At 36.2% G+C, this 288,358-nt stretch overlaps 5 protein-coding genes across 6 annotated transcripts in view; 2 read left to right on the forward strand and 3 right to left on the reverse strand.

Annotated features, from left to right (window-relative positions):
• Positions 1-3,939, reverse strand: part of LOC130228953 (uncharacterized) — a 55,485-nt gene extending 51,546 nt beyond the window's left edge. The window contains exon 1 of the mRNA XM_056457472.1: positions 3,748-3,939. Coding sequence (XP_056313447.1) covers positions 3,748-3,912 — 165 coding nt within the window. The 5' untranslated portion in view covers positions 3,913-3,939. The remainder of the gene's footprint in view (positions 1-3,747) is intronic.
• Positions 3,940-8,120: 4,181 nt separating this feature from the next.
• Positions 8,121-156,231, reverse strand: zdhhc8b (zinc finger DHHC-type palmitoyltransferase 8b). Its single transcript, XM_056457473.1, has 11 exons — positions 155,936-156,231; positions 35,582-35,703; positions 34,178-34,335; positions 33,916-34,088; positions 31,217-31,319; positions 30,868-30,959; positions 21,994-22,126; positions 19,638-19,749; positions 18,297-18,406; positions 15,211-16,223; positions 8,121-12,177 (listed from the first exon to the last, which is right to left on the reverse strand). The coding sequence occupies exons 1-11, from the start codon at positions 156,037-156,039 to the stop codon at positions 12,045-12,047; spliced, it is 2,253 nt and encodes a 750-aa protein (XP_056313448.1). The 5' UTR covers positions 156,040-156,231; the 3' UTR covers positions 8,121-12,044.
• A 9,281-nt stretch (positions 156,232-165,512) lies between these two features.
• Positions 165,513-189,145, forward strand: ascc2 (activating signal cointegrator 1 complex subunit 2). Its single transcript, XM_056457474.1, has 19 exons — positions 165,513-165,595; positions 168,938-169,053; positions 169,154-169,312; positions 170,665-170,838; positions 171,843-171,972; positions 172,117-172,184; positions 172,276-172,389; positions 172,497-172,609; positions 175,160-175,231; positions 175,310-175,414; positions 175,506-175,574; positions 177,390-177,464; positions 177,725-177,959; positions 180,195-180,391; positions 181,757-181,876; positions 182,119-182,355; positions 184,413-184,497; positions 184,659-184,753; positions 188,938-189,145. Exons 2-19 carry the CDS (start codon positions 168,967-168,969, stop codon positions 189,107-189,109), a joined length of 2,307 nt encoding a protein of 768 aa, XP_056313449.1. The 5' UTR covers positions 165,513-165,595; positions 168,938-168,966; the 3' UTR covers positions 189,110-189,145.
• A 1,961-nt stretch (positions 189,146-191,106) lies between these two features.
• Positions 191,107-202,207, reverse strand: rnf215 (ring finger protein 215). Of its 2 annotated transcripts, none has more exons than XM_056457476.1 (10): positions 201,891-202,207; positions 200,087-200,236; positions 199,943-200,014; positions 199,488-199,573; positions 199,343-199,397; positions 199,150-199,254; positions 196,181-196,297; positions 194,656-194,805; positions 194,466-194,568; positions 191,107-194,365 (listed from the first exon to the last, which is right to left on the reverse strand). In XM_056457476.1, the coding sequence occupies exons 1-10, from the start codon at positions 202,092-202,094 to the stop codon at positions 194,352-194,354; spliced, it is 1,056 nt and encodes a 351-aa protein (XP_056313451.1). In that variant the 5' UTR covers positions 202,095-202,207; the 3' UTR covers positions 191,107-194,351. The 2 variants fall into 2 exon arrangements, with proteins under 2 accessions (XP_056313451.1, XP_056313450.1); XM_056457475.1 differs by having other exon boundaries at positions 199,488-199,594.
• A 2,242-nt stretch (positions 202,208-204,449) lies between these two features.
• Positions 204,450-229,776, forward strand: LOC130228958 (protein HIRA). The gene is made up of 25 exons (XM_056457477.1): positions 204,450-204,705; positions 205,240-205,302; positions 205,435-205,545; positions 206,363-206,453; positions 208,218-208,312; positions 208,414-208,509; positions 209,962-210,122; positions 210,212-210,379; positions 210,548-210,661; positions 212,678-212,748; positions 212,852-212,957; positions 213,695-213,910; positions 215,717-215,802; positions 215,895-216,071; positions 218,019-218,186; positions 218,274-218,478; positions 220,678-220,776; positions 221,407-221,555; positions 222,304-222,465; positions 222,613-222,671; positions 223,100-223,205; positions 223,289-223,411; positions 225,524-225,687; positions 229,002-229,090; positions 229,182-229,776. The coding sequence occupies exons 1-25, from the start codon at positions 204,669-204,671 to the stop codon at positions 229,296-229,298; spliced, it is 3,033 nt and encodes a 1,010-aa protein (XP_056313452.1). The 5' UTR covers positions 204,450-204,668; the 3' UTR covers positions 229,299-229,776.
• Positions 229,777-288,358: the final 58,582 nt, after the last annotated feature.

The raw sequence follows: 288,358 nt of genomic DNA on the forward strand, positions 1-288,358 counted from the left end.
CACCAAAATTGCAAAACCCTTTCTAAGTTTCAGTGTAGGTTTGTATTTTACAGTATTGTAAAAATACTCAAAATGGTCTCTGTCAGTGGTAAATCAAATTTGATTGTTTGAAAACAAAGTCACACAAGTGCCAATTTCACATCAGTCACATCCATAACGAAGCTTTTTCCTCATGAATGCAAAAATGTCAATTAAAATAAAATCAATCATTTGTATTCTATAGTAAGTCCACTCGTTTCCTTTTGATTAGCATTGTTTCTTTTGGGTTGTGCGGTTTAATGCACAGAATTTCTACAAAGTATGTTGTATACTGTAAACTCGCTAACTTTTTTGTTCACATCCGTAACGCATGTCTATTTTCCTCATTTAAAATATAAAAACAGACTGGTTTACAGGTTTACAGATTGACATTTTTCTGATCCCATAACTCTGTGGTTAGTTGTTTTGGAAAATATAAACAGATGTTTCGATAATGTTAACATATACAGTGTTGAAGTGAGAATTATTAGCCTCCTTTTTAAATTTTTTTCCCTTTTTTAAATATTTCCCAAATATGTTTTTACAGAGCAAGGAAACAGTATGTCTGATAATATTTTTTCTTCTGGAAAAAGTCTTGTTTGTTTTATTTCAGCTAGAATAAAATAAGCTTTTAATAAAAAAAAAAAAAAAGCATTTTATGGTCAAAATTTGTAGCCCCTTTTAAGATATATTTTGTCTCGATACTATAGTCTACAGAACAAATCATTGTTATACAATAACTTGCCTAATTACCCTAACCTGCCTAGTTAACCTGGTTAAGCCTTTAAATGTCACTTTAAGCTGTATAGAAGTGTCTTAAAAAATATCTAGTAAAATATTATTTACTGTCATCATGGCAAAGATAAAATAAATCAGTTATTAGAAATGAGTTATTAAAGCTATTTTGTTTATAAATGTGTTAAAAAAAATCTTCTCTCAATTAAACAGAAATAAATAAAACAATAAATAGGGGGATAATAATTCAGGGGGGCTAATAATTCTGACTTCAACTGTACCTGCTATGTGAATTTATGTTTTGAGATTATACTGCTAATGTCACATCAATAACGCTGGAATTGCTCTAATAATAATCTTTACATTAACTATAATATCTTTATGTTGTGTAAAAACTTTATATTAAAAAGAGTGCTTTCACATCTTTATTTTAGCATGAATAACACTGAATTTGAGAACAAAGTAAAACTTTTTTTACAGGGCTCCTAATAAATACACTTTAATAAAACTCTTCATAAATTGCTATTAAATTGAATGTTTTTTTTTTGTTGTTGTTGTTGTTGTTGAATCAGAATCCAAAAAAATAAAATGGGGGAAAGTGGAATTTGGGAAAAAATAAAATGGATTTAGATGGCTTTAGCTTCATGGAAGTATAATATGACAGTATTTTCATCCCACCTTTAAAGAATTAATTTTAATATCTTTTACTCACCCCATCTCAAAACGTGTAATCCTTTTTTCTTTGATGAAACAAAGGAGATGTTAAAGAATTCTAACTTGTTAACGGTGACTTTCCTTACACAAACTAAAAACATACATACTTTTGTCACCACAGAAGAAACAAATATATTAAAAAGTTTTTTGAGGGGAAAATACAATTTTTTTTTATGGTTCAAATTGGCTCATTATGGTTCTATTTCTATGAATCTCAGTATTGAAAACTTCTCTGACTACAAGAATCAATAAATCATATCCATGTCTGGAAATGGAATAATTGGTGAAAGGCAGCATGTGGAAATGACCACAGAGCAATGTGTTTAATTGCATGAGTGGAGCACGGTTTCCACAGGAATCTGATAATCACCTCAAAACACTAAGCTTCTCTTCAACACATATTTCCCCAAACTCATATCCTAGCATGTGAAAAGCAACATCAGCAGTGAACAGCTTCCATGATTAGAGCTGACAGAGTATGCAAAGGAGCTGAGGTGAAAATATATTTTAAAAAGAAAAGCGCAATATCAAAGATCCTGTAGTTCTGTATACAAAAATCTCAATATTTTACAAGCAAAAGTGTCTATTGTGACAATGAGATAATTCAATGCATAAAGCAACTGTGCAGCCAATTATGAATGATGCAGACAGGTTTCCAAAATGAAAAAAGTTTGTATTAAAACTTGCCTTAGTGTAATTTTAAAAAATACAAGTAAAAAATAAGCTTATTTAAAAGTACTCATGAGTAATAGCTTCTTGGTACACTGAACTGCAGATTCTACCCATAATAAACACACAGCTTAAAACTGTACAAAACACTGTAATTTATACTGCAATGTTTGTGAAAATTAATGAGGAATGTCTATTGTTTTTAAGAGAAATCACTTTTTACTGATAAAATGCAGCCTGTCTACTTTCAAAACAATATAGAAAGACAGTACAAAGATGACAAAATACAAAATATTAATAAAAACGGATTACAAAAAGCAGCAATAGCTTCATATAAAACTTCAGTCTTTGTTCAGAGCAAATGGAAAACCTTTAGAAATTCAAGTTCAGAATCAGACACCACACGGAAAAACCCAAAAAGTTAAGGTAACTAAAACCATTTGAGGAAACCGATTGCAACAAGCCATTTAAGTTCAAAAACTAATAATAATAATTAGTACTGTAAACTTAATCCATTTGAGTAAACGAAGCAATTTGAGCACAGTAAAACTCAATTAATGAAGAGAACTCAAACCAACTGAGTACTGTAAAACCCAATAAATTAAGGCAACTCCAACCGTTTGTGGAAACAGATTGCAACAAGCCATTTAAGTTTAAAAACGAATCCTAATGAGTACTGTGAACTTAATCCATTTGAGTAAAAGAAGCAATTTGAGCACAGTAAAACTCAATAAATGAAGAGAACTCAAACTAACTGAGTACTGTAAAACCCAACAAGTTAAGGCAACTCAAACCTTTTGAGGAAACCGATTGCTACAAACCATTTGAGTTAAAGAACTAATCTATACGAGTACTGTGAACTTACTCCATTTAAGCTGAAGTATTTAGTTAACTCATTACCTTCAACACTCTTTTCAAATGAGTACTTTCAGTAAATTTTAAGTTAACTACACTCATTTCATCTGAAAAAGTTGACTGTTGGGTTTTACAGTGCAGAGATTAGTTTTTTTTTACGGTTTCAATCACTTCATTTAAATTATTAGTAACGAAACACAGATTAGTTTAGTGCATCTCTTTAATTGACAACACTAAAGATATGCTAACATTTTCATCAAATAGTCAATGTATTTCTAAATAACTTTATAGATCTGAACAAAAAAAGCAGATCACAAGTCATCTACAAATTATTTTTAATTATTTTTTCTATAAATTAGTTACATTTTTTATTAATTAATTAGTTAAACTCTTATGCATATTAATATTTGTAAATAAAGTCTGTTATTTGTAAATAAACGTCGCGGAACCATCTGATGCGGAACCGCTGGCCCGTGCTGAACTGACCCCTCTCAGCCGAACTCTCTGCCAGGACCGACCCGGACCACACAACAAGCTGCTCCACATTTCATCACAACACCTTCCCCAAACCACCGCATTAAAACCCCTTCAGAAAAAGTTATATTTTGTAATAAATAGCTTCCACCACTGCATACTCCACACAGGGTACTGCACTGTATAATAGATATAATCCCCGTTGTAAACATTTTGACAAGCCGAAGCAAACTGCAGACAAACAAAAGGGAAAGTGGGCTACTGCCAAACACTTGAACTCACTTTTTGCGTAAAGCATCCAGTCACCCAGAGAAGGCATACTGTCATGTACACCCCAGTCCTGCTCAGTCCGCGAAGCCCCATTTTAGTCACTTGAGCTCGGCCGGAGACGCACACAGAGCTCCACTCTCTCCATTCACCTGAGGGAGCGCGGGGGCGCGCCTTCATAAAGCGTGGACACGCACACGCAGCACAACAGCGGAGGTCTGGCGGTGCGCGTTCACGACTGCCGCGCAGCTCAATGAAGAGTCAGAGAGTGAGTGTGTTAGTGTGTGTGTGTGCGTGTGTGTTTGTGTGTGTGAGAGAGATAGTTTTGACTTTGAACCCTTTTAATTTACATTAAATTCTCAAAAGGCAAATGTAAATAAAATTCACAAAATAGGTGACACGGTGGCACAGTGGTTAGCATTGTCGCCTCACAGCAAGAAGGTCGCTGGTTTGAGTCCCGGCTGGGTCAGTTGGCATTTCTGTGTGGAGTTAGCATGTTCTCCCCATCTTGGCGTGGGTTTCCTCCGGGTGCTCCGGTTTCCCCCATAGTACAAAGATCTGTGGTACAGTGGAATTGAATAAACCAAATTGGCTGTAGTGTATGAGTGTGTATGGGTGTTTTCCATTACTGGGTTGCAGCTGAAGGGCCATCCACTGTGTAAAAACATATGCTGGATAAGTTGGTGGATCTTCCTGGTGTGGCGAAACTTGATGAATAAATGGACTAAGCCGAAGGAAAATGAATGACGGAATTCACAAAACATCACCAAAATATCCAATCACCAAGGATTTTAAGCATGTCATCTTCACATAGTCGATCATAGGCTACATAAAGCTTTATTCACAGAGTGTTTAAATTTACATTCCAGTAAATTCCCTGTGAGTTGATAAAATGTATATAGGCCTACCATTCTAATCCCGGATTTAACCAAGAAAATAAATCATTCTGCAAGTTTTCCCAAATTGCTAGTTTTGCTCGACCAACAGCAAAATTTGCCAAGATAAACATCTCTCTCTGTGTTCTTCAGAATAGTTACACCCATATCTAAAAAACACCTTATTAAAAATTAGACCGGTTTCCAATTTATTTTTCCAATAAAGCAAACAATATTATCAGTCTGGGATATTCAGTAAACTATGAAAAACAGTCTCTGTAACAGAATAGAAATTGCAAAAGGATAAAATACACACACACACTCACACAAAAAGATTACTGCTGCTTGTTCAAACTACCTATTTAAAATGACCTGAAACAACACAGTTCTTGTAATTTCTTCGGCCAATTTCTTTGTTTTATGTTTAGTCCACTTAAATGTGTAAACCATTAAGTTAACTTAAGTGTTTTGTGTTGGGACAACATGAAGGAATTGTGTTGGTCCAACTACCTGGTTAGGGGATTTGTAGTTCTCAGCATGCTTTGTATGGGATTAAATTATGAGAGAGTAATGTTGATAATAAAAGTAATCTTAGTTGTTTAAAGTTAATAGAAAGACATGTTAGAGTTTAATCTTCACTTTAGTTTGAAGATTTAGAAGATTTTCATGTATTGATTTGAGCTTTGAGCTTTGAGATTATCACCTTGCAGAAGCACCCATACTTTGGGTGTTGCAGCTTAATTAGCAAAACTGCAGTGTTTTGCTCAGCGAGCAATAACTGTCCTAAAATGAGTTCTGAGATCAGTCTCAATCAAGTGTATATGCAACTCATGAAATATGCTTAAAATGGCTCTTTTAGTTTATTTAGGATAACTTTAAATAAAACTAAGAGATTTCAAAATGAACCACAAATAATAGACCTACATGATATAAACAGACCTTTGAGTTTAAGTTATAAAAATACAAATGTATTTAAACTTTTATTTGATACAGTCATGTTGGCCAAACTCAATTGCATTTAATTGTGTCAATTGTTTTTTAGTTGGTGCTAAACCTATTTATTGGATGGAAATACTGCCCTCAATTAAATGGAGTTCATCCAATGAGTTATTTTTTTTTTGGGTGTATATGTATTAAATAAAAAAAAAAAATCATATCTGCAGCCAATAAACAATGCAGTGTTCTCAACTGTAAGTGTCCAGAGAGTTTCGGAAGAGAACTAACATAAAAGAGTCTCCAAGAAGGAGCCAAATCATCAGTTATCATAAAACAGGCTAGCTTTTCCATGTTGTGTCACATATGTTTGATAAACTCAAAGCAGTCTGATTTTAGACATATATGAAAACTTTCTCATTTTCCAATTATCTCAAAATTGAGGGACTACAAACCTTTACATTCCAATAACTTCCCTTCTTGATCACCTTGCAAACAGAAGAGAGAGAGAGAGGGAGAGAACGGGAACACTTAATACAGCTGCACAATGCTTTAGGCAGAGGAATTACCTTAAATCTACATCCTAAAATGAAAGATTTTATTTTCATTTAGGTTACTTTTATTTTTTGACAAAACAGAATGATGTCCCTCAATGGCCCTTGCATCTATCTTTAGTCTGTTTGTTAGTCTGTTTTTCCTTATCCTGAGCTCTCCATGATCCTGGACCAGGCCAATTCCTGAGCAGATGCTGTGGTGGTTATGGAGGAGTGGAGAGCATGAGTCTGATTCCTGAAAGACCCCAGTGACAGACGAGTCTCCGCATTGATCCCATGGGCTGGTGAGCTACTCACACCTGCAGCTTCTCCATGATGGACGTGGTGCCCAACTGAGCCTGGTTTCTCTAGGTTTTTTACTTTACTTTCATCAATTGGTGAAGTTTTGTTCGTCACCACTGTTGTCACTGGCTTGGCTGCACATTGATGGATTTGCTCTTCAGTGTTTGAACTTTCAGCAGTGAAAATTACTAAACTAAACTGAAATTCAACTGAAAACTGGACTGAAGCAGTTTCAGTTTGACACAATTTACATTGTAAAAGCACTATAGAAATCTATCTATCTATCTATCTATCTATCTATCTATCTATCTATCTATCTATCTATCTATCTATCTATCTATCTATCTATCTATCTGTCTATCTGTCTGTCTGTCTGTCTGTATTTTCAAAAGCATTAATAAAGATGAAACCGAAAAGAATTCATGTCACATAACGATATGTGTGAGTGTGAGTGAGCTTGACAACCCACCTGTAGGACACACTCCTTCTGTCTCATGTCACCAGGCATTTTGTTAGAAATACTTACATACTTTATATGTTTGTTAATAAAACTCCTATTTTAGTTATAGTGGTTCATTTTCTCATTGACATTCAAAATCTCTTGTTCAAATACATTATGAAAAGCAGCTATTCTAATAATTAGGATGCCCAGAGGACTCTATAGAAATTGTGTTTTGATGGAATCCAAGACCTGTGAATAGATGATGCCAACCATCGACAACACATACACTTAATACACAATCACACATTAAACATGTACACATACATATCACCTACAAGCTATAAAAGTGCAGGTTAACTATGTTTATATATAATAACTTATAACTTGATTGTAACTTTAACTTAATTTGATTTTAATGCAATAATGTGCAACTTTCTGTTTTGAAACTATTATTTTAAAAAGCACTATACAAATAAACTTGAATATTGTTATTTAATATTAAAATTCATGTGAATGGGCTACCTTTAAACTGACAAGTTGACTACTTAAAAAAAGCGAGCAAACCTGTTTAACTTAGAACTTTTGCATTTATTTAACTTCATTTTCATAATTATGCACAGAGTTCATTTATTTAAAAAAATAAGGCAATGGGTTTACTTAATTTTTTAAGTTTCAAGAGTTTACACTTAGATATTGCTTGACGCTATTAGCAGGTTTGGCATGCTGCCCTTGGAGAAAACCCTGAGCTCAGAGATAATGGGCTACAGTATATGCACAGTTTTTTCAGTCAATGATAAACTTCCGGTGAAAGGTTTATGCGACTATTTTCAATTTCATGATTCCTTTTACAGCATTGATGTTGTAATGTAAATCAAATATAATCAGTTATATGGACTTAAGCATCCATTTGGTTGTTAAAGTGAAATTCCATTAAAAATACCGGGGTAAAATAAATTTTAATGCAGTGCAAGATCTTGTTTGGTCTGATGCCCACTTTGTATCTCAGCCAGGCAGTGAAGACTTTTTTTAAGAAATCAGACCTTCAACGCGGCGATTTTGTACGGGATGACTTGGAAAGTCTATGCATACCCCATTCAATATTCCAGTGATATTTCCAGTTTATTTTGTCTTGGTTTGTCCATCCCTCCATCCATGGACGACTATCAATTTGTCAAAAAAATCAATCAATCTATCTATCTATCTGTCTGTCTGTCTGTCTGTCTGTCTGTATCTGTCTATCTATCTATCTATCTATCTATCTATCTTTGTATTTTCAGCAGAAAAAAATTGATGAACCCAAAATGAATGTTCAAGTTATATTTATTCATTTCCCCCCTCGATGAACAAAAATAATAGATGTACCTTTATATGAAACGAATGTCTTCATTTCATTAGAACGAAATACTTCATGAGTTTCTTCTGAACAGAAGATGGCGCTGTGCCAGACAGCAGCAGTGAAGGAGAGCGATGACCGAACACAGTGAGACATTCACAGAAATGGAGACCCGCAATCTGTAATTATTGTAATTACATGAATTATTTACAACTTCAAGGAAATGTTTGACTGAAGAAAGTACGATAAAGACTCTCTTCACATGCACCAGTTTGATGTTAGTTGTACTGTATATAGAGACCCCTAAGGCAGACCTGTGAGGAAATCACTTTATGAATTCCTTGGAAAGTCATCTGAGCAGCAGAAAACTCCAGGAGCGGTGCACTTTCAGTCAAAATGTCGATAACATCAACACATAACTACAAAAATGATTATTAAAAACGCTATTTAATCATGAAACAGGCCACTGTGTGATATTTTGCCGCCATTTTGTTTCTGAGAAAAAATTACAATTACAACCGATTTCTCAGTTTTTATAAATTCCTTTCTCTTTATTTGTTTTCTCAGCATGTATACTTCCAGTGACAATTTTCAAGGTACAGTGGTCAGCATCATTGAGTACACCCCATTTTGAAAATGAACATTATTATCCATTTCTCAGTGGGCAATGTATTTTGGTACATTTAAACAAAACAGATTTCTTAAACAGATATATTTATTAAAAAAATATTTTAGTCACCAAACATCTTTAGAAATTTAAAGATAATACAATTAAATCCAAGCAAAATATTGAAAAAAAAATCACAACCTACAAAAACTAAATTTTTACACTTTTTTTGCTTCTCTTGATTTTGCCTCTTTTTAAATTTGTATTTAATATTTTTGTATAATATATACATTTGGGTTTACCAGTTTTTGGACTGTTATCGTATGTTATTTTGTTAGATAAGATCCAGATCTGGCTTCAGTACTGACTAATCTAATGGATATGCACAAATATAATATAGTTTCCCATTAAAAATATTAATTTAAAAGAGAGATTTGTGTGGGGTGTACTTTTATATGCTGAGCACTGTGTTTATCGTTCATTGAAAAAAAGGTAAACATGAGAAGTATAGGTTTATTATGCAAAATAACTTGATCATATTTGTGGAAAACTTAATTTTATATTCTTAATCTCACTCAAAACAACCTTCTATATATGTTTTCTAAGTCAAAATATAAGCATTTATTTGATTAATAACTGTATGTATACAACCCACATGTCTGTGTTTGGTAGAAGATTTTATTTGTATTTTGCACTTTCTTAATAGAATAAAAAGACTATCATTTTGAAAGTGAAAAGTGTTGGTGAGGTGGAAGCTTTTCCAGATTAAACTTCCTTAACCAACATTTATCACAAAGGCATGTTGGGTGTTCCAGAATTGAATTAATGGACACAATAAGAAATTTTGATTTTGCCCTTCCAGCTGCAACCCAGTACTTGGAAACACCCCCATACACACTCATTCACACACATACACTATGGCCAATTTAGGTTATTCACTTAATATACCGCTTTGTTTTGTGGGGGAAACCAGAGCACCCGGAGGAAACCCATGCGAACACGGGAAGAACATGCAAACTCCGGACAGAAACGCCAACTGGCCCAGCCGGGACTCGACCCAGCCGTGTCACACTACATATTTTATCATTTATTTAAAAAAAATTTAAAAGACAGAAAAAGGAAATATCTTGTCCTAAAGCTTTGAACGGCAGTACAGACCATATGCCATATATAATTATGACAGATTTTCAGGCCTTATCTCTCTTAAATGGATCCAGCATTCAGATGTGTGTAACTTTCATAAACAAAATTTCCTAAAACGTCTTATAGCTTTTAATTCTTGTTCATTCATTGAAAAGACTAATCACCAAGTACTTCCAACTAACCAAAATGGTGACACTAATTTGAAGAAATAAATTATATAAAAGAAATCCACTCAGAAATACACTCACGCATTTGAATATGTATAAAAAGGGAAATATACTAAATTACTGAAAGTTGGGAGTAAAAAAAGAAACACAAGATATAAAAAAGAAAGAAAAATGTTTGTGATGAAGCCAAAAATAAACATGTTTTTCTTTTTCAACCTATTAAATAGCAATACTGGTATAAAAAAAACACCAATATGACTTTAAAAAATAAAATGAGCATTATTGTAAAACATTGTAGAATATGGCTTTAACGTGTCCAGTACTGCTAATACACAGTGGTGTTTCTGTTTACACATTCACATAGATATATACACTAGATATCAAATACGGACCTTGAGCATGCATCAATAGCACAGCCACATTTGTACAGTGCTCCCAGGGCAAATGTCTTTAAACCACACTAGTTAAGACTAAAGCAATGTGAAGATGCTGGACTTTAGCGCTGTAATAATGAGCAAAAAAAAACAAAAACAAAGGCAGAACATTTCATAGGTAAAATTTAGTTTTTTTACGTTTTTATGTTACGAACTTTTGTGCTGAACAAATCATGTTATTGATGATAATACAGTCACTTACCGCACTAACCATAAGGCAAAGTAGCACCAACTCACACTAAATACTATGCTAGTTTGACAACAAGATGCTGCGGTGCTAGAAACTTGTATTATTGTCGCTAAGTTGTTCACAACGGAGATTCATTCACAAATGAATCGCTCCCTCCATTAGAATGAGAAGTGAAAGCAGGAGAGAGAGGGTGTTTCAGGACATGGATTAGATGCAATTTACCACAGGGAGGCAGGATAATACATTTCCATGCACACAAACACACTCTTTGTCGGCAATGCCACCCATAGATGTAGAAAAGTTATGTAAAAATTATCATTTTTGAAAATAATTTTCGTAATTGAAAAAAAATTTGCATACTGACCACATGGGGAAACTCCCGATCATAGATATATGTATATATATCTCTAGCTCTAGATGGCCAGTCCTCCACTACACCTTGGTCCCACATTCATTTCAAACGAGCGCTACCCTGTACTAAAATGGCGGCTCTATTGACGCATTCCTTCCAATAGACACCAACAGCGCAGGCGACATCTAATGTAAATATCTATGACATATTCATATCTTATTCATCAGAATATTTGTATGAAGAAAAACAAATGTTTGAAAGAAAGTTGGTTATAAGAGCCAGTATCCAACTTTATACCCCTTTTCTTTTCATTTTTAAATATTACATATACACATGTACGTTAATTTCTATGGCAGCTTATATAGTTTTACATTAGAAAAAGTGTAAATGACCACCATATTTGAAAAATAAAACTTCTGCGTAGGCTTAATTTCTTTTTCTTTTCTTTTTTAAGTACACAAGTGTTGTTGTGGTTTGAAACCTGATAGCTTAACAGAGCAATGCATTTGAGATGAAACCCTGATTATTAGATCAGTACAATGACAAAACTATAGTAGTAACGGAGTACATATATTCACTCACATTCAAGTGTGTGATAGATCAGCATACAGAGCGCATTTGCGTTCAATAAGTGACCTTTTATATACAAACAACTGAACCGACACTGTACATACTCAGCCCTTAATGGTAAATACATAATAATAATAATAATAAATTCCCATTTGTTTCCCGTTGTGTGCGATTTATTTCCTCTGAAGCCTGACACTAAATCAAACGATGCTCCTGTATATTTTAACACCGTCACACTGAAAACTGCTTCCCATTTCCTAATGGCCGACTCAAAAACCTTCTCCTGTCAGATACTGTGTGGTTCCCGATCGCTCAATTCGAGAATTCTTTCATAAAACTGTGAAAAGAAAGAGAAACTTTTTTTTGAGCACGAGTTGGTTTTGCGATGGCAGTGCTGTTCCTCACAGGCATTGGCTCCTCGAGCTGTCAGTCAAACGGAGATCTCGTATGTGGTTCCGCCCACTCCGGTCACCTTTTTAACACTGTGTCTGCTGGGCGTTCCAGAAGGAGTCCCATACTGACCCTTTAGTTGCCCGTTGACTTTACCTTGACCAACGTCCTCTCTAGTTGGAGAAAAACAGGAAGACATGTTTGAGGTGGAAGGTTTTCCGGTTCTGTTCTTTCGTCCTTCAGATTGTAATGTGTAATGGACTGAGATGTTAAAAATGAAGCACAGTTCAGGAAGGAAGAGGATAGTCTTGAAGTGTCTCACAAGGGATTAATATTTCAGGACTCAAAAGTAAGGTTAGTGTCAAAAAGTTTAAGGCGTGTTGGCATATTTGTTGAATATATCTTTATCTTTATGAGTGAAAGACAAGATGCCACATTTTGGTGTCCTAATCAAACTTTTGTTAAAACTGCAAAATATGAGTAAAATAATTTGGCATTTTACCTAAAATATCTTATAAAATTAAAAAATAGGCCTATGCAACAATAAAAAATTAACAAAAAAATACACTCACCCATTTGAATATGCACAATAGAATTATAGAGTATAATAGAGTTGTTAAGTGTCCGCGTGGGGGGAGGGGGGCTCTTAATACATTGCCATTACAACATGAAGCCTTTTGGATTTTCACTCTAGATACATTGTGTCCAAATGGTTTATGATATTCGTCCTTAATTCCCTTAATGTCTAACTAGTCATTTTGGGTAAAGTTTTTTTTGGCCATTTTTTGTTGCATTTCTTTGATTTAATATGTTTTTTTGTAATGTATTATAAGGATTTGCTTTTGTATTTTTGTTTTGAACATGTAAGTTGTATAAATGTATAAATGTGTCTATTTTTTGTTGTAAGATAATGTATGAGATTATGTGATCTGGAAGTGTATAAAAAAAAAAAGAGAGAAACTTATTGTGATGGACACTGTCTGGTGAAGAGCCGGTGTGCTCTTGGAGCTTTGGTATTGCCGGCTTTTTAATATATAATATGCATAATAGAAAAATCAACCAAATCACTGAAAGCTGGGTTTAAAAACAAATGTGTTATTAGTAATAATACATTGGAATGCAGCCATGAATTATCATCACATTTTTCTAATCTATTAAAGGGTAAAACAAACAAACAAAAACTTTGGAGGCGGCTGGCCTTATTTTCAGTAGCAGGTCAATCTGTTTTAACAAAATTTTTAATGTTCCATTGTCATTACACGTAACAAATATATTCAAATAACATTTAAACATCATACCTATTTCTACTTGTATTTAATTAGTCATCATGCTAAATGTAATTATAATTTACATCATTAAAATATGAAATATTGCTGACAAATTGGTAAAACATAGCTGTTTGAAGGACATTATAGTAATGTTTAATGATTTAATTGACAATTTATTAGTATTTTGGGGAAGCAGTGTGATCCTGAAAATCTTTTAATGTGTTACCAAATGATTCTTGTTCACAATTAGCCTGACGATTGTGCCTAAAGATTTATTACAATGAATAAAACTCTACTGTAAATCACCGTAAAATGTAAATGAAACTTTATTTTTATTTATTTATTCCATTTTTTTATATAGTTTTAATTGTCTTCGACTTGTATCATAAATACTTAATTTTCCCAGAAAAAAAGTGCAGAATGCTGTAACTAAAAATATATATAATTATTACAATTTTTTTTTATCTTTTTTTTTTTTTTTAATCTTTTTTTGGTGGGATCTAAAAATCGTTGCCTGGGAAAAATCCTTACTGTTGAGTCCTGTAATTGTCATATTGAAGAAGACACATGAAATCATGCAGTCTAATGTTAGCAATAAGTTAAAATGAATAAGAACGAAATCAGATAAAAAAAATGAGCATGGGAAATACAGCATGCTTGTAGCATAGTAGTGATTAAAAAGCATTAATAATGCACAAAAGCAACACAAACACACCAAAAACACATAAAAGATGCGCATAAAATCATAATTCTGTACTGTATATTACACAAATTTCTTACAGGGAAACATTGTTATCATAGAAAAACAAAATGTAAAGTATGCATGAAGTATGATGACATGCATGATGTGTCATAAGCTCATGAATATGAATGAACAAGCATGTATAAATTGAAAATGAAGAGTGGAAAAGCCCAAAAAAAATGACATTTATTTTGCTAACAAATACACAATCATATATATTTGTGTTCTTTCTCTGCAATAAGGCAAACCAAAAACTTACCCTCTAATTTGGGTAAAATATGGACAAGCCCCACCAATGGGTTTACACAAAACAACTTTAACCAAATGGCTTGGTTTGCACCTATTTTACCCAAATTTAAGTTGAAACAACCTAGAGTGTATTTATTCTAAATAACAATGACAAAAATGAATTCATTAAAGTGTTAGTTCAACCAAAAATAAAAATTCTGTCATTAATTACTCACCCTCATGTCATTTCAATCCCTCGATACCTTTGTTTGTTTTCAAAACACAGATGAAGATATTTTAGATGAAATCCGAGAGCTCTCTCATCCTCTATATACAGCGAGGGTCCAAGGTGTTCAAAGATGTCCAGAAAAAGAGCCAAAACATATTCTATGTGGCTTCAGTGGTTCAACCGTAATCATACAAAGCTACAAGAACACATTTGTGTGCCAAAAAACCTGTAAAAATGACTTTGTTCACCTATATTTTCTGCATCAGATTAGGGTGCGCCTTTACAGCCATGTTGTGCTGCATGACCTTACATGACAGAAAAGAAACACTCATGAACACAGTTGTTTTTACAGCTTTTTTGGTGCAGAAAAGTGTTCTTGGAGCTTCGTTTGATAACAGTTGAACTCCTAAAGCCACATGAAATATTTTCACTATTAACGTCTTGTGAGTGTTGCGGTCTATGAGGATGAGAGAGCTCTCGGATATCATCTAAAATAAATTTACTTGTGTTCTGAAGCTGAAAAACTGTCTCAGTGGATTGGAACAACAGAAATGCAAGTAATTAATAACAGAAATTTAACGTTTGGCTGAAATCACACTTTAAGTTACAAAAAGGAAACAGCAACCAATTAAATCTCTTTTTTCAGCAGTCTCTTTCACAAACATTATCTCCCGTTCACCCTGTATACACCACACACCACCTCAACCTCATTACTAAAAGCAGATGCTACATGTCATACCTTGTACCCAGATGTGGTGAATCTGCCCTCTCCAAAGCACTAATGAAGGCGACTTTCTGGTGCGCGTATGACGGTGAGCGCGGCACAGATGTCGGCGACTGATGCGACTGGTGCACCGGGGAGCGATACTGTAGTTCGGCTGTCCTGTTCACGCCACCGCCATCTGTGTGAAGGGACGTAGTTGAAGTCCTCGGCGCCCGGACGAGCGATGACGCAGAGGAGCGCAAAACAGGGGTCCGAGGAGGGTATCCCATCAAATTATCCCTGGAAGCACACACAGGGGGAGTGGGCTCTCGGGACACAGGACCTCTAGGACCGTCGGGATACCCATGCTGGAGTCCATACGCGGTGTCAAACACTCCTGAATCATTAGCATAGCCTTGAACGTGGCGATGCATGAGTTTCTCCCTCTCCTCAAACTCCTTCCTCTCTTGGATGGAGGCCATGATGGTTTTGGAGAGGTTGTCATAGCGGACCGGTGATGGGTCGCGTTCTCGTTCTCTGGAAAGAGGGGACTGGCGTCCATACATTGCGCCAATGTGAACAGGACTGTAGGATGGAGGACCAGCATGGCGTTGAAGTTCGGGTCCACGAACATGGCACATTTTAGTGGGTAAATATGGTGAGTGAAACCCCATTGATGGGACGCCCGGATGAGCAGCGCATTCGCCTATAGATGGCCCTATGCTGGGGGTTAGTAAGCTATCGTAGGAGAGGCTGCTGTTGCGGCCGGATAACATCCCAGGAGAGAAGACGCCTCTGTGAGGAGTGGATGTGATGGTTTCGGGTTTGATGCCACCTAGTGGTGTGCAGTCGGCTCGATTTACTCCCTGTTTGAGGCTAAAGGAGCGGGATGTGGTGCTGAAGGAATCCAGCTGGAAAGGGGACGACTGGTATGTTCGGTGGAGAGGAGCGCTGCGGTAGTCAGGCAGATCTAGATTGGGCTCCGAACGGTAGTCGTGGGATCTCTCTTCCAGAACTGCAGAGGGGTTACCGTTCTCGGACATTACAATCTGAGGACATAGGAAATGTTTGAGAGAAAAATAATCAAACAGTTTTAAAATATATTATATTGTATTATATTGTATTATATTATATTATATTATATTATATTATATTATATTATATTATATTATATTATATTATATTATATTATATTATATTATATTATATTATAAGTGCTGGGCAAAAATGTTTGCAATTAATCGTATCCAAAATAAAAGTTTGATTAAACATTATATATGTGTGTATATTGTTTAGTTTTATCATGTATATATATATATATAAATACACGTTTTCATGCATATATTTGAGAAAATGTTTATTTATATTTATATTATATATAAATTTAAATATCTATGTAACAACATTGCTTTGTATTATTTCTATGAATATAACACAAACACATAACAAAATAAAAATATATTTAATACACACACATATTATATGTCAAAACAAAGTTTTATTTTGGATGCGACTAACCGTGATGAATCTTTTCCCAGCACTAATTATATTATATTATATTATATTGGTGATAGTTAGTTCTTACAAAATTATTTTAAATAAAAAGTAAAACAAACAAACAAACATGTATTATAAATATAAAGTCAATTTAAATGTATACAGTTGAAATCAGAATTACTAAACACCCTTTGAATTTTTTTTTTTATATATTTCCCAAATTATGTTTAACAGAGCAAGAAAATTTCACTGTATGTCTGATAATATTTTTTCTTCTGGAGAAAGTTTTATTTGTTTTATTTCGGCTAGAATAAAAGCAGTTTTTAACAGAACAAATTTTTCCTTTAAGCTATATTTTTTTTCGATATTCTACAGAACAAACCATCGTTATACAATAACTTACCTAACTACCCTAACCTGCCTAGCATAATTTAACATAACATAAGTTAACATAATTAACCTTGTTAAGCCATTAAATGTCACTTTAAGCTGTATAAAAGTGTCTTGAAATCAGTTAGTAGAAATGAGTTATTAAAACTGTTATGTTTAGAAATGTATTGAAAAAAATCTTCTCTCTGTTAAACAGAAATTGGAGAAATAAATAAACAGGGGGCTAATAATTCTGACTTCAACTGTATTATGTTAAAACAAAGTTTTATTTTGGATGAGATTAACCATGATTAAGCTATGCCCAACACTAATTATATTATAATGGTGATAGTTAGTTCTTACAATATTATTTTAAATAAAAAGTAAAAAAAAAAATCTATATATTAAACATAGAAAAGTTCATTTACATATATATACACTTAATATGTATAACATTTGAATACAATAATATAAAGCAGCCTTCACTATAAAAAAGGACTAATTTCAACATTAAAAAACTCTAAAAATGCTACAGTAAAATTCTGTAACCTGGTTAACAGAACAGTATCCTCAATATATACGGTTAATAAGCATAAATTGACTTTCCTAAAATTCCCTGCATGGCACTTCACTTTTTATGCCTTTTTGTTGACATTACTATTGTTTTTTTTTTAAATAGGCCTAAATAAATGTATGATGTGTAGATTTGCATGCTTCAAAACACTGGTGTATAATGCTATAAATTAATGAAATCTAGCAGTTTACCGTAAAAGTAAAAAAAAAGATTTACAGTTTCTACCAGTTTTTGTATACAAAAATGTCAATAAATTGACATTGCTGTAGTGGAAATCCTTTTGATCAAATACTTTAAATTGAGCCTAGGGTGAAATAACGTTCTAAAAAAAAAATAATAATAAAAAAATACATCAATTATTAAAAGTTACATAAATGATTTAAAAAATTATGTGAAACAAAGATTTAAAACATATTTTAAAAAAATGTTTATTTAAAAAATTAATGGTTATTTAAAAGCATCTGGGTTGTCACTTAAAATAAAAAAAACATTTAGAATAGTTGAATGTAATATTTGTTTTTACAGCAGTGTAGTATTTATTATATTATATTATATTATATTATATTATATTATATTATATTATATTATATTATATTATATTATATTATATTATATTATTCTCCTATAGAACTCCTATATGAAACGGTTTCCTCAGACAACAGGGTAAGTCCATTGCGCCCACCTTCTCTCCAGTTGCATGATAGTGCACTTTAGGCATGGTCCCGAAGGAAGGTCTGTATTTGAACATGGCTGGAGTTGAAGGATTGGTGGGTTTGCTGGACAGAGAGCTCTCTAGATAATGTGGAACAAATGGGGGGGAATAATGAATGACTCAACAATGCAGCAATATGACGCAACACCAGAGGGCAGCAGAAGCACAGTTAAGAAAAAGACATCTCGCTACAAGCACCCACTGAAAACTCGAGCAGAATTATTCGGGCTTTGAATAATTGGCTGATTAATACACTTTATTATTGTAATAAGCTGTTTAAATGATAATAAGCATAATAATAACAAAAACTCACAAGCCAAATATATATTTGAATACATATAGATTTACTAAACACACAGATAAGGGCATACACAGTAAAACACAGTAAATGCGCTATACATTAACGTACATTCCTTCCTTCCTTCCTGTAAAGAGCAACAGGACAGAAATAAAGGAAATAAGCAGGTATTCTTGAGGATTCGTGTATTTCTTGTGGTCACATATTTTCGATTTGCCTAGAATTTTGTCTGTGTCACGTCTATATTTCAGCGACAGAGTTTGTTTGGACATCAATATCTATTTTTTCAATTGCCTTCAGATAAAGGTTCAGATGGCAGTATTTACACTTTTCCAAATGAGCCGAACAAACAAAACAGATCAGTTTACTCTGACCAGGTTAATAAAACCAAATCTGGAAGGCATGAACACACCCTTAGTCATAGATCAGTGCTGACTGCCTTAAGATTTAATGTGTATGAAGCAGCAATTTTTCTTATAAAGGGATAGTTCACCCTAAAATTAAAACTGTCATCATTACGCTTGCTTTAGTTGAAACCTGATTGAGTTTCTTTCTTCTTTAAAACAAAACAGAAGATATTTAGAAGAAAGCTGGAAACCTGTAACCATTCACTTCCACAGTATATGAATGCCATCTGGAAATTTCTTCTAAAATGAGCATTTTTCTCAGGCTCCTATGTGTAGGTTTAGTATGTTTACCTTCATGAAAAATAGTAAGTTATTTTCATTGCCTTTAACATGAAATAGCGAAAATAAACATAGGAGGCTAATAAAAATGCACATTTTAGGAGAAAACTGCAGATGACACTTGGAGGTTTTTCCATTTAAACTCTTCATTTGTTTTTCCTACTATGGAAGTCAATGGTTACAGGTTTCCAGCTTTCTTCAAAATGTCTTCTATTCTGTTCAATAGAATAAAAAAAGGTATAAAGCATGAGAACCACTTACAGGTGAGTAAATAATTTTTTTGGTGAACTATCCCAGTGTGACTGGTTGTTTTATAGAGCTATTTACCTTCGCTGGAGGTCAGCTGACTCTTGATCTGGTTGTAGCGATCGGCTTTGGGTGGCAGAGGTGGCTGTGCATCTATGCTTTTATCATCCATGCCATTCAGACTGGTCTTAGACTAAAGCACAAGAAATAAAAAAGATTAATTCTAGGATGCAGGAATTAACACAGACACAACACTTTTTAAAACTGTTCCTATAAAAATGGAAAAACTGTGTATTTTGATTAGGGCTGTCAATTGAACATGCACAGTATGTAATTTTAAAGGATTAAAGGCATATTTTAAAGGATTAAAGGCACACTGTAATTTATACCACTAGAGGGTGCATATTCACAACAATCAAAGGCCTATTTTGATGACTACAAGACTGAGTGTGGAATCATGGGAGTTGAGGTCTTCATTACATCCTATGGGACTCCTGCAGAAAATCATGTTTATCGATGTAGTGAAGTATTTAAAACTTACTATCATGTTATAGTAAGTTTGAAATAAGGCTGAGCGCCGTCGAAGAGACACGAAAATGCTTAAGCAATTGCTGATAAGAGACGAGTGTGATGCGGCATGAAAGCAGCAGAGCTTTTATTATGACACAGTCCACTGCTTCCAGTTCATCTGGTTGTGATCACGTGGAGAAGAAGCAGTGCTGTTTTATCACACTAAATACATTTCAGGTTTCTGTTATAACGCTGCTCTGGGCAGTTTGATAAAATGAACAACATGTTAAAGCATTGTTAGTGTTTTCCTGTTTTATATAAAACCAAATCAGAAATCGAGGGAGTGTGATGTCATTAGCGTGGTCACTAGGCAAGACAAGGCAAGTTTATTTATATACACATTTCAAACACAATAGTAATTCAAAGTGCTTTACATAAATAATAAAACTTCTTCCAATAGTTTTGAGATGATAGTGTGCTGATTTAGCTTTTGACATGACTACTGAATCTACGATCTGATTCCAGAACCAGACCAAGATTCTTGACCCTTTTTTTGTTGTTTGGCCCTTAGAGCCAAGGTACGCATTCCCCTTGACGACCTTATCTGTTCTCAAATGCATTGACTTCAGTTTTCTCTTTGTTTAGCTATAATTAAGCTCATAATTTCATCAATGCACTGGTTAAAATTCCTTTTTCTCTGGTTTTGAACATTAACTGGAACATTTGCAATAACGTAAGTACAAAACTTATCAAAATCTATGTTAATAACACTGTTCTAGTGCTTTTTGTGAGTGAATTTGGACAGAAGTTTAAAATGTGATAAGCAGGTTAATTCAGTGATCAAGGCAAGGTTTTTCCAGCTTCGCCTTCTTGCCAAAGTCCAACCATTTCAGAGCCAGCATGATCTAGAGAAAGCCATTTATGGTTACATCAGCTCTCGTCTGGACTATTGCAACGCACTTTATGTTGGATTAGCCAAACCTTACTTCATCGGTTACAACTGGTACAAATGCTGCAGCTCGCATGCTGACGAATAGTCGCAAACGTGAGCACATCACACCTGTCCTTCACTCTCTTCACTGGCTCCATGTTAAATTCAGATACAGGTATATACAATGGGGTGATCGTTCATTTGCAGTGGCAGGTCCGAAACTGTGGAAACCCCCTCCCTTAAGAATTTCGCATCATCACAAATGTGGCACTGTTTAAAGCACAACGTAAAACCTATTTATTTAGACTTGCTTTTGATATTCGGTAGTACAAAATGCTGTTTTATTGACACTTGTGTTTTTACCATCTTATGTGTTTTAATGTTTAATTTTGTTATTAATACTGCAAAGTGCTTTGGGCAACCTCCTGGTTGTAATGAGGTGCTATAAAGAAAGCTGATTGATTGATTGATTGATTGATTGATTGATTGCTCTTTAGAAATTTTAATGAAAAAATCCTGTAAAATCAAATGCAAATTCATACAAATGCAATATTGATAACAGTTCTGTAAATAAAGAGGTAATATTCTGTTATACTGTATTAGACCTTCAAAAATGGTCTGTAAATTTATCTTAAACCAATTTAGAAGCAACTTCTTACAAAAAGTGTTATAAATGATATGCTGAATCAAAATACTTATTTCTAAAGCAATCTTTTGTAAATGTCTGCTTGATGCTTTCCTCATTTACTACAATACTGAATTTAGGAGTAATTTCTCACTCAAATTAGAAATTGTAATATTAATGTATATCTACATTGTAAAAATTGTACTCGACTGACATCTCTAATTGTAATCTTTCCGGTTATCACTGAAATCTACATAAACGGCATTATGAATCGCCGCTGTAGCATTAGTTCTTGCAATAACAGAGGTGATTAAACACCATTGAAATTCCAGGTTGTGGGCAGACAGAATTAAAAGCTTTCGTTGACTCACTTTGCTTCGTAGGATGTTACTATGGATACCATTATCGCTGACTTTTACACTGATGTGTCTGTTAGAGAGGTCTGGTCGGAGGAACGGCGGTGTCACAGTGACAGGGATCTTCTTCCTGGGATCAGCGATATACCTGTAGAGCAGAGACAAGACAGCTGATGTCAAGCAAAAAAATAAATAAACGATTCCCTTCTGAAACATCTCAGATTGTATACATATATTTGTTAAAAAAAGCTAATTTGTTTTTGGGTCAGATATCAAGCTTCATTCACACCACAAATACTACTAGTATCCACACAAATAAAATAAAATAAAATAAAATAAAATAAAATAAAATAAAATAAAATAAAATAAAATAAAATAAAATAAAATAAAATAAAATAAAACAAAATAAATCATACACCATTTATACCGCATTTATACAAATAATTTTTCTATTTATTATTATTATTATTATTATTATTATTATTATTATTATTATTATTATTATTATTATTATTATATATTGTTATCTACTTTTATCCACATTGATGAATAAAATAAAATAAAAATGTTGTACACACAATTTATACAATATATTGTCATTGTTAGGAAAAAGGAATTACAAAGGAATTTTTTTTACATATTTTTGTCATTTTTTCTTTTCATTAAACAATTGTATTTGTATTGCTTAAAGGTAATATATTAACTGAACTTCTTCTTGAGTGTGATACATTGTGCATACTAATATTTACTATACTATATATACTAATTTAGCATTTTTGCAGAAGTACAGCTCTGCAGCGAAACTTCACAGAATTTGCAGTTGAAAAGTCTTGTGCTTTTTGACATTATGCAGAGAATATGTAGAAAAAGAGGATGTATGTATGGGTGCGGCCAATGGAGAAATGGAGAGTGATTGACAAGTGATGAATTTCACTAAACTCCTGTTAATATCAGCTGCCTGTATAAGTTCAGGAAATGAAATGGGTGCGCACCTCCTGAATGTAACTCTTGCATTGCATTGAGGATAAAAGAATTCTGTGAATCGAATTATTCATTTGTATCCAATAAATGACTAATATATTTGACATTGAAGAAAACCCTCTTCTGATCTTTTTTATTGAACACACATGGAATTGACGCATGGATGTTATTCCAACATCATGAACTAATTTCTCAATTAATTTTTTTAACATATGATAAATGTCTTCTTTAGTTGAAAAATATAATTAAACCGCATTATATATATTTGTATAACAAAAATACAATTATTCAGCTTTCTCTGAATTGATTTATACAGACCTGTTGAATTGGTGTACAGTATTTAAAAAAAGGAAAAGCATCAGTAATTAAATGACCTAAAAATTAAAAGTAATCCCTTACTTTTCTTTTTCAGTGGAATAGTAATTTAATTTAATTACAGTAACTAACTAATTACTAACTAATAACTAATAACCCATCACTGGTTAGAAGGTTGGTTTGGTAACTGTATGGTGAGTAACAAGTTGTAATACCATTAATTCTAAAATTTGCTTTAGATTTTTTTTTTTAATTCAGTTTACTCCTGAAATGTTTGTTGTGTAATATAAGGACATTTGAATGAAAGTGTATGATTGTGTGTAATATGTGTATATACATATATACATGCATACATGTATACATATATACATACATATACATATACAAATGTATACATTTTTCAGAAAACTTATTTCTAAAGGTGCCGTTGACTTGAAATGTTTCCCCGATGTTGGTAACAGCCAAAGAAATCATTCTGTGCAAAGAAAACAAATCTAATTAGTTGTACAGAAAGTGGGTGTAGAAAAGCAGTGAAAGCCCAGACAGCAGCTGAAATCTCTTAGTAGTTATTCAGCAACTCTCTGATCTTCCTCTTTGTAAGTTAATATCAGCTGCTTCAGTCCAACATCTACATTACCAGGATGATAAAGATGAAACCAGAGTGGACATTTCAGCAAGACAATGATCCAAAACACAGTCAAGGAAACTCTCAAATGCTTTCAGAGAAAGAAAATCAAGCTGTAGAATGGCCCAGCCAATCACCTGACTTGAATCCAATATAAAATACAAATTAGAGATCAGATATGATAGACGAGAAGCACAGAACTTTCAAGGTTTTTACACTCTGTTGAATTCTGTGTAAAACTCTCCGCAATGCATTTGACTTCATCCACCATACGAGAAGCGTCTTTAAGCTGCCATCACCAAAAATATGTTTTTTTTACTACTGCTATTTACCATTTACTGTGTTTTTTTTAAAACATATGAATATGCATGTTCTTTTTAAATGTAAACTTTATAAATGCTTTGACAAATAACATTCGTAACATTTGTCATGCCAATCAAGCAATTATTGAATTGAATTGAACTGAACTGAATTGAGAGAGAGAGAGAGAGAGAGAGAGAGAGAGAGAGAGATAGCTAACCCAAATATTTTTCTCTTTCTCTATCATTTATTTTTTAAAGGAATGATTTAAACTGTTCACTGGAAAAAGTGGTATATAGCAATATCCTTTTGCTTTACATTGACCTCTTCTATTGTTTTTCAAGATGCCTTCACAAGTCTTTAACAAGCCATTACCCTCGACTCTGATCTGTGTTTAAAGGCCAATCACTTTCTTTCTGCCTATTGTTTCAGAACCCGATTCAAATCTTCAGTGCCGTTCGCTTTTCCTGCTCCGAGTGTCATAATAAAGGCAAGAAAAACAGGACACAATCCACCTTCCTATGGACCTCCATTCTTCTGAACCCGCCTCTAGACTGTCTACTATGATAAACAAGCTCCTTTTCACCTCTGTCTGCTGTTTAAATTTATGACAGTAATTAACAAAGGCTTCAAGTGTACTTTAAAGCATCAAAATAGTTTTATTTTACAGTATACTGCCACACTGCCCTTCCTCTAGTTGTTGAGAGCGCTGCAAAAATATTTGAAATAAACGTCACCTCAAGAATATCGATTGTGTGCACTAGGCTAAATTTAATTGGGGTACTTTTTTGAGATTTTAATCTCAATTCAATTCTGCTGTGTTCTCGCATGTTTAAAATCCTCCAGATCAGTGTTTCCCAACCCTGTTCCTGGAGGCACACCAACTGTACATATTTTGGATGTTTTCTGACCCATTAACTTCAGGTGTTGGAGTCTCTTCTGATGTTATGATAAGTTGATTCCGGTGTGTTTGATTAGGGAGAGGATGAAAATGTGTACTGTTGGTGTGCCTTCAGGAACAGGGTTGGGAAACACTGCTCCAGATTACCGGCAGGGCTAATGGTTGCAATAGATAAGTCAAGAGACCTGCTGCCTGCTATCCACTGTGTCTGCATTCAGACCCGGGGATTGAGGAGAAGAGAAGTCCTGCTCATTTAAAGTGTTTATATAAACATGATTAACTTTATAATGATCTAACAAATTGTGGTTATGTGTACATGAAATTACGAATGACATATGTAGCAGGGCATTAAATTACTTACTGTTAATTTCTTTGCATTTTAACTTTGTAAACTATAAAATCGTGGGTCTCCTCATGATTTGTCTCATTTTGTGAGTTGACTGACAATAGTTGTTCGCTACACTTTTGCTCTGCCGGCCACGCCCACTCCTCCCTCTGCCTGCAGAGCTCCACGCCCATCTCAAAGCATTTTTTAAAAAATTTCGGAGGTAGATTTGAAGTGAAAGGGGGGTGGGGGGGGGGGGGGGTCATGGGAACTATATTTGATTTTGTGATTATTTTAAAGTTTGTTACTTTTGTTAATAGGAATGTATAACTGAAAGGGTAAGTTAAAACTAAAATTTTAAATTCATCATATTTATTTATCGTCAGAACACAAACAAACAAAACTCAGATGCCTCAAAACATTTATAAAAAAAAAGATAAATAAAATGTCCTGTTTATGTTTGCTAAACAATGTTTATATGCCTGATTTTAATCTGGTTATTGTATAAAGAGATCATGTCTCATCAGAAGACCAGCATTAAACCGCTCAGTTCATCGGGATTTATTTTTTTTATCTCTTCGTGAACATTTTGAGGCATCTGAATTTTGTGTGATTTTTCGGATTTACGGTAATAAGTAAATGATCACAGAATTTTGTTTTAGGTTGAATTTTTTAACCCTTTCAATTCATCTCATACGCTAAAAAATTATTCATTGGAATAGCAAGGTAAGTGGTTGCAAACAATTTATTTGGACTGAATTTAAACAAAGAAATTAAATGTAGAAATGTTCAACTTAGTTTGTTTGTTTAAATTCATTCATTGTTTAAAACCATTTTTTTCAGTGTACAAGTATTTTAAGGACTTTATGGTATTTCAAATAATAGTTCATTCAAAAATTAAAATTCAGTCCCCATATTATATTGACACTATTGATCTTAAAGCAGAAGAGGAATAAAGATTTATTATTATTAGTATAATTATTATTATTATTATTATGTTATTTATTACTTTTGTAAACTGTTGTTTATATATTTATTTTATTAATTAATTATTATTATTTTTTTTTACATTTACTGTGTTATTTTATAACTATATTGTTTTTCTGATGGTCATTGGTTCTTAGTTGTGAAAAAGCAGAACAGTGTATTAATTATTTTTGTATGTATATGATATTGTATCTGCACAAAATGTTGATAAATATATTTGGCAAAAAAAAATAATAAATAAATAAAATAAAAAAATCAGTCCCCATTTACCTACATCATTCACTGAGTTTTCTTTCCTTTGTCGAACACAAGAGAAGATATTTTGAAGAATGTTGGCAACCGGTAACCATTAACTTCAATTGTATTTTTTTTCTATTATTGAAATCAATAGCTACTAGTTAACCAACATTCTTCCAAGTTTCTCCTCTTGTGTTTAACAGACCACTTTAAGGGTGAGTAAATGCTGAAAACATTTTAGTTTTTAGGTGAACTATCCCATCTACTGTAACAGGTCTTTTGCAGCATATGCCAAAGCATGACGTTGACGGAATCCTGTCTGCATTGCGAATGGAAAATAACACATCCTGATGAAAATTCATTAAAAGTGAAACTAAACACCCAACCGTCTGTTTCAGTATGACTCAGTGCAAGGCAGTTGTCAAGAGCAAAGCAACCAGATGTTAGGAGCCAAGAAAACACACCGTGGCCAGCATTACAACTCACGTTCACACACTTCTGGCACAAATCTAAGCTCATTAGAATTTTCAAACACAAAAATGTTTTAAGTCAATTAATAACTGTATATCTTTAGTTGTCGTGTGTCAGTATGAAATATCAGTTTACATTTTCAAACCTTTTTGTTTGCACAGGGACTCTCTGAGCAGCCAGTGCACCACACAGAAATCTGATCTCACACCACCATTAAGAAAAAGACAGACTAAATCCAGAACATCACCAATACACTTCAAGAAATCTACCTGCAAAATTATCTGAAAAACAATACACAAGTGTACCTAAGACAAAAGCAGGTTTAAACTCAAAGCATGTTTGGTTCCACCATAGATTTTTTTTTTAACAGATGTTTTAGTTCATTCACTTTCTTTTTAGCTTAGTCTCTTTATTAATCAGCTGTTGCCACAGCGGAATGAACCACCTACTTATCCAGCATATGTTTTACATAATGGATGCCCATCCACCCACGACCCAACACTGGGAAACACCCATACACTACGGACAATTTAGTTTACCCAATTCACCTATAGTGCATGTCTTTGAACTGTGAGGGAAACCGGAGCACCCGGAGAAAACCCACGCCAACGAGGGGAGAACATGCAAACTCCACACAGAAATGCACCACCATGTCGCCTTAACAGATATTAACTGAAAAATTTTAATCTATTTCATGGCTATTTTTCTAATTCTATTTAAGCATCTTTTTACACAAGTGCCTAAATCTTTATACAGTACTGTAGTGTTCTCAGTCTGTCCATAAAAAAATCCCACTGGATTATTACAAATACTATTATAATGGTAAAATATGCGTCTGAGCAGGACTCACATTGAGTCAGCTTATAGCTTTTGTCTTTCGTTCATTCATTTATTTTCTTTTTAGCTTAGTGCCTTTATTAATCTGCGGTCGCCACAGCAGAATCAACCGCTAACTTATCCAGCATGTTTTACGCAGCGGATGCCCTTCCAGCTGCAACCCATCACTGGGAAACACCCATACATTTTCATTCACACACATACAATTTAGCTTACCCAATTCACCTATACCACATGTCTTTGGACTTGTGGAGGAAATCCACGCAAACGCGAGGAGAACATGCAAACTCCAAACAGAAATGCTAACTGCCCCACCCGAGGCTCGAACCAGCAACCTTCTTGCTGTGAGGCGAGAGCGCTACCCACTGCGCCACCCCTTTCATTCATTATGTCATTAAATAACTTTGCTATGCCATGAATCGGTGTTCTATATGCTGACGATGTATGTATTTACTATGCACTATCTGTTGTTACATTCTCAGGAGAAAGTGCTGTGATTAATGTGCTGTCTGCATTTATTTAGCACTTAAATTAGCCTGTTCTAATGTGGCGTTATTGAAACTTAAGAGTTGACAATGCATATATACAGTTGAAGTCAGAATTATTAGCTCCCATGTGTATTTTTTCCCCAAATTTCTGTTTAACAGACAGCAGATTGATTCAACACATTTCTAATCATAATAGTTTTAATAACTCATTTCTAATAACTGATTTATTTTATCTTTGCCATGATGACAGTAAATAATATATGACTAGATATTTTTCAAGACACTTCTATACAGCTTAAAGTGACATTTAATGGCTTAACTAGGTTAATTAGCTTAACTAGGCAGGTTAGGGTAATTAGGCAAGTCATTGTATAACGATGGTTTGTTCTGTAGACTATCGAAAAAATATAGCTTGAAGGGGCTAATAACTTTGACCTTAAAATAGTTTTAAAAAAATTAAAAACTGCTTTATTCTAGTCGAAATAAAACAAATAAAACTTTCTCCGGAAGAAAAAATCTTATCAGACATACTGTGAAAATTACTTTGCTCTTTTAAACATCATTTGGGAAATATTTAAAAAAGGAAAAAAAATTATTCTGACTTCAACTGTATGTCATTGTTTATGTCATGTGTCATTTGTAAATGTTGCATTGTTTTTGCAACGTATTCTAAGCAACGTATTCTAAACACGCAGCATGTGAATATATTTGTCCTGCAAATAAATAGCAAATTGTGGCATTTTGCATTATTGATTCAGCAATTGGTGAAAAAATTCTAAGGGATTTTAGGCATCTATTTTAGAATCAGGAACTGCCTTTCTTTTGATGCTAAAATATTGGACTATGGTGATGTTATCCATATGCATACTTCATCTCAGAGTTTGCATGCATTGGATACTGTTTACCATAGAGCACTAAGATTTAAAACTAATTTTAAATCTCTTATTCATCATTGTGTGTTGTATACTAGGGTAGGTTGGTCCACTTTTTCTATTTGTAGGCTCAAGCATCTTTGCTTACAAATCTATATTGGGTTTAATCCCATCATATCTACAGAATTATATTTGTGAAAAAACCTGTCCTTAGCTATGGCCTTCGGTCACAAGATATTTATTTACTGGCTGTTCTTAAAGTGCGGACTGAGAAAAGGCTTTTAAATTCGCAGCACCTTTTGCATGGAATAATCTACAAACAAAGTTGCAGTTTAAAGAATTGATTTAATTAAATGCTTTAAAAAAAAAAAAAAAAAAAAAAAAAAAAAAAAAAAAGAGTATAAATGATTTAGAAATGGAAACACAGGCTTGTGGATGTTTTGAATAGTTTGTTTGTCAGTGCGATTCATCTTAACTGTCAATTGTTTTTTGTTTGTTGTCTGTTAGAACCATGTAATATGTGTAGTGCCTAATCTTGGCCTGGACGCTCTTGTAAAAGAAATTTTTTATCCCAATGTGTCTTTCCTGGTAAAATAAAGGTTATAATAATGATAATAATAGATGATGTCACTGGCAACTAGTCAACGTTGTATCAATATTAATAACACAAAGGCCGACTTCCAAAGTTGTTCAGCCTCTAGTGTACATATAAAACATGCATGTCTGACAGTGCATATGAGGCAAGTTTAAATTGAAATGCGGTACCTAAATGAGTAAAAATCTATTTCTTCCACAGCTACAGACTACTGCCACCTGCAGGTATGGAAAGTTTCATCCTCTCATGTAAATTCTAGTTTCTGTTAGCTGCAATACATTTGGTGTGTTTTTGCCTCAGACATTACCAGACGCAGCCGAAATCAGTCTGTTCTAGAGGTCTCCATAATCCTAGACCAGGTCATATCCTGAGCAGATGCTGTGAAGGTCATGGAGGAGAGCATGAGACTGATTCCTGAAAGACCCCAGTGACAGACGAGTCTTCTCATTGATCCCATGGGCTAGCCTGAACACCCACCGGTGACCTACTCACACCTGCAGCTTCTCCACGAATGGACATCCAGCGTTCTCCAGCCTCCGGTGACTAGACTGCAGCTCCGCACTAGAAACTTGTCCAGAGGAGAAATGGTCGCCCCTAACTGAACCTGGTTTCTCTCAAGGTTTATTTCCTTCACTTTTGTCAATTGGTGAAGTTTTGTTCCTCACCACTCTCTCTTGGTTCTCGTCTTGCTTGGTTGGTACTTGTGGGTCTGCGCATCGATGCATTTGCTCTTCAGTGTTTGGACTTTCAGCAGTGAAAATTAAACCACATTGAAATGAACTAAACTGAAATTCAACTCTGAAAACTGAACTGACGCAGTTTCAATCTACTATAATTTCTATGTTAAGCTGCTTTGACATAAGCTAAATTGCAAAAGTGCTATAGAAAAGATATAGAAAGATTAATTGAATTTACTGTATAGAACATTTTCCAGAAGCCAGTTTCTTTTTTTTACCTTGGAGCAAGCGGACTGCATAAGACGTGTTTCACATTTCCACTGCATCCTCGAGTGAATGGATTCACTCCTCCTCTGAACTTCCCCGTCACCTGATAACAAAGAGACAGAGATTCTACTCTCAACAAACCGAGAGAGTCGAAAACAACCGTCCTTGACCCACAGGACCGTGATGTGTGATGAAAATAACAGGCTTTGTAACAGATGTCATGCCTGAACAACAGAAGGCAATCAAGTGGGAAAGACATCAAGGTGATTCTGAGTGGGTGTGCAAACATGTGACCACCATTATGAGTGTGCTGTTACATAGGCCAGATTAAGATACTAAGTGGTGTGTAATGCGGTTCACCTGTTCGTTCGTGGTCCGTCCTCTGGCAACGAGAACCATGTGAAATCCAGTGAGGCCCATAACGGGGATGAAGAACAAGCCAGTCACACACATTACCACAAGTCTAGACAGCAGCAGAGTCAAGGAGGATATTGTGATTTTATTTTTCTGTTATTGCTGTAGGAGAAATCCACCACAAAGTAAAAAAAAAACTAATTTTGGTCTAACTTTATATTTAGGGTGCTTTCACACTTGGTTCAACTGCCTGGTCCAAAGTTCGATTGTCCCCCCCTTGCCACCTTCTCGGCTGGATTGTGTTCACGTCATCTTTTTTCCTTTTGAACTCCGGTACGCTTGCGTCTTCAACGTGACGGCCACAAAAGCAAAGCGAGGCTTGAAACGGAGAGATATGGAGATCATGGTCATTCTGCTTTTACTGAATCTTTTGCTTTTGTTACCAAACCAAAATACAGAGAGCCACTTGTATCTATCTGCCGCAAAAAAATATATAAAAAATGTTCAGAACATCACGCGATGTCTGCAGAAGTCGTTTTTGGTGGAGACAAGCAGGCATTATCACTGTTTGGACTTGGTTAGTCCCGCTTGCCGCAAAGGTAGGTGATACACAGACATACACACAGACAAATAAACTTTACGAAAACAAAACATTGTAGTACAGTTGGTGGTTCACTTTCGTTATTTGGTATGATTGGATTCATATTAGAAGTGAACCATACCAGAGTTCGTACAAACCATACCCAGAGACAACCTCTTTCAGGTGGTACAGTTCGTGGGTGCGCAACCGAGTCCATAAGACAGCATTCACACTAGCTAAATGTACCGTACTCTGACATGAAATGAACCTGGGTGCGGACCAAAAGTAGTAGTGTGAAAGCACCAAAAATGACAAATTACTTACTACTTATTATATACTATCCCTAATTACTATGTACTTACATTTAAATGAATAATTTAGTAGTTTGGATTTATTATGTACATACATGTTTTTACATCGTACAAAAATTTTAAGAATGATTTACTTGCAAATACATCAGGAACTAATTTCTGTAATTACATTTGAAATGACATTGTTGAACCATCCCTTACCTTAACCCAACCTTTAACCTGCCCAATCCCCAGAACAGTCCCTAACTTTACCCGTAGCCCACTTCAAGATCACCAGAAGTGTCGTGCAATACTATATGAACACAATAAGTACATGATACTTATTTTCTGATTTAAGTACATAGTAATTAAGGCCACTTAATATAAAATGGGACCCACATAGCTAAGTGGAGCAGGGTTTTGAGCAGAGTTTTGACAAAAAAGTGGAGAGAAAAAAAAGAGAGAAATGTTGCTTAGGCAACTTACTAAAAAGAGGTGTTGATGTAAGAGAAATTCACTACAAAGTAACCATATCAGAGCCAATTAAAAATTTTAACGCACCACTTAATGGAGCAGTGTTTTGAACCAAGGAGAATGAACTCTGAGATTGAACTCTTAACAGGCAGTGTTAAGTTGTGATTACACCGCACTTCTCGCACCATTTACTTCAATTCATATGCATGCAAATGAGCCAGACCGGAAATGAATGGCTCTGATTTTGTTACTTCATGATTTTCTCTTGTATCTACACCTTCACTGAAAAAAGTAACAAAATCAGAGCCTATTTAGATTTTTAATACACTGCATTAAATCGAGCAGGTTTTTTTTTGACCAATGAGATTTAACTCTGGGCGTGGCCACATTCTCTGATGGGCAGTGTTAAGTTGTGGTTACACTGCACTTTTCGCATCATTTACTTCAATTTATATTTGCAAATATAAACGCATAAGACCGATAGAAGATCAAAACATGACCTCTCTGTACATAAATTCAAAATATGGAGCAATCATTAGTTTTCCATTAACGATAATAATGCCTCGGTCACACTAGATTTGGACAATGCTAAATTCTATTGGATGATGACGCAAAAAGGGGCAGAGTAAAACATAAGCTGAAACATCACCGGTGCATTTTGGGTACACTTGAAACATACTGCAAAATGAAAAAGGCATAATAGGAACACTTAAGCTAAAAATATGAAATTAACAGAAATGAGAGATGCTGCTTAGGCAACTTATTTATTTAATATAAAAATGAAAACCAAGAAATAAACTAAAGCTAAATATCAGATAAAACCATATTTAAATTAAAAAAAAACATGGATACAGGGAAATTGCCCTCAACTAAAATTAAGCTAAAAGCAGGAAAACAATGCTTTTTATTTTATAATTAAATAGAAATGTGTTGTTTTTAAAAGAAAGAAGTCTCTTTTGCTCTTCAAGGCTGAAAATATTTGCTCAAAAAGTCATTAAAACAGTAATATTTGAATACTGAAAAATAATTAAATATGTTTAGGTGCTCAAAAAACATTCCTCGGAAAAATGTTACAAATAAAGCATCATAACCAAGCATTATAAAATTTGATTTTCGATTCTCTAATAAATTAAAAGTTCAGAAGAACCACATCATTTTGATATGAAATTCTTCTGTAAAACTGATTTTATTGTTATTCCTAATAAATTTAAATCATCCTTACTAAAAGTGTCTTTAAAGAAAAATACATTCGAAATAAAGAATAATTTAACACACAAACCTATTTTTATGGTGTTAAAAAAAGATCAAAAATGTATTAAAGACAAATTAAGAAGCATTGATCATTCCAGGCAGAAGGATACGTGACAGTGGTGTGAAGTGCACTCAGCGTCTCTAGGTGGTGTAACACGAACAGCAGGCCGAAGGAAAACACACCCACCATGTGAACACTCAAAGACAGCAGGAACAAGAAGAAATAGCGATAATTCCTGCGGCCAATGCAGTTGTTCACCCACGGGCAGTGATGATCAAACTCCTGCAGAGAGAACACAAGTACATGTGTGTGTGAGCAGAAACACTAATCAGTTATACTACTGTCTGTGTGTGTCTGTGTGTGCATCTCACCTCCACACAGTTGTCACAGACGCTGCAGTGTGAGCAGCGCGGAGGCCTGTAGAAGTGGCACGTGGCACACCACTTCATCCGCACCTGAATTCCCTTTATCTCCACGTTTTTATAGAGTGGAGCTCGGAAATCGTCATCTTTGTCTTCGTCCTCATCCGCTGAGATTGAGAGGGAAACAGAAAGAAGTTTCAACATTGCATGTAGCTTACAGTTTTACAGATGTCCTAATTTACATTTACATTCAATTATTTGCCAGACGATTTTATCCAAAGCCATTTAAAAATGAGAACCATATAAACAAATCAAAGCAACAATAGAAAAACAATATTACAGTTAATACAAAATGCACTTAATTACTACTACAAAGTGTGCTGCTTGTGCTTCTTTACAGCTCTATGTTCACATATTAAGCTACTTGTTGTGAGGGTCTATTTAAAAATCATATCCTACTTTCAGTGCTTTTATATTTATGTTTGTTAACGAACATTAGGTGGTCTTGTTTGTGATTGGCTGGAGGGTGCGCATTATTTCCGCTGAAACGCACAGGTAGTTCCAGTCAGTTTTGATCACAGTTCAAAATAGAGTGCATCCGGAAAGTATTCATAGCGCTTCACTTTTTGCACTTTTTTTTTTGTTACAGCCTTATTCCAAAATGAATTAAATTAATTTATTTCCTCAACATTCTACACACAATACCCCATAATGACAATGTAAAAAAAGATTTTTTACGAATAAAATTTCTTACAAATAAAAAAGCTGAAAAATCACATGTACATCAGTAGCCTTTGCTGTGAAGCTTTAAATTGAGCTCAGGTACATTCTGTTTCCACTGATCATTCTTGAGATGTTTCAGCAGCTTAATTGGACCACCTGTGGTCAATTCTGTTGATTGGACATTATTTGAAAAGGCATATACACCTGTCTTTATAAGGTCCCAGGGTTGACAGTGCATGTCAAAGCACAAACCAAGCATGAAGACAAAGGAATTGTCTGTAGACCTGCGAGACAGGGTTGTCTCGAGGCACAAGGCTGGGGAATGTTACAGAAATGCATACAGATGTAGTGTAATGATGCACAGACCAACAGCAGGAAGCTAGTATTTCCTGCTAAAAACCTACCAGATCTACTTAAACTAAAGAAAAAAACAGTATTAGAAGCTTACTATGAATCGTGCTAAGCTAAGAGAGTTTTTAACACTTACTAGCTAAAATTTTTTCGTTACATTTTTTTTAACCATTAGATTTCAGAACAGATTTTTGGTCTTTTTTTAACCAAAATAATGACAGACTGCAGCTTTAATGTTTCATAGATAAAAAACTTTGGTCCTATTGTCGTATCTAATAATAAAATGATAGACATATTGTATCTGGATGACCTGGAACCTAAATTATAAGCAGATCATACCTCTAGGAAAGACTCCAGGATCCATGAAGGTGGCCATGCTGAAGTTTGCCAACACAAAGAGGAAGACGATGCCATTGTAGAGAGGCACAACAGGAGAGACGGCCTTGGTCAACCACGGACACCTGAGAGAAATCACAGAAACAGCAAAGGATTATCATCTACAGTGCCAAAGAAGATGCATGAATGATATCTAGCATGTATATTTACACAACAGTTCTGTCTGGTTCTTGAATCTTATTGACTGATAGCAGTGCGCTATTCTGCAAAAAAAAGCTCTCATACTGCCTCTTCACCCTTCACCCTGTGTATTACTCCGCCCACATACAGTGACAAGCAGAGGGCACTCTAGAGTTTGACAAATATTGCAGCTGTTGGTCAACATAATGTACTTTTGAGGCTTTTTAGTTGAGAATGTAGTTGTTTAATTTGCAACTATGCAGTTTATTTATAAGGATAGTGCCTATTTTAAATATTTATCATTTCTGAGAGACAGCGCATGGGTGGCCATTAGCTTGTCATTGAGCAGACCAAGGAAGGTTGACTGTGTCCATCCACAACATGGCAACAGAAACCGCATAATAAGCCCTTAGAAGAGGAAAAATATAGCATAATTTTAAACTACAGCTGATCAAATCATTATAAAACAAGTAAGGGATTTCTCAGTCGATCTCTCTCTTTTGTATGCTGTATTCATACCATATAATTGTGTGATATGGGACTCATAAAGTCTTAAAACCGGAGATAGCCATCTGTTTCTAATAAGTCTCCTGTTTTTGCTACTGCAGACAAGTTTAGTAAAGATAAAGAAAGAAGAATACCCGCATGTGTTTAGCGTTTTCCTTATCACAAACAGAACAGTAATCTGGTAGTGATTGCGTTGCTTTTTCGGGGTTAATTTTTGTGATATCCTGATTGCGAACAGAAAAATACTGGGAAATCTCTGTAGATTGATGGCATTTCATGCCGTTCAGCCTCATAATCTTAAAATGTGAGCAAAATCACCTGTTTTGTCATCACTTTAGATACTATGCTACAGAATCTTTCAAATACTAGCTCTAAATTGATGTGTGTGAATGAGCAACGGCAATAAGCAATTTTCTGATGTCAGCTGCAGATGTGAATAAATGGTGGAAGAAAGTAGTTCCTCTTACAAAAGGTTCTTGAACTCTCCTTGTTTGATTTTCTTGTTTATATACATGATTTTTATTATTATTAATAATATTATTATTATTAATATTATTATTATTTAATTAAATTTTTAACAGTAGCATTTATAATAATTGTTTTGCACATGGTAGGCCAATATGACATGTTGTTATACTAAAACATATGTATATGAATCATTTATATAATTTATATAAAATGTTCAGTTATAATAATGATAAGAAAAATATTAATAATAGTAAGTATTAATAAACAATAAGTAGTAATATTGTAATAGTACATATAATAAGTATTATTATTATCATAATTATTATATTAATAATATTTTTAAAAAAATTGGTTCACACAAGTGGTGGCAAATTTACTAATTGACCCCTAAGCAGAGCATGTCAATGTTTTATCTTTTAACTAAATTGTCATACAAATTCATTGTTGCTGCCTAACACATATAGGATATGTTGAAATCCATGACTATCTGTCTGACCATGCTCAGTTCTTATTTAAGATGAGTTAACAAGCAGAGCAGAGCACTAAAATATACCTGCACCTCTAAATATTACATTTCACTTTGTGGCCAGGAAAAGTTCACTCAGACAGAAAGACACCATTTGACAGACTTGTAAAGTGACCAGCCACATTTATTTTTGTTTGCACATGTCATTTAGACGTAATTAAATCTATGTTTCTCGCCTTTACTAAGGTTGTATGTATGTGAACTGATTCAGTGCAATAAAGCAGATGCACAATAAAGAAACAAGGCATCACTGCTTTGCTTTACACTGTTTAGAGCAGTTTCAAACAAGTAACTGCATTTAATTAAAGCAGTAACAACAACAGTTCCGTGCGATCTAAATTTATGCAACTATATTACAATATTTTCTGGTATTTACTATGATATAGATGCCAATGATGATAATTCATATATCCACAAAGAGAACAAAAAGTCCTGTACCTTTAGGGAAAAGTATTATTTTTCCAATTTTGTAATAATGTAATATCAACTTCATTCATACTGGAACATAGAGGGCGCCCAGGTGACTTCAGGTTGAAGAAAAATAGTGGAGTAAAAGTACTAAAAGTCCCAATACCTCTCAAAGCTAAAGAAGTACATTTAAAAATTTTCAATGATATTTACCCATCTTCAGAGTTTCTTAAACAGATTTAATTTTGATCACAACAATTGTACATTCTGTGAGGCTGACATTGAAACGACTGCACATTTATTTTTTGAATGTTTATATAGCAGAACCTTTTGGTCTGATTCATTCGAGTGGTTAAAGATTTCTCTCAAGCTGTCCTCCCAATTTTCTAAAAATGATATTTTCTTTGGTTTATTAGAGAAAGATGTTAATATTCAATTTGTATTGAACAATATTCTAATTTTGGGGATATTTTATATTCATAAATGCAAGTGCCTTAAAACAAAACCACTGTTTTTAGTTTTGCAAAAGGAATTTTGGTTACACTGTAAATCTTTAAAGTTGCTACAATTAAAATGTGGAAGCAGACTGTTTAGTTTATTGAAAAAATTGTAATTAATAGAAGACCTGGTGAGACCTTTTTTTTCTTTTAGTTGTGTTTTGTGTCTATTCTATGATTTAAGTGTATCTTTTTGCATTATTATTTTATTGATTTGATTATTATTTGTGCTCTGTTCTATAAATGTAGATGAAAGTTGTTACTCAAATTTTGCCTTATTGTAATTGTGTTATAATGAAAAAAAAAAAAAAGTACTAAAAATGTACTCAAGGGAAAGTAAAAGTACACATTTTTAAAACTACTTGGTAAAATACAATTCCTGAGAAACAATACTCAATTATTAGTAATACTCAAGTATTTGTAATTTGTTATTTACACCACTGCGTATAAGCTACTGAAAAATGTAGCTATGCTAATAGCTGAGCTATCTGTAGCTACTGTAGCTACTCCCCAACACTGTTCACAGCAGTTTTAAACAAATCTCATTCAATCAGATTTTAAAGCTGAAACTATCCACAACTCTCCTGCTACATGTTTTCTCCCTCGGTATGCTGTAGATCAAACTACTATTCTCTCAAACTCAAGAGAAAAAGCATGAACTCATCCTCAGTCTCCACTGGAGCAATGCCAAGCTCTTCAAATAGATGAAATCTGTTACCTTTATCTCACCATCATTTCCTCATTTCATTCAGGTTTCTATTTATTATTTTCTTCATTATAATCAGAGAGCTCACAACGGCAGTCCTGAGAATACCAAAGCAGTAATGAAGTGGAAGATAAGAATGACTTCAGATTCACCACATTCAGACACAACAGATGGAGTAACTACCCGTTCAAATATAATCCAATCACAAACAGACGACCTCGGAAATCAATCCGTGCTGTGGGCGAAGAAATAAAAGCCGCATGAACATCTCCTTAGGGGTAAACAAGAAATGTCAGGGAAATTGTGGAATAAATACATACACAGGCTGCGAAATTTAATAACCTTGATCATTCTCTGTGTGACGGACAGAAAGCAGGCTGCTGTCATGAAGTTCTGAATAACTAACTATAGGCTCAGTATAGTGACCTTCATTGTACAGGTTTTTTAAAACCTAAGGTGGTGATATTTTTCTTCTAGTCTTTATATCTAACCCAAGAACAAATTAAAGGCTTGTGATGCTAAAGAACAGAATAAAGGCTTAAAAATAGATGAACCTTTCATGCCACTAATTGCTTTTTTTGCCATTTAAGACACAATCGTTCCACTCTGTCACTCAATATTTTTATAATTTCAGACACAATTCCTTTCATTTATGATGAATTTGGCTATTTTCGATAATTTTTTTTCCTGGCTTTGACAAAATTGGTAAAAGAAGATGAACTTCTTGCTATTAAAAAACATGAACTATTACCTTGTCTCAATAAACTCCTAATTTGCTGCTCATCAATATTTATTAATATTAATAAATATTTATTTAGTAGTTAGGTTTAGGTATTGGGTAGAATTACGGATGTGGAATAAGATTTTGTTAAATATGTAATTATAAAATAAACGTATTCATGGGTGACGAAGTGGCGCAGTAGGTAGTGCTGTTGCCTCACAGCAAGAAGGTCGCTTGTTCGAGCCTCGGCTGGGTCAGTTGGCTTTTCTGTGTGGAGTTTTCATGTTCTCCCTACGTACGTGGGGGTGTCTTTCGGGTGCTCCGCTTTCCACCACAGTCCAAAGACATGCTGTACAGGTGAATTGGGTGAGCTAAATTGTCCGTAGTGTATGAGTGTGAATGAGTGTTGCGGCTGGAAGGGCATCTGCTGCGTAAAACAGATGCTGGATAACTTGGCGGTTCATTCCGCTGTGGCAATTAATAGGGGGACTAAGCCGAAAAGAAAATGAATGAATGAATAAACGTATCCATAATTTTAGTCCCAAGTACATCTAAATGATTGAAACTTTGCATTAAAGTATACCTTTTTAAGTTTAACAGTCTAAACTTTCATTTTTATGTAGGGTCCATATATTGTGTCAGAATAAATAATTAACAACTATAATACATTAATACTAATTTATATATAAATATCCTTTTAAAATGTTTATGACTTCCCAGTTGATATAATGAGATTATGTTATGATTATGAGATAATGATACCTAATTTATAAGATAAATTTGAAAATCAAATACATAAATAATAAAATAAATTGAAATTGTCAATTGTATAATATGTTATTATATTTTTTTTATTATAATTATTATAATTATTATTATTGTGTAAAAAATTAGTGTTCTTACTTTTAATATATTGTCTACATTCAACAAAATATTTAATCTAGGAACCATCAAATGTGAAAACAGTTGACCAATACAAAACTTTATTTGGCAGAAAAAAAACCCAAATAATTAAATTAATTCACTTTCATTCAACTTTTTTTTTTTTTTTTTACATCACCAAAAGTGCAACCAAAGCACCACTTAAACAACACATTTACCACTATGAACAACAACTTTCTGGAAGATTACAGTTGGAAATGTGAATGTTTTCATTAGTATATAATCTGTTTTGGAACACTGTGGTAAGTTTGTGCAACAGTTTACTGGTCTATTTTTTTATTTTTCATTTATTTTTTAGCACACCACAAGGCCAAAAAATATCTGGACACTCACCACACCACAAGCATCTGCTTACTGAACACTTCATTTCAAAACCATGAGCATCATTGCCTCTGTATGCAGTTACAACAGCTTTAACTGACATGAAAATATAAAGTGTGTAACTTGAACCCAATGTTGCTTAGGACAAAGTGTAAATGTAAACTCGTTTGGGAAGGCTTTGAGATTTAGTAAACTATTGGACCTCACTTTGTAGAAACATGCATAGTCATATTGTCTTTAAAATGTTTCTACAAAGTCCTTACAATGCTGGAAGTAAAAAAAAAAAATCCCATTTACAGTAGCTATATATAATATAGGTCACAGCTAATCTGCTCCTAAATCATCAACTATATGGCACAGGAGATTGGGTGCTCTCGCCTCATTAGTCAATGAGCTTGCTACAGTTTTTTTACAGTAGCATGTGCAGCGAATTTTTGGAGACTCTCCTCCACCCCAGCTCCACCTGTGTTTAGATCTGCTGTGGGCGTTCCATATATATTATGTTTGCGGCAGCAGTGTGTTATATTGTCAGACCTCATGTCTGTAAATACACTGGCAGTAGTAAGTCTTGGTACTTGCTCTGCCAAAATAATTAAAGCAGCAGCAGCAGCAGCGTAGCAGACCTATTCTGCCAAGACCAAACACATCAACATTGCCATATACATATTTATTACCACAGTAAATCTCTTCAAGTGTTGTAATGACAAAATAATTTTTTTGCTGGACACAAATCCAATTCGAAGTTGATAAAAAATTACATAATACATGTAAAAGCACAAATATGTCCTCCTCTGCGAACATAATTGTGAAGTAATACATAAAAACAAAGTGCTTAGTTGCATACAGAAACAATATATACGGTTCAGAATTATAACGGAGTCACCTTAAACCAGCAAACTTTGTATTAGCAGCCTGTATCCTAAACCACACATTTACATAAACCCCTATTTTTAGTGATAAATGATACAGGCGTTTCACCAGCCCAACGGCTGCACTGGAGGGGTGTATTTTAGGTTTAATTTAGGCATTTCACTGCAGTGTCTCTAACATCTAGCTGTTACAAACATTAGCATATCTGTGCCAGAGGCAGCCATCTATCCGCAAGGATTATAATATGCCGACGAGATCAATATAGATAAAAGGAACAACCCTGTCAACAACAGCTTTAGGCAGCACAAAGCTTTTAAACCAGTGCTTGTTAATTCATAACACCCTGATGTGGAGATAAACAGAAAAACACATTCAAATATGACAGAAAATGTGCAGGAAATTAAAGCGAGAGATGGATATCATTGCCTCAACATATCTGGTGATATGTTTAAAGAGAAGTGATCATTTATATATAATTGCAATTACATTAAAATAATAACATGTATTGGAATTCGTGAATGTTAAACTAACTAATTAAATCCAGCAGAAAAACTGAAATTAATGGATATGATAATAAAATTAGCTAACTAATCTGGTGATAGGTTTATGAAGGATCAACAATGTAATAATAATAATAATAATAATAATAATAATAATAATAATAATAATAATAATAAATATGAATGAATAAAGAAATTGATGAATAATCCAGCAAAAAATCTATTACATTAAATTAAAGCAAAAAAAAGAAAGAATAAAGAAATAAATGAAGAATCCAGCAAAAAATAAAAATTAATAAAATAAAATTAAATTAAATTAAAGCAAAAAAGAATGAATTCAGAAATTAATTAATAATCCAGCAAAAATTTAATTAAATTAAAACTTAGTTAAATTAAATCAAAGCAAAGCAAAGAAATTAATGAATAATCCAGCAAAAAAATTAATAAAGGCCAATAAATTAATGAAGAACAAAAATGAATGAAGAATCCAGCTAAAAATAAAATAAATGAAAAAAATGAATAAATAATTCAGCAAAAAAAAATTAAAATAAATTAAAGCAAAAAAAATGAATGAATAAAGAAATTAATGAATAATCTATCAAAAAAATGTATAAAATAAAATAAAATTTAATTCAAGAAAAAAATGAATGAATAATATCCATCAAAAAATAAAATTAAATTAAAATTTTGTTAAATTAAAGCAAAAAATGAATACAGAAATAAATGAAAAATGCAGCAAAAATAAAATAAAATAACATTTAATTAAATAAAATTTATTCAAATTTAATAAAATTAAATTAAAGCAAATGAAAAAAAAATGAATAATCAGCAAAAAATAAAAATAAATAAATAAAATCAACTAATTTAATGAATAACGAAAATGAATGAAGAATCCAGCAAAAAATGTAATAAAATAAATGAAGAAATGAATGAATAATTCAGCAAAAAAAATTATGAAATAAAATAAACCTAAATGAAAGCAAAGAAAATGAATGAATGCAGCAAAAAAAATTTATAAAATAAAGCAAAAATAAACGAATATTCCAGCAAAAAAATTATCTAAAATTAAATTAAATTAAAGCAAAAAAATTAATGAATAAAGAAATGAATGAAGAATACAGCCAAAAATGTAATTAAATTAAATTCTAATAAATTAAATTAAAGCAAAACACAGTGAATTTATAAAGAAATGAATGAAGAATCCAGCAAAAAATAAAATGAAAGCAAAAAAAATGAATGGATAAAGAAATGAATGAAGAATCCAGCAAAAAAAAAAAAAAAAGAAGAAAAAAAAAAAAAAAAAAAAAAAAAAAAAAATATATATATATATATATATATATATATATATATATATATATATATATATATATATATATATATATATATATATATATATATATATATATATATATATATATATATACATACATACATACATACATATATACATACATACATACATACATACATACATACATACATACATATATATATATATATATATATATATAAATAAAAATTGTATTATATTATAAATGAATCCACAAAGTTATTTTATTCATCATAAAATAACTTTGTAAAAATAAATAAGTCAAAACACTAATAGGATAATACATCAAATTAAATACAATAGTAAACTGTAAGCAGGTTATTAATAAAAAAAAGATTTGTTCAACTCCTTAATCTTTAGTAAGAGCAATATTAATTGCTGTGCATGTCTTAACAACCACTAATAAATATCTCCTCTTCTTGGATCTGACAGAGAGTCATCAAACCGTTTCTTCATATAGGCGAGCAGAATCATTGCTATGCAGCAAACACACCCCCATGATGCACTGGGATGATGGATGCTTTTCGGTGATGTATCCCATCTGACTACACAAATATCATATCTGCCAGAGGAAAGGCAAAAGCTTTTGAAGTTTCACCTATCATCTTATCTGCCGGTGTATTTTCGTGCTGAAAATGTAATATCAGTGCTTGATGTGTTGTTATTGTACACATTTTGTATCCTTACATGTCATTTCATGACGCAGAGATAAGAATTCACACCTCATTTTTAAGGACAAGACACTTAAGAGGAATAGGTGAAAAAAATAACTAAGTCTACATGTACGCAACAATGATGCAGTCACGATACTGGAATTTGTAACTTCGATACGATACCTTGAAAAATATCGATATTTGATGCTGTGAGGAAACTGATGCCATAAATGTAAAATAAACTACTGCTGATGAGCAAGAGACTGCAAGAGAGCAAAGCTGGGAACTATAATAACTAAAAGCAAGATCAATTTCAAATTCCATTATCAATACTTATCGAAATATTGATATTTTTGACAAAGGCTTTCCATTGCGTTTTAAAAGTTTCCTGTTTACAGTCTATTTTTTAAAAACAATCCACATTTACACACCTGCAAAAATGGCCAAAAACAAAGTATTACATATGCCAGAGCAGTAGTTAGTGCTCTCACACTGTTAGTAAACAGTACCTGTAAGGAATTGATGATGTATTGTCTGTGGCTGGTCTGTATGTAGAATTTGCCATGTGTATGTTAGACGTTTCTACTGATGGTTCGCACTTTGCTGATGAAGAGTTAGCAAACACTTAAGCAACAACAACACTACCACATAGAGGTCTTTTCATTTTGGGGAATTTATTGGCGATGCTTTCAAAAACTTTGATTTATAGGATTTCAGTGACAAAAATACTGTTGTCAAATAAAAAGGCAAATGAAGCATTAGCAACACTTAAGCAACAACACTAGTACATACACTGCAATAGTTGCAATCGCAATTGCCTTTAATCTACACCTGCCTAAAGTTGTGTTTACATGGACAAGACAATAGCTACATTTCCCTCCACCTATTTTTTTGGATATGCCAAGATAATAATAATAATAATAATAATAATAATAATAATAATGTATAAAATAATAATAGATGCACATAAATTTTGAAAATGTGCATAAAAATATATGTAATATATGTTTAAGTAGGATAAACTTTTTATTTGATATGAAAAGATGCACACAAACTACGATGGAAACACATTTACTAAACAAATTCCAGTATGTGCATTAAAAAAAGATCATGTGATTTTGTTATAAGAGTATTTGTGATGATAAAAATGTGTGTGAATGAATATACCAGCAGGCTGAGCACATTGTAAAACATCTGAAATGTTGCTTTGGTCATTCTAAAACGCCTTCACCATTTTAGTATTAGTGTTATTATATTATTAATTACCTCCAGAACTGTCAAGAGTGCCTGTGCTCCACGTATCATGTCTTCAAATGCAACCGCAGGTTAATTGCACGTTGACATTGTCTTCTAAGCTGAAAGTCATTTATTAAATAAAGATAAGTTTGACGCAGCTTCTCCTTCCTCAATAAATCCTCAACAGTTTTACTGTTGATATTTGGCGCCAGTTAATCAGGAAGTCACAATTTTGTTCTCTTTGAATCATTGAATGGAAACGCTGCTTTATTTGCACATCTTTTATGCAATAATCCAGTTTTGCGCATACATTTCATTCGCATTTTTGGATGGAAAATCTTTTTTTTTTTCAGTCACAAAAATGCTGTCGTCATGTAAACAGCACCTTATAATGATCACCATACTTCCTAATTATTTATTTTTTGCCTTGCAGAATTTCTAAAATGTTTGTCAATATTTCAGTAAATATGTGCATAAATGTATAAATTAGCATACATTTATATTAGATTAAAAATTCTTGCTTCTTTTTCACTCTACAAAAAAAAACAAAAAAAAAACAGAAGAAAAAAATTGGTTGAATAAAATGCATAAAGATTAACCTATATTTAAGTAAATTACATCTACAAACATTCACAAGTAAAAACCTTCAGAATACTGACTTGCATAGAACGATAAAGCTTAGTGTATATAAGTGTTGCTGTGGTGGAGATTTATGGCTGCAGTGCAGCAGAAAAAAAAAACTCATTTTGAGAAAACAGGCTTTCAGAATATGCCCTGTTATTGATATCTACAGACACAAATTGATTAAGAACAACAAAATAACACCTAAAAATAGATTTTGGATGTCTTCTTCACATTAGAGTGAAAAAGCCCTTTACAAGACAGCCCCAAAACCCAAAATTTGAATAAAACATAAATACAGGAGTTCCACAAGGAAGCATTTTATCGCCCTTACTTTTTTCTCTTTACACAAATGAACCTAAAATCCAGAATTTAGGTTTTAAGTTATTTAAATATGCAGATAATAGGGCACTTTTTTGCTGGTTTACTAAGACAGGAACAGAGGGAGATACCTTGTACTATAGTCGTATAAATTTGCTTAAAAACTGGTGTAAATGAGTTCACTAAGGATAAATGTTAATAAAACCAAGGAGATGGTAATTAGCAGAAATAAGCTAGTTCTTACTCAAGAGTTGAAACCTCTGGTCCTTGAGGCACATGAAATAGAAACAGTGGGATGTTTTAAATATTTAGGAACATTTATTGAAAGTGGATTGACATTTGCTGGAAATGTAGAGTGTATTTTTTTAAAAAGCAATGCAGAGATTATATCTCATTAAGAGGTTACAATAATTTGGTGTGAGTCCAGATATTCTGGAGATGGTATACAGGAATTTGGTTGAAAGAGTTTTAACAAGATTGCATGGTATGGACTGTTGCTAATTAAGGAAAAGCAAAAACTGTGTAGAGTAGTAGAAATAGCCAGTGCAATTGTAGGTAAAGCACAAAGACAACAAAATGAAATGTTTTTAATGAGAATTAAACAGAAAGCACATGCCATTATTAAAGATTCCCATCCCTTAAATATAAAATTTCAGCTTTTGCCATCAAAAAGACATTTTAGGCAACCTCAAGTAAAGAAAAATGTGTATCAAATGTCCTTTGTGCTGACTGCCATTATCATTTTAAAGGGGTGGTCCACTACGATATCATATTTTAAACTTTAGTGTAATGTAAATGTGTGAACATGAACAACATCTCTGAATGCAATACGCTGAAAGTTCAATACAAAGGGAGACATTAGCTTTTACAGAGTTAGCTTAGTAAAGCCTACAGCAAACGAAGTTTGGGGACTACAAAAAAATACATCTGGGTTAGTGAGATCACAAACGCTTTAGGTTACGCACATTCACCATGCGCATACATTCTGCGCAGCAACGGGGCATGGCCAGAGGCGCTGTGATGTTATAGCAAAGAAAGCTAAAATGCCATCTAAATGCTGCTATTTCCACAGAGCTTCTTCTGTTTCTGTATTTGGGCTTCCAAAGGACACGACACAAAGAGAGAAGTGCTTACAGTTTAATTTTAATTATGTTCCAAAGAATTATAAAAAATATATACCTCTAGCATTAGATAAAGCACAGCTTCCAGAATCACTCCCAGTTCAGTGCTGGATTCAACTAAAAACGCTTTCAGTGTCTCTCTATGCGGCCGCTTTTTTGTGCGTTCTACATCTCAGATAACGAACTCTCAAAAGGTATGTGAACGTTTTAGATTACCTACACATGCTTAATCCGAATATATGTGAATGACACTTTATTTTAGAGAGCTGGCGTGAGGTTCAGCTGTGTGCTGATACGGCTAACAGCTACTGTTTACACAGCGCAAAAGCATGTGCTTGTATGTCCGTGTGATGGCCTGTCATATGGCCACACAAGATTAAGGGTAACACACACACACACACACACACACACACACACACACACATACACGTGCGCGCGCACATTCGCTTAGACACACATGCATACACATAAACATACACGCACATTCGCTCAGACACACACGCATACACAAACATGCACCCACGTTCACTCCGACCCCAAACAATACTCATGCTACTCATGCTCCTTGCTTCAAACTACACACATACAGACAGGCATCGTATCCATAAGCATTTTAGGTAATGGAGACTGACATTTCTTTTGTTTCATATCTTTATTTATAAAATAAGTTTGTCACAATTTCTTTCAGTTTCAGTACATTGTTTACTGGTTTGGAGTGCACACATTCTAGTTTTCATTTGTACTGTTTCTGTTATCTGATGGTTATTTCTATTGAGTTAAAGTTACCGGAGGGTGCAGTGGAGGATGACTGGTGGCTCTGTGGTCTGCTGGATCGGCCGCTGTGTTTACTGGCAAAAGGCTGAATCGCGTGTGCGTCAAAGATTTATGTCCGGGTGATCCCGCGTGGCGGAACCAATGTAATGTAGTGATAAGGGGGGGGAGGAGAATTTAATTAGGAATATGTTTTGTATATTATTTGTTTAATTGAAATGACTTGTTTATTTTGAGTAATTATGTCTTATATTTTGTAAGTGTCTTATTTAGAATTAGTTTGATTAGTAAATATTATGTTTGTAATTGTTATATTTTATTGTTTCCCCTATGTTGTTTAAGTGGATCCTCCGTTTGTGTATAAATACTCTGCAGTTGTTTCATTTGGGAGGTCAGGTTGGTTGTGTTCAGACTTTCTGAATTTCTGTTATATTCTTGTTTGGTTGACCTCAATTTGTTTTCCAGCTAGTATTTATGTTGGAATATTATTTTGTTTAAGTTAAATAAATATTTTTTGGCCTTAATTTTCCTGTGTCCTCATGCCTGACCGCTGGGCTATCTCACATATGGTGTCAGAAGTGGGATTGTAATAGAGGACACAGGTTTTTTTTTCTCCTTCTCCATAGTCTCAGTACATTGAGTTGCCATGAGTCGTCAACAAAAGAAGGGGCCCATGAAGCCAGTTTCTGTGGAGCAAGGAGAGGAGCAAGAAAGACATGCAGAGGAGGAAATGGAGCCCAAGGATAAAGATGAGATGGCAAGTAGAGAACCAACTTTGGCTGATTTAACCAGTTTGTTCAGTGCACATATGGCAAAAATGGATTCCAGGGAGGCGGTCAGAAAGCAGGAGCATATGGATCAAGAAAGACGGTTTAAAGCATTACAACATCAGTTCAGTTTACTACAAATGGAAGTTCAGGCCCGCACCTCACCTACATCTGATGCCTGCCACATTGATGCACATTCTCTAGATGTGCATGGTGCTCAAGCAGATTCTGATAATCAACAGTTTACTTCCCCAAATGTCTTCCGCTCCAATGTTGATCTTATTGAAGATCGTTCCCCACCACCAAGATTCCGTGAACCTCGATTAGAAAAGTTGGCTGATTCTGATGATATAGAGCACTTCTTAATAACGTTTGAACGAATCGCTACAGCCTGTCGCTGGCCTAAAGCTGACTGGGCATTTCATTTGATCCCTTTATTAACTGGCAGGGCAAGAGCTGCATATGTCCAAATGGACCTGGATGACTCTACTGAGTATGATAAAGTCAAAGCCGCCATCTTGGTAAAGTATGACATAAATGCTGAAACTTATAGGTTGAGATTTCGTTCCCTCACTGTTCTCCCTTCTGAGGCTCCCAAGGAATTGTATACCAGACTTAAAGACCTGTATGGGAAGTGGATTAAGCCTAAAGGAAAAACTACTGAAGAGGTAGGAGAAATGGTTATTTTAGAACAATATCTGCGAATGCTTTCTCCTGAACTTCAGGTCTGGATACGGGAGCGTGACCCCACAACAGCAGCAGAGGCTGCTGCTTTAGCAGATGTTTTTGTGGCAGCAAGGGGGAAGAATCAGTCCTGGGGCTGGAAAACGAGCAGTGAGGCACGAAGGCCACCCTTTCCTCAGTTTCAACCAAAATCCATGGCTGGATCTGGTAAGACTCCTAAGGGAGGCTCCCCAGAAATGAAACCTGCAATGGCTCTGAGAAGACCAGTTGTCTGCTTTCTCTGTGGACAAGAGGGTCACACAAAACCGGCCTGTCCAAGAAATGTAGTTAAACCTACTAATCTGTGTTATGTTCCTAGAGGTGGGGTGGATAAAGCCCAGAAGCCGAGTACCTTAGTGCATACCACCACTGTGAAAGTCAACGGTAAAGAGTTTCTTGCTCTGATTGATACTGGGAGTGACCAGACACTGGTGAGTCGGAAGGTTGTGGCTCCATCTTCAGTTAACGCAAGTAATAAGCTTTTCATTTGTTGTGTTCATGGTGATGATAGATTAGTGCCTACTGCAGATCTATATCTGACAGTTAACAACCAACCCTACTTGTTAGAGGTGGGGGTAGTTGATACTCTTCCCTATCCTGTAGTGCTGGGACGAGATTTGCCAGTGCTTTTAGACCTTATCCAGCCCATGTCACAGTGTAATATGGTGTTTACTAGATCCAAGACAAAACCGCAAGATGAACCCACACAAACTTTGTCAATGTTGCCATTTTATAATGCTGATCTAGAAACCAGTCCTCCAAAACCCAAGAAGACTAGACTACAAAGGAAACGTTCCAAGTTGCAATATAATGCCTCTCGTCTGCCTGCAGGTGAAGTAGATGGTCTTAATCCACAAAATAAATTACCCATTAACATTAGCGAACTGCAGCAAAATGACACCAGTCTTGTTGCATATTTTCAACAAGCAAACCAGATGGAGATGGGAGATAAACTGATGAATGATAATTGTGAGCACTTTGTGATTTCAGAGAACTTGCTCTACCGTCAAATTGGATCAGTGAAACAGCTGATTGTTCCAAAGGAGGCTCGGGAACTTGTTCTGCACTTGAGCCACTCAATCCCATGGGCTGGCCACCTAGGGGTAAGGAAAACCATAGAACGGATCAAGAAGCATTTCTACTGGCCTGGTCTGAAGGCTGATGTTGTTCAGTATTGCAAGAGCTGCCCTGAGTGTCAACTGGTATCCCTCCATCATCCACCTCGAGCACCACTACAGCCACTTCCTCTGATTAGCACCCCATTTGAAAGACTGGGCATGGATATAGTTGGCCCAGTAGAGAAAAGCTGCTTGGGTAATCGATTTTTGCTGGTTATCACTGATTATGCTACAAGGTACCCAGAGGTATTTCCTTTGAAATCTATGAAAGCAAAGAATGTGGCAACCTGTTTAATCCAGTTCTTCTCCAGAGTCGGGTTACCCCGTGAAATTCTTACCGACCAAGGAACTAATTTCATGTCTACTCTGTTGAAGCAGGTCTACCAGTTGCTGGGTATTAAGAGTCTACGTACCACTCCGTACCATCCGCAGACTGATGGGCTCACTGAGCGTTTTAATCAAACGTTGAAGCAGATGCTCAGAAAGTTTATTGATGAGACTGGTAGGAATTGGGACCAGTGGCTCCCATATATACTTTTTGCTTATCGAGAGGTCCCCCAAGCATCAACCGGGTTCTCTCCCTTTGAGCTGTTGTATGGGCATGAAGTTAGGGGACCTTTAACCCTCCTTAAAGAGATGTGGGAAGGATTTAAGGAAGATCGGGAGCCTACTAATGTTGTTGCTTATGTCTTGCAAATGCGGGAGCGCCTGGAGAAAATGAGAGCTTTGGCAAGAACTCATATGGAAGAGGCCCAGAAGCACCAACGAACATGGTATGATCAGCGAGCACGTGAAAGAGAATTTGTGAGTGGGGAAAGGGTATTGGTGATGTTGCCTAGCAAGGAGAACAAACTGTTGGCCAAGTGGCAGGGCCCTTTTGAAATCAAGGGCCGGTTAGGCCCGACCACTTATGAGGTGGCAATTACTGGTCAGGAGCATACTAGTAGAATACTGCATGTAAATCTGTTAAAGAAGTGGGTGCCCCGTTCTGAACAGGTTCTGTTGATATGCCGTGTACAAGGAGACGAGGATTGTGAGGAACAATATCTGCCCCAGTCAACATCTGCTGACATTAGGCTGGACCATCTGCCTGAAAAACAACAAAGACAGGTGAGAGCTCTCTGCAATCCACAAATACTTTCTGAGTTGCCGGGTCATACCTCTCTGATCCAACATGATGTGATCTTGAAACCTGATGTTGCTGTTAGACGTATGAGTTACAGAATACCTGAGAAACTGCAAGAGGCCTTGAAAGAGGAAGTGGACTTTATGCTGAGTCTAGGAATCATTGAACCTTCCAAGAGCGAGTGGTGTCATCCAGTAGTCCTGGTTCCAAAAAAGGATGGAAGCATTCGATTTTGCATTGATTTCCGGTATTTGAACTCTGTGTCCCAGTTTGATTGCTATCCTACTCCCCGTATTGATTCATTAATAGATCGATTGGGCAAAGCAGTATACCTGACCACACTGGACCTGTCTAAAGGATACTGGCAAATACCTTTGACTGAACGGGCCCGGCCTTTAACAGCATTTAGGACACCGTGGGGCCTATTCCAGTTCCGGTTTCTTCCCTTTGGCCTACATGGGGCACCGGCAACATTTCAGAGGCTTATCGACCAGGTATTGCATGGGTTAACTTATGCTGCAGCTTATCTTGACGATATTATAATTTACAGTACAACCTGGGAGGAGCACATGCAGCATCTCCATGAAGTTTTCCAACGGCTCCAAAGTGCTGGTCTGACTGCTAATCCTGCTAAGTGTGCCATAGCCCGGAAGGAGGTAGAATACCTAGGCTTTGTGATTGGCAATGGAATGGTGCGACCCCAGATTAAGAAGATTCAGGCACTGGAAGAATGTCCTTTACCACAGACACGTAAGGAATTGAGATCATTTCTGGGAATGGCAGGTTTCTATAATCGCTTTATTCTTAACTTCTCCAGTAGAGCTGCTGCTTTGACTGATATGGTGGGAGTCCGATGCCCGAATCAATGCCAGTGGACTGAGGAGAGGATGGCAGCATTCAAAGACATACAGACTGCATTGACAACTAACACTGTTCTGTATAATCCAGACTTCACCAAAGAATTTACTGTGCAGACAGATGCCTCTGAAAGGGGATTAGGAGCAGTGCTACTACAGGGATCCCCAGGTAATCGAAGACCTATAGCCTTCATTAGCCGCAAACTCTTTCCAAGAGAAACCCGTTATTCCACCATTGAGAAGGAATGTTTAGCGGTGAAATGGGCCTTAGACTCCTTGAGATATTATTTACTTGGAAGAGAATTCATACTGGAAACCGACCACAAAGCACTCCAATGGCTGGAAAGAATGAGAGATACGAATGGGCGAATCACAAGGTGGTACCTGGCCATGCAACCATTCCGATTTAAGGTCCATCATGTTCCTGGCAAGGCAAATGTAACTGCAGACTATCTTTCTCGCTGTGCCAGCGAGACGCCCGAAGGGAGGGGGTGTGTGATGGCCTGTCATATGGCCACACAAGATTAAGGGTAACACACACACACACACACACACACACACACACACACACACACACATACACGTGCGCGCGCACATTCGCTTAGACACACATGCATACACATAAACATACACGCACATTCGCTCAGACACACACGCATACACAAACATGCACCCACGTTCACTCCGACCCCAAACAATACTCATGCTACTCATGCTCCTTGCTTCAAACTACACACATACAGACAGGCATCGTATCCATAAGCATTTTAGGTAATGGAGACTGACATTTCTTTTGTTTCATATCTTTATTTATAAAATAAGTTTGTCACAATTTCTTTCAGTTTCAGTACATTGTTTACTGGTTTGGAGTGCACACATTCTAGTTTTCATTTGTACTGTTTCTGTTATCTGATGGTTATTTCTATTGAGTTAAAGTTACCGGAGGGTGCAGTGGAGGATGACTGGTGGCTCTGTGGTCTGCTGGATCGGCCGCTGTGTTTACTGGCAAAAGGCTGAATCGCGTGTGCGTCAAAGATTTATGTCCGGGTGATCCCGCGTGGCGGAACCAATGTAATGTAGTGATAAGGGGGGGGAGGAGAATTTAATTAGGAATATGTTTTGTATATTATTTGTTTAATTGAAATGACTTGTTTATTTTGAGTAATTATGTCTTATATTTTGTAAGTGTCTTATTTAGAATTAGTTTGATTAGTAAATATTATGTTTGTAATTGTTATATTTTATTGTTTCCCCTATGTTGTTTAAGTGGATCCTCCGTTTGTGTATAAATACTCTGCAGTTGTTTCATTTGGGAGGTCAGGTTGGTTGTGTTCAGACTTTCTGAATTTCTGTTATATTCTTGTTTGGTTGACCTCAATTTGTTTTCCAGCTAGTATTTATGTTGGAATATTATTTTGTTTAAGTTAAATAAATATTTTTTGGCCTTAATTTTCCTGTGTCCTCATGCCTGACCGCTGGGCTATCTCACAGTCCGTGACTTGGTGACGTGGAGCCGATCTGCGAATTACAGCGCATTATGTTAGCTGACCAATCAGAGACTCTTGAGGGCCGGCCTTCCAGAGGAACTAGGAAATATGACATTCATTTTCATGTTAGCTGAGTAGCTGTATATAATCAAAGTAAGATATATGAAAAAAATTATGTGATGTTCTACAAGTGAAGCATATGCACACATTGCTTTGCATCTTATAAATACAACCAAGCCTTAAAAATACACTTTGGACCACCTCTTTAAATACTGGGCTTTAAAAATAAGGTTTAATTAAGTTTTTAATGTGATTTATGTGATGATATTGAATGTATTTGTTTGCCTGTTTTCTGTGATATGTGTAATGTGAACGCTGATGTGTTTGTGTGGTACAGCCAAAAGTAAATTTACATTTTCCACAAAGTAAAGTAAAAAAAAAAGTAAAGAAGACTGTGTTTTTGATTTCAGTCTCTTGCCTTAATCATTGTTCAAGTTATTCCAAAACACCACGGGCCAATTAATGAACCATGGGAGTTCTGTATCTACAATAAACAATGCTTCATTAATCAGCATGTATGAAATCTACGTGATATATAATGGAGCGGATGAATCTAGAAAAGAGGAAGACTGTGATAGGCTTGAATACGGGAGATCATTAATCAGTCGGACAGGTGCTTTCTGGGGGAATGTTGAAGCGCTAATGTTGTGTGGTGAACAGATCCACCCTGGAGCTTCTGACAACAGAGAAATGAAACACGTTATTCATGAGAAAGACTTCCTGTACAGCCGTCCCGAAAGAAAAATGTTTGCCCCACATTTCCCCTCATTAGAATTTTATGAAAGTAAATGACCACTCCAGAGAGCAAGGTAGTGTGTGATGGTGAGATTTTGCCAAAATTAACACTTGCCAAGGAGAAAAAAATCCAATTATAAAGGTGACTTTTGTAGGATTTGGATCTGATTTAAGGGTGTTTAAGGAGTTTTAAAAGTTCTTATATAAAACTCAATTTTCAGTGTAATAAATATTCAAGCGGTTCACATCATACATTTCAAACCGATTTTAAATTGTTCTAAATATTCATAATTATTTGCACTGAATCAAATCAAGGCCTTAAAACAATTCTTCAAGAAGTGAAACTGAATCAACATCAGACCAAATAATTACAAATATAGCCAATATAGATCATCAAAGAGTGCTGATAATCCTAAATCTTCTGCCATTACATTAAGTTAAAAGTATAGTCATGTTGAAGTATGATTATAATACTCATATTTACTATTTTAGTATGAGTATATGCTCCTATTGCTATAGTAAACATTTATTGAGAAATATGAGCATAGACATTTATTTAGTATATACTTGTGTCAGATTATCAGTTTATACTCTTATATTTACTATATGCGTTCCGAAGTACAAGTACTACATACATATTTAGCATGTCAGTGGGGATTCACATATAAAACATACAAAGAGTGGGCACACACTACTATACTTAAGTATACTCAATCTCAGACTCTTTCTGAACTTCTATTTTGTTCATCATTAGCTTTAGCTTTATCTTTAACTATTTTGTTCATCATTATATTTACTATATGCATTCCAAAGTATGAGTGCTACATACATATTTAGCACTTGAGTGGGGATTCACATACAAAGAATGGTTATACTACTATACTTACAGTAGGTAAACTAAATCTCAAGACTCTTTCTGAACTTCTATTTTGTTCACCATTAGCTTTAGGTTTAGCATTAGCTATTTTTGTTCATCATTTTATTTACTACATGCAATCGGAAGTATAAGTACTACAATACATATTTAGTATGTGAGTGGGGATCACATACAAAGAATGGTTATACTACTATACTTACAGTAGTTATACTTAATCTCAAGGCTCTTTCTGAACGTCTATTTTGTCCATCATTAGCTTTAGCTTTATCATTAGCATTAGCTATTTTGTTCATCATTACTATATGCATTGCGATGTATGAGTTCAACAGTACATATTTAGCATGTGAGTGGGGATTCACATACAGTGAATGGGTATACTTAGTAGTATACTATACTACTATACTTAAGACTCTTTCTGAACTTCTATTTTGTTCATCATTAACTTTAGCATTAGCATAAGGTATTTTTGTTCATTATTTTATTTAATATATGCATTCGGAAGTGTGAGTATTACATACATATTTTGCATGTGAGTGGGGATTCACTATACTTAAGTATACTCAATCTCTTTCTGAACTTCTACTTTGTTCATCATGAAGCAAACTGTTAGTAAACATTCCTATGTAGAGCAGCTAATTATGAATATGTAAACAAATGTGCGTGACTTCACCTCAACAACAAATCAAACACACAAGAAAATACACAGCAAAGTGAGAAAACAGTACTTTAGAAACCATCTGACAACTCTAATGTAGAATTGAGTATATTTGTCATATTTATTGTCATGTAAGACTTGTATAGATCAGTAGTCACCAACCATTTTTAACAGAACCCTATCTGAACCCTATCCTCGGCCTTGCTGAAATCTACCCATTTTAAAAATGATAGAAAAATAAAGCTACATTTTTTCATTTGCATTTGCGGCTTATAACATTTAATTTAGCATTTTTAACTTTGCAAAAAAAAGGACTAGTTTAACATACTTAAAAAATGCATTGATGCAATCAAAACAAAATCTGTGCCACTTGGATGGCATTGGGTTGTTTATGGTAAGAGATGCCTTTTTAAAGCTATTTTCTATTATCAGTGAGAGTTTTGCGTGCTGCTCATGTGCCTTGTGTTTTTCCAGTTTAATAAAAAAAAGTTGAGATCTTTTCAACTCACTGTGCTGTAGGCGAGTGAGAATGAGTGCAAGCCACGCATCTCCCTTTGAAATAACGCACTTGAGCATGCAAAAGATGCATACTGTATTTGAATGGCCCCTTATTTGAGGCTCGCAATGTCATATGGAGAGCTCTATATAAATGTTTGTGGCAGTTGGATCAAGAGTAAAGAGAGCTACATCACTTAAGATGCATTTCTTGAACATATTCTTCTATCATTTTTGGGATCTTAAAAGATCTAAAAGTCAATCGCGACCACTGTAGTCAATCCCAATTCTACCCCTTAGCCCTTCCCCTTCCCCTTGGCGTACACGTGCAAAATGAGGGGTAGGGGTAAGGGTTAAGGAGTAGAATTGGGATTGGTCAACGTGTCCCAATATTCTCTTTAGCTTGAAGGCATAGGGCTAAGGGGAAGGGGTGAATAGCCCTTCGAATGAAGATTTTTTTAGGACCACCATTAAAAACCAAGGGAAAGGAAAATTTCCCAGAATACTCCAGCCACAACGGCAGTATTGCTGAACACGGAAGGAAGGAGATCCACAAATTAGTATTTTTTGACATTATTACGAATTTTTACGACAAACAAACATATGTTTTAATATATTCATAACTGCGTTCATATTTTACTGCCATGCTTTTTAAAAGAAAAACGAAAAAAAAAAACAAAAAAAAAAAAAACGCTTAATTTCGCGTCCTGTAATCCCTAATAATAACTCCTGTACAGCAGACCCACAACACACTAACACTTGATGGCACTCAAATACCCTGTCAGAAAAATCTAGTGGCTGAGAATGGGCTTTTTACAGTGTCTGCTATAATGTTAATGTTGTTTTCGTGTGTATACATAGATGAATATGGCCACTGTGTTAAATACACAGAACAGTTACGATCTTATTGCCACATTTGATCGTTATGATAACATAATATATGCCTTCAGTGATTTCCTGAAGATAAATGGCAAAAAATAACACAACTGCAATAACTACAGCAGTCGCGATATATATATATATATATCGTGACATATAATGACGTGTGTAGGAGCTGTAGTGCTGTCCCAGTTCTTAGGGGTGAATTTTGAAGCCCTTCCCCTTAACCCTGGGTTGTAAGGGCCAAAGGGAAGGGGTAGGGGTACAAAAATAGAATTGGGATTTGGTCCAAGTTAAAACAAGCTGCTTTACAGTAATATTAGTTCCTCTAGGTCAAGGATTTTGCCAAGATATTTTTAAATATATTTGTAGCCTAATATGACTGACTTATTTCATTATTTGCTTTTGTGTTTTTCTGTGTAAATGCAAAAATAAATCTTGTACAAACTTCTCCTTGTTTTGATCTCAAGAACCATTGGACTTGCAAAATCCTGGAGGCACTTAATAATCAGAATTACTAGTTGTTTTTAATTAGAATTACAACCTCAATTCAAGCTCAACAGCTCTCCAGTGTGTTTGTGCGTTTACTTCATCAAACTTCATCAAACATACCACATAGGACCAAAGGTAATACCCCACGGACCAAAGATAACTCAAATGTGTTAACCAGCCAGAGCAAATTTGTCAAGAAAGTTCATTTCGGCAAGCTGTATCCAACTGTAACAAATTCCTAACAAACATCATTTCGTCCAGATTTCGTTCAAAATGCAGTCATACAAGTTCATTCTTCAATTTTACTTGAAATGTTTTGGACCCTGAACACACTGTGACTAACACAACAATCTCAGTTCTTTCCAGATGGAGGTGTACTGTATGTGGCACGGCACTAGACAGTTACACTAATCCTTCCTGGGATGCCAAGGCTTGGTTTCCCTTATCAGCTCCAGCAATGTTTGCCAACGCCGAGACCCACAGGATCTCACAATGTTCCTCCAGACCTCCAGCAGAACACAGTTACACACACATCAATAAACCTATTAACCTATCACAAAGCTTATTAGCTTAATCAGGTATTTGCTGTATCCCAGTGCTATAGTGATTAAGCTACAGTACAAAGAAGCCTTAACTATTCAACTGGCTCTCCGAGATTAAACATACAGTGTATTTAAAACATCATAAAAATCAGTCAGATTTGTTATCTCGTGAACTGTGTACATGCATGTAAGAGTTGTTGATTAATGGGGGATCATTGTTTCATGTCTTTTCACACAATTTGACATGGCCTGCATCCAAAATCACCTACTACTCACTAGGTTTGAATTTAAATGTACTCCTCAACCATTAGAAAAGTACGTTCTATACAGTGCGAATGTGAGCAGTATGAATGGAACTCTGACATACTTCATCTGCCATTTTGTCATGATCATGTGACCTACCCGCGTAACTTGCATCGCTACACTCCTATTCATGAATTTTCTTATGGGGCATCATGCGATAGCATAGCGTTCATTGGATGCGCACTTCAGAATCTCGTCGGAAGTAGTAGGTCAACTGGGTACTTCTCACATACTGATTTTCATATTCTATGAATTCTAACATACTACTCGGCTCCCATACTGCTTTAAGCGTACTTTATAGAATAGAAGTATGCAATTTCAGAGGCAGCTATGGTGAATTTTTCCTACGCACCTATTGTTTCTTCAGGTGTGTCAAGCTTGAACTGATTGACTTAAAATCAAGACCTAATAAAATTTTCTGATGTAAAAACCTGTCAAGGTGCAAACATTTAGACACTATGGATAAATGAAATTTATTAAATGGAAATTTAATAAATGGTATTCTGACTCTAATTGGCTAGATTTTCCTGTCATCTCTACTCCCATCAATTGTATTTATTTTCAGCTCTAGGTTCACCTTTTAGCCAATAGCAGAACAGCACTTACTAGGTTGGCGGGTATAAAGATTTTGGGTTTCGGCCTTGAATTTTAATTACATTAATTTATTAATTCATTTCCCTTCAGCTTAGTCCCTTATTTATCAAGGGTCTCCACAGTGGAATGAACCACCAACTATTCCAGCATATGCTTTACGCAGCAGATGCCCTTCCAACCACAACCCAGTACTGGGAAACCCAGAAACCCATACATTCTCGCATTCATACACGCACTCAAACCATTCCTAATATTAAATTCAATCGTAAGCTTGGCAAGCAGTTTTGGAGAATTTGATGTTTCCCCATTCAGACAGAATGCCCGAGAGGCATTTCAAAGATGGCCGCCGAGTGAAATGACTTGCCTTAAAGGGACTTTGTTATAATCCTTTTAAGTTGGAGTCAAGTTTGGGCCAACTAAATAAAAAAACACCACACTCAAGTCATATTTTAAAGAGAGAAATTCAGTGAACTTAAAGAAAACAAATTGCTGCATCCTCAGTAGCCTAACTCAGATGTTTGAAAGTTCTCTCAACTCATTATTTTTGCATCGTCTCTGAGACTCGAGCTACACACACTTACAAACAAATCGCAGAGAGCAACACAAGCACAGATCAATCCCATATTAACCCACCAGCAATTCACCTCTCCTCACACAGACACACAACACAAGATTAAAGCATCAGTCAAAACACAGCCAGAGGGAGTAAAGCTCCCACAGACACAGAGAACACACTGCTAACAAAACAAAACCTACAGAAGACATATTCCTAGCATAATCTCACCAGTCTAAAAACTACCAACACAATAACACATGGTACCCGATAGGCATTATGGGATAAGATCCACATAAAAAAGATTATCTTCCCGGCTAGCCCTTTAAACAATTTAATAAAGAGAGTGAAAAGCACCATAAATAAGGTCACAAAGCCCCGCCGGTCTATTAATCACGCCCTGAAAGGACAATAGAAAAGATGACATCCCGCTCTTTCCTCTTATAGATCGGCTTAAACTGCCAAATACCCCCAACAACAGCAGCTTAAATGAATCTGAACTAAACCGAGGGCTGAACTTGAACATTTAGAGCTGGATAAATATGACTGGGTCAGATTTAGACATAAGGGAATTTCTGTACCCAAAATCATCAACACCGTCATGTTCTCAATGCAAGTTTGTACATATATACACAGGTGGGCCCCTTAAACACACATATACAGAGAGCTAGATTTAAAGTTGTGTCCTGACAGTGCATTTCTGAGTGGCAGTTGTTGGCTAACCCTTCATTGCATTCCTCACCATGCATATTTTAAGGGCAGACTGCAGCTGCTGGGCAAATATCGGACGGCCAAAACCAAGCCCCAACATAAAGAGCTGGGCAGATTCATCTAGAAACTGGGAATAACTGTGTATCTTTGGTGGAGAACACGTTTGACAGCTGTACTCTCCACCCTACTTACATCTTAACTTTTTTTTAATATTGATAGTAATGTAATGGTGTAGATCTTTGGAAAATCTCCACTGAAACAATAATTAAACAATAATAGCTGTGTTAAAAGGAAAATGTGCTTGTGTCCAGCGTAGAGCATGAAAAACCTGTTGAGGTGGAGTTGCTATGCAGTTTCTAAGATGTTCTAGTAGGGGCGTGTATTTTTATTTTTATTGTCTGTGATTAAAAAAAAAAAGTGTTACTGTTGCTTTAAATGATGTGAACTACATATGGCCCATTTCCACTGAGTGGAAAGATATGGTACGCTTCGGTATGCTTTTATGGCCATTTCCACTGTCAAAAGATGCCGAAAAGCAAACCGTACCATATCATGTTTTGGGTCCCTACTAGCACAACAAAAGGGTACCAAAAGGCGGAGCAAGATGCTATTGGTTTACAGAGATACGTCACTCGCTCGTCCAACAAGCCAGTAAAATGAAAACAAAGGAAGCGGCATTTTTAAATGGCAAGACATTACATCGTAATAATATATACATATAACAACGAGTCATGGTTGACCTGAGCTCAAACTAACCTTGTCGTCGTCTTAATGAGTAGCCACAAAGCCAAGAAGAACAGTAGAATCTACCCTGTGCCCCGTAGTTTTTTACAAAGCTGTCTAAAGCTCGATTGTTTTTGCGTTCTCGCATGCGTTCGCCAAGCGTCTATATCTGAAATAATGAACTTCTTGAGCTGATGATAATAACGTGCGCATGATTCTTGAAGTGCTTCTGACATCCAATCCTTTCAGAAACGGACAAACGCAAGAGTAAAGCACGAAAAAAACAAAGGAGAGGCCGGAACAAACAAAGGAGCAAATGATTCTTTCAGCAACCTAAAACATGAACAAACTTCCATGTTTAACTATTATCATCACCTTTTGGACTATTATGAACTCGGGAATGATGGAATTACTTTTTAACAGAGGTTACATGTGCTGGTGAAGATTAAAGATACAGATGAGAGGTTTGCACTGACTGTGGGCTATATGTTGTGTGTTATTTTTGAACTCAAATAAGGACTAAATGTATGTTGTGTGTAGTTTTTCTGTAATTAGTAACATATTGGGGACTGTAAGGGTCTGTATGTGTTCATGTTTGTTGCATTTATTTATTTTATATAATTGCAGACATTAGTTATTTTGCAGTCATTGATCTGCAGTTATAATCAAATCATGTTCATAGAAAGGTTAGTAATGAACATTTATAAACAAGTATTTATGTGTATAAAGAGTCTATTTTGTGGGGAGTGCTTCTCATACGATATGTGAACGACCGGTACAGCTTTACTTTGACATTTGCTCGAGTGAGAATGGCGTTGACTGAAACTTTCTGCCATACACCCCACCCACCAAAATAGTATCATTGGTACCCCGTTAGCAGTGGAAACGCAAGCCTGATAAAGGTGACCCGCATCGACCCTTTACAAAAAAAAAAAAAAAAACAGACAAACAAAAAAGCTGCAAAAGCATTTACTGCCTGATGATGTTTAATAGAATGCAGTTAAAATGCCCTTTATTTTGTCAGTTACGATGGTAAAAAATTGCCTGTATGGCTTTGTTTCTAAGATATGATGTAGTTAATTAAAGATGCAGTAGGTGATCTGCCAGAATGCTAGCATTAGCATAATAGCTAAGAAACTTTACGACCCTCCCCTATCGTCCAAAGTCATGTTTAATTAAACTCAAATGAAAGTATTTGTGTAATTTATATTTCTTTTTTATTTATATTCAAAAGGAAAGCAAGAATAGTGGGAAGAAGCAGTAGAAATAAAACTACTTATATGTTTACCTGCTAGCTTTTTCAGGTGGGAGCGAGAGAAAATGATAATTTTTTTGCGGGACTGGAACAGACTCTTGCGGAAGTGGGACTGAAAAATCCATCCCGAGCAGGTCTCTAGTTGAAAATTCAGTAGCCATTGTTTCAATTATTCCATCTGTGTGAATGTTCCAGTCACTAATTCATAACACACACACACACACACACACACACACGCACGCATGCACACTCAAAATACACTTACGCCACCAACTGGCATAATAATGTAACTGCCAAAAAGAGTGACAAAACAGAACAAATCTCTGCGGTGCACTGATAGAAAAGATGTGTCACTGATTCAAAATCCTCAGCACCATCTGACACACCAGCGATAAGAATAAAAGTCCATCCATTCTTCTGACACCTCGGCATTTCGATGGGCTTGGAGAATGACCCAGATGAAGTGTCTGCCAAGTGCTGGGACTTAACATCTCCTTTCTCCTTGACCTTAAGAGACACTGTTTATTTGTGTGTCCTCTGCTAAACCACACACACGCACACACAAACATCAGTGTGTTGACAGTCACACATACACACATTTATCTTCAAGCATATCAGTGAGCTGTTCCAAGTAGCTGGAAAATAGTCCTCCAGCATTTTGTAGCCGCTTCCTGAACGGAAGTCCAGACAGAATGAGTTGGAGTGAGAGAGGGGAAAAATCGCCACCGTCAGGCATTGTTTACTCAACCGCTGCTTAGTGTCAGACTCAATTCAGCCGAGTGTTTGTTAAGAGAAGATAAGAACCATGAGACAAACGCCAGCATTTCTATTAAACCACTCCAACCAAATTTAAGAGGGCAAAAGTCACTGATTTGAAATTTGCAGCTCACTTCACATTCTGAAAAGTTCAATTAAAATAAAACACACCATATGCTGTAAATATTGTAACACTAAGGTAAGAAATCCCAAATCAGTAGGGTAAAATTATGTCCCTACTTGAACAATCTTTGAGTTATATTATCTTATTTGCAAAGGAGGAATCTGATTAACAACACACCAATTTTAAACATTTCCAGGGCAGAAATCTGAACAGATTAAGTAGTTTAATATTATAGCCATATTAGACAGGATTCTGATTATGTTTTAATCACTGCATCCATAAATCATATATTATTGTCAGAAAACATAGGAATAGTTTGTAAAAATTGGTTACAGATTATGTAGAAACAAACATACACTCACTGGCCCCTTTATTAGGTACACTTTACTTGTACCGGGTTGGACCTTTTTGCCTTCAGAACTGCCTTAGTCTTTCGTGGCATAGAGTCAACAAGGTACTGGATTTGTCGGCTGGACATCTATGATGAGAATCTCCTGTTCCACCACATCTCAAAGGTGCTATTGGATTGAGTTTTGGTGACTGTGGAGGCCATTTGAGTACAGAGAACTCATTTTCATGTTCAAGAAACCAGACTGAGATGATTTGTGCTTCATGACATGGCATGTTATCCTGCTGGAAGTAGCCTTCAGAAGACAGGGGTACACTGTGGTCATAAAGGGATGGACATGGTCAGATACAATACTTAGGTAGGCTGTGGTGTTGACAAGATGCTCAATTGGTAGGAATGGGCCCAAAGTGTGCCAAGATAATATCCCCCACACCATTACACCACCACCAGAAGCCCAAACTGTTGATTTAAGGCAGGATGAATCCATGCTTTCATGGTGTTGATGCCAAATTCTGACCCTACCATCTGAATATCACAGCAGAAATTGAGACTCATCAGACCAGGCAACACTTTTCCAATTTTCTATTGTCCAATTTTGGCAAGCCTGTGCGAATTGTGGCTTCAGTTTCCCTTTTTTAGCAGACAGGAGTGGCACCCGGTGTGGTCCTCTGCTGCTGTAGTCCATCCGCCTTAAGGTTCGATGTGTTGTGCATTCAGAGATGAACTTCTGCATATCTCAGTTGGTGGTTATTTGAGTTACTGCTGCCTTTCTATCAGCTGGAACCAGTCTGGCCATTCTCCTCTGACCTCTGGCATCAAAAAGCATTTGCGCCCACAGACCTGCGGCACACTGGATATTTTCTCTTTTTCGGACCATTCTCTGTAAACCCTAGAGGTGGTTGTGCGTGAAAATCCCAGTAGATCAGCAGTTTCTGAAATACTCAGACCAGCCGTCTGGCACAAACAAACATGCCACGTTCAAAGTCACTTAAATCACCTTTCTTCCCCATTCTGATGCTCGGTTCGAACTGCAGCAGATCGTCTTGACCATGTCTACATGCCTAAATGCATTGAGTTTCTGCCATGTGATTGGATAATTAGAAAATTGCTCAAAGAGCAGTTGGAGAGGTGTACCTAATAAAGTGGCTGGTGGCATTATATGACAAGTACGTTTTTAAGTCAAGATATGTTTAGGGACATTTTTGATGAAACGATTCAAATAATAAAGTTACATGAAAGGTGAGATGTTCAATCTTGCTTATTTTGGGTTGTAACTAGAAATGATTAAATTCCTTGATATTTGACTGCTATATATATATATATATATATATATATATATATATATATATATTTACATTTTTGCCTTTATTTGATAGGGACAGTAGGGTGACAGGAAATGAAGTGGGAGAAAAGGATGGGATCAGGAAAGATCCACGAGCCGGGATTTGAACTTGGGACATATCGCGTACCTGTAATATATGTCAGTGCACCAAACACTGGGCTATCGACACCGACAATTATTGTCTAATTATTTTAAATATTTATAAAATACAACCTAAATAAGAAAAGGTTGGCACAGTGTGTAAATACAAATAAAAAGTAGTGATTTCTAAATTTACTTTGACTTGCATTTCATTGCAGACAATACAACAAACATTATTTAATGTGTTCCTCATGATTTTTTTTTCAAAATAAACATGTATTCCAATTTTGGTTCTTGTAATACATTTCAAAAAAGTTGGGACAGGAGCAATTTAGGGCTAGTAGTGAGGTAAACTGGGTAAATAATAATGTTATTTGAAACAGGTGATATCAACAGATGATTGTAATTATGATTTGGTACAAAAGTGGGATCCAAAAAAGGTCTAGTCCTTTAGGAGCAAAGATGGCCAACAAATACATGAGAAAATTTTAAAAGGATAAAAATGTATAATTATGAAGTATAAAAATGTATAAAAACAATGCTCCTCAAAGACAGATAGGAAGACATTTACATTTACATTTACATTTAGTCATTTAGCAGACGCTTTTATCCAAAGCGACTTACAAATGAGGACAAGGAAGCAATTCACACAACTATAAGAGCAGCAGTGAACAAGTGCTATAGACAAGTTTCAGGTGTGTAAAGTCTAAGAAGCAAAGCATTAGTAAAAATTTTTTTTTTTTTTTTTTTTCTTTTATATGAGAGAGAGAGAGAGGGCACAGTTAGTGGTATAGCCAGAGAGGCAGTTGCAGATTAGGAAGGAAAGTGGAGACTAAACAGTTGCGTTTTTAGTCGTTTCTTGAAGACAGCAAGTGACTCTGCTGTTCTGATGTAGTTAAGGAGTTCATTCCACCAACTGGGCAGATTGAATGTGAGAGTTCGGGAAAGTGATTTCTTCCCTCTTTGGAATGGAACAACGAGGCGACGTTCATTCACAGAACGCAAGTTTCTGGAGGGCACATATATCTGGAGAAGTGAGAGCAGATATGAAGGAGCCAAGCTATAGGTCACTTTGTAAGCAAACATCAGAGCTTTGAATTTGATGCAGGCAGCAACTGGCAGCCAGTGCAAACGGGTGAGTAGCGGAGTGACATGTGCTCTTTTGGGTTCATCAAAGACCACTCGTGCTGCTGCGTTCTGAAGCAGCTGAAGAGGTTTGATAGAACTAGCTGGTAGCCCGGCTAGCAGAGAGTTGCAATAGTCCAGTTTGGAGAGAACAAGAGCTTGAACAATGAGTTGAGCTGTATGTTCAGATAGGAAGGGTCGGACCTTTCTGATGTTGTAGAGTGCGAATCTGCAAGATCGAACATTTGAATATTTCTCCTTCAACAGTGCACAACAATTAAAAGATTCAAGGAAGCTGGAGAATTTTCGGCTTTGAATGTTATCACTGGATTGAATGGGTGTTATCAGTGGTTATCAGCTGATAGATATTGGTCAGTAGGGTCCTTCTGCGCCTAATGGTAGGCTCAGAAGGCCTTTGTCATCCATCCACATGGTTAATCAGCTATACTAATAAAGAAGACTCCAGATCTGTTTTGACATTACTGTGATGGTTTGGTTTAGGGTTGTGGTAGGGGTAGACGTTAATATAATACAATTAATGAGAAATGTAATAAATAATATAAATAATTCTCATGGTTAATCAGCTACACCAATAGAGAAGGCTCCAGATTTGTTTTTACATTACTGTGAACTTACTAATCATACTAGCAACATGCTAATTCATGCTAATAACATGTTAGTTTATACTAGAAACATGCTAGCAACATGCTAATTCTTACTAGAACTATACTAATGTATGTTAGCAACTGCCTTGCAACTACTCAGAACACCTAAGCAGCCACCTAGCAACACCTTAGTAACATCCTAGAACACCTTAGAAACTGTCTAACAACACCTTAGCAACCGTCCAGCAACCACTCAGAACACCCTAACAACATCTTAGCAACAACCTACCAATGCCTTAGCAACCACTCAGAAAACTCTTGCAACCACCTAGCAATCATATAGCAACATCTTATAGAAATACATAATATTTCTGTCATATATAGGTGTCATATATAACACCTTAGCAACCGCCTAGCAACTCCTTAGCAACCAATCATAACACCTTAGCAACTACCTAGCAATGCGTTAGCAACCAATCAGAACACCTTAGCAATCACCTAGCAAGAACCTAGCAACGCCCTAGCAACCGCCTAGCAACACATTAGCAACGACCTCACAACACCTTAGTAATCACCTAGCAACGCCTTAGCAACTGCCTAGCAACCCCTCAGGACACCCTAGCAACACCTTAGCAATGACTTAGAACATCTTAGCAACCGCCTAGCAAGCAATCAGAACACCCTATCAACAACTAAGCAACACCGTAGCGATAACCTAGTAACACCTTAGCAACCACCTATCAACACATTAGCAACCACCTTGCAGCACCTTTTCAACCGCCTAGCAACCACTCAGAAAACCCTAGCAACTGCCTAGCAACACCTTATTGACCGCCTAGCAACCACATAAAACACCCTAGCAACGCCTTAGCAACTATTCAAACAATCCATACTAGAAGCATGCCAACATATATGTATGACAGTTATGACAGTTTCAGACTTTATGCCAATTTTTTAAAACTACTTCAAACTTTCAGACGAGGCTTTCTCAAGCCACCATAATGTTTGTCTACGAACTTCACATTTCTAGTTTCAAATTAAGTTCTGCACATACAGTAAAACAAAACTATTTTTTTGTTACACAATCATCTACTGAAAGACCTGTACTAAATATTAAACTGTAGGATTTCAACTGCTGTGTGTGATAAATACTGATATTCTAACCATTTCTGACATTGATATGCTATTAAAGTCACATTACACCACATGAGCTCCATAGCTTAATGCATCTCTGGCTTTAAATTTGGCTCGTCTGGCTCAGCTCTCATCGTGTTTTTGATCAACGCATGAGTAGGTCTGTTCCTGGATTTGTTCCTGCCAAATTACGCAATTGCGTTTTGGTCAAGCAGAACTTCTTCTTTTTCTCTGATTTACCGCTTCTCTGGATTGCCTCACACATATTAAAAACACATTAGGGCCAATCCACAAACGCAAAACCGACAAACACATGTGCACACACAAGTACATACAATGGCAAGTGAATCATTGCACACATGTAGAACGCAGGAGCTTGATTTACTTTCATGTTTGACATCACTCTGCTGGAAAACATCAAAAAACACTCAGACACTTGCTTAGCTAAACTGCATCTGGAAGACAAATATAACAGAACAGAATTGTCCTTAATAAATATGGCTATGATGATGACTAACGGACGTTCATATAGGTGATACAAATGTATACGGACGCACCATGGATTAAAAAAAGCACTGCAAGGTCAAAACAAACTGGTGATGACAGCTTAGTAATATCACCTTCCTTCCTGTTTGCCTGCTTAGACTGATCACACGCAAACTAAACCCCCAAATTAAATAACACAATCCAGCTGGATCTTTCTGTGTGTAATAAAAAGACTGTAGAAAGATATTGCCTGTCATGGCCTGTATTATCAGAGGAGAGGGAGGGAGAGATAGACCCTCTGGTACAATTGGGGGCTTTTACAGGCTGAGAGCTGCAGAGAGACACAATAACTGCCTTTAGCAATCAGAACTCACAATAGACAATTTATCATGAACTACAGAGAGAGATTGCCTGTGCCTGTGAATGTGCATTTGACCCAAAGGAAAATTCTGAAAGTTGTGATTGGTTCTGGTATGATTGAACAGAACCAAACTGAAATTAATGTCCGTGTTAACCAGAAGTTGCTGAGACTTATATTCGAGTATGTTGATGTACTTCCAACTGAAATGGAATATTGAGAAAGTCACGGGGCTGGCTTTTTTTTGCGCATCATTGCCTCTTAAACTAACGATAAAGGAGGCGTGGTTAAGAATATTGCATATGAAGCAGTCAAACTGACATCATCAGAAAAGGATCGCCATTCCAAAAGCGGAAACAAATGGTCAGACTTCTATTGAAGATTGCCAAAACAAACATTTTTATTTCAGTGGAATAACTTGAAAGGATTTATTGTTCACCTGAAGAGTGACAATGTTTGCTAGTAATATGAACAGTGTAAAATTAAATTTCACATGGGCTTTAAATACATATTGAACATATAGCAGGCATTTTATGACATTGTGATTTATAAAATCATTGATAGAATGATTTATAAATCAGTGACTTGGTGCAGATACAAAACACTAACGAATAATGAACTGAACAGATGAAAGAACAAATTAATGATAGACAGACATACAGACAGATGAACAATGGGGATGGGAATTGGGATTAGATGAAACGAACAAAAGAAGGTCGGACAGACGGACAGAACAAAAGAAGGATTGATGGATAAATGGAAAGAACAAGAGAAGGATGGGCGGATGCATGGATGGAGGGAAATAAAGGAAGGACAGACGGATGGATGGATGGATGGATGGATGGATGGATGGATGGATGGATGGATGGATGGATGGATGGATGGAAAGAACATATGAAGGACGGTCGGATGGATAGATGGATGGATGGATGGATGGAAAGAACAAAAGAAGGACAGACGGATGGATGGATGGAAAGAACAAAAGAAGGATGGATGGAGGGGTGGAAAAAACAAAAGAAGGATGGATGGATGGATGGATGCACGTACAAGACAGAGAGACGGATGGATGGAAACAACAAAAGGATTGGTGATAGATGGATGGATGGATGATGGATGGGTGGAAACAAGGATGAGTGGACGGAAAGAACAAAAGAAGGATGGATTGTACAGTAGACAAGTGACAGACAGACAGACAGACAGACAGACAGACAGACAGACAGACAGATAGACAGATAGATAGATAGATAGATAGATAGATAGATAGATAGATAGATAGATAGATAGATAGATAGATAGATAGATAGATAGATATAGATAGAACGCTAGACAGAACGCTAGACAGAACGCTAGACAGATAGACAGACGGACGGTTGGACGGACGGACGGATGGATGGATAGACAGACAGACAGACAGACAGACAGACAGATAGACAGATAGATAGATAGATAGATAGATAGATAGATAGATAGATAGATAGATAGATAGATAGATAGATAGATAGATAGATAGATAGATAGATAGATAGATAGATAGACAGACAGATATTCCGTAATGGTGTACGTAATATGTTTAAAGGAAATGTATCTGGATTTACCTGGAATAGACAGAAATAAACTGCTATAATAGCAACTACCATATTTTATGCCTGATAAAGTGAGAATGTCATAGAAATGATACCCTGATATAGCGATAAAACAAAATCATATTGAGAGCAGCTGGCTAATATCTTTTCCTGTGAAGGGAGAAAATGTTATACACAATCCCTTCTCATAACAAAGTGATATACGTTTTTTGTCAAACAATACAAAGGCAATGTGCTGGCCATGTGCTAGTGGAGTTCAAAAATGTGACGTAAAGGGGCTTTTTCTAGGAGCATTAGTGAAATGATAACCATATGAAGTACAAAACACAACTTCAGATGTAACTCTTTATGTAAATATTTATAGTTTTTTAGCGTTTTAGTGTGTGTGTGTGTGTGAGTGTGTGTGTGTGTGTGTGTGCGTGTGTGTGTGTGTGTGTGTGTGTGTGTTTCTCTGAACCAATGTGTGTCTGGACCAAAACCTACACTGAGCCATCTGGACAGAGACAGAGAGATGGAGTGAGTGGGTTAGAAAGAGGGCAAACAGTCGTGTGCATGTGTGTGTGTGTGTGTGTGTGTGTGTGTGTGTATATGTGTTGTGCTCAACCAAGATTACATAAAGTGAATTCACAAATTTTTCATTACGTTGCACTGGCAGATATATCTGATGAAAATAAAATTCCAGAGACTGGAAGTAAATGCTGTCTGGCTGAACATTTAATCTCAATATGGCAGCTCAATATGGCGACTTCCGCCAGTACTAGTTGCTATATTTATGCAAAAACTTTTCAGAGAAACAAAAAATAGACTGGCAGTATGGTGGCTCAGTGGTTAGTACTGTTCCCTCACAACAAGAAGGTCACTGGTTCGAGTCTTGACTGGGTCAGTTGGCATTTCTGTGTGGAGTTTACATGTTCTCCCTGTGTTCGTGTGGGTTTCCTCCAGGCGCTCTCATTGGTCAAAAAACATGCAGTATAAGTGAATTGGAGGAACTGTATAGGCTATAATGTATTCGTGTGTGTGTGGATGTGAGAATGTATGGGTGTTTCCCAGTGCTGGGTTGCAACTGAAAGGGCATTCTATGCATAAAACATACGCCAGAATAGTTGATGGTTCATTCCGCTGTGGTAACCCCTGATAAATATGGAATTCAGCTAATCTGAACCAAGAAACCAAGATAATCTGAAAGAAAATGAACCCTGGCTAGGCATTCCAACTTACTGTACGAATATGTGGCAAGCATAGAACAACTATATATAGCTCACCACCCGTGCCTATTCAGACACACACTGTTTTCAAGCCAAGAGTGCCAAATGGAGCACCAAATAAACTGAAATCCCAGTGCAACAAATGTGAGAATCTCGGGATATCTAAAATGAACCTGAGCCTTATTAGATCTGGCTTTAAAAGGCATCATTTGACCAATATCAGAGCTGCATCAATGGCCTGGCCAAATGTCCATAAAACATCTATTATCTGGTGTGAGTGATAGTCCACAATCATTTCAAGAAGCTTCTTTACTGTTTAAAAATACCTCCCCATATGGGCACTTTCCTATTACTCTGAGGGCATTCAATCTCTCTCGTGCTCTCTCCCTCTCTTTTGGCCAATCTGATCTTGTAACCTCTATTCTGTTTCAATTGCAAGCAGAGCCAACAGTACACAGCAACATTGAGTCAGGGCACCTCCTTCCTTATGCCCAGAATAACCCTTTGCTTCCTGTTAATCTCTGCTGAACAGGTGCTGCTATTTACAGCACATAAATCCATCCACTCCAACAGAGGAATGAGGGATAGAGACGCTGAGATGTAAGCGATAGATGAACAAAGTGGATGATGGAAAGTCTTATAGCACAGAGAAATCAAGAATTCGCATCTCTCCAGCTGCATTGCCATTAACCTGCACGCTGAACAGAACGTGACAAAAAAAAGAAGAAGCTGCATTTTTTTACATTTATTTTTGAAAATTAAGTGAAATATTAAATAAATAATATAAATAGTCAAATCAATCTTGAAGTGAGAGCTTTAAAAAGTTCAAATGTTAAAAATGTAATTGATGGAACAACACTTTAGACAGTCAGATTGATAGGACGGATGGATGGATGGATGGATGGATAGATGAATAAAAAAACATTGATGGATGGATGGATGGATGTATGGATGAAACACGTGGATGGATAGATGAAAAACATTGATGTATGGATGGATGAAAAAACATTGATGGATGGATGATGGATGGATAAACATGTATGGATGAATAGATGGATGGATGAAACGCATGAATGGATGGATGAAACATGAATGGATGAACGAATGAAAAACAAGGATGGATAGATTGATGAAACATGGATGATAGATGAAACATGGAGGGATGGATGGATGGATAGATGAATGAAACATGAATGAATGGATAAATGGATGGAGGAAACATGGATGGATAGATGGTTGGATGGATGGATGGATTAATGGATGAAACACAAATGGATGGATGAAACATGAATGGATGGATAAATGGATGGAAGAAACACTGATGGATGGATGGATGGATGGATGAAAACATTGATGTATGGATGGATGTATGGATAAAACACATGTATGGATGGATGAAACACGGATGAATGGATAAAATATGAATGGATTGATGAAACATGAATGGATGGATGGATGAAACATGGATGGATGAAACGCATGGAGGGATGGATGGATGCATGGATAGATGGATGGATGAAACAAATGGATGGATAAATGGATGGATGGATAAAAAACATTGATGGATGGATAGAATAATGGATAAAACACATGAATGGATGGACAGATGGATGGATGGATGGATGAAACACACGGATATATGGATGAAACATGAATGGATAAATAAATGGATGGATGGATGAAACACGGATGTATGGATAGATGAAAAACATTGATGATGGATGGATCAAACATGTATGGATGGATGGATGAAACTTATGAATGGATGAATGAAACACATGGAGGGATGGATGGATGGATAGATGGATTAAATGAATAGATGGATATATGGATGGATAGATGTAACGAATGAATGGACGGATGAAAAACATTGATGGAAGAATGGATTGAAGGATGAAACATGAATGGATGAATGAAACACATGGAGGGATGGATGGATGGATGGATAGATGGATGAAATGAATAGATGGATATATGGATGGAGGGATGTAACGGATAAATGGACGGATGAAAAACATTGATGGAAGAATGGATTGATGGATGAAACATGAATGGATGAAATACATGGATGGATGAATGGATGGATAGATGGATGAATGGATGGGTGGATGAGAAAATACATGGATGGAACAGACGAAACATGGAGGAATGGATTAATGGATGGATGGAACAGGTGGATGGATAATATAATGGCAGAGCCAAAGAATCTCAGAGAGAAAAAGATTGAGCAACAGACTGATAGAAGGATAGATAGATATAATTAAAATCCACATTTATTCATTAAATGGAAGCCAGCCCTAAAACTTGTACAACACACACACACACACACACACATACACACAAATACAAACTCACAGGTATGTTACATAAACCAATACAGTATATGTAAAAAAATCTATTAAAAGAATTCATGAGCAGAGAATCATGGGTAAAACTATGGCCACAGGATTTAGTTTTACACAAGAGATCTTGGCTTGTTTCTAAGCACTAAAGGCTATTCAATTCATCTGGAAACCCCTGACCCCAATGACTCATGCAGAGTGTGAATATTATGCAAGACAGATAATCTAAAAGCAGGGTCACTCCCACAGACTGATGAGGGCACTTATTTGTAATATGAGCACATTAACTTATGGAAATGCTCGATCTGACATTTCATGATAAAATACAGAGTGGTTCTTGCAAGCCGAGTTCAAACATGAAGCTCAATGGTTTGGTGGTTTCAATAACGAGCAATGAAAAGAGCAAGCTCTGTCTCAACTAATAATTGTATCCAGGCCATATACATATGTAAATATTGCCCAGAACATGGCTCAGAAGTTGTGCGCGAACATTAATAATCACATTTAATTACACAAACATCTAAGACGCAGTCCTTTGAAGTTTTTGTCTCAAATCTGCATTCAAATCCATGCTGCCAGGGTATCGTTTTTGCATGATATATTCATTTACTCATTAAACAAAGCATGAATGTGTGAGGCTTCCTAACAATGCATCACAAAAGCATAAATAGCACAAAAACACCCACCGCAATTACTGCAGCATGCACACCGATCACGGGCCTTTATCAGTGAATAAATCTCTGAAGAGAAGGAACAGATGAGGAATGAACATAATCGCTGTCTCTCGCTCGGCCCGAAATTTTCCTCTCCATCTATCTAATCTACTCATTAAGAAGTGTCTGTGACGTTTCCCCACATGAGAATGGAAGGAAATCAGTTTGGCTGCTGCATTAATGACCGCTCAGTGGAAATCTCTCTCTAAACTTCAGTCCCAAAAAGGAACTGCCTTTGTTCCAGCAGGAGATGCTGATAGACGAAAGAAAGAGAGAGAGAAATAGACAGATTGTTTACTTTGGCACTTGTGAGATCACCTCCTCTCCCTCTTGAAATGAGGATGATTGACATGTCCCGGAGAGCACAAAGACGACAGCTCAAAAATTAGCCAACCCATGTTCAGTCAAGGAGAACGAAGCACAAAAACTATGGTTTGGTTTGTCTGACAAAAAAAATTTACGCAGGCAAGGAACTACATGTTGCTAAAAGAAATTCTGACAGACATTTGTTGCATTGGTTGCTAGGCAGTTGCTAACAAAAATTACCATGGTTCTAGTATGAATCAGCATGTTGCTAGCATGTTTCCAGCATAAATTAGCATGTTGCTATTATAAACTAGCATGTTATCATAAATTTAGTAAAAAAATTAGCATGTCTCTAGCATAAATTAGCATGTTAATAGCATGGTTCTAATATGAATTAGCATGTTGCTAGCATGTTTCTAGTATAGACTAGCATGTTAACATGAATTTAGAATAAATTAGCATGTTGCTAGTATGATTAGTATGTTTTTAGTATGGATTGGCATATTGTTATTATGTTGCTAGTATGGATTGGTATGTCGTTAGAATGTTCCTAGTATGGATTAGCATGTCGTTAGTATGGATTGGTATGTTGTTAGTTATCTCCAATGTAAAGTCAATGGCAGTTTTTTTTCCAATGGAAGTCTATGGGACAGTTTAAGGTGTCGTAAGTGGTTGCTAGGCTGTGGCTAGTAAGTTGAAAGGTCATCAGAGATTGACAAATTGGTAGTCTGAGTTAAATGAGCCCAACCTTAAGTCTGTATGACAGTCTGGCGCAAAGTTATGAGGTCATCAAATTTGGTCCAATGTTAAGTCAATGGGACTTTTCAGAATTTTCCAGGTCAGTTTTGGGAAAATTGTAAGTCAGATCAGTTGGAAAAGATATAGCAACCAGAATCAAACCAGTTTGGAGGTTTGTTAGTTTGGTGGTTGCATATAGAAATTAGTCTCAGAAGAAGAAGAAGATGAAAGAATAATAAGTTTACGTAGTATAACAGTATGTTGGCTTCCTCAAGCAATCATTACTAATTGCCCATTGATATTTCCTGTATTATCCTGTCATCTGGTGAATTCTTTCTTTAGAACTTGAGTAAGTTACAACTCCAATTCAGAAAGTCAGGACAGTGATTTCTAGATTTACCTTGACTTGTATTTCATTACAGACAATCCAACTATTTATTTTAATTATTTATTTATAACAAATTATTTAATGTGTTCCTCCTGCTTTTTATTTATTTTTTTTGTTCTCAAAATAAACACATATTCCAATTTTGGTTCTTGCAACACATTTCAAAAAAAGTTGTAACAGTAAAGCATTTACCACTTTGTAATGTTGCCGTTCCTTTTCACAAAACTTAAACGCAATTTAGGCAGTGAAGACACCAAGCAATGAAGTGTTCCATGCGTAATTTTATCCTTTTCTTCCTGCAAACAAGCCTTAAGGTGGGCAACAGTCCGGGGTCTTCATTGTCACACTTTGAGCTTCAAAGTGAGCCACACATTTTCTATTGGAGACAGGTTGGGACTGTAGGCAGGCCAATAAAGTACCTGTATCTTCTTCCTCCGCAGTCAGGACTTTGTAATGTGTGCAGGATGTGGTTTTGCATTGTCTTGTTAAAGTGCATAGACGTCCCTGGAAAAGAAGGTAGCACATTGTGCGCCAAAATCTCTATGTACTTTTCAGCATTAATGGTGCCATTACAGAAGTGCAAGTTACCTTTGACAAGGGCACTGACACAACCACATATCATGACAGACCCTTTTGGACTTTTGCTGGTAACAGTCTGGATGATCCTTTTCTTCTTTGGTCCAGAGCACACGGCATCCATTTCTCCCAAAAATAACTGAAATACTGATTTATCTGACCAAAGTATACATGTTCACTGTGTGATGGCCCATCCCAGATGTATCTGAGCCCAGAGAAGTCGACAGGACTTCTGGACACTGTTAACACCGGGCTTCCTTTTGACACAGTACCATTTTAACTGCCATTGTGGACGTAACTATGTATTGTGGTACTAAACAAAGGTTTGCCAAAGTAGTCCTGAGCCCATGTGGTGATATCGCTTATAGATGAATGATGATTCTGGATGCAGTGCAGGATCATGGTTGTTCCGCTTAGGCTTGCGCCCTTGTCCTTTACGCACTGAAATTCCTCCAGACTCCTTGAATCTTTTAATTATGTTAAGCAATGATGAAGATGAAATATCCAAATTTCTTTCTTTCTTTCTTTGAGGAACATTGTTTTTAAACATTTCAATAACTTTCTCATAGCTTTGTTGGCAAACTGGGGATCCTCTGCCCATCTTTGCTTCGGTTCATTATATCACATCATTATTTAACCAATTTACCAGATTACTAAACCTAAATTGTTCTTGTTCCAACTTTTTAAAATTGTGTTGCAACCAAAATTGGAATACGTTCTTATTTTGAAAAACAAACAAACATTAAAAATCATGGGGAACACATTAATAATGTTTGCTGTATTGTTTGCAATGAATTACAAGTTAAAGTAAAGAAATCCCTAGTTTCTTTTTTTAATTGTGTTTTCCTTACTGTCCCAACTTTTTCTGATTTGGGATTGTAGTTAGGATATGAAATATTCACAATTCACAGATCTGATATGACCACCTTTTTTGTATGAAAGGGCCTTCATTGGGACATTCTACTGTTTCAGTTCCTTTAGAATGGTTCACCATCTTACAAAACCAGTGAAAACAGAAAAGTTAGACTGCAAGTTAATAAACATCTGTCAGACAATTAAGGAATTTTTCACCAGGTGCCACAATCTCTTATAATTGCTCTTTTCCCGTGGCCTTTATCCAATTTGTCTCAGTTCTGACATTTTGTAATGTTCTCCACCGCACAAAGACCAGCCTCGGAGCTGTTCAATAAGACATGATGAAAATGAATACATGCTCTCCGAGGGAAGAAATAACAGCAGGAAAAATGCCAAGCTTAGTTTCCCAGTGACAGTTTGTGGGTCTCAGGTCAAATGGCAACAAAGCACATTTCTAAATGTCACATGGGGGGAGGGGGGTTTCTGACACCATAGTAAAAGCTCTGGCACTTTATTCTGGAGTCAAAATACATTACAGACACATTTTAATTCACACTTGGCAAGGCAAGTTTATTTGTATAGCACGTACACAATGGTAATTCAAAGTGCTTTAAATAAACAAGAATAAAAGAAACAAGTATTTTAAATAAAAAGAAAGAATAAATATTATTAAAACAGACAGGTTTTCAAGGGGAAAAGACAGTGCTCATTTAGTGAAGGCACAGCTAAACAGATGGGTTTTCAGTCTTGATTTGAATGTGCCTAATGCTGGAGCACATCTGATTGTTTCTGGAAACTGATTCCAGCAGCAGGGAGCATAGTAGCTGAAGGCTGATTCAGCCTGCTTTAACTGAACTCTTGGAATTTCTAGTTTACTAGATCCAACTGATCTAAGTGATCTGTTAGGTTTGTATTTAGTGAGCATATCTGTAATGTATTGAGGCAAGTAATCAGACAAGTAATAATATTTTAAAAATCTATTCTGAATGTAACTGGGAGCCAGTGTAAAGACCTGAGGACAGGTGTGATGTGCTTTGATTTTCTGGTTCTGGTCAGAATCCTGGTTGCAGTGTTCTGGATGAGCTGCAACTGTCTGACTGTCTTTTTGGGAAGGCCAATAAGGAATCCATTACAGTAATCCACTCTGCTGGTGATAAAAGCATGAACAACTTCTGTAAGTCCTCAATGGTAAAAAAGCATCTAATTCTTGCAGTTTTTGAGATGATAGAGAATGCTGATTTACTTACTGTTTTGACTACTAAAAATCTGACTCCAGAATCACTCTGACCATAACACCAAGAATCAGTAATCTGTCTTTCAAGAGCAGCATTATTAGATGAGCAATTTGAGAGAAAATACTGCTAAATCACTGCTATGCTTTCCCTTAACAAAATGCTAATATATTAGCATAATTAGGGGCCAAGTTTATCAGATCTTTTTGCAAAGGGAAGAGATACAATCTTAAAATCACACTTTTGATGTATTAATACCTCAGACACGCTCTCCCTCATATGTTTGCTTCAGTTCAATGGTTCTAATGTTGCATTAGTGAAAAGTAAATCTCAAGTACTTTAAGCATGAGTGCGCAGTTTTTCTGTGCAATTAAAAGTACGCAAAGACCAAACTATTAAGGTTGCCTTATGAAATGCTTAAAGCATATAACTTCCCCCTTGTGGCCATTTAAATGGTAGTTGCATTTTCTTGAAGCAAACAGAGTAATAAACCTTTTAAAGGTTTTTGCTACTAATCTTATTCACCTTATTCTTTGCGTAAGAGCAGGCGCAGCCATTTGAATCTCTTTGGCTGACGACTTCTGGTCCCTTTAACTTCCATTCATTTTTAGACATTAAAAACAGCTCGTTCTGCTGCTTGATGTTGCAAACTGACATTTTATTATTATATGATCCTGCTTTGTTTGTATAATCATGCAAACACTTATTTGTAGAGCAAACAGTTTGACTGTTTTCGGCAGTTTATTATTCCTAGTCATTTCTCCCATATAGGGAGCTGAATCGGAAGTTCTAAAACAGAGATACCCAAAGTAGGGCCCGCAGGCCAAAATTGGCCCATTGTAACCTTTGATTTGGCCCACCGTCCCATCTGAGAAGAGAATGAGAATGATGGACAGGGTTGGGGCAAATGCCTTTAACATAGAGATTGTCATTTTTAATTTGATGTAATCCTTTTTGTTTGTTTTATTGATTTTTATTTATTTTATTTAGCAAACTGAAATAAAAAAATGTTTCAATGAAATGTTGTAAATGACTCTTATTTTATTTTAAAATGTAAATGTCACTCGAATGATAGAGGACTATGAAGACGTTGGTGAGCAAATCAAAGCAAAAAGTTGTGTAATTCGGTTATAAATGAGATCATTTTGTTTTTACCGTAATAAGTTCATTATAAAATGTCAAAAATAAATTACTGTATACCGTAATATAATGCAATGTTTTCTCATCATGGTTAACATTATAAAAATTTGAAAATGACCCAATGCAACTATATTTACCTTTTGCCCACTACCCTCAATCAGGTTTGGTTTTTGGGCCTTCATAAAAAAAAGTTTGAGCAGCCCTGTTCTAAAACAAAAGCAAAAACAAGCGCACTTTTGCATTGAAGAATAAGGTCAATACACTATAAATTGTTTTTTTTGTTGTTTTTTTTTGCTTTTGATCAATTACTGCAGTCATGCTGATTAAAAGTATTAATGGACAAAAAAAATTACTGACGCAAAACTTTTGAAGACTACTTTAGTTTAATATTTTTATATAATTTTAGATTAAATACTTGCGGGATAAAAAAAACTATGAATTTCTTTTCACAAAAATATTACTTGCATTGCTCAGTAGAATTAAGAACACCCCATTTTGAAAATGAATATTTTTTATTTTTCAGTGCATATAGGCAATGTATTTTGGTGCATTTAAACAAAACCGACTTATTAAACAGATATATTTATTAAAATAATATTTTAGTCACCAAAAATATTTAGAAATTGAAAGATAATACAATTAAATTATTGAGTGTACTAGTTCTTGGATGGTTATCGTAAGTTATTTTGTTAGATAAGCTTCATATTTGGCTTCAGTACCGACTAATCTAATGTATATGCGCACAAATATAATATTGTATAGCTTCCTATTCAAAATATGAATTTAAAAGACGTGGGGGGTGTACTTCTATAGGCTGCACACTGTATATTATTGCTTTAATTACCTGTAGCTTGCTTTACAACATTACAAGAAATGTCTGCAATCCTTGACACATTAAAAAATAAACTATTGACACATTCACCAAAATATGGTTAAGGATACACTTTTATGAATGAATGTTTCACAAACAGATGTAGAATATGTTGGTTGACAGACTTAAAAAAAAAAAAAACAAGAATAACTCTAACAAAAACTAATAGGTTCAGACCAAAATGCTATCTGGAAAAAAAACAGAGAGAGACTATTATCCCTGACTATTTCATGATGAAAAAAAAAGGTTTATCGCAATAAAAAGATAAACTACAATAAATAATACGTAAAATAAGATAAAAATCTAAAACATTTTTAAAGACTTAAAGACTAAAGACTACCATTTTAAAGGACTTACATTTAAAAATATTTCCTTTAAAGACTCTTCAGATAAAAATAGTTGTCTGATAACATTAAAAATAGGGCATTACAAAAGTATTCACAATAAAAGAGAAAATGTTCAAAGCAAATGCACACAACTTGAGAGATGAGGAGAAAAAAAAAGATACATTTGAGCAAAATGGGAGCTCAAAACATGCATGCATTAGAGCAGAGAGTTGTGAGGGAAAAGTGCAGATGTATTCCTCTGAGAGCGACAGACAGGAGACATCATGCTGTCTTCCCAAGAGAAGAGTAAAAGAAAGTCAAGGAATCATGATGTGCGTGTCAAAGAAGCGTTCTGCTTTCTCTCCCCACAGACGCACACAAAAATAGGACACCAAATCGGAGCGCATTCTCTCCGTTTGGTCTGCAGAAATGTCAGTGAACGCTGAGCTCCAGAGACAGAAACTGTACACAGCCAAATCAGCACAAAATAAGAGGCAGATCGACAGGACTGCACTTTCTCTAAAGCTTTTATCCAAAGTTGAAAGCTTGCTACTGAAAACTTTTAGTTGAAAACTTCCGAATTCACCTGCAGTCCCCTGATGGAAATGCAGCTCTTTCAGTATCTGGCAAAATGATCAATAACACAGCAGGAGAAAAATCAGGTTCATAGAAATTGGCGAAGCATGGCTAATGCATTTTGAATGCAGAAGTGGCATTTTGTGATATGACTTTGAATACATTAAGGCTTAAGCAATGCTAAAAAGAGCCAATAACCAATAGATAATAGGAAAACGTTTTATTTTCTCCCCCTCACTTTTTTGTTGAATGACATTCCTGAAGACCTCAAACCTCTATTGACAACTCTTACATTTATGGCTAAGAGATGTACACTCACTGGCCACTTTATTAGGTACACCTTAGTAGTACTGGGTTGGACTCCCTTTTAGAACTGAACTGTCAGATCTGCCTTAATCCTTCGTGGCATAGATTCAAGGTACTGGAAATATTCCTGAAATTTTAGTCCATATTGACAAGAGTGGATCATGCAGTTGCTGCAAATTTGTCAGATGCACACCCATGATGCGAATCTCCTATTCCAACACATTCCAAAGGTGCTCTATTGGATTGAGCTCTGGGGACTGTGGAGGCCACTTGAGTACAGTGAACTCATTGTCATGTTCAAGAAACCAGTCTGAGATGATTCATGCTTTTATCAGACTTTTGCTGATGATCACGGTTGAAAAAATGAAGAGCGCGGGAAAAGGGGGGGGGGGGCACATTCAAAGTCACTGAAATCAACTTTCTTCTCCATTTTGATGCTCATATTGCAGCAAATTTACTAGACCATATCTACATAACTAAATGTATTAAGTGTATATTACTAAAATGTCTACTTCTCAGACTCCAACTATTTTCATGTGGATTTCTTAGTTGTGAGTCTTTCTTCCTTTCGAGAAATTAACTCATGACCTCAACAGGACAAATTCAGGAGACTTTGGGAACCTCTCCAATCCTTCCTACACAAACTTTGACATCTTAAAAGAGATGGCTTCTTCTGTTTTGATTTATTTTTTTTGTCTTGGTTGTTTAATAAAAAATAATAATAAAAGAGAGCCAATAATGCTAAAATGCTGTTTGGTAGTCCCACAATTCTGTGCCAAAAACCATAACAAAGTAAGAATTAAAGCAGACCATCAACACAATTTTACTTATGTACTTATGATTACAGTTATCAATAGTAGTGTACTGTTATTATATTTGTTCATTTTCCTTTGGTTTAGTCTCTATTCCAGAGGTCACCACAGCGAAATGAATCACTAACTATTCCAGCATATGTTTTATGCAGCGGATGCCCTTCCGGACGCAACCTAGTACTGGGAAACACCCGTATACATTCATTCACACACACATACTCATACACTTAGGCCAATTTTGCTTACCCAATTCACTTATAGCGCATGTCTTTGGACTGTGGGGGAAACCAGAGCACCCAGATGAAACCAATGCCAACACAGGGAGAACAGGCAAACTCCACAAAGAAATGCCAGCTGGCCCAGCCGGGACTCAAATCACCCACCTTCTTGATGTGAGGCGACAGTGCTAACCACTGAGTCACCTTGCCAACTCCATAGATTATTTTTTACCAAGTAAATGCAGCAAAAATTCCAGATTTTTAATGAAAATTCCATGTTATGTCTGATTTATTTTGTTTTTTTTTAATGACTTTAATTACTTTTTTAATGAGTTGTTTTAACCCAACGTTGAGTCAAATATGGACAAAGTCAACATTGGGTGAACCAGTTAACTTGGTCCCATGAAGTGCTTTAAAATGTACACATTTGTTCAATGTGTAATGTAATCTGAAACACAAAGACAGGGCGAGACATAAAGTAGCTCCTCTATCTTTTAAAAAGAATTGGCAAAAGCGTTTTGTTTTTATCACCGCTCTGTTAGTAAGAGTGGTTGAGCTCAACCACAAAGCAATTGTAACTGAAGGACGCTAGTCAACGGAGTTGAGGATCAAAATGCAGCATCTTTATTAACAAGATTAGTCAGGCAGGCAATGGTCACAAGCAGGATCAAACGGTAACATAAAGGACAATCCAAAAGGAGTAGTCAGGTCACAGGCAAAGAGATCGGTCCAGGCAGCTAACAGCATAAACAATACATAAAGCGAGGGTCAAGAAACACTGCACGAAAACACAAAAAAGTAAAAGCTTCGTAATGCAAAAGGATAACAAGACTCAGCCAAGAGTGTGTGTGTTTGCTGTGTATTTAGTCCTCGTAATCAGTAAAAATGATCTTCACCTGTGTCTGTGTGTATCAGTACAGACAGTTTTCAGCTGTAGCAGGTGTTGATTGGTGCCAAGCATCATGGTAGTTGTAGTTCGGTTCAGTGGTAGAATTGTAGTTTTCCAGTGATCTGCATAGGCTAGATCAGTGTTTCATAACCACGTTACTGGAGGACCACCAGCACTGCATGTTTTGGATGTCTCCTTTGTCTCACCCATTACAGGTCTTTCAGTCTCTGCTAATAAGCTGATGATCTGAATCAGGTGTGTTCGGTTGAAGAGACATGGAACGTGCAGAACTGGTAGTCCTCCAGGAACATGATTAAGAAACACTGGGCTTGATCAATAATGTCTTGAAGGGGTGGAACAAGTTAGACACTAGAGAGCAATTGATTGTTCAGAAGATTTGACAAACTGAAGTATGAGGTGACATTAAAAAATAAAAATTTGATAGATTTAGGGGTCCATAAGCCGTATATAATATGTTTATATACGCTAAATGCTAATTCTGTCACTGTTTTGGAACACACTAGCTTATTGATACCCTTAAGACTAATATACTGATACTAACATCTAAAACCGTCATTTCACAGGGACTTTAAATAAAACTTTTTAGCCCAACAGTTGAGTCTGTCCATATTTGAACCAACATTGAGTTTAAAACATCCCAGCAAGTTTTAGTGTGCATTCTTGTAAATACATAGTCTAGTTTTAGAACCCAGCTTTTTAATTCCAGTATACATTTACATAAATTCGGTGGCATGAAACAAACAGACATGCTGAAAAATCACCCAATATTCATACAGCATCAATAGCATGCCTATATTCCTCTTATTTTCAATTCCAGCACAGTGAAAACAATCCAACACAGAACACTAGCAATATTGTGCCTTCACTCGAAATCTCTTCCCAGATGAAATCAAACTACAGTTCTCCAGAAGTGAGAACGGGCATAAGGGTCTCATTCATTTGGGAAACTCTTCCGACACAGCTGGAGGAGCTGACGAAGGGATTTGCGTGGATCGTGGGACTACAGCTCTCAGAACAATCTCTCTTATGCATGGGCACAATGGGAGGCACAGATTACTGATGCACAATAGAGCGAACATGCATTGTTCAATGAAAATTTGCCAGTCCAATTCCCACACTACACGTGGCCCAATCCAAGTGCACTTCATAAATCAGTCTCAAACCGCTGATTATTGGATTTCCTCATCAGATACGACCTTATTTAAAGCCTTTAATGTTAAGTTCTCTTGTGCTCCTTTGTGAAATGCATTATGCAATTGAAATGCTTTTACAACTGTAAAGTGACAACACTGCCCAGACAATGTGTACAACCAATGTTAACCTATGTGCGTGTCAGAGGTCTGACCTTTCTGTAATGCAGCAGAAATGTTTAGTATACACATGAACCCTCCCAGTGATATAAACAGCAAGGTACAAACTGTTTCTGTGGGCATTACTGAGATATTTATGCTTTTAAGTATGTGAAGAAACAATACAATGTGGGTTCAAATATTGCCCAGTCATTATGCCCTTGAAGAAGACGTTTAAAGAGAAAAAAATTAAAATATAGTCACCAATTCTTCACTAAAATAGATCTAAAACGGTAGGGATTTAGCCAAAGGAAGGTTGTACAGTATAACTCTTATTTTTATCCACTTTCTCTTAGACATGAAGTACCTCACAAATAATGTCCTTTAATTCGGTCATGTTCAGCGGCCATCATCCTTGAATCAACCTCCATCATTGTAAGCTGCTTGCTTTTCTGTCTGTTCAATTGTTCTGTTTGTTAGATGCTTGTTCCCACTTTCTTTTGCAGTCTGAAGCACGTCGAACGCACAAAACGCCCAATTCACGCCACAAGATGTCTAAGCAGTCTGTTTACTGCACAGGCTGCAAAACAATTCCCGCCCCCCTCCATGTATTGTAATAATTTGGGAGGGAGCAGGTGAGTCATCATTTTTTGAGAGACATTCAAATGGCTGACGTGAAACTGATGTTTCAACACAGTGTCGAGATCCCGACGCGCAAGTGTTTCAAAGCAATGCTCCGAAGCATGATCTAAAATACCCAGATCACGTGACTAAGGTGATTTGAAACACCAAGGTCATGTGACTACAGCGATTCAAAACATCTGTCATTTCAGAAGCGTTTCGAGACCTGGCGAATCTGCGTTTGACTGACAGGGTAAGAACACAATCTTTATCTCATGCAGTCTAGAGGACAGTGCGTGTGCACAGAGTAACTGTGCTGCAAATGGCATGAGTTTGAATCCAGATTTTTGTACAAACACTCTGAAATTATGACGATGTATATTATTAATGTTACTTTTTATGACCAAAATAAGACATTTATTCACAAATTTATTCAAGGATGTCACAAGAACAGAGCTTTTAGGAGTTCCATTGCTCCTTTTGTTAGATGTTTGCTCCCACTTTCTTTTGCATTCTGAAGCGAGTCAAATGCACAAAACGGTTAATTCACGCCACAAGATGTCCAATCTAATCTTTTCATTGATTCGCATGTAAATCACTTGCGCTTCCTCCGCGTCTGCTTACTGCCCAGGCTGCAAAACAATTCCCGCCCCCCCTCAGTGTAATGTAATGATTGTGAGGGCGCAGGTGAGATGTCATTTTTCGAGAGACACTCAAATACATCACAAGAGCTGTGTATGCAATGTCTATAGGTTATGTAAAACAATTAATTGCAAACCGAAATAAATATAATTTGATTATATGGTTTGGAATTTGGTGTTTTATGAAATTATTTACGTTTTTTAGGTTGATTATTTTGTGTTTAAATTAAGAATATTGCAGGATTGCAAGATATTTCCACCTTATTAGTTGATTTTGCGTTGGATTCAGCTATAGCAAAATCGTGAAAAACTAGGGGGTCTGTTAAACCGTAAAATACATTGCTCTGGGTACATTTTGTTGCACGCTTTAAATGATAAATTCACTAGAGGGCAATATCTATATTTTTGCAAATTTGAGATATGTTATTTAGGGTATTTTTGCATGTTTTAGATATGCTTTGCATCACAAGTACAGGTATAGGATGAGTGTATTTGATTACAAATTATTGACAGAGTTAAGTTATTTTGTGGTATTTATTTGGTGTTGTCCAAAGAACTGCATAAAAAGAATCCTTTAATCATTGATAATAGGTCCCTGTAAATATCAGCATTTGCTTTACCTAAAAACTCCAGGCAAATGCATGTTGAACTACATGTTTTGCGATTTCATAAAAAAAAAAAAAAAAAAAAAAAAGGCTGAAGCATGTATTTCCAATGAATTAATAACTGTGCGTACACACCGAAACCGATGAGAGCGTCAAAGTCACCGGAAATCATTCATTTTCAATGGGAGCCGGCGACTACGTGTCGAGGAGTGACGCGGCATGTCTTTGCTGGTGTGGGCGTCGAGGAGAGTTGAAATCAAGTCACCTTTATGGTAATGAGCTATGGCGCGGGTTAGCGGCAAGCAATTGGAATGTAGAAGTCCACCGCTTGGGAGGATTCCAGTGTACACAATCCAGTGAACTTTAGCTCAGACCACAGTTGTTCCCAAGGGTTTAATTATTGTGAATGATTAATTTTCAATTTTTTATGATGTTTTCGTACAGTGAATAAAAAGGCGAGTACTGGTGAGTTGATGTGCATTAATGTTATTATTATTTTTGTGTTTTTTTACAAAAAGTGGGAATCTCACTCTTACTATAATGACAGTACAAAACAGTATTGCTGTTTCAGAACATTTCAGACATGGATTAGTAGAGCAAAGCCACACACACATCAACTTGATCTTCCATAGTTAAATAAATTTGATAAAAAGGGCACAACATTTTCATGCAAGAAAGCACGTTTTAAGCAACAATGTAACTTATTTGCTGATATGCTGCAATGGCCCCTTTAAATAGGAGATCAATGTTGTTGCTGCCTTCGGCGTGAACGCACAGTAATAGGAAAGAATATTGATTTAATAATAGGAAATACAATGGGAGATAATAGGAAAGACAATGGAAGTTAATGGATATCGGTGTCCTATAATCCTCATCACCTTTATGTTCAACAATAGAAAGAAATTCAAACAGGTTGGAAAGATGTGGAGGGTGAGACAATGATGACAAGATTATCATTTTTGGATGAGCTGTGACTTTAACTGACCCCGGAGAGCAGCTGTTCCTGTGTTATGACTACTCTCTGTCTCTGTTTGAACCATGATGTGGAGGATATGCATTGTTTTGGCCATGTGCTCGCCAAAAAGAAATGAGTCAAACATGGAGAACAGGCTGAACGAAAATTAGCAGGGCCATCTCTGCTGGAGTGTTGTGATCATTACTAGGGTTGGAGATGTTTTAAAGGCCGACAGAATGCAGCATGCTAGCTAACCTACATTAAAAAAGGAAAAAACGCAGCATGTGGATGAATACAGTGATCAGGGTTTAATTAGGGTTCAAAACGGTTTAATTACCATGTCCAAAAAAGATCCAGTGCCAGTGGGAGCAATGCAGTGGCATACTGGCGAACATAAGCGCATGATCCAAAGATTGGCCAAATTATAATTTAGGCTTTTGGAAATGGAAATACTCCAGTGCACCTGTGAACATAATCTCCTTCCCTTCCTTTAGTTTCAGTAAAAGATAAAATAACTGACCGGGGCACATAGTGACTTGTTTAGTAAAGATCTGCAGATGTAAAGGGTGAGTGACAAAATAAATCAGAGAGAAAACAAACCAACAGATGACAAATGGATATATAGTGTTGGATTGATGGTGAAAGGAAAGACTAGCAGGTAGATGGACAGAATGAAAGAACAATGGATTTATGGATTGATAGAATGACAGAATGATGAAACAACTGAATGAAGGATAGATAGATGAAACGAGAGAACATCAGAAGAATAGACGATGGAAAGACACAATGACTGATGGAATGACTAAACAGATCTATGAATGAATGGAGGATAGATAGATATAGAACTACAGAATATTAGACAGATAGTCAGATGAAACGATAAACAGATAGAATGAGAGACAGAACGATCGATGGATAGAACGATAAACAGATAGAATTATAGCGACAGAACAATAGACGGATAGATAGATCAATAGAACGATAGAAAGACAGAACAATAGACAGAATCATAGAAAGATAGACAGAGAGAATGATAGATCAATATAACAATAGACAGAACGATAGACAGATAGAACGATAGATCAATGGAACAATAGAGCCTGGTAGACAGATAGATAGATCAATAGACAGGTAGATAGATCAATAGACAGACAGACAGACAGACAGACAGACAGACAGACAGATTGATAGACATTTAGATTGATCAATAAAATGATAGACAGACAGAACGACAGACAGAATCATAGAAAGATAGACAGATAAAACGATAGATCGATATAATGATAGGCAGAACGATAGACGGATAGATAGATCGATAGACAGGATGAAAGACAAAGATAGAAGACATAGAAATCATAGATAGATTGATAGAACGATAGACCGATCAATGGAACAATAGAACTATAGACAGAAAGACAGACAGACAGACAGACAGACAGACAGACAGACAGACAGACAGACAGACAGACAGACAGACAGACAGACAGACAGACAGACAGACAGACAGACAGACAGACAGACAGACAGACAGACAGATAGACAGACAGACAGATAGATAGATAGATAGATAGATAGATAGATAGATAGATAGATAGATAGATAGATAAAGACAGACAGACAGACAGACAGACAGACGAGACAGACAGACAGACAGACAGACAGACAGACAGACAGACAGACAGACAGACAGACAGATCAACAGGATGATAGACAGAGAGGATGGTAGATAGATTGATAGAAAGATCCACAAATAGAACAATATATCGTGAACAGTGGATGATAGAAGGACAGGCAGACAGCCAGATAGACAGATAACAGTTACTGGACCTCTGACTGAAAAATGATATCAGTCTTTTGGAATGGAATTTGAAACAGAATTCAGATTTCAATGGGGGAAACCAACCCTCACTGCGAGCATTCAGCTGTTCATTTAATCTCACAAAGGGCCCAACATTGCGTTTCAACACTCTTCTTCCTATCTACAGACTACCTCAGTCCTCTGAGTAAAGCCAAACACAAGCTCACTCTATCTCCGTCTCCCAAGGTTTAGCATGAATGGGCTGCTTCTTCTGAGTGAACCGTCGTTCCTCCCACAGTGGAAACTATGACAGGCAGGAGCAGCAGCAGCAGCAGGTAGGAGGCTAGAAGCCAGCTAGCCTTCCATCTGAATAAAGACTTTTGGGCATTTTCATACCAAAGTCTGAAACAAATGAAACAATTAGCTTGGCTAATTCTTTTAATTTGCTAATTGCTCGCTGTTAACTCTTGCAACGACAACTGTCAGTGTGTAAACATTTTGAATATATATATATATATTTTAATAAATTTGGTGAATAAGAAGATCAATTTGGAAGTAAGAGTTTAGTGATGACAATGCAAGCACAAGATGTTACGTTCATTGCACAAGAAAACATCCAAGATCAACACTCTTGATTCAATTACAAATAACAGGTATGGAGAGAAACTGACAGGCACAAGCTAGCTAATGTTAGCACTACCTAATGTTAGCACTACCACCGGCTCTGTCTCTTACCTGAGGCGGAGCCGGTGTTACAACATAATGATTGTGATTAAATAACTTTAGGTGATGTTAGCAGAGTTATAAGCATGGTTTCTTTGACTTGCCTAAAACAAATGCATACATCTTTGTTGATCTTCTGAGGCCTGTAGCACAAAGCCGATTTGGATTTTTATCCAGATAAGTTAGCATTTAATTTGAGCTAAGTCTGAGTTTTAGGGTGCTTTCACACCTGTAGATCGATTGTTTTGTTCCGAAACAGGGATTAAAATTGTTATCATGTTTATTTTTGTTCTTTGTGTGGTTCTCTTTTACATGGAAAAGTTTTTAAATGGACCAAAACAGTTAAAACAAGTCATGTGCAAGTAAACTTTCCTCACATCGGTCAGTTTCAGAGTTTTTTTTTCAGAGTCCCACGAATTCCGCTCAGCTGTCACAACGTTATTTTAATTTATGATGATAAGACATTATAAGAGAAAAAGTGCACTTTAATTTTGATACCCACAAACATAGTCACCAAATATAAATCAGAGACACTTTCTCATACATAGCCTCATTTTAGATGTCAAGTTTTGTAAAGACCTGTCTATTGAATCAATCTATTAAAAAAAAGGTTGGCTAGAATTAAGCATTATAGGCTTAAATTATAGAAAGAAATAACAGATGAACCGAGACTGCAGTCAGATCATGAAGCAGATCAACGTTGATCTTTCATTTAATGGGGTAAGTGCAGACATTAACAAAACAATAGGCCTAATATACGATTAAAACATGAAAAAGTAGTCAGATGGTAATTTCGGTCAATTTTCTCAAATGATGAACAGCACAGTAATATTTCAGCATGCTTTCACCTTCGTATTCGACATGAAACGCACATTTGCTGGTAGGAATGACATCGTACCCTACTCATAATTCTCTCTTCATATAGCCAAGCTGTACATATGGATATTATATAGCCATGATACACTGTAATATAGCCTGGTTCGTTAGTTTGTTGGATCATTTTGCTTTGTCACTACAATCGATCCCCTCCAGAATCTGTTTCAATCGAGCCGAGACCACCTCATTCATGCTATCTCAGACCAATTGATTTGGCACAGATCAGAGTATGATTGTTGGATTTACATATGCCAAATGAACCGCGCTAACTGGGGAAACATGCCAGGTTCTGAAACAAAAGCCTAGGTGTAAAAGAACCCTTAGGCTCAAGAAGGTGGGTTGACTTTGATTAGATTTGCCACCATGGTAACCTACACCAACTTAAACTAGTAGCAGGCTTTTATTCTGGTTTAGAGATGCAAACCAAAACTTGACCAACCAGATGTGGGAAAAGTGACATATAAATATCTTTTACACTCCCATTATGCATCCTTTTTTTATGTAAGCTGCCTACTTAAACTTTTGCTGCATTATTTATTTCTGCCTTAAAAGTGTCTTAAGAGGAGAAGTGAATTTGAGTCGTGAGAACTGCTGCTCTCATGTTTCTTGTGATTGGCTGTTTGAGGTGGTGTGTGTGGTCCATGTCAAACTTTGTGAAACCACTTAACCGGGTAGGATTTGTTTAGTTCTGTCAACCCGAAACTTACACTGCAACCAGTGAGTTTAAGTTTGTTCAACTAGTTTTGTGCAACAGGCCTCTGGACATTAATGACCTATTTACACTCAGTGGTACGGTATGGTATGGTATGGGACGGTAGGCATATATGTCCATTTCCACTGTCAAAAGATACCTAATGGCCTGTTTCCACTGAGTGGTACGGTACTTTATGGTATGGGTTTTATATTAATTTCCACTGTTTCCACTGAGCGGTACGGTACTTTATAGTATGGGTTTTATGTTAATTTCCACTGTCAAAAGATACCTAATGGCCGTCGGCGCCAGTGGTGTAGTGGTTGGTGCGTCGACACATGCGCTCCGGTGCTCACGGCGACCCGGGTTCGGTTCCCGCCTCGCAGTCCTGTGCCGTTTTTTTTTTTTTCTGTGTTTTTGTTTACGAAGCCGTCTAAAGCGCGAGCTGTTTTTTACTTTTCACTTTCTCCAGAGAGCTCATGATCGCTTTCCGTCTGCGTCTATATTTGAAATAATGAACTTCTTGAGCTGATGATAATAACGTGCGCGTGATTAGGGAAGTGCTTCTGACATCCGATCCTTCCAGAAACGGATCCATCCAGAAACAGACAAACACTACTGTGAAGCGCAAAAAAACAAAGGAGCCAATGATTCTTTCAGTACTGTTGATACCCTTTTGGCAGTGGAAATGCAAGCCTGATAAAGGTGACTCGTACAGTACCATACCACTCAGTGAAAACTGGCCATAAGTTGCCTTGTTTTGGTTTATGAAATGATATAAAATAAATTCCACTGCAAATTCTCGATACAAATGCGAGGACTCAGTCATACAAGTACCCCAGTCATATAATTTTACCATTTTTGTAGCATAAATACCACAAAACCTTCCAATGTTTATTTATGGCACTAAAATGTTTGATGGCAGGAGATTACTGATAGGACAGTTGGTTATGATCCAAATGCCAGGGGTTATACTGTATATTTCTTGAGCTAGAAAAGGAATGCAGAGAAAAATAAACCTCACTTCAATTTCTTGATGCCATTATAGCAGAATTGTGAGTAGGTCCTTGTTCAAAGTCAAGTCTAAAAGGAAAGTCGAATTTATTTTAAAAATAATATACAGGTTGCCTTATATATCAGTACACTGTAGAGGACTGTTTGAAAGGATTGCAGAGGAAGGTTAGTTAATACCTGAGATTAACCATCACTGAATGCTCACCTATAACTCATAAATAGTTTTACATGAGAATTGCTGCCCTCAGTGCCCTATAATGGCAGCATTGGTTTGTTCAATTAAAACAGTAATCGGTATGAGAAAGATGAAATGAAGATCAGGAGTCAACATCCATAGATAATCATAAATCAAAAAACTTCATATTTTAAATATTCTCTACAAATCTAAAATCTAAAAAATTATACAGATTTAAGAAAGAGAGCAAAATTAACTCATTACTTACTGGCCTTAGGGTTGCAATAAAATAAAATACATTTTCTTTTCGGCTTAGTCCCTTTATTAATCTGGGGTCACCATAGTGGAAGGAACCGCCAACTTATCCAGCATATGTTTTACACAGCGGATGCCCTTCCAGCCGCAACCCATCACTGGGAAACACATACATACTCATTCGCACACATACATACACTATGGGCAATTTAGCCTACCCAATTCACCTGTACCGCATGTCTTTGGACAGTGGGGGAAGCCAGAGCACCCGGAGGAAACCCATGCAAACGCAGGGAGAACATGCTCCACACAGAAACGCCAACTGACCCAGCTGAGGCTCGAACCAGCAACCTTCTTGCTGTGAGGCGACAGCACTACCTACTGCGGCACTGTGTTGCCCTTAAAATAAAATAAATTAAAATAAATAATAAAATAAAATAAAGGGTTGCAATAAATTAAATAAAATATATTAAAATAAAAAATTAATTAAATAAAACAATTAAATAAATAAATAAATGTTTAATTAAAATAAAAAATTATACATATACATATACATATACATATACATATATATGCATACATATATATACATAAAAACAAATAAATCACATTATAAAACTGATTTAAGAAGTGATTTTAGATTTGAAAAAGGACCAATCACTATTTTCATGAACAGAGAGGAAGACGAGTCCATAAAAATACACAAAAATTCTCCTTTGCCTCTAATCAAATCTGTTCTCAGAGCAGGGCACTATTAAGGCACTAGACTCAGTTTTATTTAAGTTGCCATCCCATGAGACCGCTGTCCCTCCGAGAACAAAACCGCTCCGATTTTGGGAACAGCAAGCAGTGAAGGGCAGAAAAAGCTACAGACTGTTAAAATAAATTAAAGGCCTTCATAATAAATCACATATATTTATATACACACACAAAATATCTAATGATCAGTTCACACATCAGTTGTGCTTGTACTTGGTGAATTATAGAAGAATTGACAGGGTATTATTCTGTAGGTGTTCACATCTGTGTTTTGTCACTCAAACGGACAGTACAAACTGTAAACTCCCATAACTGTTATCACAGAGTACATGCAGAAAATTTACCATGCTTTACATTTCATAGGCTCTTTGTTTTCCATTTCTTTATTATTTGCTTTTTGCCTTTACTCACAGACAAAGTAAAGGGAACATATTATGTCCCTTTTCATAAAAAAGCTCAAGAAATCTAAGGTATTCCCAGAAGTTTCAGCTCAAAACATCCCACAGACAATTACTAATAACTTGTCAGATTTGCCGCTATTTGGGTGTGGGTACCTTTAAATGCAAATGAGCTTGCAGCTTTCAGGAAGAAGGAGGAGCTCTTACTCTGACAGAAATGACAAAACAAGTGAATCTCACACAGCTACAGTTGGACTGTAGTTTTATATGTTCAAAGAGAGTCAGACAATGATGGAGAAAGAGTTTATAACTTACACCAGGATGTTTCTGCATGAATAATGCAATGTTATTATATTTACCAAGATGAACGGAAAAACGAAAGCTATAATTAAAAAATCATTTTCGTTAACTGAAATAAAAACAAAAACGAGAGTAAAAAAAAAAAAAAAACTAGAACTAACTGAAACTGCATAGTGTATATGCAAAACTAACTGAAACTATCTAAAATGATAGCAAAAACGTCCTTCGTTTTAGTCTTTGTAAATGTATTTAATACATGCTGTAACAAAAACAATGGCTGGATATGACAGCAGCATGGTGACAACATTAAATACGACCCGAGCAGACACTGATGAGTATTAACTGAACACATTTGTGCCCAATAATGGCTTTTATTTCTGTATTAGTGATCGAGATCGCGGATGAATCATTCTTTTTAACCGGATCTTCTAAGTGAACAATTTGAACTAATTCACTAAATCAAACTGAATCATTTGAAACGATTCGCGTCTCCAGTAACTTTAAGCACTTATCCACAAACAACTTATTTTTTATGATGCCTGATATCCCCATCTCATTCGAAATAAACCAATATATACTGAGTTATTCAGTTACTTGAACAGTACACTCAGAGATCAGATTTAAGAAGCGGTATATCGATAATACTGCGCATGCGTGATTTAGTGAACCGAACACAAACAGTACATGACACCCTGCTGTGACTGAACTAAACTTGAACAACTGCAGCGCATGTAAATTAAGGGCTTAAATGAGAAAATCTGGTGAAACGTAAGTTTATTTCATAACAGTAAGTAGTAATGGAATTTAAATTATTGAATCACGCTTGAGTTGGGTTGCAAAACATAATCGTAAGAAACTTTTCAGATCATGGTGATGTTTTAACTGACTGAAATTATAATTGCTGACTACATATTTTTTATTTGTTGAGTCCAAACTTGGAAAGATTGTCACAAAACATCCGGTTCACGTTAAAGATCCGAAATTTCCATCACTACTGTGTATCTAACCTCAGAAGCAGCCTTGCACACATATTTTACTTGAGGTTGTTATCTTGTGGGCTGATGTATTTGAATTTGAGGATGGGTATGATAGTGGTAGATGGTAGTGCTTTTGTGTCATTTTTTTTTTGCCCATCTTTGGTTGAGTTTAGATAGATAATGATAGATATTTATTATAGATAAACATCCCAATTTACAAAAACAAAAAAATAACATAAAATAATACAGAAACTAATAAAAACTAAACTAAAACTAAGCAATTTCAAAATAAAGAAACTAATAAAAAGTAGTAAATCTCCCTCTAAAAACTAATTAAAACTAACTGAATTTTAAAACAAAGTCAAAACGAAATAAAACTAAAACTAATGAAAAATCCAAAACTTCTATAACGTTGGTGTAATGTATGTAGTTTTTGTGGAGTAAATTTGAGTAAAGTTTGCTTCTTCGCCTAGCATGTTACTGCTCTGTTCAATTGCAAATAAACATTACACTATTAGCACAAATCCTTTATCTTTCATTTAAAATAATCTAAAAAGAAAAAAATCTTTATATTTAATTTTTTTTAAATATGATTCTATACACAGTAAGGATGTACGATTAATCAAAATCCAATGATAAAAAAAAACACTCAAAGAAACTCGATTATAGGACTTAAATATGATAAAGGCAATCGTTCCTAACACAATGACTCATCAACTGGATAAATGAATTGGCTTTGGAATGCTTCTGGATTGAAAGCTGTAGTTTGAGAGGTTGAGTCAGCATGAACGAGGCTCTCGGCTTTGTTTACTCTGAGCACTTGTGTTTTGTTAACACACATGAGGGTCACAGATGACTTCGAGAACTGCCCAGGGCTGTTTTACATGACTGCTCAGCTGAAACGCAACCATAGCTGTGTTCTGCTCAATGTCAAAAACATTTAGCCTAGATCGTACATGCTCTGCAGAATTAGTCTTCATCATGAAATGATAAAACGATCAAATGGTACATCATGTTCTTTGAGGTTATACATTTTAGAAATTGTATACATTAAATTCAACTGTCGGTAAAAGCGAAATAATCAGCAAGCAGTTCTTCAAGAAAATTACTGCAATAAATACCTTTTTTCCGTCCTTTAAATAAAGAAAAAAGAACAATATTATATTATTTATTAACTTATTTATTTAAATAAGTTATCATCACTTTATCTGCATGAAAAAATATGTTTTTTCATTTATGTAATATTTATTGTTCATTTATTACTTTTTTTCATGGAACTGTTTAACCCAAGTAGTCCTTTCATTAAAATATTATTTGAATATTGTTAAAAGGGATAGTTCACCCAAAAATGAATGTACATGCAAACCTTTAGGAGCTTCATTCTTCTGTTGAACACAAAAGAAGATATTTTGAAGAATGCTAGGTTGCTTCATTCACAGTTCACCCATTGACTTCCATAGTATTTTTTGTCTGCTATGGAAGTCAATGTGTGCCAGTTACCAGCATTTTTCTAAATATCTTCTTTTGTGTTCAACAGAAAAAAGAAACTAAAATAGTAAAGGGTGAGTAAATGATGGCACAATTTTAATTAAATGTTTATTTAATTATTTATTTAGCAATGAATTATTTAAAATATATATAATAATAATAAATATACAATATACAAAAAAACATTCAAACAAATGTTTACTATTTTATGCAAATAGCATACAGCCTATAATTGCACATTCATTTTCTTTTTGGCTCAGTTTTTGGCTCTTTCCAGCTGCAACCCATCACTGGGAAACATCCATACACACTTTCACACACATACACTACGAACAATTTAGCCTATACCAATTCACCTGTACCACATGTCTTTGGAATTGTGGGAGAACCCGGAGCACCCGGATGAAACCCATGCCAACACGGGGAGAACATGCAAACTCCACACAGAAACGCCAACTGACTCGAGGCTTGAACCAGCGACCTTCTCGCTGTGAGGCACCTATAATTGCACAATTTTGGAAAATGTTTTTGATCACTTGAGCATTTCATAAAAAACCCATAATATCCATAATATCTATAGTAAAACCCACAGTATCCATACTGCATACTACAGAAATATTAAGAGCTGTATGATGGTACGCCATTCCAAAACTCATCATGGGTTAAATCAAACCAATTACCAAGGTAAAAAACGAGCAGCCAATCAGCAATCATTATTGTCTCCCCCCACCCCCTGCAATACAGTAAAGTTTAGATAAGATACACTGCCGGCTGGAAGTGTGATATGCACTCCAATATAGCAGCATTTTTTTGGCAATGTATAACAATAATTCATATTTTAACAGTAATATGATGGTTGGGTTTAGGGCTAGGGTAGGGGTAGACGTTAAAAAATACAATTTATTGGGTAATTTAATAGATAATTTAAATAATACTCGGTACAACTACTGTTTTTATGTTACTGTGACGTTTGGGTTTAGGGTTAGGGTTAGGGTGGGGTAGACATTTAAAAAAAAAAACAATTTATTAGGTAATTTAATAGATAACTTAAATAATACTCGGTACAACAATGGTTTTTACGTAACTGTGATGGTTAAGTTTAGGGTAGGGTTAGATGTTAAAATAAAATTTATTGGGTAATTTAATAGATAACTTAATACTCGGTACAACAACTGTTTTTACATTACTGTGACGTTTCGGTTTAGGGTTAGGGTGGGGTAGACGTTAAAAAACAATTTATTGGGTAATTTAACAGATAATTTAAATAATACTCGGTACAACAACTGTTTTTACGGTACTGTGATGTTGGGGTTTAGGGTTAGGGTAGGGGTAGACGTTAAAAAAACAACAATTTATTGTGTAATTTAATAGATAACTTAATACTCGGTACAACAACTGTTTTTACGGTAATGTGATGTTGGGGTTTAGGGTTAGGGTACAGGTAGACGTTAAAAAAAACAACAATTTATTGGGTAATTTAAAAGATAACAAATAATACTCAGTACAACTCCTGTTTTACATTACTGTGACTGTTGGGTTTAGGGTTGGGTAGGGGTAGACGTAAAAAAAAATACAATTTATTGGGTAATCTAATAGATAACTTAAATAATACTTGTCGGCGCCAGTGGTGTAGTGGTTAGTGTGTCGACATGCACTCCGGTGCTCACGGCTACCTGAGTTCGATTCCGCCTCGCGGTCCTATGCCGATCCTTCCCCTCTCTCTGCTCCCCATGCTTTCCTGTCAATAATCTCTACTGTCCTATCCAATAAAGGTGAAAGCCCCGAAAAAAAATTATAAAAAAAAAATACTCAACAATACTCGGTACAACTACTGTTTTTATGTTACTGTGATGGTTAAGTTTAGGGTTAGGGTAGGGGTAGATGATAAAATACATTTTTTTGGGTTATTTAATGCATAACTTAAATAATACTCGGTACAAGTACTGTTTTTACATTACTGTGACAGTTTAGAGTTGGGGTAGGGGTAGGCGTTAATAAAATACAACTAATGTGAAATTGAATAAATAATATAAATAATTCTCGGAAAATTTCCAGCCGCAATCATATCTGATCTAGCAACAACCCTGCAAAACCAGGAACAAACTCCAGTCTGCAGTTTTCTTTGGAATCCAGTCACCAAGCAACCATTCTATTTGTGGAAACCTGTCATCTTCAATTTCATTCTAACTTCGCTTGTCATTCATTAAACTTCGAAATCGTTCATCAGTCTGAAATGAATAATCCAGAGATGCGGTACAATCGCTGCTAAATGATTCAATCGATGTCTCTGCCACACACATTCACTCGCTTTAATGAAGATCCTCAAACACACACGCACATAATAGCTCTACTTGTGAACACAGGTCACATTTAATAGTCAGTAGGTAATGGAAAAAGAAGACAGACAGAGAGGAAACATGGATAAAGCTGATCAAATTGGTTTCATCAATGCAACTGTTTTTCATTTTGGATGTAAAAAAATAAAATAAATAACCCCCTCACACTCATACATTTACACAAAGTCATGTGATTTCATCTGAGACCATTCATTATATTATGGAGGAGGTTTGACACCATGATGAATGTCAAGTGTAAGAGTTTCAATGGGCTGTCTGAAGATTTTAATTAGTGACCCAAAAGCCTTGCACTTCACTTCCGCTCAAAGCCAATCCATCTTCACAGGAGAAGAAGAAGAAGAGAGAGAGAGACGGTAGAGAAGATCAGTATTCAAGTATTCAAGACATCAGTATTCATGATTGAGCAAGCGGCCAGAAATAAAAATGGATTAAAAGTTTCTCTATTATGATTTAAAACAAAAAACGTTCATTCTGTAAATGATCTCCACCCTCAAACGCTTTTTAAAACTTTCCAATTCCACAAAACGTCCTGCTATAACAATAACCAAAGCTGTAAATATCAATGTGCACGTACAGACTTGCACACACAAATGCACACGGCATGCATAAACACACACAATAAGCACATACACTTCCAATATTCACATATATTGTATTGTTGCAGTCATTTATTTACAATAAAACTGCTGTTGTGGCATATCACTTGTAGTATCCTTAAGTTTTTGTGTATTTTGTCTTCCCGTTACAACGTACCCCATTACGTGTTACAACCTACCCCAGTAGGCCACTTTGTACTTATCATCTCAAAGTCTGTGATATACTTTAAGATATTTTAATTGTTGACATATGTAGACAAATGTGTGTACTTTGCCTAAAATTTCAGTCATGTAGATTAAAAAAAAGGTATTTTAGGTACTAAAGAAGAATTGTGTTACAATCATCCTCGGTCTCCCCTACAACATTTTTTTGGCTATTTCCACAAATATACCAATACAACACAACACTGGTTTTGTGGTCCAGGATTACAAATGAACCTTTTACTTAATGTACATACTATCTCTGTACCTTTTTTTTTTTAAATAATAGGAGTATTCAACAAAACTCAGTCTCCAACAGTGATTCATCTAAACACATCTCATTAGCTAGAGCATTCTTAAAGCTTATGTGGGATTGGTTCATTTTCAATCTTATCGCAAGTGTTTCTCAAGTCATGTGAAATTCAGATATTCTAATTAGGATTTCATTTATGACAAGCACTTTAATGTCGTAATGTGTAATGTGGTAGACCAATTAGTACAGGCTAAGCTATCTGACCAATCACAGCAATTCTGGCTCAGAAAAATAACGAAACTTTTGTAGAAGGTCCAAAAAGCAGTCCAACACAACATTAATTTAAGATTACAAGGTCCAAACTGAGATAATGTGGTTTCTTGTTTATTCTTAGATCAAAATATGCTCACCATGTTAACTTCTTGTTGCATTACCCTATTTAACATTAGTAAAAATGATTTAACAATGTTAAATTGACATAGAACTACAAGCAAAATTCTGTGGGACCAGCCTGTGGTTAAGTCTCTAAATGAAGGGCATAATGGTAAGAGCTTACAGCAACTCTTTGTTCACTAAACCAGCAACCGTCTGGTTACCAGCCATGAGCCTTGACCTTAAACCACACCATCCACACTACATTTACATTTGACCGTTAAACAAAATGTAGACAGGCTAGACATCAGTAAGGAAAATAGAATAGACAAAAATATTTGGTGGAAAAAATAAACAATCAGCAAATGCTAGTGTTAAATACATTATAGCATTTAAACTGCAAGTATCATTGAATTAATTGTGAAACTTGATTTACAACACATTTCTCTGGAATACTACATGTATAAATGTTATTTTGACATACAATAATTAACATTTCAAAAATTTTGACCGAATAAATGCAGTTTTAGTGAGTGTTCAAAATTTAGTATCCCAAACTTTTGAATACAATAGTGACATATAGTTAAATAGTGACTAAAAACCTTCATTCCACATAAATACCATAATTTCCTAAGCACATAAAGCTTCATAATGATATCCAACACAGAGAGCAGAGGGGAACGAGGGCATTTTCCTGACCCTGAGGAGTATTATCTTCCAACAGACAGCCAAAACACACATTGCCAGGGGTGAACTTTTTACAAGTGCTGACCTTTGACCCTTTAAATAGAGGTTAAACGCTGTGGCATAAATGTGGTTAAACAGAATAAGAACAAAAACAATAAAAAATAGGAGAAAGCACTTTCCATTTTCTGCCTGCTATTATTCCGAGCTGTGAACTCAAGTCAACTGAGGATGATAAGTCACTCTACAGAAAGTGCTGACAGAGATGTTCAATTAAAAGGAAGAGGCAAAACACACCAAAAAACATCTGTCAGACAAGAACAAAACCTGTCAAATCAAATACCACAAAAACCGGGTTCGAAAAAAAGGTCTATGGTGCCGTGGCGTGATCAGATATTTTAAATTGAGCGGATCTTGGTAAAATATGGTTGACCGCTATACTGACCTACTACTAACCGGAACCACTATTTGCTGTCTGTGTACTATATGTTGCCCAGTGATTCATTTGTGAGTTGTGAGGTCCCCGAACAGATAGGGGTAATGGATCCGGCATGTTATTCGAGGATGTAGAAGTGCCGCGCACGAAAGTGGAGAGCGGGTGGCAGGGGGTAAGTGTGGTTGTCGCGGGCGAAGAGGGGGGGGGGGGGGGGGGGGGGGGTGGGGGTTGTTTGTATGAAGACGTGTTAGATATGACGGAGGGGTGTTACGGACGAAAGTGAACAGCGGGGGGGGGGGATCACGGAAGAGGGTTGGGGAGTCACGGACGAAAGAAAGTGAAAGTGAACAGTGGACGGGAGAGGAGGGCGGTTGGGGGATCAGATTTCAGAGGTGCCGGATCCAGGGTGTTCCGGCACAAATTAAGCCCTGATGTTGCCAGCAATACAAACAATGTAAAGGTGAGGTATCACAAGGTGCAGTGCAACATGTCCGGTGTGCGAGCGCCTTTAGAAAGCAACATGCCTAATTGTTTTAGGATGAGACCAGAAAACAGTTTGGTAGGACTGCAAAGGCTTGTTTTTCTACGCCAAGCTGATTAGATGTAGTAAAGTAGTCATTTCATTTAGAAAGATGAGAATTTAGGGGTTTGGGGAGAGTTATTACAACCTAATAGACACCTCCTCCTCACCATTTCTGTTTGTTGTCAAAACTAACAGGTGGAGAGGGGTGGTTAAGTATGTTAACCACGCCCAATACCCAAGACATACATGTTCAGAGAATTTAACTGCATGCATTTTGAGATTTCAATTAAAGATTACAAGGGCAAACCTTGTTGACCACAAAACTAGCAATGTCCAATGTCACAAAGCTAACAAATCCATATGGTTAGTTTTGATTTCATTTTTACTTTAGGGCGTATTCACATTAGGTACAGTTGCCTTGAAACGTGCCAAAGCGCGATTGTCCCCCATCCCCTCTCCCCCTTGGCCTGCACTCACATTGCATTTTTTACCTACCTGCAGGGCTTGACATTAACACCTGCCAACCCGTCAAATGCGGGTAGACTTCAGCTGTGGCGGGTTAAACAACCACACCCACTAGCCACTTTGGCTGGTTGAAAATTATTTTTAAATCGTAGTTACCTTAAAAGCAAAGTTCGACAATTAGAATGCCCATCGAGAAGTAGCACGACTGACAAAAACAACTGTGTTCGCACGAGCAAAAGAAAGCAGGTGAATACTGAATGAAAGGATGATCACGCGCATGTGGAGACTCTCACTCACTGATGAGGGCTTCTTGCACGCACAGCTGATGTGATCCGCGCGAGTGTATAAATGCTTGCGTGCTCCTTACGGCAGCAACAGTGCCTGGAACACAACTGATGCGATCGGTTCCCTTAGAAATAGACTGGACAAAAAGTGATGCTTGCGGTGCTTGCTTTCAAGAGTTTGATATATTTTTTAAAACTGTCTTTGTGGTTTATAGTTTAATTATCATCCTTTACAATAGCATTGCTTTATAGGAGATTAAGTTCCTATTTATGTATGGTGAACTGGTGATCTGGGACCTTTGGTCAGGACAGACTATACAGTGCATAGTTCTAGATACATGCCAATAATTATTTTAAAATTGTTCATTGTTTTTTTTTGTTTTTTTTTTTTTGATAAAAAGTATATGTATAGTCAAATGTATGCATATAAATATATATTTTCATAACAACAAAATGTGGCTAGTGAAAATGGCGAGTGGTATCTTTAAGCCGATAGACTGTCATTGTACAGAACCACCTGCCTTGCGCATGCATGGGTCAAACTTGTTCAGACTTGTCCAATGCCCTAACAGAGCTTTCCTCACATTGTTTATTGTTTCAAATTAAATTCATAAAAACAGTTCAAACATTTGTGAAGTTTTAAAAATAAAATCGGTGTATAAAAATATTACATTTTGAAATATTTATATTTATCTGGAATAGTATATTGGCTATGGGCCTCCAAATCTTAAGAGTTATCGGTTATCGATATTGGCCAAAAATTCCATATCGGTGCACCTCTAGTCAGTTTCTTTCTCATTTTGCTAGCTTGCGGGTTAAATTTTGGTGCTCAATTGACTAAGATATAGCCAAGAGAACAGTCATTTGTCAAAATAAAAGATTTGTCAAAATAAAAGATTGTTCAGACTCAGATAATGAATAAAATGTAAATAATTAATGATTTCTTGTGTGGCCCAGTACCAATTGATCCATGGACCGATACCAGTCCGCGGCCCGGGGGTTGGGGACCACTGCTGCAATCTACACTTCCCTAAACACAAACTATGCATGTACGCAACAATCTTTTTCAAAGACTTTGATTTAGGGTGTTAGCAAAGAGAGCAGCAGCATTTTGGAAAAAAAAACATTTTGGTCCCACTTTATATTAGGTGGCCCCAACTGCCATTTTCTTACTTCAAAAAATAAATACAATGTACTTACTGTGTTCACCATTGCAGAACACTTCTGGTGCTCTTGAGGTGGGATACGGGTAGGGTTAGAGGCAGGTTTGGTGGCATGGGCAGGTTTAAGAGTGGGTTAAGTTATAAGGGATGGTCAACAGTGTAATTACAAATGCAATTACAGACATTAATTACAGATGTAATTACATGCATTTATTTAATCAATCATAAGTTCAATGAAAAATATCTATTTATACAAATTATTAATTTCAGTGTAAGTACATATTAATTAAGGTAATTTAATGTAAAGTGGGACCAACACTTTGAAACCCGTTCTTAAATGTATGCGTTTGCAGTCTCATACATTATGCTGTCAGGCAAAACATCTAAAATGTTTCCCATTTTTGGCTGAAAAGGTTGTGAAAACAGCCCCTAAATGGGCCGGATCCACCCTGGCCCTTATGAAGCTTCCCCACTGCCCACAGAAACAGCTTTAGTCATACAGAAGCTACTCTGACTGCTGTCTGATGTGAAAGGTTTCGACAGATAAGGACAGTGCGCATAATAGGCTTTATCACTATAATAGGATAAGCTAAAAACCTCTCATCTAAAATGTCTCTGTCATGACTTGCTGATAAAGACAGAGACCAAATTGTTGGTATTTTGAAAGAACCTCGTTCAACCAAATTCATCAACCAAACCACCTCCGTAAGCTTGTTCTGGTAGCTTTGAACGGCTAACCTTCCCTTTCATTGTGTAGTATAAAAAGAGCAAACACTCATTTTGGGAAAAAAAGAGAGAATTTGGCTGCTGAACTGAGAGGAACACTTGAGAAAAACTGGTAGAAAGGAACATATAAACAGTTTATTTGAGCCTGAAAAAGCTTGTAAGGTCTTGTATTCGAAGGGTTTCCCCATTTTGGACATTTATTTTTTGAGGTTTCTTTTGAACACTGCTTTAAGATGAGGTCAACGCTAAAGGTCAGCCACGTCAGCACAAGCCTTGGGTTTCTTCTAGGAAAAAAGAAATACTTTACACACTCAAAACAACAGGTGTGTTTCTGACGGAGCTGCTAAAATCCCATTCCCATCTGCTTCATTCATTAGTCAGCAAGGCTCATCAGACACACCGAGACGTTTTCAAATGCAGTGTTGACAGCAGGTGCTGTGACATATGCAGCGGGCTGGAAAAATCTGCTGCCATCTCTGAAGGGGGAAAAGCTCAAGAGGGGCAGCAGACACTTCAGAAACACGTCAAACTCACAACATCCAAGACAGAAGTGTGTGTGTGGGTGGGTGTGTTTCAAAGGATGCAATGTTTGCATTACGGTTGATGGTTAAATGGCCCATTTTAAGATCACCCCATCTTCTTGGAAAATATAAAGAGGTTTACCTTTTTATGAATATAAATATAGCTGCAAGCAGCAATTAAGGGGCCAAGCACTTAATAGCCAGAATGAGCAAAGCAGTCCAGAGGCAGAATAAGCAAAGCAATCCAGAGGCCAGAAGCAACAAGATTAGTAAGGAGAACCAGACAAAGTAAATACAATTAGTTATACTTGTACATCCTTTAAATGTATTCAAAAATACATTTGAAGTATGTTGTGGCCAACGGACACAATGGCTGACCTGGGAAAGTCAGACATCGTCCAACTTGGCATGCTCCGCCGGATGTAAAGACACTAATATTTTGAAATTTGGAAATAGGGTTGAGAAGTCATTAGCACAAAAAGCCATTTTTTGTATCTCCGGCATTGAGCTGAAACGCTGCAGATAAACTCAGACCATGCTTGTCATAACACACACCAATTTGGTGCGAATACGTTACGTTCCGAAGATATCACCTCAAGTTTGTTTCGCAAGTTCTACGTTAAATTGGTCACAAGTTAAATGAAGCGGTTGGTCTAATTAACTTGAATTCCATAACTTTTGGTCAGCATGGTCTGTAGATCACGTGATTCAAGTTTGGTGAAAATCGAAATAATGGTCTAAGAGGAGTTCGAAAAAATAAGTTTTTAATCAAAAACAAAATGGCGGACAGGAAGTTAAGTTGATTTTGGCATTTTGGTATAAATGGTCTAGGTATGATCCAAGGAATATAACAAGACTTATGTTATATCAATGAGGAATGTTTAGAAAAAGTTATTAGCATTGATTGATCCAGATGTAAACAGTACCTTTACAGTTAAAGAAGATGCATATCATCTTTTGTAATGATACGTGAATATGTTTGTCAAATATAGCATTTTTGACAAAAACCTAAATGGCTGACCTGGGAAGACAATCTGACATCATTCAACCCAGCATGCTCTGTCGGATGTAAAGAGACTAGTTTTATACGTTTTGGACAAAGTGTTGAGATGTTATAAGCACCACTAGGGACCACAAGGATGCAGTGTGCCGAAATGCTACAGATAACCTCAGACCATGGTTGTCATAATACACACCAAGTTTGGTCAATGCGTTACGGAGATATCGGCTCAAGTCCATTTTCGCAAGCTCGTTAGATTTGTTCGCAAGTTAAACAAAAACTATTCATCTAATCAGTTTTGAATTCCACAACTTTCCGTCAGCATGGTCTGTAGATGATGTGATTCAAATTTGGTGAAAATCTGATAAACATCCTAGGACAAGTTCGAACATGTTTTGCTGAAAATTCAAAATAACCAAAACATTTTCATTACGGAAAATGAAGTCATATGGTGCATTTGAATCCGCTTGAGCCAATGAAAAAGAGCAACTTATTCGGTTTGATTGTAACTTATTCGGTTAAAAAGTTATAACAATAAACATAAGTAAAAATTTTGGGCATGTGGTGGTGCTGGAGAGTTTGAGATAAAAACTTCAGGTTTGCTGTAATTTATGTTGACACTGCCCTCTATCATTGTGCCAAATTATACAACTTTCCCACATATGGTTATATAGGCTGCCATTCAAATCCGGCGGCAGGAATTATAATAATAACAGGAATGCTAACGAAAACAATTGGTGCCTCCGCACCTGCAGTGCTTGGCCCCTAATTAAATATAAAGATGTTTTCCATTACAAACAATAATTATTGTGAAAAGTGCCATACAAATAAACTTTTAATTGAATTGAATTACCTTGTTGACTTATTATTAATCCAATATTAGTTTAGAAAAAACTCAAAAGATACTTGGTTCATTTAAAGCTATTTTTATTTAGACTGATTGCTTCCAAATTTGGAAAGCTATTTTGGAAATTAATCAGTCCTTGCTGCGGCCTGTATTGCAACGATGTCATGTATACACTACGTCACGCACATTGAAGTGTGCATGAGCAACATGACGTACTGCATGGCTGCATAACCGCCAACTTATCCAGCACATATTTTACAAAGGATGCCCTTCCAGCTGCAACCCAGTACTGGAAAACACCCATACATACTCAGCGACCTTCTTGATGTGAGGCAACAGTGTTAACCATTGAGCCACTGTGTCGCTAGCGAGGGGTGTCTCAGATCAAACAAGATCAAACAACCCAAAATATATAATATATATATTAAACTTTGCATAAAAGCCATTCACATGTGTTTTCCAGACTATAAAGTGCACAGCATCACTGTGATAGACCAAGAGAGAAACACAGTAAGAAAGAGAGATATACAACTCTTCTGCCAGGCATGGGTTGAGAGATAAGGTTTGGCAGGCTGCCAACTAGAAAGTAGCTATTACAGTCTCCTTTGCGGAGAGTCATCTTCACACCACACATAAACACAGCATGTGTGCTTGTGGAAAGCTCTGATAAACTACCTTTTATCAGCACTGCTTTCTCATCTGAGACTTCCTTCACACATTTATTAAACTGCATATAGAGCTGCACGGTTCTAGATGAACTAAAATCCCATTTTTTCCCTTAAAAAATAAAATCACCATTTTTATGATCTTATATATCATACATGGTATAAGATGTGAAATTAACAGAATTTCAAATACCATATGTATAGATTACACCAAAAATAAATATATGGGTGCAATAAATACTCCCTGAGAGCAATAAATCTATTAGTTTTTTCCTAAATAATCCCTTATATGGCCATTGATTTATTGCTGATGTAAAGTAGTGAACTGATGCCAAACATCGCCCAGCCCTAATATTTACTTCAACATTGACAACGTACCTGAACATTTGATTGTGATTGTTGAATGACTACATTGGTTGTATTTTTCTGAACTTTTATTACTCTTGTTCCCATTTTTCTATTCTCCTTTTTGTTATCACTGTTGTTTTTTCCTTTTTTATTAATTTGATTTCTTCTCTTTTGTAAAAAAAAAAAAAAAACCGACAACAAAGATAACAATATGTAACAATGTGTATTGTAATAGTGTTTGTTTTTCACAATAAAAAATTTGAACATAAAAATTTGGCAATTAGATTAATGTTACGGTTGCTGTATATTTGTGTCGCGACAGCCGATTGGTCGGGAGACCAGTCAATCATCGTTGGGCAACGTGGCACAGTCATATAAAAGGAAGCCAGGAAGGAGCGGAGGGAAGCGCTTTTCCTTTGATCTCGTTTTTGTCTGTTTTTGCTGACATGATTTTGTTATTCGTTGTTTTTGCTTAACTTTCGTTTGGATACAATTATTTTGTATTTTTTTGCCCATTTTGAGCTACTTTGTGATTTTTGTAAATCTTAATTTCTATTATTTGTTTGTTACTTTTTTGCACAGCTCTTACCTGGCAATATGAAGAGATTTCATTTCTCTTTTCCTCAGAGTAAGGTGGATAGGGAAGATGTCGTACGACTTCCATTTTGTAAACACGTAGACACTGCATCGTTTAAAACACCAGGTAAGAAGTGAACGCCATCTGTGTATTTATTTTTATCTAGTTCAGTATAGGGAAGAGTACGGCGCTTGGCGCTGAAGACTTTTCGTTTTCTTTCTTCTAGCAAGGTAAGGGGTTTGTTTACGAGTTAGAATTGTTTTGTTATATTTATTTCTTTGATTTGGCTCCACTATCGTCCCCTTACTCTTGAGTTGACTTAATTTTGTTTGAAACTTTGTTTGAATTTGCCGGTTTATTGTAATTGTAAATATTTCTTACTTTTTGTAAATATATTTGGGCATTCTGGTTTCACTTTCTTTGTACATTAAATCACTTTTGTTGGCAGTTTTGTTGTTTGAGTCTCTTGCTTGCACCCATCACTTGTCAAAGTACCACACCTTTAAAAATGTTATTACTTTTACCCTAGACTAACATCAAGAGGTTGTAATAATTACTAAGCGGTTGCACGATACTGGAATTTGACACCAATCGATACTGAAGTTTTAAAAACGTCCATATCCCACTGACATTTGAGCGCTACCGAGCACATTCTTATACAGCACTGATTTGCCATTGTGTTCACGTGCTCAACGGAAATGATTGTAATTGGCTGGGAAAGTCATCAGTTCACCAAACTCACCGCTGTTTACTGAGTGTAAACACAGATACAGCGACACTGGAGTGTTTTAAAGCCGCAATACATCAGCGGATCACTCGTATGTCAGCTTATAGACAAATCAACTGATCGACATGACTTTGAATCACTCCAGTGTCCCTGTATCTGTGTTTACACGCAGTAAACAGCGGTTAGTTTGGTGAACTGATAACCTTCATGGCCAATCACAGTCATTTCTGTTGAGCATGTGAACACAAAGGCAAATCAACACTGTTTAAGAACGTGCTCAGTAGCACTCAAATGTCAGCGGTAAATGGATGTTTTTTAAAACAGTATCGATTGATACCGAATTCCAGTATAGTGACAACCATACTAAGCATTATCTAAAATCGTTCAGCAGATTATAAAGACAAATGTACAGAAATGCTGAAACAATAAGAATGAGATTTAAAATTGTAAAATATAAATAGGAGTATATGTTTTCCCATTTAATATGCCACATGTATGACCATTGCCTGCGGGTCTGGCTGCTTTATTTTTAAATGAGACGTTGCCTTGCTCCTGTTCTGCGAGGCATAAAAATAGTGCATGCTCAACCAGACACCACACAGTTACCGTGCTGTTCCAAAATGAAACTCCTCAATGGCCTCTAAGGGTACGACTGTCCTTGTCACGCATCCAAGAGTACACTTACATCCAACGCCTCAGTTAGTCCTTGGGTTAAACTATTGCACAGCATCGTGGTAGACTGCCGTGGTGTTTAATCAGGTTTTCAAAAAAAGAAACAGAGCAGCTCTTGAGTTAAAACAAGGGTACTGTAGGCAGCAAGTGGGAGGAATCATTGGCCGTTGTTGCCATTTAGCAGCTGAAGATAGTACTTCTTTTCTCGCTGAAGGGATAACAATGACAGAGGTGCCATGTAAAACCAGAAACTATGTTGTACAAAAACAACTTAATTACAGTGTCATATATTGTTTTGTCTGTGACTATAAGCTCTAATTTTGTTGTATAAGATTATAGAGTTGGAGATATATCATAATATAATGACAAAGTATATGCAGACTATGTTATAATCTCAGATTCTAAGGTCAAATGTATATTTAAATACTTCAGTCTAGTCTACAACAGTCTACAATTTTTGTAGATTAAATGTATTTTTTTATTAAATGAATCAAAGGGACTTTGATAATGTGATGAAAGATATCAACTTTAAATAAATGCTTTAATTTTGAGCTTTATATTCATCAAAGAATCCTGAAAATGAATCACAACAAATTTCCACATTAAAAAAAAAACTAAACAAATAAACAATGGACTCTTGTTAAGAGCATTTACCGGTCATCAGCATCTTAAATCCTTGAAAGTTTTTAATATTTAGATTTAAAAAAAAAAAAAAAAACAAACAAACATACATATACATACATATATATATATATATATACATACACACACACACACACACACACACACACACACATACATACATACATACATACATACACACATATATATAAACATATATACATATACATATGTATAAAATAAAAGCAAAGCAAAAAAATAAAAAATAAAAAAATTACACTTACTAATTACTAATAAGTAGTACACTACTTATATAACCCATTCAACAATTCACACATAACTGTCTGGCTAGTTTGTCCTCTACTGATATGATAAAAGGCAATAATGGTCCAACATTCCTGACCATTCCTGACCCACCAATAAAGCCTAAAAGCTGGGCACCAGTATATTATAAACCGATAGAATATCAAAGTTCCAGATATCAAAGAAATAATTTGTGACTTCATTTTAGTTTTGTAACTATTATTTGTAATATATACATCAGTGTAAAACCTGACTGGTGGAAAAACATATTTCTGTAATTGTGTTAAAACCATCTGGGTTCTCCACTTTTGCGATGGCCTCTCTTTTTGGTTTTAACAAACTCATCCCTTAGGTTTTTCCAAACTTTTACAATAACGGTCCTCCTTTCCTACTATTGTTGCAATTTCTAGCCAAGAATTATTGATCATCTGGTTTTCCCTATGATCCACATGGATGGATCATAAAGATGTGCATAGCTTATAGTCGTACCTGTTTCAGACATAATCTCTTCAAAGTCTTTCATATTCAACTCAAATGAAACGCAGCGCCGCACAACTGTTTGATCGAGTCTCAAAAAGAATCGTGCACTCCGCCAGCCGAAATAATGTCGCACACACCCAAAGCGAATATCCACAAACACAGCGATGACATCACATTCGCCGTGCATGAACTAGCGGACGTGTAGAGTATAAACCAGGCTTAAGGTGTATAGGAAGGACAGTAAATTTGACGTTCTCTCTTTTGGCTGCCGTTATCAGTCTCAAACTATTCTTTTTTTTCTTTGTCTGGATAAGTCTGGATAACACCATTGAGGAGTTTTTCTTTTATTATTTCAGCAAATAGCATTGTAAAAAAATATTTGTTGTTTTCTCCCATTCACAGCACTCTAAGTTTACCCAACTATGACGACTACTGAGAAACCTGGAAATGTGAAAAGGGTCCATAATAATAATAAATGATCACAAAGTACTAATAAGCTTGTCATAATAATCAATATATCGACTTATAGAGTAATACATGGACATGACTTCAATCATTTTTGGTGACGCAACATGTTATATCGTCAATCATATTTAGATAAAAATGAATGGTTTCAACATTGGGCAGCTTGTGTCATCTCATCTAATCTCCACTGGAAGTGTCACAATCTTTACTGACAGGTGAAGAAAACTGCTGACGGTTTTGAATCTGCAGTCCACTTCCAGAAAATTGATGACAAATGTTGGTTTTGTCCGTTGAATGTGTTTATGCCAACACAATATCACGGCAATTCGTAACGTTTTGATTTAGTGGCTAATTCGTATGAATTTAGAGGTGGGGTTGGGTGCCACCCCTTCTTTTTAAAATCGAACATTTTCGTAGGACTGAATTCAAAGGAATTTGTATGAATTAGCCATTAAACTGACTAAATGTAAAATACTTAAGTTTTCTCATGAGATCAGGCTGGTTTATGCCTATTTATATGCTGTTGTATAATCATTATATAAACGTAGGCATAAATTGGTCTTAAAAATCGCAATAATTTCTATGAAAATATATGGCACAACAAAAATTACTCATCGTGACAGGCCTAGTAACATACTATTATAACAAAACAATTTCTGAGTAATCACGTAACACTGAAGACTGGAGTAATGACATTGAAAATTAAGATATATAATATATAAATCAAGGATTTACAGAGCAATAGTTTAAAAAATCATTTAAAGGTTGTTACCTTTGAATTAAGTAATTTTATACATTATATAATCAGATGTTGGACTATCATAAAAATGGTTCGAAATGAACATTTTTACAGAAAATTATAAATTACCACATTAAAAAAAAATCTATATATAGGTGTAATAAATACCTCTGAGCACAACAAATCCAACTTCTTATTTCTGAATAAATCTCTTATAAATGTCCATGCTCAATCTAAAACATTATATTTTATTATATAAATTATATAAATCAGCAGGTTTCTCTAAAACATCCAATACACAACAAAACAAGCAGGTGCACATTTAAGAACATTAACATTAAGAAGTATAAAACTAAAGTAACAGATGTGAAACTATTTCACACTGGCTTGATTTGGGTGCAGTCTCCTGAAGCAAATCCCGAAATTAAAGTTAAAGGACATTAATAAAAAAATAAAACAATCTCCATTGCTGTATGGTATGATTTCTGCATGACACGATGATGGATAGTAGTAGGGAGGCCATAAGTATTCTCTGGCTTGACATTCACAAGTGGATCTGTTCTTCACAGATCAGAGGAATGTCTCACAGACCTGCATACACAACCTACCTGACAGTCTCAAACTACAGAGGTCTGAAAAACACTGGGGTTTCAACCAACCATTTAGCTGTCACGCATACTTGTGAGCAAAGAGGTGAAGAGCGAGATCAACTACTACACATATATGCACATAACACTACTATTGCATATTCTTTTAAAGAATGAAGGATGAATTCGTAAAAGATGTATTTGAAATATATTCAGTCTTTACTCAACATCATTATTTCCATGTTGGTACTCAAAGACCAAACAATAAAAATTTATATATATATATATATATATATATATATATATATATATATATATATATATATATATATATATATATATATATATATATATATATATATATATATAAAGTGGACAGGTAAAATATAAACCATATTGTTTACTATCAAAATCAAGTATAGTGTGTTTACACTTACAGCTTGGTTCTCTCAGTTTGGTCAGGACCAGCGGTGTAGTTGGGGCTATATGCACATTTACTCTGTATGCCTACTTTTTTCCACGAGCTGTTAGGGGATTACGACTTCTGAGAATCAATAATTGCATATACCCTCGGTTTTGCTGATTAAGCTTTCTTAATTTATGTGTATTCATGTCCTTATTAACTGTATACCGAATGTTTTTATTTTATTTTACAAGTACCCTGGAGTTAAAAAGTTGGGTTTTACCACAGCTTAATATACTCCGCAATCTCCAGGTCTGCTGGGGGCACAATTAGATAAGCATAAATCATTGAATAGGATTATATTATTAGGATCTCGCTTTAAAATGTACAAATTTGGTTAAATATTCTTCCTTTTTAAACTGATGATTCTCCCAAAAAAAAAGAAAATTGTTGTCATTTACTCAACCTTTACTTCCAAAACGGTTGTCTTTTTTATTCTGTTGAACAGAAAAGAAGATATATATATATATATATATATATATATATATATATATATATATATATATATATATATATATATATATATATATATATATATATATGGCTAATAAATCAAAGAAACATTAACTTTCGTTGTTTATTTGCCTACTTTTAAAATTTGTTTTGGGTGGGTAATAGTACCCCACCTTTTTTTCTAGGACTAGGTTTTTTTTAGGTTCAGTTGGTGTCCATTTTTAGTACAAAAATACAGATTTACAAAAGAATCGTCTTATGATTAAGGCCAGACAGAATCTGCTGAGTGCTATTTTGTAAAAAATCTAAATCTGTTGATTTATGCGAATATAGATGCTGAAAACTAACGTGAAAACACTGAAATTTTAGGTTTTTTAAATCCAATTAAATCAAGCTACAGAAAAAATCTAAAGTAGAAAAAGCTATAGGAAAAGCTACAGTAGCCATCTCATTTAATACGATCATTAAAAGACACCGAAAACGTTACATTTACAAATTGTACTGTACATAAATCATATAAACATTTTCATATTATTCAAAAGTATCACTGACATTAATATAAAAACTAAATGAATATAAAATAAAAAATATACACAAGTAAATAAAGTAACTGAATTATGGGCGCAAAAATCAGCGTAACTCTGTATGTGTCATGGATTGGTCAGGCTCTCACGACCCCCACTCACGAAGATCACCATCACCTGACTTCTAATGAGCACACAGCTGCATCACATTCACGAGCACCAGATAAAAGCACAGCACTCCAGTCGCTCATTGTCCGGGCTCGTCTCGACGAAAGCGGACAACTGAGCGACCACTCAGCGTAGTCATCCTCAGCTAAACAAACGATTTACTTACCTGTTCTCTTTGTATTCCTCCTAGTCTTCCTGGTCCTCCCGAATCGTCCTGTCTTCCAGTCCTTCCAAGTCTGTGTCATCCTCTGTCAGCTGTATCTGGTGTGTGCTGTCCATCCTCGTGTATTCCTGTTACCCAGCCACGGAGGAAAAGACCCCAACATCATTCCTGATCCTCCTGGCTATCCTTCATGTGCTCCTTGTTGTCATTCAATAAACACCCTAACGTTTCCTTACCTCTGTCTCCTGTCCGCTTCATAACAGAAGCCCGGACCCATAACGACGACAACATGAGCACCCTCGATCACTTTCAAGAGCTGGTGGACCAGTTGAAGCGGATTCTACAGCCACCAGCTCCACTTTCCAACGCACCACCAGCACCGAGCACTTCCGCCTCCACAGTTTCTTCTTCGGCCCTTCCTTCCAGTCCCATGGCCCGACCAGCGCCCTACTCAGGCGGAGCGGGGGAGTGCAATGGTTTTCTGTTACAATGTTCCCTCATATTCGAAATGCAACCTTCTCTATATCCCACAGATAAGTCAAAGATCGCCTACATCGTATCACTACTCTCTGGACCTGCACTTAAATGGGCTGAGACGATCTGGAACCAAGCCGGGCCGGTCATGAATTCCATCACTACCTTCACGGAGTATTTCAAAGAGGTGTTTGGACGTTCTGATGGGGAAGTAGCCGCTGGAGAGCAGCTGTATCATCTAAAGCAAGGTACTCTATCTACACAGGAATATGCTCTCCGGTTTCGCACTCTAGCAGCTGCAAGTGGATGGAATGAGAGATCGTTGTTGACCACGTACCGGCTCGGCTTGGAACCCACTCTCCGAATCCAGCTGGCCACATTAGATGATACAATGGGTCTGGAGAGATTCATCCAACATTCTCTCCGATGTTCCGATCGTCTCCGTTCCTATCAACAGGACACCATCACCCCCTCGTCTGCACTCCTCCAATCGCCTGAGTCAACAGCCTCTCCAGAACCAGAACCCATGATAATAGAGTCTGGAAGACTGACATCAGCGGAACGACAGAGGAGGCTGACCCGGGGTCTGTGTCTATACTGCGGTGTCAGTGGACACACCCGTATGGAGTGTCCCCTTCGTCCCATTCGGACTTCAGTGAGTGTATTCAGTACGAATATTGAACAATGTAAACCACTTACTACCACCGTACAAATAACTACTGCCTCTATTTCTCTCCTTGTCACAGCCCTCATCGACTCCGGGTCAGCAGGGAACTTCATCTCCCAATCCCTCTGTCGTCAACTCCACCTCCGTACTGAGGCGTCCTCGCATATATACCAGATACAACCGATAACCCAGTGCACTCGATCTTCGACCCGTATCCATCGACAATGCGAAGACATCCTTCTTCAAGTGGGGCTGTTACATCAAGAGAGGATTCAATTTCTGGTTCTGGAGGGTGCAAATATGGACATCATTCTAGGGCGCCCGTGGCTGGTGAAGCACGATCCCATCATCTCTTGGGGCACAGGAGAGATAAAGAAATGGGGATCTGGATGTACACCTACCTGTTTTCCAAATCTCCCTCTTCAAGGTCGGAACCCCATTTCTTTGTTTGCAACATCGGTCGAGAGCCCTCCTGAGAAGCAGTCTATCCACATTCCTAAGGAGTACAGCTCCTTTCATGATGTCTTCTGCCCCAAGAGAGCTTCCCAGCTACCGCCGCATCGGCCATGGGACTGCGCGATCGACCTAGTTCCAGATGCCCAGTTGCCAAGAGGTAGGATCTACCCGCTCTCGCTTCCAGAGAATCAGGCAATGGAAGATTACATAAGGGAGGCTCTGAGTCAGGGGTACATACGTCACTCAAAATCACCCAGCCGCCTCAAGCTTCTTCTTTGTGGCCAAGAAGGACGGAGGGCTGCGTCCATGCATCGACTACAGGGTCCTAAATAACGGTACAGTAAAATACCGATATCCCCTTCCTCTGGTACCAGCCGCTTTGGAACAGCTCCGAGAAGCTAAAGTCTTCACTAAATTGGACCTCCGCAGCGCGTATAATCTGATAAGAATACGTGAGGGGGACCAATGGAAGACAGCATTCGTGACCCCTACTGGCCACTATGAATATGAGGTCATGCCTTACGGTCTGGTCAACGCCCCCCTCCGTATTCCAAAACTTCATTCATGAAGTCCTCCGGGAGTTTCTTCACCACTTTGTAATAGTGTACATAGATGACATCCTCATTTACTCCCGGAGTGAGGCCGAACATCGCCAACACGTTGCGGAGGTCCTACACACATTGAGAGAACATCACCTCTACCTCAAAGCGGAGAAATGCTCATTCCACCAGAAGTCGATTCATTTCTTGGGATACATCATTGATCAAACCGGTATACGTATGGATGGGAAGAAAATTGAGGCTGTTCTATCCTGGTCAGAACCCACTTCCATTAAGGAGCTCCAGAGGTTTTCTTGGGTTTGCTAACTTTTATAGACGGTTTATCAAGGACTACAGCAGGATTACATCACCTCTCACTAATCTCCTCAAGGGTAAACCCAAAGGACTGGAGTGGACCAAAGAAGCAGCCGCAGCCTTCCGCCTTCTTAAGAAGGAGTTCACAAGGGCCCCCACTCCTGACTCATCCTGACCCAAATCTTCCTTTCGTGGTGGAAGTGGACGCATCCACCACCGGGCGTCGGGGCAGTATTATCTCAACATCATGATACACCGCCCCGACTGCATCCCTGTGCCTATTTCTCTCGGAAGTTGAGCCCGGCGGAGCAGAATTACAGCATAGGAGACAGGGAGCTGCTAGCAATCAAGCTAGCCTTGGAGGAGTGGCGTCACTGGTTGGAGGGAGCCAAACATCCGTTCCAGGTGATCACAGATCACAAAAACCTCCAATATATCAAAGAGGCCAAGAGACTATGTCCACGTCAAGCCAGATGGTCACTTTTCTTCTCACGTTTTGATTTCTCCATTTCCTATCGTCCAGGACCCAAGAATCTAAGAGCAGACGCTCTCTCTCGTTTACACGAGCATCACGATCATGAAGAACTCCCAACGAAGATTCTTCCCGAACACATCTCCATTTGTCCGATCACCTGGAACGCTCCTCCAGTCGTTGCCACTCCGGAAGCCCCTGCTCCGCCGGGATGCCCTCCTCATCGGCAGTTCATACCACCTGAACACCGGGTAGATCTGATCCACTCCTTACATACCTCGCTAGGCACTGGACATCCAGGGATCAACAATACTCTCTCGCTAGTATCCCAACGATTCTGGTGGCCAAACATGGCAAGGGATGTGAGGGCAATATGTTCAGGGCTGTAAGGACTGTGCCCAATCCAAGAGCCCACGTCATCTACCCGCTGGAAAGCTCCATCCCTTGCCGATTCCGAACCGTCCCTGGTCACACCTAGGAGTGGACTTTATCACTGATCTCCCTTCGTCAGAAGGTAATACCTGTATTCTAGTCATAGTAGATAGATTCTCAAAGTTTGTCAAACTAATCCCTCTGAAAGGTCTTCCCACAGCCTTTGAAACAGCCGACAATATCTTTAATCAAGTCTTCAGGTCATTTGGTATTCCAGAAGATATTGTGTCGGACAGAGGTCCACAGTTCATCTCACGTCTATGGAAAGCCTTCTTCAAGCTCCTAGGTGTGGCCGTCAGCCTCTCTTCTGGATATCATCCCCAAACCAACGGGCAGACAGAGAGGAAGATTCAGGAGGTGGGACGGTTCCTGAGGACCTTCTGCAGTGGTCACCAGAGCTCCTGGAGCCAGTATTTGGGCTGGGCAGAATATGCCCAAAATTCACTGCGGCAACCCTCCACCGGACTCACGCCATTCCAGTGCGTCCTGGGCTTCCAACCACCGCTCTTTCCCTGGGATGGCGAACCATCTGATGTCCCCGCAGTGGATCACTGGTTCCGGGAGAGCGAGAGAGTCTGGGACGAGGCTCATCAACATCTGCAGAGGGCAGTCCGTCGAAGCAAGGTAACCGCCGATAGAAGAAGGTCTGAAGAACCCAGATACACACCCGGACAAAAGGTGTGGCTATCCACCCGGGACATACGCATGCGACTGCCCTCTCGCAAGTTAAGTCCCCGATTTGTTGGTCCCTTCACCATCGTGGAACAGGTTAACCCCGTCACCTACAAACTACAATTACCCTCTCACTACCGTATTCACCCTACATTCCACGTATCACTCCTGAAACCCTATCACGATCCTGTTCTTCCCTCCACAGAGCCTGACCACGAAGAGGAACCCCCTCCTCCACTGCTCCTAGAAGAAGGAGCCGTCTACGCAGTGAAGGAGATCTTGCGTTCCCGACGTCGTGGTGGCCAGTTGGAGTACCTGGTGGACTGGGAAGGGTACGGCCCCGAAGAAAGGACATGGGTTCCCAGAGCTGATATTCTCGATCCTAGTCTCATGGTGGAGTTTCATGAGAGCCACCCTGAGTTCCCAGCGCCTAGAGGCAGAGGGAGACCACCACGGCGTCGGAGGTGTCGGCCCTCAGGAGCGGGCCCTGGGGAGGGGGGTACTGTCATGGATTGGTCAGGCTCTCACGACCCCCACTCACGAAGATCACCATCACCTGACTTCTAATGAGCACACAGCTGCATCACATTCACGAGCACCAGATAAAAGCACAGCACTCCAGTCGCTCATTGTCCGGGCTCGTCTCGACGAAAGCGGACAACTGAGCGACCACTCAGCGTAGTCATCCTCAGCTAAACAAACGATTTACTTACCTGTTCTCTTTGTATTCCTCCTAGTCTTCCTGGTCCTCCCGAATCGTCCTGTCTTCCAGTCCTTCCAAGTCTGTGTCATCCTCTGTCAGCTGTATCTGGTGTGTGCTGTCCATCCTCGTGTATTCCTGTTACCCAGCCACGGAGGAAAAGACCCCAACATCATTCCTGATCCTCCTGGCTATCCTTCATGTGCTCCTTGTTGTCATTCAATAAACACCCTAACGTTTCCTTACCTCTGTCTCCTGTCCGCTTCATAACAGTATGATGTATATTTGTGACAAAACCTCTCAAACATCCAAAACAATGTTGTAAATAAACGTGCTTGTCATGCGTACATCATCTGATGGTATTTTTATCAACTGACAATTTGCGAAAAATGTATAAAAGTGTGTACAAAACAGTCACCACCTATTTTTCTGCGCTAGACACAAATCAAGATCTTCTGCAAGATGATGCAATTCTGAGTCCTGTATTGAATCATAATGGTCAACAGGCAACTGTGACAAGAATGTATGCCTGAACATTGTGTCCTTTTTATGGCTACATCTTGTAACATAATTTCATGGCTCGTTTAGATATTTTTTGTCCATTTCACATTCTGAGTTCAGTCAAACTGCAGCAAAGCTTGTTAAATAAGCAGCAAGCAGACCAAGACCCATTTTTAAGTGGTCTCTGTCCTCCTATATTGGTGCACATCAGGGTTTGGATGGAAACGTATAAACGAGAACATTTGGTGCCACTTTATATTAAGTGTCATTAACTACTATGAACTTACATCAAAAAATAAATACAAATGTATACTTTCTGTTCATAATGTATAGCAGAAGACTTCTGGTGCTCTGGAAGTGGGATACAAGTAAGGTTATGGACAGGTTTGGTGATAAGAATAAGTTTATGAGATGTAATTACATGAAGGTATTTAATCAATCATAACTACAGTGTAAAAACATGTATTTATAGAATAAGTACATTGTAACAAATGATTAATTTCAGTTAAGGCCACTTAATATGAAACCATAACAAAACATTTGAAATGTTCATAAACCATCATCGTTTATTTGTTTTAAGGAAAAACTTGAATGGAAAAGTGTAAAGAAAAGTCAAAAACAAAACAATATTTTTACTTGATTAAGATTTTTTTTTAAAGATATTTGGACTAGAAACGAGACAAAATAAGAAAAAACCTTTTTTTGCATTGTGGTTATTCAATTTAGATTCCATAGAAAACCATGTAATTGTGCTATTCAAACTATCTTATAAAACTGTATCACATATTGCAATTTTTATTGCAGAAAATTTAAATATCACAATATCAGAATTAGCAGCCCTACTGTAAACACACCCTAATATAACTATTTGAAAGTAGCATGGCACTCCATTTATTCAATTATATTGATTACACTGTAACGGCAGTAGGTGGAAACAAGTTGAAAATTGCATTTGTCACTGAATTCATCATTTAAGCGATTAGTTCAAGAAGATTTGTTCAACTGGCAATGAACCAAGTGAAGTCTTAAAGGTAGTCAATAAATCATTTGTTATCTTAAAGGGTCACAAAACACCAAAACACATTTTTTGAGATGTTGACAGTCATATATGTGTCCCACGTTGCTAAAAACACTATTAGGACACATTTATTTCACAAAAAAGTGAAAATTGGTTGTTTTTGCATTATTTCGAGCAAATTCATTTTTCCGGTTTGATAAGAAATTTAGAAGCAACATCACTGCGATTATTAGATCCTTGTGTGAATTTCAGCGTGGAGACTGGATGTCTGTACCAGCAGGTACAACGTGATTCATGAGAAAGACTTGGTTCAAACCAATCAGCACGCTCTATTGTGTATGAGGTGCAACTTCATTAATTTGCATGATATAGCTTCAAAGACTGTTTTTACCTGTTACAATGTTCAGACGGCAGAGAGATGCCACGATGTGTTTCTAATCGTAATTAAAACAAGCGGAAGAAGAAGAATTGTTTGGAGACATGGGTCGTCAGTGTTGCGTTTATAAATGTGCTGCAATGAAGGTTTTGTTTTTAATTCCCCACTATGAGAGCGCAGCTGGACTCACGTGTGGATTACAGTGGTCTGCTAACATGCGACAAAAATACATTTGTAAAGAAAAAAAGTTTACCTGAGAGCTTTTCATATCTGGAAATGGTGAAATCCGGATTTTCCACTCGTCTTCTTTTAAAAAAAGACACGGTTCCAGTTCGTATTGATTGTCCTGTCTCTACAGATTTGGTAAGTGTGTGATCAGTGTTCTTTGTTTATGTTTATTCAGTGGTAAAGTTAGTATCGTCAGCAGTAATTTTTTAGTTTTTAAAAGACATACCTTAGTCAAAATGATTTGTTACCTAGTTTACAGTACATTAATATCACTACGAAATTATGGACTGAAAGATCTGCTGTTAATGCTCCTCTACGAATATAAACATGTAAACACCTTAATCAAACAATTACTATTGTGTAAAATTTCAATTACCGTTGTGTAAAATTTTCAACGCATTTTGTGACAGGATAGTCTATACACACACAGCTTTCTGACGCTACCTACCGAGTGCATCTATGTTACCGAGCAATGCAGAGGTTTTATTTCTGCCATTCACCGTGAGGTTTCAAACATTCCATTAAAACAACACTCTTCCAGCAGTTCCTCGCACCCAATATCTTGTTTGTCATAGGGGGCAAGCATAAAATGACACTGAATGAAAGTGAATGTGCCAAACTGCAGTTAAAGTCGACAAATTAATAATTTGGCAAATAATTTGATTACTTTCTCGGCTGCCTCTGTGTGTTGTTTTGTCTCTGTGAAAATCATTGCATGCTCGAACTGAAACTTCCATTTTTATGCAAACCCTTCCCTCTTTCGCCACTCGACACTCCCACCTGAACAGAGCTGGACTCACCCACTTTCCTGGCTTTTTTCAAACTACAGATGTGAAAACACCCTGCTGAGACAGGGGGGTTTTTGTGGCCCTTTAAATCATATTAAACAATTGACAGGCCTTTAACGATATAACCACTGATATGTGGAAGGCACCAGTTAAAACCCTCATGGTCAGCAGCATGAATCTTAAATGTGGAAAAATCCATCATTTATTTTCTCATCGGCAGATATGGTAACATTAAAAATTATAATTTATTAGTAGGTATTGAATCCAATCTCAAGAGTTTAGTTTAGGTCAACCTCAAAGTCAAGCATCAGGGCCTAAACATAAGTATTCACAGTGTGTTAAACAGCCTGACAATAAATGAATTTTCTGCACAAATGGAACAAACTTTTGCATCATAAATCGTGTCAAAAGCATAAAAGCCATTAATTACTCTCAGATGCGTTGCACCGATTTAGACAGGGCTGTGGTTTTGGGGGGTTCTGTTTGTTTGAATCAAGCTCGGCTCTCATGCGATGAGGAAGATTTTCCAAGTCTCCGTCTCCCCCTCACATATCGGAGTTTAATTAGAAAGAGCTTTAACAGTCCATCCATATCCATAACCTCATTCATAAGGATGATTTAAACATTGCTTGTGTGTTCAAACACACATAAAATGAACACGCTCTGTCTTTTCCACTCAGAACACAAAACGCTTGGCTTCCACTGTTCATCCCGAGGCTAAACCTCATTAGAATACCAGCATTTAGGCGCAAGCAGATTTTTTTTAACAACTGACCATAAATGGACTGTAATTATGCTGAAAAGGCCCCTGGGAGAACACACTCTTGTGGATAATGGAAATTCGCCCAGGCACCTTCACATTCAATTTTCCTAAACATTTTTAAGGCAAGGCTTTGATTACATTACTATTATTTCAATTATCAAGAGTGACCAATTTAGGACCTTATCATTGGTAAAGTGTTGCATCTGAACTTAATTCACATCAGAAAAGGCAAAGTGACAGAAAACTAGGGCTACACAATATATCGCTTTCGCGTTTGTTCTTGTTATTGCTGTTCTGCTATTGGCAAGAGCGCCCCAATGGTGAACCCAGAGCCAAAAATAAACACTAATATTGGGAGTCAAAACATCAAAACAAGAGGAAAATGACAACAGCCAATCAGAGTCAGGACATCTGCTGAAATTTACACTCAGTGTTTTAAAGAGCAAATATTTCATGTGTACGATCACACCGGCAGGGGCGTAGCAGACATTTTAAAAGTGGGGGAGACAGCTGTATGAGATCCAAAATTTTACATTTATATAATTCTAAATGGTCTGCCTCTAAAAGTGAGGGGGACATATCCCCCCTGTCCTCTCCGATTGCTACGCCCCTGCACACCGGTGTGATCAGCCTTGGCTGGTCCCTGAAGCGTACGATCACACCAATGTGTTTAGAAAATTCAGAGCGCCGTGCTTTCAACCAAAAAAAAAACCCATTTATTTTAGGTTTCAGACATTCAAATACACGTAACTACAAGCAAAACATAACATCCTGCGGATATTGCTAGAAGGGATACAGCTGCGATCAGAAGTTAACGAAAATATTAATATTATTCATTAAATTACGCATTAATTAAATTTTATTATCGTCTAACCCTACCTCAACCCTAAACCCAACCCTCACGGTAAAGTAAAAAAATTCGTTTACTTTAAACATTTAATATTTATTATCATTAATTATTTGTTAACTTTAAAACGCAATAGATTGTAAGTAATGGTCACAAAGGAAAAAAAAAACTCGCGCAGGAGGGTCAACTGGAGTATTTAAATCTCACGAAATGGTTAAAATATATAAAATCTGAAAAATATATTTTACCTGTTTATTTTAATTTCATTATATACAGAAATTATTTTAAAACTGAACAAATAAAAACAGAATTTTTCTAGGAAAATGTCATATTGTAAAAAATGTATCCTTATCGCAAAACCAACATCACATATTTTCCCAGTCTCATGCAACACTACAAAACTTCAATATATTTGAACTGAATCTTTTTACTGTTCTGTCAGCAACACGCTCTCCTCACTTTGCTGATTCAAGCAAGCACAACTGCAAAAACAACAGGACAAGATTGTTGACCCTGTCTATTTCTTTAGCTGTTGTAGTTAATCCTCATAACACTCAACTAGACACACAGTGAGTGAGGTCAGCTGTCCACACCATCCACATAAGACCTCTGACCCCCATCTAAGCAAACACACATACAGATTCTGACACTTTCAAACCACTTCACCCAACACATAGACACCATTCCAAGTTTATAATAGATGCATTTGTTTGAAAGATAATCACAAAGGTTGCAATCTTTATTAGTCAAAAAACAATGATGAATAATAATAAACAGTAATACTATTTAAAAAGTTAAAGTTAAAACAAATGTATTTTTAAATGTTAAATATTTTAGAAGGTTACTGATACTTGAGGTGGCAAAGTTTTATTAGTCATCATTATTCCAGTCTTCAGGGTTACATGGATGTTCTGAATTCTTATTAATATTAGTTTGTGTCAATAGTTTTTGAAAACCAAGATAAATTTCCTTGTATAGAAAGAAGAGCATTTATTTATAACATAATTTTATGTAACAATGTGAAAGTTTTTTATTTAATTCAGTTTACTTTAGTCACATTCAGTTACGCCCCATTCACATGGGGGTCTGCATTGACGCTTCTCATTTACTTCGAATGGAGTAACATCAAGAATTACCAAACTGAATTGTGGGTCCGTCTAGTCGCGCTGGGATCCTTTGCTCATGGCAAAAACCTTTGTTAAAAACTTTTAACTTTTCAAGAGCCAATGCAGGCATCAGTCAATCAAGCCACGTTTCCATATCATATATCATATGCGCAAAAAAAAAAAAACTGTTGATGGAAATGCCAAGATGCCCATACATTTGGAAAATGCGCATATGTTTGTTATAACTGAGTAGGATAAAGTGTTTACTCAATAAGAAAAGATGCACATAAACTACAATGGAAACACTTTTAGCGAACAATATTCCAGTATGCACATTAAAAAGATCATGTGATTTTGTTATAAGAGATCATGTGATGATAAAAATGCATGTGAATGAATATACCAGCAGGCTGAGCACATTGTAAAACATCTGAAATGTTGTTTTGGTCGTTCTAGAACGCCTTAACCATCTCAGTATTAGTGTTATTATATTAATAATAACATCCAGAATCAAGAGCGTCTGTGCTTTGCGACTCACGCCTTCAATCGCCACCATACCTTCACTTTATGTCTGGATTGTCTTCTGAGGTGCAAGTCATTTATTAAATGAAGAAATGATTCACGCAGCTTCTCATCGCAGCAAACTCCATTTTTACTGTTGATTTTTGGCGCCAGTTAATCAGGAAGTCGTGATTTTGTTCTCTTTGACTCGTTGGATGGAAACGCTGCTTTATTTGCACCTCTTTTAAGCAATAATCTAGTTTTGCACATAAATTTAATTAGCATTTTTGGATGGAAACATAGCTTGTGTCATACAAATAGGCATGGGTCGGTATTATAACCATGGATAAAAATATCACGAGGCTGCATGGTGGCGCATCGGGTAGCACGCTCGTCTCACAGCAAGAAGATCGCTGATTCAAGCCTTGGCTGGGTCAGTTGTGTGGAGTTTGCATGTTCTCCCCGTGTTCGCATGGGTTTCCTCCAGGTGCTCCGGTTTCCCCCACAAGTCCAAAGACATGTGGTACAGGTGAATTGAGTAGGCTAAATTGTCCACAGTGTATGTGTGTGAATGAGTTAAATATGGATGTTTCCCAGTGATGGGTTGCAGCTGGAAGGGTATCCGCTGCGTAAAACATGTGCCGGATAAGTTGGCGGTTCATTTCGCTGTGGCGACCCCAAACTAATAAAGGGACTAAGCCTAAAAGAAATGAATGATTGATAGAAAAATATCACGGTATCACATTATTGTGATTACTGCAAAAAATATGTTCATTTTAAATGTCTGGGTAAAAAAAAAAAAAAAAAAAAAAAACTTTTACCATTGAACACAATATATTTTATTTTAAGAAACATTTCAAATATTTTGGTACAGTAAACATGTCAGGCTTAATAATTAAAATAAACCATTGACTTTTGCGGTCTTCGTTAGTTTCAAACAAATTAGTTTTTTTTTTTACAATTTTAAAACCTTGACTTTTCCAAACCGTGGTAAACCTTGAAACCGGTTACCATTCCATGCCTACAAACAAACATACTAGTGAAGACGCTAGCCAATCAGATTTGTGCTACGGTAATAGTATCTCTTGGAGTCCCAAAATGGCGTAAGCCCTTAAAATCATCCTAACATTCCTAACATGTTTTGCCTCAGTGAAAATCAGCGCGTGCTCGAACCGAAACTCGCATTTTTATGCAAACCCTTCCCTCTTTTGCCACTCGAGGGGGGGGGGGGGGGGGGGGGGGGGGGGGGGGGGTGGGTGGGGCTGAGTTGTGGCCAACAATGAAGGATTTAAGTAACTAAGGGCATACTCACACTATGTACAGTTGCCTTGAAGCGAGCCAAAGCACACTTGTCCCCCCTTCCCGTCTCCACCGACGGCCCGCACTCACATTACATTTGGGCCTGGGCACGCTTTTATCATCGATGATGCGCTGTTCAGTAAGCACTCTCGCTCAGCACATTTCTTTACTTTTCTTTAGTCATATTGTTTTAGTCATTTGATATGCAGCGACACACAGTCAAATATTTCGCCGAACAGATCAGCCACTTTTGATGCTTATAAACAATCATAAAGTCCTCGTGCTGCAGGAATTAGGAGGTTTGCTGAAGGTGCAGCTGTCGTGCAGTGAGGGGTTTGCGTCTTTAATAATCTACAACAGTTTGCGCTCATTGAACAGTAAGAATGATTAATAAATCCATATGAAACAATCCCTTAAAAAGTCATGTCTCACTTTCAGTGTCGGTCTCAGGCGTGCTTTGGACTACAAGCGTACCATGCCCAAGCCCAAGTGAATCGCGCTCTAGCACACATCTTTCAACCGGGCCGGCCAACTGAACCATGCCCGAGCCCGATTAAGAGTACTCACACTTATCAAACAAACCGGGAAACGCGCCCAGGAATGGTTCGGATGGCAGTAGTGTGAGTGCATCCTAAGTAAATATGGCATAACAACACCATTGAGTCAGCGATTTCAGACCAGGTGATACTTAAAGGAAATTATAAGGAAAAACACATTGTTTAAAGAGAATGACAGTGATAAGCACTTTACTACAGGCCAATGCTACACAAATGTAAGGTAGACACTAGATGCCAAATACAAAAATTAGTGGAACACACACACACACACACACACACACACACACACACACACACACACACACACACACACACACACACACACACACACACACACACACACTGTAGAACTAACTGACATAAGCACAATTATCTGAATACAAACACGCAGACAGAAGATCAATAAAATCGATCCGCTTCGTAAGAGATGCATACACAAACAAAATAGCATCACATTCAATGAGCAAAATACTTTAACATATTGATTTTCTTTTAACCTGCTCAAACCCACTTTTAGATCATAAAAACTATGAGGTTTTAAATGTCAGATCCTGAATTGATCAAGAAGAAAGCATTATTGGAGATGCAGCACAGCTTGACTTCCCTCTGTGATGGTAGGATCATAGGAGTAAGCTACAACAATAAGTTCTTCAACTTATTTTGGCCACAATACTGTAACACTGTAACATAGATGAACGCGCGTGACTTGAAAAGTGAGACCGTAAAGGACATGTCTCAACAGGCTGTTTAAAACTGCAGGAACAAACAAAGGGGCAACAGTGAGGATCTAAGAGGGGAAAATGGACTTTCAACCAACCATTTCGACAATGATGTCCCAAAGGAGAAGAAAACAAAACAAGTCAGCACAGATAAGACAGGATTCTTTTTCCATCTGCTCCTTTCCAGCTATACAACCCAATCAGGGCTTATTGTAAAAGCACAAACACACTTTAAAAACACCAAAAGCTGCTCTAGAGAAGGTAATGAGGTGTTGCTCTGGACTTTTCTAGAAGCCTCTTTGAAATAACTGATTTTGAGAAATAAACATGGCATGCATGCAGGGTTCCAGAAGGTGAGTAAATTGATGCATTTAGTAACCTTTTTTCCTGCTAGTGTGACCAAATTCTGGACGAGGTTGCACTGTTGCTACTTCATATTTGTTAAAATGATAAGCAATGACTTTCTGTTGCGTATCAGATAACATTTGAGTGCTGTTTTGTATGTCCTTAAACACCTCTGGTTGGTTGTTGTGATCACATGCTCAATAGATATGACTGTGATTGGCTCTGAGGTCATCAGCATGCAAATGTTAGCAGAAAAATTCCAGATCTCTTGGTACCGAAGTCAATACTTTTGTCAACCCAAGTGGTTATAGTGATCTACAATGCAGGCTATATTAGGCTAAAATAAAAATCTAAAACTAAAATTTCCAAACAGAAGTCCTACACCTTTCTAAATGACAAATTTTGGAATATTAATATGACGTACTTTCCAAGAAAATCAGATGTTGATGCCACCATCTCTACAACTTTGTGGCACTGATGCCAGTGTGGTCTTAAATGTTAGTTTAGAACCATGTGTCATGATTTAGTACGTGTTTTGAGTGCTTGAAAAATAAGATTCTACAACCCTAAACCAAAAAAAGTTGTAAAGAATTTAAAAAGAAAGTAACTATTTCCAAATTTACTTTGACTTGTTATTCATTGCAGAACATATGAACACAAAGTTGACCAGACAAAACATGAAATATTTAATTTCATTTTTAAATATACAACCTTTTCTGTCATTCAGACCTGCAATACATTCTAAAAAATGTTGTGACAGGAGCAGTTACTAGCCATAATCAGGTAAATTGGTTAAATACTGATTTGAAACAGGTGATGTCAACAGGTGATTGTATTTATGGTTTGGTACAAAATCAGCATCCAAGAAGTCTAGTACTTTAGGAGCAAAAATGGGCCGAGAATCACCATTTTGCCAACAAAACCATGAGAAAATTATTGAAATGTTTAAAAACGCTCCTGAAAGAAAGACATTTTGGATATTTCACCTTTAACAGTGCATAACAGAAACAAAAGATTCAAGGAATCTGGAGGAATTTCAGTGCATAAAGGACAAGGGTGCAAGCCTAAGCTGAACTATAGTAATCTCCGATCCCTCAGGCAGCACTGCATCAAGAATCATCATTCATCTATAAGCGATCTCACCACATGGGCTCAAGACTACTTTTTGCAAACCTTTGTCAAGTACCACAATACGTAGTTACGTCCACAAATACCAGTTAAACTGTGCCAAAAGGAAGCCCTATGTTAACAGTGTCCAGAAGCACTGTTGTTTTCTCTGGGCTCAGAGGCATGACTGAGACCATCACACAGTGAAAATGTGTACTGCGGTCAGATGAATCAGTCTTTCAGGTATTTTTTGAGAACAATGGACACTCAGTACTGTTGCCCACCTTAAGACTTTTTGTACAACACACTTTTCAATTCACACATACACACACACTCTTACACACTATGGCCAACTTATTTTATCTAACTGGCCCATACTGCATGTCTTTGGACTGTTGGGGAAACACGAGCACCATGCAAACAGACAAAATGCAAACTCCAAACAGAAAGGCATTCTGGCTCACATAAAGACATACTGAAAAATAATACATTCGTCTGCGTAAACATAATATTTGCATTTGCACATAACAACAATTCACTTCTCTACCACGCTGCAAAACATGCTTTTCAGTTTTTGTCTTGTTTCTAGTCCAAATTTCTAGATAAGCGAACAATATTGTCTTATTTTCAGAAATAATAAGCTAAAATTAAGTACAGCTTTCAGTAAAACTTGCAAACTAATATGCCAATGGGGTAAGCAAAAAAAATCTTTGAAAGATCATCTTGCTCATCCCATTGGCACATTATTTTGCTTGTTTAAAAAATAAAAAAAACTCGCTTAAATTTGACATGTTCCTGTTTGCTTGTCTAGAAAATGCATCTTGATTTAAGGATTTTTAGATATGAGGAGTAGAAATGAGACAAAGACTCATTTTCTGAAGTGATAAAAACTAATAAAGGCAGTCACCACAAATATAATTTAAACATTTCTTCTTTAACATTCCTTTTCTTTATAGAGTGATTGTGGCAATCGTGTCTGATGCAATTAAAAGAGTTTCACAACTGTCCTTTATAAAAGATTGTTCAATATGTGAATGAAAACCCAAACTCTGACTCACAATGGCATTCAGAAATCTGCTGGTCAGGATAAAGCTATAATTGTGGGCGCCTTTCAGAATTTGACTGTCAAAGTGAATGGATTTGCATTGGTGATTTCATTCTGCTGGAGCACAGGGGTCACTTCTCATTTTGAGCTCCTCTGCGTTTCCTCTTTTCTTTAGCTTCAGAGTGACTTGATTGAAAATGACATAACCGTGCAAGATAAAGAATACAGATGAGCCGATCTTACACATGTATCACACCACAATAGCAGCCAGATACAAATATTTTTCTTCTCTAAACACAACACAGTTCTCACACTCAGCATGAAAGTAGACCTAAATTCAATTGGTTCTGCATTTCTTTAACCAATGTTACAGCAAAGCAATTTCTTCAAACCTAATTCTCAACCAAATATTATCAAAGAAATGTAGTATTACAGAATCCCTTCATTCATTCATTCATTCATTTTCCTTCGGCTTAGTCTCTTATTTGTCAGGGGGTCACCACAATGGAATGAACCGCCAACTATTCCAGCATAAATATTATGCAGCAGATGCCCTTCCAGCCGCAACCCAGTACTGGGAAACACCCATACACACACACTAATACACTTCGGCCAATTTTGTTCATCCAATTCACTTACATCGCATGTCTTTGTATTGTGGGGGAAACCGGAACACCTGAAGGAAACCCAGGCCAACACAGGGAGAACATGCAAACTTCACACAGAAATGCCAACTGGTCCAGCCAGGAATAGAACCAGCAACCTTCTTGCTGTGAGGTGACAATGTTAACCAATGAGTCACCACGCCGCAAAAATCTATTCATTATGACACAATTTCAATTTATTTTAAACTTGAAAACTATTCAAAATCTTCAAGTTGGTAAATATATATATATATATATATACATATACTATTAAACAAATTAATACTTTTATTCAGGAAAGAAGCAATAAACTGATCTAAAGTGACTGATCAGACATTTATAATGATACTAAATGCTACTTTTCTAAAAAATAAAAAGTGATGGCCAATCATACCCGTCAACATTAGGATATGAAAATAAGTGATATCCCCTTATTTCATTGTAAGCAAACAATTGAAACGGTCAGTAATATGTTTTTATTATGATCATTATCATTATTTACAAAGGATAGAATAAATAGTAGGGATTAAAAAACTGCAAATAAATTAAACAGTTTAGTCTATTAAAATTAATTGCTATTATAAAGAAATTGAGTCAAGTTATCAAATCTCATTCATCCTTTTTTCGCTGTATAATTTAAACATTTTGATTAAAGAGCAGCAAACGAATCTCTCATTTAGTTTTCATTTGATTACATTAAATAACAGAGGTGTCACTTTAAAAATGTACAGATCTATAATGAAAGCTTTCGATTGCTTTGCTAACTGTTTATGCTCATTTAAGACAAAATTTGTTGCGTTATATACAAAGCTCCTCTGTAGTATCATTTTAAAAAAGAGGATCTCCATAAGCGGCAGGTCGCATACAATGATTGTTTGAGGATTCTTCTTAAAAAACATAGATGGTGTAGTGCAAGTGGATTATTTTGTAATGTAAGAGTTCCACAATGTTTTCCTTTGATGAGAAATTTGATCTATAAGTTTATATGTCAGTAGGAGAATTCTCAGAATAGCATTTTAAAGTTATTGATAAATCCAAGACTTACTGAGGTGCGTTTTCAGTCACCTTTAATAAAATATTGTCTTTTTAAATGTATATTGTGTGGTATGTATTGTTTAGTCTGTCTTTTGTACTATTAGACCTAGTGTCTGGAATATAGAGAATTAATATATGTCTGTTCAAACATGCACCCGAAACCCAGGGTCCACTTTCGCTCCGCTTCAAATCATGTGTACAGAATCCGTTGGGGAAACAGCGTCTATTTATTAATATGGAGCGCGTCTGACAGTCACGCACCGCTACATGAACTGACTGTTTTAAGGATTGCATAGGAGGGGCAATGGCGCCTGTAATAAAAAGGAAGGGAATCTCGGCTTTTTTATATTTTTATTAAAGTGTTTTCATGCCTAAATAAAATCAAAATACAGAGCACATTCACATTTAAGAGCAAGGGGTGTCCCCTGGTGGTTCGGCGGTATGGGATGCATATAGGGAGGATCGACCCTTAATGTTTATTGCCACCCTTCATAGAAAGATTGAAAATACGGGAGAAATACAGGAAAATACTTTCACGGGATGATAGCGGGATAGAATTGTAAGATACAAGAGAATCCTGGGAAAAACGGGAGGGTTTACAGGCGTGTTGCTAATGTATAATGCAGTGCTTTAGTAGAAGCAATAAACTGATCTAAATTGACTGATCAGACATTTATAATGCTACTAAATGCTACTTTTTCCAATAATGAAAAGTGATTGCTAATGTATAATGGAGTGCTTTAGTAAATTGTGTAAATTTCCATGGTCTTGCATGGATCTCCAGCTGTACTTGATTTCGAGACACCTTTTTCGGTCTATAAAATTCCATAGTGGCTTACTGATATAATGCACTGTATATAAATAAAATAACAATCCCACATGAGCAAAGCTGGCCTTTACATCTCTTACATCAAAGCAGCAGAGAGCAGTGAAACCTCTGAGACGCTTTCAGCTGTTTGAGTGACAGCACCTTCTCTCTGATGTGACGTGGAGAGCTCATCCTCTGCCTTCATAATAGCAGGTATTGAGAGGAAATGACTTTAGTAATATAATGCAATATATATAGTGCTTGCTGACATTATCATGTGTGTCACTCATTTTGAAAAAATAAAACAAACAAAAACACATCTTCAGGAAACAAAAGCATTGTCTGTGTGATGAAGCCTTTTAGGATTCAGTTACACTACTCTAGTAGTTTTTATACTTAGAAGATTTGATATAATGGCTCGTTTCCATTGACTGGTACAGTACGGTACGGTTTGGGTCGGTACGGGTCACCTTTATCAGGGTTGAGTTTCCACTACCAAGTGTACCCTTTTGGTGGGCGTGGTGTATGACAGAGAGTTTCAGTTGACATCATTTTCACTCGAGAAAATGTCTACAGTAAAGCTGTACGGGTCACTTACATATTATATGAGAAGTAATTCTCACAAAACAGATGCTTTACACACATAAATACTTGTGTAGAAATGTTTATTACTAACTTTTCTATGAACAGGACTTGATTATAACTGCAGATCAATGACTGTGCGAAACAGCCTACTGTAACGTCTGCAATAATATAAAATAAATAAATAAATAAATGCAACATATATGAACACATAGAGACCCTTACAGTCTCCGATATGTTACCAATTACTGAAAAACTACACACAGCAAACATTTAGTCCTTATTTGGGTTCAAAAACAACACAATATATAGCCCACAGTCAGTGTAAACCTCTTATCTGTGTCTATAATCTTCAGCAGCACATGTAGCCTCTGTTAGACAGTATTTCCATCATTCTGTGTTCATATTAGTCCAAAAGGTTAAGATAATAGTTAAACATGGCAGTTTGTTCACGTTTGCTGAAAAAATAATGTGCTCCTTTTTTACGGCTTCTCCTTTGTTTTTGTTTTTCGGCGCTTCGCTCTCGCATTTGTCAGTTTCTGATAGGAAAGCACGTCAATAATCAAGCGCACGTTATTATCATCAGCTCAAGAAGTTTGTTATTTCAGATACAGATGCACGGCAAGCGCAAGCAAGAAAGCAAAACCGCTCGAGCTTCAGACTGGCTTGTAAAAAACTAAGGAGCACAAGGGTAAATCTGCTCTATATTTTGGGATTGTGGCTGTTCATCAAGACGACGACAAGGTTTGTTTGAGCCCGGGTTGACCATGGCTCGTTATTTTATGTATATGTAATTCCGCTGTATTTTAAACGGCTCTTTCGTTTTCATTCTCGCTGGTTGCGCAAGCGAATGACGTTTCTCTGTAAAACGATAGCATTCAGCTGCACGTATAGCTCCGCCTTTTTAGTACCCTTTCTCGTGTTTGGTACCCTTTCGAAAGGGTGCCGAAAAAGTAGTACAGTTCGGTAAGCCTTTTGACAGTGGAAACGGCCATAAAAGCATACCAAACCGTACCACTCAGTGAAAACGGGCCATAAACGAATAATAATGCAGAAAGAAGTGTCATTTTCAGCTCTGGCGTAGATGGTGATCCTAACTGTGATACTGACTATATACACTACCTTACAAAAGTCTTTTTGTCGATCCCAGTTGTAATAGCAACAAATATTAACTTAACTTAGTTGATCATTTGAAAAATTGGCAGAAGAATCATCTGTTGAACGGTATCCCAATAATCACAAATACTGCTGAAGACCTATTGGAACCCGCATGGACCCAAGATTCTCACAGAAATCAGTCATGTTTGTTGAAGGAAAAAAACATGATTTGTGATTATATTCAGTATTGGGTGTGTGAGAGATCTGCAGAGTGGATGGCAACATCAACAGCCTGAAGTATCAAGACATTTGTGCAGCCCATTACATTATAGACCACAGGAGAGGGCAAATTCTTCAGCAGGATGGCACTCCTCATACTTCAGCCTCCACATCAAAGTTCCTGAAAGAAAAGAAGGTCAAGGTGCTCCAGGATTGGCCCGCCCAGTCACCAGAGATGAACATTATTGAGCATGTCTGGGGTAAGATGGAGGAGGCATTGAAGATGAATGCAAAGAATCTTGATGAACTCTGGGAGTCCTGCAAGTATGCTTTCTTTGCCATTCCAGATGACTTTATTAATAAGTTATTTGAGTCATTGCAGAGATGTATGGATGCAGTCCTCCAAGCTCATGGGAGTCACACACAATATTAATTCTTTATCCACTGCACTATGACTTTATATTCTATACTGTAGATTATTTCTGTTAAGTGACAAGACTTTTGTCTAAGCAAAGTCAGACCTTACTGTCCTAATTATATATTTAAAAATCAAGGCATGATCATATTTTATTTTGGTAAAATAAGTGTAATTTAGAAGCCTTTGCCTTTTACATAAGCCCCTTCTGATGCCAAATGATCAACTAGAAGTCTAGTTATTATTTGATGTTCCTAACCCTTGGATAGGTGACAAGACTTTTATCAGGTCGTGTAAACTATTAAAAAAATCCCAAAAATTTACGGTGAAAGAAAATGGCAGCTGTGGTTGGCAGAAATTTAACATAAAAATACGGTTGAAACCATAAAAGAATTTTCTACATTTTATGGTAAACTACTGTAGTTTATACACCAGTGTCTTTAAGTATGCAAATCTATACATCATACATTTATTTATTTATTTTTTAAAAACATAATAAAGTCAACAAAAAGACATAAAAGGTGTGCATGCAGGGAATTCTGAGAAAGTCAATTTATGGTTATTAACCGTATATATTATAAAATTTTACAGTAGCATTTTACAGTTGAAGCTACGATAATTTTTATAACGCACAACACAGTGGTCCCTTGCTATAATGCAGATCACTTTTCGTGGCCTCGCAGTGTCGCAGATTTATTTTCCATGCAGTTTGACATGCTTTTTTTCCTACAGTGCATTGTGTTCGGCGTCCTGATTAGCACATTGTGTTCTCCTGTAGACCATTGTCAATCAATCTCCTCCGTGCCATGTCTCCTGTAAAGTACAGAATGCGTTCAGCTTGCCAAATTTACATAAATCTTTGATCACTAACAGTGTGACTCTGAAGTGCTGTACTACATGTTTGTAAGTTTTTACGCAGCAATGTCGACGAAACGTTCTGCACCGTCAAAGGCACCTGCAGTAACACCCAAAAGGCAAAGGAAGATGCTAACCATTGTACAAAAAGTTCTGGACATGCTAAAGGAAGGTAGAAGTTACGCGGCTGTAGGGTGCCATTATGGAATAAATAAATGATGATCAAATGGTTTCATTCTACAATACTTGGAAAAACTTTTGAGAGTGTTTAAATGAGAAAAGTGTGAAAATGTTAATGTGTGTCTGAGAAAAGTGTATAAAGTGTGCAACGAGGGGTTTTACAGCCTTAAAACAGCTATAATAATTGTATATAAAAAAACAAAGCTTACTACTTTGCAGATTTCGCCTATTGCGGGTTATTTTTAGAACGTAACTTCCACGATTAACGAGGGTCCACTGTAGTATTAATATGGTATATTTGTTGTTATATTATGAAAAAAATATATAATATATTATTTACATTTACAGTTTTTCTTTACAACTGTTAATCATAAATGTTTTAATAATGTTCTATCTATCTTTATATTAAATATTATTCAAATTTAGAAACTTTATGCATTTTTTAAAAATATATATTGGTAGGATTTACATGGAAATACCATTTCTGTCTTTCTACATCAACATTTCTTGCTTAATCCAATGTGTTACTTCCCATTTCTTTATAATCCTTTTTAAATTGAACTAGCAATTTCTTTGAAAATGGTTTCTCCAACACCGACATACTTTCAGTGCATGCATCACAGTCAGAGCACGCAGAAAGCCTGGAAAAGAGTGAAAGAACAGAGGGTGGAGACATCTCGGGTGGGCGCAGCCGAGGTGGTTAAATGTGTTCCACATGTTCGTAAAAAAGTCCGAGGCTTTTCCAGCCTGTGGGCAGATGAATGGTTGGAAAGGGGGATGGAGAAAAAGGAGTAGCCTGATGTACTCTGCTCCCTCCCTGCCTACCATCTCTCTTTCTTGTGCTTCACTTCCTTCAGTCCTGCTCCAGTGCTGCCCTTTTCACCTCAGAGGTAACATTCATCCTCAAACACAGACTGAGAGCTCCAGTTACCCCGGCCTGTCGTCTGCAAAGGCAGCCTCTGTGTTTTGGGGAAGACTTCCAGGCAGGCTATGATTTCGAAAGCCAAGAGGTGTGGCAGAAAGACCATATTTTTAGTTCTCGCATGGGATCAGCAACCTTGTGCGTTTAATAACACAGTGATCACCTGGTTTCATTTGAGGACAAGCAATTCAAACTTAAATCCCTGCACACTTAAAATGAATGTCTTCTGAATGAATGAATGAATGAATGAATGAATGAATGAACGAATCAATGAAATTCTGCTGAATAAATGAATTTCTTCAGAATAAATTATTTTCTTCTTCTCCTGAATGAATCAATACATGGGTAGGTGAATAAATTCTTCTAAATGAATGAGTTTTTTTTCTGAAAGAATGAATGAGTTTCTACTGAATGAATGAGTTTCTTCTGAATGGATAAATGAGTTTCTTCTTCAAAACGAATGAATTAATTAATGAGTTTCTAATGAAATGAATCAGTTTCTTCTGAATGAATGAATTACTTCTGAATGAATAGGTTTCTTATAAATTAATATGTTTTAATGAATGAATGAATTTCTACTGAATGAATGAATAAATTAATTTCTTCTGAATGCATGAATGGTTGAACGAATGAAAAAAGAATGAGTTTCTTTTGATTGAACGAATAAGTTTCTTTTGAATGAACGAATGAGTTTTTTGTGAATGAACGAATGAGTTTCTTCTGAATGAACAAATGAGTTTCTTCCTCTGAATGAATTGTGTTTTTCTTTGAATGAATCAATTTGTTTCTTCTGAATTAACGATTAAGTTTCTTCTGAATGAATGAACCATTGAATTTCTTCCAAATGAACGAATGAGTTTCCTCCTCTGAATGAGATTCTTTTTCTAAATGAATGAATGAATAAAATAATGATTTTCTTCTGAATGATTGAGTTTATTCTGAATAAACGAATGAGTTTCTTCCTCTGAATGAATGACTAAATGAATGAATGAGTCTCTTCCTTTGAATGAATGAAATTCATCTTTTTCTGAATGAATGAATCAATAAGTTTCTTCTGAATGAACGAATGAGTTTCTTCTCCTGAATGAATAAACGACTGAGTTCCATCCTCTGAAGGAATGAATGAGATTCTTCTTCTTCTCAATGAATAAATGAACAAATTAGTTTCTTCCTCTGTATAAATTAGTTTCTTTTGAATAAATGAATGAATGACTTCTGAAAGAATGAGTTTGTGAATAATTAATTAATGAGTTTCTTTTGAATAAATGAATGAGTTTCTACTGAATGAATCAATACGTTTCTTCTCCTGAATGAATCAAAACGGGGTTTTTTTCTGATTGAGTGAAGAGTTGAGTTTCTTTTAAATTAATGAATGAATGAGTTTCTTCTGAATGAATGAATTACTTTGGAATGAATTCATTTCTTCTTTATCATGAATAAATAAATGAAAGGTATTAACCAAACAGACTTGGGCAGAGGAAGCAAACCAAAGCCCAGCTGGACAATTAAGTTGATTATGAGTCTCAGAAGTGTGTACTGCAGGGATATTCAGTCTGTTAAATCTACTCTGTGCTAGTCTGTGGAAGGAAAGAATCCAGGAAGTTACTTGACTGAGATATCTTAATAATATGCCTTGTTACCTTTAAATTATCCACACAGCAATGGTTACAAGTTTTAGTGTTATATGATTGTCTGTCAGTTCTTGCCAACGTCTTCAGAATACTTGTGTAAGAACCCTAGTTCTATTAATATACATTACCGTTGTCATAATGCTTAGTATTTGGAATAAAAACGTAAAATAACAAATAAAACTTCAGACAGGGTGTAGCAGGTTATTTGATCCATAAAAATGCTGGGTTATTTCAACTCAAATCTGGGTGTAATGCAGACTAAACCAACTGCTGGGTTAAATTTTTGAATTTAATTTATAGGACAAAATTTAACAATGTTTGGGTTTGTCCATATTTCACCCAATTTGGATTTAAATAACCCGCCATTTCTTCGAGTAAAGGTTCAATTCTAGAACTCAATTTTATCTTACTCTGTGTCTTTAGAACAATCATAAGAAAATGACAGCATTTCTAATAAATGTTTTTAGCAATAAAAAAATACTCTTGAATTTATTAATAAATTAACGAATAAAAAGCAACAACAGTTAAACAGCAGTTGTTTTGTGTATCCGGCCCCTGTTGCCTCAAATATTCTCAATGTAATGGTGAATTTTGAATAAGATGCTAATGGTCTAATTCGATTTAATGATCTATGCTAAGCTAAGCTAAGCTAAAAGTGCTTGGCTGAATGGATTACCCTTCTATATGACTCCTCAAACATCTAAAAAAAAAAAAAAAATATATATATATATATATATATATATGAAAAACTGCAGTGTAGTCCATACCTGCCAACACTTCCGTTTTTCCCAGGAGTCTCCTGTATTTCAGACCTGTCTCCTGCCACACTCCTGTTTTGTTATTTCTCCTTGAAAACTCCTGTAATTTCATCCTGTAACCATCCCTCCAGTGGTACTAAGCATTTTGGTATGGTCTGTGAAACCCCCGGGTCACCAACATTGGTATAGGATCCAATCGCAGGGGCCACCAGAAACAAGCTTCATAGTACAGTTACTAACACCAGAGTACACAGTACCTGGTTCTCAACAGTGTTATTCAGACACCTCACCCCCGAATTTTCCGAGACAAATGTTGGCAGGTATGGTGTTGTGTGATTCATGAGCCGAAGACTATCGTGAGTCACTTTGAATTAATAACTCAGAAAGACTCAAAAAAATAATAATTAGCTCCTGGTTTAAATCAGTCAGACAAATCCTCCACTATATCCATTAATAAATCAAAATCTGACTCTTTTACTGAACATCCATCCACTTAACATTTATGTTCAGAGTCTATCTCGAAATGAAGCTTTGTGTACTTCAGATTCATCCTCAGACAGTTCTACGCAGTCATCTGACAGCTAATCATAAAGCACCTTGAACGACCTGTGACGTCTCAGCTTGTGAGCAGAGGTTGTTTATAATGCTAACAACTGGTGTCATGACGTGATCTAACCCTAATAAATAGCCCGCTGCTTTAAGACATAACAGTAATGAAGAAACAGCAAGAGGTTCCACTTTGCTTTACAGTGTGCAATAACGGCTGTGTGTCAGCCAGCCATAGTGGCGGCTTCATCTGTTGTCACTTTCACCGTGGCTCATTGCAGATGTCAACACACACTGTTCTGTCTTCAGGGGGAAACAGTGTCAGAAAATTTCTCTTTCCCAGAGAAAAGCGTTGGAACACAATTGTATTAGAGGAGTGCTGGCTGTTCTGTTAAAGTAGGATCCACTGATTTGTCACAGTAGATGGAAAGCCAAGTGCACAACGCACATAGATATCTTTTTTTTTAGCTTTATGCTCTCAGACACACTTTCAAGTCAGCACAGTTGACAGCTAAAGACATGCGCTATATGAATTGGGTACGCTAAATTGGCCGTAGTGTATGTGTGTGAATGAGAGTGTATTGGTTTTTCCCAGTGATGGGGTTCGGCTGGAAGGGCATCAGCTGCATAAACCATGTGCTGGAAAAGTTGGCGGTTCATCCCGCAGTGGCGACCCCAGATTAATAAAGGGACTAAGCCGAAAAGAAAATAAATAAATGAATAAACTCCAATAAATGCCATCTTGACATGAATGGCACACTGATCCATTTGAATTATCTGAAACCAGAGTGGCACGATTGTGAGGAAATCTGGGTGAAATTATATTAAATGACCTGGTTTTCATTCATCAGGCTCATTATCAAAGCATCAACACAGACGGATAATGTTTCTGTGTATCATAGTTCATTATTGATTGTCTAAAAGTTGCAACAGCAATCAATGAAAACAGGTCCAATAGCTTAGCCATGCATACAGAATCAACTGTTTGTAAATCCCAGCCTCTAAAAAACAATTAAGCCACACTGATCAACACACAATGCATCTCCTGGCTTTTCTAGATGGGGATACTACTATTCAAATGTGGGTCAGTAAGATTTGTCTTTTTATTTTTATAAAATGTATTATTTTAACCAGCAAGAACACGTTAAATTGAGCAGAAGTGACCTTCAATACATTTGTACCATCACAACAATGACTATTTCTATTTAACACTTTTCTTTCTGACTTGTTGGTCATTCTTAAGCCTATAAAAAAAATCATGGTTTAAACATGATTGTTTTAACATTGATAGTAATGTAGAATAAAGTTTCTTAAGCATCACAGTAAAACATTAGCATCATTTTTGAAAGATCATGTGATGCTCATGACTGTACTGAAAATTGGCTGCTGAAAATTTCATTTGGCAAATTGGCATAATAACATTATCTAAACAAGAAAACAGATGAGAGAACAGTTATTTTTAAATCAAACAAAATAATATTATACAATATAATAATTGTATTTATTGTCTAACTTTGGTGACCAACTGGTGACCATAAGAGACTTTTCACAGTTTCAAAAACATAAAAAACACTTCTATGCATCAGAATTGTAAAAAAAAAAAACAATCTGTAAATGAGCAGCTTTCTGTATTTTGTGAGTCACGTTTTTATTTTTTTCCCACTTATTTATGCTTTTTTATTGCATAATAGGACCTTGAACTTTCTTCCAACAACTTAACATTGAAAAGTTTGAAAAAAGGACTTATTAAAATTTTTAATGGTGCGTGCACACCAGATGTGGATTAAGCATTAAGTTTAAGTAATTTACATGTTAAGTCAATGCAAAGACACGAATAGACATCCTATTGGCACAAATGAAGCGATGTGAATGATGAAATTTGAACAAATGAAGCGCCGCAAATCGTTCAAGTTAGAAAATCTGAACTCAGACATTCGAGCCCAAATAACCAATCAAGAGCTTGCTCTTGTAGGGGCATGATTATTACGTAGCGCCTGTTGCTGGTGTTCCGAGGGGAAATCCAGTTGCTGACACAGACAACAACTTATCAAAGTGGACTCGGCTCAGTCAGAAAGCACCGGTGAAAGCTTCCATCTTCCAGATATAGTTTCTGGAGGAGCTGTAAACTCACATAGCTGGGTGCACATAGCTGGGATCTAGTGGACATGGCGCCGAATGAATCTATGCTGTTTTTCAGCATTCCAAAAGCATATAAACATAGCTAGTCTCTCAGTAAAACCCATGTTAGCCATTTAGCAACAAAGCTAGAGTCACCTGCATACAGAAGCCCCATCCATGACTCGAATTCACATCTATTGTGAAGTGAACTTCATGCACGAATGAGGCGAATTTGACGCACAAATGAAGCGAGTACACTCAAAATGTTCATGCATCTCTTTATGCGCTATTTGCGATTTGTCAGCGCAAGTTGCGTCTGGTGTGAACATCGCTCTATAGTTTAAAATGATAAATTGTCTGGGTTGATGTTGTATATTATAGTACAGAAACCTTGTAATAAACTGCCAGCAATTTTTCTATAGATTTTTTCTTATACATTATATTATTTCAAACTACTAAGATGTCAATAAAAGTCACTCTGTTAAACTGTAGAGTTGAATTTTCAACATCAAAAGTTGACAGAGAAGAAATCAAGGTCCCATAATGCAATTCACATCCATAAATAAATGGAAAACACTTGTGAATGACAAAATACGGAAACTGTTCAATAACAAATAATTTTACTGTGTACACTGTCAGTGCAAACACTGTAATAATGCTATGGTAAAAAACTAACTTGGTTAACGTAAATTGACTTTTCCCAAGTATTGTTGCGCTGTTAAAAATTCAATGAAATGTCAATTTACAGTTATTCACCCTAAGAAAACCTACTAATGTTAGCCAGGTTACAGATTTTCACAGAGGCATTTTAAAAAACAAACATGTTATCGTTAAAACAAAAACGATTTTATACAGTGTGGTGTATAGGGAAGCAAAAAGCCCCATGCATTTATAATCAGTCATCTCTGGACTGAAAGCTAACAGCTGCAGGTGTCAAAATGTTACATCAGTAATTTATGGCCATGCATTGGTGTAGCCGATAATGGAGTATAATTGTATTTCTCAAAGGGTGGACAGACTAGTTTAAACCACAGACAGTCTTCTTATACCAAATTAACACCATCGTTTGGATCAATCTTCACGAGTGCTCCCTTTATTTAATGTCAACTAACCAGGGGAAACAGATTTGATCTCATTACTGTCATGTAGCCTCTAGCTAAGAATACATGAGCTATGACATCCAAAATTAGATTCCCACATCCATTCTAATGTGAGTCCCACATAGGGTGGGAGTGAGTCATAGTTGTCTCTATTGTTTTAAACAGACTCGCAGGGCTTGTAAAAGGAACGGATATGACTAAATTTCTGTCTAGCAATGCTTCAAAACTTAAAAACCTTAAGAGACTGACATAAAGGCTAAATAACTGCAGAATTAAACGGTTGAACAGTTGTTATAGCAATTTGTTTCCATTTCTTTTGCATTAACTTACACTTAAAGAGTGGTAGATAATTGCTCATTTAATTAAATGCTTTTTTCATTCATGAATGATGCATTGCATATCGCCATATGGTGCATTAGAAAGCGACTGTACAGATAGCAGCAATGAAATAGTTTTAGAAGAGTTTAACTTTCATCTTGAATAGCTTCCTTAAGTGAATGTAAAAAAGTCTAAATGAAATCCACAAACTCCTTGTGGATTTAATTCAAATTTTTGTCCTGTATTCATGAAGCTTTTATGAAGAGTTATAGATCTGAGGTCAAGCTTTCACTTTCTCTTTCTTTCTGTGTAGGGAAACACAGCAAAAATCAATATCACTATCGCATGCTTCTAACTGTAGAAATCAACCTTACAGGCCTTTTGAAATATGAGATGGAATATGCAAGCTGTACATACAATTCTCTCTCAGTTCCTTTTTTCTTCACTGATATTAATAAGCTATTTTATTAGAGATTCATGGATATTCAGCAACACAGGCAGCAGCACCCAACTGTTCAATTGAAAACAAAAATAACCCAGATTAAAGTCAAAATCATTTATTCATGTCTAAGAACTTTAAGACTATTGATTAATATGTTAGTTTTTTGTGAAACATAAAGGAAATAGATACAATGTCTAATGTGTCTTTCCACCTGCACTTCTGTCTTTCAGCAAAAAATAAATCAACTGAAAGATTTGTCATTTATTTAACAAAAACTGAGCCTTTTTTCTCCAGGAGAACATAAAAAAACCTACTTGGAAATAGTTATTTTTGCAGTTCCAATGATACAAATTGTTACAGCTTTTGATGTTTACTCTGGACAGTTTACTCACTTTGTTTATTATTTACAGAGTGTTAGGGTCCAAACTATAGATGCAGTTTCCTCTGTTTTCAGCAAGTGGAAAACAGACAGAGTCACAAAACCAGAGCCTGTACCATGAAGCTGGATTAGCTGGCTAGCCAGTTAAGTTAGTCACTTTCGCCAATTGGTGAATTGCTGTCACCACTGGCTTGCATAGTTTGAGATCTGTAGAGCTGCGCATCGATGGATTACTCTTCAGTGTTTGGACTCTCAGTAGTGATTATTAAACCACACTGAACTACACTGTTTCAATTTACTATGATCTTCTATGTGAAGCTACTTTGACACGATCTATATTGTAAAAGCGCTATACAAATAAAGGTGAATTGAATTGAATTAAGTTACAGTCTAGTTTTACATCATTTTTGGTTTTTAGGTAATATGAAGCCAGCTCGACTTTAATCACTGTTTGTTGCCGTGGTATTACAGAGCAGTTGAGCTGATGTACCTTCATGGTAACTAAGGGTGCTTTCACACCTAGACTTTTTTTTTTTTTTTCGGAACCTGGCGAGTTTCCCCAGTTAACGCAGTTTGTTTGGCATATGTAAATCCAGCAATCGTGCTCAGATCCGTGTCAAAACAATCAATCCGAGATTGCCTGAATGAGGTGGTCTCGGCTCGATTGAAACAGGCTCTGAAGTGGATCGATTGTAGTGAGAAAGCAAAACGATCCAATCGAGTAACCAACTAGGCTATGTAACAGTGTATTATGGATATGTAATAGGCATATATGGCTAAATGAAGAGAGAATTATGAGCAGGGTGGGATGTCATTCCTACCGGTAAATGTGTGTTTCATGTCAAATATGAAAGTATAAATTTAGAAACTTTGCCGTGTGAAAGCGAACTGCACCAAGAACAAAAATAAACATTGTAACAATTTTAATCAACAATCGAGCTTAAGGCGTGAAAGCACCCTAAAACCAAGAATTTGTGCGAACTAAACTAGCTTTATAGTACAGGTCCCTGGTTCTGCAACCCAAAATGTCCCAGAATTTGACAACTTTAAAATTTAAGTGTTTTGTTTTTCAATACCTATTCAAGAAAGTGATCTTGTACTATTTTATCCTCAGCCATTTCACCATTTCGCCAGCTGAGCTTTATTTTTTTTTCTTGGTTGTCGCAAATGAAAGCGCAGCATTTTTAAAATGATGGCTGCATAGCCAGGAGCTTTAAACTGTTTTGAGCGTGTTGAGCTCCAGGTTGTTGTGACTGCACCAGACAGCCAACTCCTTAACCTCCTGTCTGTAAGCAGACTCATCACAGTCCTGAATGAGGCAGAAGTACTAGATATTGTAGTAGCAGTGATTGTAATATCAGTAGTAGTAGTAGTAGTAGTCGATGTTGTTGTAGTATCAGTTGTAGTAGACACTGTAGTAGTATCAGAAGTAGTAGTCATTGTTGTAGTAGTATCAGTGGTAGTAGACGTGGTTGTGGCTGTAGTAGCAGCAGTAGAAGTTGTAATATTAGTAATTTTATGTAGTGGTAGTTGGTGTAGTACTTGTGATTTATTATTATTGTTGTTGTCAGTTGTTATTATTACTGTTGTCCTTTTTTTTACTGTCATTATTGCTATCATACATTACAAGCATTGTTGTCACTCCCTTAAAAACAATTAAATAATTAAAAAAATAATAAAGGCGCAGTCTGCAAAAACAGCTACACTTTTTTGAGGCCAAAATGTGCATCTTCTGGATTGTATTATAAAGAATCAGAAGGGTATTTTGAGCTGAAACTTTACAGACACATTCTGAAGATACCAAAGACTTCTGTTACATCTTGTAAAAGGGGTAAAATAGGTGCCCTTAAACTGCTTTTATAGTGTGACTAACAATCATATGACTACAGTATCATCTCAGGTAAGGATTGGCATACACATCTATGGTCCAAACAACATTGGACCCCATTGACAATCACAAAATACTAATACTTTAAGTGTGTAGTGCATCAGAGCAGATAGCTGAGAATAAATGCAAATGGCTGGAGTAGACAAAATGAACACAAATGAGAATCTGAATACCTGTTGAGGTTTTCAGTCATTCGTTTTATCCTGAATTACATTTAATTAGATCAGAACAAATACCTATATAACATGTTTATTTTAGTATAATCATTAGATAAATGTATAGCTAATAAAAATAGCATTTCTCTATGTATATGTTTTATTGCTAAAAATACCGCTATCGCAATACTCAATACCAAACTGCCCCTTATTTTCCCTGTATTATGGAGCCCTACTCAAAACCACCTTCCTCATTCTATTTCTGTTTTGCTTATCACTCCATCGCTCTGCACACCGCGAGCTCTGAACGGCATATGCTAATAATCACCACGGTGCTGTTCTGCTCGAGTCTCTAGCCTGATGGATTCATTAATAACATCATTATGTGCAATTCATCAGCCAAATATTCGCCTCTTTCTGACAGTTTGCTAAACAAAACCAGTCTCTATATGTCCGAATTAATATATCAAAGTCCTCTTGTTCGGATTAGATTACATTTGCTAAACCTTGCATCATAACATTTAAACCCAACTGGAAATAAGTGCACAGGGAGCAAGTGCTGTTTATGGTGAAAATCAAACAGAAGAGCATAAAAACATTACAGGCCCATTAACAAGAAAGCCCAGCAGGGGAGAGAAGATTAATATAAATGGAGATGAGCACTTCATTAAAGGCCTTAAATTTAAACTATAGGCCATTATGTCGCCATAATGTTTCGAAATACTACAGACCGCAGGACATCTGCACACAGACCGCTGTTAATCCAATCTGTCCCCCATAAGGCAACAGGGGAACGAGGTTTGACACAAATTAAAAGGGGGTCAGAATCTGACGGTTCACGCTGATATTGTCTTTATTGTTTGGAACGAGAAACTGCTACATTCAAGCCATGAATGGGTTTTTAAAAACTTTAGTGTGCACAAGGATACAAATATTATAAAGTTCATATTCCAAAGATAAACAAAGATAAATTCCAATGGAAATTACAAAAATAAATCCTATGAAAAAATATGAACCACTTGAAAGTTCAGCTATTTCTGAACTTATAATTTATAGTTATGTGACTGAGTAAAATGTTATTTGTTTTATTTTGTAAATTGCACACAAATTTAAAAAAATCTAAACTCCAAAGAATTTTATTTAGAGCTTTTTTTGGGGTAAAATAACAAAATGGAGTTTTCAGAAAATGTCAACATTATATTTTAGACAACAAAATATCAATGTTTTAACAGCAAAATATTTAAAAGGCTTTAATCACATGGCTAATCCTTAAAAAACTGAAAAAAAGGTTTTTTTTAAAGATTAGCCATGTGAATAAAGGCTTTTAAATATTTTTGTGCCTTGGATGGATTTTTGCTGTTTATTCTTATGAATCCCTTACACTATGAAAAATAGCCGTGATTTCAACAGTAAAAAAACTGTAAAAATGCAACAGTACAAATCCATAACCTGGTTAACAGTGTTTCCTTAATATATATGGCGAATAACCGTAAATTGACTTCCCAGAATTCCCTGTATGGCACATCACTTTTTATGCTTTTCGTTGACATTACTTTGGATCTTTTTAGATGTTTCCCCATCAGTTATGTTCATTAGAGTTTTGTGTTACATCTAATGTTGATAAACGATGTTTATTTCATGACTTTAATTTGATGTGTGTTACCATACTGGTGTTTAGTAGCTGTGTGAATGACACTGAGCACCTTCTATATACTGATACACTTTTCTACTTATGGGAAAAGTTGATTGTGATGAGCATTGGTTCATTATGTAACTTCCTCATCACCACCTGCATATGGGAGTGCTAACATGTCTAACTGTGTAACAAAAGGTGTGTAGATGTTGGTAATTCAAAATACAGACATATTACCTCTATAAATTAATAAAATTCGGTAGTTTACTGTAAAATTAAGAAATTACTTTTCCGGTACTTTTAAGTACTGGCAACCACAGCTGCCATTTTTCTTACAGTAAATTTTACGGATTAATTTTTTACAGTGTGCACAATGAGCACCAACACATTATGAAGGCTAGCCCTGAGCACGTTTTGTTTGATTTTGGATTTTTATCAATGTTTTAACTTCAGAAAATGATATTTGGTGGAATAACCCCAATTTTCAATGCCAACAAATTAAAACATGTTATTCTGATAAACTGTCATTTAAAATAAATAAATGCTGCAATAGTTTTATATGAAATTTGGAAGAAATGGTATCAAACCTCCAGAAAAAGATTGATATTTTCCTCAGACTCCAGTACATCCAGAAAAACTGAATTTGTTCCAGATCGATGTTTTCAGAAAATAAACAAATAAATTGGCACTGAACACAGACCTCGATGTTGCTACTTCTACTTGCATCTATTGAATTACCACTAAAAGCAGTTATTGGACCTTTATAATATATTTAGAAACAAATATTAAAATTTTCCTTTTCCTAACTCATACTTAATAAATCCAAAACATCCAGAGAAACTTTCTAGTGGTGTCTTCATTTTTTCCATATCAATATTATCAAAAAATAAATCTGAACACTCAATACTACTACTTCTTAATTTCTATTCAAATGTGTTCAACTACTGCTGGATGTTTCATACTGGATTGCAGCTGAAAGGGCATCCGCTGTGTAAAACATATGCTGGATAAGTTGGCAGTTCATTCCACTGTGGCGACCTCTGATGAATATATGGACTAAGCCGAAAAAAAAATGAATGAATGGTCATACTTATCAAGTAACAGATTTCAAAGTTTCACTGATGTAAATGTTTCTTTAAGCACTTAAAGGGATAGTTCAGCCAAAAATGAAAATGTATTCACTATTTACACACCCTCAAGTCGTTCCAAACCATTATGAGATTCTTTCTTCTGTTGAACACTAAAGAAGATACTTTGAAGAAAACTGAAAACCTGTAATCTATGCCCTCCATAATAGGAAAAACAAATACTATGGAAGCCAATGGTTACAGGTTTCCAACATTTTTACCAACTTATTTTGTGTTTAACACTGAAAATAATCTCCTAAAACTTTGAAACAAGTAAAAGGTGAGTAAATGATTGACAGAATTTTCATTTTTGGGTGAACTATCCCTTTAAACAGGTCAATCCCTGTACAAATGAGAGACTAAACTTGTTGTTCAAACATATTCACCATGTGGACCAAATTGTGCAAAATGAAACCTCCAAACATGATAATGTTAATGAAACGTCTCTGAAAATGGTAAAATGGCTCAAATGTGACAAGATTTACGTCACGAGCCTCCTCATACAGTAACTGGACGTTGATTGGACGTTATCTCCCAATCAAGACTCGAATATTTATGTATGTACATTCATATTCTCAATATTTTTTAACACATATTAGAGATGTGAACCTATACTGGTCTCATGGTTCGGTTCGGTTATGATTATCATGCCATGGATTCGGTTCAATTCGATATCTCGGTGCATCACGGTGCATTGACGATGCTTTTCATACACAGTGTTGTATTTTGGGGGGGTGGCTATAACAAGCTGTCTGTATAAACACACACACACACACATGGACACACAGCACCACACTGTCTCTCATTCACACACATACACAAACATAGACAGCACCAAACAAACACACACACGCACACGCACATGGACACACACACACGCACACACACGCGCTTGCTTGTTTGCTCGTTCGGTAGCGATATTGTGAGACCGCCCACTCTTGTTAAAATTACACCAGAGTTACCGACTGCTCCCACGCTTTATTTGGAAATTTATTCCCACGCCGCATGAAATCTGGTCGGGTCCCGCGACAATGCACAGGTACAGCTGCAGGAATGCATACAGCCGAGAGGAAAACAGAGGGGAGGAAAAGTCACGGCAGCAGCCGAGAGGATGTAAGTGCTGTAAGTGAAATTTTTAAGTAGTTGGCGTCTGTAGTGTTGTAAAAACCCGCGCTCGCCTCCATCGCGACAGAGCGCACATGAGATAAATTATGTCAGTACATAATAACAGGTTATGATTATTACAGAACCGATACCGAATTGTCCGCGTCTGCATCGCGGTGCACCAAAGAAACAATTCATTTTGACACCCCTAACATCTATAGTTATGCGGTGGCACAAAGTTAGACTCTCTTTCTAGACGCGTGCGGCATGACATCACTTTGTTGCAGAGACACTATTGGTTAAATGTTAGCAAAGTAGAACATGAAAGTAGCTGATCTGGGATCAGTTTATTGTACGGAGCACGTCTGTCAGTCAGCGGTTATACATGCATTCACTGGTTCAGAGGTAGCATATGACAGGTGACGATCGACGCACAACATTAATGTAAAGAAAGTGAATGCAGACATTTTAATATTAATTTCAGCGTGCTTTCAATATTAAAAATATATCAGAAATATGGGAAAATACTTAATAATATGATGATAGTGGGATAGAATGGTAAAATACGGAAGAATTTCGGCAAAACGTAAGGGTGAACAGGGTGAAGTGAGGGTGAAGTGAACAGAAAGTGTTTGTGGAGAAACAGTTTTGCGAGGGAACGCAAAACATCTTTGCGAGGGAACGCAAAAAAACTTAAAAATATATTTTCCTATCACTCTGTTTATTTCTCCCACCAATTTTTTTTTTTCTTCCACCAATTTTTTTCCCCCACCATCATGTCCCTTCCGGGTCTCTGTACAAAAGTAAAGAATTGATGTTATTTATTACTTGATTTTTCAAGCTACCTCACAGAAGTTCTCTGTTTATTAACAAAGTTATTGAATGTTAAAATAAGGTGAATTAAATTAAAAATAAGGAACATCCTATCTGTTTCTTCCCTCCTAATTATTTTTATGCATTATAAAAATATCGGATCGGGTTTCGGTATCAGAAGATACTCAAAATCAAATGACTCTGACTCAGACTCGAGGGCAAAAAAAACCTATTCGGAACATCCCTAGTACAGAGGCCATATGGAAAAAGCAACTGAGAACAACTTTGTTAAGATCTGTGTAAATGCCTGACAACACCCCAATCCCCCAGCACTTCTCACATACAGGAGAAAGTCATCACACGGTCTTTGTTGCCTTGAAGGTCTATCGACTGTTCTCCAGTGAGCAGTCAGTGAACAAGCGTGGCCTTGGGTAATGACATAAGCTTTGATGCCGCACCTGAGTGCTGTTTTAAATACAGATGGCACTGAGGTTTGATCTATCTTCTCAATGGCTGAAAAAACAGTCAGTTTCCTATTATTTGCATAGAGAACCTAGCACGTAAAGCATACTACATCAGTACAACATCCATTTCCAAAGCAGTATATTAATCAGGAATATCTAATTGTATCAAAGTGCAATGAGACAAGCTTAATCCAGAGATCAACCATCTGCTCAGGGCTCATCCTCTCAAACTAGTACACAAATTTAGGGTATGTTTACATGACAACGATCCACTAAAAACAGAAAAGAGTTTAAGGTACAAATGACAATGCTTGCAAAACGATCTCTGTGCACACCAATTTGCAATAAAACACCCACGCGTGATATATTTTGCATGCTAGATTAGTAGCTGATGTCATCTGGTAAAGAAATACAAGTCTTACATTGTTGTTTTGGTTGTCAAGTACTCATCCATGCCTACTGAACACTTTTATCACCCCCTAAAAAAGGAAAATTCTGTAATTTACTTCTACACTTATTCCAAACCGGTTTGAGTTTTTTTCTTCTGTTAAACACGAAAGAATACTGAAGAATGCTGAAAAGAAATTCATTGTATTTTTAGTTCCTATTATTCTTTTAAACTAATTGATTTCTTTTAGTCTCTCTTCTTTTGCAATATATATATATGTTTTCATCATATTTATCCAATAGATCTTAGGTTGTTAAAATTGCTACAACAACATCACAAGCATTAGGTTGTTCTATGGGGGTTCCACAGGGGAGTATTTTGGGACCTTTACTTTTCCTAATGTATATGACCTTCCTCAGGTGAATTAACATTCAGATTCTTTATTGAACGCTGATGACACTGTACTTTTTGTGTCTGGATCAAGTACAGCACTCATTAATAATAAATTAAATACAAATCTACAGCATTTACATCAATGACTGCAAGACAATCATTTGACTATTAACGTTAAGAAAACTGAATGTACTTTTACTCACCAAAAATTATAGCGCTACGTTTACAGAATGAGCCTATGATGTTAAAAATTACAAATAAATAAATAGATTATGGATGTGAATGGCTGTTTTTTTTTTGGGATAATATTATTCAGAATATTTTGTTTTGTGTCCAATGGAAGAAAGAGAAAGAAATTCACTAAATTTTAGAGGCACTTAAGTGTGAGTAGATGACATAAATACAATTGCATACATTTTGCAACAAGTATTAAGCATATAAGTAATACGCATAAGCAAACAATGCAGGGTGTACTGACATTGTATTTGCATTTTTAAAATACTTCAATTAATTAATTTTCCACACTAAATAAACTTGCTTAGTCATAAAATGTTTGGAAAAAAAATTTCTTACAAGAAACGATACATCCATCAAAAAGCAGAATCTGCAAGTTACTGATAAAAAAAGTGAGTGGGTTTAGATCAAATGGCAAGATGGCAAATAAAGACTGTAATCTGAAAGAGAATGGTTAAACACAAGCCATCCATAAGTCAAATGTTGATACTTGAAACAACTGCTGGAGTAAATCAAAGCCTGTCACAATCTGCCCGGTCACACATACTGCTTGATGAATGCCTCAACCTTAAAGCAACTTCCTGGCCATCAATACACTTACAAAGACCACTTTATGATAATCTTTCGTAATGACTTCAGACTTGCAAAAGTGAGAAAGCTTCTGAACCCAAGATCAATGCAGTCTGTACACTGAAACCACATGCACTTCAGCAGTATCTACTAAATCATGCATATCTCTCTATAGTGAAATTATCAAAACTATTCACTGTGATATCACATGTAAAACAATGAATGAACAAATAACTAAATATCTACAAGGATCAAGTAGCAGTCCCTAACTTAATCTAATTAGGATTTAAAGAGTTTTTACACACGTGAAATCTCTATTGGAAAATCACCCCGCACGTTAACACCCCAGCTATAAAAGGCACATATGCACTATATGCACAATAATCTTTAAATAAGAAGGATAAATTGAGAAATCAGAGAAACAAGTCAAGGCGTAAAGTCAAACCACAGGCCTTGTGGCCATTTAACTGTCATAAAACTTATTCCAGCGAACAGCTACAATCCCAACCTGCGATTCACCGAAAGAACGCGTGGAGAAAAAAGCCGCAAACTTACGTGAAAACGAAGAATAAAGTAGTGGATCCCACCAGGAGAGTGGCGGCAGTGGACACCGGGATGTATTTGGTGGGTTTAAATCTTTTTCCAACGCTGTTGGGCATTCTGTAAATCCCACATTCCTCGTTTATTGGATCGCTATCGTTAGATGCACGCAAACACGAACGCAAATCCTGCACGGTTCAGCGCGAGCCGGCTAAACGTTTATTCGCTCTGTCGCATACACCGTTAAATCGTGATCCTTGGATACGCGATCGGGAATACGAGGCTGAAAATCCCACCCAGCTCAATTCAGCCACTGCTGAGGTCACTGCAATGCTTGAAAGGTGGAGCCTCCGCTACGCAAACAGAGGAGGCGAGACTGAGACGCACGCGCGCGCGCTCCATCATCATCATCATCATCAGCGGGGCCTCGTCGAGTCTTGAGCAGCGCAAACACACACTTTTGCTGTGATTTGTGAAAAAATGTGATGGAGAAAGTACACGCAGAGCGGAGGTGAAATATGTCGAATCAAATGGAGTTCATAAATATAAAGTCCTTGTTAAATCACATTATATGAAATGTTAAAACACGTGGCCGTTCATTCACTTTTTTGGACTGAGATTGGACAGAAATTGTAGAGCAGTGTGTGCGCGCGCGCAAACAAGCCAAACTTTCAGTGTGCAGGCTTGTGATATGATGTGGGTATAGTGTGACCTCTGGTGGCAGATTTAGAGAATTATGTTATTTAGTTCATCCAAAACTGAAAATACTGTTATCATTTAGGCCAGGGGCATCCCAAACATTAAAAAAATAGCAATGCCAGTGACGCGACCCCCAATATCCTCCTTGCGGGAACCACCATGTAAGGGCAATTCTTCAACTATGGGCACTTTTGGAAGGGCATCCGCTGGAAAGACTAAGCCGAAAAGAAAATGAATGAATGAATGAATGAATGAATGAATGAATGAATGAATGAATGAATGACATAATGTTGTGTGCATTGCAATATTTTTTAGCAAAACTGTGCTGTTACTCTGCAAATCGGACCTTCAAACTCTGCTCTTACTGGTGGTATGTGAAATCAATGAAGATTGGCCAGCTGCTCAAATTTAGACATGAAACCTCCAACACTAAATTGGGCAGTGTTTCAGTGTCATTGTCCAACCCCTGTACTTTTGCAATCCATATTGTGTTTTGAAACCATAAATGTCATTTCCACCACAGTGGCAAAATGACATTTCTACAGTTTATTGAGAAAAAATTAAAGATCGCTACACCAATTCGCTTTGAATTCATCCTAGCTTTTCATGTATACAAAATACTTTTATTTACCTTAATTTTGTTAGTTTTTTAAAAACACCTTTGAAGGTACAACATGTTTGGAAATGAGGTAGAACAAATTTATTTCCTTATCAAGCAATATTTACCTTGACGTGCTCTGATGACACTATTCATTTTCACAGAAACCACCTAATTAATCTTTCACACAAACTTTTTAAAGCGATATTACAGTGTTGTGGTGGAAATGACACTGATACTGTGCGACAGCTCTATTTAGTATGAAAATTTATATTGATAATAGTCTCACATTATTAACTATAAAATATTTAAATAATTTCACTAGTGCTTATTTAAGATACATTAATAGTTACCAGATAAATAATATTTTTAAATGTTATCTTCATTGTTGAAGTTTAAAACAAGGTAAAAACAGTGATTTTTGACACCTAAAAAGAGGTCGAATAATATGATAAAAATATAATAGAAAACTAGTAAAAAAAATTAAGTAAGTTTTATTGTTAGTTTGACAAAGAAAGAGACATTTGAACAAAATTATATATATTCTTGGATATATAATCAAAGGACATAAAAGTGCCCGTATAGTTAAAGAATTACCCATAAATATAGAAACCTTGAATGCAACGGCACACACACACACACACACACACACACACACACACACACACACACACACCAATTGGCCCAAGTCTGTTCTTCGTTTCATTTTTTTAATTTATATGAGTGCTGTAAAGGTGTCAGAAAGTTTGACCAGGTGCCATAAAATCAGTCTTGCTGCATTTGATGCTATGCTTTGTCTTTAAAATAATGTAATCACTCCAAGGGTTGCAAAACAATAATAAAAACATTGAAAGACTGTTAATGTAACTATAAACTACTATTTTTGTCTTCTGTAGGTTATGGATATAATATGGTTATTCTAATGGTATAATAAAATTAATTATATTTTTTGGAAATCACCAAGCGACCCCCCCCCTCCCCCCATCACTGTCCCCCTGGTGGGTCCTAACCTCCACTTTGGGAACCACTGATTTAGGCTACTCAATCGTCACTTGTCACAAACCTGTTTGAGCAATACCAATAAACTGCCATGTTTGCGTGGTCATTGGAAATTTAACAATTCCCTTTTGAAAGATACTTTATTTAATGATAATGTTAAAGATTTAATTTTAGGTACATTCTCTAAAAATCTGTTGATGGTTATAAAATGAAATGGGACATTTTTATATTTAAACCAAGGCAGATTGCTATTCAAAGAAGTAAATATTTAAAGGTATCAAAGAATATTAAAATGCGCGATTTTGTTTAATAAAATAAACACTTTATTGCAAAAAATACAAACTCTAGAAGAAGTTTGTTTATTTTTATTTAAATAATCAGGCTTATTTGAATTTGGCTAGAGGAATGTTAGATTCAGCGCAAAATGGATTGAGGAAGGAGAGACTAATTCCAGTTTGTTTGTTTTTCTGTAGAGAAGAGGAATGGCAGGAAAAGCTCATTGACAGCATTCAATAGTAATGGTGTCAAGTGTACAGTCTCCTTCTTCTGCTCCACTTTCATCTGCAAAAGACAAAGACAGCACCAACAGAGCCCTACCTGCTGACTGAGCTCCAGAAATGCACAAACTGTTTTCCAGCAGTTTTCAGATACATTTTCAACAATGCTCTTGAGAGTCTCCTTCTTCTGCCTGTAGTGGTTCCATTTCCTACAATTTTTAACTGCCACAAAGACATTTATCTAACTATCTATGCCCACCACCACCCCCTTCCTTCTGGAAGGACATCCGTCAATGCCCCCATCCATCTGCCTTTGAAGGATATTCCTGATCATCAGTTTCCAGTCATTGCTGAGGTGTGTGATTCCTATTTTTCTCCACATGCTGCGCTCCAGTCTGTAAACGACATAGACAGGACTAACAGAGCTCTACATGCTTGCTGAGCTCCAGTGGTTCCCCTTTGATGGGAAATATGACGTGTCTAAGAAAACGGGCCAATGAATGCCAATGAGTTGGCAGAGCTCAGCTTCGCAGGTGCTGGTGATTAATCATTAGTAGAGTATATAGTCAGCGCACGCAAAGCAAGCCGTTAGACTTTTTGCTTCAGAGTCTCACGAGAGACTGAAAACCTTCTGCTAAGCTGTCTTCCAGAAAGAAAGCAATATTCCATCCAGTGCAGGTGATGCAGTGGCGGCTGAACTTTGTCTACTTCCTGTCCCCTGGGCATTTCACTGGTGGCTAAGAGAAGTTTTAAATAAAAGAGCAGATTCTCCTTAGAGAGCAACAGGGTCGAGCTTTTTAAAGAATTCAATCCGACCGTGAGTTTCAAGGTGCGGTGGTTTCCTCTCCCCGGATAACAAGCATAAAGTATTGTGTCACATGTCTGGGGTTCAGCATGTTGAGGATGTGCTCGCAGACAGTTCATGCCCTCACTGCAAGGGCATGACTGTTACGCAACTTAGGTCGCGGTGCACTTTAGCATGAAGGTGCGCCACCCGTGCTGCTCCCCGTAAGTCAGTTAGCATCAAGGCGGGCCTGAGGGTCACAGTGGGGGCTCATCCATTGCCTGCGGACACCTCACTTCATCACAGTGCACTGCATCCAAGCTTAAAGTGAGTGTGGTGGTGCATCCCCCGAGATGACCACTCTCTCACTTTATGACACTGAGAACCAGATGTCCATTGCTGCATCAAAGGGTGCGGTGACATGTTCTGATGACAGTCAGACGGGCCACTCTGAGAAGAGGAAAGCTGCTCTCTTGAACCGCTGTCAACACAAAATACTGTTCAAGATACGTACGCAGAAATGCATAGTTCAGTGCATCTATCCTCGGTATTGGTTTGCAGCTATAGACCTGAAGGACGCGTACTTTCATTCTTCCACACCACCGACAGTTTCTCCAGTTTGCATTCAAAGTTCAAACATGGCAGTACCAGGTTACTGCAGGGTTTTCACCAAGCACATGGAGTGTGCCCTAGCGCATCTTCAGCTCGCGGGAATCCGCATACTCCATTATGTCAACGACTGGCTCATTATGGCTTCGTCATGGGATCAGTTGTTGTGGCACCGGCCTTTAATCAATACATTGTTGAGTCTATGGATAAAATAACTCAAAGTAGCTCAAAATAGCTCAAATGTGTTTCTTTTAAGTAATTTAAGTATAATTATAGGTAAGGGCTTTTTAATCAACAACATTGTGAACATTAGGCTTTTGATATTGTTGTGGTGGTGGTTGTTTTTATTGTTGTTGTTCATTTGAGTATTGTTTTTAGTTTGAATTTGTATCATTATTGGTATAGCCATCTCCATAACGGCGCGCCTCACAGAAGAGCGCGCCAGGCTGGTGCTGTGCTGTCTGAGACTACTCGGAAGGAACATAGTAGTCCCACTGAGAATTTTTCAGAGGTTCCTGTGTCATATGGCATCCACAACCGTTATCACCCTGCTCGGATTGCCTCATATGAGACAACTTCAGTGCTGGCTTTATAATCAGGTTCCTAGATGGGCGCACACCAGGTGACCACCACGCCGCTGTGTTGCTGCACCATAAGTTCTTGGATGGACCTTGCCTTTTTACGGGCTAGGATGCCCTTAGAACAAATGTCCAGGCATGTTGTCGTCTCGACGGATGCTTCCAGCACATGCTGGGAGGCAGTGTCCAACGAGCATCAGCTGTGGGTTTATGACCGGACCTCAACTGTATTGACATATGGTCAGGATGGACAGCACAGCAACAGTGGCGTATATGACCCCTATGGACAGTATACGCTCCAGCCGCATGTCACAGCTCGCTCCCCATCTGCTCCTTTGGAGTCATACATTGTTGAAATCGTTGTGTGTCATTCACATCCTCAGCAGCCGATGCGCTCTCATGGCAGCTGACGTCTCAAGCAGAATGGAGTCAACCCAGCATGGTCCAGCTTATGTGGGAGCACTTTGGGGAAGCCCAGGTCGACCTTCTGCTTCCCCTGAAAATGCCAATTGCCAGCTGTTTTATTCCCTGACTGAGGCCCCCTTCAGCACGGATGCGCTGGACCACAACTGGCCCTGGGCATGCGCAAATATAAATTTCCCCTAGTGAACCTACTTGCACAGACTCTGTGTAGGGTCAGGGAGGACGAGGAGCAGGTCTTGTCAGTTGCACCTCTCTGGCACAACTGTACCTGGGTTTCTGAACTCACACTCCTCGCATTGGCCCCTCCCTGGCTTATTCCCCTAAAGAAGGACCTCCTTTCTCAGGAACAGGGCACCCTCTGGCACCCGAGCCCAGATCTTTAGAAGATTCACTGAGTGGTTCACTAGATTCACTGAGCGGTGTACTTCTTGCAGAGAAGATCCCCGGAATTGCCAGATAAGTGTTGTGCTATCCTTCCTTCAGGATAAGCTGGAGTGTAGGTATTCACCCTCCACACTAAAGGTTTACATTTCTGCCATCTATACTCACCATGATGCGGTGGATGGTAGCAACTCAGAAAGCATAACCTAACTAACTATCCAGTTCCTCAGAGACGCAAGGTGATTAAATCCTTCCCACACCCATCGCATGCCCTCTTGGGATCTATCTGTAGTCAAAGTGGGTATGCAGAGAGATTCGTTTGAGCCACTTGACTCAGTATCCTTACAAAAATCTGTCCATAAAGACAGCTCTGCTGGTTGTGTTGGCATCGATCAAGAGGGTCGGGATCTGAGGTATTTTCAGTAAGCAAATCATGCCAGGAATTCGGGCCGGCCTTCTCCCACGTTATTCTAAGGAGGTTTTTATCTGTCATGGTGGTCGGCAGAAGGGAAGCACCTATCTTACAGATATTTGTAGAGCTGCGGGCTGGGCGACACCTAGCACCTTCGCAAGATTTTATAACCTTCGGCTGGAGCCTGTTTCCTCCCAATTGCTGGGTAACCTCGGCCAATCTGGAGGAAACTGCGCTTGCTGCGCTATGCTCCCTAACACGGAGACAGCTCATAAAGACAGCTCTGCTGGTTGCACTGGCATCGATCAAGAGGGTCGGGGATCTGGAGGCATTTTCAGTCAGAATTTCAGGCCGGCCTACTCTCAGGTTATTCTAAGGAGGTCTTTATCTGTTATGGTGGTCGGCAGAAAGGAAGCACCTATGTTACAGATATTTGTGGAGCTGCGGGCTGGGCAACACCTAACACATTCACTAAATTTTATAATCGTCGGATGGAGCCTGTTTCCTTCTAATTGCTGGGTAACCAATCGGGAGGAAACTTAGCTCAGTGTCAAATACACTTGCTGCGCCATGCTCCCTAACACGGAGCTCTGGAGTGAGTTCCCCATCTGGCGAACCCTAGAAAGTTCCTCCGAGGCCCCCAGCACCGGACTCGACTGGGTGCCTGGCCCATTACAATGTCTAGTATGCCTGCTTGGTCTTCCCGCGTGTTGGGGATCGGTGCCAGCTATGTGTGATCCCTGTTGGCGATCCCATATGCGTTATTCAGCCACGGAATGTTCTCCCTTCTCAGGAGGACCCGTGTCTTCCCTACCGGCTAACCAGCTCATCATATGTAGCGCTCCCCCTGGAAAGCGCTAGCCCTCATGTTCATATTGTCACCTAGTCTCCTCTTGTGTAGCAGGTGGCTTCAGCGGCGTTGTGGGGTGTAAGTCTTGTTGTGAGTTTCTTTCTTTTGCATGTTGTGTGTCCAATACCTAAAAAAAAGAAACACTTGCCACAGACAAGACATCTATCTATCTAAGCCCACCTCCACCCCCTTCCTCTTGGAAGGACATCTATTTATCCATCCATCCAGGAAATACCTAACCTGAGCATAAGTTTAGTCACTGCTGAGGTGTGATTCCCAATTCTCCACATGCCCCAGCTTAATCTGCAAAAAACAAAAAACAAGAAAAACAAAGCTTGCTGGATCTCCAGCATTAAACAAAGTGTTTTTCAGTGCTCTTTAGATAAATCTCCACTGATGCTCTAGTGAGTCTCCTTCTTCTGCTTTGTTGCTTGTCAATTATCTAAAAAAAGAAACACCTGCCAGACAAGACATCTATCTATATAGATCTAATCTATAAAAATGTTGAACAGGCCGACAGCATAAATTACAAATAAATAAAGCAACAGCCAGACAATCTATCTGCCAATAGACTTACAGTAATATGCAATAATATATGTTAAAGCTCACAGCATACAAATACATTATAACAGATCTATTTATCTGAAAATATAGCAAATAACAATCTGCAAATGTTAAATAAGATAGCAATATACAAATAAAGCATATAAACAAACAAAAATATTGTATATTGGTCTATCAACTTGACAATATGACAAATGGCATTCTACAATTATAAATAGGCTAACTGGCAACACTGGTTGAAGGTGGCGTGACAGATCCTTTGCCTAGAGCAGCAGTTCAGCTACCTCCGGCCCTGCCTTCAACAAAAACACGCAGAAACAACCATATAAAATAAACTAAAATTATACTTTTAGAAAAATCTTTACATACCGCTAATGTCAGCGATGATCAGACACTTAATGCAATTTCTCTTCGTCATGGGAAGTTTTTCGAATGCATTCTTTTTTAGAATGCCACACGGACTATGGTTACCACAGCAACGCCACCGCGCCATATTCAATCATCTTAAAAGCCCAGTGCGCAATTTCAGTGAAGCACTGTGGAATATAACAATAAAATAATTATGTAAAGGATTTGGCTTTTGAGTAAATAATAGCAACTTTGTTTCTCAATTTGACTAACTTTTGTATGTTTATATTACATTTTGCATGCATTTATACGTCTCTTTTCAGGCATATGTAACTCCCGCCGGTCCTACACCACCCAACCCGCTGTGAGCTGGGATCGAAAATATAGGTCAGTTTAAACATCGCACCTGGTTCAGATCCAACAATAATTCAGGGCAAAAAAAAAAAAAAATCCTTATTCTGGTTTTGCAAAAGCAGCGGGATACCTACGAAGAGTTTATATGCAAAAGCAGATACTCCATTTTAGTCATTTTGAGACGTCGGTCAGACGTCAAATAAATAAATAAAATAAAATAAAAAAAAAATACATTTTAAGATTAATATAAATGTTCCAACATATATCTAACGCGATTTAATGTTTTCAATTGTCAACATGTTCAGAATGTATTATATTTATAATTTTTAAAAAACTGAATACAGCGTCGAGATGTTATTTTATTTCAAGTTTGCGCTTTTGGAGATAGATTTCAATATTTGTGGCTCCCTTTGTTGGTGAAAATTATCATTACACAAGGATTTGCCAGCTCCAGAAGCGAGAGATATGTGTGTGTGTGTGTGTGCGCGCGTGCGTGCGTGCGTGTGTGTGTGCCCGTAAAACAATAAACAGTAACTTTGAAAAGAGTCTCTCCATGAAGGTAATGAAGAATGACAGTTTATTGTTAATTTAATAAATTATTGTAATAATGGAATAATTCACTGTAAATGATATAAATCTGATTGATTAACTTGGAATGTAATCACTTTATGCCTGGAACATCAAAGGGGCAGTCATTTTTTTATTCTGTTTTAATTGCAACAATCATTTTACTTGCTAAACTTATTTTAGTGCACTTTTTTCATCTGGGACAGTACAGTTAAGTACACTTAGACCATCTTAAGTTTATCTTAAAAAGCCCTAAAGACTAACTTTTAGCATATCAACTATACAATTAGAGCACAGAAAAATACATAAAATGTATTTTAGTGCACTTTTGAGTTTTGGTAATTAGTATTATTTTAGGTGCACTTAAGTAGCACATTGGGAAAATGCAGTTTTAACTACGACACTACTAAATATTTTAAATAATTTAAATTTAACTTAAACTTATTATAACTAACATTGAACTATCTTTAATGGCATTCAAATTATACTTGCATAAATACACTAATAACATATTTTTAAGTAGTACACTATTGCTATATATACTGAATCAGTTTAAATATCAGAAGTATTTAGCATACTATCACAATTGCACCCAAGTAGTACTTACTGTAGGTAAATGTATACTTTTTAATCTGTATATTTAGTGTCTAGTCAAACATTTTAATAATAAATCTTAAAATGAAAATAAAAAACAGAGACAGACAGACAAATTGATAGATCGATAGATTTCTAGATAGACTGTGAAAATATATATATTGATTGTAAAATAATGAATGCATAAATATTATATTAAATAAATTATATTCAAATAAACAATTAATACAATAATTAAACAAAAATTACATAAAAGCAAATGCGTATATAAGATTAAAATGAATGGTGACAAATTAATACCTTTTGAAGGCTTTTATTTTGAAATCTATTCGGCACGAGAACACCGGATATCCACGCAGAGAGATGCGATGCTTTATGCTGAAGCTGTGAAACATCTGTTGAAAGATTCAGTAAAGAGGTGACATTTTTTTATAACTTGATTGTTCATCTGAATTACTTTTATACCGTTTTATAAAACGAGCAAATCTAGTAGATATGTATAAAGCTAAGTTAGAGGGCTAACTTTTTTCTTACTTTCTCTCTGCCACATTTTCAGTACCAGTTTACACTGTACTTATTTATCATTGATATTACTAAAATATCTTGCTGTTGATGAAAAATGATGTTATTTGCGGGTGTTGCCTTTAATAAAAATGCTGAGCTCACTGACACGAGCAGCATTAACGTTAGCCACCGTCGCTAATACTGTAGTCAACCAGTCAGCCATGTGTAAGGTTGACGAATCTAAAATAAAACAAACTTAATGAATCATGGCAAATTATGTTTATGATGTTGTCATCTTTCTCACTGCTTGTAAATCTCTGACCTAATATTAGCGTCAACTGTCAACGATTCACTCAATAAACAGTAAATCTGTCAATCAAAACATACACAGTTGAAAATAATCAGAATAAATACGGCCTACGAGTTAACATAAACCAACACTATAACATCATTTAAACAGCAATTGAGCTCTTGTTACATTATGAAGTACATTATGAAAAGTCTTATTTAAAGGTACTGTTACCAAGGTTAAACAAGCAACATTGTTATAAAACTATGCAAAGACGTGTTAAAACCACAGACTGGAGTTTAAAACCGCTTATGGTCATCGGTCTTTTTAAATATTCTGAGGCATTGGTATGGCAAATGTTGCCTGTGGATGTTAAAAGCATGACAAAAGTCATTAGCTTTAGTTTAAATTAAACTGAAATAGTGTTTTGGGGGATTTTGCAGTGTGTTTTATAGTTATTTGTGATTGTATTTATGTTTATTCTGCTATCATTTTAGCAATTCCAGCGTTATGGTTGTGACATTTGCAGTAAAAACTCAACTTAAATTCACAGAGAAGGCATATGTTACCATTATATTGAAAAATCTGTTTATATTTTTTAGAACAACTCACCACAGAGTTATGGGATCAGAAAAAGATCAATCTGTAACCATTTTATAGATTTTAAATGAGTAAAATAAGCATTCGTTATAGATGTGATGAAAAGGTTAGCGAGTTTACAGTAGACAGTAATCAATATTATGTTGAATCGTGATGAAATTGATGTCAATAGCAATAATAAGCTCTAGACTTTTTTACTCAGTCATGACCTAAGAGCCAATTACACAGCAGAAACGTGCAACAATGGTAATTTAAAAGTGTGTTGATATTAGAGACGTAGCGAATTTTCAGCCACTGAAAATGTATTGGCTGAAAATATGTAATGCCGTTTAATGGACCCTATAATTTTTGTGGCTTCAATCATTGTTGGGATACTCTTTTAAATCTGGAAGCATTAACAACTTATATTGAAATATATATTGTTATCGTTCAGTATGGAAAATAATAATCGAAATTGAATTTTTGTCATATCACCCAGCCCTAGTTTACAGTATACAACATACTTTGTAGAAGCTTTGTGAATTAAACTGCACAACCCAAAAGAAACGACGCTAATCAAAAGGATAAGTGTTGGCTCTCTATAGAACAAAAATTATTGATTTTATTTCATTTCACATTTTTTAATTTATGAGGAAAAAGCTTCGTAATGGATGTGACATCTCTCCGTTATAGATGTGACAGATGTGAAATTGCCACATGTGTGACTTTGCTAAATCAAATATAATAGTTTGAAAACATTGATGGAGACAATGTTTTTAAGTACTTTAAGATGCTTGCTTACACCAGAAATGTAGAAACGGTTTCGCTATTTTGGTTTAAGCTTAGTTTTTTTTTCATGGCAAGGTTGACATTTTCATGGAATTGCTCATTTATAATTTACAGTGTACCTGTTAAAGGAAGAAGCTTAATCTAATAGGGGTAAAGTTGTTTTTAAAGTTTATTTTCACACATTTAGACTTTTTTCTTAATAATATAATTTAAGAAAAGCATTCCTAGTAAATTCTAAATCGTGAAATCATATAAGCAGCCAATGACTCTCAAAGTACAACATTGTTCAGTCAATTAAATAGTGCTAATTTTGTTTTGTCATACTTGCATCTGGTTTCACACTGAATATTCAAAGTACCACGGTAAACAACAATATAGGGAGCAAGTTGTCACTGAACGAATGTGCGAATATAAAGGAAACTTTACCACAATCTTAATCTGTACTCTATATTAAGGACTGTAATAGAAACAAGTTTTGTTTTGAAAAATTTTATGTGTATATCCGGGCGGCGCGGTGGTGCAGTAGGTAGTGATGTTGCCTCACAGCTGGTTCGAGTCTCTGTTAGGTCAGTTGGCATATCTGTGTGGAGTTTGCATGTTCTCCCCGTGTTCGCGTGGGTTTCCCCACGGGTGCTCCGGTTTCCCCCACAGTCCAAAGACATGCGGTACAGGTGAATTGGGTAGGCTAAATTGTCCGTAGTGAATGAGTGTGGATGGATGTTTCCCAGAGATGAGTTGCAGCTGGTAGAGCATCCGCTGCGTAAAACATGCTGGATAAGTTGGCGGTTCATTCCGCTGTGGCGACCCCGGATTAATAAAGGGACTAAGCCGAAAAGAAAATGAATGAATAAATGTGTATATCCTTGATGAATTAAATGTAATCATTTCTTTTGCGTCAAAAAAATGAATGAGCAAAAAAGTACATTAAGCAAACGGGTAGGTTTATGTTAACACTATATATTTCTATTGGCCATTTTATTTAACACAATTTTGAGTAGTTTTTAAGTAATGTTAAATACTTGCTTACACCAAAAACGTTGAATTGGTTTCACTATTTGAAGCTTAGTTTTTTTCATTGCAAGGTTGACATTTGCATGGAATTGCTCATTTATAATTCACAGTGTACCTATTACAGGGAGAAGCTTAATCTAATAGGGGTAAAGTTGGTTTAATTTTCACACATTCAGACTTCTTAATAGTTTTATTTCATATTGTATTCCTTGTAAATTCTAAATCGTGAAATCATATTAGCAGTCCGTGACTATCAAAGTACAACATTGTTCACAGTCAATTAAATAGTGCTAACATTGTTTTGAAGTCATACTTGCATGTGGTTTCAGACCGAATATTCAAAGTGCCATGGTATACTATATAGGGAGCAAGATGTCACTGAACGAATGTGCGAATATAAATCGAATCTGTACTTTGTCAAGGACCACAATGGAGACAAGTTTTGTTTTTAAAACTTTATTGTGCGAATCCTTGATGAATTAAATGTACTCATTTTTTTGCGTCAAATAAAATGAATGAGCAAACAAAGTACATGAAGTACACGAGTAGGTTTACCAGTATATATTTCTATATGCCATTTTCTTTAAGGCACTTCTGTTCCAAGCTGAGCAGGTGAAATGGCATGTGCAAAAGTGCCTTTAGATGAGCTGCATGTGACTGAGCACTTTGGACCTCAAGGCAAAGAACGCACTTTACCAGCACTGGTGAGTGAATATTTTGCAGCGCAATAATCTCAAGTTCACCTGAAGCATTGTTACAGTGCTTTTTTTTTCTGTATGACTGATAATGCCGTTGTCTCATCAGCACCCTGACCGCAAAGAAGAGCGATGTTTTTTACCCTTCAAACCCCCACCTGAAGATGGCACACCTGCACTGGTCGAGGAGTTCCTGGAACATGCTCAGTTCATCTCAGAGGATCTAGAGTGGCTGCTGGCATTGCCTCATGACAAGTTCTGGTGTCAGGTTAGCATCTCTAAAATGCAAAGTTGTCTCAATACAAAGATGCCATGACCTTATTTAAAAAATCAATAATTAATAAATACAGTGCATATACAAAATCATCAGAGCCCTGTGAAACAATTACTTTATTTGTCATAGAGCCTGAAATCAAATCACTTGTCCAGCCTTTGAAATGTTTCGTAGCCTCCTCTAACCTGTGCCTTTCTACAACTTTAACCTGAAGGTTTTTTGATAGCAGGGTGTAATGTGAGTAAAGGTTTTCACAGGATATGATGATTTTCTATAGGCACTGTAAATAATGAATAAATTCATAGTTTATTGTGCATATCTTTGACGAATGAAGTGTATTCACTTCTTTTTGAAGGCATTGAACTGACTCTTCCTTCAAATAGTGTCTTTACTGGCAGAATAATATGTTTATTGAGGTAAAGCTGGTTTTATATTCGTAAATTCGGACGTACGCATTCAATAAAATAGGAAAGAACAATTTAAAAGGGCTAATTCAGTTTAATTATCACAACGTACATTATATTTATAACTATAACTCAGCGTTTTAAAACAGCTGATAAACACACGTATCTTTATGAAAGGTTGTGACATCATTTATACGAGGAACCATCTACAAATTAGCCATTTCAATCAGAACATACATTCATTCATTTTCCTTTGGCTTAGTCCTTATATTTATCAGGGGTCACAGCGGAATGAACCGCCAACTTATCCAGCATATGTTTAACACCGCGCATGCCCATCCAGCTGCAACCCAGTACTGGGAAATTGATCAGAACATTTTAATCATATTTTTATGAAGTGTAGTTAAATAAAATATATATAGTGATCAATAAAAAATATATCATTTGAATGCGTAGTGTGAGTGAAATGTGCTTTTATAGTTGGCTAAGTGTAAGTGAAAACTTGTGATATGGTCCCTATATCTTTTCCATGCTACTTTGAATATTTAATCTGAAATTAAATGCACGTATGACTTCAAAACAACATCAGCATTATTTAAGTAACTGTGAACAATGTATTTTTATAGTCATTGGCTGCTAATATGATTTCACTTTTTAGAATTTGCTAACAATACTTTTCTGAAATGATATTAAGAATGTGCAAATATAAAAGCAAGTTTACTGCAATTACATGCTTGTTTATGGAGACTTCAAATTATGTATCTTTTGAAACAGGAATAAATATGTATTTAATGTGTATGATGTATATGTATGATGTATTTTGAACAAATCTGTTGGAGTTCATCTGAGTAGAATAATATTAAGGTTTAATAGACTTACAGTTTAATATGTCATGAGGACAGGCAAAAAAAATCTGTCAAATGGTTTCTTTTATGTCTTTAGGTAGTATTTGATGAGTCATTACAGGGGTGTTTGGACTCTTATTTGAGACACGCTCCCCGTGGTTTGGACCCGTCTGGTCTCTCGTCCAGTCCAGCTGTGGCCGACATGCAGAGGAACATTCACCGCTCCATGTTCATGGTCTTTCTCAGGATGGCTACACACAAAGAGTCCAAGGTAAACAGGATTTTCTTTTTATTTAACTTTTTCCATTAAATAGATTCTGTAACTAGAAGTCAGTGCCACATTCATAAAATTAAAATATAATTTAAAAAACTAATATAGTTAATTGTTTGTATAATTTAATAGATTCCTGCATAAGTGTGTTTTAAGAAAATATTTATTTGCCTGAATAAAATTATTTTGAATGAATGCAAATGTTTAATGTAAAATCAGAATTTTCTACAATAATGCCAGTCTTTAGTGTCTCGTGATATGCTCTAATATGCTGAATTGGTGTTTTGGAAACTTTTTTATCATTTATGTTGAAAATGGTTGTGCTGATTAATAATTTATGGAAATACACTGAGTATATTTGAATCAGAATAATTTTGTAACGGTAGAAAAGTTTGTCAATTCTTAATTAAAAGGGGACTTTGGAAAGATGGAAAATAAGTCTCTGGAGTGTGTATATAAAGATTTAGCTCAAAATTTTAACAGTTTATAACTGCCGCTTTTAGGTTTTGATCCTATTTGTAAGATTTGGTTGACTGTAGATTTAAATTGAAATGAGATTGTGTTACAAATGCCCTTGTGTCAGCATAGTGGCAGATTTGAAAACAAGACTATGTCCTATGCGGATGAGGAAGAGATTGTCACTAATGGGCTGGACTTCCCCTTCTGGTGACATGTACAAAGGAAAAATGTCAATCAAAAGTGTTTCTGCAGACTGTTTTTATGAAGTGTGATTATAAAAAATAAAAATAATACATTTTTACCATTAGAAGCTGGTTATATTCACAAACTATTATATCCACACAACTGTTTAAATCACTTATAAAAGTCATTTTTTTCAATAATAGGTCCCCTTAAATGCATTCTTGTTGAATAAAGTTATTCATTGTTTATAAAATAATGTTACTTGTGAAAGGTAGGGTAAATGTGTTCTGTTGCTTTATAGTAAATAACATTAAATGTATACTGATTCTGATTTTAAACCACTGCTCTGTTGTCTTCCTTAGGAGCACTTCATTACCCCTGCAGTGTTTGCAGAAATTATTTACAACAACTATCTATTTGACATTCCCAAGATTCTGGATCTGTGTGTTCTGTACGGAAAAGGAAATTCCCAACTGCTACATAAAATGATCGGTACACAAAATCTGTTAAAATCACAGTACATATTTTAAAACAACAACAGAGAAATGCATAAATACCTTATTATTCTTTTAAAATAACTCATATTTATTACAGTGTTTCCATATTTTTGAAACTTATAATTTCATTTCCCCCCAGAGAACATTTTTACTCAACAGCCAAGTTATTATGGAGACCTAAATGAGACTATACCCTCCATCATCCAGGTATTTTATGAGATCATGTTACGTAATCAACAGTTCCTATTGATTTATTTGTCATCTGAACTTTCTTAAAATCTCTGCATGTGCTTTCTAGGTGTTTGATATAATAATACAGAAGTGTGGTATTCAGTCAGAGGACACAGGAGCCGGTCAGCCCTTAAAACTCAATGCTAACAGATGCCTAACTGCCATGACAATGCCAGAGGAGGTAAAATATTATAATAATTAGACACACATTAACTGACTCTGCCTTCAGTTTATTTACTGGCAGAATAATATGCTTATAATTAAACATGCATCACATTTATGTCTTAGGAGCTTGCAGACTTGGTTTCTTACATGTGTGATACCTGCACTACTATACATTCTTTCCTGGACATCTTCCCTGAGGCTTGTTCTACCTTCAAACAGCACAACTTTCTTACCAGGTGACAAACACACAACCACATATTTATATATATAGATATACATATACCATTATTTATTTATGTTTGTCCCCTTTTGAACACCTTCAAAGGTAGTCGATAACCTAACTGATCCAATTGCTGATCCAATTACAAACACTCATGTGGTTGAATGTATTTGAACAACCTGCAAAGACTACTGTCTAATGACCTATTATAGGATGGATGAGATTTGCTTTTCATTTGCTTGCTTTTCCACTTTCTTATTAGGGCTGGGTGATATGACAATATAATTAATCTCAGATAATTATGTATATATTGCCACTTTTTAAAGCCAGTCTCAAGACCACTTGTTCAAAATGGCTTTTAATGCATAGTAGCACTGACACTTTTCTGTGTTTTAATGTTTTGCTGTATTTTATTGGTATTGTTGTATTGTTTTTTTGCATTGTTTGCTTTTTATTTGTGCTGTATAATTTGTTTTTACTGGTGTAAAGCACTTTGGTCGACCTTGGTTGTAGTAAGATGCTATATGAATAAAGGTTGATTAATATATTAGGGGTGCAACAATACAGACTTCTTGTGGTTTGGACAAGTGACAAGTGTCTCCTATTTTAGTGCTGATGGAACATTTACTCGCTGTTTCAGCACATGGACATGCACTTCAGAGAGTAAAGAAAAATGCAAAGTGCAATTTTGGAATTTTACTGCGAAACCGAAAAACTGTATTATCCATATGCATATTAAACCATGGAGGTCATACTGAACGTTTCAATATTTTACTGTATATTGTGGCATCCCTTATATATACAGTTGAAGTCAGAATTATTAGCCCCCCTGAATTTTTAGCCCCCTGTTTATTTTTTCTTATTATTTCTGTTTAATGGAGAGATTTTCAACACATTTCTAAATTTTAATAACACATTTTAATAACTCCTTTCTAATAACTGATTTATTTTATCTTTGCCATGATGACAGTAAATAATATTTGACTAGATATTTTTCAAGACACTTCTATACAGCTTAAAGTGACATTTAAAGGTTAAACTGGGTTAACTAGGCAGGTTAGGTTAATTAGGCAAGTTATTGTATAACAATGGTTTGTTCTGTAGACTATCGAGAAAAAAAAAAAGCTTAAAGGGGGCTAATAAATTTAACCTTAAAATGGTATTTAAAAAACATTAAAACTGCATTTATTCTAGTCGAAATAAAACAAAAAAGACTTTCTCTAGAAGAAAAAGTATTATCAGACATGCTGTGAAAATTTCCTTGCTCTGTTAAACATAATTTGGGAAATATTTAAAAAAGAAAAAATAATTCAAAGGGGGGCTAATAATTCACCTGTGTATCACGACATAGAACCTTTTCTGTAAATTCAGTCAATTAATAGTTTTAGTTTGAGTATTGATTTAGAAATATAAAAATGAATGTTACCGAAATATAAAACACTTTTCAGAAACTAATGATTACACACAGTGAAAAAATGCTGAGTTCCACACATTTCATTAATGTAGTCCCAACACAAATCAATTAAGTTAATGTGACAAATGTCAGTGAATTGAACATAAAACAATTAAGTTGTCCCAAAAAATCTCAATAATTGTGTTGTTTTCGCTCATTTTAAATAAGTAGTTTGAACAAGCAGCTCAAATCTTTTTTTTTGAGTGCAGGTTCAGCATAAAATATTGCTTAACAAAAAGCAAAATGTATACTCAAAATGCTGTTATTCTAACGCAATCTCACTGGCAATTTGTAACTTTTTGATTAATTTGTCTGATCTCATTCATACAATGAAGGAGTGGTTTGAGGACATGCCTCCTTTTTAAAATTGCATGTTTTCAAACAAATTAAACCATATGATTTCATACGAATTAGCCGCTTTTCTGGCAATACGTAAAATAGTTACGTTTCCTTGTGAGATTAGGCATGCTATTCACATTTCTACTTGCATTCCCATGATGGCGTGTAAAATTGCCGTGATGATTCAGGTGTGTTTCATTAGGAAGAGGTTGAAAATGTGTACCTTTTGGTGTGCATTCAAGAACAGGGTTGGGAAACACTGGTTTACAGTAATACCTTTTTAATCATTTATATGAGTGCAGTAGACACGAGCACTGTAAGAAAGTTCCAATCTAGTAAAATATACAATATTTAGATTTTGCATACTATTTCGTGATATTGAGGCGCTACGGTGGCTCAGTGATTAGCACTGTGGCCTTACAGCAAGAGAGTTGCTGGTTTAAGTCCCGGCTGGGCCAGTTGGCATTTCTTTGTGGAGTTTGCATGTTCTTCCCATGTTCTTCTCCGGGTGGTCCTGTTTCCCCTACAGTCTAAAGACTGTGCTATAGGCAAATTGGGTGAGCAAACATTTACCGTAGTGTGTGTGTGTGTGTGTGTGTGTGTGTGAATTATTGAGTGTATGGGTATTTGTGCCATATCGCTCAGCCCTGGTCACAAGAGACACATTTTAATGCACAGTAATACCAGATAGAAACAGGGCACACAATATAGTGTCTTCAGTAAGTTCATATCATAATGTTACAAAAATAATGACCGGAACCTCTCTGAATGTAGATTACCATCATTTTATGAGATGGCAGTTCCAGACCTGGAGAAAGCAGTGAAGAAGAGGAATTTCGATAAAAGGTTAGAATAGCAATCTTGACCGCTCTTTATGATGAATTTACACAGATTACAGTTTAAACTTGTTGCATTCTGTCTCAGTTTACAAGAGGACATGTGGAGACGAGTATCTTATTCCAGAAAGAAAATGGTGGAGATTGCTCACCTGCTGCTCCAACATGCGTGTTTACAGCCCATACTGGAGGGGTACATGATTTTAAAGCTCACTATGTAGGCAAAGATGGTAATGCATAGTAGATATTCTTGTCTTAACACAAAGCTCTGATCATTTTTACAGCACTGAAAATGTGGCATCCTTTGTAGAAGATCTTCTACAGAACTTCACAACTTTCCTTCAAGAGAAACGGTAAATGATGTTTATGTGTTTTAATGGTTGTGTGTCAATATGTTAAAGGTGTGCAATGTTGCCAGATATTTATGACTTTTTTTCCAGCCCAAAAGTTGTCCAAAACCTGCCAAAACGCACAAAAAATGCCCAAAAAATTTGATTAATATTTTAATTTATTTAAATCGAAATTAACCTAGTTACTTTAACTGTCATAATTTTTAACCATACAGCAATCAACACCAGCAGTCACTGAATCACAACATAAGTGGATCACATCGAAAAAAAACTGCGTGCGAAAGGGAGTAAGATTTGTCCGGGGAATCAGATTTTGATACAACTTTCCTTCACCTCTTACGGCTGAGCCCACGCGGTTTGTGCTATGCACTGATCACTACTAACTGAATGGAGGAGGAGCACACAGTTATGTTTTGTTGAATAAGTTGCATATAAAAGTTACGTTTCAAAAGCGTTTCAAAAATTTTGTCAACCCGCCTATGCCACTTTTTTACCGGGAACATTCACATTCAAAACAGCCCAATCGGGTGTAAAACCGCCCAATCTGGCAACAGTGAATGTGTGCGGAATTTATCGTGTAGTGTAGTTATATTGTATTGTGTATAATTTCATTCATTTTCTTTTTGGCTTAGTCCCTTTAATAATCCGGGTTCGCCACAGCGGAATGAACCGCCAACTTATCCAGCACATGTTTTACGCAGCGGATGCCCTTCCAGCCGCAACCCATCTCTGGGAAACATCCATATACACTCACTCATAGTCATACACTACGGACAATTTAGCCTTCCCAATTCACCTGTACTGCATATCTTTGGACTGTGGGGGAAACCGGAGCTCCCGGAGGAAACCCACGTGAACGCAGAGAGAACATGCAAACTCCACACAGAAACGCCAACTGACCCAGCCGAGGCTCGAACCAGCGACCTTCTTGCTGTGAGGAGACAGCACTACCTACTGCGCCACTACGTCGCCTAGAAAAATATTGTAATAATATCCAAGCTGCCATTAATCAGTATGTCACTGTCTTCGCAAACAAATTCGAAGCATTTACTCCTTGATGAGTCTGCTCGAATTATATATTTAAAATTTATAAATTTATTCAAATAAATTGATTACTTTCAAATTAAAAGTATTACTTTAAAATGAATTAATTTGATAAAAAGATATATTTATTAAATGTATTGCATTAAAAAAGTATACAAATTATTTTAAGAAAACTAAGAATTGAAATCTTTGATTTAATAATTTTATTTAAATAAATTATGTATTACTTGAAAAATTAATAAGTTTTTTTTAAAATATATATTTATTACATTTATTGCATTAAAATGTATACAAAATATTTTAATAATTATTAAATGAAATATTTGATTCAATAATTTTATTAAAAAGTGTTTTTATAAAATGTATTTTAAAAAATTATTGAATTTTAAATTAAACATTAAATTAATTACATTTAATGTTTAATTTGAATAAATTTATAATTAAAGCATTAAAAACATTTTTTAATATTTGCTATATTTCCAAATATTAACACACAAGCCAAATCACAAATGTGATATGTTTGAATTATACTGCTCTTCAACAAATAAAAAGTCATTACTAAGATTCATTTTAGACACAACAATGCTGGTTATTACATGTTTCCACATTATACTAAATATCATACAAACAAGTCTAGAATATCTGGGCATCTCAAGAGCTGCAGGATTTCATTCCAAAATGATTGTTTTTACCAATTACTTGAGTCAATGATCCTTTCATAAATACATTCACTTGCATTGTTGCTAAAACAACTGTTTGTTTGTTATCTATCAGATTCCTGGCTGATTATGATGAACAGTTCCCTATAGCTGATGATATCAGTCTCCTTCAGCAGGCCTTTCCTCATTTGTATCCTTACTCTTGGAACACTGTATGCTGGTTTTGGAATAAAAGGGACAACGTTCTGCCATTTTTAAGCTTCTACTTTATACATGATGATCTCAGTAATTCCAGAAATAACCCATTATATGTCATTTTTCCTCTTTGATTTAGAATTAACAACACATATATTATTGCTCATTTCCTGCAGTATCAGTATCTAATAACTACCAAGTACAAAGTTCACTTTAGCAGCAGGATATAAAATTATCCTTAATCTGCCCACTCAGAGATGAGACCAGGACTTCTTACCTGTTGCAAGGTGTAGAGTCTGCCTGGGAGTGTGTGGGGAAGAAGAGAAGCTTCCCCTCTGCGATCTCCTCGTCCAATCACAGAGCAGGGGCCAAGAACAAGACTGACAGAGATTTAGCAGCTTCCCCAACAGAAGGAGCAGGAGTTTCAGAAGTCAGAGAAGAGTTAAGAGGAGCAGAAGCAATGTCTAACACTCCTCGTAAGGGTGATAATGTAAGTTCATTAACTAGTGAAAAATCTGTGACGGTGCTGATAACACTATTTTAATGACCATTTAGTAATTTTTTAAGTGTAAAAATGGAACACTGCACTTTTTTTTGGATATAAGCTCGTTTTACAACTCTTACGCCTGTTTCCACTGACTGGTACAGTTTGGTAACGGTACGGGTTGATACGGGTCACCTTTATCAGGCGTGCATTTCCACTGCCTAAAGGGTACAGTGCTTCCCACAGGTTTGAAATATACTTGCGGTGGTAGCCGGATTGAAACGCACCATTTACTCGCATCACATAAATAGTTAATTATATGCGACAAACCAAACATTACATCTTTTTATTACGACACTGTTACACACTGTTATATATAACAATATATATATATATATATATATATATATATATATATATATATATATATATATATATATATATATATATATATATATATATATATATATATATAATGGATTTGCTATTTAAACAACATGGCAGAAAATGGGAAAATTGCTGTTGCGTTGGTCTGAAAATAGCAACACGTCGTAGAAACACATTAGAGTTGAGTTAAACAGTTGAGTTTTTTTTCCTTCTTTGAATCCATTCAGCTGATTTCCAGGTATGGCGGAACACATTTAGCTTAGCTCTCAAATATGATTGAATCAAATTAGACCATTAGCATCTCGAAAAAAAGAGTTTTGATAATTTTCCTATTTAAAGCCTAACTATTTATAGCATAGGTCTCAAACTCAATTCCTGGAGCTCTGCACAGATTTGCTCCAACCCTACTCAAACACAGCTGATCCAACTAATCAAGGTGTTCAAGACTACTAGAGACTATTAAGCAGGTGAGAGTTGGAGGTGGATGGAGCTAAACTTTGTAGAACTGCAGCTCTCCAGCCATCGAGTTTGAGACCATTGATTTATAGTAACATCGCGTGTCTCTAAAGACTTACAGAAAATGAAAAGTTGCTATATTCTAGGTCGATATAGGCTATACTATACTCTAATAATCATTATGCTGTGTTTTCGTCAGACGTGGCACACGTGAATAAATGGTTCAATTCAGTTCATGTTGATTTATATAGCAGCTCCACAAGTCCTGATCCAAGCAAGCCAGTGGCGAGGAAAAAAATACTTCACCTATTGACGACATAAAGAGAAAAAAAACTCAAGAGAAATAGCTCTATTCTCACGTAAATAGACACTGTGAACATTTTGAGTTCACTCGCTTCATTTGCTCATCAAATTTGCTTAATTTGTGCGTGAAATTCACTTCACAATAGATGCAGATTCCCGTCATGGGCGGGCTTTTGTCTGCCCGGTGACTCTAGCTTCACTACTAACATGAATTTTATTGAGAGAATAGCACTGTTTATGTGCTTTAGGAAGGCTGAAAAGCAGCGTATATTCGTTCGGCGCCATGTCTGAGTCCATGATATCCTTTCCGAGGTGCACCCAGCTCAATAAGTTCATCAACTCCTCCAGAAACTATACCTGGATAATGGAGGCTTTCAGCGGTGCTGCAGACTGAGCCCAGCCCAGTTTGAGGAACTGTTGTCCAGTGTCAGCAAGAGGATTTCCCCAAGAGGATTTGGAACAACAACAACAGGCACCATGTCATAATCACACCCCTACAAAAGCAAGCTCAAGATTAGTTAACGCGGCGCGAATGTTCGCTGAAGTTCAAATTTTCCAACTCGAGCGATTAGCGTGTTAAACACGCAACTCGCACCTCTTCATTCGCACGAATTGCGCCACAGGATGTCTTTTCGCGTCTTTGCATTGACTTAACATGTAAATCACTCATGCTTGACGCTTCATCCGTGTCTGATGTGAATGCCGCATAACACCTGCTGCAGCCATGGTAAAGTTCTTTGATTATTACTCCAGAATGCAAGTATAGTTCCTAGCCATATCGACCTAAAAATAGCAACTTTTATTTTTCTGTCAGTCTTAGCACTCGATGTAACTACAGAAGAGTCAAGATTTGTATATATATTTTTTTTTGAGCGACATGCTAATGGTCTAATCTGATTCAATGATTTAAGCTTAGCTAAGCTAAGCTAAAATTGCTCCTGCCAGACCCGAAGATTGGCTGATTGAATTAAAAAATGGTCAAACTCAACCTTTTAACTCAAGGAGAGTTGTAAAATTTGTCTATGTCTAAAAAACTGGAGTGTTCCTTTAAAAAATGTATTCCTCCTTTTGTTTTGTTTTTTGTCTGGTGCTTAGGGGGCAGTGTGCACCGTGAGTGCTGGAGAATTAGAATCTCTGCTGTCCCATATCCGAGACCTGCTTCCAGACTTGGGAGAGGGATTTATACTGGCATGCTTAGAAGAATACGGCTACAATTCTGAACTTGCCATTAACAACATTCTAGAAGATAAACTAGCTCCTTCTCTAGACAAACTGGACCGGGCAATGGCCAGGTAAAGTATAAGATACAAATATTGATTGCACTTTAGAATTAGATCACATTGGTTGGTGTTAGTCAGTGCCTTAACTAAAATGTAACTAACAGTGAGCAGTTTGTTATTTATTAGTTTTTCTTACTGTAATTCATTTTACAGGGTGTCCGCAGGGTCTTAAAAAGTATTAAAGGTTGATAAATCAATTATGAGAAAATTAAGGCTCTTAAAAGGTATTTTAAAAGTCTTAATCGTGTTTTACGAGGTCCTAAACTTTGTTCAAGCGTTGTCCAAAGTGTATAACACCAAAAAAGCATAAATATATTTATTTTCCTCCTAATATTAACAACGGCATGTTCGATCCAAGCGATTGGTTGACGCATCCAGCCAAGCTCCTCTAATGGCACGTACTTTGCGACAAATGCGGTAAGGTGATGTGACGCTCTCCACATGTAGTGAAACCATAGAGCTAAACAGACGGCAAAATGGGAAAATGTAAGTTTGCGTACTCCTGGTTTAACAATTTAAGTTTAAAAATTTTCTAAAGGCTGTCGCTGAAAACAACCCCGTTATTTAATCTTTCAAGCTTTGTTTCTTCCGAGCTTATCTGAGTTCTGTTGCATGGTTGTGTTCCAGCCAACTACAACTGTTTATTAACATCTGTTTATTGACAACTGTTTATTAAGTTAAAGGTTTGATACTGATTAGAAGGGGTGATGAGGTCTTAAAATATTCACATTTATGTTTTAGCTCAGGTCCTGTAATAATAGAGTGCAACAGTCAGGCTGCAGATATAAAAACTTATTTTTTTTTTCATAGTGATTTTGGGTTTTTTTTTTTACAATAAACTCATAAATTATATTGTTTCTATAGACACAACCAACAACTTTGAATAGATTTACATGTTTATGTCAGATTTAAATTTTCTTTTTGTCAGATTTGTCTTGTACTACTTTGCTTCAATCAAAGTTTGTAATATATTACTTTACAGCTGAAAACAAAATTATTAATACTAAATTATTTTAACACCTTTTTAATAATAATAGCTTCAATAGCTATTTTATAATAACAAATTTCTTACGTTTTAGCCATAATGAGTGTATATGATATTTTACTAGTTGCTTTGCTAGATTTCAGCTTACAGTACAATGTAAAGGCTTAAATTAATTAGGCAAGTTATGTTAATTTGGTCATTGGGCAACAGTGGTTTGTGCTGTGGCCAATCTAAGACATATTTAGGAGCGCTAATAATATGGATCTTAGCAGTTGTTTAATTCCAGTCAAACTAAAAGAAGTAAAACTTTCTCCAGAAGAAACATTAATAGCAAATAAGTTTCCTTTATGGTTTAATCTGTCTTCTTATTGGCTCTTAATGTTGCCCTACAGGCCTGTGAAGAATGAGCTTCCCCCAGTTTTGAGCACTAGATCAAATGTGTTTGACGATGACGAGTTTGACGTGTTCAACCGAGACCGTCTAGACATGAGTCGCATCTGGAAAGGCCGGAGGTAAATTCTGTTCCAACTCATCCTGCTTAATGAAACATTAGCCATTCTTCCCTGCAGTGTGATATTAGTCATATTACTTAAAAAGCTACAACAGAATATTTATGCACATCCACTTGGTCAAGAGAATAATAGCATCTGACAAGTACAGCGTAAACAGAAATCAGGGCATTATGCAATATTCAACTGCAACTGGAAATTATGTTTGTGCAAGCTAGAAACTGAAAGATCTCTGTGTACTTCAGACAGGGGGAGAGTGTTCGCGCTACGCTCAATGACAAGCAGCACATAGAAGAGCAGAGAGCCAGATATCAAGCCTACCAGACCGTGGTGGATGAGATTCCCATAGCGAGTAACCCTTCTGGAGACCAGGATAATGCTTTCGGCCTGGATGATTATGACGATGATTATGATGACACGTACGATGCCAACCAAATAGGAGCCAATGATCTGGATGAAGAGGATGAATTATTGAACCGCAGGTACATGAGCAGTTACACAGAGTCCTATTCTACTTCTTGTTTGCATTTACAATTATAGATATCAAAGGGAACATAACGTGCACCAAACATCTTCCCAAAGTTATAATGAGAAGCAAGGTGAGCTGTTCAAAGCTGTTGGGCTTTGTCGGTCAGCTTCGGTTCGTCTAGTTGGTTTTATGTGTTCCACGTTGCCTCTTGTTGGGTTAACGTCGGAGCTCATCGGCCTGATTTAGCGTATAGATCATTTTAAAGGATGTAAACAAAAACAATGGTTCCAACATATTTCCTGTTTTACATTTTTAATTTCTATAGCTTCCGAGAACCCAAAAAGGTCCACATATTGATGAATAATCAGGGTATCCACAGGGTCTTAAAATGTCTTCAATCTCAAAAGCTAAATTTTAGGCCTTAAAGTCTTAAATCTACTGAAATATTGTGTTGTAGGCCAGTAACACTCACACAATCACCAACAATCCATCTCGATAAAACTTTATATTGAAAAATAACATTTTTAACTCTATTTACCAAAATAATTTAATTACTTTCCTTACAGTAACATTTGTTTAAACGCTCTCCATTTATTTACTGCTGAGGATACTGACCTATATTTTTTATTATTAAATGCATTAAATTATAATTATTTTTTATTAGGGCAAGTGAATATCTTTTCCAACTGGTATATTCGAAAAAAAATCCTTAGCATTTAGCTCAGTATAAGTCTAAAATTTCTTCCATAATGGTCTTAAAAAGTCTTAAATTTTACTTGGTGAAACCCTGATAATGTCATGATAGCTGTTTTAACATTGTTATGATTGAATTGCCTCGTCACAGTTATGAAATCGTTTGATAACAATCAGGAAATGTTCATAAGCCAATGACATCACCACATAGAACTGTCTATAGAATCAGCGTCGGCTGAAGTGAGAGAGAGAGCTCTGACTAATTATTCAGCGTCAAATCAGAGCACGAGTGTGACATAGCGAAGTGACATGGCAAGTAAACAATTTGAGTCACTTAGAAACACAAAGACGACGGCTGTAAATTTGCAACATTTCTAAAATATTTGCAAACCATTTTATTAGATTATCAGACAGGAGCGAATTGCAGGAGTGAATCTCTCAGTGTTAAGTGACATATGTTGTGATAATGGTTGTGAATGCTGCTTTGTTTACGATTTGCACATGCGGGTTGGAAGTTCCGATATCCCACTGTGAACAGGAAAACATCTTCATAAGGGGGTTCGGAAAGACACATCCCATGTATGCGCTTATTCATTTCAGTCGGCTACTATCTGTTGGGTGTTCACACACAGCTTTTTAGTCCAGACGCGAGCCAACCTGACGCGTCAACATAGTTCGGTTTCATCAGCTCTAGTTGTTTGGCATCGGCTTGGTGTTTACCGGCATTAAAGCAACCAGTCACAGCTAAATTTAACCAATAAGAAGAAAGCTTTCAGCACACAATGTGCTTTGTTTCCTAGTTTGTGTGTCTTGCGCCAACTGTCCTGGGCATGATGTTTGAGCTTTGATTATTCATTTATTCAATCATTCTTTTTCTTTTTGGCTTAGTCCCTTTAATAATCAGGGGTCGCCACAGCAGAATGAACCGCCAACTTTTTCAGCATATGTTTACGCAGCAGATGCCCTTCCAGCTACAACCTATCACTGGGAAACACCCATGCACTCTCATTTACACACATACACTACGTACAATTCAGCTTACCCAGTTCACCTACAGCACATGTCTTTGTACTTGTGGGGGAAACCTGAGCACCCGGAAGAAACCCACGCGAACAATGAAGCGCTACCCACCGTGCCACCCACCTTAGATTATATTTTAGTATATTTCTATTTTGTACTAATACTATGATGATGATTAATGTAATCATATTTTTATTAAAATGTAATAAAAGCACAGTGATTTTTTTTTTTTAATATAAATGAGTTTATATTGCAGTTCCATGTTATTGGAAAAATCCTCATGCCTTGGAAAGCTAATTTATATTGTAATTATTTTTCAATGACGCTCAATCTAACACCTGTGTATTCTTCCTTTAGGCCGTTTACTATCCCACAAGTTCTCAGAACAGGCAAACAGGTTCAGGATTTTGATGACGACGAGGAGGAAGATGAAGAGGACAAGGTTGGAATCAATGATCAGTCACTTTCTCTTACACTTTATCTGCTATAGAACCATAATGAATTTTTGAGTGATCAATGGTGCTGCCAGTCCCTGACTTATTCTCGAGACTGATTAACTTTGCACAGATTGGCAATGATGTTGACCTGTGTCATTTTGGTCAGAATGAGGCTATGAAGAGGGATCACTTCATCCAGGACCCAGCTGTCCTCCGAGAGAGAGCCGAGGCCAGAAGAGCTGCTATGCAAAGCAGGAAAGGGTAAGTTGGAGAATACAGCGTGTCTGGAATACTAGACAAATGTAGGCCCGGTTTCCACTTTCCTTAAATTTATTTCACTCTCTACATCTCACTTCCTAAAAATCTTAACCAGACATAGACAGACTTGATAAAATTAGACTCAGCGATTATTTTCTTATCCTGACTGGACCTGAAAAATAAACTGGAATTAAATCTATAACAAATCATGGATTTACACGTGTTGTCTGCAACACTATATACCTCACCTTTATAAATGAACTTCTGCACACAAAAAAGAAATGTGGAGAGTAGGTGGATCTTTGTTTTTTTGACCACATTTGAATGTATTTGACCATATAACTCGAATACAAGTTTGTAGTAGCTTAGTACCTAGTTAGTCATCTAAATATGTTTTAATCAAACAGCTTGACAATTTGTGCAAAGCTTACATCAATAATTTGTACGCATAAAAACTAAAGAATTCTGTGGATTAAGAAGAGATCTGCACACTGCTACTAGATGGCGCCATTTCACTCAAGCTATTTAAAGTGAAAGTCTTAATAAAATGCGAATATGCATTTAAAGGCATTGCATTAGCTGGCATATTCATTGCAGCTCACAGATTTGCACATTATAGGACTACACCATATGACCTTATTTTTGTATTTACATTTTGTTTCCACTGAGTGGTTCGGTACAGTACAGCACTCATTTATGTCCATCTTCACTGTCAAATGTACCAAAACAGCGCTCCATATGTACCGTTTTATTTTAGCACCAAAAGTACAGTACCCAATGGATGGAGCTAGCTTGTTTCTGAACGCTGATTGGTTTACAGAGAATCGTCATCAGCCTGTGCAACAACACAAGGGATTAACAACTCAGGCCCAGTGCACCACTTTCTCTCACTATTTCCATGAATTTGCCACAAATCTACATCTGGAATACTGAACTCCAGTGAGCTAAAGACATAATATGTGAACAGCTTGTACAGCTTTCTTCTACAAACAAGAATGACATCGATCACAACTTTCTGGTGTGCACACACATATCTACCAAGGAAGGGCACTGTTGGTAATGTAAACATAAGTTTGATCAGGGTGACCCGTACTGTACTATACTGAATCGTACTGCTCAGAGGAAGCAAGGCATTATATATACATAGAGCAACCCAACAATGCCTGAAAATACTTGATTCTTTCTCTACAGAATGATTTACTCTCGCATGTCCTGTGGCCACAGTTTAATCTCAGCCTTTAGAAGTCCTGTTTTATAAAATCATAATATTGATGCAAGTAATTAATGATACAGCCCTAATCAGAGTTCCTACTAAACAGCAGACTCAAGGACTTTGTAATTCACACCACCAGCATTTGTAGCGCCATGAAACTCCTTACTGTACTTAAGTCAGTTACACTTAATATTTACATCAAAATGTGAGTGATGATGATGATGTTTTGAATGTGTCATGATCCAAGAGCTTGAACAAAAAATTTTTAATACAGTACTGGTGATATTCAAATACTGTTTTTGGAACAATGACATAATGTGCGTTATTTATCTTAGTTCTTGTACAAGATTTTTTAAATGTAAGTTTTGTAAATGAAGAATTTCTCATTGTGTTTTTGACAACAGCACAGATCAATTTTTGAAATAACACCATAAACTAATTTAATTTCAAATTCAATTCAAGCACTTTCAAGGACCTGTGTTTGTTTCTAAGTACTTTCCAGGCCTTGAACCTATATGTCTGAAGTTTAAGAACTTTTAAGAAGTGTGGGAACCCTGCCTAATATCTAGCATCAATATTTAGCATCATAATAGTAGTTATAATGATGGCCATAGTTGGTCCTCTGATTTTGACCCATCCAAGTGGCAATTAGGGGTCAGATCCCTTGCTCAAGGGCACCTCAGCTGGGTATCGAAAATGGAGAGAGTGTAGTTTTATCAGGCATGTGATCAGCCGAGGACAAATAAGAAGGAAGACGATATTGTGTGTTTTTAAATAATAAATAATTATTCTAAAAATAATAATAAATAATATTCTTTATATAAATATTTGATATTGGCCACACAATTTAAGTTTCATTTTTTTATTTAATCAGATTAAATGTTTAGCAGTTCAGTAGTCACCTATGGAGAGAGATTAGACTCAATAATAATTCACGCAAAAGACACGATGTACACGTGCGTAGCCAAATTCACGTACGTAAAATATTTATTTATACTTACAAAAACAATTCACATGCACAAAATAAAAATACATTTTCATAAAATACGTTTCACAAATGTAAAACACCATTTGCAAATATAAGAGTGTACAAAAAGTTTTGAATGTTTAAAATTCACGAGTTCATCCTGAATGAGAATGTGCAAATCCTCTCTCACGTACGACTCACCCTGAATACGTGTGTGCATTTTTGAGACTTTCTTGTCAGTACACACCTCCAACGTGAGTCACTCGTGCCCTGTAGCCAATAAGATGCGAGCTTACTGTTCAACCAAACACAACTCCCTGAGAACGCGGGAATGACCGAAGCGCTTCACTGTGCGCTCCATTTGCGCAGTCTAACTTAATTAACGGAGATGATCCTCTAAGAAGAAGAATACTCCTCTATTTAGCATGGCAGGTGAAGAGCGGGATGCGCGGGTAAGTGGTTACTTGATTTCTATAGTGGTTTATGTATGCAAAGATTAAGTATCAAACGTTTGTTAAAGCAATGGCTGCTGTTGTTTATAATGTAAACTTTATAACGTAAATTAAGTCCGTTATTAAGGATCATCTCCGTTAATCAAGTTAGACTGCGCAAATGGTGCGCACAGTGAAGCGCTTCGGTCATTCCCGCGTTCTCAGGGAGTTGTGTTTGGTTGAACAGTAAGCTCGCATCTTATTGGCTACAGGGCACGAGTGACTCACGTTGGAGGTGTGTACTGACAGGAAAGTCTCAAAAATGCACACACGTATTATTTAATAGGTTTATAGCCTTCTTTGTACCTTAATGTCGGATCTACACGCTTCTGCTGGATGGCGCCACTAACTCAATTAGTTCTCTTCTGTCCACAGAATATAATTTTTCATGTAATTTAGTAATTTTCTGTGTTTTTGACAGGATTGCAAAAGTTACTAAAAGCTGGCTGGAATTATTAGATAAATAAAACTTTATTTATTTTTAACATGAATATTTAATAATATAACTTATTGTAATATACTTATTGCAATAAACAGTGTATAGGCCCTTTTCCTTTTAGTAAAGAAGTATTGTATTTATAGGTGTGCATTCTAAATTCTTATGCATCAAACATACGCTCCAAACTTGTTCTTGATTGAGACATGTTGAACTCTTCTTTCATCATTCGCGATGTTTCCAAATTACATTGTTTGTAATTTCATTCATTTTTCTTACCAATGTTTATATCTGTGTTATAATATTTTCTGTGGCGGTTCATTCCACTGTGGCGACCTCTGCTAAATAAGGGACTAAGCTGAAGTCAAATGAATGAATGGATGAATCATTTTCTGTAAAGCTGCTTCTGGCCATGACACGTTCACACCTAAATGGCTATAAGGTGTTTAAGGTATTATATGCAGCATCCTTCATTTATTCTCTTAGGTAAGGCAAGATCTCTTATTTAGAGGGAAAATGTGCTTAATGCATTATAAAGCTTGAAGCATTAGAATCGGTGCTCATTATCAGCCAATCACCATGACGAGGAATCGGTACTCAATATCGGCTGCAAAAATCCTGATCGAAGCATCTCTAGCTTTGACCCAACTTGGCTGTCAGAGCGACAATACTCCCCCTGGCTGTACAAGACTGATCTTAGTAATTAAGTCAGCAAATACACCTTTAGGAAAAAGAAGTATACTAAAGTAAAGGTCAAGTATAAAAGTATACTTTATTTAGTAAGTATACTTGTATCAATATCCATCTCCCAGAAGCCCAGAAAAATACACTGCAGTGACAAAAGCTGCACACTTTGTAGATATAAAAATAAATGTTGAATTTTAGCTTAACGCTTGTACAGTTCAAATAATTGTTCAGTCATTTATTGCTGTCATTAAAAGAAACAAATTAACACCATGATGACTCCTTGTGTTAAGGACCATTCGATTACAAATCTGCAATTCGCATTACTTATTAACGAATCAACAAAACATGGATCAAATCAGGCATTACTTGACTTTATTTGTTTTTATTTGACAGCTACAGACCGCCACCAGCAAGTAATGTGGTTGGGGGGCCAAAGGGACGGGGTCAGACGCAGGAGACCATTCAGGACCGTCGCAGAAAGGAGGCAACCAAGAGCAGAGGAGCCAATCACAATCGCAGATCAATGGCTGACAGGAAAAGGAACAAGGGCATGATCCCTTCCTAAGACTTTTACAACAGCACCGTTTTTAGAGAGCTGAAAAAGCAGGTTTGAATGTAGCTCTTTTATATAAGATCAAGACACAGGGGGCACGGTCTATTACATAGGCCTGTTCTTTCTTTCAGATTGATTATGAGTTTCTGTTCTGAAGTATAAATTAACATGTTGGGAGTTCGAAGTGCTTCACAAAATACACAGGGATGTGTGAAATCATAAGGGATCAAGCAAATATATTTTTCAGAAATCATTTTGGTAGTTATTGTATGACATGAAGTGTTTTATGCAAAGGAGTCATATCTTTTGCTGTATAACACAAGAGTTTATTAAACAGATGAGAGGTACAAACAGTTATTGCACTGTTAAGGAATAGTCAATAAATAATAAAGGAACATCAGGTTTGAGAATGCAGCATCTAAAGTAAATTTGAGAATCAACTCTACAAAGTATGCGATACATTATACTAGTGAAGCAAAAATAAGATTGTGCTCCAGTTCTTTAAAGGTTCAGAAAGCGATTAAGACTTAAGAGACCTAAGAGCAGTCTTTTGAAAAGCAACTCCATTTGAAGTTGTGCAGACTGCAGAGTCCGATTTCAACACGTTAATCATACTGTGCCAAAGGCTGTGAGCATCCGCCACTCTGGAGGAGAGTGATGTCACTTCTCATATAGACTTTCAACAGGCAATGTTCTCTTGCCTTGTAGGACATAATATTTCTACTTACTAAGATCAAATCAAAGCATTTTGTTAGAGAAAGCATATTTAAAAATGCTTCTGAAATAAAACATAAATCTTAGGAATATAGAACATAAATAAATACTGTTTATAAGACTGCGTGTTCCTCTTTGTGTTTAATATATATATATATATATATATATATATATATATATATATATATATATATATATATATATATATCTTTTTTTGACATACTGGTTGTCTGTCTTCCAACCTGAGATATCGGACTGAAGCGTGATAGCTGGGATGAGGAAAGTTCCTCACATTTGGCATAAGCATAAATTGTGATTCCATTTAATAAGATGCTCTAACTGGCTGCCTTGAAATTCATATCAAGTAGAATTATATGTACTTATAACTGAGCTATGATGTGTTTTCGGTTGGACTAAAGCAGTGTTTCTCAACCACTTTCCAGGAGGGCCACCAGCTCTGCACATTTTTTCCATGTCTCCTTAACCAAACACACCTGATTCAGATCATCAGCTCATTAGCAAAGACTTAAAGACCTGTAATGGGTGTGACAGACAAAGGAGACATCCAAAACATGCAGTGCTGGTGGACCTCCAGGAACATGGCTGAGAAACACTGGACTACAGTGTAATCATGCTGGAGGAAGTTTAGCAATGATTGCCTTTTCGTTATAAGATTTCCATTTCATTTAGCAAGGGTGCATTTTATTTGATCAAATACAAAATAAAACTATTATAATGTCAAATGTTATTAAAATATTTCAAAAGGAATTTCAGTGTCACCTGGGGTCTGGTTTTTAAACGTGGCTTACTTACAATCTATAAAAAAAACAAACTTGATGGGAGAATGTGCGCAGCTGTAAGTACACTTCAATTTAAATGTAACTTAAATATTAAAAATTAAATTAAAATAATAAATTTAACTTTAAAAAAAAATAAAATTGAACTTAAATATTGACTTTATTTACATGATCATACACTGTAAAACCCAACTGTAGGTTTAAGTGTAGTTCAAAACTCAAAATTGACTGAAAGTTAATTGCTCGTTTGAAAAGAGTTTTGAACTCAGTGTTGAAGATAATTTATTAATTAAATACCTCATTACTTCAACTTAAATGGAGTAAATTCACAGTACTCATATAGATTAGTTTTTTAACTCAAATGGTTTGTAGCAATCGGTTTCCTGAAATAGTTTGAGTTGCCTTAACTTGTTGGGTTTTACTGTGCTGAAATTGCTTTGTTTACTCAATTGGATTAAGTTCACAGTACTCATTAGGATTAGTTTTTGAACTTTACCTTAACTTTTTGGGTTTTACAGTGTATGAGCCGTAATCATAAATAAATAATAAATAAAAATATATTCTGCTGTACGTTCACTTTTAGGAAGTTTTTTTTCCAAAGTTTTATAAATGAGACTCCCGATCCTTCTGAAAAATCTTAACACACATGTTGGTATTGGTGTTTTATGAGGACTGTCAATAGGCATAATGCATTTTATACAGTATGAAACGCTTTGCATTACTTGCAATAGTATTTCTATGTGAAACTGGGACTTTTTTTAGGACTCTTCAGTGAAAGAAATCAGCATTCATATGCAATCGAAATATATATTTTTAAACATTATAAAGATTTTACTTGGTTTTCATCAATACAATGCATCCTTGCTAAAGTATACTTTGTTTCCCTAAAGCATAATGACCACGAACTTCTAAACAGTTTTAGTCTGTTAGTCAAACTCACACACACCTGAATTAAAGTCAAGCTACATCATTTATATGGCATTTTTAAAAGACAATTCGGAAATCCAAATTGACAAGAACTTTTGAAATGCATGTAAATATACCTCTAGTCCATATAAATCATCTTAAAAGTAACACCAATGTTGCGATAAGGAATACTGATAATTAAATGTTTGGTTTTCTACAAGTTTTCACTACTGGCTGATTTAGTGTAACAGAACTGATAAATATAACCCTTTCTCACCTATTTGATGCTACTGACGGATCTGGTGGTTTAGTCACTGTACATGACAGGCAAGGGAAAAAAAACAAGATGGTCCTTTTTTTCATTGTGGTTTTAGTAAATCAGAGCCACGTGGTGATTTGTTTACAATTTAATGACAAATTACTACACTGTGGCCATGATTTTTAAAAAAAAATGTATTCATAAAATGTGGCCACGATATTTTTATATTATTTATACTTTTAGATTTTTATTGTAATTTTTTTTCTTGCAAGTTATGCACAGGAACTCAGGTAAAAAGTGGCTCAGGTTTCTAGAAATATTTTATATGGCCTCGAAATGTGTCAATAGCAAGACTTTAAAGGAGCTATATGTAAGAATTCTTGTGCATTAATAAAATCTGATGTATTCAATTTTTATTGGCTTGTAACTAAATGTATAAAACAAGACCTTCCCTGAGCATCCTATGTTGTCCATGAAAGCCTGTAGATTGATTTCTATGTAAAAGACTGCCAGAAATATCAAAATATAATCTGATATATTATAAAGTGATTTGCAGAACTTGTGCAAACATATCCATATTGCTATGATCGGATGCTTTCTTAGCTACTGTTTACCGCTTCTGTCATTTTAGTTTTTGAGGAAAAAAAAAAAGTCATTAATGTTTCAGTAGAATTATGTTACTGCAAAAAAAAATGTTGCTTCTAATTTCGTTTAGCTTCTAAAATTATTAAAACTAAAACTTTGCTAGTAGTATATGAGGACATAGAATCATGTTCAGTCTATTGTATGTGACAGTGAAAAAGTTAGGACATCCTATTGAATTACATGGTTCTATATGGTGCTTGGCCAGTCTATAGATTTGGAAGATGAAACCTCAGTAGATCACATGTCATCTCGCAACATCCCATTATTTACTTAACAAAAGTAGAGCCAAAATAGAAAGGCCATTTGTGACAAACTTAGGACATACTATTATTCAGATGCCTGTAGATCTACTTAATTAAAGCAGCAGTTAAAGGAATAGTTCACCCACAAATCAAAAGTTATTCACTATTTACTCATTCTCAAGTGGTTCCAAACCTTTATGAGTTTCTTTCTGTTTGAGTTAAATTCAATATTTTAAAGAAAGCTGTAAACCTGTAGCCATTGACTTGCATAGTAGGAAAAACAAATAGTATAGAAGTCAATGGTTACAGGTTTCCAACACTTTTCAAAATATATTCTTTTGTGTTTAACAGAAGAAAGAAACTCAAAAAGGTTTGAAACAAGTAAAGGGTAAGTAAATAATGACAGAATTTTCACTTTTAGGTGAACCATCCCTGTAAGTAATCTCTCAGATCATTCTGAAGTTTTAGTCAGGTTTAAGTAAGGTTAAGGTCTGGACTTTGACTTGGCCGTTTCAACCCCTTGATTTGTTTCCTTTACCAGTTGTTCTGTGGTAGATTTCCTGGTGTGCTTGAGATTGTTCCATGACCCAATTTTGGCAAAGCTTTAGCTGTGTGATGGTCATTGTGTTAACACATACACCTGAAGGCTCTAGAAAAGGGAAGCCCTAACTCGGCCTTGGAGAGCCGGTGTCCTGCAGAGTTTAGTTTCAACCCCAATTAGACACATCTGAACCAGCTAATCAAGCTCTTTCTGGAAATTCTTGAAACTTCCAGGCAGGTGTGTTGAAGGAAGTTGGAGCTAAATTATGCGACACCCCTTAGCTAAAACATCTGCTGGTTATCACTTAAGGAATTTGATTAGCAGATAAGCAATGCCTGATTATTTTTGTTAACTCTAAATGTTGTTAATTATTCATCTGAGGTTTTATTTGGCAAATTTTAAGACCAGCCAAAGATCAGGTTTTTTTAAAAGTCCTGATATGAAAAATATTTAATTTCAGAGGATGTCAGAACTTTTTATGCAATAGTTTGCTGGCTGGGGTTCACCAGTGATTCTAATCACAGGGGTTTCTGAATTCTACATATAGCTCTTTTAAGGTTGGGACCAGCCAAGAACCACATCTAATTTAGTGGAAAAGAGGGAACAAGTCCGGACTAGGAATTAGAGCAAATGGTTAAATTATATTCTACTACTTTCTTATGAATGGTATTTCTTATCATCGCCAGTAGGATTTTATCTTAATGCAAGCGCTTGTTCAAATATAAAATATAGAGAATTGAGAGCGTATGTATGATTCATACATAAAGAGATTTCAAACATTACCTTGTTTTTTTGCTATGCATCTTACTTCACAATTCATGCATCTGTGAAAGGCTGAACCGGTTCAACAAACACAACTGCAGTACTCAATGCTGCAAAAAAAAGATTATCTGATCCCATGTACAAAGACCTACCTTTAAGAAACGTCTTAAGTGGTCTGACACAGAAACTAGATCAGAAACTAGTCCTGACTCTTGGAGTCTCTTGAAAGAACTCAAGATTCATAGTCTTTGGAGAGGTCAAGATCATTACCCTGGAGGAATCCCAGCCTTACAGTACAGAGGAGGGGTTTAGTTGCCACGAAAAGCCTGAATCAGTAGACTCAACCCAATTCAGAAGATTTTTAATCCAGAACCCCACGTGATCCAGCTCAATAAAAATTACCTGGATCAAATAGAACGAGAGTTGAGTTCAAACTTTTTTCTGAATATTGACTGTATGGAGTAAATGTAAAAAAAAGGAAGATAATATTTGTATTTCTCACCAAGAACGCTGCGCTTGCAGAGAGGGCAGGTCTGCTGGAGGAGCAGCCAAGGATCCACACAATCTCTGTGAAACTCATGGAGGCACGGTAACACCCGCAAACACTGAAACACCCACAGCAGTGATCGAACTTAACATAGACTGCCTAGACTTCTTTAGGTAAGAGCAATACAGTTCAGAGGATTTGTCACCTGGTTGTTGTTGTATTGTTCCAGACAAACTGCACAACTGTCCGTCTCCATCGTTTGAGTTTGTGTTGGGTCACATCTCACTTTGGGCTGCCGGTATGTCCTCGTCTTCAGTGCTGATAATCTCTTCAGAATATCTTGCTTCAGGTTTGACTAAGAGACAAAGAGTTTATTACTATTTTTTCTTCTCTTATAAGTCGTGCTGTTTAGTTTACATAGTACTGTTCAAAATATTCGGCTCAGTTTTTTTTAAGTTTACAAAGAAGTCCGTTATGCTCACCAATAATGCATTTATTTGATCAAAAATATAGTAAAACTGAAATAGTAAGATTTATGTGATGGAAAAGATCATCTAATCTTCAAAAAAAGACGATAAAAAACGACGCTTTAAAAACGATTCAAACCATTAATTTGGTGCTCAAGTAACATTTATTCTAGTTAATGTCGAAAGCAGTTGCTGATTGATGTTAGGCTGAATATACAGTTGAAGTCAGAATTGTTAGCCCCCTTGTTTATTTTTCCCCAATTTCTGTTTATTGGAGAGAAGATTTTTTCAACACATTTCTGAACATAATAGTTTTAATAACACATTTTAATAACTCATTTCTAATAATTGATTTATTTTATCTTTGCCATGATGACGGTAAATAATATTTTACTAGATATTTTTCAAGACACTTCTATACAGCTTAAAGTGACATTTAAAGGCTTAACTAGGTTAATTAGGTTAACAAGGCAGGTTAGGGTAATTAGGCTAGTTATTGTATAACGATGGTTTGTTCTGTAGACTATTGAAAAAATATATAGCTTAAAGGGGCTAATAATTTTGACCTTAAAATGGTTCTTAAAAAATTTAAAACTGCTTTTATTCTAGCTGAAATAAAACAAATAAGACTTTCTCCAGAAGAAAAAATATTATCAGACATACTGTGAAAATTTCCTTGCTCTGTTAAACATCATTTGGGAAATATTTAAAAAAGAAAAAAAAAAATCAAAGGGGGGCTTAGAAAAGTCTTATTTGTTTTTTGTGCTACAATATTAGCAGTTTTTAATTTTTAAAAAAACATTTTAAGGTCAAAATTATTAGCCCCTTTAAGCTAATTTGTTTTTCGACTGTACAGAACAAACCATCGTTATACTGTAACTTGCCTAATTACCATAACCTGCCTAGTTAACCTAATTAACCTAGTTAAGCCTTTAAATGTCACTATATATATAATTGTTTTATTGTGAAATTATATATAAATAATTTTTTTTCAGCAAAACATCAAGCAGCACATTTGCTTTTATTTTTTAAGATTTTTGGATGAATATTGTTTCTACATTTTACATGTTTTTAGTGTCAGATTTGATCAATTTAGTGAATCAATGATGAACAAACATTTTGTTTCTGTTGGGAAAAGTATTTTTGTTTGGAAGTTAATATATATTATATATTCCAAATACTTAATATTGCTTGTCACATAAGTGTTTTACACCATGAACTTTGTAACTTTCAGAATGAATCTGTCCTAAAAACACTGTTCACCTCTAAATCGTCATTAAATTGGTTGTCCCGGTACTGCCAGCGTGCTTGAACTATGACCCCTGTGGAGAGAACCAGGGCCACCAGGACAACAGTGTTCCACAACTGTTGGAGATATTTCTGGACAAAACATGAACAGAAAAGACGTTTTTCTCCATGCTGAAAAATGTAAATAGTCAGTAATTTATCTACATGTGACATATAATGTGACGACTGGCTGCTGAGTTATTAGGAAATAATGTTCACCAGAAGTGGTGATGTGTCCATGTCACAAAGAAAATGGCCGTTACACCATGGGTGCACATTATTTTTTAATAAATCAAAAAAACATGAAATCTCATGACCAATAAAAGACATAACTTCATGTTTTAAAACTTTAAAACTTACAAAATTACAGTGTTGCTGTAAAATGGAGTAGTCTGGCTAAATGACATCTTCACTATTTTATGTTGAATTAGGCAAGGCAAGTTTATTTATTTAGCATTTTTCAAACACAATGGTAATTCAAAGTGCTTTACATAACAAAGAATAAAAAGGAACAAGAATAAAAAATAAAAACAACAGATTAAAAACTATTAAAACATATTAAACTGTGTTAAAATCTGTGTTTGTTTTTTTAAAAAGACAAGCAAATTTCTTTTTTGAACTACTACTACTGTTCCTTTTCTAGAAAACATCCATAAACCAATCATAATCAAGCATTCAAAATCTCCCTAGTATAAGCATTAGGGATGCTCCGATCAATCGGCATCGACCGTTAATCACATTTTATGGCTCGATCGGTACTCACCAATCTAGCCCATCTCATGAACTGATTGCAGGTGTTTGTTTACGGTCTCATCCAACCGTATGAGCTCTGCCTGAAGTCTCGTGCATATTCATAACGGCTCTGTGACGCCTGCGAATTAGATAAAATACCCCGGAAATCATGTAGACGAGGGTGAATTTTAGCTAGAGAACAGATCGCATAAGGCACGGTGATTACATTTACATTACTAAGCATTACATTTGTTAGGTTAATGAATAGCTAATGAATAGCACAGTAAAGATATGTCGAGGGCACATCCCAGCTCTCTTACTGAGCGATCGAGCTGCTGTGAGGCTGCAGTCACAGATGTACAGTGCATCTGTAAAGTATTTATAGAGCTTCACTATTTCCACATTTTTTTATGTTACAGCCTTATTCCAAAATGGATTAAATTGATTTATTTCCTCAAAATTCTACACACAATACCCCATAATGACAATGTGAAAAAAAGAGTTTTTTAAATTGTTGCAAATTTATTAAAAATAAAAAACCTAAAAAAAATCACATGTGTATAGGTATTCATGGCCTTTGCTCATTAATTTGTTGATGCACCTTTTGCACAGCCTCAATTCTTTTTGAACATGATGCCACCAGCATGGCACACCTTTTTTGGGGAATTTTTGACTATTTCTCTTTACAGTACCTGTCAAGCTCTATCAGGTTGGATGGGAAGTGATGGTGTACAGCCATTTTCAGATCTCTCCAGAGATGTTCAATAGGATTTAGGTCTGGGCTCTGACTGGGCCACTTAAGGACATTCGCCGAGTTGTTGTGAAGCCAGTCCATTGATATTTTGGCAGTGTGCTTTGGGTCATTGTCGCCCCAGTCTGAGGTCAAGAGCACTCTGAAGCAGGTTTTCATTCAGGATGTCTCTGTAAATTGCTGCATTCATCTTTCCTGACTAGTCTTCTAGTTCCTGCCGCTGAAAAACATCCCCACAGGATGATGCTGCCAGCCTGCCACCAACATGCTTCACTGTAGGGATGGTATTAGCCTGGCGATGAGCAGTGCCTGATTTTCTCCAAACATAATGGCTGGCATTCACTCCAAAGAGATCAATTTTAGTCTCATCAGACCAAAGAATTTTGTTTCTTAGGGTCTGAGAGTCCTTCAGATGCCTTTTGACAAATTCCAGGTGGGGAGTGGCTTCTGTGTGGCCACTCTACCATACAGGCCTGATTAGTGGATTGCTGCACAAATGGTTGTCCTTCTGTAAGGTTCTCCTCCCTCCACAGAAGAACGCTGGAGCTCAGACAGAGTGACCATCGGGTTATTGATCACCTCCCTGACTAAGGCCCTTCTCCCCCGATCACACCGCTTAGATGGCCGGCCAGCTCTAGGAAGAGTCCTGGTGGTTCCAAACATCTTCCACTCACGGATGATGGAGGCCCCTGTGCTTATTGGAACTTTCAGAGCAGCAGAAATTTTTCTGTAACCTTCCCCAGCTTTGTGCCTCGAGACAATCCTGTCTTGGAGGTCTACAGACAATTCCTTTGACTTCATACTTGGTTTGTGCTTTGACATGCACTGTCAACCCTGGGACCTTATATAGACAGGTGTATGCCTTTTCAAATCATGTCCAATCAACTGAATTTACCACAGGTGAACTCCATTTAAGCTGCTGAAACATCTCAAGAATGATCAGTGGAAACGGAATGTACCTGAGCTCAATTTAGAGCTTCACGGCAAAGGCTGTGAATACTGATGTACATGTGATTTTTCAGGTTTTTTATTTTTAATAAATTTTCAACAATTTCAAAAAATCTTTTTTCACATTGTCATTATAGGGTATTGTGTGAAGAATTTTGAGGAAAAAAATTAATTTAATCCATTTTGGTATAAGGCTGTAAGATAAATTGTGTGCACTGCATTTTGTATAAATACATATGTATTTACTGTATAGTTGTGCATTTTAACTTCTTTTGCATCAAGTATGCGCTCCAGGGAGTGCTTTATGCATTATAAAACTTGAAGCATTAGAATCGGTACTCTGTATCAGCTGATCACTATCACAAGCAATTGGTATTCGATATCGGCTGCAAAAATCCGGATCAGAGCATCCCTAATAAGCATTATTAAGAAACATAAGACGATTACATAACCGTGCTAAAATATCTTCAGCCAAGTTATTATGGTAACCCTGGATGACATGAAATGTTTTTACCTGGACCTGAGAGTTGGTCTCCCCAGTGCAGATGACCCCTTGCCATTCCCCGTACAAGCCTCCTCTTGAACGACCGCAGCTGGACCACAGGGTCAAGGTGGCCCCCTTTGACACCACACACAGAAATATCACACACTTACACTAATGAACCGTGAGAGTGAAACTGTGCTGCTTATTAGAACTAAAACCATACCAGGCTGTCTTGTAGAAAAGACTTGTAAGTTATTTTTGCTGTCGCACGAAGGCCCCTGATTGAATAAACATACCAAAAGACACATTTTAAAATCCAGTTAATTAAGAAAACTGATGATTTAATGGATTTAATGGCTGAATATTACCTGAGAAGAGCTCCGATGAGCTTAGTGACATTTTCTGATGTCTGAATGACAATGATTGGTTTTGAGAGGACCTGAGAGAGATCCATCTGCAGCGGAAGAACAGTTTTCTTTTTAAAAAATAAAAGGAAAATCATTAAAGGGATAGTTCATGCCGAAAATAAAATTTGCTCTCTATTTAGTCAAATTTAAGTGGTTCCAAAGCTTTATGAGATTCTTAAATACAAAAGATGATATTATGAATAAAGATGATAACTTCTACCCATTGACTTTCATAGAAGGAAAAATAAATACTATGGAAGTCAATGGTTACAGGTTTTCAGCTTTCTTCAAAATATCTTCTTTTGTGTTCAACAGATTTGGAACAAGTAAAGGGTGATTAAATGATGACAGAAATGTTGGTGTATTGGTGAACTATCTCTTTAAAGCTTTAATGAACAGAACAGCAAAGCCCTCACCTCTCGGACAGTGTTCTGGTTTAAAGCCAGTATGATCAAAGCAGACGCACCCAAAACAAGAGCCCGCTTCATCTATAGAGAAGAGAGTTTGATCAGTACTACCTTAAAGAGTTTTTAGTGTACACAATCATAATTTTTAAATACCTTATTAACCATAGATGCAGCAAAGGACTCCTGGTTGCTGTTGCTGGAAACTGTGCCTTCCTCCATCTGAACAGGTACCACTCCTATCCAAGGGTTTGGATCCTTTCCATCATTGCTTTCACTGTTGCTTTTAAGAGCTTCATCCTTTACCTGTCATGGCAAAACAGAAGAATGTTAATGATGGCTTTGGACAACAACAAGCTTACTTAATACTCGCTTTCAAAATGTCAACCTTTACACTTTTTTAAATAATATAACATTTTCTTTTAGTTTAGTCCCTGATTTTATCAGGGGTCGCCACAGCAGAATGGCCCACCAAATACTCTTACGTATGTTTTATGCAGCAAATGCCTATACGGCCGCAACCCAGTACTGGAAATTAATAGAACACGATAACTAGGGTATTTTTTGAAGGGATAATTCACCCACAAAATGAAAATTCTGCCATTATTTACTCAAGTTTGAGTTTTTTTGTTCTGTTGAACACAAAAGAAAATATTTTGAAGAAGGCTGATTTGTAATTTACTAAGTAGTTTTGAAAATGTGTACTTTTACTTTCCCTTGAGTACATTTTTTGTGCTGTATCGGCACTTTTACTTCACTACTTTCCTTCAACCTGCAGTCACTACTTTATTTTTTTCTTGTCTATGGGGATTAGAGAAGTCCCCATAGACAGATTAGTCTTGTGATTCCTGTCCAATCAAATCACACATAGAAGGTAAATCGTATCATAATGAACTACCTTAAGCCATGGGTGATTTATAAAGTGCAGCGAACTGTTAGGAAGCATTAAGAGTGTCCAAGAAGATGTGCAAAATCTTCACACGCATTGACCCAGAGATTGTTTAGATGCATGTCACTGATGAGAAACCTACAGATGTTTACTATATGATAAACGAAATGGCCTTAAACACCCAGCAGGTACAAGACCTCAACATGATGCCAGATTGATATTGTACCCTAACGTTGTGTGGATGTTGCATTTTGTTTAGAAATGAAAATGGGGTTGACTTCAGAACCCAGCATCAAGCTGACGTCAATGTCCAACCTGAAATCAAACAAATATCAATAACTAATGATGTTACAGCTTGACGTTGTGTGAACGTTACCATTTTCACGTCTCTCAGATGTTGGATTTTGGTTGCCATACCTGATGAATAAATGTCAGCATTTGACGTCAATATGATGTTGGTTTAAGATGTTGGCTCAACGTTGGATTTTGAGCACTTTCTAACACAACCTAAAACCAGCCTAATATCAATGTTATTTGACGTTGTTATTGGACATTAAAATAACGTTGTCCTTAGATGTTGGCTAGACGTTGAATTTTGTTCACCTGACATCTCAACCTAAATCTAACCTAATATTAAAGTCTTATGACGTGTGCCTGCTGGGCAGTAACTAAATGCACTACAGAATGTTACGTTTACACACATCCACAAATTACATGTAAATGCATCAGCTTTTTACAGCGTAATACTCACTACTCTTGAGTACTTTATTTGACTTATACTCTGAGTAATATTTACAACAGATATTTTTACTCTACTTGCACTACATTTTTAGGCAAGTGATGGTACTTTTACTTAAATGTGATTTTTCAGTACTCTTTCCACCACTGCCATTGACATCCATAGTAGGAAAATAAATAATATTATTTAGTGTTCAATTGATAATTAAACACATAGTAAATGATGACGTTTGTTTTAAGTTGAAAAGTGTTATATTGCAAATATAGCATGAATAAATAAACAAACATTCAGAACAGTGAAATAAATTGTGTTTCCATGCAATGACAACTTACTAATATGAGCTCTCCTTTCAGGCCATGCTTCTTTTTGCTGTGGTTATCCATCGGGTCGTTCTCCAGACTCCCCTGGACCACTTCACCCTGTAAAATATGCTGATGGTCCTCCAGAAACACCTCTACAAATGCCACCTGTTCACTAGACACCAGCGGGCAAAACCACAACCAGCACACCGCAGAAAGACAAGCTAAAGCGCCCATGGCTCCCTGTCAGTTGATGTTATGAACCATAGCAAGTCAAAGACTGAAAGTTTGATCCATACTGTCAGGACAGGCTCCGTTCTGTCACCTCCTCCAGATGTAAACAAAACTGACTGGGCTCTTCTTCTGCGGCTCGCTTTGTCCTGTCAGCACTTGTCAAACTGAAACTTGCTAGAAAGGAAGTTGTTTGTTTTCCATATATTAATGTACTGTAGGGGGCGCTGTGTGGTCCAATCGTTTCACATAAAATGTAAAGCCCCGCCTACTTAGTACTGAATGGATTTTTGTATCCGCATTCTTCGTATTTTCATTTCTGGACTTCAAATTTTCATCACAGGCGTTATAAAAAGATGTGCGGTCGCCACCCAGTGGGAAACTGTGGATAAGATAGTGTTTTAAAAGTATTTCTGAGCATTAACGTTATCGTAAGTATGTTGTTGTTGTCGTCACACTCATAAACTTTGGTTTTGATGAGGTTTTCGTTATGATGTTTTGTTCCGCACTTATACAATTCCATTGGATTTATTATTGGCGCATTAATTGGTATTTAATCTGTATAACCACAGATTTAAACACCATGTTTTTAGCTATGCTCAGTGTAGCAAATGCATGCTGAATTTGAGGTTTCCATGGTTTAACTTCACTTACCAGTATTTTTAAAACCACGCTGAACCGCTAAATTAATAGATAGATAGATAGATAGATAGATAGATAGATAGATAGATAGATAGATAGACAGACAGACAGACAGACAGACAGACAGACAGACAGACAGACAGACAGACAGACAGACAGACAGACAGACAGACAGACAGACAGACAGATAGATAGATAGATAGATAGATAGATAGATAGATAGATAGATAGATAGATAGATAGATATTACCATGCTAAATTATATCATGTGTACTATGTCCAAAAAAATAGCAATATCACGGTATTTTACTGAATTAAATGGAAATATATAGGTGCAGACGAGAAAATGTCAAATTTAATCATAGCAAAGACCTCCAAAAGTTTGTTTAACTACATTTCACGTTAACTAGATTTTAATTCAATTCAATTCAATTCACCTTTATTTGTATAGCGCTTATACAATGTAGATTGTGTCAAAGCAGCTTCACATAAAAGGTCACAGTAAATAGGAACAGTGTAGTTAAGTTTAAGTTTTAAAAAACTATATGCTGGACCGCTAAATAATGAAATTAAATTAATAGATAGATAGATAGATAGATAGATAGATAGATAGATAGATAGATAGATAGATAGATAGATAGATAGATAGATAGATAGATAGATAGATAGATGATAGATAGATAGACAGACTGACTGACTGACTGATTGATTGATTGACTGGTATTAATTGCCATGCTAAAATATGTACTAGTCCAAAAATACAGCAATATCACGGTTTTTTATTGATGCCTTCATTACGGATTTGCTACACTGGCCATAGTTAACAGTGTAACAAAACTGTGGTTATTCAAATGCAAATTTATGTGCCGAAAAGATGTTTACACGCTGGATCACAAAATAAATAAATTATTAAATTAATAAACAGACAGACAGACAGACAGACAGACAGATAGACAGATAGATAGATAGATAGATAGATAGATAGATAGATAGATAGATAGATAGATAGATAGATAGATAGATAGATAGATAGAACTATGCTAAAATATATCATGTGTACTATGTCCAAAAAATAGCAATATCACGGTCTTTTATTGATACCGAAACGTCATCACGGACTTGCTACACTGGCCATAGTTAAAACATTGGTTATAGTAAAACTGTGGTAAATACCAATTAATGCGCCAAAGATTGTCTACTATATTAAATTGTCTTACTATAATATATTCAATGGAAATACATAAGTGCAGAAAAGAAAATATCAGATTTAATCATAACAAAGACCTCCAAAAGTTTGTTTAACCACACTAACGTTTATCAGATTTTTTAAAAACCACGCTGGACCGCTAAATAATTAAATTAAATAATTAAATAGATAGATAGATAGATAGATAGATAGATAGATAGATAGATAGATAGATAGATAGATAGATAGATAGATAGATAGATAGATAGATAGATAGATAGATATTACTATGCTAATCATATGTACTAACGTTACTATGTTCAAAAATACAGCAATATCACGGTCCTTCAGTGATATTGACCTCTTTTCCACTGTCTTTCTATACCGCAACCTTTTATTCATTGCGTTTGCGTTTTATTTCGCCTAATTTGTAAATCGCATTTCATAGCGAGTTCCCAAATCATCAATGTAAACAAGGAACAAACAAGTTCATCCTTTGTTTCCAAGGGAACTTCGAGGAAGACGGCGAACTTCCGGCGTGACTTCAGTTGCTGCAGCTTCACGCTCGCGCTCACGGAGTGATGAGAGAGAGGGAGAGAGAGAGACGGACATGGAGTTCAACTGAGCAACAAAAGTAACGGAGGAGCCGCAGCACTTGAAGAGCCGGGCGGACGCTTGAAAGCAGTCTCCTCGCGGGCGCGGAGGGAGATCGCGGCTCTCAGACGGCGGATTTATAACTGATCGGCGTAAAGATGAAGCTCTTGAAGCCGAGTTGGGTCAATCACAATGGTGAGAGCAGCAACCGACTCTCTCTCTCCCTGTGTGTGTGTGTGTGTTTGTGCAGGAATCCGGGGCTTCAACTTGCTCTTTTGTTATGTAGAGAGACGGATCAGGTCTCTTCTGCAGGGCTGTTTATGGACTCGGCTACTCTTTTGGACGTTTAAGTCCATTTAGAAGAATAGTAACCGGTAATTTTTTGAAAGTGGCTCGGTTTTAAGAAGCCACCTATGAATATATGATGTGCACACCACCCATTTTGAAGTTGCAAAAGACAGGCAGACCTCTTGACATGGGTCGACCTAGCCGGAGCCGGTGACTGTGTTGGTATAAGTTCAAATTAGAAGTCGAATATGTGATTTTAGAGACTATCTGCTCGTAATTAACAAGCTAAATAAAACGTGTGACAGTGTTTATATGAGTTATATGCTAATGTGGCCTTCGTTTCAACCTGCTGTGAAGTCGTTCACTGCCAGCGATTTTGTTGGAGTTGTATATATTTGTTAAAAACTGCATTTGTGTTATAAAGAGTGTTTTTGTTTTCAGGTAAACCAATATTCTCAGTTGATATCCATCCAGATGGAACTAAGTTTGCTACAGGTGGCCAAGGTGAAGATTCAAACTCCCTAATATCTCTTCTACTGTCGTTGTTTGGCTAGCGGATTTGTAACTATAGATTTGCTAGTTGTGTAGACTAAAAGTTTGTCGTGAGGAAATACAAATTTTTGAATTGACTGACAGGTGAGGACTCTGGGAAAGTGGTCATCTGGAATATGGCCCCAGTTCTTCGGGAGGAGGAGGAGAAGAATGAGAATATTCCCAAATTGCTTTGTCAGATGGACAATCACTTAGGTATTCCTTTTATTTGTGTCTTAATTCACTCTTTCACAATTTACAGCCTTAAAATGTCTTAAATTTGTCAGAGTAGTCTTAAATTTATGCAATTAAATGTTGCATGCACTTACAAATCAATAATCTTCAGCATTTTGTTTTTCTAACGAAAATATCTAAATGTCCATTAGTCAAGATACATTTACTGGAAATGCAAAATGTAGAAAGGAAGTTTTATGTTTTGTGAAACTGATCCAAATTAAGAGAGTTCATGCCTAAATCAAAAACAAATAGCTGTCAGTAGGGTATGAAATCAAATAAAATCATTTTTGAAGCCCATTGACAATATTATTTTAATCATAAACTCACTCATATCTTGTTTTGTTACATAAGTAAATGCATTTGCATCAGAAAACATGACAAAATACTAAAAACATCATTTTTTGCAGTGTGATCAGAAGGTACAGTAAAAGTATAGTAAGTGTTCCTTATACAATTCCTATCAAATGATTTATTGCATTTTCAGAATCGTAATGTCATTTAAAAGTTGTATGTTTACCTTCATAATATCTACAGAAAAATTCTTTATATTAAATGTATTAAATATAAAGTTATAAAGAAAAACATAATTTATGTTTTTCTCTTAATACTTGCATTTAGACCACATATTTTGCTCCCAACATGCAAAAGATTAATTCAGAGACGGAGTCTAGACACTAAAATGTATTTTAAACTCGTTTGGATATCAACTGCTCTGACAGAATGTGAGACAGAATGTGTGACCATGATGAATATTAAATATCTAATCAAATGTTTTATGTAACTTTGTGCATTTCAGCATGTGTGAATTGTGTGCGCTGGTCAAATAATGGCTTATACCTGGCATCGGGAGGAGACGACAAACTGGTCATGGTGTGGAAGAGAGCTGCGTGAGTAAAACTGTCCCGCTCTGTTTATTGCCCTTTTCTTATTTCTATCCAACTTCTATTTTCCATCCAATTTATTTCTGTGATACATCAAAATAATATTTTTCTTATTGTTTATGTAACATGCATTAATCAAAATTCTTGTATAATTAAGCACAAGTGTTAAAATATGTATTGGAACATTAAGTTATGTGATTTTGTTTTTTTAATTAAATAAAAAAATACTAATATTAGAAACTAGTGCTGTCAATCAGTTAAAAAAATTTGCTAATTAATCACACTTTTTTGCAATCAATCACAATTAAAAGACTGAAACTGGTCATTTTGGCTTTTCAAATGTAAATTAATGTAAACTCACGACAAATTCAAAAACAATTGTTTATTAGAATTTTTGTTTAACTTGCAACAACGATTTCTTCATGTAAACAACATGCGTGCAATAAACCATCAACATCCCTAAACTGTTGGCTTGAAAGCCATATTTATTACAGAAATAAAAACGCATGACAACCATTTGAATTTAAATGCAATCAATACCAGTAAAAAAACTAAAATATTTCCATGTTGAATTTTAAGTGGACTGCAAAAAATTCCAAAATACAGGGATTGCAAATATGGAATATTATAATACTAAAGTAATGAATACAAACAATAGTATTCATTGAAAAGTTGTATTGCTGAGAGTAAAGAACATTAATTATAAAGTGGAAACAATTTTGCTTAGTCCTCCTGTACGTTCAGCCAGTTGTTAAGACAGACCAGTCTGTTGACTTTACCAGGGGAGAATGTGGCCTTTTTCTTTAACTGTTATACACCGGACCGAATCAGCATTCGGTCACACCATCTCCAAACGGATGGGACTTTGGTCACACCATCTCCAAACATTTAAATCTGAATAACTTTAAGGGATACGGACACCGTCGGCGATGTTAGGCATTTGTTCTTGTTGCTAGGGATAACATGCATGTAGGCAACGTGCACAGTACAGCGCATCCGGTGAGTGTCTCCCTTCAGATTAATCAACACGCATGATCGTGTTAATCAAATTTGCTTAAACTAAGCGTTCTAAAGTGTGACTGTATTTTACAAGAAAGGATTTTGACACAGTGATGTGAAGAAGACGCTTTACAAAAGTTGCGTTGAAGAGGGGAAGCACGTCAAAGTTAATGAAACATTAATAAAGCTCATGGAATCAGCTTAAAGACAGAGGAATGCACTGTCTTTAACAGCTTGCGACATCATCGGTCACTTTCATGGAGTACGTTTACATGAACTTCCATTGAAACAACACTCTTCCAGCAGTCCTTACTTCATATATATATATACTTCACATTTTTAAAAATGAAACGCCTGAAAATACACAAAACTCCTCCATCTCAAAGTTCTTCCTTGGTCTTATCCATATATCTTTGCACGTTGAGCACATGTCAGCCACAAAAGGAAATAAAAAAACTGCAAAAATGTTAATTGCCTTTTTTTTTTTTTACTCATTAAGTATTTAAAATCAGTCACATGCGATAACGCGCTGTTTTAGACAGCACTATTAGAAACATATTTTTAAACAACTGGAGTTAAGATATGTATTAAATTTCTTTAATTATTAAGAGAATTACACGATTCCCCTACCACTTGTGTAAATGCACCGTTTAAACATTTTGTCCTCACGAGGAGTGTTGTCTTTCTTTTGTTTATAAGACACAAACAGATGCCACGCATGCATCCACACAGAGCTTTGAGGCATTATGTGTTATTTCTTTTGTTGACCAGTTTCATAGGTCCAAGCACGGTGTTTGGATCCAGCAGTAAACTGGCTAATGTGGAACAGTGGAGGTGTGTCACGATTCTAAGGAACCACACGGGAGGTGAGGAGCAAAAAAACGCTGCCGATGTGGATGCTGGATTTTGTCTTGAGTTTTTGGCATGGTGTGAAACACATTTGGTGTTCTCTATCCATCTGATTCAGATGTAATGGATGTGGCCTGGTCACCTCATGATGTCTGGCTTGCGTCCTGCAGTGTGGATAACACCATCGTTATATGGAACGCTCGGAAATTTCCAGGTGAAAAGATGTAGATGCCGCTTGATTTGATGCTTTAAAATAGATTAAAATATTTTTTTTACATATTTTAAAAATATAAAACTTTGAAATATAATAAAGCATGGCTTAAGTATTTAAATACTTTAGTAAATTTCAATAAGGAATTCTATAGAGGTTTGGCATCTTCTTTGTTGTCATTATAGTCTGTGTGACTTTTATTCCAGTATGTTGATGTACTTCCAAGTGAAAACGAATATTGAGTAGGGGGCGGTACTTTCTTTTTGCGCATCATTCTTTTGTAGCAAACTAAAGTTAGGAGGGGCTTAATCAAGAATATTGTGGCTGAATTGTTTACTTAAAAAAAAAAAAAAAAAAAAAAAATTAGGGCTGGGTATCGAGTTCGCTACTTTTTAAGCACCGACCGAACCGTCTCGATACTACCGAGTATCGAAAAAATCATTTTCGTTCGGTACCAAATTTCGATACCCAAGGGTATAATCTTGTTAACGTCAGTGAGCACCACTTGGAGAAAACCTGCATCCTTAACGTGTCCGGATCAAATGCTGGTGATTGGCTGCAGCGAGGCTGTCTTGAAAATCAGCAGTTTACGACGGTTACGCCCACTCGCAAAGAGCTTATCAAATTGTCAAACAGACATACAAAATCAGATAACTTTTAGCACTTCTTGCTTGTGTACCGTTAAAGTTTAAGACCCCGTTTACACTGCAGATAAATGTGACCCAATTCCGATTTTTTTTGTTCATATGTGACACAGATCGGATCTGTATGATGACCGTGTAAACAGAAAAAAAACGCATGCATTCGGATATTCAGCGATCGGTTTCAGGTCTCCTTCATATGTGGAAATAAATCAGATATAAATCGGATATGTGACAATTCGAATGTCAAGTAAACAGACAGATCGGATTTATTGAGGCGTTCTGTTCTGATCATCATTAAATTTGTGACAATGTGGTGCTTCTCCGCGGTTTAATCACTTAATGAATAGGGGACAAAGTAGAAGACATCAGCGTGCAAATCAAGGCAAAGGCAGCTTCAGCAGGACTAGTGTATTTGCCATTGAACTTCATTGTTTTATAAATAGAAACTTTTATGGTTTTATTGTAATTTTTTTTTAAATAATATACATTTCCAAAAGATTTGAATGCATTAGTATATATGGTTAAAGTATTTTTTTCTATTTATTTTTAAGTAATATGAAATAAATGAGGAAATTACCCATAGCAACTTTAACGTAATACAGTTTGCTATATTTACATTCGGCCCACAGCTCTAAATCAAGTTTGATTTTGGCCCTTCCTAAGAAAAAGTTTGAGCACCCTGTTCTAGGGCATCATCTTTGAAAGCACTTTTTTGAAACTTGTCTTTGAGTGCGTGTTAATAAATTTCCCACTCAATTCAAAGCATGAAAGATTACGTTCTTGAATTTGCTTTTATGTGTGTATTCCACAGAGATAGTGATGACTTTAAAGGGGCACACGGGACTGGTGAAAGGCCTGACGTGGGACCCCGTTGGAAAGTACATTGCCTCTCAGGCAGATGACCATAGTCTGAAGGTCTGGAGAACCATGGACTGGCAGCTGGAGACGAACATCACCAAACCTTTCAGTGAAGTAAGTCTTTAAAATGCTTTTTTTGTCCAGTTTTATTGTTTACACGCACCTGACCCTGTATTTTTATTTTATTTTTTGCTTTGATTCAGTGTGGTGGCACAACACACGTCCTGAGGCTGAGCTGGTCTCCAGATGGTCAATACCTGGTTTCAGCTCATGCCATGAATAATTCTGGGCCCACAGCTCAAATCATTGAACGAGACGGCTGGAAAACCAACATGGATTTTGTGGGTCATCGAAAAGCCGTTACTGTTGTGGTTAGTCTTGTCTTAAATCTGTCATATTTCATGGAAAGGCATGCACTGAAATCTCATTGTGGATGGTACTGCAGTAATTTACTGTTGTTTAAATGAAATCCTGATGTCTAAAAATGAATTAAGTTGTATTATTGTCTCTCATATGAATTATTTTCCATCTTTGTGCAGAAGTTCAATCCTAAGATTTTTAAGAAGAAGCAGAAAAATGGCAGCACGCCCAAACCTAGCTGCCCGTACTGCTGCTGTGCTGTGGGTAGTAAGGATCGCTCATTATCTGTATGGGTAAGGGACTTTCCTTATTTGACCTATTCTCAAATCATTTTTTCCCCAATCATTTGCTTATGGATTATTGTGATGTGCACAAACAACACCAACAAAGAATATACTTATGCCAATTAATCAATTTCAGTTCAAGTCATCTTTATTTCTGTAGCGCTTTTACAATGTATCAAAGCAGCTTAACATAGAACTTCTATTAAACTGAAACTGTGTCAGTCCAGTTCAGAGTTGAATTTCAATTAAGTTCATTTTAGTGTGGTTTAAATTTCACTGCTGAAAGTCCAAACACACTGAAGAGCAAATCCATCAATGCGCAGCTCCACAAGTCCCGAACCAAGCTAGCCAGTGCCGAAAAACATAACTTCACCAATTGACGAAAGTGAAGGAAAAAAAAAGATTTGGAGAGAAACCAGGCTCAGTTGGACACGACCATTTCTCCTCTGGATAAACTTCTTGTGCAGAGCTGCAGTCTAGGTGCCGGAGTCTGGAAATATTTTTAATAATAAATAATATAAAAAATATATATATTTATTTAGCCACATGTCTTATGCTCAAGTATAACATGGAAAATTGTTTTAAATAAATTAATTTGTGCAAAAATAAACAAAATGAATAAAAAGACATGGAATAGCCTGATTATTTCTATGTAGAATACACCACTATTCAACAGTCAGTAAGAATTCTTTGCTGTTTTGGTTCACCAAAGCTGAAAAAAACTTAAGTTAAAACATAATGTTGTGAAATATTATAATTTAAAATAACCTTTTTTTTTCAAATATAAAATGTATTACAGTGTTATTTATTCTTATATATTGCATTTTGTAAATAATTTAAATAATTGTAAAAAAAAAAAAAAAAACCTAGTGCATATTTCTTTTAATACTTTTAAATGTACAGTTTTTTTATGTTTTTCTTTAATTTGTACAGATTTTTGGCACAGCTATTGCTTGTAAATGTATTACAGAAAGCAGATATTGACTTGTCAGATTCTTTGATTTATAGACGTTTCAAATAGCATTTTTATGGAAAATGTCAACTTTTGAACAGTTGTTGTAATTGTGCTCTTACCAAATATGTATATGTAATACTTATTAAAAAACAAACAACCAACATAAAGCAATAAACTGCTTTATCCATGTCAATGAGTTTTTGTCCTAACCAGCTGCCACCATAACAAAACATTTAGTCAGACTGACTGTGGGTGGTGTGGATTGACTCCCACAATAGTCCAAAGTTCCATTTAGCTGGTTAAGCTTCAGATACTGTATGTTTCGATTGATTTCAGTATTACACTGTGTGGTGTGGATCTAATTGATTTAGGTACAACCAGCCCAAAATATTCCATTTTTTTAATATAGTTTTAGCACCATGTCCTTTTTTTTTGGCCAGTCAGTAAAAGTAGGTTATAGCATCTTTGTTGGTTGTTTGGTTGCAAGACTATGACAATGCCCATTATTGACCCTTTCTCTCAGTATAACTTAGGCCTACTATTTAAAGTACAAATAAAATTAAAACTAACCATATGATTTTGTTACCAAATTCAAAACCAAATTAATTTCGTCATTTAAAAAAAAAGTTTGCCGTTGTAATCTTCAATTGAAATCAGAAAATGTACTTCCTGTTTTTTTTTTCCCAGTTAAATTGTCAGATTACCTATATCTTGGCTATTGTGCGTGGTTAACATACTCCAACTGTGAGTTTTAACAACAAACAGAAATAGTTTGGAGGAGGTGTTTGTTAGGTTGTAATAACTCTCCCGAAACCCCTTTTTTCCTCATCTTTCTGAATGAAATGTCTACTTTATTACATCCATTTAGCAGTGAGTTTTTTCAATTAATATTCCATTTCTCTAAAAAACTGCATCACAATATGAAAAAAAAAAAAAAACAGAAACAGAGAAATTTTCATTTAGGAATGCCTATTAGATAAAATCATACAATGGGTGCTAAACATTAGGGTATGATTTTTTTCTGTAGGTTAACATGACACACTTTATATCAGATGTCCTGTTTTTTTCAGCTCACCTCACTCAAGCGTCCTTTGGTGGTCATCCATGACCTATTTGACAAGTCTATAATGGATATTACATGGTAAGTAAAAAAAAAAGGTTTTCTATGTCTGAAGCTTTGTAAAGAGTCCTAGAGATTGCATTGGAGTAAATCTTTACATGCATGTTGTGAATTGACTCTCCAGGACACTGAATGGGCTGGGACTCCTAGTGTGCTCCATGGATGGAACTGTGGCCTTCCTGGACTTCTCGCAGGATGAACTTGGAGATCCCTTGAATGAAGAGGAAAAGGTGGAGAAAATGCACACAAATCAGAGTTAAAAAACTCAAAGTGTAATTTCAAAGAGAAAGCACGTTTATTTTGCATACCCCATTGGGAGATTATTAGCTTGTTTTAAGGAAAAACTTAATTTTGATTAATTATTTCTGAAAACGAGATAATAATTTTTGCTAGTCTAGAAATGCTTCTTGGCTTAAGATATTTTAGATATTTGGACTAGAAACAAGACAAAAACTCTAAGAAAAGTATTTTTTTGCAGTGTAGCTGACATTTAACAGTATTTAAGACAGCAATAACTCATTATTATATAATTATGTTGGGGAAAATCCATGGCCATGATTCACAAGTATTTATTTATCACAAAAGTGAAAGCTCATTTAAGAGTACACACATTTAGTTAACTGATAAATAAATTCATAATTAAGAAAATAAATGTCTTTGTTTTTTTGAGCGATTTGTTGAATCAGTTTTTCCAGATACAGAAGACAATCCTGGAATGTTTGCTAATTGCCTCCTCTCACTTAATGCAGTGGGATATAAACAGTGTTTTGTAAAAAATGACTTGTTACAGGAAAAGTTGCACCGTTGTGAAAACAGCTGAGCTGCTGTCATGTTGCTGAAAATGTAAATGGCTTTGTAGCATCACTACTTGGTTTACTACTACTCTACACTCTATACACAAAAACTAACAGGGTGTCAAAAAAGTAACTTGATTCTCCAAGTGATGTCTCTTTATATCTTTTCACAGAATGCAATTCATCAAAACATCTATGGAAAGAGTCTGGCCATCACAATGGAGTCACAGCTTTCCACCACAATCATTGAAAACCCTGAAATGCTAAAGTATCAGCAGGAAAGACAGGGGAACCAGAACGCTAATGTAGCCCAGGGAAGCGGCCCTGAGAACCAGACGCCCAAACTCACTAATGTGCTCAACGGAGAGTCCCTGGAGGACATCAGGAAGGTCAGAAGAAAGATCATGCAACAACACACATGGCACAAAAAAACATTAGCTCTTGTGTGCTGTTGGGGACGTTTTAATCCACTTTGGGGTGATTTTGAGTCTTAATTTGACCACAGATTTCTCTCTGTTTCAGTAAATGGAATGATTTTTGGTGACAAATCTAATGTTGACATATTTTGGGAAAATGCTTTGAAAATGTAAAAAAACTCAACAATACACTCTTGGCAAATTTACTACCATCTCGTTATGTGGGTGGCTGTTTTTGCCCCATTGACTTTCATTATAATGACATTTTTGGATTGCAAAGCTATGACTATATTATTTTGTATTCTTGATTGTTGGTGGTTTTCCCTGTTTCCCTGGGAAGTGGAACAATTAGTCATTTTTGCTGCTGATTATCAGTTGGAATGCAAAAAAAGCTTAGGAGTTATAAAGAGTATACGCTACCTGACAGAAGTCTTGTTGTCGATCTCTATTGTAAGGGCAACAAATAATAACTTGACTTCTAGTTGGTCATTTGGAAAAGTGGCAGTTTTTTCGATGAATCATCTGTTGAACACTATCTCAATCATCACAAATACTGCAGAAAACTTATTGGAACCCACATGAACCCAAGATTCTCACAGAAATCAGTCAAGTTTGGTGAAGGAAAAATGATGGTTTGGAGTTGCATTCAGTATGGGGGTGTGTGAGAGATGTGCAGAGTGAATGACAACATGAACACCTAAGGTATCAGGACATTTGTGCTGCCCATTACATTACAAACCACAGGAGAGGGCAAATTCTTCAGCAGGATAGCGCTCCTTATACTTCAGCCTCCATATCAAAGTTCCTGAAAGCAAAGAAGGATTGGCCAGCCCGGTCACCAGAAATGAACATTATTGAGCACATTATTGATGTTTGACAAAAACAAAACAACCATCTTAGCTCTCAGAATATATAAGTGTATGTATGCACACACATTATAATTAGTTTTATACTCTGTAGAACTCTATATAAAAAAACAAGAAACTTTTTTTGCACAGCCCTATCTAAAGGGTTAATGGTTCCATCTGATGATCAACAGCAAGAATTACTAATTCTACCCTAACTGGGAAAACAACCAACAATAAAGAATGCAGGATTATGTGGTGTCATGGCTTTGCAATCAAAAAATGTCAATATAATAGAAGGCAATCGGGCAAAAATAGCCACTAACATAATGAAAGGGTAGTCAATTTTACACAATGGTTAAATTTTCTTAAAAAAAAAACTTGCATCAGCTAAATCGTGCTTTTCTGAGAGAAAAAATCATTTAACATTAAGTTTCACTGGTGTTTATGGCTGGCCACACACACTTGGAGATTGTAATCACAGTTTTGGACCCAATTTAAACCCTTTAATTATCAGAGGGGCATGACCTGATTTCAATGTTTATAGTGTAATCGAAGCAGCTCAACCATACTGCTCAGCTCGAAACCGATAATGTGTGGTTATGTAAATTGTAATGGTTTACATGGATATTACATGCAAAAGACAAAGTATAGGTGTGTAATAAAAAAAATATTTGCATACTCTTTAAATGAACATCTGCCAGTCTCAGTGTGCATATGATTTTTTGTTGTTATTTATTAATTGATAATTTGGTCATAATGTAGTGAAAACTGATCTGTTCCACAAAAAAATAGTTAGCAGAAATTACACATTGCAGTTGTTGTGCATGAAGTAAAATTTCAGCTTTAAAGACATCATGTTGCAAGTTAATATAGACAAGCTTATATTTTTCGGTTTGTTAAAAAATGGCTTCTGTTTGTTTGGATTTGGTAGAACCTCTTAAAAAAGCAGGTGGAGACCAGAACAGCAGACGGGAGAAGAAGAATCACACCTCTCTGCATCGCACAGCTCGACACGGGGTAAAGAACACACACAGCAACACATCTAAAATTACCACTCACCTATGCCACTGCGTGCGTTCAGTTGCTGAATCCGTCTTTCTTTTACCAAGGGACTTCTCACCAGCATTGTTTAACAGCGTCCCGATCTTGCCGGGGTCATCCGCATCTACCCAGCTCACCCCTCAGATCTCTTCTGATTCCAACACGGCCAACTCACTGGGCCTGCGACCCTCTCATGACCCCAGCACCACCTCTCCAAACAAAACCGCAGAAGAGAATAAGGACAGGTAAGTGTATATGTGTGGTGTCTCTCTCTTACTCTATCCACCTTCTTCCTGTGCCCCATGATGCTTTGCATGAATTATGGGAGTGTAACTGTAAACAAGCAGTGAAGTGTAAAAAAAAAAAGAAAAAGACAAAAAAATGGGTTCAATGAGGTATTTTTTCCCCCCATTGTAGTTCATATAAATGAAATTGAATATAAAAAGCCAGCTTATAAAAGTTGGAAAATTGACTTTCAGCAGACCATATGAAGAGTTCAGATGCAAAACCCTCTAAATCCATCAGACCTCTTTTCTTGTAAATGAGCATTTTCTATCAGGCTCCTCTGATTAGGTTCAGAAGTTTTTTTTTATATGTAATGAAGCGGTTATTAGCTAATAAATAAAATAACTTTTTTCTAAAACTTTTTTTCCGCACCATGTCTTTTAAAAAATGGAAATTAATCTTACTCCAGTATTTTCAATGGAATTTCTTTGCTAGCCTGCCGCTAATGATGGCACCTCTTAAACGGTCTTTGCTCTCATTTTACGCTTTAACAACCAAATGGATGCTTAAGTCTATTTAACTGATTGTGCTTGATTTACATTACAACATCAATGCTGTAAAAGGAACCTTATGAAATTAAAAATAGTCGCATAAACATTTCACCGGAAGTTCATCATTGGCTGAAAAACTCTAAGTATGCATATAGCCCATTGACTAATAAACCAAGCCTGAATTCCTCTGATTGACAGAGCTCCATGTTTTACTACATGCAAACAGAGAGAACACGAGAGATTCTCGTATCAAGGAAGAACCGACACACTCCACGTAAATCATAATCTGTTGCGGTAATTTAAAGACCAGCGCTCAAGGATTAACGTCTGCATTTTTACATTAATTCAGTTGAAAATATACAATTACTGAATGTATAAAAATAAAAGAATGTTTTATTCCTTTAGTGTGTAAAGTACAATTTTGAGCCTAATCTTGATTTCTGCAAAAATGAATTGCAAATTGCAATATATGTCCATAAAAAATTGCAATTAGATAGTTTCCCTGAATCATTTATCCCTATTGGTAATGTATCTTTTTATATGTATATTTTAAAGATATTTGTACTCTTTTAGTATAAAAAAAATAATAATCAGGGACTAAGGCTGCAAATTAGTTATTAGCTGCTTTAAACTGTACCAAAGTTATACCCTGTTAATTAAACCTACCAATAAAAATGTAGTATTACTCTACTGTATAGAGCAGCAAAGAAAATAATTCTTACTGAAAAAGAAAAATAATCTATTGGAACAAAGCACAGTGGACTCAAATGAGCTCTTGCTATTGATATGGCTGTAATGCTAAATTCACATTAAAGTACTACCAGTTTTTTCCATGGTATGGGTAAAAATAAAGCACTCCGTTTGCACAATGAACTGTAGATAGACAAAGACTATATAATACACAAGACATGTCACTCGTATCTTTTTGAATGAGTAAAAGTGGAACTGTCAATGTGGTGAATAAAGCCCCATCTAGTAGTACAGGAGCCAGTCATCGATCCTTATAGACTGACGATACTCTGGGGAAGGGGCTCGGACCAGATGTGAATTTTGTGTGATTTGGACGTTTAGAAATGAAACTAATGGGACAGTTGTAGTTTAATTTTATTAGTAATTCCTATTATGAAATTTAATTGTAAGCTTGGCAAGCAGTTTTGGAGAATTTGGTATTTCCCATTTAAACAGAATGCCTGATCATACTGCCCGAGAGGTAGTTCAAAGATGGCCGCTGAGTGAAATGACTTGCCTTAAAGAGACTTTGATATAGACTATTGGTAGCACAGCCTTATTATTTAAAACTGTTTGTTTCAGGTCTTCGAACTGGAAGTGCAACCCATAATATATAACACAATAGAAAAAAAGGTGGATATTTAGTGAAAGTCTTATTTCATGTATTGTCTCTGTTCTCTGTTTTAGTACAACAGCACCTGTAAACTCCATCGGTATGAAATCAACTCTGCTGTTGACGTCCGCCTCCAAAATCGAGCCCATGAAAGCACTAGATTCACGATTTACTGAAAGGTCAAAGGCCACACCAGGGGTCACTAGCGTACCCATCACCATAGGCATCACACCACTTGACAGGTAATAAAGTTTTCGTGGTAACTGGTGCATTTTTTTTTCTCTAAACTGAACTGAAAAACGAGCTGAAGATGTTTTGCTCTGTCTCAGGGCAAAAGACAGCAGCTCTGTGAAAGAGCCGAAAGGGAAAGATGAAACCAGCAGCGACAGCGAGGACAAGATCATGAACAAAACGCTCTCTATAGCCAAGAGGAAGGGAGAGATTGAGGGAGGAGAGGTGGTGGAGAAGAGGAAGAAGGGAAGGCCAAGGAAAGATGCCAAAATGATGATGCCCATATCACAGCCTTTCCCGCAGGTGACATAACTTCTTGAGACATGTTTTGAAAACACCAGTTTCAAAATCGACTGCCTTCGATGCCATTTTATTTTTATGTAACCGTATTGGGTATCGGCCAGATGGGACAGATTGAAATCTGATATTGTGCATGTACTATTGTGATATTGTTAAGCCCCACAAAAGCCGTAAAGACCTTGACGGTATCAAATTTTCTTGCAATTAATTGCTGAAGCTATTATCATGATGTGCAGTATTATCATGACTTAAGCTGTGTAAAAGATTACTTAACAGGTATAACAAAAAAAAGAGTATTATTGTGTATATAAATGTTTGGCGTAAACAAACGTTTTAAAATACATATTAATATATATAATCCGCAGATTTTTCTATTGGTCTATTTGTTTACATGTGTAAATTTATATTTATTCAGTTTTTTTAGTTAATTTCAGTATTATTATTGGCAAATATGAAAATGTTTATGTGATTTATTTACAATACAGTTTGTAAAGTAATATTTTCTGTCTTTTAGTAGATATATTAAATAAGAGACGTGCTTTGTTTATCAAATAATTGTATCTAATTAGATTTGCATTATAAGCATTAAATAAAAGTTAAAAAGATATTATTTTTATTTCATATATTACGCTTTTAGTTATGATACTGCCAGAATCATTCCGCATAAATCTGCAGATTTTTTACAAAATTCTCTGCAGAGAATTTTTTAAAAGTTTGCAAGTTCTGTCTGGCCCTACTCATTAGTAAACATTAGTTGATGTATTAAAATCTTCTTGGAGAAATGGACACTTTTGTTACAGTTACTATGTAATGTAAAAACAAAAATCTGATTTTGAGTTTAGTTAAATTAACTTGAAATTTTCCATTGTTTGAAAATATGCTAACATCAGATTGTTATCTGTATCAGAGAATACTCAGAATTTATTTATCAAAATAGTGTAACTGGTAATAAACTCTTTTTTTATATATATATATATTACTGCAATGACCTAATCTCATAAATCAGGGCTATTCAATTGGCGGCCTGCGAGGCAATTTGTTCCGGCCCTCCAAATAGTGTGACCAAGACATCAAAAATAAATTTAGTACAGTCGAAAAACGGCCGCTATAGTTCTGAAGTGACGTCCGTCTGTTCAATATGACAGAGTCACCTGACATTAAGCTAGTGGCACGAGCAGATGAAAACATTTGGATACTTAATACTCAATCGTAAAGGCTTCTCAACGCTATGTTTCTGTTGCACGGAATGAAACTATTGCAACTAAATAAAGTTATGCCACCTGTGTGCTAGTTTAAAGTTTATCACGTCATTTCTGAGCACATGTTTGTTATTTCCAATGTAAGAATATACGTCAATATGTGCGTGCAAGCGGAGCGCCTTCCACACGCACCGAGTAGAAAACATCTCACGCCGTAGTTCATTTAAATAGTTACCTAAGATGAAGCTTAAATTTACATTAGACGTGATAACCATGAAACCATGATTATTCTTCAGACTATATAATCACACAATCAAAATCTATAGTTGTTGCATCCATAATTGTTATGCAGTTCAAAACATAACATATGAATGTGTTTGAATGTAGAAGAGGCCTACTTAAGCACTGCACTGATTTTGTTGTGCTTTGAAAAACAACATTTGAATGTTTGTAAAAAAAAAAAAAGCCACATTGTACAATGCACTGATATTATGTAGTTTCAAATACAATATCGTAACATTTTAATGTAGAAAAACACAACGTAGGTGTCTTGAGCACAAATACAGCATATGGGCTCTTATATGATGTTGTGTCATCACTCATATTGCAAGTCATATCTCTCTGGCCCTTCATTTGGGATGCTTTTCATGAACTGGCCCCCATGACAAACTAATTGAATAGCCCTGTCCTAAATCCTAACTCAATTCTAATATGCCAACTAAGAAATTTATAATTTTTTTTACCTTAATTATTTTAGGCATGTCATAGACAAATATTTCGATAATTTAATAATATGGGCATTAAATAGACTCCATCACATTTTTTTTTTACAGTTTTACCGAGATCTTGCATATCTCAGTCAAACATAATAATAGTTAAAAATGCTTTGTTCTCTAACTTTCATTAGATTTCTTTCGATAAGCTTAGTGACCTATGCGCATAAGAGATCTTGAGCATCTTGATTAGAAGACAAATTCAGTTTCCTGAATCTCTCCTGTTCTAGACTCCAGTATCGGTAAAGGAGGAGCTGCCTCGATTAGCAACACCTGCAGTGGTGTTAAAACTTCCTACTCCATCCATACAGAAATCATTCAGCACTCAGGTAAGATCATACACTCCTACTCCTACACCAAGGTATCTTAAATTTCATATAAGCATTGTACATGGATATTAAAAGATGAAGAACCACCATCATGCCTTACGTCAGAATAAATCACATTTAAGCATATTTTACTAGACTGCAGTAATCTCATTTAAAGTGTGCAACCTTTTTTTTTTTTCGTATCCCCACTTTGGGAAGACTTGGTCTTTTCATGTAACACAATAATTTAAACACTTCATCATTTTTTTTATTTCATTTTTATTTATTTATTTATTTTTAATTTATAAACTTGTACATTCATTTACCTGGTTTTCTTTTCCTCTAAATTTAGTATTTTTGTTCATTTCAACCTCTGTAAATGTTCTGGTTTTAATGTAATAGGCCTACTTCTATTCACCTGTAATATTTGTTTGTATTACTTTTGTTTTCATCCAGTACATGACAATGAAAACCCGAAAAAAAAAAAAAAAAACCTGCCTATATTTGTCTGTTTTTGTCTAGTGATGATATGAAATGTCCTTTGATAACTATAATTATTTATTGCCAGATTACCATTGAGATGCCGGCATGGTTTTAAAAAGTAAATAAGTCAAATAAAAATTTTAATGGGGTTTTAATCTGTATGTTTAGGTGGGCACAGATGCCGTCACGTATCTGGAGGTGGAAAACGAGGTTTCGGTGGTGTCTGGAGCTCGTCTCAGTCAGCTCAAATGGAGGAGAGAGGGCCGAGAGTGGGACACACTGCTGCCTAGTCGAATCATCATAGCCACGGGGAGCAGGTGAGCACATGGCTTTAAAAACAAAGCAATCCAGCATTTTGGTCTTTATTCGTTGGATGAATACAGGTGAGTGGGCTGTACAAACCACCTGTTATAACACACTCATGGATGTGAGACTCTCTTCACTGCAAAACATGCTTTTCTTTCTTAGTTTTTGTCTTGTTTTTAGTCCAAATATCTAAAAATCTAAAATTGTTTATAGTCCAAATATCTGTCAAGAAGCATTTTTGTAGACGGGCAAAAAATATTGTCTAATATGCTATAATATAGAGTTATGTAGTCATAATATGCCAAAATAAAATGAGTTTTTCCTTAAAACAAGCTAAATAATTTGCCAATGTGGTAAACTACATGATCTTGTTTCATTTTGACATAAGATTATTTAGCTTATTCCATTGACTGATTATTAAGCTTGTTTTAAGGAAAAAATCTAAATAAATTAAGGGAAAATCTCATCCAAGTTGCAGTGCTTTTTACATGCTAAACCTTATGGCATTTCAACTACCCTGTGAATCCATTGATATGAACCGGGATAATGCCATCAAGACACTCAAGTGCACGGTCAAGTGAAAATATAGCAGTGCCAAACTTATTCTAAACCTTCAACTAACAGTTTATTCTCCCATGACTAACAACAGACATCATTTAGTCACTCCAGTGTAAAATATGGTTGTATATGTGAGTGATTTACTTGGATTGTTGAGGGTTGCGTCTCTGCTATCAGTAACTTCTCTTTCTCTCTTCATAGTGATGTGGTTGCAGTAGCGTGTGAGGACCGAACTCTCTCCGTCTTCACTGCCTGTGGACGGAGGCTGATTCCCTCCATCATGCTGCCAGCCCCCATGTCAGCACTTCACTGCTCGGGTCACTTCGTCATGGCACTGATGGCATCAGCCACGCTGTCTGTCTGGTACTGACACTCTGCTTCTCAATAGAATAGTCCAGACACATTTGCTCGATCATTTCTCATAAATCGGGCAGTGTTTGCTTTTCTTTTGATGTAAAATCTTAAAGATCTAGGTTGTACATGCTGATATAGTTTTTTGTTTTTTGGCAGGGATGTTCAGAAACAGACAGCTCTGGTCAAAAATGAATCTCTGAATCCAATCCTATCAGGTGAGTTTTTGTTTGTAGTAACCCTGTTATTCCTGCTGTTCTATAAGCACCACCTGCTGGATTAGCATTTTTATTCAGTATATGAATAATGTTTTGTTTAGGATTAGTTTCTTACAATCTGTATTAGTATATATAATATACTGCAAGTTAAAATGTTAGTGATGAGGTCTTAATGTATGCACAGAGTCTTAAAAAAAGTCTTAAATAGTATTGAATTTCATTCTCGGATTCCTGTATATCCCTGAATTATGATAAATTGTAATAACTTTTTAATGTTGCTGTTTTATTGTATATTACCTCATAAAAATAGCCTTAGCAATAATTACTTTTCAAAAATGTTACCTATCTCAAACTTTTTGCACATAAATCTTCTGAACTGCATGTGGAAATGTAAAATATTGTAATACCTAATCTCTTTCTCACTCCAGGCACTGATGCAACAGTAAGCCAGTCTCTTTTGACCCAGCAAGGTGTAGCAGTGGTTTCGTTGTCAAATGGAAAAACATACTGCTTCAATTCATCACTGGAGACCTGGTGAGTGATCAATAAAATATGCATAAACTCATAAAGCCATGCACTAGTTAATATTTTGTGTAATTTCTATTCATCTCTAATAGGAATTTGATCGCAGATAAGCAGGACTCTCTGGTCCAGTGTGCAGACTTCCGCAACTGCTTGTCCTCTCAGGATGTTTTGGGCTCCATGGGGCCTCTGGCCCTCACACAGGGACGTAATCTGAGGTAAAAGCTTTTGCTGTGCTCTGATTGGTTGTTGAGCCTAAAGTGAGCATGCTACTATCTGTCAGGGTCAATTGTAGACTGGGTAGGGATAGCAACTTATTATAAGTAAAAATAAAAATATATATACATTTATAAATTTAGGATATAATAGTAGTATAGTAACCCTAGTAAAACTTTCGTGTAGCTAAAGACAAAAAAATTAACAGAACTAAACTAGTAATTTTTTTATATATTAATTATTCAATTTGCCCTCCCTACAGCAACAAAATTAAGAATAATACTTCACGCTCATTTTTCAACACAGTAAAAACTATTCGAAATCCCCCAAACATGCATGTGAATATAATAACAAATAATTATTCAACACAATCATATAAATAAAATGACAAAAACAAAGTACCTCTGTCAACCTGAAAATTATATTTGTCCTATTAAAGACATAATTCAGAATGATTAAACCACTGATATTCACACCCAGCAGTTAGAACATGATTCCATTTAAGACAAGCACACAGGGATTCTGTATAAATTCGTTTTAACAACTAATTTCCACTGTCCCTTTTAGAGCTCAATAAGGCCTTTTCAGGGATACCTCAAGCCAGTGGACAAGGATTTGATAGGCCAGTTGGTCCTAAAAATGTTATGAACCCAGGCATTTAGGGTGCTTTCACATTAGTAATTTGCTTCATTTGGTCCGCACCAAGGGCAATAAATGATACATTGTAGCATTTTCTGCCATCTTTGGGTCGTTTTCACATCATACTGTTGGCTTTGGTCTGAACCAGATGCAGACCAGATGAACCAAAATGCAGTCATCTGATAAAATCCACGTCTCTCATTGGCCAGATGTTGTTAAACATATTTCCTAAACTGCTTATCGATTGGTCAGAATTCACATGCAGGAAAATGCCAAAGGAACTCCTGCAAGTAAACAAACCGGCAGACACAAAATGGCACTTTTTACCATGGACCTACGACTGCGCTGACTGATTGTATCCCTGCTCATAGTTTACTATATAGTTCGTATACATCACTTTAGACAAACTATACATTTCGAGGATAAAGCGCGGCTGGAAAACAATGTTTTAATGCATCGCACGTCACTTCAGGAGAAGGCGTGAATTAATTTTGTTAAACTGCGACATGGTCATCTTGCGGAAATATTGCCAACGATCCGTCAGGTAATGTTTTTCCCTTTCTCTCTCTGTTGATTAAGCGCTGTCAACAAATATTTTTCCTCCTCACCCTATAATGCACAGCGCATCGACCTACGGCAGCTGGATTAGTCCAAAAGGTGCAGTACTTTTTGCGGTTGGGTCTGTTTTAGCTCGGATCATATTCTCACCACAAACGAACCGCTTCAGGGTTCGTTTGACAGCCTACCGAGACTACCTCTTCAAGGAGGTCTCGGTACGTTTTTTTGGTCCGCTTGCTGCATTCACACCTGCCCAAACGAACCGCACCAAGAGGGAAAACGAACTCTAGAGCGATTCAACCGCACTAAATAATGCAGGTGTGAAAGCACCCTTAGTTAACTCTGTAGAAATTCAAAGCCACTACTAATTTTTTTTCAATGTTCTTACATCTGTTAGCCAGCTAACATCAACATTTAAAACTTGTTCAGCTCAAAACTCTTTCAGATAGTGCTTAAAATAAACCCTTATTGCAATCTGATGCAGGTTCTGATCCCTGTGATACAGAAATGTGTTGTGTTGCTAAAGGTTAGTTATGCTAACAATTGCCATGACAAATCCAAAATATACTCATGAAAATAGCAGAAAAGCTCATAAAATGCATAATGCATAAGTAATAACAGTAGTGTAAGTGCTCAGATTGTGTAATCCTCATAGATAATTAATTCTCATTAAATGTGAAACGTTATGTAAATATATTAGAACTCTTAAATACAAATCTGATTTTGTTCTTCTTGGACTTAAAGGCCAAAATGGAGGTTTGTGTGTGTTATAATGTTGGAATATGTGTTTGTTTAAGTGCACTACTGTTTCAAATTAACACATTGAGCCCTGGCTCGCACTGGCATGACATTAGATACGCAGCTAATGTCGTCCAATCAGAGTACAGTGTTAACAGCTTTGTTTTTGTCTCTGTCAGCGCTGGACGGTTGGCATCTCGCTTGTCATCGACTCCTCATCACTTGCAGCAGGGAATGACTCTGGCCTTCTTGGAGAACCAGCTCTCCTCCGCCCTCATGCTCCTCTCAGCGAGCGAGTACAGACACTGGCTTCTCATCTACGCACGCTTTCTTGTAAACGAGGGTGAGTGAGAATGGTCAACTGATAAAAGACAAAATCAAAAGGGTTCATTAGGAAAAGGGGGGAAAGTCGGTGCCTTAGTTGGCAGTTTGCTGACATATAGTGTCATTAAACTTCAGGAATTCCAAGTTTGAGTCCCAGGTTACGGAACATTCCCCATCTTATCTCACTCTCTTCAACTTTGTTTCCAGTCTACATTAAATGTTGACAGGAAATCTTAAAATAAAAGAGAAAATGAGAAATAAGGAAAGTCTTTGAGAAATAAAGATTCTGTTCCTCTGAGGTTAATATTTGATGTGAAAATAACCAATTTTATTTTGAATCAGCAACAGTTAGAATCAGAATCAGAATCAGTTTTATTGCCAAGTGTGCTTCACACACACAAGGAATTTGTTTTGGCTACAGAAGCTTCCAGTGTACATAAAGTGACAAGTGACAACACAAAATAAATCTGAAAAAATAAACTAATAATAATAAAAGAAGATAAACATTAAACAGATGCGGTTAGTGAAGAAACCTGGATGTTGAGTTGTATGTACAGATTATAAATATACAGGTTATAAGGTGCTGTGTACAAGTGCGAATGTAGAGAGTATTAATACGTTTAATGCGTTTGTTCACACCAGAGTAAGAGTGGAGTGGAGTGGCAAGTATTTTCTATCCAACTTTTATTAGCCTATAGCCTACTATATAATACTTTTTTAACATAGTGTTTCATTACTTTACATTACTTACATTTTTTTATATTTATTGAGTACATATACAGTTTTATTTTTTCTTCTGGAGAAGTCTTATTTGTTTTATTTCAGCTAGAATGTAAGCAGTTTTGAATTTGTTTAAAAAACATTAAGGTCAACATTTTTAGCCCCTTTAAGCTATATTTTTTCGATAGTCTACAGATAAAACCATCTTTATACAATAACTTGCCTAATTACCCTAACCTGCCCAATTAACATAATTAGCCTAGTGAAGCCTTTAAATGTCACTTTCAGCTGTATAGAAGTGTCTTGAAAAATATCTAGTATTGTTTACTGTCATCATGGCAAAGATAAAATAAATCAGTCATTGGAAATGAGTTATTAAAACTATTATGTTTAGAAATGTGTTGAAAAAAATCTCTCTGTTAAACAGGAATTGGGGAAAAAATAAACAGGGGAGCTAAAAAATCAGGGGGGCTAAAAATTCTGACTTCAACTGTATGTAGAATGAATGCCTCAGCTTAGTTTGCAGAGATCATTATGCATTGCATAGGATTCAGCTTATTCATCAGTAAAGGTTAAATTCTTTGAGTCGTAAATGATATATTTTATAAACAGATTGTTTATAAGGACTAGGCTATTAATAACTGTAATTGACCCTTATCTAAGCCACACCCGAAAACCACCACACACCAATCGTAGCTACGCGTAGGAAGTCTGTCAAGCTTTCGAGCGAGGGGATACAAGCAAATGGATTGTGCAAATCTGATAACCGGTATCCTAAAAGTTTGGACGCGGTGGTGGAAAAATTTTCTTTTCAAAACCTAAAACCCAAGGGGTGAAATGCCAGCAGGGATCAAGCTGTGTGAGGAGCCGTAAAAGCAGCACAATCCAGTCATATTTCCATCTGTTTCAAGCTACAAATATTTGTAATGCATATCAACAGAACAAAACAGAGATATGATCACAATAATTAATATACTTCACCCGCAGCTGTTTTTCAGTAATTTATATCCCTCGTGTCCATGTCAGAGCTATAATCCACCGATGTTTTCGTTGGTCTTTTGGAGATGTAGTCATTGGTGATGACGTTATAGCGTTATTGGGGTCGGATTAATATTTGCTAGTAGGAAAAATCTATTTGTTCACTTCTGCTATTCATACTTTGATTTGCATTTCAATTCATTTATTCCACTTAACAGCAAATTAGAATAGTAACTGTATATAAAGCACACAAACATACTAACAGTTTTAGGTACTGTACATTGTTATGGGTCATTGATGCTAATATTCGGCACAAATTCATCAATTTTCCCTTTCTGGCTGTTCTTTCTATGAATGAATTATGTAGAAGCACTGTCCATGCGTGTTTTCTCGTCGATTAGTAACGCTATATTTTTTGCACAACAATAAAAATAAAAAAAAAATCACGGTTTAATTTCTTATAATTAGATTATTTTTAATATCCACCTTTCCTGCTGTGTATGAACTAAGCTGTTAAGTGGTCAGCGTACGAGGCGGCTAGGCTTTAGCTTCAATTTGGATTAAATTATTTTCTAATCGGTTGCCTATTATGTCGTGAATATACCCCTGTAATGCAAACTGCAGTCCTTTTTTGTCTGACTCTCTCAAATATCTCACCTGTTTACCAAAAATGACTAATTATATGGCTGGGAATGTCTGACAGCAGCGCATACATATTGTAATAGGCATGTCTAAGGCACGAAAACTTGACAGGCGTAACAACAGTAGCTTAGGAGGGTGGGGCTTAGTGAAGGGTCATTCTCAGAATAGAAAAGGCTTGGTTGGTTTGTTAATTAAATAGCTAAATATGTCAAATGATTTAATACTTTATCTATTGTGTTTATGATTGAGTGCCGAAACACGCTGACTTTCAAAATATCTGCTCCGACCTAAATTATGCCGCTCACCTACTCTGGTTCAGACTGATACAAACATTTTTATGCCATAAAAACAATTTGATGTTTTAATTTATTTTAATTGGAAGCTTGTTAAGCCGTGGAATTTAGAAATTGGTAAATGTTATTGTTTATCTCTCAATTCTGACATTCTATCTCACAATGTTGAGTTCTAAACTCAAAATTGTAAGTTAAGCCCTTTTACTGCTTAATAATAAATACTGCTTTGATTTTTGCCAAATTTGAAAAGCTCACAATTTCATCCGTAATTCTGAGGAAGACCTGTTTGTTTGAAATTGTGAAGATAAAAAGTCACAATTATTTATTTATTTATTATCTCGAAACAGAAACTTGCTTCCATACTCTGTGTAAAAAAAAAAAAAACGGTACAAACAGTTTGTGCTTTTGCTCATGTGTGCAACATTTCGAAAAACACAAATAATGCAAATTATGAACTCAAACCATAATCTGAAACCCACAATATTTAGACAATAAGAATACCTACAGACAAAAAGAGGAAAAAAGTATAAATATTGTATTTGACCATCTTAGTAACTGCATAACATTATTTTATGCAGCTGTTGTTGTATACACCTGTATAATTTAAATCTTTTTCAAACTAGGTCTACCTTTTCCTTAGACCACATTTTCAAGGCAAATATTGTCCTTGTGCACTGACTTGAACTCTGTATATTTGCAGGTTATGAGCATAGGTTAAGAGAACTGTGTCAGGATTTACTGGGACCGGTTCACAAATCCAGTAGCAGCTCCTGGGAGTCCACAGTCTTGGTATTCATTTTTAGTCTAAAACCGAACAGCAGATTTAAGATGACAGAATTACCATTGGAAAGGTTTCATTATGTTTTGGTTTGCATTTCAGGGTTTGAGAAAGCGGGATCTGTTGACAGAAGTCCTGCCTGTGATTGGTCAGAACTTGCGGTTCCAGAGACTTTTTACAGAGTACCAGGATCAGCTCGAATTACTGCGTCTGAAATAGCACTTGACCGTTTGATGTTTCACCCCGACCCCTTCCTGGCCTGTACATGTGCTAACAGTCTGACAGCACTGTCTACACCGCAGACACGGACACTAATAAAATGGACAAAAATAATGATGCTCCTTTTTTTTTTTAAATAATGAATTTGTTAAATACAGTTATTATGTTTGTAAAGTGGTAAGAAAAAAAGAAAGGATGGGTTCACTTAGGATCATTTTGATCAAGCACAAAGCTTGTATGGCAGGAATCTCGAAACTGGACGTTTTTACTTCTGAACTAAAAGCTGATGTAAATTTAGTGATCCGACTCTCCTTCCCTCCTTTCTTTTTGTCTTTCTCCTTCAGTTCTTATTTGTACAGCCATTTGTCATTTATTTGTAAATGTTTGTAAAAGGCGATTTTGTTTGTTTTTTTGTTTTTTTTCCCTCCATTTTCTATAAAATTAAGAAAATGGTAAACCTTCAATTAAAAAAGGAATAAACAATTTACCAGGTCTAAAATCAGTTGTTCTCTACTTTGTCTATGTGTGTGCGCAGTCAAGCCAGAAATTATTTATACTACTGGCAAATTCTGACTTAAAGTTACTTGTATTCAACCAGCAAGATTTTTATTGGCAGGCTTCATCCAAGAGATAACAAGATGATGTACAAGAGGCGTCATTTTGGGGAAAAAATGTATGTATAAATCTCCGCTTTTATTTACATTTGAACAAAAAAGTTAAGTCAGAATTTGGCAGGGGTATGAATAATTTCAGGTTTCTCTGTGTTTGTTTATGCGTGGTCATTTTTATATGCTGGGTGTCTGCTGGGTCTTAAAATGTCTTAAATCATTTTAAACAGGTCTTAATTTTGCTTTATTCAATTAAAGCTACTCAATCTGACTGACATCCATCTAATGACCAGCAATACATCTCAATAAAACCTTTTTTAATACATTATTATTGCGAAGAGTTGACCTGTTAGACATTTTTACAGCAAAATCCCCAAATTAAATTCCCTAATCAGGAAAAGAAAGCAGAAAACAATTACGCGATTCTTCATGTTAATACCGGGCCATTAGAAAAAGCCTTTCATTTCATTCTTACTGGTCTTAAAGTCTTAAATTTGACTTGATGAAACCTGTAGAAACCCTCTTATGACTTCTTTTTGCTGGTGATGTCCAAACCTCCGTATATCAGGACACTTTTATTGGCTCTAGTACTACCTTGGTTTGGGCAGGTGGTGGTAGTAGAGATCATGTTGTTAATACAAAGTGCCATATCAATCCATATTAACAGTATGAATGAGCTCTGGCAAAAAAAGCATTTTAAGGAACTGCAACATAGTAAAGGCATGTCTGTTTAGATTACTTTTTTTTTTTTTTTTTACACGATCCTATAAAAATACTTGCATATTTGACATTTTCTGATTTATGCTTGTTTTTTCTGTTTCTTAGGTATTTCAATTCGCTATGGGATCTTAATCTTTTCTCCAACACCTTTTGATGTTGATAAGTTTTTTATTTCTTTTTTTTTTTAAACATTTTTATATATTGTCTGTATTAATGTATTATTGTACTGAAACCTGGTAAATTACCAGTACTACGTACAACAGTTCTGTCTGCTTCTTGAATCTGATTGGCTGATAGCCGGGCCCATGCGATATTCTGCAGCATCAAAACTTGTACAGCCTCTTCTCCTTTGTGTATTACTACGCCCACACAAGTGGTGAGCAGAGGACTACAGTTTGACATATTGCGGCTGTTGAACAACATAATGTACTTTTGAGGCTTTTTATGTGAGAATGTAGTTGTTTAGATTGCAGCCATGCAGTATATTTACAGATACAGCACATCGGCATCCATCAACCTGTCCAGCAGACTGAGCAGAGTAAAGACGGTTGATGTCCATCCACAAGATGGCGACAGAGACCGCATAATAAACCCTTGGATGCACACAACTCAAACTTGTAATTTCAAACTACAGCTGTTCAAATCACCATTAAACTGGTAAGTGACATTTTAAGTCGATCTCACTCTTTTGCATGTTGTAGTGCTGTAGTTACACCGTAGTAATTGTAGTGTATTAAGTATGAGATGGGACTTATCAGGAATGTGTGTATTGTGTGTTGGCCACTCTTTGTATAACCCTGAGTTACTGTTTGGTTGGCCATCAGTTTGTTTCTTATGAGTCTCCAGTTTTCGTTACTGCAGACTAGTCCAGTAAAAAGAAAGAAGAAATGCCCGCATGTGTTTAGCGTTTTTCCTTATCGCAAACACAACAGGAATCTGATAGCGATTGTTGCTTTGAGTTTTTCGGGGTTAATTATTGTGATCTCCTGATTGCAACAGAGAAATACTGGAAAATCTCTGTAGACTGATGGCATTTCATGCTGTTCAAGCTGCAGATGTGAATGAATGGAGGAAGAAAGTACTTCCTAATACAAAAGGGTTTTAGACTCTTGTGTTTGATTTTCATTTTTATATACACGATTATGCCGTCGAACTGTTGTATAAACACAATGTCACACTCGTAGCAGTGCGATGTGGCTGTATATCGTCTGATATCTCACGTGTGATATTACTCCTATCATTTTAAAACTACTAAAATGTCAATAAACGTCACTTTGAGTTTTCAGTATCAAAAGGCGACCGCAGAGATCAAGGTCCCATAAAACAATTTATAGCTGTAAATAATCTGAAAACACCTGTGATTCATAAAATAAACAAATTTATATAATTAAAGTTTTTTACAGTGTTGTCATCATTTTTTAACAACAATTTTAATTATTTATTGTATCCTTGCTGAAATGTTTGTCTATTTTTATTTTTGTAAATTAACAATAATCTAAAAACACATCCTGGGGCAGACGTAAACAATAAGTGAGGTAAGCAGCCACTTAGGGTCTCTGGGAATTATGGAGCCCTGACCAATTTATAAATGTTTTATCATAAGTTGTAAAATCTGTCTATTACCGCTATTATTATTAACGTTATTACTTATTTTCAAAATCGGGGGCCCCCATGAAAAGTGGAATGTTCCTTTCGTACTGCACATGCAAACATTAAAATACAATTACAAATATGGCTAATTAACTGTACACAGTTTGTGAACTTGCTTTTTATTTGTGAATAGGATATACTGTATTTAATTTTACATTAACTAGATAAAGGTTCCACTTAAAATATATTTTTAACATGCAGTTTATTTATGAAAAAACCCACGAATCTACAGAGGGAAAAATATGTATAGATAGTGTTTTGTTTCAATGCTAGGGCCCCATACCTGAGATTGCTTAGGGCCCCCAAATCACTAAGTCCACCCCTGCATGCATCTGTCTAACAACTTGGTAAATGTCCACTGGATTAACCTACTTTTTTATCCTCAGATCAGTGACTAGGCTAATATTCTATCCCTTTACATAATCATGAAGGTATTTCGACTAATAAAATACAGTAGCATCTTTGTATGCCACATTACAATCATAAAGAATCTCGCTTCACTTCTGATGCAGAATGATGAACATTAACTGTTTTTTTTTTGTTTTTTTTTGCTGTTTGTTAGCATTTTTTTGCAATCAAACCCCCATTTGTGACCTTCATAAATGCCACTGCAACCACAGTATGTGCATACAGAGTATTTGCATTAATACAAAAGCTTTCAGTTCTCATATACACAAATGCAACACTCATCGAGCATAAACAACTTTCTTTTCAAGTGGCCGAGAGAGATGACCTTGCTGGATGGCTTAGCATTTAATGGATGACTTAGTATTGTGCGGACGACGGAAAAGTCTCTTAAAAGCAAGAACAGCTATGTTTAACACTTGAGGATAAACACCTGAGATCGGCACATTAGCGTGCACGTACACACACAAACTAATGCATAAAGAGAACTCTAGCATGGATGACGAGTCTCTTATATAAGTCAGAAGTGTCTGTGTTTTAGTGTTCAAAAGCTGTAATTTGTAATTCACATCTCTCTGCTCACCATATCGGTCCAGAGGCCTCGCCTGAGGGGTCTGAAGTGTCAGCTCTCTGGGGCTCAAATGCTTTTTCACTGCTGTAGTTCAGAGCGATGCCTTTTTTTCTGAAGGAAACACAGCTGTGATGTGTCCAATCTTGTTGATCTGAACATTTATATAAATGTTAGAAAATGCCGAAATGCCATTTTAGTTTTCTGCACAACTTTTGCACATTTTAAAGGGACAACTAGCAACATCCTCTTTAACAGTGTGAGGTCACTAACATATTATTGTGGGGATAGAGGACCAATGGTGTTCCGACACTTGCTGTAATCCTTAACATTATTTGTTCACTACTTAATGGAAGTCCATGGATTGTAGCTGGCTGACATATTGAGGACAAAAATATTCACATCAAATGAGTCTCTAACTCAGGGGTGTCCAAACTCGGTCCCAGGGTTGGTGTCCTGGACAGTTTAGCTCCAACCCTAATCAAACACACCTGAACAAGCAAATCAAGCTCCTACTAGATATGCAAGAAACTTCCAAACAGGTGTGTTGAAGCAAGTTGGAGCTAAATTCAGCAGGACACTCTCCCTCCAGGACTGAGTTTGGACACCCTGAATCTCTCTAGCTCCAGCAACTTTTTAAATGTTCCCTCGAGTTTATGTTAATATATTTTGAGCTAAAAAACCAAGATGTCCTTGTCCAAGCCCGCAGCTTGATGACGTAGGTGATCGTCAACTGCGTAGTGGACCTTGTACCGTCCACTAAGGTAACGCCCATGCTATACTGTGACAGTTGGGTTAAGGGTAGGGGGAGATGTAGGCGATCATCAACTACATAGTGGACCTTGTACCGCACACGAAGGTAGCGCCCATGCTACTGTGATGGTTGGGTTTAGGGTAGGGAGGGGGGGGGGGGGGTGTAGGCAATTGTGAGCTTCGTTGTGGACCCTGTACCACCATGCTACCGTGATGGTTGGGTTTAGGGTAGGGGAAGGTGTAGGTGAGTGTCAACTACGTAGTGGACCTTGTACCGCCCACGACAGTAACACCAATGCTACTGTGATGGTTGGGTTTAGGGTAGGGGGAGGTGTAGGCGATCGTCAACTACATAGTGGACCATGTACCGCCCACTAAGGTAGCACCCATGCTACTGTGACTGTTGGGTTAAGAGTAGGGGGAAGTGTAGCCAATCAACAACTATATAGTGGACCATGTACCGCCCACTAAGGTAGCACCCATGCTACTTTGATAGTTGGGTTTAGGGTAGGGGGAGGTGTAGACAATTGTCAGCTACGTAGTGGACCTTATCCCACCCACTAAGGTAGCACCCATGCTACTGTGACAGTTGGGTTTAGGGTAGGGAGAGGTGTAGGCAATCGTCAGCTACGTAGTGGACCTGGTCAACTACGTCATCAAGCTGTGGGTTACAGTCTCGAAAAAAGGGAAGCAAATTTTTCTCCCTGATTTCTTGGATCAAGACGGCACTTTTTTAAAAATGTAAAGTGTGATATATTTTATTTATTTTTTTATTTTTTTATTGATTTTTTTTTTTTTTTTTTGTGAGTGTGCTTTTGAATTGCATTACGGGACCTTAATATTTCCTGCAGCAAGTTTGAAAAAAGTTACTTTTATTGACATTTTAGTTTGTTTTTACTTTGAAGTGATATATTGTTTGTATTAGTTTTAAATTATACAAAATAGTTTGTTGTTCGAACTACTTATTTAAAATGAGCTGAATCATCACAATTCTTGAGTTTTTTTTTAGACAACTTAATTGTTTTATGTTCAATCCACTTACATTTTCACCTTTATTTATATAGCGCTTATACAATGTAGATTGTGTCAAAGCAGATTCACATAAAAGGTCACAGTAAATAGGAACAGTGTAGTTCAGTTTGTAGTGTTTAAGTTCAGTTCAGTTTAGCTCAGTTCAGTGTGGTTTAATAATCACTACTGAGAGTCCAAATACTGAAGAGCAAATCCAACGATGCGCAGCTCTACAGATCCCTAAACATGCAAGCCAGTGGCGACAGCGGAGAGGGAAAAAAAACTTCACTAAAGGTGGAAGTGAAGAAAAAAAAACCTTGAGAGAAACCAGGCTCAGTTGGGCACGACCATTTTAATTTCTCCGCTGGCCAAACGTCTTGTGCAGAGCTGTAGTCTTAGTGGCGGAGGCTGGAAGCTGGCCTCAGCGAAGACTCGTCTGTCTCTGGAGCGTCACAGGAATCAGTCTCATGTTCTCCACTCCTCCATGACCATCACAGTAGCTGCTCAGGATTCGGCCAGGTCCAGGATATAAAAACCTTGGGATCATCTCGTCGTTGGTCTTGGATCGAATCAGTGGCTCTGTATAGTCTGAGGGCCTCGGGAAGAGTATCCCCAGGTGGAAATGGAGAATAAAGAAAATAATTAGCGTAGCTGATGTTCACAGTGTATATCAACAAGATGCAGTTTTTACATTTGTAAAAACTAATATGTTAACTTAATTCATTCATTTTGTCTTAACATTTCCCAGTACTGGGTTGTGGCTGGAAGGGCATCCACTGCTTAAAACATGCCGTAATAATTGGCGGTTCATTCCGCTGTGGTGACCCCTTGTAAATAAGGGATTAAGCTGAAGGAAAATGAATGGATGAATGATTGTTATCCCAACACAAACCGATTGTGTGGAACCCATTATGTTTTTTTTAGCGTATGGTACAAAAAACAAAACAAAATGTGCCAGTATCTTTTTTTTTTTTTTTTTTTTTTTTTTTTTTTTTTGGTTATTTTACGAACTTATTCCCATATATATATATATATATATATATATATATATATATATATATATATATATATATATATTTCGAAGTACTAAAATGTCGATAAATGTGACTTTGTTAAACTGCTGAGTTAAACTTTAAGTCAACAGAGCAGAGGTCAAGGTCTCATAATGTTATTAAAGACCAGAAATAAATAGAAACACCTGTGAATAATACAATTCGGAAACTGATAATTAACAGATTTTTTTTTTACAGTGTGAATCGGATTTCATGGATCGAGCCAGTCAAACTGCCTTTCTGGTATTTTATTTTTATTTTAGCATTTTTTGGTGGTGGTACTTGACAGTTTGTTCAGTTTTACCAATAAAATTATTGGTAAGTATCCTAGGATAATGTCGAAAAATTTAATTTGTAGGTATTGTGTAACAATAGACAAAATTGTTTCTGCTTATCACATTGATAAGTTTGATCACTTGATGTCAAACTGTATGCAAGGGGGAGAAATTAATACTGTTATCCACCAAAGAAGCATTAAATTATGCTTTTAAGTGACCTGTAAAAACTGAAACTAGTCGTTAAAAAAATGAATGCTTCTCGCAGAGCAACAATCAAACTCTAATGATACATATGCTACTGTGTGTCTTCAGATTGAGACAGACGGGCCAGAAAACCGTAGAGGAGAGAGCGATACAGGAGGAAGAGTGGAAGTGACACAAGTGCTGCCTGCATCTCACAAGGTCTGACTCTGAGCTAAACACAATTTAAAAGGCCACCGCCTGAAAGCTCACACGCAGCACATTTGATGATTTACACACTCTCACTCTTTCACCTCTCAGACCAGTGTGAAAACTAACAGCTCCCTGCTCTGGCAGACTCTGAGTGTGCTATCAGTTATTTATTATTCCTTTCACACTACTTGATGCAGTTCCAAACTTTGATTTTCAACTACCAAAATGACTAATAACTTGTAAGAAATTGAAGTTTTAAATTAACTTTAACTTAGTGCTGGGCAAAAATGTAAAGTTTGTTTTGACATTTTGTGTGTGTGCTGTGTATATTTTATATATACAGTAGTCAACATTTGAAGTGGATCGTCACCTTTCATCAAAGTCATCTTAAAACTATTGAGCAACAGCCATTCTTGTCCAATATATATATATTCATTCATTCATTTTCTTTTCAGCTCAATCCCTTTATTAATCTGCGGTGACCACAGCGAAATGAACTGCCAACTTATCTAGCATATGTTTTACGCAGTGGATGACAAATTGACAAAATGTTTATTTATATTTAAATAAAAATATAATATATATGTATGTGATACAAATTATTTCTACATTTTAATATCTATGTAACAGAATTTTTTGTATAGTTTTGTTTCTATGTATGTGAGTGTATTATTGTTAATTATATATAATTAATATATAATATAGACTCACCGACCACTTTATTAGGTACACCTTACTAGTACCGGGTTGGTACACATTTTTGCCTTTAGAACTGCCTTAATCCTTCGTGGCATAGATTCAACAAGGTACTGGAAATAATAAGCATCAAGCAGTTGCTGCAGATTTGTCGGATGCACATCCATGATGCGAATATCCCATTCCACCAAATCCCAAAGGTGCTTTATTGGATTGAGTCTGGTGACTGTGGAGGCCATTTGAGTACAGTGAACTCATTGTCATGTCCAAGAAATCCATCTGTGATGATTTGTGCTTTATGACATGGTACACTATCATGCTGGAAATAGCCTTCAGAAGATGGGTACACTGTGGTCATAAAGGGATGGACATGGTCAGCAACAATACTCAGGTAGGCTGTGGCATTGACACGTTGCTCAATTGGCATAATGGGCCCAAAGTGTGCCAAGAAAACATCCCCCACACCATTACACCACCAGCCTGAAGTGTTGATATTGTATTAAATGGTTGTTGTTTGGTACTTGGTAACTGTCACCTCACTTTTACCTTTTACAACTCACACTTGAAAATTCTCTCTCTCTCTCTCTCTCTCTCTCTCTCTCTCTCTCTCTCTCTCTCTCTCTCTCTCTCTCTCTCTCTCTCTCTCTCTCTCTCTCTCTCTCTCTCTCTCTCTCTCCCCTCTCCCTCTCCCTCTCCCTCTCTATAGATATATATATATAGATATATACAGATATATGTATATATAGATATATATATATATAGATATATAGATATATAATACCGTAATACAAGTTTAAATCGAACATTTTATTAAAAATGCATTGAAAAATATCCCACCAGCGTGTAATGATGACAGTTACGTGGTTAGACTGTTTTAACTGAAATAGGATGAGAATCTAAATTAAAAACATTCCTTTCAATGAATTACAAATTATTTAAGTATATGTGTGCAATATGATCAATAGTAGTGCTGGGTAAAAGTAATATATCACAATCTTAAGGCTATCTTAATCTTTAAAACAAACAAGCAAAAACAAAATACATTTTACAAATACAAATTACTATAGTAAAAGTATGTTTTATGTTGTTTTTTTTTTTTTTTTAAATATTAAGATAGATTTAAAATTAATATATTACCCTTTTACCCAACATTAAGCAATAGATATATAGAAGCTAATTTAAAATATGGCCTATATAAGAATGTCACCCATCAATTATCACGACAAGCACACTGTGAAAGCGTGTGATAAAAGCCAATCAGAGATGAGTTCAACTGGGCTCTGTTTGCTTATTTGAGCTTGTATGAATTATGAATGGACAGGTGACATTTGGGCCATGCTGCCTTTAGCAGAAGCAGCCAGTGGAGGTCAGTGAGCGCTCCATCTGTCAGAGAGCGAACCTCACGGGACATTTCACTGTCCAGACCCGAGACTCGCACCATCTCCACCTGCCGACAGCTCTGATGGATCTGACAGCTACCGCTACTGTACTCCAGCACAACACATTTACACACTCACAGCGAAATCAGTTTCAAGTTTTTGCTCCCATTTTTCATCATTCAGACTCCAGCTGCAAAACTAGTTTATCTTGACACAGGGGCATAGCAACCGGGGGGACGGGGTGGGGGGGATGCCTCATTTTAAGAGACAGACCATTTAGAAACAGGTGATTAATAATTATATGAACATATGATCTCATACAGCTGCCCACCCCCGACTTTTAAAATGTCCGCTACACCCCGGTCTTGACGTAAAGACCAGTACTTTAAAGACTAATGCAAGCACTGAACAAGTTAGCACAGGTTCACACAATCATGAATAGATCACTGATTTTATACACTCAAAAATCTTTAAATGTTATTTCAAATAACAATTTTATTTTATAATAGCTCAATTAAAATGCTGACAGTTGACAGTTTAATGCTATGGTCTCAAACTCAATTCCTGGAGTGCCACAGCTCTGCACAGTTTAGCTCCAACCACTCCCAACTCACACCTGTTTAACAGTCGTCTAGTAGTCTAGAACAGGGGTTTTCAAACTGTGGGGTACACCAGCACCTATTAAGGGGGGGGGGGGGCGCGAGACATTGAGGCGTGTACCTGAGTAAATTATGATGACGATTTTTATGCGTTCACTAGAGGAAATAATATGATTAACGTTAGCTCCACAGCTAACTATCAGGCACCTGTAGGGTTTATGCGTTCCAGTAAAATATATACAAATAAAATGGAGCGGGTGCTTTTTAAAACGAATGACGGTGAATAATAGTCAAACCGGTGAGCTGTCTAACAAAAAAGTGCCCTTCTGAATCTAATCAGCTGGATGCCCATCTGGATCTTTCACTTAGTTTGAAGCCACTACTGACTACGATTACATGGGCATCTGTAATAGTTATTTGCCTTAATCTGAATAAGACAATAATATAATAATGTGAAGTGCTTTTTGAATGTCACCTGGCTATTCACGTCTGCAGTCTCATGCAATTTTGGGTGTTTCATCTTTAATTTCTCGACTTTAACTGCAGTTCGGCAGTTTAACTTTCACTCATGAACATTTCATTCATGCCCCCGTGTAAAACTGGGGTATTTGTCGTGACTATGAAGGACTGGTGGAAGGGAGTTTTTTATTGATATAGCATGTTGAATGGAAAGAAAAAAAACTTCCACTGCCACTAATACATGCATACTCCACGTCTTAATTCCATATCTGTTTAGTTCAGTTATGACTTTAGTCAGATTAAGAGGTATTGTGCTGAAACGTTTGTGTTTTTAATCATCCGAAGAATGTAAAAAGAAAAACAGTACGAAGCAATTACTTGATGAGTGTGAATCATTACCTTTTTGAAAATTTGGTTAGATTAAGGTAATCAAAAATCACTGTATACATGGTAGACTCTTAATCAGAGTATTGTCTTAATCATATTAAAATTGTATTAAAGTACTGTTGCCCATGTAAACATACTCACTGTTCGACTTAACCACACCATCAGGGCTCTGCGATCTTGGTTTTGCAAAGCAGCATTTTCTGTATGTACGTACATCAAAAGCAAGTATGCTCTGACTCATGCTTATTGACAGTGGAAGATGATTTACAGCAAGTCGTGTCAGGAATCCGACCACAGATTAGCATGTTGTCCCCACAGAAACAGGCTCAGCCATCACACTGAATCAGGTAAGCTATATTTATGTTTCAATGTAATTAATTCCATGCACTTTAAATGCAGCAAGTAATATGGGAATGTTGTTTGCGCATGCATTATAATTTTGGCTCGAGTGAGGGGTGCTTGGGGGGACGCGAGTGAAATTACTTAGTTGGATCAGCTGTATTTGATTAGGGTTGGAGCAAATCTGTGCAGAGCTACAGCCCTCCAGGAATCGAGTTTGAGACCTATGGTTTAGTGTATATTATAATATGGTTTAATCCACACAAATGTGTAAAAAAAATAAAAATAATGCAGAGTTCAAACTGCATGATTTTAGCCCCGATTTTGACTCTCCAACAAATGCCTGAAATCACAGGCGAATCGGTGCTCGTTCACGTGAGTAACAATCACACTATCAAAAAACTATCAAAGACGCGATCTAAGAGAATCGCTGATAAGTTGCTGACACCCGTGTAATATTTGACATGCAAAATATCTGAACTTGCTGGCAAATCAAATCCTGCCATGTGAAATGTGTTCTGATTGAAAATAACATTGGTGATCACCTACAGCCAATGAGAGAGCAGCATCCACTAGTATGGGTACCTGCAGGCTAGCGGGAGGTTCGGGGAGAAGTTAAGGGCTTCTTTTCAGTCTATTTGGGCCAAAGAAGTGGAGGAAAAACTATTGGAAATTTGGCAGGAGCACCCGTGTCATCTGAGCAATACCACAACTAGATCGAAAAAGGAAAAAAGTTGAGGCGAATTTGCTAATTCCCTTCAAACCCAGGTGAACAAAATAAGTAAAAGTTCTGCCCCACTAAAGGCTTCTTCTCAATTTGTAGTTAATAACAAAATATATACTAGTAAAGTGACCTCGAGTTGTTTTCATGTCACTTCTCGCGTGTTTGGTTGTGAGACATGGTTTGTGGACCGAAACAAAGCTGTCGGCGATTTCCCCCTCTTTCCGATCCGTCTTGCAGTGTAAACAAAGCAACAATGAAACACTACCCCAGATAATCATGCAGTGTGAATACATCTGTCACACGACTACTTTGAATCTAAATGCAGTCTGAACTCGGCATTAGTGAACTTAATTATTTTATTCTGGGAAAGCATGAATTTATAAATTGTCCTTTTTTAGTTTCGGTTTAGGTTATGTATTTATTTAGCTTTTTATTTTCTTTTATTAGTTTTAGTAGTTTAGCTACTTTAATTAAAGTCATCTTTATTTTTATAGCACTTTTACAAGGTAGATTGTGTCAAAGCAGCTTAACATAGAAGTTCTAGTAAATTAAACAGTTTTTAGGGTTAAAGTTCAGTTCAGTGTGGTTTTCACTGCTGAAAGTCCAAACACTGAAGAGCAAATCAATCAATGCACAGCTCCACAAGTCCCAAACCAAGCAAGTATAGCAGGTTATAAAATTACTTCCACTTGCTTTTCTTTTAGGTATATGGCCCTTTAATTCTAAATGACCCCTCTCTGTTCATTGGTTGGTGGAATGTTATAAACTAGTTCCGCACAGGCCATTATTATTTGCGTCGTGGTGAGTGAGTGCTCCTGTAAAATGAATATTTTCGTTGATCTTTTTGTTTTTATTATTCACAATGTGTCTTTTCTTTGTGACTACAACTTTATAATATGCACCCATCATTGCAGGACAACACGTTAGACTGCTGAAACTGATCACTGTGTTTTTACTCTGTTTACCAGGTACATGATTTAATATTTATTACTGTGTTACTGCATACTGTTACTGCATACTGTGTTGTATGTTTACTTAATTGTTATTCGCGCCAGCCAAGAGAGTGGTCGTGGACACCATGTTAGACTGCTGGAACTGAACACTGTGTTTTTAATCTGTTTACCAGAATAAAGTGATCCGTCCAAGGCATGATTTGGTGTCATGAAGGTGAGTGAGATATTATGCAACTGTCATTAAGTGTCATTCACTTAGTTCAGACATTTTAAATGCAAAGATGACATTATTTATTATGACAACTTCACATAAACAAATCCATCACAACCTTTTTATATTTGTTGTGACAACTCAACATTACCAAGACAACAAAACCTTTAAATCTGTCATAAACATGATTGCCATGAAGCCATTATAAATATCTCATGAATGTCATATCTCATGACCTCAACTACGAACTGTAAACCCTAATAGTTGAGATTACTTAAATGATTTGAGGAAAGTGCTTCCTATTACTTAAACGAACTGAGGGAAATCGACAACTCAATTTATTGAGTTGACTAAATGTGCTCTCTTCATTGAATTAACTTTTAAGTTAAAAATGTTTAAGTACAGGTTACTTAAATGTTTAGGTACAGGTAACTTAAAACAGCTAATAGAATAAAATTCAAAATTTTCAGGGCCGTTTATATCGATGTTGATATTTTGCCGCACCATGTTGGTTTTTCGTAACATCTAATTTTTATGAGGTCAATCGTTAGCCCAACGCTCAACTCCCAACATAGAGGACCGGGACATACACTACGGACAATTTAGCTTACCCAATTCACCTATAGCACATGTCTCGGGCTTGTCGGGGAAACCGTAGCACCCGGAGGAAACCCACGCAAACACGGGGAGAACATGCAAACTCCACACAGAAATGCCAACTGACCCTGCCAGGACCTGAACCAGTGACCTTGCTCTGAGCCGACAGTGCTACCCACAGTGTTGCTCCTGCAGGTAAATCAATTAGGAAAATTGTATATAAGCATTTAAATATATACTTACTAATTTAACTTTTATCTTCGTCTGATGGGTTCAGGTAGTGTCTCTGTCCTGCTGCGCTTCAGCAAAATTCAGCATCACAAGCAAAATGACCACCTTGTGTCATATAACATTACAGTTGAAGTCAGAATTATTAACCCCCCTTTGATTTTTTTTTTTTCCTTTTTTAAATATTTCCCAAATGATGTTTAACAGAGCAAGAAATTTTCGCAGTATGTCTGATAATATTTTTTCTTCTGGAGAAAGTCTGATTTGTTTTATTTCAGCTAGAATAAAAGCAGTTTTTAATTTTTTTTAAAACCATTTTAAGGACAATATCATTAGCCCCTTTAGAAAAGTTATTAAAACTATTATGTTTAGTAATGTGTTGAAAAAAATCCACTCTCTGTTAAACAGAAGTTGGGGAAAAATTAAAGGGGGTTATAAAAAAAATAAGGGGGTTAATAATACAGGGGGATAATAATTTTGACTTCAACTGTATATCGACCAATCAGCGTGGTTTTCAAGGCAAAATTTCAAGCGCAACTAATCATTATAAACAGAGACATGGTGAATCGTTTAAAGAAATTAAAATGTTTTGCTGCTTAATAAGTAAGTTCAACACACTGTTTAAGTTTATATGCCAAAACTTGTTTTTTTTAGGTATATCAAGTTATAATAACTTAAAATCTTTAGTAATGACAACAGCAGGCTTTACAGTGCAGTGGTACAAGCTAAATTTGTCATTAAATATTAATGATGCTGTTTAAATAATTTGACAGAGAATTTATGCTTTTAACGAGACATTTTAATGACAAATAGTGTTTGTTTCACTGAAACATGATCAGAAAAATAATCCCTCATGACAATCATGTTTATGACAGATTTATGACAAGTTACGTTGATAATGTCACGTTGTCATGACAAAGGTGAAGACTGGTTGTGATGTATTTGTTTGTCAAGTTGATATAACAAACAAAATCAACAATGACATAACTGAGCAAATGACACTTAATAACAGTTGTCATAAGCATGCATAAAATCCCATTCACATTCATGATGTCTGTCATGTCATTATTAATGATTATAAAGGTTTCATGGCAGTCTTATGAACACCCCTTCAATTAAAGTGTTACCAAAAAGGCTAATAAATATTATAAAATGCCTAAAACTGACACAATAACAATATTACAACATAACAAATATGTAATATATATATAAGGTAGCATGAAGAATGCAGTGGGTGAAGCCTTTAGACCATTTCAATGTGGTGATGTCATTGGCCCATGAACATTTCCTGCTTGTTATCAACCTATTTCATAATTGTAATGAGGCAATTCATTCACAACTTAATGTTTAAGCAGCTATCATAGCATTGTTTATCAATATGTGTCTCTTTTTGGGTTCTCATAAGCTATAGAAATTAAAAATGCAAAACTCCATCCAAGCAGCAGTGGGCAGCAGAGCCACACGATGGCAGTCCATCTACACCTCACGCTGCTCTTATTAAGTCCTCTTTTATTCAGTCCCTCGAGAGACAGGGAGCTGTGGGAGAGGGACAATGCCATTGCGCTCAAGGTTGAAGCTCAGAGAGAAGCAGCCTCAGTGTGTCAGGACTGGCTTTAATACAATATAAATCCTGCTGTTGAAAAGGCTTAGAGTAAAATATATTAACGGTGTCCCTCAGACTGGCACACACAATGACACTGTGGCCTGTGTGGCCCCGCTGTCCTGCTTGACTTCCTACAATGGAGACGGCATCACCATTATTACTTTACACTGGCAATGTTTATTCATCAGCCACACATTATCAATTATAGATGACTCCAACGATGTGCCTTCATTTGGAATAAGGAATACACATCCGGTTTATATGAATTTTCTAGACTTCTGATTTGTAATGTGGCATAGGTAACTCAACTGTCCACAGTTCATAAGTATTACTATATATCACCAACCTTCTGTCTTGCTACAGTCCCACCCGCACTTCAAGATCTCAAAACTCAGGGCTACCTAGAATAGCAAACTCTACTAAAGGAGGTTGAGCCTTTTCATTTACGGCTCCTAAATTCTGGAGTAGCCTTCCTGATGATGTCCGAGGCTCAGACATACTCTCTCAGTTCAAAACTAGATTAAAGATCTTTTTAGTAAAGCATGCACACAATGCAACACATAACAGTATGATGCATGAGTGTGCTCCACGCAGGTGAGCAAGCTTGGCAACCACCTGTAAGACACACTTCTCCTGTCTTAATGCACCAGACATTTTGTTAGAAATTCCCATATGCTTTACATGTTTGTTTATATAACTGCTATTTTCATTTATTGCACTTCATTTATAGCATCTCATTTAAATGTATTACGAACAGCAGCTACGCTAATTATTTTCTTTATTCTCTATTTCCACCTGTTGGATACGTATCCCGAGGCCCCTAGAGATTATGCAGCGCCATTGATGCGATCCAAGATGTGTGAAGAAATGATGCCAAGGTATCCATAATCCTGGACCAGGCCCTATCCTGAGCTGATGCTGTGGTGGTCATGCAGGAGTGGAGAGCGTGAGACTGATTCCTGAAAGACCACAGACGAGTCTCTGCATTGATCCTGGGGCCAGCCTGAACACCCACCAGTGACTTACACCTGCAGGTCTCCATGATGGACGTCCAGCTCTCTCCAACCTCCAGTGCCTAGACTGCAGCTCTGCACAAGAAGTTTGGCCAGAGGAGAAATGGTTTCTCTCAAAGTTTTTTTTTCCCCTTCACTTCGTTAATTGTTGAGGTTTTGTTCCTCGCCACTGGCTTGCTTGGTTGGGATTTGTAGAGCTGTGCATCGATAGATTTGCTCTTCAGTGTTTTAACTTTTAGCATTGAAAATTAAACCACACTAAAAAATTGAAATTGAAAAATTGAAATTGAATTCAACTACATGTAATTACATTATTACATATAACATCCTAAAACTATTACTTAGCCTATACTACAAGCAAAAACTCAAATCAGAACAAAACAAGACATAGTAGCTGTTTCCATCAGCAATTTGGAATATCACATAAAAAACCCTGGAAGGTGCGCATACATTTTGAAAATATGCATAAAAAAATTATGAACTAAAATGGAAACGGATTTACCAAATAAATTACCAAATAAATTTTTGTAAATTTATTTACCAAATAAATAAACGTATTTGCCAAATAAATCAACAGTGATAACAAAAATGGCGGAAAGTGACGGGTGTTTGGTCCTGGAGGGCCGGAGTCCTGCTGACTTTAGCTCCAACTTGCTTCAACACAGCTGCCTGGAAGTTTCTAGCATACCTAGTAAGAGCTTAATTAGCTGGTTCAGGTGTAATTGATTAGGGTTGGAGCTAAACTCTCCAGGACACCGGCCCTCACGGACCGAGTGTGTACACCCCTGCATTAAGGCTAGTCATTTCTTTGGTCATGCCTCAATTTTAAGGCATCTTTGAAATGCCTCTTGGGCAGTATACTCAGGCAAAAAATTCTCCAAAACTGTTTGCCAAGCTTACGGTTACATTACTTATTTCGAATCCCCAATAAAATTAAACAACAACTGTCTCATTAGTTTCATTTCTGAACATTTGAATCAAACAAAATCTGCATTTTTTTCAGGTTGCCAGATTTAGTGCGAATGCACACTAGAAAAGAACAAGATCTCGACACCAACCTCATTTAGGTCTGTTCTACACATCATCCTCTGGATAATGATCGTCTGATCACGCTGCTCTTCTGAAGTAATTCAAAACTTGGTCTTGATGGTGAATCTCCTCCAGAAATGAAAGCGACTCTTTGTTTACAAGTTTGTGGGCGTTTGAGTAATTGCTGCTGTCATGTGATGTGCGTTTGACAGGACTGACTGTACCTCAAATTCGTTTCATCCAGATTACAAAACCAGAAAACTGTTGTTTTCAAGTGTAGTGTTCATTTAAAATGAGAGATTTCAAGCTTTATGTGGATATTTCTTATGTCTGTGAAGCAAGTATTCACTGAGATTCCAGTGTGTTTGTTGACCACATAAACTGTCGTAGAAGCACATGTCTGGTCCGAGCTTTGCCCCGGAGAATCGACAGTCTATAGCATTCGATGATTGGCTCCTGTACTAGTAGGCAGGGCTTCGTTCACCATATTGACTGTTACACTTTTCCCCATTCAAAACTATCAGGTAACATGTCTTGTGTATTCTATAGTCGTTGGTTTGGGTCGACGATGAGGTCTGAACACTTTATTAATGTTACGAGAAAAGAAGTGATGACCATCCTTTATCAGTTTATCAGACAGTGATGATTTTGTTCTCTTTATGGCAAATGTTTTATGCGATATTCTAGTTTTACACATACATTTAATACCCATCTTAGAAACATGGCTAGTGACAAATGAATCTCTGGATATTGCCAAAGTGTCTTAAGTGAGTGTATTTTATAATCTTTAACATTGCTAGTGTCAACATCTGCCCAATGGAGCTGCACTTCCTCCACAATGGATGCTCATCATTCTCAAGCCCACCCATGTCCAGACTGCAGTCCTGCTCCTTAGTGGTTATAGGGGAACAGTTAACCCCATCTGAGCTTGGTTTCTACCAAGGTTTGTTCTGCATTTCCATCATTTACTGGAGTTTTCATTAAACGTTGGTTAAATCAATTTTGATTTAAACTAAAACGACACCAAGCATTCTACCACTCCTCTTCTGTCTTTCTGATATGCCAGATTGCTCCACAACAGTCCAGTACGTCTTTAATTGACCCATGTTAAGATGTTTTGGCCAATCTAGATTGTAAAAATCACTATAAAAATAAAGAGTAAATAAAGATTTTTGGAAAAAGAGTTTTGAAATTTCATTTTATTGATGTTAACCAAATTGCTTCTTCCTCTACCACTAATAATTGGATTTTTCCTCAGAGACCAACCTGTTGAACAGCAACCAGTCTGGATTTAGAGACTGAACAGAGACTACTCTGCTTTCAGTTTTAAAGCCCTAAAACTGGCAAAAATGGCATCAGAATCTTTTCATCTTCTTGGATCTGTCTGCTGCTTTTACTCTCTTGAATCAAGAAGTCCTTCTATCAACACTCTCAACAAAGGACATCTCAAGAGGCAACCCAGGCTCATTCTGAAAACATACCCCTATATACATTTCTGGAGAGTGCCAAATACGTCCCAGAAGGTACGTTTTTTTTTTTTTTTGCAGTTTTTGTTTTCGCGAATCCACCAGAGGCCGCTGTGTACACTTTTTGAGATGTTAAATTTCTCTCACGAGTGCCATTCGCAACAGCTCTTCTAATGTAAATACACTAGAGGCCGCTGTCGACTGACTGACTGACCGACCCACCCTCCTCCTTCCCTAAACTGAACTGACAGTGTTTTGAAAAGTAATCCAGAAAATGCTAAGGTCAGAGTTGTGAGGTTTACTTGCATAGCACTTCACTAACTGGCCTCTGTTACCCTCATACACCCAAGATTTGCAGTTTGGTTTCAGTTTGGCATTTTAACAAACAGCACAAATCAGCATTATAACAGAACTCTAAAATGTATTTACTATGATAAAACAGGCCTGCTTCATCTCCACACGACCAGAAGAATGGGAAATGGTGGACTGTGGCATAATAAAATCTTTGCTGTTTTCACGCTGTGTTCCGCTCGCCTCTCATTAGCAATTGCTTCAGGGGCTCACTTTATTTACTCTGCTTCATACCACCATGATGATAAGTTTGTTATAGCTCAACCATGAATGTGATTTCTGCAGGTGTCTAGTATGATAGACCACAACTCCCATAAATCCACACTCAGTCACAACATCATCAAACTATGCCTTTGTTTGTTGTTAATGCATGCCCTCCAGTGGCAAAAACTAAACACTGTCCCTTTAAAATAGTTGCCATGGTTACTTCAAGTCAAAACAATGTCAAAAAGGGCCATCAAAACAAACAGTAAATGTACAAAGTTGCACTGTTGCACTGTGTACAAATCACACCACTGTTATAATAGGTGCAGAAATCTCTGACATGCTACCTGTGACTCCATTTTGAACTGCTTTTTTAGGCTAATTAAGGCATCAAGGTGTGACCCTACCAATTAGTATGTGTCCTTCACTTGAAACAGAAGAACAGCCAACATCCCTTATAATCAACCCTTTACTGCTGTGATGCCAATCTCACTCACTCTACAATTAATTTGTATGCACAAAATGTATGGATTGAATGTGATAGTTTGTCACTGCAATAATTTGATACTTTAACTCCTTCTCTTGCTGATTGTAATTAATACTCAAATAACAGGACCAGCGTGAAACTGTTGACTGAGATGTAATGAACTGTTGTTTTCCAGCTATTCATTTCGAATTGACTTTCTTTCCAATCTCAGCAGGTTTTTGTTCTCTTTGAAACATTAACTTTTGTAAAAAGTGCTTTAGAAATAAACTTGAATTGAAACTTAATGTTTAAAGAAGCCATAAAATAAAAAAACTGGATATACAGTATGTATAGATGAAAAATAAGAGTTTAGTACATGGAAATGGCCATACCGTTATTATTTTTTTCCCATTTTTGCTTTATTCTCTAGTAAACTCCACGAGTGTAAAGTCTTGGTGAAATTCAGATCAAAATACAGACTATTATGATGCAAGTTGGATAATTAACAAGCACACCCCACAACGTTTCCAAGCAAGATTGCAACAATATAAAATTTCCCATTATTTGTAATTTTTATCTAAGCTAATATTAAACTTACTATGTAGAGTTGAAGTCAGAATTATTAGCCCCCCTGAATTATTAGGCCCTCTGTTTATTTTTTTTCCCCCTAATTTCAGTTTAACGAAGAGAAGATTTTTTTTTCCAACACATTTCTAAACACATATTTATTCCTTTCACGCTCAAGCTGGAGATGGTTGAAGTCAAATGTAGTCAAAGTCAAAATCAGCTTTATTGTCAATTCAACCACATGTACAGGACATACAGAGAATCAAAATTTCATTACTCTCAGACCCACCGAATATAATTATTAAAAGATGATTCCTTGGATTTACTCAATTTTTTACGCTAAGTGGTTGTAAACTATTTATTTTGGCTAAATTTAAACAAACAAATAAAGTTGAACATTATTAAATTTAATTTGTTTGTTTAAATTCAACACAAATAAATTGTTTGCAACAGTTTTGCATGCAACACTTTTTTTCAGTAGGTGCCTAACATATAATATTAATACAAAAAGTAGAGTTTTAGAAAGATATTACAAAAAATACAATTATACATAAAATGTAATTTAAAAATATACATAAAGAAAATCAAAATTTGTAAACAATGCAATTACTCATAAGGGTATTTGGCAATATATATAGTGTATAGTGTATAGTGCAAAAAGGCTTGTAACCATAACTACCTGTTAACTAAGGATAACATGTCAGGATAATTTAAATCTTAAGAAATATGAAGTCAAAGTGACCTCTTTAAAGACTGGGAGGTAAAAATAACAACAGGAAAGCTAAATGTAAAGTTTTTTTTTTTTTTTTTAAACTATCGAGCTATGTGGGAGATGGAGCACTTCACAGCCACGCAAACAAGTGTTTAACCCTTTAGGGCTTAGTGGCCACATACGTGGACAGCACATTCTAGCTCTTATGTCTTATGTTTTATATATTGTTACAGACATACAGTGTCATCCTGCAACTGTTTGGCAGCATATAAAATGTCCTTAACACTATTTTAACTGTCCAAAATGGGCAAAAAAAATTGTTTTTACTGATAGTCAAAACATGTTCAAAATATATGTGTGTATGTGTTATCAATGCATTAAAAACAGTCAGGAAAAAAAACCGATGCGTTCAAGGCAGAAATAAAGAGTTTCTCATTCTACTCCACAAAGGTGACTTTATTGTGTTTTATGTAAATTCAGACCACGAGTTCCAAATGACAAAGAGAAATAAAAATAGCATGTAAAAAACAGCTTGGGCCTTAAGAGGCTAAAATCTGAGGCCAAATAATTACTCATTGTTCTAGTGGCTGTTAAAGTAATGCAAAATGTTATTCAAACTAAAGCCATTTAAAATTAGCCTATGCCTTAGCCTTAAAATGATTTTTCTTATATAATTAATTGAAATTATTTATAATTAAAGTTAGTAATATGTTTCTCAAGATGTTAAATGCTAGTAATCCAAAAACTGACCAAATTCACATATAGTCAAAATATATAAGCATTCAAAGCTTGCAGTTTGCCAAAATGAATTGATCTTTATAAATGATTTTTTTCCGCCTCATAGTTCATCTTACAATACTAAAATGGCTTGAATTCACAAATCATCCTTTCTGCTTTGACTGAATAATTATAATATTGATATGAAATAAAGAAGTAAAGACGTAAAAGAGAAGTAAAGAGAGAAATAAAGAAGAAATATATAATAAAAACTATACATTTATAACTACGAGAACTGATAGTGTAGTGTAGTGTTTGTTTCTGGGTCTCTGTCTGGATGGTGATGCTCAGGGCTGTTTCCCCACACCATATCTATGGGAATGACCCGTGGCGTCAGGTGGGGTGATGCTCTCGCTCGCCCTCGCTCAGCTCAGTCACTCTTACCATGGCGAATCCCTGCCCAATGATCTCTCACTTTTCAGTGGAGTGAAGTGGTGATGCTTCAATTGGTGGGTGGCGTTGGGCTGGGGTCCGGTTCAGCTACTCACAAGACAAACAACCAAAAATAATTCAGTTGCATTAAAAAAAGATTCCTGTTAGCAAAATAGCCACTTATAAATTAGGCCTGAAGTATTTATTATTGATTTTACAGTTTTCTACTTAATTTATAAGAGCGATAGTTTATTGAACTATATAATTCATTTAAATAATTTATAATTAAAGTTTGTTTAGGTGTTTGTAGCAATATGTTGCTCTGGATGTTAAATGCTAGTGCTCGAATATGGACAAAATTCACATTCAAAACATATAAGCATTCAAAGCATGCAGTTTGTCACTGTTGCCAAAATTAATTAATCTTTCAAATGATTATTTTTTTAACCTCTTATACTTCATCTTACAATATTAAAATGGCTTGAATTCACAAATCTTCTTTCTTTCTGTTTTGACTGAATAATTATATTGATATGGACTCTTTAAATAAAAGAAATGCATAATAAAAACTGTACATACAAAAAAAATAACATATTATAATATAAAATAATATAAAACAACAGCAATAATAAATAAGGGCAGATTAAAATATCAGCTCAGTGAACTGATAGTGTAGTGTAGTGTTTGTTTCAGGGTCTCTGTCTGGATGGTGATGCTCAGTGCTGTTCCCCCACACCATATCTATGGGAATGACCCGTGGCGTCAGGTGGGGTGACGCTCTCGCTCGCCCTCGCTCAGCTCAGTCACTCTTACCATGGCGAATCCCTGCCCAATGATCTCTCACTTTTCAGTGGAGTGAAGTGGTGATGCTTCAATTGGTGGGTGACGGTGGGCTGGGGTCTGGTTCAGCTTCTCGTGAGACAAGCAGCAACCAAAAAAGAATTTATTTGCATATAATTAACAAAAATGGAAACTGTAACAAAAAAAAAAATAATAATAAATTAAAAAAGGTTGGTTTGTCTATGGATAAAGAAAATCAATCTGTTCAAATCTCAACATAATGGTATATCTATTAATTTATGGTCAGATAGCTGACAAATAGGCAGTAAAATGCTTTTTCACAAAATATGTTTGAATTCACATAATGAACAACATAATTTTTCTTTCCCTTTTTAATATTTTTTTAAACACATTTTTACTGAACTGTACCTTAAATAAGTCCTATGGTGTAGTGTAGCGAAATAAAGAAAAACTATTAAAAATATACAATTAGCATGAGCACAATTTATCCTTATTATTGGACACTTATCTTCATATCTTCATTTTATCAGGTGGCACACCTAAAGGACAATTAAAACAAATATATTTAACCCTTTACTGCATTTTAAATGACGTCAATACTAATTACGTTCATTTTTTGTGACAGTGCAAATGCAACATCATATCAACAACCAAAATAAAGCACACGTGTCAGTTCAATGGGGAATGCGTGAAAGGTAAGATGCTATCAGGTAATCATTTAATATTTGACCAATATTGAAGTGCCTAGTACAGTAGAATTACATTAAACCATCAAATTTTGCCATCTTTTGCTATTCAGCAATTGAAAGTAAAATTAAGTTTTGCTTTTATGTTCATGTGCCCATTTAAACATAACATTTTACCTTTGACCACAAAATCAGTATGTAGCACGGAAATTGAAAGTTAAAAACATGAGCACATACAATAATTTCTGAAAAATTCTTTAACCTACCAAACCACGTAACTATGTAGATATAGAGAACAATCTAAAATATTGAATTAATAAACTATATGGCACCCTTTAATATTGAGCGACCCCTTAGCCCTTCCCCTTACCCCTACCCCTCGTTTACCCTACGTTCTCCTCAAGGGGTAGGGATGTCCCAATTCTCTTTAGCTTGAAGGTGTAGGGCTAAGGGGAAGCCTTTGAAACTTAATGTTTTAGCACTACACTCAAAACCAAGGTGTACGAAAATTTCCCAGAATACACCATCTACAACAACAGCATGGGTGCACACAGAAGTAAGGAGATACACAAATTAGTATTTTTTGTCAATATCACACATTTTAAACAAGCATATGTTTAAATACATTCATAATTCATGTTTTACCATCCTGCTTTAAAAGAAAAATGATACCCCCCCACCCTCCCCCCCCCGATAAATTTTACAATCTATAATCACTAATAATAACTCCGGTATAGTAGTCCCACAACATACTTTTACATCTGTTATTCTGACACTGGGCCAGCCTGATCTCACGAGAAAACGTAAGTGTTTTACGTTTTGTTAGTTTAGTGGCTAATTCGTACGAGTTCAGTCGTACGAAATCGTGCGATTTTAAAAAGGAGGCATGGCACCTAACCCCACCCCTAAACCCAACCGTCATTGGGGGATGAGCAAATTGTACTAAATTGTACGAATTAGATCGTATGAATTAGCCACTAAATCAAAAAGTTACGAATTGCCATGAGATTGTGTTGGAATGCCATGTAAGAAAAGTCTAGTGTCTGGGAATGAGCTTTTTACAGTGTCTGCTATAAATGTATTGTGTGTTTAGATTAATGTGTAAATGCACAGAACAGTTTTGAGCTTAAAAAGTAGAATTGGGATTGGACCTTAACGATAAACGATATTATATCGAATCGCAGTAAAATTTGTGTCAATAACAATGATAAGCTCTGGACTTTTTTTTTACTCTATACTGATCTAAGGGCCAATCACACAGCAGAAATGTGCAACAATGGGAAATAAAAGTTTGTGGATATTAGAGATGTATTACATTTTCGGCTACCAAAAATGTATCGGCCGAAAATGTTATACCATTACTGGACCCTTTAATTTTTGTGGCTTCAGTCATTGTTGAGGTACTCGTTTAAATCTGGAAGCATTAACAACTTCTTACGAACATAATATTTCGTTATTGTCAATATGAAAAATAATTATTGAGATTGCATTTATTGCATCGCCTAGCCCTATTGTGATTTATTACTTTTTCTACCCAACAAATTGTCTACATGATAGGTTTTTGTCAAGAGTCGAGATATTACAGATACTGTTCTCCTGTCAGGTTTACACTTGACTTTTGTATTGCAGGAGTGTTGAGCTCTGTCAGCACTAATCTGAAATGTCTATATCTCTTATCTAGACTTGAAGGTGTGTGTATATGTCTGTGCGGGCAGCAGTCCAACACTTCAGTCTCAAGCCGCTGATGTAATCTTGGATCTGAGAGACAGACAGGGGGACGGTGGGCGAACGCTGTCCTGGAGTCAGCTGAATATAAATACACAGGAGCGACTGACGCTTTGGCTGAGCACCTGTTTGACTGCCTGGCAGCTTTCAGACATGGTTTTCCTCCATGCAGATCCACCAGGACACGAACAGCACTTGTATTTTCTGAAAATTGACGTGCTGATTTTGCCAGAAGACATAACAAGGAGCAGTCAATCAAAAGATTGTTGGACAATTAACGAAAAACACAGTCATCTGGCTGTTGGTAGAGCCAGACGGATCACATCCATACAAACATACAAACACAAAATGTGAGTTCTTAAGGCAAATCAATCAAACTTTTGGGGGTTTGGGGGCTTTTATTATTTAAAAAAAATAAGCTGTAGAATATCCAACCCACATATGAGAGTTTCCAGCACAAACTGCAATGTTAGACACAACAAACTCCATCTGGAGTCTTTACCAGGAGGAAGAAATGACTAGGATTTTTTTTTGGCATGAGTATTGAGCAGTCTGTACAAAATACAGAGGAAAAAAAAACAGCTATAATGTTTATGAAATCAAATGAGTTGAGTAAATCTCTCTTACTTGTTGTGACATTCCATGATTAGAAGTATGCAAGCAAAATATGAGTAGCATATATTATCACTGATATTCTTTTTTTCTTTATTGTTTTAAAATAGTTTATTTGTGTTACACAACTGGCTAACATTATAGAGGTGGTTCTCAATTCCGGTCTTCAGGCTCCCCGCCCTGCACATTTTGTATGTTTCTTTTATTTGACACACATGGAGCAGTTCATAGATCTCTAGGGTCCGTTCTTCATATGTGGATTATTCAATTAGCTGGATTTAGTTATTGATGATTTCACAGGATCGTTTCGTTCTTCAAAACTCATCCGAGAGCAACAGTTCTGGTGGCTCAAACCTGCTCGGGAGCAGGCTTATTTCATATAAACAGGATTAGATCAGGTCTTTTCAAGCAAAGGTTATACTGAAAGTATGTACCAAATGCTGACATTTTCTTACAGTGGTAACCTATAGATTACAAACACTAGGGAAAATAGTAAAAAAAAAAATATATAAATTTATATATAAATAAAGTTTTTTAAAAATAAATATAAATAAAACTGTTATGCAATCTACACTCCAAAATAAACGGGATTGTTCTCTCCCCAAGAGGTTCAAAAAGAACATTAATTAATAGGCACTTTTTAGATACAAATGCGTACTATTTTAAGGTACCGACCCAGCTTTAATACAATTTGTGTATGATAATAGACATGGCCAATATAAATTTTTTTTTAAGGAATAATAAACTATGCAGTCTTAACAGCTAATATGCCGGTGATTTGATGCTTCGCAAAAGTTGCAGACATCTTTACCAATTTCAAAATGCTTTTTTGATGCAAAATTTATTTAAACAGTCATTTATAATATAAAAAAAACTGAAATAGGCCTATACTACTATAATAAACAAAAATTCACTCTAAAATTAATAGTAAATAAATTGCTAAATACTCTCAACACATGAAAGTGTAAAGCCTGCCGCCCACTACAAATGTGGAAAGTTATTGGGGATCATATTTAACAAACTGTTTACTATGAATTTTATCTAATTTTGCTCACATGGATAATTGAATATTAATCAGATGATGTCATTTTGCTGCTGTGCCAATCGTTGCATTGCTGTCATGATTTCGAGGATCGATAGATCTGACCTGCACAACACAAGCAACGAAGAACGGACGCCTGTTAACAAGCTGATTATGTGAGTTAAGGAAAACATACAAAATGTGTGGGGTGGCCCAACGAGCAGAGTTGAGAACCACTGTTATAGAGCAATGTTTTGGTGAAAATCTTATGAAGCTTTATTGCTCCAGTTTGTATTTCTTTCATTTAAGAATGGTACCAAAATATTAAATTTGTTTTATTTACTTACTTTTCTATTTTAAATGAGTTTATAAGTTATTTGAAATTAATTAATGAAATCAGATAAAATTATGTGTTATAAATAAACAATTAATACACATTTGGTGCACAAAGTAAATAGCTTTTGGTTAAAATCTATCAATATGCCATACTTCCATATAGTGTAAATTCTATTTGTCCCATTTACAAATGGTTTTCAGTTAGATGTCTTAAAATATTTATTAATAAAGTAATTTGCAAATTATTTATTGACTTTTAAGTCAATAGTTTTACATGCTATTGCTAATAGACAAAACGGTTAATGCCAAAATCATATAGCTGCACAAAACAATAAATGGTTTTGGTTGTGTAATAAAACTCAAAGCTTTTAATCAAGTTTTAAAATCAATCAATAATATTAAAAAGGAAATAAACAAAATATTACATATTTATATTATACATATATTTTTACTAGATTTACTAATAAAAATATTTACAGTTGAAGATACAATTATTCTCCTGTAAAATGAATTCTTTTTACAAATATTTATGTGTGTGTTTAACAGAGAGAGTATTTTAAATACATTTGAAACATGATAATAATTAATTTCTAAAACTAATTTTGCTTGTCTTTGCCATGAGTGCATAATATTTTACTAGTTATTGTGCAAGATACTAGTATTCATCTTAACATGCAATGTAAAGGATTAGCTGCTTATGTTAACTAGGCAAGTTAGTTTAATTAGGCAAGTCATTGGACAACAGTGGTTTGTTCTGTAGCCAACTGGAAAGGAGTCTAATAATACTGACCCTGCCATTTTAACATTTTTATTTTTTTTTGCATTTAAAACTTCTTTTATTCCAGCCTAACTAAAAGAAATAAGACTTTCACCAGAAAAACAGAATAAGAAATTCTGGGAAAGTTTTCTTTGCTTTATTAAACGTCATTTGGGAAATTTTTGAAAATTTTATAGAAATTGTGATGTTTTATAGCCTTTATCATAGACAAACAGTGTAATGTAATCAGGCAGTTGCATTCATGGAATATGTCAGAAAAGAGAAAGATTTCACTGCCATCATGAATCGTTTAATTCAAGTTTATTTGTAAAATGTTTTTCACGATAATTGTTTCAAAGCAGCTTTACAAAAGTTGCACAGTCAAAATCAGAAACTTTAGGATGTATATAGGGCAGACATTATATATAAACAGTTATATAGCGTTCTTCCAAAAAAAAATGTGATGTCTGTCTACATGTCCAATGAAGTGTATTCTATATTAAGTGAATGTGTTGTCCTTCGAAGTCCTCGAATCTGATCAAGTGGTGCTGCACAATCTCGGGATGGGCATTCCCAGGTTGAAATAGAGTGCAAAGAATATAATTAGCATAGCTGCTGTTCATAATATATTTGAACAAGAGATATTCATGTCAATGTAAAAATCCTTTTGAAGAGATGTGTTTTCAAATTTAGAATTCTGCTTCCTGTTTTCTTGCCTGCTGAAAGCCCCTCACACCCCAAACCAGTTCAACTCTAATTTTAAAGGGTTTTCTTACTAATCAGACATGCGATGGCGCCGGCACCTCCAAACTCTCTCTTCCCTCTGTCTGATTCCCATCATGCACAATTCCCTGCTCTCCTGCTATTTGCATTCAGGAATGTTGAGAAATCATTCACACACTCACACGGACAGAATCATAATTAAATCCATCGGTCTCTGCTCTGCTGAATGTTAAGTGAGTGTCAAGACTGAGCTACAAAAACAAACACTGCTGTTGTGATTCTAGTTTTGTTTGTAACTGAAGTGGAAACCTAAAACTGACCACTGAGGAAACCCACAAGGTCAAGTACATCATTTTTATGAGGTTTTCTCCTTTTAACATGTTTTTTTTAGGTTAATATCTTAGCCTAATTTTATAATTTTTTATATTTCAGTGTTGTTTAGCCCAGGTTCGTTGTGTACAAGCTTTATAAATACAAGCTAAGTACATTTTTTGCAAATATAAGTAAACAAACCATTTTGTTGCATGTCACAGGTGAAAAATCCACTACAGGGCGCTGTCTATATTTATGCTAACCTGAAATATGTTGTTCTGAGTACGTTTCATTGCTTGTTTCAGATGACAAATCCACCAGAGGGCACTGTCTACATTTGTGCAAATCTGTAATACATTGCTCCAGGTATATTTTGTTACATGTTTCAGGTGACAAATCCATTAGAGGGGGCTCTCTACATTTTTTAAAGCTGAAATATGTTGTTTTGTTTACATTTTGTAGTACATTCAGATGACACATCGACTATATGGCGCTGTCTACATTTTTTTAAAGCTGAAATATGTTGCTCTGTTTACATTTTGTTGCCGATTTCAGATGACAAATCTTTTAAAGGGTGCTGTCTACATTTTTGTAAATCTGAAATACGTTGTTCCAGGTATGTTTTGTTCCACGTTTAAGTTGACAAATCCACTAGAGGGGGCTGTAAAAAAGTTTTTCAAGCTGAAATATTTTGCTTAGTATACATTTTGTTGGATGTTTCAAATAACAAATCCACTAGCACTGCCTATATTTTTGCAAAACATAAAATATGTTGCTCTGGGTACATTACGTTGAACATTTCAGATGACAAATCCACTAGATGGCGCTGTCTACATTTTATTAAAGCTGAAATATTTTGCTCTGCTTACATTTTATTGCACATTTCACGTGACAAATCCACTAGAGGGTGCTGTCTTCATTTTTGCAAATCTGAAATACGTTGTTCCAGGTATGTTTTGTTGCATGTTTCAGTTGACAAATCCACTAGAGGGGGCTCTCTACACTTTTTTAAAGCTGAAATTTGTTGCTTTGTTTACATTTAGTTGTACATTTCAGATGACACATCTATTAGATGGCGCTCTCTAAATTTTTAAAGCTGAAATATGTTTCAAAAGCCAAAAAAGCCATTTCAGATGACAAATCTTTTAAATGGTGGTGTAAAAAAGTTTTTTAAAATGAAATATTTTGCTTAGTATACATTTTGTTGCATGTTTCAAATAACAAATCAACTAGCACTGTCTATATTTTTGCAAAACATAAAATATGTTGCTCTGGGTACATTACGTTGAACATTTCAGATGACAAATCCACCAGAGGACGCTGTCTACATTATTGCAAATCTAAAATATTTTGCTCAAGCTATGTTTCGTTACGTGTTTCAGTTGACAAATCCACTAGATGGCGCTGTCTTAATTTTTTTAAAGCTGAAATATGTTGCTCTGCTTACATTTTATTGCACATTTCATGTGACAAATCCACTAGAGGGTGCTGTCTACATTTTTGCAAATCTGAAATACGTTGTTCCAAGTATGTTTTGTTGCATGTTTCAGTTGACAAATCCACTAAATGGCGCTGTCTACATTTTTTTAAGCTGAAATATGTCGCTCTGTTTACATTACGCTGAATATTTCAGATGACAAATCCACTAAAGGGCGCTGTCTACATTTTTGCAAATCTGAATTACATTTTTCCAGGAATGATTTGTTGCACATTTCAAATAACAAATCCACTAGCACTGTCTTTATTTTTGCTGAACATAAAATATGTTGTTCTGGGTACATTACGTTGAACATTTCAGATGACAAATCCACCAGAGGGCGCTGTCTACATTTTTGCAATACATAAAATGTTACTTTGGGTACATTATGTTGAAAATTTCAGTTGACAATCTCACTAGAGGATGCTGTCTACATTTTTGCAAAACATAAAATATGTTTCTCTGGGTACATTACGTTGAAGATTTTAGATGACAAATCCACCAAAGGGCGCTGTCTACATTTTTGCAAATCTGAAATACATTGTTCAAGGTATGTTTTGTTGCATGTTTCAGTTGACAAATTCACTAGATGGCGCTGTCTTCATTTTTTTAAGCTGAAATATTTTGCTTTGTTATCATTTTGTTGCACATTTCAGATGACAAATCCTCTAGAGGATGCTGTTTACATTTTTGCAAAACATAAAATATGTTGCTCTCTACATTTCTGCAAATCTGAAATGCATTGCTTCAGGTATGTTTTGTTGCATGCCTCAGGTGACAAATCCACTTGAGGGCGTTTTTTGGCAAATCTGAAATTAGCTACTTAGGGCAGTGCTTCCCAAACCTGTTCCCGGAGGCACACCAACAGTACATATTTTGAATGTCTCCCTTATCTGACCCATTCATCTCTCTAATGTTCTAATAGGTTCAATCAGGTGTGTTTGATTAGGGAGAGGTTGAGAATGTGTACTGTTGCAGTGCCTTCAGGAACAGGGTTGGGAAACAGTGATTTAGGGTACTCTCAGTTGTTAGATATTATTAGTTACTAGAAATTATATTATTATTATTAATAATAATATTATTAGATATTATAAATATAAAATATAATTTACAGTGCAGTGTATTAGTAATTAAAATGTTGCTGTGGAAAAACTGTACATTGCAATTCTCAGAACTCTTTGCCACTCCTGTGAAAAATCATCTCTGTCTTTACCACTAGCTGACATAAGATTTTTTTTTTATTAAGAACACTGAATTATCCAGCAAGTCCTAAAAAGTGACCAATCCGACTGCCTACCCAACTCACTTGTCCCAACCTGCTTGGTGAAAGAGAGCGAGACAGAAAGCAATCGCTGAAGAATGAAGAGCAGAAGAAAGGAAGGAGAATTGTGAAGGAGCGTCAGAGTATTCAAATGCAATCATTGTAAATTATACCCTCCGCTGGGTTGTTGTGGATCTGTGATGAACACTCAGACAAACAAACACACGCGCAATCAGAGTGTGAAACAAATGTCATGTTTGACACCATGTTCATTCTGCACCGTCTCGTGTGTTAAAAACACAGTAATCTGACATCTGGCCCACTGAATCAGTGCTATTATACATCATGCACAGATCAACCACCATCAGGATATTTACAATTGTTCACCTCCACAAAAATAAATAAATAAATAATAAAAATAACAATTTACTCGCCAACAAGTGGTTGCAGAGCTTTATGAGGTTCTTATCCTTTTTTGATTTTTTGTTGTTGAACATGAGAAGATATTTTGAAAAAAAAAAAAAAAGCAGCCATTGAGTTCCATGGTTTTTTTCTGACTGTGGAAGTCAATGGCTGCCAGTAGAAGAAGAACACTCGAAACATTTTATTAAAGTGATGTTGAGTGATATGACGAAACATTTCTCCTTTTTTTGGTTGGGAATGGAGGGGGAGGGGCATTCCTTTATAACAGCTTAGTTTCTTCGGTATCACTATTTTTATGATCCCTTTAATGCATTTCATACATAGTTATTAGTTATTAGTTATTTTCATCTACATGCCAACTAATTCTCATTTGATTATAAGTAGACTGTTAGGTTGGGTTTAGGGTTGGGGTTAAGGTTAGGGTTAGGGTTAGTGTAAGTTGACATGTTAAATGTCTGTTGAAGGAGCAGTATCAGCAAATATTAAGCAGATAGTCTACTAATACTCAAATGAGAAGTAATTGACATGTAGTTGCAATGCAACTTTTAGTCAACAAAATTTGCAACAAGCACCATCAAAATAAAGTCTTACCATTTCTTTTCATTTTGTACACTTGTGATCTCAGAAACCTGCAGCAAACTATGTTGATGAGAGTTTGGGGCTCTCGGTCACTTATTATTAGCAGAATTAGCATCAGCATAAAAGATTTATTGTTATATGGCACTTACACAATGGCATCTCAAAACTCTTACAATACATTTTATTCTAATCTTAAATTAAAATAAAATATATTTAATTAATACTAAAGTAAAATTATTTGTATTCATTATTTGAACTTTTTTATTTAAAAAAATTGATTTACATTTTACACACAAACATATATTTCTTCTAGAATTTTGATCAAACAAGTCAATCCATGGTAATATTATGCAATGCTAAACTGTAAAAAAAACACCTGTTAATTAACAGGTTCAGTATTTTGTAATTCGCATGGTGCTTTCTGTTTATTTACAGTTGTGAATTGCATTATGGGATCCTGATTTCTGCTTTGTTGACTTTTAATGCTGAAAATGAGTGACTTTTATTGACATTTTAGTAGTTTGAGGCGAGATATTGTTTAAGAAATAATATATAGAGAGAATTAAGTCTGTAAGATAAAAAAAAGTACTGGCAGTTTATTACAAAGGTTTTTGTACCGTATAATTCAACACCAACACAGACAATATATCACTTTAAACCAGTGTTTCCCAACCACGTTCCTGGAGGTCCACCAGCACAGCATGTTTGGATGTCTCCTTTGTCTGTCACACCGATTACAGGTCTTTCAGTCTCTGCTAATGAGCTGATGATCTGAATCAGGTGTGTTTAGTTAAAAAGACTGGAAAAATGTGCAGAGCTGGTGGTCCTACAGGAACGTGGTTGAGAAACACTAATTTAAACTATTGAAAATCTAAATAAAAGTCACAACTTTTCAACATTAAAAGCTTTTAGAGGAAAGATCAAGGCCTCATAATGCAATTCAAAAGCTTAAACAATTGAAAAAAAAAGATGATTCACAAAATACAGAAAATTTACAGATAATTTTTTTTCAGGAAATATTCACGAAAAATATTTATTTGTCAAAAAAACAAAAACAAAAACAAAAAAACCCCCCACACATTTAAAAATGTAATCTTATAATAGAAACATGCAGATCTGTTGTAAACTGAACTTCAGTCTTATAAAAGTGCAATGCTAATTGATACAAAATTCCCAGCCTGACCTCAAGAAACTGTTTTGCGTTTTGTCAGTTTAGTGCAAAGATGCCCAAAGTAGGGCCTGTGGGCCAAAGTTGGCCCATGGTAACCTTTGGTTAGGAGAGGGAGAATATTGGGGAGTTGGTTGGCATGAATGCCTTTGACAGAGATCATAATTTCCAATTTAATGTAAACTTTAGTTTCTTTGTTTTATTGAGGAGCTACAAAAAAGCCAACTAAAATGAAAGGTTTCAATTAAATGTTGTAAATTAATCAGACTTTTAAAACGTAAATACTTTGAGATAGAGGACAATGCACAAAACATCGGTAAGCAAATCAAGGCAAAGGTAGGAGCAGCTCGACTAGTGTATACAGTATTGAACATAACAATGGGATTGTTTATGTTTTTACTGTTTATAAAATGCTAAAAATGATACTGCATCATAAATTAATATGTTTTAAAGCAACATTTTCTAGGTATTTAATAATAAATTAGGAAACTACAAATGGCAAGCTTAATGTCATATGGTTTGGTACATTTATCTTTGGCCCACAGACCTCAATCAAGTTTGGCCCTTTATAAGAAATAGTGTGGGCACCAAGTGGCTAATTCATGCAAATTTATATGAGTTCAGCCATATGAAAATGTATGATTTTAAAATGGAGGCCTGGCACTAAACCCCACCATCATTGGGGGATAAGCAAATCATACTAGACTGTACGAATGAGATTATACGAATTCATACGAATTTGCCTCTAAATCAAAAAACTACAAATTGCCGTGAGATTGTGTTGAAATTCGTTAATTCATCCATTCATTCATTTTTTTTTTGGCTTAGTTCCTTTATTAATCCAGAGTCGCCACGGCAGAATGAACCGCCAACTAATTCAGCAAATGTTTTATGCAGCGGATGCCCTTTTAGCTGCAACCCATCACTGGGAAACATCCATACACACTCATTCACTACAGACAATTTAGCTTACCCAATTCACCTATACAACATGTCTTTGGACTTGTGGGGGTAAGCGGAGCACTCCGAGGAAATCCACACGAACACAGGAAGAACATGCAAACTCCACACAGAAACACCAACTGACCCAGCTGGGGCCGAACCAGCGACCTTCTTGCTGTAAGGCGATTGTGCTACCCACTGCGCCACTGTGCTACCCTGTGTTGAAATTCCTACATTCCTACAAGTAATCTTGTAATGAAAATGTGCAATGTTTATTTTGCTCGCTTTCATTCTCATTTTGAAGGCGAATAATTAATAAGTTAATCCACTGAAAAAAAATGGTTTGTTTTGATAAACTTCAATGAAAGTTCGACCAATTGCTTTCATGTTTGGAGTGGCAGTGCTTCTGTTGACATCAATCTGAGGGCTTCCATAACAACTGCATATTAATATACTCTCTTATTGTTAGTTTGCGCTTTAGAGAATAATGCACAAAAGAAAGCTCCACCCCTACTCATTATACATCAACAGCAACATACTAAAATAAACTCCAAACTTTATTGGATTAACAACTAAAACAAAGATATATTTGCAATCAGATGGCATGGCACATCATATGTTACTTTACTATCTTTAGCACAACCATCAAGCAATCAGAACACCATAGTCCTGTTGTTATATCCCAAATCTACCTGATAATGAATGAAGTAAATGTTTCTTTCTTTTAGTGTTGTTCAGGCAGGGATGAGGTGACCCTGGTCAGTGAGCAGATGTGCTGAATATGTGCTAATACGAGCGGAGGTGATTGTTCTTCACATGAACGTCTGTGATTCCTTTATCAAAACAATCCCCACAGGAGAGCTTCAGCCCTCACTCGCACACCTTCAAACTAAAATACCCTGTCTTTGCCACTTTAATACCTGATCTGAGACCAGTGCTTTGAAATCACACCACAGTGGGGGGATTTTCAGACCGATGATCTGAGACCAGTTTTCTCTCCCACACCACTTAATGCCCTGGGGAAAGGTTTCTGTTACAGTACATTAATGCTGATCTGTATTTCATTCATTAATTCTTTTTCCTTTGGCTTGGTCTCTTATTTATAAGGGGTCACCACAGCAGAATGAACCACCAACTATTCCAGCATATGTTTTACACAGCGGATGCCTTTCCAGCTGCAACCCAGTATTGGGAAAGGCCCATACAGTCTCACATTCACACACGCACTCATACACTATGGGCAATTTTGTTTACCCAATTCACCTATAGCGCATGTCATTGAACTGTGGGGGAAACCGGAGCACCTGGAGAAAACCCACGCGAACACGGGGAGAACATGCAAACGCCACACAGAAACCAGTTTACCAAGTGCCTCTTTGTGTACGTCGGAGGATTTGAGATGCAGAGCGAAACTCCACACAGAAATGCCAACTGACCCAGCCAGGACTCAAACCAGCGACCTTCTTGCTGTGATGCCACAGCCCTAAGCACTGAGCCATCGTGCTGCCACCTTGATTCATATTTAATACTGCACAAAATTTATTTTAAATATATGACCCTGAAACACAAAACCCGATCTAGTCTTATGCTTCATGTTTATATTTTATTTGAGGTCAAAATAATAGATTTGTCTGTTATCCCAAAAATCATTCGAATATGAAGGTAAAATCATCCTCCCGTAAGAAATTTTGTAAATTTCATACCGGACATAAAACTGCTATAGGAATAACGATGAATTAAAAAACAAAAGTAACACATAGGTTCAAAATTAACAAAAATGTCCATGTCCAAAAATTGTAATAATAAAAAATATTATATATGAATATTTAATAATTACTGTAACGTCCTCCTCACCTGCCTTCCCAAAAAGACGGGAGCTCATCCAGAATGCTGCGGCCAGGATTCTGACCAGAACCAGGAAATCAGAGCACATCACGCCTATCCTCAGGTCTTTACACTGGCTCCCAGTTACACTCAGAATAGATTTTAAAGTATTATTACTTGTCTGTACAGTAAATCCCTAAATGGCATAGGACCTCAGTACATTACAGATATGGTGACTGAATACAAACCCAACACTCACTCAGATCTTTAGGATCACATAAACTAGAAATTCCAAGAGTTCAGTCAAAGCAGTCAAAGCTGAATCAGCTTTCAGCAAATACGCCTCTCACTGCTGGAATCAGCTTCAAGAAATGATCAGATGTGCTCCAACATTAGGCACATTCAAATCGAGACTGAAAACACATGTTTAGCTGTGCCTTTACTGAATGAGCACTGCTACGTCAGACAGATCACACTAATATGTTTTTCTCTTCTTTTTCATTATTTTATAACCTGTTTTAACATATTTTTAATCATTTTTATTATTTGTTTTTATTTTCTTATACTTGTCTCTTTTATTCCTGTTTATGTAAAGCACGTTGAATTGCCACTGTGTATAAAATGTGCTATATAAATAAACTTGGCTTGCCTTGCCTAATATTTTCACTGATGTTCCCTCAACATCAGTTCTAATCATGATTATCAAACATTCATTAATTGTCAGAATGTATTGTTTACAAAATTGCACAGGTTTTTTAAACACCTGAAAAAAAGAAAAATGACCTGAGAGAGCTTAATGTGCTGCAATTTAAGAAAGAACGTGCAATTTAAAAAAAGCCAGCAAATTAACTAAAAGATCTTTATCCGTTTGACAGCAAACGTGCTGCAAACCTTCACAATGCATACACATTATGAAACGCGCTGCATATTTCACAACACAAACAAATTGATAAAACGCTCTGCATTTTCTCACAACGCAAACAATTTACGAAAACATGCTGCATTTTCTCACAACACTTTAAATAGCGTGAAACACAACGTAAATGTTGCAAAAGAACCCAAAACGTTACAGATCCGGCTATTTAGGTTATGGATATTTAGGCTAATAAAATACAAAAGACAAGGGAATCGGGATATTAAAATAAACAAACAAAAAACTCACCTTTCAATAATCACTGAGCAATAGTCATGGCACAGCAGCGTCCATCACGTTTTTGGGTCCCCTTGAAACATTTCCATTGTTTTTCAATCTTTTACAAGTGTTGTGAGAAAATGCAGCATGTTTGTAAAATGTTTGTGTTGTGAGAAAATGCAGCGTGCTTTATTAATTTGTTTGTGTTGTGGGCAAATGCAGCACGTTTTTAATGTGCATGCGTTGTGAGGATTTGCATCACATGTGCTGTCAAATGGATGAAGATCTTTTCTTAATTTGCTGGCGTTTTTTTGTAATTGTGTGTTTTTTCTTAAAATGCAGCACGTTAAGCTCTCTAAGCAGTACCCCCACTTGTTAAGTCTTTAATGTGTACATTTCATTAAACAGTAGGGAGACAATAAACAAAACATTTCTCATGAGCAATTTTTGAAGGGGATGCAAATAATGCAGTGCTCATTTAGTAAATGCACAGCTAAACAATATGCTAACTGTAGCCCTTATTGTTAAGTTAACATTATGCCAAGTCGTTATCTCGTATTATGCCAACATTAATTGAGCTACAGCCACACACATACACACTACACTGTTTATAAATGCATTTTTTGTGTTTTTTTTTCTTTCACAATTATTTTAGGTATACATAAATATATTTTTCACAATAGAGAGTGTGATTTTTAAAAAAATATTTGTTTTGGGTGGACAACCCTCGGGTCGGGGGGGACATGCCCCCTCTGTCCCCTCTAGGATTTACACCCATGATTGTAACTTACATACAGAAGGTAATTCCTGCCAATTTTAAATAAATCAAATAAACCTTGGAGTGAAGTTGCCGATTTAACAATTCATTTTCACTGTATTTCCGAGTCAAGACTGCCAATATTAAAAGAAAAAAAGAACAGCATTTTCTTAAGGTGAAAACAAAAACATGTTCAGGGGCTTCTGCACTTCTACATTCAATAAAAATCACTTGTCATCTCTGTTCAAAAACAAATAACAAATGAAAAAGTGCAATCAACGAACAGAAAAATGTGATGATTTGTGTTTGAAGAATAAAAAAAGTATGTCTCAACTGCATGGGGGAGAGATTTCCAGTAAAATAACATTTATTTTTTTCTAACTATTTTCACACACATAAAACTTTTAGCCCATGCATTCAAACCACAATCTGGCATCCATCCTACCCAGACAATTATAGCTGTATAATGTATCCAATAGGGTATACACAGCTAGTTTTTTTTTCCCTACCGATGAACTTCCGGTGAACGTTTAATGTGACTTTTTTCAATTTCATACAGTTCCTTTTACAGCATCAATGTTTTAATGTAATTAAAATATAATCAGTTAAGCAGACTTAAAGGTGCTGTATGTAAGCTTTGACTCTTCTAAAGCATAAAAATACCATAATATGTTTGCAGATATTTAAGAAACATGCTAAGTGAATATTTTTGTTTATCTGAAAAACAATGCTGAAGTCAGATATTCTGCTTTGAAAATGTGAGATACATGCTGGAACACTGTCTTTGTTTTGGTTCTTTTAACCCTCCCACTGCCACTTTAGCCAATTATATTTCAGCACCCTGGGTTGCCTTGATGGTAAACCGCTAATTTCATTAATTCATTAAGATAGGCTTTCAAATTTTGCGTCCGTGCGACCCCTGGTGGACAGTAGCAGACTCCGAAATGAGTTCAGAGTTCCACATGAGGTTATAAATTAGCAAATAATATAAATATTACAAGCGTAAACATTAGGTGAGCAGGTTACATTGTAACCCCGTATCCTATTGCTTTCAGTAGTATGGCAATAAATGTCATGTAAAATTGTTAATTATTTGCATTTATCACTGAATAAAGCACAAGATGTAGCTGAGGTGATTATTGTCAGTTTTCTGTTGTTCAGCTGCAAGAAATAGAAGCTGTTTTTAATATATTAATTCAAGGTGTTGGTTAGAACAAAAACTCATTATAATATGGAGAATATTCCTTCTATCGTGTGCCGTTGCTTTTATTTAGAACACAACTTAAATCAGTTGTTAAGTAGTTAAAGTAGTTAAGTAGTTAAAAGTTTTCCAATTTTTTAATGTAATATAAAATTTTATATAAAGTTTGCAAGTGTAATATAGATTTTTAAAAGGAAATGAGAGTAAACTATTATATTTTATTTATAAAAAGTCATACTTGAGCCAAACTATATGCAATTAGCATTAGCACAGGCAAAATTATCCCCCTCAAAAAACTAATTTGTCCATAAGGTCGCATGAGGGTTAAAGATATTTGTGTTTAATGGCTTACTATGTGCGATACTTTTATGCCCACATGTTGTTTTAGCACTAACCTCCACAAGCAGCTGCGATTGACAGTCTGAACACATTAGGTGCTAGCCATATTAAAAATGATTTATTTTAAATGATGAATCTGTGTACCAGAATAGCTCAGGCCATATGCTATATTAAGAAGGCCAAATGAGGCACAAGCAGTTTTGGCCAACAGATAAGGAGTTTATGGATAAGAGCATATGTTAGTGAGAGAGCAGGATCATTTATCTCATCCTGATGAGTTGTAAAGCGGTTTGTATAAATAATTAGTGGCTTGTTTCAAATCCATTGCCACAGCATGAATAATTTATGAGAGGGGAGGGGAAGGGCGGGGCTAGTATAGAAGATCAATTGATTGACAGTGGGAGTCAGCCTGGCCAATGTGACCTCTCTGTCTAATGGATAATTTATCTCTCTTTTTGAGCTTGCAACTTATCAAGAGCAGCCAAAACCTGCAAAATCTTTAACCTGAGGCTTAACTGGACAGCTGCATGCACAAAAGAAACTTTGTTGTCCATGCACACAACCATATGAATCAAGTATTTTCGAGTCATTCTATCAGTATATTAATTTATTCATTTTCTTTATTAATCTGGGGTCGCCACAGTGGAATGAACTGCCAACTTATCCAGCATATGTTGTTTTTGAACAGCGAATGCCCTTCCAGCTGCAACCCATCACTGGGAAACATCCATACACACTATTCACACTCATACACTACGGACAATTTAGCTTACCCAATTCACCTATAGCACATGTTTTTGGACTTGTGGGGGAAACCGGGGCTCCCGGAGGAAACTCAAGCAAACACGAGGAGAACATACAAACTCCACAAAGAAATGGCAACTGACCCAGCTGAGGATCGAACCAACGACCTTCTTGCTGTGAGACAATTGTGATATCCACTGCACCACCGTGCTGCCCCTTCTATAAGTATATATGTTGATAAAACTCAATATATATGTTGACTTACACTCAGAACTTTATTGAAATATAATCACAATCACAATGTAATTACTCACCCTCATGTCATCCCAAACCCAAAAATACACATGTATTACTGTGTATACAATAAGTAGAGGAAGCTCCAAAAATGACCATCAGAAGATCAACAAAAGCAAAACTGCATTCAAAACTATTGCCTCCCTCCAACTAATGAGTATGAGCCTGAATTGAATGTCACAATCCACAGGAAGATAAATTGGGATGGCAGGAAGTGGAGTTTACTGGAGGAAAATAAACTCGGTGTTCACATGCGTCAATTCCCAATCCCAAAACGCCCCAAAAATTCAGCAACAGTATCAAAAGAAAAATGTTTAATCCAAATAATCCAAAAGTATGATAAATTTGTCCAAAACAGACCATTAAACTTATGACTGCAACACACACACACAGTATGTGTAACAAAACACAGTAATTTGCACTCTTCTCTGATGAGTTAGTAGTGATAAAGGCCAATGAGGGCACAAGAGAGTGTGCTAAACAACACCAACAAACTCAACAGAGCCCTTGAAGCCATAAGAGAGCAGCGAATAATAGAGGCTTTGACTGGAATCGAACATGCGAACATAACGCACACTGCAGTAACCAGTTCATGTGCTCCATCAAACCATGTGTTTACTTCACAGCTTCCAGATCCAATTGTTCTTTTCTTTCCACATAAACTATTCTAACCTCCAGGCAAACTTTTTTTTAAACTTCTAGGTAACTTGTCACTTAATATGCCCTCAACTCTGGACGTTTTGAGACACGGTGGATTTAGCATGAGCTATTTTTCAGCATTAGCTTATTGCTTGTTTGTTACATCTCTGCTCGAATGGATCCGTCCACATCCTGAGGGACAAATAGAGAGCCCAGGTGTGAGGGGAAAGTCTCTCTCTTGTTTTTGACCTCCTTTATCCATCTCTGTCGCTCTTTCCCTTCACATGGCTTGAGCGTTGTTCATGCTCCGCGGAGTAGCTGTAACCTCTGGTGAAACACAAGCGACGGGAGCTAAATCATTCAGACTGCATCTGGGCTCAAACTCAGCCTGCGGTATTTCAGCACGGGTCTGACCCGAAGACTAATGGCGATGTTTTAAAACCATACACCCACAGAGCACTTTCCGATTACCTTTGCTGATTGCTTCAGCGCTTTACTTTCTGAGCCATGTAACTTCACTGATTTCTCTTTGGATGAATAGAGGCTGTTGTTTACCTGTGTAGACGTACGCCGTAAGTCAAAAATTCAATCAAAACCATGTTAGCGTACAACTATCAAACTCCTATAGCAAGGGAATGCATTTCTTTGGGATTATATTTCATCCGTTTGCTGCTGTGCAAGGTTTTTCCGTATTTGTATGCTAATACAATGTGCCCAAAGCAGAGCTTGAATTTATTGCCGATTTCTATGGAAAGATCTGTGGCCGGCTGTTGATAGCCATCAGGCTGTATGTCATCACAGAGCCTGATAATATTGTGTCATTATTCAAATGTCTTTATCTTGTGGCGGGGAAATCAGAACCGTTTTAGTGTGGAATAGAATGAGGCCAGGAGATGCTTTCACGGATCAGTACATGGCAAAGGCAATGACGTATCAAGATCAAAAATGCACTCGTATGTGAGCTATGTATGTCTTAACTCTTCAGAAGCGATTTGCAGTTTAAGAAAAACAGACTGGAAAACATTAATTTTCAGTTGGCTGTTTTGAGGTGTTTTGGTGAGCAATGAAACATGGTTGAGCACAGTTTATCTCAAAATGCAGAAAATATTTTTCTTTAATTTTTTAAAAAGTAAGTAGTACAGAAAACATCCATTCATTCATTTTCTTTTCGGCTTAGTCCCTTTATTAATGTGGGGTCGCCACAGCAGAATGAACCGCCAACTTATCCAGCACATGTTTTGCACAGCGGATGCCCTTCCAGCCGCAACCCATCTCTGGGAAATAAACCGCCAATTATTCCAGCATATGTTTTTCACAGATGTTGCCCTTCCAGTCGCAACTCAGTACTGGGAAACACCACTCTCACATTTACACACACACTCATACACTACGGCCAATTTTGTTTACTCAATTCCCCTATAGCGCATCACTTTGAACTGTGTGGGAATACGGAGCACCTGGAGGAAACCCACGCGAATATGGGGAGAGCATGCAAACTCCACACAGAAATGACAACTGGCCCAGCCAGGACCTGAACCAGCGACCTTCTTGCTGTAAGGCGAGCATGCTACCTGCCACTGTGACACTCTCAGTTTAAGATATTCCATAAAACACCTTATGGCTAGGTTTTTTTTTTGGGCTTAATATCACCCTTATGTTTCCCTTTTAAATTTAAAGGTGTTGCATAAAATACTAAAGTAGTTTTAATTTAATAAGTGGATTTTTTGCTGCATCCTCCTTGGTTTCAATAATGCATAATAATCTTAATATAATTCAATAATGCATAATAATTAAAGACACAGCAGCCAGTAACTTTTCAGTTGTCGAGAGTTTTTGTCACATGTAAAAGGTGTGTTTGTGCATGATGCATGTATAGGTGTGTGAGAGACCGGCCGAAAGAGCGCTCACTTCACAGCTCTGTCGATGCCAGGAGTGGCTGGGTTTCTTTCTTTCTTTATTTTAGAGATAATGAATACAAAGTCTTAGGACTGTGGGGGAAACCGGAGCACCTGGAGGAAACCCATGCGAACACAGGGAGAACATGGAAACTCCACTCAGAAATGCCAACTGACCCAGCCAGGACTCGAACCAGCAATCTTTTGCTGTAAGTCAACAGTACTAACCACTGAGCCACCATGCCACCCAGTACAGAAGACATTTTCCATATAATCTATAAAAAAAAGTGTGTAAATATGTGTGGATGTAATAAATATATACAGTAAAATTTTCAACATAGGCTCATTCTGAAAACGTAGCCCTATATACATTTCTAGAGATCATGAATTACGTAGCCAGAAGAACGTATGGCTGCATTTCGTCTTTAAAATGAAGCCTACGGGGCAGTATGACACCATTTCTTTTCGTGTTTACCAGCTGACCACTTACCTCCGTGTGGACGGCTTTTCCGTTATTACCAGTTTGTCCAGTGGCTCTCCACAAGTACGTTGGAGGATTTGAGAGCAGAGTTGACCGTGTCGACAAGGTTGCATTCCAATGAAGAATGGTTCCAGAAAGCAGGTAAGACAAAAACAAGAGCTAAAAAATAAAATAAACAGGTAAATAACAGGGTGAGAATGTGGTAAAATCTGAAAACGTGGTAAAAACCAGGCGAGGGCTTTCTTTTTCTGGATTGCTTACTATCAGTTGGGTTTAGGGAAGTGGGCTGCAACTGATACGGCATCCGCTACGTAAAACATTTGTTGGAAAAATTTGGTGGTTCATTCCGCTGTGGCGACCTCTGATAAATAAAACAACTAAGCCAAAGGAAAATGAATGTATGAAGATATTTTGATCTTGACATGTTACTTTGCATTCTTATTTTGTATAAAAACGCAAAAGTTGCATCTGATTTTAAATAGTCATTAGCATAGTCAAAACTCCATTTAAGCACTTGATCATACTATTGCAGGACCAACAAAAAATGGTGACACAGGAGCAAATCGCACTTGGCAAAGTCATTGTGAATGGCAATATATCACAGTTACTGTAATTCCCTCTCATACGTCTTCAGTCTGAACTGACACTCAGTCCTGTTAAAATCCAGTTAAAGACAGCGAGCTCGCCAATCACACAAGGGTCACATTCTGACCTTTCCTTTCCCGAACCTGTTGGCTTCGCGCCTCAAATTGACACCTAAATGGTTTTGTATAACGGCACTTACATTGATTACAGCCATATTTCCTCTAGAGCTCCTCAGCCAGAGGAGAATCTCACATTCAATTACAGAAAACTTGTTTCATTGATTTTTGGTTTGCTGCTCACAGCTGCGAGTGAGAGTGCAAACGCGTATGTTAGTGAATATCCGCTGAAGCGTCCCTCACCGTCCTTGAGACCCTGGAAAGCTTCTGTTCTGCTATTAACAAACAGCGGATCTGAAAGAGGCTGCTCTGGTGTTCACCTGTGAAACGCTCTCTGGGTAATTTACTCAATGAGTATCGAGCGGATGAAGATATGGACACTGCAGTCGTCTCCCGTTCATCAGTTCATTTCTTCACAGTGTTCAGTCGAGTAGTAGATTTTACACAGCCGTGACTACACGTGCTCATTCATACTGATGTCAAGCTCTTGAATGCCATTGTACTCTGATTCCTTCAGCGCATTAAGGAAATGTGTTTTTCTGTTCATTGATGTCTTTCTCAAAACCATTGTTTGCCAATTATGATAGCAAGTTAAATTATGTCTGTACTAACATAGTCCAATGATTCAGTCACCAAGTCTCAACATATGGTTTAGTATGATTTTATATATATATATATATATATATATATATATATATATATATATATATATATATATATATATATATATATAATTAATTATGTTCACACTATTAAAAATAGCCAGAGGAGAAAGTCCCTTTAAGTCATTTCACTCGGCGGCCATCTTTGAAATGCCTTTCGGGCAGAATGTTCTGGCATTCTGTCTGAATAGGGAAACATCATATTCTTCTAAACTGCTTGTCAAGCTAACGATTACATTACATATTTATAATCACTAATAAAATTAAACAACAACTGTCTCGTTTCATTTCTAAACGTTCGAATCAAACTAAATCTGCATATTTTCAGGGTGCCCGAGCTAATGCACATGCGCACTCGAAATGAATGCATACCTGTCAACCATACCAGTTTTTCCTGTGATTCTACCGTATTTTACAGTTCTATCCAGCTATCATCCCATAAAAGTATTTTCCCGTATTTCTTCCGTATTTTCAGTCTTTCTCTGAAGGGTGGTAAATAAACATTAAAGAGCCGAGCATCCCTATACGCAACCCATACAGCCGAACCACAAGGGGTCGCCCCTTGTGAGTCTGTTCTGTGCTTTCGCTTTGTTTAGGCATGAAAACTCTTTGAAATAAATATAAAACTGCAGGATTCACTTTCCTTTTCATTACAGGTGCTGTCTCCCCTTCATATGCAATCCTCAAAACAGTCATATAGTGCTGCGTGACTGTCAGCTGACGCACTCCATGGTTATAAATAGACGCTGTTTCCCAAATGGATTCTGTACACGCAATTTGAAGCGTATCGAAAGTCTGGGTTGTGGGTTTGTGTTTGAACAGACATATACACATAATTAATAATAATAATATCTAAAGATGTCGATCTTGGTGGGTTTTTTTTCAAACAATCCCTTATTATAGTGGGCATATCCCTTATTTTCACATCCCAATTTTGACAGGTGTGGGAATGAGATCACGACACTAACCTCATTTATGGTCGTTACATATTACCATCCTCTGTCTAATGTTTCGTCAGATCGTGGTACTCTTCTGAAGTAATTCACAACTTCATCCAGAAATGAAAGCGACTCTTTGGCTGTTTCCCAATTCCAAGAATGCAGAGAACATATATGCAGAGAACTCGGGAGACCACGAGAACAGAGAAGGCATCCTTTGAGAAATGAGATGCTGCCTGCGTTCTTCCTGATGGTCACATGACCTTCACGTGTTTTTAAATGGAAAATTATTTAAATATTACAACATTCATACGACAATTTATTGTTTTTCCCCTTTTCAAAATATATAATATACATAAAAAAATGTAAAATATATGTTGCACAATAAAAGTAAAACAGATTTTAATACGAATTTCAGCAAACAAAAACCTTAATGTGTTTATTCCTTTATTAAGAAGAAGATCATGGTAATGTTTACTTTTACCGTTTCATTTAGGGAAACTCCTGAGGTAAATAAGTGATATTTCTGAACTTTAATAATAAATCTATATTAAATGCTGCGCTTCCCATCTCCAGTCGCAATGACTTCTGGGACTTCTAGAGCGAGATCGGTGCTCAAGTCTGCATCGGTGTGTCCTCGATATCAAGAATACATTCGGGAAGTTTCATGTGTCCTCCGTTCTTGTGGTCTTGAGTATTGGAACTGAACTTTGGCGGCTGATGATGATGTTACACGAGAAAACGAGAGCGCAAGACGCTGAAGAACGCATATTGAGAAACAGCCTTTGTTTATGTGTAAGTTTGTGGGCGTTTCAGTAATTGCTGCTGTCATGTGATGTGCGCTTGACAGGACGGACTGTACTTCATGTTTGTTTCATACAAATAACAAAACCAGAAAACTTTTGTTTTCAGGTGTTGTAGGCTCATTTAAAAGTACAGATTCAAGCTTTATATGAATATATTTATGTCTGTGAAGCAAGTATTCACTGAGATTTCAGTGTGTTCGTTCACCACACACGCTTCTCTGTCAGTCTATAGTGATTGATGATTGGATTAGTATTAGTATTGTATTAGTAGGCAGGGCTTCATTCGCCATATTGACTGTTACACTCTTCCCCATTCAAAAATATTTGAGTGACATGTCTTGTGTAATCTATAGTCTTTGGGAGAATCCCGGCTGAGCCTGGTGTCTCTCAAAATTTGTTCTTCACTTCTGTCAATTGGTGGAGTTTTGGTTACTTCTACTGTCACCTCTGGCTTGGTTGGTTGGGGCTGGTTGGGCTGTGATTCATTGGAACTGTACTTCGGTGGATCGTTCTTCAGCATAGTGACATTTGTATTAAACTGAACTTAATTAAACTAATCCAAACTTCAACTGACATATATTAAATCTGTTTTTTTTAACTAGAATTTAAGAGTTCAGATGCAAAAGCCTCTGAAATTTCAATCAAAAATGAAAAAACAAAAAAATTCAGCCTGCTGTGTTTGTTTATATTTCACTTATATTTCACTTTAAAGACCATGAAAAGAACTTATTTTTATTTGTTTTTGTCATAAAAGTGAAATTACTGAACCTTCAGATAGGAGCCTGATAAAACGGCTCATTTTGAAAGAAAATTTCAGATGGCATTTACAGGTTTTTGCATCTGAACTCTTTAATTACACAAGCTACCACTACTGTCTGCCTAATATCCTGAAATGTTCCACAATCTGAAGTATTGTTAAGGATTTTAATTCTCTTTCCCTTATTTATGAACAACCAAAATGGTGGCGGGGTCCAGACACAGCAGCTTCTTGCGTCCCACAAAATGGTGCTTTTATGTCTTTTAATGTCGTGAGTTCATCCCTTAAATCACTCCATGTCTCTTGGAAACATTGTGCATTTTTAAATTGTGCTTCATTCAGGTAAATGGGCTTGACAAACCACCTGTAGAAACACTCTTCTCTTTTATGCACCTGACACTTTATCTAAACTCCATCTTACAAGAACTTAATAATGAAAACGATGCTTACTATAAGTGTACCACAATCAGTTGCACTGCTTGCTTCAACTTTAAATAACTCTTGCACAATATTAAACCTTAAATACCTCTTTTGCACAATATCCTGCACAACATTGTTCAGTCATATGTAAAACTTGTATAGCCTGTCTTATGTGTAGGGCCAGACAGAATCTGCAGACATTTTTTGCTATTTCTGTGCAGAATATTGTAAAAAAAAAATCTGCGGATTTATGCAGAATGATTTTGGGTGTATCGTAACGAAAAACTTAATTTGTTAAATAAGAAATCATACATTTTATATTTTTATTTAATGTTTACAATGCAAATCCTATTAGATCCATTTATTTGTAAAATAAAGCAAGTCTCTTATATAATATATCTACCATATAAAGTTGAAGTCAGAATTATTAGCCCCCCCCCCTGAATTATTAGCCCCCTGTTTATTCTTTTGCCCAATTTCAGTTTAAAGGAGAGATTTTTTCAGCACATTTCTAAACATAATAGTTTTAATAACTAATTTCTAATAACTGATTTATTTTAGCTTTGCCATGATGACAGTAAATAATATTTTACTAGATATTTTTAAGACACCTCTATACTGCTTAAAGTGACATTTAACTAGGTTAATTAGGTTAACTAGGCAGGTTAGGGTAATTAGGCAAGTTATTGTATAATGATGGTTTGTTCTGTAGACTATCGAAATATATACCTTAAAATGGATGTAAAAAAATAAAGCTGCTTTTATTCTAGCCAAAATAAAACAAATAAGACTTTCTCCAGAAGAAAAAAAATTATCAGAAATACTGTGAACATTTCCTTGCTCTGTTAAACATCATTTGTGAAATGTTTAAAAAAGAATTTAAATAATTCTGACTTCAACTGTATCTGCTAAAAGCTAGAAATATATACTTTGCAAACTGTATTATAAGTAAATCATATCAACGTTTTCATATTAGTCAGTAATATTACTGATATTAATTTAAAAACTGAATAAATATAAATTTACACACAACTAAATAAAGACTCAATGATGAGCTGAAAATCTGAGGAAATCTGCGGATTTCTGCACGTGCAGATTCTGTGTGGGCCTACTTATGTGTATAGTCAGGTATCTTATAGTATATGTTAGTTATGCATATGTTTTTTTTTAAATAGCTCTTATGTCCAGTGTTGTGTTTGTATTTATGATTAATTTATGTAGCACCGTTGTCCTGTGAGACGCAACATTTTGTTCCCCTGAATGTCCACACATGTAGCAGAATGACAATAAAGCTCAACTTGACTTGACTTAACTTACGCTAAGCTGCACTGGCACAATATTTATTGTAAAACTGCTATGAAAAATCGAATAAAGAAAAAGATCAAAAGAAAGGTTACAAACACTTTTTTTTTTGCTGATTCTTTCCTCCTTTAATAAAACATTTATTTCTTAAAGCAGCATTTTAATCTAGAACTTTTTCCATTCACCTTTGCATGGATTTTAAAACAATTAAAGAATCTTTATTTTTAACAGTAAATTAAAGTACCATATTTGGTACGTAAAGAAGTAATCTGGAAGTGTTTGGATCTCAAACTTTTTATTTAACTGAAGTTATCACCTCAAAACCTGAGCAGCTTCACAATGGTTCTAAATGGGATTAATCTGAGAATTGTAACACAGTTTAGGAACTAGTTGACTAGCTAGTTGGTTTCTCGTCCTTCAGTAGTAACTCAAAACTCTCGCCAATTTTCAAAAAAATTAGAAAATCTCTATTTCAGTTGACTTAAAAAACAATATTGTTATAACAGAAAAGCCACAGCAATTGTTCAACTTTTTATTTATCACTGGATATTAAATAATTTAATTTTACAGATGGAAACTTTTTTATTAAATATTATTAAACATTCAGTCACCGCCATGACTGCAAAAAACACTAGTCATGAATACCTGAGGTGAATCCAAGAACGTCCTGCTTGAGAAATTCAGTCACCTGTGACCCATTGACACACAGTAAGCTTCTCTCTGGCTACTTGATTCTCATACTGTGGTTTCTGTTTCATTCTGTCCTGCTGCACTGAAGAAGAAGGAAAAAAAGAAGCCATTTAGTAAAAGATTAGGCTGTCTGTTTAGGTGCGAAAGGAATTTGTGAAAGAATCCAATAGATGAGTATTTAGCTACGTGTGTGTGTGTGCGCGCGCCGTAACATAGCGGAGCATGAAAGGTCGTCGGAGAGAATGAGCAAAGATGAGAGGAGATTATGGTGAAATCGGATGCGCTTCACTGGTGTGCATCTGTGTTTGCAGCTTTGCACTGGTGTATGACTGTTTGAACACGGCTCTTTCCAATAATCCCGTGATTAAATGTGAGGTGCCTGCAAAAATAAGTTCAGCCGCAGGCAAACATTAGAATTCAATGAGAGCGGCAAACTTGTGTCTACAAAACACAGTGCCTGTGAAAATAAAACTGGACTGAACTTCAAAATTAGGCCACAAGAGGGAACAAGAAAGCCACAGAAAGAGCGGGAGAATAAATGTAAAAGAAATACTCACCGTTGGCCACGGAAAAGCTTTCAACAAGAAAGTTTTTTCACATAAATATGTCCACGAGTTTATACAGTGAGAAGAAGAGGTTTTCTGTCACTTTTATATGCTCTGCTCAAACAAACTCAGTCCAATCAATCAAAATGCTGAAAGAGAGAGAAAATTAAACTGCTGCACCATCAAAACAGCAGCGGTCCACAACCTGATTAAACCTGAGAAATTAAGAAAACATTCGATTTTCCTAATATTTATTTACTGTGATTATTTTTCAAGGATTTACCATGTTATTGCCTAATTATTACTTTAAAATTTATTTTATTGTTATTTTTTACAGGGGGGACACGGTGGCTCAGTGGTTAGCACTGTCACCTCACAGCAAGCAGATTGCTAGTTCGACCTCCAGCTGGGCTGGGTTGGTGTTTCTGTGTTTACATGATCTCCCCATGTTCATGTGGGTTTCCTCCAGGTGCTCCAGTTTCCCCTCACAGTCCAAAACATGTGGTATAGGTGAATTGAATAAGCCAAATTGGCCGAAGTGTGTGTGTGTGTGTGTGTGTGTGTGAGAGAGAATTAAATTACTGTGTATGAGTGTTTTCCAGTACTGGGTTGCAGCTGGAAGGGCATTGGCTAAGTAAAACATATGCTAGATAAGTTGTCGGATCATTCCGCTGTGGTGACCCCTGATAAATAAAGGGATTAAGCTGAAGGAAAATGAGGATTTTTTTACATATACGGTTTTATTAATAGAAACGTATTAATCGTCAGAGTTTTAAAGCAATTGATCAGAAATAATCTTGATTTTACAACGCAAACGAAAGATCCAAGGCTGTACTGTACAGAATATTCAACTGAATAGCATTGCAAATTGATGCAAAAAACATAGATGCCCACATGAACAAGCATCAGTGATCAAGGTCATATATGGATGACTAGGCAGTCAAGATGATTGCATAACATTCAAACAGCTTTTTTAACAGTCTGTAGGAACTCAAGAAAACTCTTCACACAGTGGTCTAAGCAATGTATACAGGCTAAACTGGAAATCTTTATACTTATAACAAAACAAATATGTCCTAAACCCAATGTTTACCTGTGAAAACTTTGACATAATTTATTCACTTAGAAAGCAAAATTGTGTATATACACTATAGGCCTACATATATTATATTCAAAATAAAAAAAGTATATGTTTTGTAAAAAATACATACTTGATCTTAGCATTTTTGTTGTTGTAGTAGTACATATAAATATTTAATGAATATGCATACAAACCAAGTTCAGTTTTATAGTTTATATGTACACTACCGGTCAAACTTTTGGGGTCAGTATGATTTTTAAATGTTTTAAAATAAGCCTTTCCTTCTTACCAAGGTTCCGTTTATTTAATCAAAAATACAATACAAATTGTATAAATATTTTAACTGTATAAAATAACTGTTTAAAAGTAGTTTATAATTTAATTTATGATTTATTCCAGTGATTTTAAAGATGAACTATCAGCTTCATTACTCTAGTCTTTGAATTATTTATTATTATTAATTATTATTATTAATTATATTATTATTATTATTATTATTATTATTATTATTATTATTATTATTAAATAGTAATAAAAGCAATAATGACTGGAGTTATAATCTCATTTGAAACTACATACAGTAAGAAAGCAGATATTAATATTGTAATAAATATTTAACAATTTATCTATTTGTTTTACTTTTAATAAATGCTGCCTTGATTAACAGAATCATTTTCTTAAAAAAAAAAAAAAAACACGAAAAAAAAACCTGATTGCAAATTTTTGACCGGTAGTGTGTATTTATATATGAGCAATATCACACAAGTAGCAGTACAATGTGGCTGTATATCGGCACTGGTGGGAGGCTTGCATTGGCACGAGGCCGCAGGAGTGCCTTAGTGTCCCATCGATGACGGCTGCTACAAGTGTGATATTGCGTTTATACAACAGTTCGACGAATGATCGTGTGTATAAAATAGAAAATCAAACATGCAGAGTTAAAAACCCTTTTGAAAGAGGAACTACTTTCTTCCGCCATTCCTTCACATCTGCAACTGACATCAGAACAGCAAAAATCATTGCTCATTCAGTAACTCCACTTTAGAGCTAGTATTTGAATGATTCTCTAGTGTAATATCTAAAGTAGACAAAACAGGTGATTTTTCTGACATTTTAAGATTATAAGGCTGAACGGCATGAAATGCCATCAGTCTACAGAGATTTCCCAGTAGTTACAATTAGGAGATCACAATATTACTATGGTATAAATACAGCACTACAACATACAAAAGAGAGAGAGATCGACTTAGAAAGTCATTTGCCTGTTTAATAATTTTTTGATTAGCTATAGTTTAAAATTATGCTGGTTTTCTCTTAGGGCTTATTATGCGGTCTCTGTCGCCATCTTGTGGATGAACATTGTTAAACGTCTTTGCTCAGTATGACAGGCTAATAGCCGCCGACATGCTGTCTCTCAGAAATCATAAATATTTTAAAATAGGCACTATCCTTATACATAAACTGCATATTTACAATCTAAACAACTACACTCTCGACTAAAAAAAGCCTCAAAGTTACATTATGTTGTCCAACAGCTGCAGTATTTGTCAAACTGTCCTATGCTTGTTGCTGTATGTGGGCAGAGTAATACACATGGGTGAAGGTTGAAGAGGCTGGACAAGTGCTGTTACTGGCAAAATATTGCACAGCTATCAGCCAATCAGATTCAAGAACCAGACAGAACTGTTGTGTAAATAAATAAATATATATAGATTTACATATATATATATATATATAAATATATATATATATATATATATATATATATATATATATATATATATATATATATATATATATATATATATAATATTTTTTTCCTCTGAAGAAAGTCTTATTTGTTTTATTTTGGCTAGAATAAATGCAGTTTTAAATAAAAAAAAAAAAACATTTTAAGGTCAAAATTATTAGCCCCTTTAAGTTCCCCTTTTAAGCCCCTTTAACCATCATTATACAATAACTTGCCTAATTACCATAACCTGCCTAGTTAACATAATTAACCTAGTTAAACCTTTAAATGTCACTTTAAGCTGTATAGAAGTGTCTTGAAAAATATCTAGTATTGTTTACTGTCATCATGGCAAAGATCAAATAAATTTGTTATTAGAAATGAGTTATTAAAACTATTGTTTAGAAATGTGTTGGAAAAATCTTCTTTCGGTTAAACAGAAATTGGGGATAAAAATAAACAGGGGAGCTAATAATTCAGGGGCGCTATTAATTCTGACTTCAACTGTCTATGTATTTATTTTATTATTATTTTTTGCTTTTTGCCAGACATGTGTAAAGTTTTGTGGTTTTGTGTATGGAGTCTTATAGAAATTGTTCAGCCATAAAACTTAAAAACTTTAAATTTTAAAAGTACTGTAATTTTAAAAAGGAGCACATAACATTTACTGCCATAACTCAAACAGCAGTGAGCTGTCATTCTTGTTCTGCAAAGGCATTTATGAATGTGAAATTAACTGTTGCATCAGGCTGAAAATTGGTTACACTTAAAAAAAAAAAGCTCTTTATTGGGATTGAATGTTCCAAAAAAAACATTTAACATGCGTGGCACCTTTTTAGTCCACGAAATGAAAAAAAAAATGATTTTTTTTTTGACTGCTCAAATGTTTCTTATACACTAAGAAAAACTGTTTTTGAGGGCCGAAAATATCTGTTCTACTGCATCACTGAAGAAGAAAAAAATACTTTTGGAACCTGTATTGTTAAAAGTGTAGGAAAAAAGTTTTGTTAAAAAGTGACTGAAGTATTGGAAATTGGGTCTTAAAGAAACATAAAACAATTTAGTCTTGTTCATTTAGGCTTTGCAACTCTGCATATCATATTTGGTATCCACTGGATATATCCATTATGAGTGACTGCGGTGAGCGTGAGTGTATCCGGCGTGTTGTGTCCTGTCAGTGGTAGACAAGAAGAGCTGTAGGTCTGTCTTTGTTAAGCAGAAACGGCTCTTGTGTGCTGTGGGTGTCATCTGTGGATCGGCTCGCTGGCACAAATATCAAAACCCAATTCAGATTCTCTCTCCCAGACTGATTTCATAGAGGGGCTCTCAGAATTGGATGGGAAATATGAGCTACTTTAGCAGTCATCACGTCTTGAGTTTCGGTAATTGTGTAGGAAAATGCTCTGGAAGGGGAATCGGGCATCTGCTTTGCTCTGATTTAGTTTCTGAAAATGTGCTAGTGGGCTTTGCTTGTGGACCATCAGACTCTTCAGTGAATTGTTAATATCCACTACATTACAAAGATGTTTTTCATCATGTGATATCACAAGTAAGATTACACCGAATGCAGACTTGGCTTGGGATGTATTAACCCCCTGCTGGTGTTATCTCACTGCTAGAAAACATGCTAAACGCTTCCCATTATACAATCTAACCAATTGTTTGATACTGATCATTCAAGTACTATTCCAGAATGTGCTTAATGAGTGAATGTATTAAAAATAAGCCTTTGGCCCCCTTTCAAGTGACAGTAACAACTTGAGTTTGATTACAAATGGATGGCTCTAAACACAAGTTGAAATGGGGTCCAAAGCTTTTTTTCTTGATCATTTATGCCTGAATGACAAATATCTATCTATCTATCTATCTACAGTATCTACAGTATCTATCTATCTATCTATCTATCTATCTATCTATCTATCTATCTATCTATCTATCTATCTATCTATCTATCTATCTATCTATCTATCTATCTATCTATCTATCTATCTATCTATCTACAGTATCTATCTATCTACAGTATCTATCTATCTATCTATCTATCTATCTATCTATCTATCTATCTATCTATCTATCTATCTATCTATCTATCTATCTATCTATCTATCTATCTATCTATCTATCTATCTATCTATCTACAGTATCTATCTATCTACAGTATCTATCTATCTATCTATCTATCTATCTATCTATCTATCTATCTATCTATCTATCTATCTATCTATCTATCTATCTATCTATCTATCTAGATTTTTAAACTACTAAAATGATTTAAGCTTTCACCTGTTAAAGGAATGAAAATTCTGCCATGATTTACTCACACTTGACTTGATCCACACCAGTTAGTTTATTTATTTTTTTGGTCTGTTAAAATCAAAAGAAGATATTTGGAAGAATGTTGGAACCACTGACATCCATAGTTGGTAAAACAAATACTATGATAAAAGTCAGTGATTACAGGTTTCCAACATTCTTCAAAATATTTTTTTTTGTGTTCAACAGTCAATATTAAAAAGTACTATACTAAATACCTTTATATTTTACATACAGCTGGAAGGACATCTGCTGCGTAAACATATGCCAGAATAGTTGGTGGTTCATTCCGCTGTGGCGACCTCTGAAGACTAGGAGTGTGCTGTTCCTTTGAGACTAAAGCCAAATTAAATTTAATGAATGAATGAATGGATTTTACCTACATATACAGTAGTCAACATTTGAAGTGCATCATTACCTTCCATCAAAGTCGTCCTAAAACTATTTAACAACACCCATTCTTGTCAATTTTAAAAAACTATATTGATCAACTTCAAATGGTGACTACTGTATTATACAATATTTAGAAAATTTCCAAAATTGCTATAAAATCAAAGCCAAATACCTAACCAATTTGAAGTTATCACAAAAATTGAGGCTTTATTACATTTTCTAACAATTCTTTAATGGATTCTCCTGTTATACAGTTGAAGTCAGAATTATTAGCCCACTGTTTATTATTATCCCTAATTTCTGTTTAACAGAGAGAAGATTTTTTTTTTTTCAACACATTTCTAAACATAATAGTTTTAATAACTCATCGCTAATAACTGATTTATTTTATCTTTGCCATGATAACAGTAAATCATTTTTTACTATATATTTTTCAAGACACCTATACATCTTAAAGTGACATTTAAAGGTTTAACTAGGTTAATTAGGCTAACTAGGCAGGTTAGGGTAATTAGGCAAGTTATTGTATAACGATGGTTTGTTCTGTAGACTATTGAAAAAAAAAAATAGCTTAAAGTGGCTAATAATTTTGACCTTAAAATGGCTTTTAAGATTAAAAACTGCTTTTATTCAAGCCAAAATAAAACAAATAAGACTTTCCCCAGAAGAAAAAATATTTTCCAACATACTGTGAAAATTTCCTTGCTCTGTTAAACATACTTTGGGAAAAAAAAATTCAAAGGGGGGCTAATAATTCTGACTTCACCTGTATATCTCATGTTATATATTTAATGTCATAAATAGATCCGGTTAAGCAGGGGCCAGCTGCAGTTCCACTTTCATTTTTTTTGACAGTCCCACAGAAAATGCTTCACCAAACTACACTATAATTATTTTAAAGAGGTCCTATATGTTTCTATTAACTTTATTGTTTGCTGCTGCCTCAACTTAAATCACTAAACACCCTAAATACTAATGCAATGTTCTGTCAGCTGATTTTCTCAGACACATCGAGGGGTAAGGTCACTATCACACTCTCACACAATCACAGACACACATACACACACTTTAATTGCTGTTATACTCCATATAAATCCAGAAACTAATATTTTTTTTAAAGGGTTAATGGTGCCAACTGATGATCAACAGTAAAAATTACAAAGTTTACCTCTTCCCAACAGAGAAAACCATCAACAATCAAAAATGCATGATTATATGGTGTCATGGTTTTGTAATAAAAAATAAATCAGGGTTATAATGGAAGTCAATGGGTCAAAAACAGCCACCAACAGTAAATTAGGGAGAAAAAAAAGAATATTAATCAAGAATGCAAGTTTTTTTTTTATTTAAAGCCTTTTGTTAAATATGTGTCAAAATGAGATTTGTCACCAAAATTACTCTAATAGCTAAAACAGAAAGGTTATGGTCAATTTAAGACTCAAAAACACCAGAGTGTCTGAAAGCATCCCCAACAGTACATAAGGGTACATAAAGACACACACACACACAAATATTGCACCTTGTTATCAGTGGTAAATGAAGCTTTTAAGACTGTGTAGTGCTTCCTGCTGCTCCAGCTGTAGTCACTGCTCTTCAGTGCTGAAGCGGGCTTGTCATCTGTACATATGTAGTCCTCAGTTATCTGGACCCCCTCATCTGCCCTCACACTGTGTGTTTCATCACTCGGAGCCCAGCCCCTGGTCACGATTAATGAGTCCGACGCCTCCTGGGTTAACAGAAATTAATAGGCAGACAGAAATTTACATTTCTATTCGAGAGCAAGAAAGGATTGATGTAGCCCATTACTAAGGCAGCCGAGAAAGTAGAGAGGAGAGAGAAATAAGAAGGAAAGAGAAGAGCGGAACATATGAAAATGTATGAGGTAGATTTATGAGTGATCAGGTGTGAGATGTGTCGTTGTGGATAAATTAAGACAATCACAGGGTTTGTGAAGGTGTTGGTCAGGTGATGATAAGATGATGTGCACTTGATGACGCTCGCATGAACTCAAGACCCTTCATTAA

This window comes from Danio aesculapii, chromosome 5 (assembly GCF_903798145.1).
Source record: "Danio aesculapii chromosome 5, fDanAes4.1, whole genome shotgun sequence".
NCBI classification, from domain to species: Eukaryota; Metazoa; Chordata; class Actinopteri; order Cypriniformes; family Danionidae; genus Danio; species Danio aesculapii.

What these genes read in the sequence shown, in the direction of transcription:
- zdhhc8b (XM_056457473.1), bottom strand. Translation starts at nt 156,039, where the DNA reads ATGCCCAACAGCGTTGGAAAAAGATTTAAACCCACCAAATACATCCCG. An exon ending in TGCAGTCCGCTTGCTCCAAG is followed by an intron (nt 22,127 to 30,867) that starts GTAAAAAAAAGA and finishes TCTGCTCTACAG; the next exon opens with GTATATCGCTGATCCCAGGA. An exon ending in GTAACATCCTACGAAGCAAA is followed by an intron (nt 19,750 to 21,993) that starts GTGAGTCAACGA and finishes CTTGTGCTTTAG; the next exon opens with TCTAAGACCAGTCTGAATGG.
- ascc2 (XM_056457474.1), top strand. Translation starts at nt 168,967, where the DNA reads ATGGCATGTGCAAAAGTGCCTTTAGATGAGCTGCATGTGACTGAGCAC. An exon ending in TTACAGCCCATACTGGAGGG is followed by an intron (nt 175,415 to 175,505) that starts GTACATGATTTT and finishes TCATTTTTACAG; the next exon opens with CACTGAAAATGTGGCATCCT. An exon ending in CTCCTCGTAAGGGTGATAAT is followed by an intron (nt 177,960 to 180,194) that starts GTAAGTTCATTA and finishes TCTGGTGCTTAG; the next exon opens with GGGGCAGTGTGCACCGTGAG.
- rnf215 (XM_056457475.1), bottom strand. Translation starts at nt 202,094, where the DNA reads ATGGGCGCTTTAGCTTGTCTTTCTGCGGTGTGCTGGTTGTGGTTTTGC. An exon ending in ACCAGAACACTGTCCGAGAG is followed by an intron (nt 199,595 to 199,942) that starts GTGAGGGCTTTG and finishes TTTTTTAAAAAG; the next exon opens with AAAACTGTTCTTCCGCTGCA. An exon ending in AACAATACAACAACAACCAG is followed by an intron (nt 194,569 to 194,655) that starts GTGACAAATCCT and finishes TGGGTGTTTCAG; the next exon opens with TGTTTGCGGGTGTTACCGTG.
- LOC130228958 (XM_056457477.1), top strand. Translation starts at nt 204,669, where the DNA reads ATGAAGCTCTTGAAGCCGAGTTGGGTCAATCACAATG. An exon ending in TCTAAGGAACCACACGGGAG is followed by an intron (nt 208,313 to 208,413) that starts GTGAGGAGCAAA and finishes CATCTGATTCAG; the next exon opens with ATGTAATGGATGTGGCCTGG. An exon ending in GAACGCTCGGAAATTTCCAG is followed by an intron (nt 208,510 to 209,961) that starts GTGAAAAGATGT and finishes TGTATTCCACAG; the next exon opens with AGATAGTGATGACTTTAAAG.